The 288358-nt window shown below is 38.5% G+C and overlaps 3 protein-coding genes across 3 annotated transcripts; 2 read left to right on the top strand and 1 right to left on the bottom strand.

Annotated features, from left to right (window-relative positions):
• The first annotated feature begins 71911 nt into the window (after nucleotides 1-71911).
• On the top strand, nucleotides 71912-196286 carry FREM3 (FRAS1 related extracellular matrix 3). The gene is made up of 8 exons (XM_024356309.3): nucleotides 71912-77849; nucleotides 80141-80230; nucleotides 141353-141499; nucleotides 144789-145019; nucleotides 147954-148079; nucleotides 157582-157830; nucleotides 183183-183332; nucleotides 191003-196286. The coding sequence occupies exons 1-8, from the start codon at nucleotides 72665-72667 to the stop codon at nucleotides 191242-191244; spliced, it is 6420 nt and encodes a 2139-aa protein (XP_024212077.2). The 5' UTR covers nucleotides 71912-72664; the 3' UTR covers nucleotides 191245-196286.
• Nucleotides 196287-215417: 19131 nt separating this feature from the next.
• On the bottom strand, nucleotides 215418-255155 carry SMARCA5 (SWI/SNF related, matrix associated, actin dependent regulator of chromatin, subfamily a, member 5). Its single transcript, NM_001271659.1, is given in 24 exon segments — nucleotides 215418-215713; nucleotides 218721-218828; nucleotides 220663-220875; nucleotides 221300-221418; nucleotides 221894-222026; nucleotides 222758-222880; nucleotides 223222-223335; nucleotides 223967-224077; nucleotides 224842-224961; nucleotides 225157-225305; nucleotides 228330-228462; nucleotides 229880-230032; nucleotides 230107-230228; nucleotides 232132-232358; nucleotides 233850-233959; nucleotides 238282-238350; nucleotides 240099-240230; nucleotides 240796-240951; nucleotides 242362-242541; nucleotides 243270-243370; nucleotides 244394-244494; nucleotides 247255-247421; nucleotides 251441-251515; nucleotides 254764-255155. Coding segments are annotated over 24 exon segments (3159 nt in total). The 5' UTR covers nucleotides 254941-255155; the 3' UTR covers nucleotides 215418-215647.
• LOC107974423 (uncharacterized) lies at nucleotides 255016-255741 on the top strand. Its single transcript, XM_016952276.2, has 2 exons — nucleotides 255016-255547; nucleotides 255641-255741. The coding sequence occupies exons 1-2, from the start codon at nucleotides 255016-255018 to the stop codon at nucleotides 255739-255741; spliced, it is 633 nt and encodes a 210-aa protein (XP_016807765.1).
• The last annotated feature ends 32617 nt before the right edge of the window (nucleotides 255742-288358 follow it).

Genomic DNA, 288358 nt, shown 5'->3' with positions numbered 1-288358 from the left:
ATTTACTCAACTAATCTAAAAATTTATGTCTACAGAAAAATCTGCCCATTAATGTTTACAGCAGCCTTATTTATATTTACCAAAAATTGGAAGTAATCAAGATGTCCTTCAACAGATGAATGGATAAACACAATATGTTATATTCATGCAATGGAATATTATTCAGCAAAAAAGGGAAGGGAAGGGAAGGGGAAAGGGAAGGGGAACGGGAAGAGGAAGGTGAAAGAAAAGGGGAGGGGAGGGGAGGGGAAACGGAAAGAAAGGGAAGAAAGCATGCTTTCAAACCACAAAAAGAGGAAGAATTTTAATACATATTGCTAAGTAGAGAAGACAGTCTGAAAAGGCTACACACTGTATGATTCCAATTATATGATTATATAACATTCTAGAATAACACAGCTATAGAGAGAGTAAAAATATAAATGGTTGCCAGGGTTTGGTGTGGAGGAGGATTGCACTGGTGAAACACATTTTATCTAATCCACTGTTTATGGGCACCTAGGTTGATTCCATGTCTTTGCTATTGTAAATAGTGCTGTAATAAACATATGAGTGCATGTATCTTTCTGGTAGAACAATTTATTTTCTTTTGTATATATACCCAGTAATGGGATTGCTGGGTCGAATGGTAGTTCTATTTTAAGTTCTTTTAGAAATCTCCTGTTTTCCGGATAGGTAGCTCCCTCCATACAGCTAAACTAGTTTACATTCACATCAATAGTGTATAAGTATTCCCTTTTCTCCATGGGAGACTATGCAGCCATAAAAAAAGAATAAAATCAGGTCCTTTGCAGCAACATAAATGGAGCTGGAGTCCATTATCCTCAGAGAATTAACACAGGAACAAAAAACCGAACATCACGTGCTCTCCCTTAATAAAAGAAAGCTAAACATTGGATACTCATGGACGTAATGACTGGAACAACAGACACTGGGGACTACTAGAGGAAAGGAAGGAGGTTATCAGGGGTTGAAAAACTACCTCTTGCATACTATGCTCACTAGCTGAGTGACAAAATCAATTGTGCCCCAAAAACCAGAGCATCACACAATATACCCATGTAACAAACCTGCACATGAACCCTCTGAAACTAAAAGTTGAAATTATTTTTAAAAATAAAAAGAAAATTTAAAAATGAAAAATAATTTCTAGATCTATGCATACATATATAAGTTAGTAGACACACATATTTTCTTGCTCTCTCAGGTAAGTCATGAAACAACAACCTCCCAGTAACAAAGAGTACCCAGATCTTGGTTTCTAATACTATTCTCCACTAAAAGGAACCAGAGCTTCTTGGAGAAATGACCGATTCTAGAACTGCGGCAGAAAACATACAAGATGAGCTAGAGCATCCTGTAGTGCCAGAAAGAAGAGTTTCTTTAAAAAATAAAATTAAAAACCTACTTTGATGGGAATGTGCTACATAGCAGCCAACTGAAAGAGCTTCCAGTGACCAAAATTGGAACAATTTGAGCAACAAAATAAAGCGGTATTGGTGATATAGTTTGGATATTTGTCCTCCCCAAATCTCGTGTTGAAACTCAATCCCCAGTGGTTGAGGTGGGGATGGAAAAACATTTGGGTCATGGCCCCAGATTCCCTCATGAATGGTTTGGTGCTGTCATGGTAATTAGGAGAATTCTCACTCTATTAGTTAATATAGGAGCTGATTGTTTAAGAGAGCTTAGGACCTCCCCCCACCCACCTCCATCCTTCCTTCCTCTCTTGCCATGTAATGCCTATTCCCTTTCCCCTTCTGCCACCATTGGAAGCTTTCTGAGGCTCTCATCAGAAGCTGATGCTGGTGCCATGTTTCTCGTACAGCCTGTAGAACAGTGAGGCAAGTAATCCTCTTTTCTTTATAAATTACCCAGCCTTAGATATTCCTTTACAGCAACTTAAATGAACAAAGACAATCAGATTATGTCTTAGTCCATTTTTGCTGCTATAACAAAATACCACAGACTAGGTCATTGATAAACAGTAGAAATTTGTTTCCCACAGTTACAGAGGTGGGGAAGTTCAAGATCAAGGTGCTGCCAGGTTCAGTGTCTGGTAACAGCTTTTGACTTCTTGCTACATCTTCCAGAGGGGATGAACACTGTGTCCTCACATTGTGAAAGGTGGAAGGACAAAAAAGCCTAGTTTCCTCCAGCACTTATATAAGGAACTAATCCATTTATAAAGGAGTAGTTCTCATAAGCTAATCACTTCCCAAAACGCCCTGCCTCTTAATACCATCACTTAATGGGTATTACGTTTCAACATGTTATCTGGGGTGGAAACCTTCAAATTGCAGCAGGTTATAACCCAAAGTATGATATATATATCTATGATTCATATTTATATAAAAAGTGATTAAATGAATAAGTAAGGAATAAGATACAAATATCTCCTGCAGAAGAATTCCAGATAATTTATATAGATACTCATCACTCAAGGAGGAGGGGCATGAATCCCCACTCTTTAACTGTCAACCATATATGATGGCTCTTTTCCCAATGGGTACAGTATGGAAAAGAGTGAAAACAGAGTAACTTTACAGTGAGAAACCTGACAAACACTACCTTAGCCAGGTGATCAAGGTCAATATTAACAAAGATAAATCATGCTGATATATGTACCCTGGATAGAATGTAATGAAAATGAAACTTTACCTGTGGTCTTCCTCCCAAAAACCCATAACTTCAGTCAAATCATGAAAACAAAAGTCTGAAAAATTTCATTAGGGTAGCATTCTACAAAATACTTGACCAGTGCACTTCAAAACTGTCAAGGTCATAAAAATTAAAGAACATCTGTGAAAGTATCACAGCTAAGAGGAGCCTAAGGAGATATGACTACTCAATGTAATATGGTATCCCAGCTGGGATCCTGGAATAGAAAAGGATATAAGTTAAGAGCTAAGGAAATCTGAATAAATGATGGGCTTTAATTGATAGCAATGTATCATTTGGTTCATTAATTGTAACAAATGTACCATATGAATAACATATATCATGTTAACCAAAAGGGAAACTGGGTGATAAGGTATATGGAAACTGTACTATCTTCTCAATGTTTCTGTAAATCTAAAACTGTTCTAAAAAATAAAGCTTATTTTTCAAAAATCTCCTAAATTACCCACTTTGATTGTGCAATCTATTTCCTGGTGGAACTCTAACTGTTAATCCAGATGCCCAAGAGTGAGCAGAATAATTCAGTAAATGCTGTTTCTTTTCATTAGATATAGTGTTTTTAACCTGTTAAAAATATTTTTATAAAATGTGTAAAAGATAAAACGTTTAAGTTATATTGCTGAGTAAAGAATTTAAAAAGCATAATGCATAATTACATATATGTTTGTCAAATATCTTTTTTTAACTTAAATAAGGAAAAGACTAGAAGGACAAGCACCAGCATGTAAAAAATATTTAAAGTGAGTGATGGAAAACAATATTTTTTCCACTCTCTTTTCCACTTCTTTGTATTTTCCAGAATTTCTGAGTATTTAACTACCTTTGCTATGGAAAATAATAGTGAAATACATTACACATGGAAGTTTTTGGTAAGGTTGCAGACTTAATTATATTTTATGTATTTTAATTTTGCAATTCTAACATTCTGACATAGCCATACAATTCTCAAATTTTGCTATTTAATGTTATAGACTGAGCTGTGTTCCTCCAAAATTCATATACTGAAGTCCTAACCATTAGTATCTTAGAAGGTGATTATATTTGGATACAGATATTTAGAGAGGTAATTACTTTTAAATGAGGTCATTAGGATGGACTGTAATCCAATATGGCTTGTATCCTGGTAAGAAGAGGAGTTTAGGACACAGGTGGGTACAGAAGGAAAATCTTAAGAAGACACAGGGAGAAGAAGCCATCTATAAACCAAGGAGAGGGGCACTGGAGGAAGCCAATTCAGCTGACACTTTGATCTTCAACTTCTAGCCTCCAGAAATGTAAGAAAATTAATTTCTGTTGTTGAGACCACCCATTCTGTGGTACTTTGTTATGGTAGCCTTAAACTCAATGGATTAAGTTTGAGGTCTTATTTTCCTCTGCACCTTTTACAGTCTTATTCTCTATATTATATGATTTTATAATTAGTTTCTAGCAATAATGATTAGTTCCTAAAACAACATCACTGTGAAAATAATTGTATATATCTTAATCTGATATTAGTTCAATTGAAAAGAAAACATTTTTTACAATCATAAGCTTTAATTAAAATTTGCTGACACCAAAAATAATTTAATTTGCTCTTCAAAGGTAAATTTATATGGATAGCTGTGTAAATTTATACATATTTGTAAAACACACACACACAAATAAATAAATAAATAAAACACCTGGGAAGGAATTAGTGTTTGTATATTAGAATCACCTGGGAAGTTTTCAAAATGACTAATGCCTGGAGGCAGCCCCAGAGATTGCGGGTTAAAGGTCTGACATGTCATCTCGTCCCTGGAATTGTTAAAGTTCCCTAAAGTAATTCTAATGTGCAGCCACAATTTAAGAGCCATTGCTTTTTATTAAGAAAACATTACCTGAGTTTTCCTGAGTGAAGACATAATAGTTTTTAAAAATTCCTCTCTTATCCATAGAATCAATAAGCAACCTAAATGATGAAAAACAAAGAATATTTTATCATCATTGAAACAAGAAAAGAGCCATAACCCCAAAGCCCAGAATTTGAGGACAAAAAAAAAAAAATCTACTGAACTTGTACAGAAGGAAGAAACTGATCAGTAATCCTCTTTGTAGCAGTAGTTCAGAGTCCACTAAAGTGAGGTAATAAACTGTAAATAACTGAATAGAAGGCATCTGTTATATACAGCTTGTCAAGAAGCTACAGGAAGGATGGCTCCACCAGACTGCCAGTGCCACTGTTCTTATGGTTGCCATCTTATCATTGTTATGGCAGTCTCCACTGTTGCCTTGACCACAGCCAGTTACATCAAATGGACCTCAATGAGGTGTCCAAGTTGAATACTATGGTTTAGGATCAAGAGGAGCAGCACTGCCAGGAGGGGGCCGTGAGCCTTCTGCAACACCTGTGGCAACATTGGGACCTTCCAGGAAGTAACTCTGAAGCTCCTGATAGAAGGAATCACAAATAAACTTATTGGCCATTGTATGGGTGATATAAAGGAGGATGTAGACCTTGAGATTTTATAGCAGTAAGACTGAATTGCTAATTGAAGAGATACGGCAGTAAAGGGTTTTAGAGTGCTGTAGACTCTATTGTACCTTCTATCACAGTTCTACTGGATCTTTATTTATGGACCATGCAGTAAATGTATACAGGGAGAAGCACTGGATCCAAAGCATGCTGGCAACTCAGCCATTTTCAAGCTAAGAGCTGTTCAGCTTGTTAACATTTTGGCTATTTATGCACACAATGACTGGATTCCTTTATTAGTCAGAGTTCTCCAGAGAAACAGAACAAATAGGATACATATAGAAGTTTAGAAAGAGCTTTGTTATGAGGATTTGTTCATGCAGTTATGCAGGCTGAAAAGTCCCACAATCTGCTGTCTGCAAGCTAAAATCCCAGGAAAGCCAGCAGTGTAGTTCCAGCACAACCCACAGGCTTGAGAACCAAGGGAGCCAATGGTCTAAGTAAGTCCTGGTCCAAGTTCAAAGGCCCAAGAACCAGGAGCACGGATGTCCAAGCATGGTAGAAGATGAATCTGTCAACTCAAACAGAGAAAATTCATCCTTCCTCCACCATTCTGTTCTATGTAGGCCCTCAATGAAATGGATGATGCCCACCTGCATGGGTGGGGGCAATCTTCTTTACTCAGTCTACTGATTTAAATGCTAATCTTTTATGGAAACACCCTCACACACACACCCACAAATAGTATTGTATCAGCTATGTGGGCATTCCTTAGCCCAGTCAAGTTAATGCATAAAATTAATCCTCATGATTCCTAAGTCTAATCTATGACTATATTTGGGAAAATATTTCTCTCTCATTCCCATAGAATTTGCACACAAAGACATTAATAAAATGTTCCTAAGAGATATTCCAAGCTCTCAGATTCATCAGTAGGTGATGACTTATTTGAAGGAGATTCTCTCCAACATGGGCTCATCAGTCGTGCTTTGCCATAATGACCTATTTTGCACAAATGCAATCAGCAATGAGAAACAAAGTGACATACAGTTCGATGATTGTGAACATTCTAGATACAACTACCTACTGCATGATATTAGAAGTCATTTTAATAAATTTGTAGGTGTGCTTTATGTATAGTCTCTATCCAGGCAAAGAACTACAGGGCCCATGGCTGCATTCTTATCTTGAAGTCTACAAAAACTATAAGGACTTTGGAATTAAATTTACTAAACAGAAGGTAGCCATATTCTTTATTCAAGCCAGTCAGTTTGCATTGGCCTCTAGTTTCTTTTGGAATTGTGAGCTTTCATTCAAGCCAAATACTCCACTAAGTTTTATTTCCTTGGGCATGCAATAGTTCATTTTAACCAATACTTAATAAAGCCTGAGATTGCTGCATTAAGAGTGCTTAAGTAAAGAGATTTTATTATTGTTAAATAGCTGAGCAATCCTTGCATATCATAAGAATTCTAGAAAAAAATACTGAAAAGCCAATATTTGTTATAATTCTGTTATTTAACTGGTTATCTTGCTTTACAAATTATGTCTCTATTTTTAAAACAGATTTAATGATGTCAAGAAATATGCCTACTTCTTTCGGTATGTGGCAAAACAGAAATTTGTTAAATCTGCCAAGAGCTATAAAAATGTCAGTTTAGTCCTTCCTTTGATAATGTAATCTGTGCTATGTGTGAGTTTTTTAAATTAAACATGATTCCATAGCTGCATTCCTCTGTTTCATCTGTGTTCTACTTTAATAAGATTAATTTTCATAAACATTCTAGGTGTTCAGTGTGAACATTTTAATCTTCAGGCACTGTACGTAAAATGAATCACTTACTCTTGAAATGCCAGTCACTGCTATAAATAACTTAGAATGTTCATATAAAAATATGTGTTCAGGACAGTGAAAAACATTTACCTTCTCTGTTGATTGCACATCTTTTTGAATTAAATAATGAAAAGCATTTCTTTGGGGAGAATATATCTTAAAATTAAATTCTCTTCTCCCTGCATAATCTGGAAGTATAAATATTATATATCCTAGAATGTATATGATAATTAAATATTACCAAAATCTATATTGAATAATGTTTTCATATAGTAAAAATAATGATTTACATGAATAGTTTCAGTTTTTACAATTTTACTGGATCAAATTGTTCCTTTTTTTATTGAAGTGTTCTTTTTTTGCTTGCTATAACAGTAGCTAGTAGGACTATTGCTAATTTTTTAAACAAATATACCAAGTTTATCACACTTGGGGACATTTACTATCATTTAGATCTATTATTCTTAACCTCTCCAATTGTATTTCTTGCATTTTTGGTTGCATGGGTTTTGTTGTTGTTGTTGTTCCATGTATTTAAAGTAACAATGATTACTTGATACATGTAAGTTCCGAGTAATATGTTGAGGCTGTGAAAAAGATTAATAAGGAACTTTTAGGGCATTGATCTTGTACCCTGACAGTCTGCTATAACAAAGTATGGATTAAACATAAATGCTTACGGTAGGGGGCTTCTGTTGTTTTGTTTTTGTTCAAGTGTATTTTTATATTATGTTTCAGGAGGAAAAGGAGGCAATCTTGTGGAAGGAAGTTAGCCCTTTGGGTAGGTAAGTAGGCATCAAGTTTCAAAAATTGCTGTTTGGAGTTTAGCAGTTATAATTAGCTTTAGTTTGAAAATTAGTGTGACAAGCTTTACACTTTGGTCATGTAAGTGCCTAGATACAAAGTTGGCTTAATGGATCTGCATAGTTGTAACCACAAATTTTTTCTCCGAAAAATCTTCTGGAGAGCTTGATGTATTATTCTAAACAACTTATACTCTCAATCAACTGCTTTAAAATACTTAACTTATTTTAAGATGTTTAAAACTAATAATAGAAGTAGAAACAACTAAAGGCCATTTTAAATGGTAAATTCTAGTTACATACATAGAATCTGTTAAGGGATTTTTTGTATTTATATTGGTGTTAAACCAAGATTTGTTTTCTACCCCTCAATGTTATAAATGTTTGCTTTTGTTTTTATAAACCATATTACATAGGATCAATAGAATTTTGCCTAGTTAATTCAGTGAGTGGAACTAATTAAACAATTAATAGCTCTTTACAATGTTAGAGTGAACTTGAAAATATGTTTTTGGTGGAGTTTTCATCTATGGTTGAAACACTTTCTAGAACCATGAAGAATTTGTAATACTCTTAATTTTTTGTTTACCAGCCTCTTAAAATACAACAATATATATCTTAAAGAACTATGGAGGAGCGAAGTTCATTTTTCTACCTCACTTCACATTGCATCAAACCATTTTGTATAGAGATATGCTGAGCCATTGCTGGTACACTGTGCATAGCTGCTAGCTGTGACACTATTAAATACAAGCATTTCCAAATTCACTTCCATTAAAGTGAATGCAGTGGGGAATAAGGGTACCCACTCTAGCCCTATGACTATGCAATGGGTGTTAGGAACAAAGTCAGATGTTTAACACATTGCCCCCACTCTCTGGTGAGATTTTGGATGAGCTGTTACTTCCTATAAGGGTTTAGAGATTATGGCACAGGTTAATAAAAGGGTTCAAAATTGCTTCTCTTTATGTTGACCATTTAAGGAATTATAAAGGAAGATAAATCTCAACTGTATTTTTTTTAATTTTACTTTAAGTTCCAGGATACAAGTGTAGAACGTGTAGGTTTGTTACATAGGTATAGGTGTTCCATGGTGGTTTGCCGCACCCATCAACCTGTCATCTACATTAGGTATTTCTCCTAATGCTATCCCTCTCCTAGCCCCCCACCCCCCGACAGGCCCCAGTGTATGATATTCCCCTCCCTGTATCCATGCGTTCTCATCGTTCAACTCCCACTTATGAGTGAGAACATGTGGTATTTGGTTTCCTGTTCCTGTGTTAGTTTGCTGAGGATGATGGCTTCTGACTTCATCCATGTCTTTGCAAAGGACATGGTCTCATTCTTTTTATGGCTGCATAGTATTCTATAGTGCATATGTACCACATTTTCCTTATCTAGTCTATCACTGATGGATATTTGGGTTGGTTCCATGTCTTTGCTATTGTAAATAGTGCTGCAATAAACATATGTGTGCATGTGTCTTTATAGTAGAATGACTTATATTCCTTTGATTATATACTCAATAATGGAATTGCTGGATCAAATGGTATTTCTGGTTCTAGATCCTTGAGTAATCACCACACTGACTTCCACAATAGTTGAACTAATTTACATTCCCACCAACAGTGTAAAAGCATTCCTATTTCTCCACAGCCTCACCAGCATCTATCGCTTCTTGACTTTTTAGTAATCACCATTCTGACTGGCAAGACATGGTACCTCACTGCGGTTTTGATTTGCATTTCTCTAGTGATCAGTGATGTTGAGCTTGTTTTCATGTTTGTTGGCCACATAAATGTCTTCTTTTTAGAAGTGTGTGGTCATATACTTTGCCCGCTTTTTGATGGGGTTGTTTGGTTTTTTCTCATAAATTTGTTTAAGTTCCTTGTAGATTCTGTATATTAGACCTTTATCAGATGGGTGGATTGCAAAAATTTTCTGCCATTCTGTAGGTTGCCTGCTCACTCTGAGTTTCTTTTACTGTGCAGAGGCTCTTTAGTTTAATTAGATCCCATTTGTCAATTTTGGCTTTTGTTGCAATTGCTTTTGGCATTTTCATCATGAAGTCTTTGACCATGTCTATGTCCTGAATGGTATTGCCTAGGTTTTCTTCTAGGGTTTTATGGTTTTAGGGTTTACATTTAAGTCTTTAATCCATCTTGAGGTAATTTTTGTATAAGGTGTAAGGAAGGGGTCCAGTTTCAGTTTTCTGCACATGGCTAGCCAGTTTTCCCAGCACCATTTATTAAATACGGAATCCTTTTCCCATTGCTTGTTTTTGTCTGCTTTGTCGAAGATGGAATAGTTGTAGATGTGTGGTGTTATTTCTGAGGTCTCTAGTCTGTTCCATTCGTCTATATGTCTGTTTTGGTACCACTATCATGCTGTTTGGTTACTGTAGCCTTGTAGCATAATTTGAAGTCAGATAGCATAATGCCTCGAGCTTTGCTCTTTATGCTTAGGATTGTCTTGGCTATACAGACGCTTTGGTTCCACGTGAAATTTAAAGTAGTTTTTTCTAATGTCAAAGTTAGTTAGATGGGAATAGCATTGAATCTATAAATTACTTTGGGCAGTATGGCCATTTTCATGATATTGATTCTTCCTGTCCATGAGGAAAGAATGTTTTTCCATTTGTTTGTGTTCTCTTTTATTTCCTTGAGCAGTGGTTTGTAGTTCTTCTTGAAGAGGCCCTTCACATCTCCTGTTAGCCATATTCCTAGGTATTTTATTCTCTTTGAAGCAATTGTGAATGGGAGTTCATTCATGATTTGGCTCTCTGCTTTCTATTGTTGATGTATAGGAATGCTTGTGATTTGTGCACATTGATTTTGTATCCTGAGACTGCTGAAGTTGCTTATCAGTTTAAGGAGATTTGGGCTGAGACTATGGCATTTTCTAAATACACAATTATGTCCTCTGCAAACAGAGACAATTGGCTTCCTCTCTTCCTATTTGAATAGCCTTTATTTCTTTCTCTTGCCTGATTGTCCTGGCTAGAACTTCCAATACTATGTTCAATAGGAGTGGTGAGAGAGGGGATCTTTGTCTTGTGCTGGTTTTCAAAGGGAATGCTTCTGACTTTTGCCCCTGCAGTATGATATTGGCTGTGGTTTTGTCATAAATAGCTCTTATTATTTTGAGATATGTTCCATCAATACCTAGTTTATTGAGAGTTTTTAACATGAAGGGGTGTTGAATTTTGTCGAAGGCCTTTTCTGCATCTATTGAGATGATCATGTGGTTTTTGTCATTGGTTCTGTTTATATGATGGATTACATTTATTGATTTGCATATGTTGAACCAGCCTTGCATCCCAGGGATGAAGCTGACTTGATTTTGGTGGATAAGCTTTTTGATGTGCTGCTGGATTCGATTTGTCAGTATTTTATTGAGGATTTTCTCATCGATGTTCATCAAGAATATTGGCCTGAAATTTTTTGTTGTTGTTGTGTCTCTGCCAGGTTTTGGTATCAGGATGATCCTGACCTCATAAAATGAGTTAGAAAGCAGTCCCTCCTTTTCAGTTTGCTTGGCATAGTTTCAGAAGGAATGGTACCAACTCCTGTCTGTACCTCTGGTAGAATTCGGCTGTGAATCCATCTGGTCCTGGACTTTTTTTGGTTGGTAGGCTATTAATTACTGCCTCAATTTCAGAACTTGTTATTGGTCTATTCAGGGATTTGACTTCTTCCTGGTTTAGTCTTGGGAGGGTGTATGTGCCCAGAAATTTATCCATTTCTTCTAGGTTTTCTAGTTTATTTGTGTAGAGGTGTTTATAGTATTCTCCGAGTTTGTATTTCTGTGGGGCCAGTGGTGATATGCCCTTTATCATTTTTTTATTGTGTCTATTTGATTCTTCACTCTTTTCTTCTTTATTAGTCTAGCTAGCGGGCCATCTATTTTGTTAGTTTTTTCAAAAAACCAGCTCCTGGATTTATTGATTTTTTGAAGGGTTTTTCATGTCTCTATCTCCTTCAGTTCTGCTCTGATCTTAGTTATTTCTTGTCTTCTGCTAGCTTTTGGATTTGTTTGCTCTGGCTTCTCTAGCTCTTTTAATTGCGATGTTAGGGTATGGATGTGAGGTCTTTCTAGCTTTCTGATGTGGGCATTTAGTGCTATACATTTCCCTCTTAACATTGCTTTAGCTGCATTCCAGAGATTCTGGTACATTGTCTCTTTGTTCTTATTGGTTTCAGAGAACTTCTTGATTTCTGCCTTAATTTCATTATTTACCCAGGAGTCATTCAGGGGCAGGTTGTTCATTTTCCATGTAATTGTGTGGTTTTGAGTGAGTTTTTAATCCTGAGTTTTAATTGCTTTCCACTGTGGTCTGAGAGACTGTTTGTTATTATTTCAGTTCATTTGCATTTGCTGAGGAGTGTTTTACTTCCAATTATGTGGTCGATTTTAGAATAAATATGATATGGCACTGAGAAGAACGTATATTCTGTTGATTTGGGATGCACAGTTCTGTAGATGTCTATTAGATCCACCTGATTCAGAGCTGAATTCAAGTCCTAAATATCCTTGTTAATTTTCTGTCTTGATCTGTCTAATATTGACAGTGGGGTGTTAAAGTCTCCCGCTATGATTGTGTGGGAGTCTAAATCTCTTTGTAGGTCTCTAAGAGCTTGTTTTAGGAATCCAGGTGCTCCTGTTTTTGGGTGCGTATATATTTAGGATAGTTAAGTTTTCTTGTTGCATTGATCCCTTTACCATTATGTTATGCCCTTCTTTGTTTGTCTGTTTTTATCTTTGTCAGTTTAAAGTCTGTTTTATCAGAGAATAGGATTGCAACCCCTGCTTTTCTTTTTTCTTCCCATTTACTTGGTAAATTTTTCTCCATCCCTTTGTTTTGAGCCTATGTGTGTCTTCGCACGTGAGATGGGTCTCCATAATACAGCACACTGATGTGTCTTGACTCTTTATCCCATTTGCCAGTCTGTGTCTTTTAATTGGGGCATTTAGTCCATTTACATTTACAGTTAATATTGTTACATGTAAATTTCATCCTGTCATCATGATACTAGCTGGTTATTTTGCACACCAGTGGATGCAGTTGCTTTGTAGTCTCATTGGTCTTTATATTTTGGTTTGTTTTTGCAGTGGCTGGTACTGGTTTTTCCTTTCCATTCTTAGTGCTTCCTTCAGGAGTTCTCAAAAGACAGGCCTGGTGGTGACACAATCCCTCAGCATTTGCTTGTCTGGAAAGGATCCTATTTCTCCTTCACTTATGAAGCTTAGTTTGGCTGGTTATGAAATTCCGGGCTGAAAATTCTTTTCTTTAAGAATGTTGAATATTGGCCCTCACGCTCTTCTGGCTTGTAGGGTTTCTGCTGAGAGGTCCACTGTTAGTCTGATAGGCTTCCCTTTGTAGGTAACCTGCCCTTTCTCTCTGGGCATTTTTTCCTTCATTTTGACCTTGGAGAATCTGATGATTATGTGTCTTAGGGTTGATCTTCTCGTGGAGTATCTCAGTGGTGTTCTCTGTATTTCCTGAATTTTAATGTTGTCCTGTCTTGCTAGGTTGAGGAAGTTCTCCTGGATAATATCCTGAAGTGTGTTTCCAACTTGGTTCCATTCTCCCTGTCTCTTTCAGGTACTCCAATCAATCATAGGTTCAGTCTCTTTATTTTTTGTTTTATTTTCAATTCCATATTTTTTGGCAGTTTTGTTAATTCCTTTTTATTCCTTTTTCTCTAATCTTGTTGGCATGCCTCATTTCAGCAAGATGGCCTTCAAACTCTGATATCCTTTCTTCTGCTTTACAGATTCCCAGCTATTGATATTTGTGCATGCTTCACAAAGGTCTCTTGCTGTGTTTTTCAGCTCCATCAGGTCATTTATGTTCCTCTCTAAACTGGTTACTCTAGTTAGCAGCTCCTGTAACCTTTTATCAAGCTTTGCACTGGGTTAGAACATGCTCCTTTAGCTCAACGGAGTTTGTTATTACCCACCTTCTGAAGCCTACTTCTGTTAATTCATCTATCTCATCCTCTGTCCAGCTCTGTTCCCTTGCTGAAGAGGCATTGTGATCGTTTGGAGGAGAAGAGGCACTCTGGCTCTTTGGGTTTTCAGAATTTTTTCATTGATTCTTTCTCATCTTCATGAGATTGTCTAGTATCAATCTTTGAGGCTGCTCACTCATGGATGAGGTTTTTGTGGGGTTTTTTTGTTGTTGTTGATGCTACTGTTTCTTTCTGTTTGTTTTTCTTGCAATGGTCAGGTCCCTCTTCTAGAAGTAGGGCTGCTGCTGTTGGCTGGGGGTTCTCTTCAGGCCCTATTCATCTGGTTCACTCCCGTGCCTGGAGATGTCACTTGAGGAAGCTGGAGAACAGCAAAGATGGGTGCCTTCTCCTTCCTCTGGGATCTCTGACCTTGAGGGGCACCAGCATGATGCCAGTAGAAATGCTCCTGTACAGGGTGTCTGACAACCCCTGTTGGAGGGTCTCACCCAGTTGGGTGGCACGAGGAGCAGGACCCATTTAGTGAAGCACTTTGACTGTCCCTTGGTGGTAGGGGTGTGCTTCACTGGGGGAAACTCACTCATCTGGGTTGCCTGGATTCCTCAGAACTAGCAGGAAGAAAGACTAAGTTTGCTGGTCTGCAGAGACTGTGGCCACCCTTTCCCCTAGGGGCTCAGGCCCAGGGAGATCAGAGTTCTGCCCCTGAGCCCCTGGATGGGGTTGGAGTTCCTGCAGGGAGGCCCAGCCCAGAGAGGAGGGTAAGTCAAGGTCAGGCCTGAAGAGACACTCTGGCTGCAGTGTGCCACAGCAGTGTGTTGGGCTATGGGGGATACCTATTGGGTCCAAGCCGTCCAGCCTCCTTGGCTTCAGCAGGTGAAAAGCAAGCATGGTCTGGAGCTGCAGAGAGGGCTGCTGCCCTTCCCCTGCCCTGGGAGCTTAGTGTGTTGGGTAGCTATCAGTCACAGTGTTGGCTGTCGCCCCTCCCCCAAGGAACTCAAATGGTTTAGACAGTAGGCAGCCACAGCTGGGATGCTGGTCACCCCTCCCCACCCGGAGCTTGGCAGGCTTAAGCAGATTCTAGCTTAGTGGTTGTTGAGAATCTCTGTGGCTCCATGGTTGGGACCCTAGGCCCTGGTGGCATGGGCTCATGAGTGGGATCTTTTGATCCGTGGGTTGACAGTTCCATGGAAAAAGCACAGTTTTCCTGGCTGGGTAGTATGCTCACTCACTGCTTCCCTTGGCTAGTGGGTGGGGGCTCCCCTGCCTTGTGTGGCTCTCAGGTGGGCCACCACACCACACTGCTCTTCCTTCCTCTCCATGTGTCACACCAGCCACCTAGTCAGTTCTGATGACAGAACCTGGATACCTCCATTGCTGGTGCAGGATTCATATGCTGTTATGGTTCTTTTCAGTGGGAGCCTCCAATCACTGCTGCTTCTAGTTGGCCATCTTGGCCCCACCCTCCAAACAGTATATTTAAACCATCCCTGTAACATTTGTCTTGTGACTTGTTGAGATGCCTGTTGTCTTTTTATGTTAAGCTAAGAAACATGAGTGCCTTACCTGGTAACTCAACTTGTAGTGAGACCAATCTGTAAATATAAAATGCTTATTACAGTGGTATTTGGCCAGCCACAGTGGCTCACAAATTATAATCTCAACACTTTGGGAGGCTAAGGCAGGAGGATCACTTGAGACCAGGAGTTTGAGACCAGCCTAGGCAACAGAATGAGATTTCATCTCTATAAAAAATAAAAAACAGCCACAAATGGTAGCATACATCAGTAATCCCAGCTACTCAGGAGGCTGAGGTAGGAGGATTGCTTGCACCTGGGAAGTCTAGGCTGCAGTGAGCTATGATCACACCATTGCACTCCAGCCTGGGCAACAGAGTGAGATCCTGCCTCAAAAAAATTAAAAAATTAAAAATTGTATTCGTGTATATTCAATGTCAGTCAATATGTTAGTCAATAGATCATAGTGGCCTGGAAGTGTCAACAAGCAAAATTTAACACATTTTTTCTTTTTTTCTTACTTATTTGTACAGTCTTTCCTGGCCAGTGATATTTGATTAATTTTTCCCTCCTAATACCATGCTACTACCATTTTCTAGAAGTCAAAGAGATGTTACAGTGAATCAAACTGTTCATATGATCATCTGAGATCAATATGAGCACAAAACTCATCAACTAGATCTTTCTGGAATGTAAATAAAACTGCGTAAATAAAATTTTGTAAATTAGTGCAAATTGTATCTTGCATACGATCTTGTGTATTGTTTTGAATTCTCTCCTCTTATAGAAATTTGTCTGTTAGGAAATAATCTAGCTCTTTGGATTTGAACTGGAGATAGCAAACAGTTCTGGTTGCACAGTGGAATGATAGAGGAACTGGAAATAAGGTTTTTCAGTTTTCATGTTAATATCAGCACTTATTTAATATTTAACATCCCATTTGCTAATATGGTTTTTCTTTACTAATTTAATTGGCCATAAGTTTTTGTGAGGCTAAATTTTTGCAAGTAAGTACACTGTTGTATTAATAGAACTCCATTCTTTGAGTAATAATCCTTAGCTAAAGCAAAGTAAGAAATATAATTTAATGATTGCAAATTGAAGCATGACCCTTTCCTATTTTCAGAGCTATGAGCCTTTTTCTACAAAAATAACTCAGAAATTCATACCTCTCAATGTGACTCTAAACTCGATGTATACAAGAGATATTGTGTTAGTCCATCACATTGCTGTAAAGAAATAGAGACTGGGGAGATATACCTAATGTAAATGACAAGTTAATGGGTGCAGCACAACAACATGGCACATGTATACATATGTAACAAGCCTGCACGCTGTGCACATGTACCCTAGAACTTAAAGTATAATAAAAATATATATATATATATTTAAAAAAGAAATAGACACTGGGTAATTTATTAAAAAAAAAAGAGGTTTAACGGGCTCACGGTTCTGCAGGCTATACAGGAGACATGGCAGCTTCTGTTCCTGGGGAGACCTCAGGAAATTTACAATTATGGCAAATTTACAATCAAGGCAAAGGGGAAGCAGGCCTCAGCAGGAATGAAAGAGAGAGAGGGAAGGTGCTACTTACTTTTAAACAACCAGATCTCATGAGAACTCACTAACCATCACAAGAACAGCCCCAAGGGGATGGTGCTAAACCATACATGAGAAACCGCCCCCAATTATTCAATCACCTTCAACCAGGCCCCACCTCCAACACTGTGAATTATAATTCAACATAAGATTTGGATTAGGACACAGATCTAAACCATATCAGATATGATAAAGAATACCTTTTAGTTCAACTAAAGCGTATTTCAGTTGGCTTCTCTAAATAAAGTTGTTAATTATGGGATTGTAAAGGGTAGAAAAGATATAAGTAATCTTTTAATTACAGCTATTTCCATTTTTACTGAACTAAAATATTTATCTTAACTCCATGTTAACTTCATAAAAATATGTAAATAAATCTTCCAGGTTTAAAGGAAAATTTCCTTAAACATGCTCAATTAAAAGTTTAAAACATCCACCTTTAAAATTATAAAAACATTTCCTTTTTAGACTACATACAAGCCTTCTGTACCACTTCATGAATTCCTTACTTTGTAATATAAATAAGAATGCATGTGGTAACTTGATTTTTTGCCATAAATTGCTATTATATATTGCATTTTATACTGCATTTCAAAGTGATTTAGGCTTAAGCTTTTAATATTAATCAGTCATTAAATTGATAGAGAAAGTTACCAATGTTTTATGCTGAGAGGAAAGTTTTGTTATTGGTATCCACTTGCATTACTTTACAGAAAAGAAGGCAAGCACTAGTAATTATTATGCACAGAGCAAAAAGAATGATAAGTATGTGGTTAAGCAAATTTAACACAGCTCTACCTTTACTTCAAAATGGAGTTTCTCTGGTTCTTCTTTCATCCGTTAGATCTCAGCATATCTTTTGACTGGGGACATGTTAAGGCAGTCTGTCTTGTTTTCATTTCTTTTTTTGAAAGAAGACGTTACTTATGTTGAACCACCTTTTTCTTTTCTTTTCTTTTCTTTCTGTTACATACCACTTCTGTGATTACAGTGTTATGTCTTGGATTTGATGTCTTTGGACAGAAAAGTATATCCATTATTTTAACATTATTTTAAATAAATTTTTCCCTGTCTTTGAAGCTCAGTCTGTAAATGTGTTGCTATGAAAGAAATTACTTAGGTTTAAATTACTCGAAGTTTTACACACATATATGACAGAATGAATTAGATTTTTCTGAACAGATTTTTTTACACTGGAAACTTTTCTTTCTGGATAATACTTTGAAAGACGTTAGAGATTTGAGCTATTTGGATGGGAAAATATAATGATACTGCTTGTAGAAAATATCCTTTTGTGTTTGAGATATCCAAAATTCAAGTCAATGATAGGCTTCTGTCTAAAATCTTCTGTCTCTTCATTCCTATACTCAATTCACTTACTGTATTACTGATGTTATAAAATATTATTGTAATTACATACATTAACATACAATCTCATTATATCTGTGTTTAGTGTGAATTCTATAGCTTTTCTAGTTATGGGGAAAAATGCTCTCTAAAATGTTCTTTTAACCCCTAAATGTAGGCATTTCTTGTTTACATCTTACCATTAATGGTACTATGAATACCATTAGTCACCTTAATAAAACACTGATAAGATGCTTTAAAAATTAAATAATAGGCCGGGCGCAGTGGCTCACACCTGTAATCCCAGCACTTTGGGAGGCCGAGGCGGGCGGATCATGAGGTCAGGAGATCGAGACCATCCTAGCCAACATGGTGAAACCCCATCTCTACTAAAATACAAAAAGTTAGCCCGGCGTGGTGGTATGCGCCTGTAGTCCCAGCTACCCGGAGGGCTGAGGCGGGGGAATTGCTTGAACCCAGAAGGCAGGAGGTTGCAGTGAGCCGAGATTGAGCCACTGCACTCAAGCCTGGCAACAGAGCAAGACTCCATCTCAAAAAATAAAAAAGTAAAAATATAAAAAATAATGTAAACTATGGTCTTTGGGTAATAATCATGCATCAATGTTGCTTCATCAGTTGTAAAAAATGTACCATTCTGGTGCGGGATATTGATAATGGCAGAGACCATGTACTTCCTGAGAGGTACATGGAAAATCTCTGTACCTTTTTCTCAATTTTGCTATCAATCTAAAACTGCTCTTTAAAAAAAATGAAGCCTATCAAACAGTTTAAAACACTTATCTATTGCATTTGAACTACTCAGTACAGAGTAAGAAAAAAACTGACTGATTTATAAATGTTCTGTTAGTAATATTTCAAAACTCCTAATACAGAAACTTTCAATGATAGGCTGAAACATTATTGTAGCCTTATAAGCTAGCTTCTGTAAGCTGGAAAAGACCCTCCAAGAAGTGAGAGGAGACAAGAATATATACTTGCCATTGTTTGGGTTGTGATGTGCTGCTGCTTAAATGTAGGTAATGACACAGTGAGATTTCTCTTGTCCAACAATCTGAAGTAGTTTCCTGTATGTATCTATACTAAAATAATTATAAATTAATGGAATCTACAAAAAGAAAACTTTTTGGTTCTGCTGTATTTAGGCGCCTTTGTATATCATGGTCAATTTCCATAATATGAAGTATTTGAGGTTTAAAATATATTATTACTATAAGGGAGAACATGGCATTATTCCACGTGCTTAAATGATTATTTCTTTATTCAGCTTCAGAAGAAAAAATGACATGAGAAAATGTTATTGCATTAGCTGTACCTTGAATTGGAAACTTGTGACATAAAGTTTAAACTCAGGTTTATCAGATGTGAACCCTAGTAGTACAATGCTGTTTTCAGTATATTGTAAGTACTGTAAATACTGTCAGCACTGAAAATGTCTTAATGCCTCCTGAATGAATGCAACTTTCGATACAGGAGTTCTGATATGTCTCAGAAACTCTGAGAATTTACTAATAACCTGCTTTATAATGAAAACACTTCCTGTTTTTGTTGCATATTTTCATGTCTAAAATTTAATTTTTAAATGTTTTAATATTAACTTAAGTAAAATGTGTCCTGTAGATAAAATAAAATTGCCAGTAAAAAAAATTAAAAACAGCCTCATTCCTGTAACTGCTTAATTAAGTGTATATTTTTGCTATATGCTCCTAAATTTCTAATAAAGCTATTTATATTAAATATAAATGATGACGCTTGGCGTGGTGGCTTATGCCTGTAATCCCAATACTTTGGGAGGCTGAGGTAGGAGAATTGCTTGAAGTCCAGCCTAGGCAACATAGCGAGGCCCCATCTGTACAAAAAATGAAAAAAAAATCAGCTAGGTACAGTGGCTTGTGTGTGTAGTCCCAGCTACTCCGGAGGCTGAGGTGGGAGGATTGCTCAAGCAGTCTGAGGATGCAGTGAGCTAGTATCATGCCATTGCACTCCAGCCTGGGTGACAGAGTGAGACTCTGTCTCAAATAATAATAATAATTAATTAATTAATTAAAAATATATATATACACATACACACACATATATGAAAGATATACTTTATTTTTGTTAAGTAGGCCTTTTAGCATTAATTAAATGAAGGAATATATCTTTTATAAGATTTATATTAAATAAATAAAAACTGATTGTAACAATAAATTTGTATCTTAACTGGGAAAAAAATCAAGGCAATTTACCAAACAGACTTGAAAAACGAATGATCATTTCAATAGATTAAAAAATATGAATTTCACAAAATTCAAAATTCAATATCCATTCATGCTTTTTTTTAATTTCAGAAGATTAGGAATGGAAAGTCTTCCTTAATCTGAAAAAGATCATCTACAGAAAACCCACAGCTAACATCGAATCATACTTAATGATTAACTATTGAATAATTTTTCTCTAAGATAGAAACAGGGCAAGACTGTTCACTCTTTTGCCATTTATCATTGTACTATTTGTCCTAATCTTTTCAAGAAGGCAAGAAAAACATGTAAGTTCATAAAAATAAGAAAGGAAGAAGTAAAACTGTCTCTATTTTCAGATTATATGATGCTTACATAATAATTATAGAAAATATAAAAAAACTACTAGAAGTAATACATGAAGTTAGCAGGGCAAAAGAAAAAAAGCTAATTTGCAAAAGTCAGCAAAAATCTCCAGTATCTGCCTAGAAATACCAATTTTATCTTATTATTAGATTGAATAGTCTGTGCCTGAATGGCAAAGCTGGGCTATCAGAGTATGTATATTTAAAGATACACTTTTAAGAAGGAAAATGAGAAAAGATAAATTACACATCTTTTTCAGTTCTATTCTAGGTGAAATGTATACACAAATATGGTTCCTAATTATGTTCTCTTACCACTCAGTGTTGGAAGAATATTGAAGATTACCTAGTTCAGCACACACATCTCAAACTATCTGTAGTGAAGAACCAGTTTTCTCCCCCAATATGCTTGGAAGAGATGCTCTTAATAAATATAGTAAAAGCACCAAGATAATGTCAAATTGTTTTAAACATTTCTAACTGCATAACCTCAATTTCTGTACTTATTCTATTACAGATTGGTAACAAGAGTTAATGAATCAGAACCACTTATAAATAAAAGTACTGCCACTGCCAACACTCAATTTTCTTTAATTTAATTTTCCCAACTATCCTTTTAAGATACTGTTTAAAAAACTTTCTCTTTTTTGCTACCAACTTGCCTCTGCTCTTTTCACCATTTTGACCTTATGTTAAATCTATCCATGTTCACTGAATGTAATCTGAACAATGAAGAGTATTTAATTTCATTTATCCCTGTTATTCTATAAAATATATAATTGTTTTTAAAAGTCTAAAGCTGAATAAACAAAAATTATTATTAGACCACTGAAGGTGACCAAGATCCACTGTATGAGCTGGTTAATTTTTCTCTGTTCCAGTATATCAAACCATATTATTAGGTGGCTATTATATTGAAATTCACATCATATTCACATATGATCAATTATTCACATATGAATGGTCACACATTGTTAATTAGCCTTGAATTTTAAAATAAAATGAGCAAGTAAGGAAAATTAATGGATATGAAATAGATGGATCTAGACTATAATTGCTTATGCAGAAACTGAATCAGATGCTAACTCTCAAGAATATTTATGACATTGAACAATATTTATAATAAAGTATTTTCCTCTGGAGTTTTGAAAGTACAAACCAAGAAGTGGCCTTCTTATAAGAATGATATGATGGGCCAGGCTCGGTGGCTCACGCCTGTAATCCCAGCACTTTGGGAGGCCAAGGCGGGCGGATCACAAGGTCAAGACATCGAGACCATCCTGACTGACACGGTGAAACCCTGGCTCTACTAAAAATACAAAAATTACCTGGGCGTGGTGGCACACGCCTGTAGTCCCAGCTACTCAGGAGGCTGAGACAGGAGAATCGCTTGAACATGGGAGGGGGAGGTTGCAGTGAGCTGAGATCATGCCATTGCACTCCAGCCTGGTGACAGAGCAAGACCCCATCTCAAAAAAAGAAAAAAAAAAGCATGATACAATGGACTCTGTAGGTATTGGGTACAGTGTACACAACTCTGGTGATGAATGCACCAAAATCTCAAAAATTACCTCTTGAGAATTTATTCAGGTAACCAAACAAATACCACCTGTTCCCCAAAAACCTATTGAAATTTAAAAGAAGAAGAAGGAGAAGGAGAAGAAGAAGGAGAACTGGCCACTTTAGCCGGGCATGGTGGCACACACCTGCAATCCCAGCTACTCGGGAGGCTGAGGCAGGAGAATCGCTTGAACCCTGGAGGCAGAGGTTGCAGTGAGCCGAAATCACGCCACCGCTCTCCAGTCTGGGTGACAGAGCAAGACTCTGTTTAAAAAAAAAAAAGAAGAAAACAAAGTGGCCTTCTGATACCTGTTCCCAATTCTCACTCACATGATTACAACCAAAACAGAGCAATAATTATATCCTATAGGAGATAAGATATCCTGCATTAAAGATCTTGATAAATCGCACTCCACAACTTTTTTTGGACTTTAAATAGCCCATTTACATATATCTTAACCATACCTGAATCCCATGGTTCTTCTATTTTACTGGTCATGATGCTGTATTTTGTAATCTGCATTTTGGCTCTATTTAAGCGAGGCACATTTCCAGCTGACTTCTCAATAAAAGAAGCCATAGTTTGCTTTTGGGTTTTTCTGAACCAATGCTTCCATTTCCTCTTCCTGCAAATTGCAGTTCATCTCCAGGGCTCATGAAAGTCTTAGTTTTCCTGGGTCCCATGGAGTTCAGTGTCGGAGATTTACCTCAATAGCTGAATAAGACGTGAAAAGATTGTCTCAACCCAGATAATGTCTGACCTGAATTTGCTCCTAATAGATGAGCAATTCATGCTTGTTTTCCCAGGCTTCGCTTCCTCCTGAGCTTTCCATTCACCTAGAAACAACTTCCTGTGGCCTAACCTATTAAACACCAGACAGGTTTAGGACTATGTGCTTGGCTAAAAATAGACATTCAATAAATATTTGTTGAATGCAGCCTATTCACAAAATTATCTTAAAAGTTTCAACTTCTCATCTACATGGAGATTCTAATACTTGAGAAATAACTGCTGCTAGAAAATCTTAAAAAGATAAGAAAACAAAATACCAAATCTATATTAAATTTAAAATTTTTCATCTCTAATAATATTTCCCATCCAAGTGTTATGGTGTATAATAGTGGCATAGCCCTCCAAGGAATAGGTAGGGAAATTAAGATAAACTGATAATCGTCTGCTCGCCTTTTAAGCACTATAGTTTTAGGATTATATAAAATTCACCATTTAAATTAGCATACATTATCATCTTTTTCCATTCTGGTCATGAATAAACATATTTCAGGGAATACCATGAAATGTAGGAAAGACTTTAATTTGTTGTTTTGGTCCTTCCATATATATATGTTTGTATATGTATATAACCTCGGCATTACAGTGTATTTTTCTACTTTCAAATTGTTTGATGTTAACATTATTTTCTTAGTCAGGGATTGTTTGGTTGCCAGAAACAGAATTCCTTGGACTGAGTTTAAGCAAAAGATAGAATACTAGAATGTCTCCTGGAACTCAGTGGTAGGAGATAAAACTAGGTCTCACAAAGAAGTAGGATCAGTCAATAAATGACGTCATTCACATTATCTCTTTTGGAGTCACAGAACCTTCCATTTCTATTGACCCTCCGTATATGCTAAATTTCTCTGCCTCCCCTTGTCTGTCTCTTTCTATTTCCCAAACCTAATTTTCTCTACTTTAGTATGCACATGATTACCCCCAGGCCACTTTAAATAGCCTCTCTAGTTGCAAATCCAACAAAAATTCATGGAAGTCCCTGTGCTCCAATTTCTAGGAAAGAAAAATTTATTGTCCTACTTTGAGTTAGATGTCCATACCTGTTCCAGTCAGCTGTGGCCAGTGTGGTGAACTCAGATGTCCTACAAAGAAGGAGATGTGTGTAGATCATCTACAAAGGTGTTATTATGTGGATTTAAAAAGAGGATATACTAGTAATACAGATATAAATCTACAGAAATATGTGTTCTTTCTATGATTAGTGTTACTGAAACCAGCACATTGATCCTTCTTGACTACTTGTCCAAGTACTGATTCTTGACTTTTTAGAGGCTATTGAAGAATCCTCAGAGGAAATCCCAATGGTGTACGACCGATATAAGATGATACAGGAAAGTACAGTTGTGCAGAGTGCAATAAGGAACATCGGTGTGATGTTCATCTTGGTTGTCCTTACTTTCCTCTCTACACTGGTGACACAGCTATCAATGGTGAGGCACACACAGAACTTATAAACAACCCCTCCTTCTATTCTCCTTCTGTTTGCCATCTTATACTGTCTCCAAACTTTCCTTGCGTACTTATCCTTGCCTATTAAACAACTCCTGGTATTAAACAAAGGCAAATTCTGCTCTTCACAAGCCAGCAGAGAGAGATACTATTGGTTTTTTGCTTGGCATATAAAAACTAAGCTTGGCTACTGCCAAATCAGAGTCAGAGATCAGAAAATCTAACAAAATCCTGGTACACTTTCTGATTTCTGTCTTCCTAGAGACCTTTATTGACTGCCTGGCCTTAGAAAAGAAAGTTCTTTGTTTTATTGTTGTTGTTGTTGTCATTGTTGTTATTGTTTGCAACCTCAAGGCTTAAGTTTTTTCACAGATTATTATTGTTACCACAGTAATAATAATCACAGCCACCTCGTAGTGTTGTTGAAAACTTTTAGAGCATTCCCTAAGACATGATGAGCACCTAATAAATGTTAGTTATTATTATCCCTGCCACAGAGGAAGCTAGAAAAATTTGTAAACTTAAATATATATATTAATAAACAAAGAATAAAAATAAATGGATTAAATATTAAACTCAAAACATTAGAAAAAGAATAAAATGAACATAAGACAAAACAAATTTAAAAAATCAAAGGAAAAATTAGTGAATGAGAAAACAGAGATGAAGATAGAGATAATGAATATATGTAAGAACTGAGTTCTGGGGAAGGAGGGAGTTAATAAAATACATAAACTCTTAGATAATCTAAGCAAGAAAAGGGAGCACATAAAGACACAAAGTTAAAATGACAAAGACATCAAAAACCACAGATATAAAGAAAATTGCAAAACCAATGGAGGATAATTTTCTAAATTAAAAAAAAATAAATCTGAAAACCTGCATGCATGACTCATTTTCTGGGAAAATATAAATTGCCAAGTCTAAATCCAGAAAGATAAAAACCTAAACAGATGAATTACCATTAAAAATAGAGAAAATTGTCAAATAACAACCACTCTCCCAAATAAAGCAACATAATTAGGTAATTTTACTGTGGAGTTTTACCAAATGTTTAAAAACTAAAAATCCCAATGTTCTTTAACTGTTTCAGAGCATAGAAAAAGATAACTCTTATTCTTATAAAACTAGAATATTGATACTAAAAACCAACATAACCATATAATAAAATTATAAACTACATTCACATGACTACTGAAACAAGATTATGAATAAAATATCAGCAAGTATAGTTCATCAGGAATTCAAGAATGATTCACTTATAAGAAAATCTTATAATTCATCATAGTATCATTTAAAAACATATTATTAATCTCAACAGATGCTGAAAAGGGACTTCTTAAATTCAACATTCATTCATTCATGTTTAAAAACAAAAATACAGATTTTTAAATAAGAACAAATACTTTCTAAACATAATTATAGTGGCCAGCATCTTGCTCAATGAAAAAACATTTTTAAATATACAATTAAAATTAAGAATAAGACAAAAATACCACTATCACAAATAGTAAAAAAATGCAATAAACTAGGGAAATACATAATCAGCATAAAAACTGGGGAAAAAACAGATAAAATTATTATTTTTATAGATAATATGATTGGGCACCTAGAAAATCCAAGAGATTCACCTAAGGAAACTATTCTAAATATTAAGACAATGTGACAGAGCAGTGGAGGAGAAATTAAGGTACAGAAATCAATTGCCTATGTGTACATAAGCAATCACCAGTTAAAAACATAATAGATTAAAATACCCTGTATTCAGTAACAACAGCACAATAACAACAAAAAATGTAAAAACACTGATCATAAAAAATACAAAATATACATGAAGGAAACTTTATAATGTGACAAAAAAGAAGAAAAGGGAACAAATAGAAATAAGAACTAGTGTACAGCCAAATGAAGTTCTTCTATAGGAAGGCCTAACATCATATAATGATATCAAGACTCCCTAAATTTACCTATAAATTTAGCATGATCTTGTTCTCACTTATAATTGGGAGCTAAACATTGGGTATTCATGGACACAAAGACGGGAACAATAGACACTGGGGACGACTAGAGCGGGCAGGGAGAGAGCTGGGCAAGGGTTGAGACACTAACTGTTGGGTACTATGCCCACTATCTGGGTGACGGGCTCATTTGTATTCCAAATCTCAGCATCATGCAATATACCCATGTAACAAACTGGCACGTGCACACCTTGAATCTAAAATAAATGTTGAAATTATTCTAATAATTAATTAATTAAATTACTTAAAAAATTTAACATGATCTCAGTAAGAAATACCGACATGATTCTTTCAGAAAGTGGACAAGGTGATTACAATGCTCATCTAAAAAATAAACAAGTAAGAAAAACCAAAGATTGAAATGTATTATAACACTTCCAAATATTAAAATAGGTTATTAAGGTGCTATAATTAAAGCAATACAGTGAAATAAGATGGAATGCAGGCATAGACAAAACAATGAAATAAAATGAATGGTCTAGAATAGATCCATCAGTATAGGGAAGTTTATGATATGATAAAAGTGCCTTCAAAATCAGTGCCTCCTAAAACATTCAACAGATGTTCAGACAACTGAGTGGTAATCTAAAAAAAAATATATATGTATATATAAATATATATGTACATATAAATATATATATTTATATATATTTATATATATAAATATATATATTTATATATATAATTATATATATTTATATATATAAATATATATATAAACTTAGATTTCTACTTCATCACCAACTTCATCTACTTCATCACCAACATAAATGCCAGACTGCTGAAAGATTTACATGAATGAAATACAGAACTGTAAAAACATGAGAAACAGTGAAAAAAATTTTTTAACCTCAGCACAGGGAAGGCCTTTCCAAGTATGCCACTAAAAAGCCATAAGCTACCCATGGAATGTTCTTCCATTTGTTTGTATCCTCTTTTATTTCCTTGAGCAGTGGTTTGTAGTTCTCCTTGAAGAGGTGCTTCACATCCCTTGTAAGTTGGATTCCTAGGTATTTTATTCTCTTTGAAGCAATTGTGAATGGGAGTTTACTCATGATTTGGCTCTCTGTTTGTCTGTTGTTGGTGTATAAGAATGCTTGTGATTGTTAGTGGGTGCAGCGCACCAGCATGGCACATGTATACATATGTAACTAACCTGCACAATGTGCACATGTACCCTAAAACTTAAAGTATAATAAAAAAAAAAATAAAAAACAAAAGCCATAAGCTATAAAAGAAAAGGATCCCTCATTCCAGTGGAATAAAAATTAATAATTTCTACATAGGAAAAAAAAGACAAACAGAAATAACAAACCAGGAAAATAAGCTTAGAAAACAAATTTTTATATAGGCCTTCTAAGATCTCTTAAAAACCAAAGGGGAAAATCCATCGGATAAGTGGTCAAAATATATTAAAAACACAGTTCATAGAAAGAGAATTACAAATGACTATTAAACATATAAAAAGATGTTTAATTTCACTCATAATAAGAAAAATTAGAGCCAGGTGCAGTGGCTGACGCCTATAATCCTAGCAACTGAGGAAAATGAGGCAGGAGAATGGCTCGAGGCCAGGAATTGGGGACCAGCTTCAGCAACATAGCGAGACCCTGTCTCTAAAAAAAAATTTTTTTAACTTACCAGGCATGGTGGCCTGAGCCTGTAGTCCCAGCTATTTAGGAGACTGAGATGAGAAGATCCCTTAAGCCCAGGAGTTCAAGGCTGCAGTGACCCATGATCATGCCACTGCACTCCAGCCTGAGCGACAGAGCAAGACTCCAACTCTGAAAAGACAAGAAAGAAAACTTGAAATTTAAACTACATCAAAGCACATATGTAGTATATATCTGGAGAGTTCACAAGAAATAATGGTTTTGCCTCTGGGAAAGTGGAATGTGTAGCTTGAGGATCGATATTCTTAAAAGACATGCATTTCATGAAATATCCTTTTGTATTCTTGGTATCATATGCATATAGCATCTACTTAAAATAATATATAAAATTAATTTTTAGAAGATAAGAAAAAATGCTTAGTGGAAATAAACAAAATTTTGAAATTATACATACAGAGTTCTGTCACTTACATGATTGCTAAGAAAACAAAATGATGCCATTGTTCATGAATACATACAGATATGTTAAATGTTTCAAAAATGTGTAAATAAGGGATACGAACCAACTTCATGAAAAGAGGAAGCAGAAAAAGGGCTGGGCACCAAACCAAAAGGGCCTTCTAATTTATCTATAATTTTTTTCCTCTAAAGCAAATGTTATAATTGTTAGTTCTATGTGGTAGGTACATAGGTTCATGCTAATCTCTACATATATATTTTTATACTTGAGATAGTTTACAATTTTTTAAAGCTACAGAGCCTGATCAGAAAATACTACCTCATTGCTATGGAAAATGTATCAAATCACTGGCTAAGAGAAAATGACATTATTGAAGATCATTTAAAGACAACATAATCTAGTCACTCCTACCCATACTCTGAATTCTACCTGGGATCAAATTGAATCAGCAGAGTCATATTACATACTTGGAGCAATAGCTTAACCCTAACAGAATCGATATTAATCTTGATACCATTATCAAAAATAATTGTTGAGGAGATCGTTCACTACATCTATCACTGTATCCCCAAAATTTCAAAAGAAGGACATGTCCTTTGATTTTTTTCCTTTTAGGAAAAGCCCTGCTTTCCCTGCAGAACTGTGGAGCATGATTCTTTTAAAGTAAGAATCATCAATTACGTGTCACTCTTTCTTTTGGCTGCCTTAATATGTCTCATCAAATTTCAGGTCCGACTCAACAACAATATTGTCTTTCATGATTCAGATTCTTATTTTCTTTTTATTTGCCCCAATTTTGTATTTATAGTTTATTATTATATTTCCTTGAGTTATTACTATAAACCAACTTTATACCTACTGTAAATATCTCAAAAGGTACCATATTAACAAATACAGATATACATCAAATTGTCTTATTGGATCTTCAGAAATGCCTTGTGGGGTAGACAAGATTGTTACTAATTGGTCCATTTTGTGGAGAAAATTTTCCTAGAGAAGCTCAGAGAAAATGCATGCTCTCCAGGGGTTGCAGCCCCAAGCACCCTGAGCAGCCAGCAGCTCTCAGTTTTTATTGATTGAGCCCTCAGTGAGCATACAGAGTCTTCAACTTGATACAATGGGGACAAAATCAAAACACACTCACAAAAATCTGTTATACATTTATAAGCACAGCAAGCATTTGGTCACTAATTGATGGTAGAAAAAATATTAATTTATATCATCATTAAATGTTTGCACTGAATTGACTAATTTTTGAAATTTGTGTGTGCCTTTGAAAAAGCTGTTCTTTCTTGTTGGAATGAGCTGCTTCTCCTCCATGGGCAAATATTTTACAGCCTTTTCTCATGCCCCTAGGCAGAACTTGGAGTTCTCTTATGGGTCTCTGCAATATAGTGATCATCCCTCAGTCATAGCACTCATCCTTCTTGATTATATCTGTCCTGCATTAGTACATTTTCACACTGCTATAAAGATACTACTCCAGACTGGGTAATTTATAAACAAAGGAGGTTTAATTGACTCACAGTTCTGCATGGCTGGGGAGGCCTCAGGAAACTCACAATCATGACAGAAGGGGAAGGAAAGGCAAGTACTTTCTTCACAAGTGACAAGAAAGAGCAAGAGAGTGCACGAAAGGGGAAGAGCCCCACACTTCTCAAACAACCAGATTTCATGAGAATTCACTCACTATCACCAAAACAGCATCAGGGAAACTGCCCCAAGATCCAATCACCTCTCCCCAGGTCCCTCCCTTGGCATATGGGGATTATGGAGATTACAATTCTAGATAGGATTTGGGTGGGGACAAAGCCAAACCATGTCATATCCCTTATATGGGAATGCAATAAACATGGACTAATAAAGCTAGTTCTCACTTATAATTTTTTCATGTATTATATTTATTCTTTAAAAACTTATTCTCTGTAATATTTTTCCTTTCACCAGGGAGCCAGACTCAATTATTATGTTATTCTCAAAGTTACTGTTGAACTCTGCAGTCTATAATGTTCAGGGATTATGACTACTTACCAGTATTCAAAAACAAACTACCCTAGCTTTACCATTGAAGAATGAATGATAAAACATTTACTGCTAAAATTGAACTATTGTGCAAACAGGGATCTTCATTTTAGTTGGTGTTTAGATTTTATCTTTTCTCATGGATGTATTTCAGACACACAGCCCTCAATAAATATTTGTTAAATTAACAAATGTTGATGTGGAAGTGGGTTAACCTTTTATTATTATTATTATTATTATTATTATTATACTTTAAGTTCTGGGATACATGTGCAGAACGTGCAGGTTTGTTACATAGGCATACACGTGCCATGGTGGTTTGCCACACCCATCAACCCGTCATCTACATTAGGTATTTCTCCTAATGCTGTCCCTCCCATTACCCCCCACAGTGTTGTATACAAAACTGTTGCTGTTCACTGATGATATGATTGTATACCTAGAAAACCCTAAAGACTCATCCAAAAAGCTCATAGATCTGATGATAAATGAAACTGAAACTTCAGTAAAGTTTCAGGATACAAAATCAATGTACACAAATCAGTAGTGCTGCTATACACCAACAGCGACCAAGCTGAAAATCAAATTAAGAACTCAACTCCTTCCACAATAGCTGCAAAAAATAAAAATAAAATACTTAGGAATATATCTAACCAAGGAGGTGAAAGAGCTCTACAAGGAAAACTACGAAACGCAGCTGAAAGAAATCATGGATGACACAAACAAATAGAAACACATCCCTTGCTCCTGGATTGGTAGGGTCAATGTCGCAAAAATGACTATACTGCTAAAAACAATCTACAAATTCAGTACAATTCCCATCAAAATACCACCGTCATTCTTCACAGAACTAGAAAAAAAATCCTAAATCTATATGAAACCAAATAAGAGCCTGCATAGCCAAAGCAAGACTAAGCAAAAAACAAATCTGGAGACATGACATTACCCGACTTCACACTAACTATAAGGCTATTGTTACCAAAACTGCATGGTACTGGTATAAAAATAGGCACATAGATCAATGGAACAGAATAGAGAACCCAGAAATAAACCCAAATACTTATAGTCAATTGGTCTTTGACAAAGCAAACAAAAACATAAAGTGGGGAAATGACACCCCATTCAACAAATGGTGCTGGGATAATTGGCAAGCCACATGTAGAAGAATGAAACTGGATCCTCATCTTTTACCTTATACAAATATCATCTCAAGGTGTATCAAAGACTTAAATCTAAGACTTGAAACCATAAAAATTTGAGAAGATAACATAAAAAAAAACCCTGCTAGGCATTGTCTTAAGCAAGGACTTCATGACCAAGAACCTAAAAGGAAATGCAACAAAAACAAAGATAAATAGATGGGACTTACTTAAATCAAAGAGCTTTTGCACAGCAAAAGGAACTGTCAGCAGAGTACACAGACAACCCACAGAATGAGAGAAAAATTTTGCAAACTATGACTCCAACAAAAGACTAATATCCAGAATGTACAAGGAACTCAAAAAAATTAGCAAGAAAAAAACAAATAATCGCATCAAAAAGTGAGCTAAGGATATGAATAGACAATTCTTAAAAGAATATACACAAATGGGCAACAAACATATGAAAAAATGCTCAATCAATAATTATCAGGGAAATGCAAATCAAAACCACAATGTGATACCACCTTACTCCTATAAGAATGGCCACAATCAAAAAATCAAAATATAATAGATGTTGGCATGCATGTGGTGAAAAAGGACCACTTTTACACTGATGCTGGGAATGTAAACTAGTACAACCACTGTGGAAAACAGTTTGAACATTCCTTAAAGAACTAAAGTAGAACTACCATTTGATCCAGCAATCTCACTACTGGGTATCTATCCAAAGGAAAAGAAGTCATTATATGAAAAAGATACTTGCACATGCATGTTTATAGCAGCACAATTCGCAATTGCAAAAATATGGAAACAGCTCAAATGCTCATCAATCAATGAGTGAATAAAGAAAATGGTATATATCTAGAAAATACCATGGAATACTACTCAGCCATAAAAAGGAACAAAATAATGACATTCACAGCATTGTGGATGGAGTTGGAGACCACTATTCTAAGGTAAGAAACTGAGGAATGGAAAACCTAACATAGCATGTTCTCACTTGTAAGTGAGAGCTAAACTATGAGGATGCAAAGGCATAAGAATGATAGAGTGGGCTTTGGGGACTCTGGGGGAAGAGTGGGATAGGGCAGAGGGATAAAGGACTACACATTGGGTGTAGTGTACACTGCTTGGCTGATGGGTGCATCAAAATCTCAGAAATCACCACCGAAGAACTTATCCATGTAACAATGCACCACCTGTTCAACAAAACCCTATTGAATTTTTTTTTAATTTAATGCCTTCCCTACTGGGTTTTGGACTTGCACAGGGTCTATAGACTCTGTCTTTTGGCCAATTTCTTCCTTTTGGAAAGGGAGTATTTACCCAATGCCTATACTTTTACTTTATACTAACCACTTTTTTATTTTACAGGCTCAGAAGTGGAAGGGTCTACCCTTGTCTCAGACGAAACTTTGGAATTTGGACTATGGACTTCTGAGTTAATGCTGGAATGAGTTAAGACTTTGGGGGACTGTTGGGAAGGTATGACTGTAATTTGAAATATGAGAAGGACGTGAGATTTAGGAGGGGCCAGGGGCAGAATGATATGGTTTGGGTCTGTGTCCCCACCCAACTCTTAGGTCAAATTGTAGTCCCCAACCTTGGAGGTGGGGCCTGGTGGAAGGTGATTGGATCATGGGGGCAGATTTCTTCTTTCTTCATAGTCCCTTTCGCGTTCTGCCGTGATTTTAAGTTTCCTGAGACCTCCTCACCTATGCTTCCTGTACAGCCTGCAGAACCATGAGCCAATTAAATCTCTTTTCTTTACGAATTACCGTGTCTCAGGTATTTCTTTATAGTAGTGCAAAAACAGACTAATGCAATAACAGATGCTGGTAAGATTGCAGAGCAAAAAAGAACACTTATACACTACTAGTGGGAATGTGAATTAGTTCAGCCATTGTGGAAAGCAGTTTGGCAATGTCTCAAATAATTTAGAAAAGAACTACCATTTGACCCAGCAATCCCTTTATTGGCTACATACACAAAGAAATAGAAATCATTCTACCATAATGATAGGTGTACACATATGTTCACCACAGCACTATTTGCAATAGCAAAGACAAGAAATCAATCTAAATGCTCATTAACAGTATACTGGATAAAGAAAATGTGGTACATATACTACATGGAATACTACACAGCCATAAAAAAACAAGATCATGTCCTTTGCACCAACATGGATGGGGCTGGAAGCCATTATCCTAAACAACTCAACACAGGAACAGAAAACCAAATACCACATGTTCTCATTTATAAGTGGGAGCTAAACATTGAGTACACATGAACACAGAAGAAAACAAAAACCAGGGCCCACTTGAGGGTGGAGAATGGGAGGAGGGTGAAGATTGAAACACTATTTATGTTACTATGTTTATTACCCAGGTGATGAAATAATCTGAACACCAAATCCCCATGACTCACAATTTAACTATATAACAAACCTACACTTCTACCCATACTTGTATTTTTAAAAAATACTTATGAAGCCTGGTCTCAAACAGACACTGTTCTAGGAGCTGCAGACACAACAGTAATATAATGATTAGGAGCAAAGACACTGAAATGAGAAGGTCTGATTCTAATCCTGACTCTGCCACTATCTAGCTGGGTAACTTGGGGCAAACTACTTAAGTTTTCTGTTCCTTGGTTTCCTCATTTGAAAAATGAGAATATTGGCATAACCCACTTCTTAGAGTTGTATGAAGCTTAAATAAGTTAATCTTTTCAGAGACCTACAAGTCCTTAGAATTGTACCTGGCAAATAGTAGGTACTATACAGGTGCTTGCTGAATTCAGCCTTAAAAATCAAAAATTTCTGTTATCTTGTAGTTTACATCATAGAGAGGATGAAACAGCAAAGAAAGACAACAGATAAACTAAGTGAATAAATACATACTTTTTCAGGTGATTATAAGTGTTCTGTAATAAAATAAAGTGAGGAAAGGAGAAAGTGATGCAGTAGGACCAAGAATTGCTATTTTAGAGCAAGTGGACCTGAAAGGCCTTTCTGATAAGATGAGGGGTGAATAAAGTGAGAGAGTAAACCATGTGGAAGTTAAGTACAATCATCCTTAAACATTTATAATAATGTATTCTTTGAATATCACTATTAGTCTTATTCTCAGATTTATTTTTTGCAAAACAGAACTTGTCATTTTGACAGAGGTATTAATTATAATGCCTTTATTCAAAATCTAAATATAGACAATAATTTGAAAACTCTAAAACAATCACCCTAATATCTATTCTCAGATTTGTATAGTTTTAAATGTCAGGTGTAAATGCTGCCATATACTTCTGTTCTATAAATGCCAGAAGCATCACATTACCATAATTATACCCTGGCTGTTAGGAATCCAAACCCATGACTTTATCTCAGAAGGTCCTTTACTTCTGGATTGCTGGTGGAGGTGGAGGAGAGCAGGGAATAGGACTTCTCTCCATAGGTAGATTATTTTTGTTTCTGGATAAATATTAGAAATAGACTTGTTTTGTTATCAAACTGAACTTGAGTCCACCTATCCAGCACAGCAAAGCCAAACACTGACATCAGAATTTGCAGCAAGAGCAAAGTGAGGTGTTTATTGTAGGGTGCCAAACAAGGAGAATTGGGAAGCTAATGCTTAACACCCAAACTCCTGAGAGCTTACATCAAAGGGTTTTTAAAGGCAGGGAGGCAGAGATTACAGGCAAAGTTATAAATCAGTATATAGAGGCTATACATTGGCTTGGCCCCAAAAGGTGAGATACCTTAAAGCAGGGGCTTGCAGATCATAGGTGGATTCAGAGATTTTTTGATTTGCAATTGGTAAAGCAAGAAAGACTTTGTCTGACATCTTGGAGTCAGCAGAAATGAATGTTAAAGTTTGACCTGTGGGCATGACTCTCTCCAGGATCCCCCAGAAGAGATTTAGAACACAGAACGCTTATTAGAGTTTAGTCCTCAGCTTTCCTCATCAAAGGTTTATGTGATAGCAGTCAGCATTTTTCATCTGGTAGGGGTCCAGGCTTCTTAAAAACAACTCAGGGACATAGGTCAATATGTTATCTTTAGTTTTTATGGGGAAATAAACATCTAGTGGCTCTAACTGATTTGGGTGGCCATTGCTTTAAATTATTATTACCTTCTTGCTTATTAAGTTGTTTATTTTTTAAGGCTAGTTAGGTACCTGAAACTTTTCTTGAAAAGACTCAAGATTTTTCTTCATTTTATGTTTAGGGGGGGCTCAGAGGACCCCTAAGAAGGGTCCTTACTCCTTCTGTCTTTTTTAAATGATAGCAGCCGGTGAACAGCCTCATCTTCAACAAAAGCTTACAGATAGAATATTTCTCATTCCCATCACATTGATTCAATTAGGATACCAGGGCTCTCTAATAGTTGGCTCAGCTGCTTTGAGAAGGGTGTATTACTGCCTAATTTCCTGCTAGAAAATTATTTAGCATTAAGAAGAGAACTCATCTTCTCTTTCTGTTTATGTTTCCATGACATGAATTAGTACTTAAGACTTTTGGTAGTGAGATTATGGAATAGGACAGAATTAAAAGGAAAAAAAGGAGAAATTGAGAAAAATGAATCAATTTTTTTTTCCATCAGCTAAATGTTTCTTCTCTAAACCAGGGTTTCCCAGTCCCAGCACTATTGACATTTTGAACTGGGTAATTACTTGTCACAGGAACTGTACTGTGCATTGCAGGATATTTAACAACATCCCTGGCCCTTACCCACTAGGTGTCTGTAGCACTATCCCCCACCTCCCATATGACAACCAAAAATGCCTCTGAACACTGTAAAATGTCTCCCTAGAGCAAACATTACCCCTGCTTGAGAACCACACTCTAAAATCATTTTTATAGAACTTTAAAATAAATGACAAATAATTTAAATATAAATGTATGTATGCAAGCATGTATTAGAATTATCTCACAGAATGTTAGACCAGTAGATCTTAATTAAGCAAACCAGTAGATCTCGAAGTTTTTCTTCAGATCACATCTTCCATCTCCCATATATTCCACAACTAGACTTAAAAATATCCTTATTGAAATTAAGTAATCAAAAAGAATCTGTTACAACTAATAAAAAGCTGGACTTTCACCAAGACTCTTCTTACCCCTTGATATGGTTTGGCTGTGTTCCCACCCAAATCTCATCTTCAAGCATAGTGCCCATAATTCCCACATGTTGTGGGAGGGACCTGGTGGGAGATAATTGAATCATGGGAGCAGTTTCCCCTATACTGTTCTTATGGTAGTGAATAAGTCTCACGAGATCTGATGGTTTTATAACGGTTTCCCTTTTCGCTTGGCTCTCATTTTCTCTCTTGTTTGCCACCAAGCAAGATATGCTTTTCACCTTCTGTTATGATTGTCAGGTTTCCCTACCCATGTGGAACCATGAGTCCATTAAACCTCTTTTTCTTTATAAATTACCCAGTCTTGGAAATGTCTTTTTCAGTAGCATGAGAAGGAACTAATACACCCCTAATATGAAAGTAAAAGGAAATATGCATAAACTAAGCACGTAGAATATTTTCACTGATTTTAGTCACTAACATCAACTTTTATCAATACCTTAATAAGGGTTTTTAAAATTACTAAGTTGAAAGGTTTTCATATCATATACTGTGAAACCTTGATTGTGATTTGCATAAAGTGGTAGTGAATTGAGGGCTACACTGTATGTGGGCTGGGAAGCAGAGAGCCAAGGGAATGGATAGTCAGCCATTGAATCATATATACAAAATTCTCTATCCAGGAAGAGGGGATAAAGAAAAGTTTGAAAAATATAACAATATGTCCATAAATATTTCGTATGCTCTCTGTGTCCTGTTTTCTTTCCTGCGGATCATAAAATTTCTTTTGAGGAATCCACATTGTGGGAACATAATCACATCCCTTAGACTAAGAAAAAAGTGAGGATGTGAAAAAGCATTTCAGCAACTCTGGAGAAAAGTTCAAAACTTCAAAGCTCTGTCTCCTTCCCAGAAGACTGGAAAACTTCATGCAGAAGAGAGGGAACAAATTGGAATTATTTTCTTATAAAATGTGTTCCTGAGTTGACCCTACTTCACCTCCCCCACTTCTCTACCCACTCTGTGCCTAACCCTAGCTGTAATTCTGTGATTCTAGCCTGCTGTTTATTTAGGCTTAGAACCTCACAGCATTGATTTCTTGGTTGGCCTGCTTCTCCAGTCTTTAGCCCACTACTTTTTCTCCCAGCTCATAGCTGGTCTTTCAACAAGTGCTCCATTCACGTAAACAATGGGGATCCAGTGAAAAAAGAAAGCATGCTCTATCAGGGAAGGTGAACATTGAATAATTACAATACAGGGAATGAGTATTGTGAAAAGGAAATTAGGGGAGAAGATTCTGGGTTAACTGTATCCCTCAGAAAGATATATTGAAGTCCTAACCCTAGGTAACTGTGAATGTAAACTTATTTGAAAATAGTGTGTTTGCAGATATAATAAAGTTTAGCTAAGGTCATTAGCATAGGCCCTAATCTAATAAGACTGATGATCTTGTAAGAGGAAAATGCCACATGAAGACAGAGACACACAGAGAATGCCACGTGCTGACAGATGCAGAGATTGGAGTGATGGCAGCTGCAAGTCAAGGAACATCAAGAGTTGGCAGGCACCACCAGAAACTATGAAGGAAGGATTCTACCTGAGTCTCAGGGAGACACCTTGATTTTTCACTTCTAGCCTTAAGAACTGTGAGACAATAAAAAGTTTGGTTGTTTTAAGCCACCCAGTTTGTCGTACTTTCCTGTAACATTTCTAAGAAATTAATATAGGGCATTGTGGGAGCATAGAGCGCTGGAGACCACACCTAATCCAAGATTCAGGCAAAATTCCCAGAGAATTTATATTTAAGCTGAAATGTAAAGCATGGGTAAGAGTTTGCTAGGAAAGGAGAGGAAGGAGAAATACTTCAGATGGAGGACACAGGCTGTGGAAAGGCCTAAAGGCAAGAGAAGCAAGGCCTCCTTAAGTAAGTGACTAAGTTCAAGATGGCTAATGGCCCAGTGTCCCTGAGAGTGGACAGAGATGAGTCTGGAGATCTGCACTGGATCCAGGTCCCAGAGAGCTCTGAATTATGTGGTAAGGAATGAAGACAAAAAGACGGCCAAAACAAACATTGAAAATATTTAAGCAGAGCAGTATCATCATCAGGAAGCATGCTTGATGTAATAAAACCACTACAGCCATAGTGTGGAGAACAGACTAGACGAGGGCAAGCTTGAAGGAGAGGAGGACAGTCAGGGTGACTGCAAAGATTACTTCAGACGTGCTGGTGGCCAGAGCCAAGGTTGTAGCCACAGGAATGGAAATATTAGGTTGCTGCAAAAACAATTGCAGTTTACTTTTTATAAAAAGAAAAAAAGAAAGTTTGCTTTTTACATTAAAGCAATGATAAAAACTGTGATTGCTTTTGCACCAACCTAATAAGTGGATAAATTTAAAGAATGAAGAGAGATTTAGAGGATTGAGTCAAATAGGAGTTGATGACACTAAATGTGGGGATGAAGACAAGGGAGGAGGGCTCACTTCCCAATGAGTCTCAAGTCTCAGCTTTCTGCTTACTAATTTGTTACACAGTAATAGATGATTATATGGGAATTTGGTTATAAATGACTTATGTATTAGCTTTTAGATCACTAGACTACAAAGAAGCACAGTGGAAGCTGATACAATGGACGGCTCATCACTTATAATTCCTGGACTCTAAACTGGATGCAGAAACTTAATGAACTCTGGATTGTCTCCTGGGAGAGAGGGTGAAGGTATCCTATGAGTGAGAATAAGTGTGCATATAGTTACTTATGTAGTCCTAAGAGTTACTCCTTGTCCTCCAGTATCCATTTTCTCTTTCTTCCTTTTAGTAATTGGAGACAGTCACAGGTCTACAATTTAGCAACCTTTCCTACTTCTGTTTCCATGTAACCAGGTTCAAGTCAATAAAATATGAGAGGCAGTGCTGTGTGCAACTTCTGCATCATCTCTTTCACTAAAAAGCAGCTTTCCCTGGACTCTGTTCTTCCCTTTCCCAAGGTCAGGAGAGTGGACAAGTAGGTGCATCTGTCCAAACCATTCAAACAAGGACAAACTATATTGGATGGCAAAGCAAAAAAGTGAAATATTGTGTCCACAGAAGAGCTTGACTGTAGATGAAACTCTTTTTGTTTTTCCTGTGAAGACAGTAGAGCTGGAAGATGTGGTCCAATTCTACCTGACATACAAAATAATTCAAACGAAAGAAACTGGCCCACAAATATTTGAGAAAAGAAATATTTTTCTGTATACATTAGAGTGACACTTAATTGATTTAACAATCTAACCCCATCATTCAGTGCTTAACACAATAAAAGTTTATTTATTGCTCACAAAAGAGTCCAATTTGTATATTTTTGGTCAGCTAGCTTTTCTCCATGCAGTGTCAGGGACATAGATTTCTTTCCATTTTGTGGTCTTTTCTTCATTACCAGGTTTCCAAGGTTGCCACAAGAGTCAGCTATATTCCTACCATCTAGAAGTGGAAGAGAGCATGAAAGATTGTTTTGACAGGATCTGGTAACTTAGCCATGGTGTAGTGCATATCACTTCCATTCACAAGCTATTGGTGGAACTGAGTCATGTGGTCATATCTGATGGCAGAGAAGTGGGCTAAAATGGCCAAAATGCCCAGGGGAAGAGAATGAGTTGAGTAATCACCTAGCAATTTCTTCTACAAATTGGACACAAAAATAAAGGAACTTTTTTGAAACGCTGTAGATTTTTATCTGTCTCTTGGGATCTAGACCTTTCATTCACTGTTGCAGCACAAATGCTCTGTATCCTCCATTCATTTCAATGATGGCCATGAAAAAGCCAATGGGAAGGCTTGTTTTTATTTTAGGGGGTGTTAAAAATTTTTTTAACATTTTTATAAAAATGTTGTGATCATTTTACTGTGTATTCCCGAAACCTAATCCCTTTCGTATTCCCACTCAGCACTCATCTCAAAGCAAGTTTCCTTACCCTTAAAATTTAAAAGTAAAGCACTGTTCATGAAACCATTGTTAAAGTGACCAGTTTTATGGTAATTCCAAATATATAAAGCTTTAAAACCCATGCCTGTGCCTGATGTGAGATAGGCATATATACATACTGCATGATGTGATAAATGCTTCAGTAGATTAATGTGCAAGCCACAGTAGGGTAGAAAACGGAACGGTTAAATAAGACAAGGTGAGATGAGGAGAATTCATAGATGAGAAAAGGGCTTTAGCTAAGGTTTGAAGGATGAACATACACTCACTATGAAACAGAGAAAGAATGTGTGAAGGCATGTAGGCACAATGTAATAATAGCAAGAATGTCAGTTGGCTAAACCAATCAGTAAATGGAAGACAGTACTGCAGAAGAGATAGTCAGGATGCCATGTTCTGATTCTGGAAACATATACTGAGTCTACCAAGCTGGGTTTTCTTTGTAAGTTTGGGGGGCTCCTAAAGGATATTAACCCACATAATTGCATGAGTAATTTCCATGCAGTGGCTGGGCTGAACAGTCTGAGACTGAAGAGAGGAAGTTTGTATAGACTGTTCTTCAATTATCTAATTGAGACATCATGGTGGATTGGATTAAGGCAGTGCCAGAGAAGCAAGAGAAGAAGAAATATGAGATATAGTCTACTGAATATGTAGACAGACATGATAAAGAATTGGTGGTATTAAGGAAGAGGGACTCCTAGAGAGTCCTGGGCATCTAGCTGAGATTCCTAGGGAGTGTGTACTCCAGGGAACATAATGGAGGGAGCAGATTCTCCAAGGCAGAGGGAGATGATGACTTCAGCATGGATATGTTGAATTTGAGGTTTTCATGGGATTTTCAGTCAAAGATGTCCAGTGGGACATTTATAAAAAGAATATGAAACTCAGCAAAAGCCTGACAAGGAACTTAAGGTAAGTGATAAAGTCATGGTCACTTAAGAGATTGGAAGAGATTGGAAGAGAAAGCAAACTGGGCCCATGGATGAAATTGGAAATCATCATTCTCAGTAAACTATCACAAGAACAAAAAACCAAACACCGCATATTCTCACTCATAGGTGGGAATTGAACAATGAGATCACATGGACACAGGAAGGGGAATATCACACTCTGGGGACTGTGGTGGGGTTGGGGGAGGGGGGAGGGATAGCATTGGGAGATATACCTAATGCTAGATGACGAGTTAGTGGGTGCAGCGCACCAGCATGGCACATGTATACATATGTAACTAACCTGCACAATGTGCACATGTACCCTAAAACTTAAAGTATAATAATAAAAAAAAAAGAGAGATTGGAAGAGAAAGCAAACTGGGCCCAAGAAGTTGATTCCAAAGAGAATGACAGCTTAATTTAGACTACATAACATGAATAATTTCATTTATGAATCTGTTTCAATGGGTACTCACCCCCATATCACTTACAGTCTAGTGCCTGTGGGAAGGACGTGATCGAGCAATCCTTGCTTGGCAGCTTGCTGAGCAAATGCAGAAGGCAAAGGACCAAAGGAGCTCAAAGTGCTAACACAAATGACAAATGTGATGTATCAGGGGGTCTCTATGGGGAAGGAAGTAGTCAGGACAAGGTTGGTGGCTTTGAAAAAAAAGCTAAAGGAATCAAAGGACTGAGGTGAAGTTGAAATCAGACACAAGGGAAAGGAGATGAGAAAGTCGGTCATGTAAAAAACTGTGGACAAAGAGTAAAATATTAGATTTCTTTCAAACCCTTTATTGTGAGAAAAATGCACATGAAAGTTAAGATTTTTAAAATAATTATAAAATGAACCACTATGTCAAAAAATAGAAAGTGTCCAGCCCAGAAGCCCTATGTGCCCATCCTTGATCAAATCCCCTTCCCTTCTTCTTTTCTTCCTTTCTTCTTTTGATATTTCTTCTTTCACTCTGCTGACTTTTATGAAACTTTTTTTATTTTTCTTTAGTAGTTTACCACCAATATACTTTTCATAAACAATATAGTTTGATTTTGTCTATTTTAAAACTATACTATGTATATAAATAAAATTATTTTATATGTATTCTTTTATAACTGATATTCTTTTGTTTTTTCCTTATGTTTGTTATATATAGGCACATTTTTGTAATTAACTTATTCATTTGTACTGTTGAGGACATCGGGTCATTTCCAGCTTGACTTGTTAATAGAATACTACAATGAACATATTCATTTAAGTATTCTGGTGCATTTGTGTATGGATTTCTCGAGTACACATAACTAGTAAAGAAATTGGAAGATGGCAGAATATGTGTGTTCTAGCAGATTATGCCAAGTGATTTTACCAATTTATACTCCCACTTGCAGTGTCTAAGAATTTGTATTGCTTCACACCCTCACCAACACTTATTTTTTTAAAAGTTGTCAGACTCTTTAAATTGTTAATCTGGTTGGTGCTTAATGTATCAAAATACATATGAATTTTCCATTTCCTTATGATTAGTGATACTGAACATCTTTTTGTATGACCATTGACTATTTGAAATTAGATTCTCATAAAGTGCCTACTTGAGTCCTTTGCCCATTTTTCTATTGGAATATCTGTCTTGTCCTTGTCAATTTATAAACATTCCTTATATACTCTAAATATAGGTACAATATATGTTTATGAACATACAACATAGATTGGCTATATATGTTTTATATATATCTTCATACATTCTGTGGCTTGTCTTTTCTCCCTCTCTTTATAATGGCTTATTTTCTTTCTTTCTTTTGTTTGTGTGTGACAGTCTCACTCAGTTTCCCAGACTGGAGTGCAGTGGCACACTCATAGCTCACTGCAGCCCGGAACCCCTGGGCTCAAGCAATCTTCCCACCTCAGCTTACCGAGTAGCTGGGACTACAGGAGCACACCACCATGCCTGGCTAATTTTTTAATTTTTTTGTAGAAACGGGGTCTCACTATGTTGACCAGGCTGGTCTTCAATTCGTGGCCTCAAGCAATTCTCCTGCCTCAGCTTCCCAAAGTGCCGGGACTACAGGCAGGAGCCACCGTGCCCTGCCCTACAATGGCTTCTTATATTCACAGAGGTTCTTAATATCACTTTGCTAAAATTTATCAGTCACTTCTTTTGCAGATAATTATTTTTGCATCTTGTCTAAGAAAACCTTGCCTACAACAGGGTCACAATTATACATTTTTAAAATTTTTTACAAAAACAGTTTATGGTTTTGTCATTTCATTTATATAGCTAAATCTGGACCATTTAAGTATAAATGCTGTTTTGGGTTGAGTGCTTTGGAAGTAGTCCCTAAAATGAGGATTCTTGTGCAAGTGATTCATTAAGGACATGTTTTCAGACAAAGCCAGTAGGAGAGTTGGAAGAAAGAAAAGTGAAAAGGCCAACCGAAGGTGTAAAGTCAGCAAAGTCCTACAGAAAGTAGCTTCAGCCTGATCTGTCAGAAAACTCTAGAGAAGTGTTTCTCAACAGGGGTGATCTTGACCCCCAGGGAACATTGGGCAATGCCTGGAGATATTGTTTGATTGTCACAATTGTGAAGGTGCTATCAGCATCTAGGGGATAGAGGTTAGAAATGCTACTAAACATGCTACAATGTATAGCCCCTCACAAGAGGAAACTATCAAGTCCAAAATGTCAATAGTGCCAAGGTCAAGAAACCTTTCTCTAGAATCTGACTTGTGTCTCAGAGCTCTCAGGTAAGAGAGCTGAGACTTCATACTCCTATACCTATCAGTCATTCACTAATGACTGCCAGTGAAGGGTTGGTGGGTGACACATTTCGAGGCATTTCTGGCTGTCTGAAGGATATGAAATAAAGTGGACTACATAGCTCAAGTCAGTCTTCTGGGGAGCAAGACAGGAGTATGCTAAACCTGAAATATGCACAGAAATGGTAAAACAGCTATCCAAAGCATCTGAACAGAGAATGGACTTTATTTGCTATGGTCCAAATGCACTCTATTTCAGTTTACCCAATTGCATTGTTCACAAAAAGACATAATTTCTTTTGAGAAAAATTAGAAGAGAAAGATTACTAGAACAAACTACAGTCCACACTGCTATGATTGGCTTTGAAGCAAAAATTAATTATACTACCTGCTTTGAATGGGCCCCTCAAAGTTCATGTGTTGGAAACATAATTCCCAATGCAACAGTGTGGAGAGGTGTAACTTTTCAAATATGATGAGGTCATGAGGGCTCTGCCCTCATCTCGGGAGTGGGTTAGTTATCGTGGGAGTAGGTTCCTGGTAAAAGAATAAGTTCATCTCCCTCCCATTCTTTGTCTCTCTCTCTCTCTCTCTCTCTCTCTTTCTCTCTCTCTCTCTCTCTCTCTCTCTCTCTCTGGCACTCTGACTCACTTGTTTGCTCTTGCACCTTCCACCATGGGATGATGCAGCGTGAAGTCCCTCACCAGATATGGACTCTTTGGCCTTGAACTTCTCAGCCTCCAGAACTGTAAGAAATAAATCTCTGTTCTTTATAAATTACTCAGTCTCAGGTATTTTGTTATGGCAGCACAAAATGGACTAAGACACCACCAACTCTACATTTCCTCATCATTGGGTAGACTTCTGCTGTCATCAGTTGTTCTTCTGATGGGGTGACTTTGGCCTTCATCTTTGTGGGGTTGATGGTTCTCATAGTCTCATCAGGTAGTGGTTGCCTAATTGCCCATTCACAATTAAATTTAAGTATAAGAGTACCAAGAGATGCCCCTGTGGATCCCACAAATTGCAAAATGCCAAGCAGTTATTGTAACAGCAGTTATACCTCTCATGATGAGTGAAATAAATTGTCAGCACGAAGTGACCAAAATGACTAAATAATAACTGGAACTTTAGGCTTGGTAGGATTCTCATTGACTCTCCTCTCTGGGAACCAAATCTCTCCATCCATACAACCTAAAGCTATTGAAACAGAAAGCAAAAATTCCTCCAAAGGGGACACTGTGAATGATGGTGAGGTGATTCACACTTCCACCATTTGGTGGACTGTTTTCCTGTCTTGGCAGTTTCAAGGCTGTGGGGCGAAGGGAAGTCAGTTTTAGCAGCTTTCACTCAGTCTTTTACTATAATGATAACCTTTATTTTATGAGTCAATGAATCAAAATTAGAGTTCTTCCAGCTGCCAAACATGTCCATTCCATGTCCAATTAATCAGCTGAACTCTACATTCCTCTATTCGAAAAGGGAGTCATATTAGTGTCTTAGGTCCCTTGGTAGCAGTGTGAGCTCAGACCCTGATCTGACCCTAATCCAGCAACCCTCAGAACATCTAGTGCCCAGTTGGTGCACAGTTGCTGGAAAAGAGACCATAGATCCCTTTGGGGGAAATACTAGGGGAATTGCTCTTCTACATATTTGCTGTGATATTGTAGCATCCTTCTTCCAGGGGATGCAGCCACTCATTCAATGAACTTCATGTCTGATAACTGGCTCATTTATTAAAACCCACTAGGGTAGCTGACATTTTGCTTACATTCATCCATTCTGTTATCTTTGATTATATATAGTAAATAATACCTTTTTCAAATGTCCCTAGGATATTATGCTCTATTAGCAATTAACATGTATTTCTACAGGTCAGAGCTCCCAGGCTCCCATTCTGACTCAAGCCGTCCAACACTTAGTTCTATTTTGCCTCTGATGATTCAGTGTTATCATTTGGCCTCTTCTTCTCTGAAATCCTATCATTTTTGATACACTAAAAAACATTCAAATTCCATAACAGAAAATCCTACTAACAGCCATAACCTACAAAGGACAACTATTTCTGAGTTTCTAAATGATGCCAGGGATCTAAATGTTACCAGAAAATTTCTTAACATCTTAGTGAAGAGAGTGTCTTCTGGACCACTCTGAAGAATGTAGTCATCTGATAGATTCTCAGGTCTTATAGAAAAGATTCAGTCAAACATTTCTATTTCTATAAGTCTTTTTTTGCCCTCTCTCAATTCTTAGCCAAGGGAATTATGGCAGCTCCACTTCACCTAACATGGGCTGTCTTTTCTTCCAAGTTTAGGAACCATCCTAGCAGTATATGAATGTCTCTAGATGCCCTTGCCAGAGCATTCCATCCTAAATTATTGGACAGTGGCCTGCATTAATAAATTGATCCCTGTTCAGCCTTTCATTATGTCTCCATGCCCCAGTCCAGCACCCTCAAGATCTATTTTCAGGCATGTTCTTCAGTGTTTTCCAGTATATGTCAGTCAGGTCACAGATCTTCTGTGGGTCATTCCTTTCGCCCTTGGCATGGCAGTCACTTTCCTAGGAGAGCCATGCTGATACTTGACTCTAGTTACTGGTCTGGAAGTCAGGAGGATAGGTAGGAGGACGAATCTTGAGAAGGACAAATATTATCTTATGAGACAGCTACCTCAGTTGAGATTTGGTTGCTATCCTCTAGCAAAAGATGCAGGTGGCTTCTGCAGGCCCAGAGGATTTGGGGGAATCTTTTCTCCCCCACATCTACCCTGATGCTACTATCCCAGGTCTCAGGGTCCCAACACTTCCTTATCGGGATCCTACTTGGGCTTAGCAGACTTATCAAAGGTCCCAGTTCAACCTCCTCAATTCCCCTTTTCTAAAATTCAGATCCTAGATCAGAGTTTATAAGAGACTTAAAAGGCATAACAATCAAACACAATGATTAGATCTTGATTGGATTCCAAACAAAAGAGTTACAAAAGACATTTTGAAAAAATTGGAAAAATATAAATAAAGACTGCATTCAATGGCATTATAGGGTTTTTGGTTTTGTTTATTTTTTTGTTTGTTTGTTGGGGGTTTTGGTGCAGTGGTGGTGGTGGTGGTGTAATTGTGAAAGAAGGAGTCTTTACTTCGGGAAATGCAGGCTGTGATATGTGAACATAAAGTGAGGTGATATTATATGGTTTCCTCAGAATACTTCAGCAAATATGGCAAAACATTAATAATTGTGATATCCAAGTGTTGCAGATATCAGTGTTCATTATACTGTTCTCTCTACATTTCTGCATGCTTGAAAGTTTTCATGATAAAAAGTAAGTGAGAGATATTTTTATAAGAAAGAAAGGTTTAGCATGATGCCTCCAGCTTTGTTCTTTTGGCTTAAGATTGACTTGGCGATGCGGGCTCTTTTTTGGTTCCATATGAACTTTAAAGTCGTTTTTTCCAATTCTGTGAAGAAAGTCATTGGTAGCTTGATGGGGATGGCATTGAATCTATAAATTACCTTGGGCAGTATGGCCATTTTCACGATATTGATTCTTCCTACCCATGAGCATGGAATGTTCTTCCATTTGTTTGTATCCTCTTTTATTTCCTTGAGCAGTGGTTTGTAGTTCTCCTTGAAGAGGTCCTTCACATCCCTTGTAAGTTGGATTCCTAGGTATTTTATTCACTTTGAAGCAATTGTGAATGGGAGTTCACTCATGATTTGGCTCTCTGTTTGTCTGTTATTGGCGTATAAGAATGCTTGTGATTTTTGTACATTGATTTTGTATCCTGAGACTTTGCTGAAGTTGCTTATCAGCTTAAGCAGATTTTGGGCTGAGACAATGGGGTTTTCTAGATATACAATCATGTCGTCTGCAAACAGGGACAATTTGACTTCCTCTTTTCCTAATTGAATACCCTTTATTTCCTTCTCCTGCCTAATTGCCCTGGCCAGAACTTCCAACACTATGTTGAACAGGAGTGGTGAGAGAGGGCATCCCTGTCTTGTGCCAGTTTTCAAAGGGAATGCTTCCAGTTTTTGCCCATTCAGTATGATATTGGCTGTGGGTTTGTCATAGACAGCTCTTATTATTTTGAGATACGTCCCATCAATATCTAATTTATTGAGAGTTTTTAGCATGAAGGGTTGTTGATTTTTGTCAAAGGCCTTTTCTGCATCTATTGAGATAATCATGTGGTTTTTGTCTTTGATTCTGTTTATATGCTGGATTACATTTATTGATTTGCGTATATTGAACCAGCCTTGCATCCCAGGGATGAAGCCCACTTGATCATGGTGGATAAGCTTTTTGATGTGCTGCTGGATTCAGTTTGCCAGTATTTTACTGAGGATTTTTGCATCGATGTTCATCAAGGATATTGATCTAAAATTCTCTTTTTTGGTTGTGTCTCTGCCCGGCTTTGGTATCAGGATGATGCTGGCCTCATAAAATGAGTTAGGGAGGATTCCCTCTTTTTCTATTGATTGGAATAGTTTCAGAAGGAATGTACCAGTTCCTCCTTGTACCTCTGGTAGAATTCGGCTGTGAATCCATCTGGTCCTGGACTCCTTTTGGTTGTTAAGCTGTTGATTATTGCCACAATTTCAGATCCTGTTATTGGTCTATTCAGAGATTCAACTTCTTCCTGGTTTAGTCTTGGGAGAGTGTATGTGTCAAGGAATTTATCCATTTCTTCTAGATTTTCTAGTTTATTTGCATAGAGGTGTTTGTAGTATTCTCTGATGGTAGTTTGTATTTCTGTGGGATTGGTGGTGATATCCCCTTTATCATTTTTTATTGCGTGTATTTGATTCTTCTCTCTTTCTTTCTTTGTTAGTCTTGCTAGCGGTCTCCTAACTGACTTCAAACGATACTACAAGGCTACAGTAACCAAAATAGCATGGTACTGGTACCAAAACAGAGATATAGATCAATGCAACAGAAAAGAGCCCTCAGAAATAACGCCGCATATCTACAACTATCTGATCTTTGACAAACCTGACAAAAACAAGCAATGGGGAAAGGATTCCCTATTTAATAAATGGTGCTGGGAAAACTGGCTAGCCATATGTAGAAAGCTGAAACTGGATCCCTTCCTTACACCTTATACAAAAATTAATTCAAGATGGATTAAAGACTTAAACATTAGACCTAAAACCATAAAAACCCTAGAAGAAAACCTAGGCAATACCATTCAGGACATAGGCATGGGCAAGGACTTCATGTCTAAAACACCAAAAGCAATGGCAACAAAAGACAAAATTGACAAATGGGATCTAATTAAACTAAAGAGCCTCTGCACAGCAAAAGAAACTACCATCAGAGTGAACAGGCAACCTACAAAATGGAAGAACATTTTCGCAACCTACTCATCTGACAAAGGGCTAATATCCAGAATCTACAATTAACTCAAACAAATTTACAAGAAAAAAACAAACAACCCCATCAAAAAGTGGGCAAAGGATATGAACAGACACTTCTCAAAAGAAGACATTTATGCAGCCAAAAGACACATGAAAAAATGCTCATCATCACTGGCCATCAGAGAAATGCAAATCAAAACCACAATGAGATACCGTCTCACACCAGTTAGAATGGCAATCATTAAAAAGTCAGGAAACAACAGGTGCTGGAGAGGATGTGGAGAAATAGGAACACTTTTACACTGTTGGTGGGACTGTAAACTAGTTCAAACATTGTGGAAGTCAGTGTGGCGATGCCTCAGGGATCTAGAACTAGAAATACCATTTGACCCAGCCATCCCATTACTGGGTATATACCCAAAGGGCTATAAATCATGCTGCTATAAAGACACATGCACACATATGTTTATTGCGGCACTATTCACAATAGCAAAGACTTGGAACCAACCCAAATGTCCAACAATGATAGACTGGATTAAGAAAATGTGACACATATACACCATGGAATACTATGCAGCCATAAAAAATGATGAGTTCATGTCCTTTGTAGGGACATGGATGAAGCTGGAAATCATCATTCTCAGTAAACTATCGCAAGGACAAAACACCAAACACCGCATGTTCTCACTCATAGATGGGAATTGAACAATGAGAACACATGGACACAGGAAAGGGAACATCACACTCTGGGGACTGTTGTGGGGTGGGGGGAGGGGGGAGGGATAGCATTAGGAGATATACCTAATGCTAAATGACGAGTTAATGGGTGCAGCACACCAGCATGGCACATGTATACATATGTAACTAACAGGCACATTGTGCACATGTACCCTAAAACTTAAAGTATAATAAAAAAAAAAGAAAGAAAGGTTTAGATTTAGGCGTGATTGTTCAATATACAGGAATAATGGAAAATCTCAAAGTAAAAACCTCCAGGAGGGAATGGTCCCAGAGTGTCATAGGGAAACTAAGTGACTATTTCACAGTCTGTCTACAGGTCGTGGGGTCCTTGGAGAGTGAACCACCTGCAAAGGAATCACTCCACTAATATTCAGAGGAAATAAAGACTTTCCATACCCTATGAGGTGTAACTTTAGAATATGATGAGTCATATTCAGAGAGTCAATTCTCTGAAATCTCCCTTCAAATGGAAATGAAGCATAATAAATATATCTGCTCCAAAATTTAGTACTTTCTGTCTCCTCCCCACAAAATTTTAATTTAAAAATGAGCCATTAACTCCACAAATTACCAAGGTGCCACACCAAGTCTTTCTGTAGTCATTTCTCATAATCAGAATACCTTAAACTCGGGGAGGAGGTCAAAGCAAAATTGCCTTAAACTAAACTCAACTTTAATATTAAGATTTTGCTGTATAGAGAGAAGACAATGGCTTACATAGCTATTAATAAACATAGTTTTTTGGTCAGATTAAATCAATTCGATAAATTATCTTTATTTCCACAAATTACCTTTTTCTATGACTGCATTTTGATTACCTTATGTGGATTTCCAGAAGCTTAGGCCATGAAATAACAAGATTCCTAAAATATTGACTACTGTTCGGTCTGATTTGCTGTGTGCTTAATAGCTTTATCTTGTAACAATATACACATCAATATGAATATTCTATTACCTCAATCATTTTTATCTCATGATGAATAAACTTATTTAAGCATACTTGCCAGCTCTTTACACAAAGTGAGATTTATGTATTAGTTATCTCAGTGAAGTGTTGAAGCCAGAGTTTTATCCCCTATTTCAGCCAATGAATAAAATTCTGTTGCCCACTCTCCATGTGCCAGACACTGTACAATCCACCAGAAACCCTGTATACACAGTGCACACCAGGATCCTGCTGTCATAAAGCTTACACTTCTGCAGAAAATAGATCATTAAAGATCTCCAAATAATTAATTAAATCATTATTAGTGTTGCAAAGTGTTTTAGAAGAGAAAAAGAAACTCAATCTCCTGAAATCGTAAAAGACAGAACTGATAGTATCTTTGTGGCATTTCCAAAGTGAATAATGCTAGGAAGTCGAACATAGTTGAGCAGAAAAATAAAATTACATGTTTTTGGCAAAGTAAAGCAGATTAAAAACAAGGAAAAATGCTTTAAAAATAGAGACCATAAATCCCCTTTCCTCCAGTAGCCAAATTGAACTAATACACAAAATAGAGTGCACACAATATTGAAAGGTAGATATTTTCTCCAGCACATTTGGCTTGTGACGTTTTGCCAAATTAACTGGTATAACCGTAGTGAAACTGTTCTACTCTTATTATAAATCAACATCAAATGGTGTTTCACAGATCCATCAGAGATTATATTACAAATGTAACACAAATGATCAAATACCATACAAAGGGTCTACTCCCAACTACAGATATCTTAATTTTATTCCATAGTTCTATGTTCTGTGGCAGAAAGATCAAACATGGTCTTTCTATCCATTCCCAAAGATTTAGATTTTTTTTTTTTGCAATAGCACACTGAGGAGATAATTATGATAAAATTTCTTCTCCAGCAAACACTCAAAATATAATTTCTCCTACTTGCTTCAGGTTCTAGAAAACTTAATTTTTATTCCTTTTAAACAGTAAATACAAGTCTCTCAACATACAGTGAAAATTTTAACTCGTTTTTATTTTTTAAAACATAGAAACTGAGGCAAAGACAGCATTATGTTTTCCATTGTTATCAGTGACATTACATTTGGATGCACTAAAATCCTTTAGCGCCAATGAAAACAGAAATGTTTGAAGTGCCTAAAAAAGAAGTGTTTCTGCATTTAAAAATCAGAAAGAATGGGCTATTGCCAGCAGACTTTCCGGAGCTGGGTAAAATTTCAGTCCCAGACATTGGTGACCCTGAGACCAATTCTCCTTGCATTTAACATTGAAATGCTAATGTAGAAACTGGATCTTTTGTTTTCTTTTTTTTTTTTTTTATTATACTTTAAGTTTTAGGGTACATGTGCACATTGTGCAGGTTAGTTACATATGTATACATGTGCCATGCTGGTGCGCTGCACCCACTAACTCGTCATCTAGCATTAGGTATATCTCCCAATGCTATCCCTCCCCCCTCCCCCCTCCCCACCTCAGTCCCCAGAGTATGGTATTCCCCTTCCTGTGTCCATGTGATCTCATTGTTCAATTCCCACCTATGAGTGAGAATATGCGGTGTTTGGTTTTTTGTTCTTGCGATAGTTTACTGAGAATGATGGTTTCCAATTTCATCCATGTCCCTACAAAGGATATGAACTCATCATTTTTTATGGCTGCACAGTATTCCATGGTGTATATGTGCCACATTTTCTTAATCCAGTCTATCATTGTTGGACATTTGGGTTGGTTCCAAGTCTTTGCTATTGTGAATAATGCCGCAATAAACATACGTGTGCATGTGTCTTTATAGCAGCATGATTTATAGTCATTTGGGTATATACCCAGTAATGGGATGGCTGGGTCAAATGGTATTTCTAGTTCTAGATCCCTGAGGAATCGCCACACTGACTTCCACAATGGTTGAACTAGTTTACAGTCCCACCAACAGTGTAAAAGTGTTCCTATTTCTCCACATCCTCTCCATCACTTGTTGTTTCCTGACTTTTGAATGATTGCCATTCTAACTGGTGTGAGATGATATCTCATAGTGGTTTTGATTTGCATTTCTCTGATGGCCAGTGATGATGAGCATTTTTTCATGTGTTTTTTGGCTGCATACATGTCTTCTTTTGAGAAGTGCCTGTTCATGTCCTTCGCCCACTTTTTGATGGGGTTGTTTGTTTTTTTCTTGTAAATTTGTTTGAGTTCAATGTAGATTCTGGATATTAGCCCTTTGTCAGATGAGTAGGTTGCGAAAATTTTCTCCCATGTTGTAGGTTGCCTATTCACTCTGATGGTAGTTTCTTTTGCTGTGCAGAAGCTCTTTAGTTTAATTAGATCCCATTTGTCAATTTTGGCTTTTGTTGCCATTGCTTTTGGTGTTTTAGACATGAAGTCCTTGCCCACGCCTATGTCCTGAATGGTAATGCCTAGGTTTTCTTCTAGGGTTTTTATGGTTTTAGGTCTAATGTTTAAATCTTTAATCCATCTTGAATTGATTTTTGTATAAGGTGTAAGGAAGGGATCCAGTTTCAGCTTTCTACATATGGCTAGCCAGTTTTCCCAGCACCATTTATTAAATAGGGAATCCTTTCCCCATTGCTTGTTTTTGTCAGGTTTGTCAAAGATCAGATAGTTGTAGGTAAGCGGCGTTATTTCTGAGGGCTCTGTTCTGTCCATTGATCTATATTTCTGTTTTGGTACCAGTACCATGCTGTTTTGGTTACTGTAGCCTTGTAGTATAGTTTGAAGTCGGGTAGTGTGATGCCTCCAGCTTTGTTCTTTTGGCTTAGGATTGACTTGGCGATGCGGGCTCTCTTTTGGTTCCATATGAACTTTAAAGTCGTTTTTTCCAATTCTGTGAAGAAAGTCATTGGTAGCTTGATGGGGATGGCATTGAATCTGTAAATTACCTTGGGCAGTATGGCCATTTTCACGATATTGATTCTTCCTACCCATGAGCAAGGAATGTTCTTCCATTTGTTTGTATCCTCTTTTATTTCCTTGAGCAGTGGTTTGTAGTTCTCCTTGAAGAGGTGCTTCACATCCCTTGTAAGTTGGATTCCTAGGTATTTTATTCTCTTTGAAGCAATTGTGAATGGGAGTTCACTCATGATTTGGCTCTCTGTTTGTCTGTTGTTGGTGTATAAGAATGCTTGTGATTTTTGTACATTGATTTTGTATCCTGAGACTTTGCCGAAGTTGCTTATCAGCTTAAGGAGATTTTGGGCTGAGACAATGGGGTTTTCTAGATAAACAATCATGTCGTCTGCAAACAGGGACAATTTGACTTCCTCTTTTCCTAATTGAATACCCTTTATTTCCTTCTCCTGCCTGATTGCCCTGGCCAGAACTTCCAACACTATGTTGAATAGGAGCGGTGAGAGAGGGCATCCCTGTCTTGTGCCAGTTTTCAAAGGGAATGCTTCCAGTTTTTGCCCATTCAGTATGATATTGGCTGTGGGTTTGTCATAGATAGCTCTATTATTTTGAAATATGTCCCATCAATACCTAATTTATTGAGAGTTTTTAGCATGAAGGGTTGTTGAATTTTGTCAAAGGCTTTTTCTGCATCTATTGAGATAATCATGTGGTTTTTGTCTTTGGCTCTGTTTATATGCTGGATTACATTTATTGATTTGCGTATGTTGAACCAGCCTTGCATCCCAGGGATGAAGCCCACTTGATCATGGTGGATAAGCTTTTTGATGTGCTGCTGGATTCGGTTTGCCAGTATTTTATTGAGGATTTTTGCATCAATGTTCATCAAGGATATTGGTCTAAAATTCTCTTTTTTGGTTGTGTCTCTGCCAGGCTTTGGTATCAGAATGATGCTGGCCTCATAAAATGAGTTAGGGAGGATTCCCTCTTTTTCTATTGATTGGAATAGTTTCAGAAGGAATGGTACCAGTTCCTCCTTGTACCTCTGGTAGAATTCGGCTGTGAATCCATCTGGTCCTGGACTCTTTTTGGTTGGTAAACTATTGATTATTGCCACAATTTCAGCTCCTGTTATTGGTCTATTCAGAGATTCAACTTCTTCCTGGTTTAGTCTTGGGAGAGTGTATGTGTCGAGGAATGTATCCATTTCTTCTAGATTTTCTAGTTTATTTGCGTAGAGGTGTTTGTAGTATTCTCTGATGGTAGTTTGTATTTCTGTGGGATCGGTGGTGATATCCCCTTTATCATTTTTTATTGTGTCTATTTGATTCTTCTCTCTTTTTTTCTTTATTAGTCTTGCTAGCGGTCTATCAATTTTGTTGATCCTTTCAAAAAACCAGCTCCTGGATTCATTAATTTTTTGAAGGGTTTTTTGTGTCTCTATTTCCTTCAGTTCTGCTCTGATTTTAGTTATTTCTTGCCTTCTGCTAGCTTTTGAATGTGTTTGCTCTTGCTTTTCTAGTTCTTTTAATTGTGATGTTAGGGTGTCAATTTTGGATCTTTCCTGCTTTCTCTTGTGGGCATTTAGTGCTATAAATTTCCCTCTGCACACTGCTTTGAATGCGTCCCAGAGATTCTGGTATGTTGTGTCTTTGTTCTCGTTGGTTTCAAAGAACATCTTTATTTCTGCCTTCATTTCCTTATGTACCCAGCAGTCATTCAGGAGCAGGTTGTTCAGTTTCCATGTAGTTGAGCGGCTTTGAGTGAGATTCTTAATCCTGAGTTCTAGTTTGATTGCACTGTGGTCTGAGAGATAGTTTGTTATAATTTCTGTTCTTTTACATTTGCTGAGGAGAGCTTTACTTCCAACTATGTGGTCAATTTTGGAATAGGTGTGGTGTGGTGCTGAAAAAAATGTATATTCTGTTGATTTGGGGTGGAGAGTTCTGTAGATGTCTATTAGGTCCGCTTGGTGCAGAGCTGAGTTCAATTCCTGGGTATCCTTGTTGACTTTCTGTCTCGTTGGTCTGTCTAATGTTGACAGTGGGGTGTTAAAGTCTCCCATTATTAATGTGTGGGAGTCTAAGTCTCTTTGTAGGTCACTCAGGACTTGCTTTATGAATCTGGGTGCTCCTGTATTGGGTGCATAAATATTTAGGATAGTTAGCTCCTCTTGTTGAATTGATCCCTTTACCATTATGTAATGGCCTTCTTTGTCTCTTTTGATCTTTGTTGGTTTAAAGTCTGTTTTATCAGAGACTAGGATTGCAACCCCTGCCTTTTTTTGTTTTCCATTTGCTTGGTAGATCTTCCTCCATCCTCTTATTTTGAGCCTATGTGTGTCTCTGCACGTGAGATGGGTTTCCTGAATACAGCACACTGATGGGTCTTGACTCTTTATCCAACTTGCCAGTCTGTGTCTTTTAATTGGAGAATTTAGTCCATTTACATTTAAAGTTAATATTGTTATGTGTGAATTTGATCCTGTCATTATGATGTTAGCTGGTGATTTTGCTCGTTAGTTGATGCATTTTCTTCCTAGTCTTGATGGTCTTTACATTTTGGCATGATTTTGCAGCGGCTGGTACCGGTTGTTCCTTTCCATGTTTAGCGCTTCCTTCAGGAGCTCTTTTAGGGCAGGCCTGGTGGTGACAAAATCGGTCAGCATTTGCTTGTCTGTAAAGTATTTTATTTCTCCTTCACTTATGAAGCTTAGTTTGGCTGGATATGAAATTCTGGGTTGAAAATTCTTTTCTTTAAGAATGTTGAATATTGGCCCCCACTCTCTTCTGGCTTGTAGGGTTTCTGCCGAGAGATCCGCTGTTAGTCTGATGGGCTTCCCTTTGAGGGTAACCCGACCTTTCTGTCTGGCTGCCCTTAACATTTTTTCCTTCATTTCAACTTTGGTGAATCTGACAATTATGTGTCTTGGAGTTGCTCTTCTCGAGGAGTATCTTTGTGGCGTTCTCTGTATTTCCTGAATCTGAACGTTGGCCTGCCTTGCTAGATTGGGGAAGTTCTCCTGGATAATATCCTGCAGAGTGTTTTCCAACTTGGTTTCATTCTCCCCATCACTTTCAGGTACACCAATCAGACGTAGATTTGGTCTTTTCACATAGTCCCATATTTCTTGGAGGCTTTGCTCATTTCTTTTTATTATTTTTTCTCTAGACTTCCCTTCTCGCTTAGTTTCATTCATTTCATCTTCCATTGCTGATACCCTTTCTTCCAGTTGATCGCATTGGCTCCTGAGGCTTCTGCATTCTTCACGTAGTTCTCGAGCCTTGGTTTTCAGCTCCATCAGCTCCTTTAAGCACTTCTCTGTATTGGTTATTCTAGTTATACATTCTTCTAAATTTTTTTCAAAGTTTTCAACTTCTTTGCCTTTGGTTTGAATGTCCTCCCGTAGCTCAGAGTAATTTGATCGTCTGAAGCCTTCTTCTCTCAGCTCGTCAAAATCATTCTCCATCCAGCTTTGTTCCGTTGCTGGTGAGGAACTGCGTTCCTTTGGAGGAGGAGAGGCACTCTGCATTTTAGAGTTTCCTGTTTTTCTGTTCTGTTTTTTCCCCATCTTTGTGGTTTTATCTACTTTTGGTCTTTGATGATGGTGATGTACAGATGGGTTTTCGGTGTGGATGTCCTTTCTGTTTGTTAGTTTTCCTTCTAACAGACAGGACCCTCAGCTGCAGGTCTGTTGGAATACCCTGCCGTGTGAGGTGTCAGTGTGCCCCTGCTGGGGGGTGCCTCCCAGTTAGGCTGCTCGGGGGTCAGGGGTCAGGGACCCACTTGAGGAGGCAGTCTGCCCGTTCTCAGATCTCCAGCTGCGTGCTGGGAGAACCACTGCTCTCTTCAAAGCTGTCAGACAGGGACATTTAAGTCTGCAGAGGTTACTGCTGTCTTTTTGTTTGTCTGTGCCCTGCCCCCAGAGGTGGAGCCTACAGAGGCAGGCAGGCCTCCTTGAGCTGTGGTGGGCTCCACCCAGTTCGAGCTTCCCGGCTGCTTTGTTTACCTAAGCAAGCCTGGGCAATGGCGGGCGCCCCTCCCCCAGCCTCGCTGCCGCCTTGCAGTTTGATCTCAGACTGCTGTGCTAGCAATCAGCGAGATTCCGAGGGCGTAGGACCCTCCGAGCCAGGTGTGGGATATAGTCTCGTGGTGCGCCGTTTTTTAAGCCGGTCTGAAACGCGCAATATTCGGGTGGGAGTGACCCGAGTTTTCCAGGTGCGTCCGTCACCCCTTTCTTTGACTCAGAAAGGGAACTCCCTGACCCCTTGCGCTTCCCAGGTGAGGCAATGCCTCGCCCTGCTTCGGCTCGCGCACGGTGCGCGCACCCACTGGCCTGCGCCCACTGTCTGGCACTCCCTAGTGAGATGAACCCGGTACCTCAGATGGAAATGCAGAAATCACCGTCTTCTGTGTCGCTCACGCTGGGAGCTGTAGACCGGAGCTGTTCCTATTCGGCCATCTTGGCTCCTCCCCGGATCTTTTGTTTTCTATGACAGGGCAAACAAGGCACATAGCAAGGGCAACATCTAATTCACAGCCCTTTACCAGTCCCCTCATTTCAGGAAAATAACACATCTCATGCCAAAAATCCACAGCTCAACATTAAAAACCCACCACAGATGATGCCTGCAGGTGAAGCGGGTAGGGGTCGGGGGAAGAGCACCAAAAGTAACAAAGAAATTCCCAATAGCCAGGTCAAGCCAGGGGACAGAGGATAGTCCTAGAGGACAAAAGTGAGTTTGCTATAGGGAACATGGGAAGGATGTAGAACAAAACTTCTGGGAAGGAATGCAGAAAATAGGGCACCAGATCTGCAGCCAAGAACCTGTTCTGTTTGTGGTAGTTATTTACATTACAGAGGATTTCACATATTGCAACGGGCTTTCACACCCATTGCTTTATTCACACCTCATGACACATTGCTTTATTCACACCTCATGACAGGTATTATTAAGTATACATTGCAGGCAGGAGAGCCGAGATTCAGAAGGGTCATGTACACGAGTTGTGGCTCTTGCCTAAGAAAACGTAACTAATAAGCAGAGTCCAGGTCTCCGAGACACCACAAGGCCAGGATTCCTCCAGTACCTCCTATTTGGACTCCAAAATCATAACCAGAGGCACCAGGCCTTACTTACTGCAGGCAACTACAGCAACTTCACTTGCTTAGCATACACATTTCACCATATTTCATCAGCTGAGGATCCAGATTCTTTCTTTATTCTCCTTTGATTGCACAGTATATAGAAAGTCTGATTCAAACAGATACACGTTATAAATAACTGGTTTTTATAAGCTTGCCTTGTAATTTCAGGAAAATTCCAACTAAACAAAGATGGCAGGATTTTCCAATAGCTGTGCAAAAATGAATTAAGCTGGCAGCACAAATTATAGCATTGATCATCTCCAATGTGTTAACGTACAGAATTCAACTCAATATGTCTGTTGTTTTTATGTCACAGTTTAAATAGTATCTATGTGTGTACACACACATATGTGCATATATATGTATTATATATAGTGTGTGTATTCATATATATATATATATATATATATATATATATACATTGCCCGCACCTATTAAATTGTGCTTTGCCTGAAACTGCAGCACCAAAAAGATTCAATAGGTAAGAGTGCTGTCTGGCCATGCTAAACAACCAGGGGGATAAGACGTCACCCTGGCAACAACACTACAAATCTCAGAATTCAAGGACCTATCATTATGCCAAACATGAGATATACCTGACATGCCTTAGATTGTATCACAAGTACAAAGAAGTAGTGGTTAAACTGTTACCCAATGAGCACTACTCACGGATTTAGCTATTTTAAGACCAGAAAAAAATTTTGTATTCCAAAAACAAATTATTTAGTTAGAATTATTATTTCAATTGTTTATCATTTTTATTAATGCTCCCATTGGTCTTTGTATTGAAAAGGACATTCTCTAGTTCTTCCAAGTTTGAAAATATTGAATTCTTTCTCATAAAGACCACAGTTTGCAAACTTAGTTCACAAATTCAAAGAACTATGGAATTACCAACTGCATCTTAATTTAGAGTGTCTGATGTTATAAGGCATACAAGTTAAAGTAATGATATTGAACACCATAAATGTCTGGATAACAAATACGCCAATAAAAATATTTCTCATGATAATGTGTGCAATAACAAAACTCACAGAATTTACACATATGCTTAAAGCATCTATTCAAAACTTGCTTTTACAATCACTGTAAATGAATAGTAAACATGTTACATTACTAAATATAAACCCATTCAATGACAATAACCAAAAAGGAAAGCAACTGGGGTGATCACTCCACTCCCACTGCAGCTGTTTTGTTATTAACATTTCCCATTTTGCAACTGACACAAAAGCAATCTAGACTTCTTAAAATGCAGTGTGGGTTTGGATTACTTTAAATGTATTTCTTATAACTCAAAGATACAAGTTTTTTAACTTAAAAACGTGAATTTTAATCTCTAGATTATGAAGGGTGTACATGTTCAAATATAGGAAACAGATGGGGCCAAAAGCTTCATAAACTTCATATCCTGCCTATTTACATCTGGCTACAAGACTTGTCTTTCAAGCAGTCCTGAAGTGAAAGATAGACACAATCTTCAAAGCACAACTATATTCCTCTATATACTACACAGAAACTAAAGCCAAGCCTAGAAAGATCTTTATTCAAAATACCAAATTATTATGTGAGATATGACAGCTAAACATAAACTTTGGAATGGTTCACTTAAAAGAAAACCACCTACGGGACATCTACTATGTGTTGGGTCCTAGGAAGACACAGAAATGTAAAGCCAATTCTTAACCCCAAATGAGAGCAATGAGCAGGGAAACAGCAGATGCTGGGAGGCCAGGATGCCAGGCACTCCCATATGTCATTTCACTCAACTCTGACCCCAGGTGGTTGGTCCCAGTGCCTTCAGCATTTCTCTCCCTATGAGCCTTCACTTCCGTTTTGTTGTCTTCTCCATCTCTGTTTCCCTTTCCCTTCTCTTTTCATTCCCCTAAAACATCCTAATTTTCCCCACACATCCTCTGAAATAGAAAAATGAGGCACTAAGTGGATGTTGATCCAAACAGATGGCCTGCATACAAAATCTAACTAAGATCAATCCACAGTGAACCCCCTGTGGAGCCCCCTCATGGCTTCAATATCCCTGCTTGCTACATCACAGTCCACCAGGGGCAATAACTGAGTGCCTGCGTGGCTTCTTTATCATCCCTACTATGGAGTCACTTCTTATGATTTATATTTAAAATGAAATTGAACATGTACAAAGATCCTTTCTTCCTAGCCCATGCCATGCTATATACCCCAGTGGTCTAAATATTCCTTTAGTGCCAAAAGATGAACTATCTTCCCCCAAAATCTTATATCTTAGAAGGCAAAAGATACTTTGTGAAACAATGTCATGTCTTTCATATATGAGAACAATGCTTGACTGTAAAGTATGTACTTCTTGATTACTAGTAGAGACAGAGATGTAGTCCCTTCCTTTTTTTTCTGACACCCTATGGTTTAATATGTTACTTGTCTAATCCTGTAAGTAATTGAATTTAGAGCCCCTTCAAATTCTCCATACAGAGTCTTATTACAACAATTAATCTTGCCAACCCTCCAAATTCTTAATGCAACTTGGCTTTAATGACTCAAAAATGTATTTCTTTTCTAAGCCAATTTTTGGAAGTGACTCCAAAGTGCTCACACCTATCTTTTAGGGGAGGGGGAAAAGAATGAAAGGTTGTACTACCTGCCATGACTCCAAGAAGCCCTGATTACTATTCTAAGTTAGTCTGCCTTTACCAATTAGAAGCCTCTCTGTTGCTGAGAAGAGAGAATGCACACACATATGCAGATGAAAATTTAATCTCATGTGACCATCCTGCTACTATTAGAATTTTCTTTTAAAAATGTCTTTAATATGCCATTTATAAATTAGTTTTTAACAAATGATTAAGTCCCTTTCCTTTGGAACTTTTCTTTTTTGTTGAGACAAGGTCTCACTCTGTTGTCCAGGCTGGAGTGCAGTGGCACAGCCATGGCTCACTGCAGCCTTGACCTCATGGGTTAAGCGATCCTCCCACTTCAGCCTCCCAAGTAGCTGGGACTATGGCATGCACCACCATGCCTGGCTAGTTTTTTTTTTTTTTTTTAAGAAGGGGTCTTGCTATGTTGCCCAGGCTGGTCTCAAACTCCTAGGCTCAAGAATCGCTTGAGCACTGGGATTACAGATGTGCTGTAAAGTGCTGGGATTACAGATGTGAGCCACCACTTCAGCCCTTTGAAACTGTTAATAGAAAAGATTTAATAAACTTTGTACAAGTTTATTGAATGTATTTAAAATGTCCTTGAAAGTCAAAAATAAATAGATTCTCTAGTTGTATTAATCAGTCCTCTGAAGAATCAGAGCCAATAAGATATATATATATATAAAGATTTATTATAAGGAATTGGCTCATGCAATTATGGAACTGAAAAGTCCAACGATCTGCTGTATGCAAGTTGGAGACCCAGGGAAACTAACACTGAAATTCAGTCCAAGCCTGAAGGCCTGAAACCAAGAGCACCAAGCATGGGAAAAGACTGATGTCCCAGCTCAATCAATCAGGCAGGAAGGGAAAGGGGTTAATTCCTTCTTCCTCTGTCTTTTTGTTCTATTCAAGCTTTTAACGAATTAGATGATTAAGCACCCAGCGCATTGGGTAGGGCAATCTACTTTACTGAGTCCACTGATTCAAATGCCAACCTGATACCATCCAGAAACACCCTCAGAGACACACCCAGCAATAATGTTTAACCTGGGCACCCCATGGTGCAGACAACTTGACACTTAAAATTGACTGTCACATTGTTTTTAAAACATTCTAAACATAATAATTAAAATATCCTTGCAGTTACCCTGGATAGCATTTCAAAAATAATAGGTCAATTACTGAAGTGACATTTATATGACACCCTTTCCACCACATCCCTGGATTAGTTTAAATCAGAAAATTACAGTTTTTAATCCTATCTGAGGAAAATACATATAGCTATAACCTCAGTATTTTCCATAGGTCAGTTTGGTATCGCTTAATAATTTGGGTCTATATAAATAAATTATTATGAAAATAGATGTGGCTATATGGCATATCATTGATAGTTTTTATTATCATTATTGCTGGAAAGAATCTAATAATAAAGTGACAATTTGCTCTCACATATAAAAGTTTCCAAAGTTCATTTCCTACCTAACCACCTATTGCATTAAGCACTGCCTTGACTCTAAAGTTGAACAAATCAGCCCCTTATTAATCAGGTAGAATTCAGGTAGATGTTTTTTTCCCTCCCTAAAACTTGCCTGGCAAAAATTTTCCTATCATGGTAACATTCTTTATAGCTATAACTAGTTAAGAATATTACCACATATCCAAGCAGGGCTGAGGGGCAGAGCTGCCACTCAGGTGGGCCTGGAGAACGGAGTAGACAGAGCATCCAGCCAAAGAGGATTCTCAAACCTCCAAATCTAATGGAATTTGCTCTGCCAGGTTTCAGACTTGCCTAGGACCCATAACCTCATTTTTCCATCTGATTTCACCCTTTCAGAGTGGAAATGTCTACCCTATGCCTGTCCTACTGTTGTATTTTGGAAGCAGATAACTTGTCTAGTTTCACAGGTTCACAGCTGCAGAGGATTTTTTTCCTGGGTGAGTCATTCTCCATATCTCATCCATAATTGATTAAGATGATATCTGGATGATATTTGAGACTTAGAGTTGATGCCAGAATGGTTTAAAACTTTGGGAGATGTTGGGATAAGGTGAATCTATTTTTCATGTGAAGAGGGCACGACTTTTAGAGGGCCAGTGTGAGAGCTCTATGAGTTAAATTACATCTCCTAAAATTCGTATGTTGAAGTCCTAACCCCAAGTACTTGAGAATGAGACCTTATTTACAGATAGGGTCTTCACAGAGATAATCAAGTTCAAATGAGGTCAGTAAAGTGGGCCCTAATCCAGTATTACTGGGGTCCTTAGGAAAAGGTGAAATTTAGACACACAGACACAGATAGAGGAAAGACAATGTGAAGAGACATAGAAAGAGGCCACTATCTAAAACTCAAAAAGAAAGACCTGGAAGAGATTCTTTCCCCAACAGTCCTCAGGAGGAGCCACCTCTCAATATCTTCATTCTGGACTTCCAGCCTCCAGAACTGTGAGACAATAGATTTTTGTGGTTTAAGCCACTCCTAAACCTGTAGCGCCTTATTACGGCAGTCCTAGAAAACTAATACCACACCATTTAATATTAACACAGAGTATTTTACAGAATTAGAAAATTTTTTTCTAAAACTCATTTGGAACCAAAAAAGAGTCCAAATTACCAAAGTATCCTAAACAAAAATAACAAAACTGGAGCTATCACATTGCCTGACTTCAAACTACACTCTAAGGCTACAGCAGCCAAAACAGCATGGCACTGGTTTAAAAAAACAAACAAACAACAACAACAAAAAAAACATAGACAAGTTGAACGGAATAGAAAACCTAGAATTAAACCTGCACACCTACAAATCTCTGATCTTTGACAAAATCAACAAAAATAAGCAATTAGGAAATGACTCCCTATTCAATAAATGGTACTGGGATAGTTGGCTAGCCATATGCAGAAGAAACTGGACCCTACCTCTCACCACATATAAAAATTAACTCAAGATGGGATTTAAATGTAACACTTCCAACTACAAAAATCCTAGAAGAAAACCTAGGAAATACCCTTCTCAATATAGGCTTTGGCAAAGAATTTATGACTAAGTTCCCAAAAACAATTGCAACAAAAAAAAATTGACAAGTAGAACCTAATTAAAGAGCTTCTACACAGCAAAAGAACTTACCAATGGAGTAAACAGAAAGCCAAAAGAATGGGAGAAAATATCTGCAAACTATGCATCGCATCTGACACAGTTTTGTTTGTTTGTTTGTTTGTTTGTTTGTTTGACAGAGTCTTGCTCTATCAGCCAGGCTGGAGTGCAGTGGCACAATCTTGGCTCACTGCAACCTCTGTCTCCTGGGCTCAAGCAATTCTCCTGCCTCAGCCTACCAAGTAGCTGGGATTACAGGAATGTTCCACCACACCCCGCTAATTTTTGTATTTTTAGTAGGGCGGGGTTTCACCATGTTGGCCAGGATGGTCTCAAACTCCTGACCTCAGGTAATCTGCCCACCTTGTCCTCCCAAAGTGCTTGGATTACAGGCGTGAGCCACCGTGCCTGGCCAACACAGTTCTAATATATAGAATCTACAAGGAACTTAAATCAACAGCAAAAAAAAGAAATCAAAGTTCAATGAAAAAATGGGCAAAGGATATGAAGAGACACTTCTCAAAAGAAGACGTGCATGCAGCCAATAAACATATGAAAAACGCTCCACATAACTAATCATCAACGATATCAAAGAAATGCAGATCAAAACCACAATGAGATACCATCTGACACCAGTCCAAATGGCAATTATTAAAAAGTCAAAAAATAACAGATGCTGGCAAAACTGCAGAGGAAAGAGAGCACTTATACACTGTCAGTGGGAATGCAAACTCATTCAGCTACTGTAGAAAGCAGTTTGGAGATTTCTCAAAGTACTTAAAACAGAACTGCCATTCAACCCAGCAATACCACTACTGGGCATATACCCCAAGGAAAATAGTTTATCCTATCAGAAAGACACCTGCACTCATGTGTTCATTGCAGTGCTATTCACAATAGCAAAGACTTGGAATCAACCGAGGTGTCCATCAATGTGGTACATATACACCATGGAATACCATACAGCCACAAAAAAGAATGAAATTGTGTCCTTTGCAGCAACATGTATGCAGCTGGAGGCCATTATCCTAAGCAAACTGACACAGTAACAGAAAATCAAATATCACATGGTCTCACTTACAAGTGGAAGCTAAACATTGAGTACACATGAGTGTAAAGATGGGAACAACAGACACTGGGGACTACTAGATGGGGAGAGAGGGAGAAGGATGTGGGCTGAAGACCACCTGTTGGTTCTTCAAAGTGGTTGTTTTACTTTGTTTTACTCTGCTCAATGCCTGAGTGACAGGATCATTGGGATCCCAAGCCTCAGCATCACACAATATACTCACGTAACAAACCTGCTCATGTACCCTTTAATCCATAATAAAAATTAACATAAAAACATGTTAATGTTTTTCCCAGTTTTACTGATATATAGTTGACAAATAAACGTTTTTTACATTTAAAGTGCATAACATGATGCTTTGGTATACAAAGTCATTGTGAAATAATTGCCACAATTAAACTAATTAACTTATTTATCACCTCACATAGTTTGTGTGTGTGTGTGTGGTGAGAATATTTAAGATCTTAGCAAATTTCAACTGTACAGTACAGTATTGTTAACTATAGGCACTATGTTATACATTAGATCTCTAGAACTTATTAAACCTGCATAACTGAAACTTTGTACCCTTTGACTAACATCTTCCAAAAACATATTAATGTTTAAATGATAACATTTATATGATATTTGAACATCTATTCAATAGCTACTGGTCATATTTTGTAGGTATGATAATAACATACTGTATGATGTAAAATCATATAGTAAAATATTGCTGAAGACATTAATGATCTCTTAGAAAACATATTTAATGAAGGTAGAATCATATTTCAATAGTCATGTATTTCCTACCCATATTCTGCACTTTTACTATTGATCAAAGGGGGAAACATCACAATGGAATGCTCTGAGAGGACATGCAAAATAAAAAAATAACTGAGAAGTAATTGTAATTTTATCTAACTGACAAATATACTAACAAGTCATTTTCAGAATTTATCTGAGCTTTCGACTTCAGTGCTAAAGTCATGATTATAATGTGGAATGGATCGTATTTTAAGAAAGACAAAAGCTGATCTAGTAAAATTACATAATTCTTCATCAGACAAAACCTGTAGACTAATAAATAGGACTATGCCTAAAAGCCAGACTTTTATTAACTCATTCAAATTGAATTAATGGAGACCCCAAATAATGTGCAAAGTAATGTTATCTTTAAGTCATTTTGAGATTAGATTCAACTAAAAGTTCTCAAAAAAACCAGTGCCAATTAAGTACTATCACTCTTCTTCATCATCATTTTTCTTCTAAAATTTGAAACTATTTAAAAGGAAATCTCTATTTAAATAGGCATTGTATTTGTATATACTATAAATAGAACAAAGAATATATTGTACATTAGAAAAATACCCAATCTTTTAGCTTTGATTCTTGTTTTACATCTGTTTCTAGTGCTTTTCTTTGAAATAAAAGTTACTTCTTTTATATGTTGTATGATTTAAAGGAAGATGATCAATTATCATGTTTTAATTTAGTGCTGAATAACCCCTTTTCTTCTTCCAAGGTCTTATTTTCCGCCAATATTGAGAGTTTGAATCAGCTCTTTGTGATGGTCCAGAGCAAGATAGAGCCTTCTTCACCTACCTCGCACATGCTGCCCTCTTCTGAATGCCTTGCTGTCCATCGTTTTCTCTGAGTAGTGACAGCCTGAACAGGACTTTGAGAATCAGGGATCATGTAGCCAACAGCCTAAAGGATGGCTCTTTCTAGCACGAGAGAGCTCCGGACACCTGCTCTATTCTAGATGCTAGTTGATGTCTCAGAAGAACAAGCAAAACATTCATTTCCCTCTTCCCTCTTTTTTCACACCACTCAGTTCTCAAATGGCTCTGATGTTACCAATGGACTTTTCTTTTTTATTTATTTATTTATTCATTTATTTATTTATATATTTTTTGAGATGGAGTCTCACTCTGTCGCCCAGGCTGGAGTGCAGTGACACAATCTCGGCTCACTGCAAGCTCCGCCTCCGGGGTTCACGCCATTCTCCTGCCTCAGCCTCCCAAGTAGCTGGGACTACAGGCGCCCGCCACCACGCCCGGCTAATTTTTGTATTTTTAGTAGAGACGGGGTTTCACCATTTTAGCCAGGATGGTCTCGATCTCCTGACCTCGTGATCCACCTGCCTCAGCCTCTCAAAGTGCTGGGATTACAGGCATGAGCCACCGCGCCCAGCCTGTACCTTGACTTTCAACCACCTTTCTGAAGGCAAGCGAAATAGGATGACTAGTAGTTTGTTGGGAATGTTTTAAAAGTTAATGAATGCAGCATCACTTGTTGATATATGCTAAGTGGTTATTCCCATTGGGTATGATGATCTTCTCCTTGCTCCACTGTATGGAGCCTGCCTTTACCAAGATCCTATCATGTGTAGAGGCACAGAGAATAATGGTGCCCATCCCGGAGGGCATGGAGAACCTAGCCCAGATTTATGCAAAGAAAGACATGGCCCTGAGGTGTAGTTATTGAGGTGGAGCTGCAGCTACTGCATTCTTCAGGTTGGGAGAGACTCACAGAAAATGCAGGCGCCCCACGGAGTCCATATGTAATGGAAGCAAAGGTGGCTTGGCCACTGACAGGCTGTGTGACTTAGTTTAGTTAACTTCTCTTGAAGCTGCAGTCCCCACAGGTTACAAATGGTTTGGATGCCATTTTAATGTTTTGTTTTCCATGTTTTGTTTTGTTTTGTTTTACTTGTAGCCTCCCTGGAGTATGTTCTTCTAAGAGCCCACTGGTGACCCAATTAGAGCAAAGCCTCTAGGCTTTACTGAAGTACATCAATGCTAAACATTTGCAGGCAACCTGATTCAAGGCATTCATGGTGTGACATGTGGGGTTTAAGATCTTTTGTTTCTCCAGCTGGTAGAGAAAAAATAACTTCCACAAAGATCAGGTTAGATAGCTGGTCTTGGCTCCATTAGTTTGGGGGAATGCGGACTGCTGTTCTAGCGCTTCCTGGTTCATGAGGTGAGAACTTTTCCTGCCTGTTCCCAGTAACTTCTGAAAGCTGGATGTGACTTTTCTAAAAATGGACTCTCTCTGCCAAAGCACACTCAGGATATTTGGACACATAGTCTCCCTTCTATGACCTATTTAATGCCATTTATTCTATGTACCTCAGGGTAGAGCCAGTTATTTATGAAGTGTAGCATGACGGAAAGTTGCCCTGAAGTGATGGGGATATTAAGAAGTCCTTCCCTACAGGACATACTTTTAGTTATAGTGGAATTAACTCGCAAGGTAAAATTTTTCTGCTTAACTCCTGTAAGTCTCAGTTTCTTATCTATAATTATAATAATTACTTACATTTATTGAGTGCTTACTGTGTGCCAGACACTATTCAAAGCCTTTTATGTGTAGTAATCTGTTTAATTCTTATGATAGCTGTATGAAGTGGGATCTGTTACTATATATAAATTAGAAATATGACACATAACCAGCTTTCAGGGGTTTTTCACAATGATCACATAATGTAGGGCTTATGAAAACCTTGGGCATCCTTCCCACTTAATGACAAACTTGATGCAGCTCAGGTTTAAAGAATAAATTTGGATTAATGAGAGAATGAAGTACAATATGGATAGTGAAATTACCCTGTGAAAAGAAAATTTTGGTAATATAAATATTTGGCTAGAAATCAAATTTGAATTTTCTAAACAGAGCTTCCACTGACCTCTAATGAACTGGCATATTCTGAGGAAAGACGAAAGAAGTCATCCTATGCTTGCACTGGTTTCTCCCGCCTGACACCTAAACTGCAAAGTATGTCGATCACTACTTCTGATTCCCTTTCATTTTTCTATTTATTCATTCATTCAATCAATCAATCAATCAACAAATACTTATTACATACCTGCTATGTGCCAGTCCTTGGCATAAGCACTAAGTATCAATGGTGAACATTACATACTCCCTGCTCTCCTGTAGCTTAAAGCCAAACAGGGAAGACAGACACTAATCGACCTGTACATGAATAGATAACTACAGAGATTTTGCAACATAGTTTGAAGAGCATTTGAAAAATGCTTCCTGAAGAAATGAGACTTAGACTGGGAGGTAGAAAAGAAACCAGAAAGGTATGGCAACATTAACAATATGAGAGATAGTTATAGGAGTTTGCCAGATGGAAGCTACTAATGACCTTAGTGAAAGTTTTTTTGGTGTGTCTAAGGTGGAAACCAGACTGGGAGTGCCCTAAAGAGACAATGAGTGAGAGGTGAAGAAATGGAGACAGTAATGAAATAAAAAACTCTTTTAAGACATTTAATGGTGAAAAAGAGGTGAAGGGAATATATGCTGAAGAGGGAGGGTCAGAGGACAAAAATATAAACATAGTAGTTCAGCTTTCTGTTATCTCAGCTGCCCACATCCATCTCTACTTCCAGTGAAAATAGCATAGAAAAAAAAGGTACTTGTCCCAAAGTGAGTGAGTGTGCTTGAAAAAGAACCAAAACTGCACTCCTTTAGGAATATTCATTTGGTAACTTTAATATATGCAAACTAATAAAAGTTCTACCATTAAAAACCCATCCTTTGGACAAGGCAGCAGCTTTATAAAATATAATATAATGACTCATTTACAATGAAACTTTACCTGTGTTTCAATTAAAAATATATTTTTAAATAATATTTTTCCAGATACACTGAACTAATACTGTATCATTAGGCTAAACGCATATTGATTCAAACTTATTATCTCAAAATTCTGTTATATGAACAAATCTGTGTGCTAATGGGGCACACTAACATTCAACTAAAGTGAATTGTATAGACCCATAGCATTTCACTGGATGATTAAATTAAATGTTTAGAGAGAAAATTAAATCTTTCAAGTCACTAGCAGATTATTCTTGCCCTGGAAATCAGCTGATGCCGTTGCTGCTGTGAAAAAAACAGGCATTTGTAACACTGTAAAAAACTAAAAGAATAACATGGGGATAACATTTAAAGATTTCTATTCCCCCTTGAAGCCATTTCTATCAATATAGTTTGTAGACATCTATTTTTACTGTCATCAAAAGTCTCTCACATTCACATTAATTTTATAAGGAAGCACGTTACTATTACTACTACTTTATTTATAGAAAAAGATTACTCTGCACTGTAACTAAATTGGCTATTTTAAAACTTAAAAAATTAATAGGATTCTGTTAAGTACCTAACACTACATCCATAGTCACCTTCATCTGAAAGCCATGAAGAGACTGATTCCAGGTGTTAAATGATTGAGCCACAGAAATTGATCCAAGTATTCTGCTACTGTTTCCTTTGACATCCTCCCCTCTGGCTACTGTCTACGAAGAAAGTAATTAGAAAACAGCATGTCTAATAAACTAACAGGCAAGTCATTGTTGATCAGATATGGAAACCACATTCTAAGAAAACGAAAGGAAGCCGAGCCGCACACCTGATTGTGTTATGTGAGACCCAATGACAAAAAAAAAAAAAAAACAGATTGCAAGCTATTCAAGTTTGCGTGCTCATTTTCTTTTTCAAAACCTGAGCAGAAGAAAAATGTCAGGGTTGTTTGGAAGCACCGAATTACAAGATCCTGAATAAGCTGCTTCATCAGACAGACAGCTAGAAAATCCTATTTGCAAAATAGCTCCCACCAGCTTCTTTTATGTCCGAAGTGAGACTCAGTTTTTGGCTAGAAAATACACTCCTGTCAGCGGTAAGGAAGAGGAATGGTGTCTCTCCCCCTTTTCAGAAACACCATTCCCTGGATGAATGGACAACAGGAGCTCAATCTCACAGGCGCAGGACTGACCCGAGTACAGTCACCGTCTCTCTCCCAACCCTGAGGGACAATCCCTTTGTGGCACCTGGGGAAGAGAGTATCCAGACAGCTGGTCGGAGTCTGGCAGCGCGGGCAGCAGTGCGGCGGCCACGGCTCCCGGCGCGAAGGTGTGTAAGGTAGGCTGGGTGAAGCGCCCAGGAGCGGAGGGGAGAGCGCTGCACCCTCGCTAAGTCTCGCCGCGCTGGGCGCGTATCTGGGGTCCCCAGAAGCCAGCAGAGAGAGACTTGCGACCGGGGCTGAGCAGGAAGTGGGCAGAGCCCCTTCCCCCGCTGCCGTTACCTGCAGCAGCCGAAGCGCAGCCGCTGGTTCTTGCTGGATCCACAAGTCGGCTACCGACTGGACAGCAGCTACTGCCTCCACTGCCTGCACCTGCCGCTCAGCGGATCCCTCTTTGCAGAGGGCACCCCACCCCGGGAATCCCAACGCGAGGAGCCATCCGTGGCCATGGCGGGGGCTTCTCGGCACCCGACTGGGACGCCTCGGCAGCTCCTTGTGGCGCTCGCCTGCCTGCTCTTGAGTCGCCCCGCGCTGCAGGGACGGGCATCCTCGCTTGGGACCGAGCCCGACCCGGCGCTTTACCTGCCCGCCCGGGGTGCACTTGACGGCACTCGCCCCGACGGCCCCAGCGTGCTGATTGCCAACCCTGGACTCCGGGTGCCCCTGGGTCGTTCCCTTTGGCTCGACCCGCTCCGGGATCTGGTGATTGGAGTGCAGCCGGGGGACCGGTGCGAAGTCACGGTACTGGACGCCCTGCCGCGGCTCAAGGGCGCGCTCTCCCCGCGCCGCTTCCCCTGCACCTTCGGGCCCCGCCAAGTCCAGTACACTCACTTCGGCTCCCACAGCCCCAGACGCGCCCGGGTGCTGCTGCAGCTGCGCTACGACGCCCCGACTCACACGCTGGTGCTGCCCTTCACGCTGGCGGTGGACTTGGTCTTCTCCCAGCTGGAGCTGGTGACGCGCAACAGGCCTTTGGTAGTGGAGAAGCTGCGGAGCTGGAGCCGCGCCTTAGACAGGAGAGTGCTGGACTTCGCCTCCCTAAAGTCTGGAGCCACGGCCGCCCGCAGGTGCCGGCTCACCCCACTTCCTCACGAGGACGGCCCCCTGCCCAAGTACGGGCGCTTGGTGGACGCGGTGGGGGCCCCTCTCCCCAGGGGCAAGGGCGTAGACTGTGAGGCTTTCCTCCGTGCTGGGGTGCGCTATCAGCACACCGCCACCTCCTCGCCCAACCGTGACTACGTGCCCATGATGGTGGAGCTGCTGGGGCCTGAGGGCCAAGACGCTGGGTCCGCGGGTGTGCTGGTCCGCGAGCACTTCCAGCTGCTCGTGAGGATCCGCGGCGGAACCGAGAACACACCGCCCAGGCCCAGCTTCATGGCCACGATGATGATGGAGGTGGATCCATTGGTGCTGACAGCCCTGACGCCTGACGCACTGGCCGCGGAGGACGTCGAGTCAGACCCTGGTGACCTGGTGTTCAACATTCTGAACGCCCCCACTCACCCACCAGGGCACCCGGGGCAACAGGGCTACGTGGTCAGCACCGACGACCCTCTAGGGCTTCCAGTCTCCTTCTTCACCCAGCAGGAGCTGAGGGAGCTGAAGATTGCCTATCAGCCCCCTGCAGAGAACTCCCATGGGGAGCGCCTCTTTCAGCTGGAGCTGGAGGTGGTGGACGGAGACGGCGCCGCCTCAGACCCCTTTGCCTTCATGGTGACAGTGAAATCCATGAATACTCTGGTCCCAGTGGCTAGCCATAACAGGGGACTTGTGCTTTTTGAAGGTCAGTCAAGGCCCTTGTCCAGCACCCACAGCGTTCCTATCAGTGATAAAGATAACCTGGAAGAGGTGAAAATGGCTGCAGTCAGGGGCTTGAGACATGGGCAGCTGGTGGTGTTTGGGGCACCTGCTGGGTGCAAGTATTTCACACCAGCGGACCTGGCAGCAGGGCGAGTGGTGTATCAGCATGATGGCAGCAACACCTACAGTGACAACATCATCTTCCGGATGGAGGACGGGCACCACCAAGTGGAATTCCTCTTTCCCCTCACCATCCTACCTGTGGATGATGAACCACCAATGGTCAATACTAACACAGGACTCTCACTCACTGAAGGGCAGGTGGTCCAGATCTCTCCCTTTGTACTGAGTGCTACTGATATTGACTCTGAGGACTCAACCATCCACTTTGTGCTGGAGAACCAGCCCCCAAAAGGAAACGAGGAAGAGCCTCAGTGGGAGTTGGCCCCTGGTTCCTCCCACTCAGGCCACTACCTGGGGGACCTGTTGCTGCAGCAGGCTGAACTACCTCTCTCCACTGAAGATGAAGACTGGCACTACATGGAAAAGGAAGGGCTTTATGAGAAAGTGGTGACTGAGTGGCTACAGAGAGACATAATGGAAGGGAGACTCTTCTACCGCCATCTTGGACCACACAGCCCTCAATCTGTAATGGTCCAGCTGGCTTTCCATGTGCAGGATGACCATGACCCACCCAATCTCTCCAAACAGCACATTTTCACCATCAAGGTCCAACCAGTGGATATACTGAGTCCACAGCTGTATCCAGGAACTACACTAGAAATGACTGTACAAGAATACCAACTCACTCACTTCCAGAAGAATTTCCTCCGATACATTGACCAGGACTCTGATGACCAGAACCTATGGTACACCCTACTGACACTCCCGACTGACACAGATGGCAACCACCAAGTCCGGGCTGGAGAAATTGTGCTCACTGATTCACCAGACACACTCATCATGCACTTCACCCAAGCCCAGGTAAATCAGCATAAAGTTGCCTACCAGCCTCCACAGAAATTGGGTATTGCACCACGGGTTGTGCAGTTTACTTACCAGGTGGAAGATGCTGCAGGCAATAGTGTGCCAGGCACATTCACATTATTCCTGCAACCTGTGGACAACCAGCCCCCAGAAGTCACCAACAGAGGCTTTACTATCTTAGAGGGAGGCAGCTTTAACCTCAGCAGTAATGAGCTGCATGTTACAGACCCAGACACAGACATTGACCAAATTGTCTTCATATTAGTCCGGGGTCCCCAACATGGACACTTGCAGTACTTTAAAAAATGTATGGTCCCAGGGGAATCTTTCATGCAAGCTGATGTTATTAACGGGAGTGTCTCTTACCAGCATGGCAGAGACCAGACGACTACCAGTGACACTTTCCATCTGGAAGTAAGTGATGGGGTGCACCATATACCCATCACCATCCCAATTTCTGTGCATCCCAATGTGGCTAACAGAAGTCCTAGGATCTCTCTCAGAAGTAGTTCATTATTGGATGTTTCTATAGACGTACTAGAGAATAAAGCCACTGAAATTACCATGGGTGTCATCCATGGCAAAAGGAAGGATGTAGGTGACTTGATGCTGTCTTTCATTGTAAAGGACAGCCCCAAACTGGGCACTATTCTGGTAAATGGTTTGCCCACAGAACGATTCACCCAAGAGGATCTCATCAATGGGAGAGTAGCCTATGTCCACACTGGAGGTGAAGTTGGTTTTCAAAAGCAGCATGATGCCTTCAGCCTCATCCTCTCCAAAGATTCTTACCAATGGGTAGTGGGGAATAGCATAATAGAGAGAGTACAGGTACAAGTAACTGTGCTGCCTGTGGACAATGTGGGACCCAAGGTCTTGGTCGGGGAGTCCTTCATTGTCTATGAAGGTGAGAAGAACTCCTTGACCTTACAACATCTCCATGTTGAAGATGTGGACACTCCTCAAGATGAACTCCTCTGCACAGTGACTAGTCAGCCAGCCTCTGGCTACCTGGAAAAGATTGCACCAGCTCCTGGTTCAAAAATGTCCCAGTCTGGTAGCCCTATCAGTGCTTTCTCCCTCAGAGATATCCAAGTGAGGCATATCAATTATGTACAGAGTATTCACAAGGAAGTAGAGCCACAAGAGGACCAATTCACCTTTTATTGCTCTGATGGCATCAACTTCTCCCCAAATGTCTTCTTCCCTATAATCATCCTACCCACCAATGATGAGCAGCCTAAACTTTTTGCCCATGAGTTTAAGGTACTAGAGGGGATGAGCCTGGTCATAGACACCCAGCTGCTTAACGGAGCAGATGCTGACCTGCCACCAAATGAGCTCCACTTTCAACTCACAGCCCTCCCTCGGCATGGACGAATCATACAGCAGCTGGCTACAGGCAGCCAGCCCATCCACAGCTTCACCCTCAAGGAGATCCGGGAGGCCTCCGCCATTGTGTATGAGCATGATGACTCAGAGACAAAAGAGGACAGTTTTGAGGTCTGGCTGAGTGACGGCAAGCACACAACCCACAGGAAGGTACCCATTGTAGTGACCCTAGTGGATGATGAAACTCCTCACCTGACTGTCAACAATGGGCTGAAGGTAGAGAAAGGACACTCTGAGATCATCACAAATCGGATCCTCAAGGCCACAGATCTTGACTCAGATGATAAAAGCCTCAGTTTTGTCCTCCATTCTGGGCCTCAACAAGGGCTTCTACAGAGGCTGAGAAAACCCAGAGGAGAAGTGAGGAACAATCTTACTCTGGGAATGAACTTTACCCAGGATGAGATTAACAGAGGCCTCATCTGCTATATCCACACAGGCCAAGAAGGGATTGTTGACATTATCAAGTTTGATGTTACTGATGGGGTTAACACTTTGACAGACCACTACTTCTATGTCACCATTGGCAACTTAGACAGCGTCTTCCCTGAGGTAATCAGCAAAAGGATCACCTTGATAGAAGGTGCCAGAGTGACCCTTACCAACAATCTGCTTACCAACAGTGACATCAACAGCTCTGATGAACATCACTTTAGCATTACACGGGCTCCAAGCCTGGGTCACTTAGAAAGTTCTGACTATGCTGGGGAACCCATTGCCTCTTTCACTCAACTTCAATTGGCTAGCAACAAAATATCCTATGTCCATACTTCAAATGATGAGAAAAAGATGGACAGCTTCGAATTTCAAGTGATCGGCGAACTCTACCCTGTGTTCAGAACCTTCAGGATCTTCATCACTGATGTGGATAATAAGAAACCTATCTTGACCATCCATAGACTAACACTACAGAAAGAGGATAGCCAACTGATCACTCTCCTTGAGTTGACAGTGGAAGACAGTGATACCCCAGATGACCTTATTCTCTTTACCATCACCCAGGTCCCCATGCATGGCAAGATTTTGTACAATGGTAGCCGTCCCGTGACCACTTTCACCAAGCAAGACCTGAACAAGAACCTGATTAGCTACAAGCATGACGGCAGTGAGACCACTGAAGATAGTTTCTCCTTGACTGTGACAGACGGCACTCACACTGATTTCTATGTCCTACCAGACACTGCCCTGGCGACACACAAACCTCAAGTAATGAGGGTCCAGATAAGATCATTAGACAATAGGCTTCCCCAGATTACTACCAACAGGGGTGCCCCAGCCTTGAAGCGCCTTCACACTGGACACATGGGCTTCCTGATTACCAGCAAGTCTCTGAAGGCAGAAGATCAGGACAGTCCCCACAGGCTTCTGAAGTATAAAGTGACCAGAGGACCAGAGCATGGCTTCATTATCAAAACTGGCCTTGGAAACCAGAGCACTCGAGTGTTTACACAAGGTTAGTATGTATTCTTCCCTGACTATTCTGTCCCTCTCCTTCATTGGATCAGATCTCTCAGCTTTGTGTAAAATTGTCCTGATCTCAGCCATTTGCAGTAAGATTCTTGTTCTAATAAAATACAGTGAAGCGTGAAACTATTCCAAAAACAAAAAAGGCAACAAGTCCTTTTTCATCAATTTCATCAGAATGCCCATTTAACAGAAACTCACAGATATTTCATAAAGTTGTAGTTATACCTTAAAACTGCTAAATACAGGAGGACAGCTTCTGCTTCTGAAATATTATAAGATAACATTATATTAATTCTGATAATATCAGATTGATTTTGAATTTTAAGAATGACATATAGAAATCATTTGCATAGTTATTAGTAAGTCCAGGTTTTTGAAGATGTTTGGTATCTAGATTTTGGATATAAATTCCTACATTGTTCATTTTTATTATACTATTCAAACATAATTTCTACGTCTAATAAAAGCACAGAACTATGTTTGCCTGAGATTATTTTTTCTTTTATATTTGGTGTCACTACTAATCATGAGCTAGAGGCAGGTCCCTCTACTTTCCCAGGTGATGTGATACCCGCCGGCTTTTAAATGCTCTTTATGTTGTCATAACTTTTTTAGATAGCTCTGTGCATGAAATTTCCCACACATGATACATGTAAACCTAGATGCAAACTCAGAGGAAAACTTACACATGTTTAAAAAATAGTTTGGTTACATTTTCAGAATTGCTTCTAAAGCAAATGAAATCATATGTGGTTCTCCATGGCACGTGTATACCTATGTAACAAACCTGCACGTTATGCACATGTATCCCAGAACTTAAAGTATAACAACAACAAAAAAAGAAAGAATGCAATCACAACAGTGATAACATTTTCAAATATTAAACTTATATAAACTTTAAACAATAAAATCATATGTGGTTCTATAAGAATTATTCTATAAACAAACACCCCTGAAAGCAAATTGTTTTTAAAATACTAATAATTACCAATATAAAAACATAATTATTGACCTTCATAACAAATTATTACCCAAGAGAATAGCCAATAGGAAAAAAAATCATGATTTTATTCTCATTTTCTTTTTTCTTAGGATGCAGTAATTATTATTGTTTAAATTCATTTTGACAAGTAGTTCATGAGTATCCACAGTTATGTCAAGCTCTATACTTGTGCAGAAGATTCAAAACCAGATAGACCTGGCTCTCCATAGAGGGCCAGGATGTTGTAAAGCAGACGTAACTAGAATGCCCTCCTTGCTGGGCTTCAGCACCCAGAGAATATGCACATAGTAGCACTGTGACAAAGTCAGGGTTTCTTAACTTTTATTTTAGGTTTGGAGGTACATGTGAAGGTTTGTTACATACTTAAACTCATGTCATGCTGGTCTGTTGTACAGATTATTTCATCACCCCGGTATTTAAGCCCAGTACCCAGTCGTTATCTTTTCTGCTCTGCTCCTTCCTCCTACCCTCCACCCTCAAGAAAACACCACTGTCGATTGTTCCTTTCATTGTATTCATGAGTTCTTATCATTTAAGAACTCCCCTTAGAATTATTATAAATTCCCATTTATAAGTGAGAATATGCAGTATTTGGTTTCCTGTTCGTGAATTAGTTTGTGAAGGATAATAGCCTCCAGCTCTATCCATGTCCCTGAAAAAACAACAACGAGAAGAAGAACAACAAAAGACATGATCTAGTTTTTAATGGCTGCATAGGATTCCATGGTGTATATGTAATATATTTTCTTTATCCAAGATGTCATTGATGGACATTTAGGTTGATTCAATGTCTTTGCTATCATGAGTAGTGCTGCAATGAACATTTGCATGCATGTGTCTTTATGACAGAATGATTTATATTTTGGGGGTGTATACCCAGTAATGGGACTGCTGGGTTGAATGATAGTTCTGTTTTTAGCTCTCTGAGGAATCTCCACATTGCTTTCCACAATGGCGGAACTAATTTACACTCCTACCAACAATGTATAGTGTTCCTTTTTCTCTACAATCTCACCCAGCATCTGTTATTTTTTGGCTTTTTAATAATCACCAGTCTGACTGGGGTGAGATGGTACCTCATTGAGACAAAATTTCAAACTAAAGTTTTGTTTTTGACATTGTAGCTTTAAGAAGAAGATTCATGTTCACTCAATCACTATTTTAAAATTTATTAATTGGAGTATTTCTATGCCTAATTAAAACTTTGAAGTTGTTAACATACTCATTTTCATTTGTGCCAATATGACTTTGTGTGATGGTTGCTTTTTTTTTAGCTGACATTGATGAGATGAAGATATCCTATGTCTTGAATGAGGGCAGCAACGCATCAAAGGACATCTTCTATTTCTCTGTTGAAGACAATGGTAAGTCATAATAAACCCTTCAAAAGGATTCATGGTTAACTAAAATCAACATAAAATTGGAAAAAAAATTAAATCATTTCTGGGCAAGTATAGGCATCATGTAAGCAAGTAATCACAATAAATAATGTCATAATACAAACAAATTAATTCTTTTTGTTTCACTTATGGTCCTGTGCCAAACGATTCTTGATAAATAACTTTTTAGGAAGAAAAAGCAATGAGGAATTTGATGAGTGAAATGTGAAGTATTTTATCTGATCTGGATCATGTGTGACATCATATAGGCAAGTGAATCTTACCTTCAAGAGATTCTGTGAATCTAGCTAGTGGTTTCTATCATTCTGAAACAAATTAGAAAATACATCTTCAGATTTTGTTGGGATTTTTATCTGCAGAACTGAATCTTATGGCTCCCTGATCTTAGACTTGAAATCTTTCTGGATGGGGTAAATATATATATATTTCTCCCGGCATAGAGGAAAGCTTACTTAAAAACTGCCTGTTTATGCTGCAGCTTGGTCTGTCTACTATTAACTTCAAAGTAGAATAATGGGCAGCATCTAGTTAACAGAAGCCACTTTCTTTACACACCTAGGGATTCAATGATTATGTGGTCAGAAGAAAAATCATTTTGCAGTATGACAGGATAATAGCAGAAATTATCTCTGTGTGCTGCTTGCCACTCAGTAACCTCTTTCAATACAAATCATTACTCATTCCCAGTAAGTAACCTGCATTTTCTGCCTAAATTATGTGTAATCAGTCAGGAACTGAATTTATTGTAAAGTAGTCCTATATGAGAGGCCATATGGTATACTGACTGGGTTTGAATCCCAACTTGTCCCGTGTGACCTTGAGTAAGTGACCTTGTCCTCTTCATTCATTCCCCCATGTATAAAGTGGTGGTCTTCATACCTATGTCAAAGAGTTGCTAAGAGGATTGACTAAGATCATAAATGTAAAGCACTTCATAAAAAGTAGGTGCTTTCACCTGATTCTTGTTCTTTTTAAAAAAAATTAATTTAAAGATAGGTGCCCATTAACTAGGTACTTTCTCCCCTTCTGATGAGACTAACTACAGTTGAAACTACTGATCCCTCCTATCCATTTTCTCCCTTAAAGTTTAAAATCAAATCTTCCTTCCCTTTCCCAAGTTCTCAAGAACCATAAGTTACTAAAAAGATGAATTTACACCTTTAAACAGGTTCATAAATAAATGTAAGACAAATATTTTATATTGAATATTTTCCTTTCTGTTTTTGGAAAGAATGTCACTCTAAAAAGATGCACCTCTGACTCTGACACTATGCTTTGTGGACAACGTTACAAACAAAAATCAGTCTGTGATGACACTGTAAGGTGAATTTTATGTAGCTACCATGTTTTAACTTTTTTCTGTGAGCTAGCCAGTCCCTAAAGACATTATGACTTTTGATCCTCACTACAAAATAAAAAGTAAATGTTATGATGCCCATTTTAAAATGAAGACACCATGGTTGAATAACTTGCCTGAAGTCATACAAGTAATAGGCAAGTAAACTGGAATCAAATCCAGGTCTTGCCAATTCCAAAGCTAGGGCTCTTAACTGCCAATGCAAATCTGTCATCTTACAGTTCTGGAGTTCAGAAATCCAAAATGGTCCTTACTGGAATAGAATCAAGGTTTTGACAAGGCTGCATTTTCTTTTTTTTTTTAATTTTTCCATAAGTTTTTGGTGGTACAGGTGGTATTTGGTTACATGAGTAAGTTCTTTGGTGGTGATTTGTGAGATTTTCATGTACCCATCACCCGAGCAGTATACACTCACTCTGCTTTGGGAAGCTGAAGCCGTGGACAAAAGTTAGAGAACAGGGCCAAGACTGCACTTCTTAACCTGACAAAGAAGCACCTTGAGAATTAAAGTGATAAGAATGATCAAACACAGAGTCCAAAATATTTGAGGATACATTCATTCATAGCTGTATGTTAAAGTACATATACATAAACTAATTAAACATTTGCACATTCATTTATCCAGTGGATTTTTTTCCCTTAGATCCAGGGACAAACTGGAATTTTAAAAAATCATTTCTTTAAAGATTTTTTCTAGAAACAGGGTCCCTCTGTGTTGCCCAGGCTGGAATGCAGTGGCTATTCACAGGTGCAATCATAGTGCACTGCAGCCTCGAACTCTAGGCCTCAAGTTGGTCCTCCCACATCCACCTCTCAAGTAGCTGGTACTACAAGGCATGTGCTGCCATGCCCAACGAGTGAATTTTTCAGTTGCCTTCCATGTACCATGCATGGAGCTAAGATCCATGTCTGCTGTTGATGGGCATTCCTGGAACAGCTGATAAAGGACTCACTTTAAACATTTTTTATCTGTTATTTTGAAATATTATGAATCCATTGCTTTACAGTGGCTGACTTAATCTTTTTTCTTTCAAAATGCCCTCACTTTAAAAAGATTTCCCAAATAGAATGTTGAAAATTTCCATTTGATCTATTAATAATTTTTTTTTCCTAATAGCACATAGCACTAACAGAAGGTATTATACCCTTCTAGAAATAGATCTTTCACCATCGGGCTGAAGTAGATGTTGTTGTTGTTGATGTTGTTGTTTCCCATACCAGTATTCAAACTGTTAAAAGAAGACCCTGCCCTGCCTCCAGAACTGGACATTAAGTGTATGCTGCAGCTTACCTCATGGGCCTTAAGAATGGAAATACTGGCAAAAATGACCCTAGCACTCCAACTTTACTAAAATCTCAAGAGTGATACCATGAAGGCTTCTAATTAATAGGCTCTGGACCCAGGCTGTCTGTGTCCAAATCCCAGCTCAACTCTTGTAGTCTTGCATCTTTGAGAAACTGCCTGTGCTTTAGTTTGCTCATTTATGAGCTGAAGATAATGATGGCATGTGTTCCTTAGAATTATTATGAGGATTTTATTAGTTTCCTACTGCTGCTACAACAAATTACCACAAACTTAGTGGCTTGAACCAACACAAATCTGTCATCTTACAGTTCTGGAGTTCAGAAATCCAAAATGGTCTTTACTGGAATAGAATCAAGGTTTTGACAAGGCTGCATTTTCTTTTTTTTTTAATTTTTCCATAAGTTTTTGGTGGTACAGGTGGTATTTGGTTACATGAGTAAGTTCTTTGGTGGTGATTTGTGAGATGTTCATGTACCCACCACCCGAGCAGTATATACTATTTTTTGCCCCCCTCCCACTCTTCCCCCCAAGTCCCCAAAGTCCATTGTGTCATTCTTATGCCTTTGCATCATCATATCTCAGCTCTCACATATCAGTGAGAATATATGATGTTTGGTTTTCCATTCCTGAGTTAATTCATTTAGAATAATAGTCTCCAATCTCATCCAGGTCACTGCAAATGCTGTTAATTCATTTCTTTTATGGCTGCATAGTATACCATCATATATATATATCACAGTTTCTTTATCCACTCGTTTATTGATGGTCATTTGGGTTGGTTCCACGATTTTGCAATTGTGAATTGTGCTGCTGTAAACACGCGTGTGCAAGTATCTTTTTCAAATAATGACTTCTTTTCCTCTGGGTAAATACCTAGTAGTGGGATTGCTGGATCAAATTGTAGTTCTACTTCTAGCTCTTTAAGGAATCTCCACACTATTTTCTGTAGTGGCTGTACTAGTTTACATTCCCACCGGCAGTGTAGAAGTGATCCCTGATTAACAAACACATCCACGCCAAAATCTACTGCTTTTTTTTAATTATTTTTTTGATTATTGCCATTCTTGCAGGAGTGAGGTGGTATCTCACTGCGGTCTTGATTTACATTTCCCTGATTATTAGTGATGTTGGGCATTTTTTCATGTTTGTTGGTCATTTGTATATCTTCTTTTGAGAATTGTCTATTCATGCCCTTAGCCCACTTTTTGATGGGATTGTTTGTTTTTTTCTTACTGATTTGTTTGAGTTCGTTGTAAATTCTGGATATTAGTCCTTTGTCAGATACATACATCGTGAAGATTTTCTCCCACTCTGTGGGTTGTCTGTTTTCTCTGCTGACCGTTCCTTTTGCCATGCAAAAGCTCTTTCGTTTAATTAGGTCCCAGCTATTTATCTTTGCTTTTATTGCATTTCCTTTTGGGATCTTGATCATGAAATCCTTGGCTAAGCCAATGTCTAGAAGGGTTTTTCCAATATTATCTTCTAGAATTTTTAAAGTTTCAGGTCTTAGGATTAAGTCCTTAATCCATCTTGAGTTGGTTTTTGTATAAGGTGAGAGATGAGGATCCAGTTTCATTTGCCTACATGTGGCTAGCAAATTACCCCAGCACCATTTGCTGAAAAGGGTGTCCTTTCCCCACTGTATGTTTTTTGTTTGCCTTGTCGAAGATCAGTTGACTGGAAGTAGTTGGCTTTATTTATGGGTTCTCTGTTCTGTTCCATTGGTCTATGTGCCTATTTTTGTACCAGTACCATGCTGTATTAGTGACTATGGCCTTATAGTACAGTTTGAAATCAGGTAATGTGATGCCTCCAGGTTTGTTCTTTTTGCTTAGTCTTGCTTTGGCTATACAGGCTCTTTTTTGGTTCTATATGAGTTTTAGAATTGTTTTTCCTAATTCTGTGAATAATTATTGTGGTATTTTGATGGGAATTGCATTGAATTTGTAGATTGCTTTTGGCAGTATGGTCATTTTCACAATATTGATTCTACCCATCCATGAGCATGGGATGTGTTTCCATTTGTTTGTGTTGTCTATGATTTCTTTCAGTAGTGTTTTGTGCTTTTCCTTGTAGAGGTCTTTTGACCCCTTGGTTAGGTATATTCCTAAGTATTTTATTTTATTTATTTATTTTTTGCAGCTAATTTAAAAGGGGTTGAGTTCTTGATTTGATTCTCCACTTGGTAGCTTTTGGTGTATAGAAGAGCTACTGATTTGTGTACTTTACTCTTGTATCCGTAAACTCTATTGAATTCTTTTATCAGTTCTAGGCACTTTCTGGAGGAGTCCTTAGGGTTTTCAAGGTAAATGATCATAGCGTCAGCAAACAGTGACAGTTTGACTTCATCTTTACAAATTTGGATGCCCTTTATTTCTTTCTCTTTTCTGATTGCTCTGGCTAGGACTTCCAGTGCTATGTTGAAAGGAGTGGCGAGAGTGGGCATCCTTGTCTTGTTCCCGTTCTCGAAGGGAATGATTTAAACTTTTGCCCATTCAGTATTATATTGGCTGTGGGTTTGTCATAGATGGCTTTTATTACATTAAGGTATGTCCCCTGCGTGCCAATTTTCCTGACAGTTTTAATAATAAAGGGATGCTGGATTTTGTCAAATGCTCTTTCTGCATCTATGGAAATGATCATGTGATTTTTTGTTTTAATTCTGTTTATGTGGTGTATCACATGTATTGACTTGTGGATGTTCAACCATCCCTGCATCCCTGATATGAAACCCACTTGATCATGGTAGATTATCTTTTAGATATATTGTTGGATTTGGTTAGCTAGTATTTGATTAATGATTTTAGCATCTATGTCCATCAAGGATATTGGTCTGTAATTTTCATTTTTGGTTATATCCTTTCCTGGTTTTGGTATTAGGGTGATGCTGGCTTCATAGAATGAATTCGGGAGAGTTCCGTTTTTCTCTATCTTGTGGAATAGTGTCAAAATAATTGGTACCAATTCTTCTTTGAATGTCTGGTAGAATTCTGTTGTGAATCCATCTGGTCCTGGAATTTTTGTTATTGTCGTCGGTGGTGATGGTGGTAATTTTTTAATTACCATTTCAATCTCACTGCTTGTCATTGGTCTGTTCAGGGCATCTAATTCTTCCTGATTTAAGCTAGGAGGTTTGTATTTTTCCAGAAATTTATCCATCTCTTCTAGGTTTTCTAGTTATGTGAATAAAGGTATTCGTAGCAGCCTTGAATGCTCTTTTGTATTTCAGTGTTGTCAGTTGTAATATCTCCTGTTTTGTTTCTTAGTGAGGTTATTTGGATTTTCTCTCTACTTTTCTTGGTTAGTCTTGCCAATGGTCTATCAATTTTATTTATCTTTTCAAAGAACCAGCTTTTTTGTTTTATTTAACTTTTGTATTTTTTGTTTGTTTGTTTCCATTTCACTTAGTTCTGCTCTGATCTTGGTTATTGCCTTTCTTTTGCTGGGTTTGGGTTTGGGTTTTGTTTGTTCTTGTTTCTCCAGTTCCATAAGGTGTGATCTTAGATTGTCTGTGCTTTCAGTCTTTTTGATGTAGGTGTTTAGGGCTATGAACTTTTCTCTTAGCACCACCTTTGCTGTATCCCAGAGGTTTTGATAGGTTGTGTCATTATTGTCGTTCGGTTCGAAGAATTTTTTAATTTCCATCTTGATTTTGTTTTTGACCCAGTGCTCATTCAGGAGCAGGTTATTTAATTTCCATGTATTTGCATGGTTTTGAAGGTTCCTTTGGGAATTGATTTCCAGTTTTATTCTACTATGGTCTGAAAGAGTGCTTGATATAATTTCAATTTCCTTAAATTTATTCAGGCTCATTTTATGGCCTATCATATGATCTATCTTGGAGAAAGTTTCATGTGCTGTTGAATAGAATGTGTATTCTGCTATTGCTGCATACAGTGTTCTGTATATATCTGTTAAGTCCATTTGTTCCAAGGTATAGTTTAAATCCATTGTTTCTTTGTTGACTTTCTGTCTTCATGACCTGTCTATTGCCATCAGTGGAGTATTGAAGTCCTTCACTATTATTGTGTTTCTGTCTACCTCATTCCTTAGGTCTATTAGTAATTGCTTTATAAATTTGGGAGCTCCAGTGTTAGGTGCATATATGTTAAAGATTGTGATATTTTCCTGTTGGACAAGGCCTTTTACCATTATATAATGTCTCTCTTTGTCTCTTCTAACGGCTGTTGCTTTAAAATTTGTTTTGTCTGATATAAGAATTAGCTACCCCTGCTCGCTTTTGGTGTCCGTTTGCATGAAATGTCTTTTTCCACCCCTTTACTCTAAGTTATGTGAGTCTTTATGTGCTAGCTGAGTCTCCTGAATGCAGCAGATAGTTGGTTGGTAAGTTCTTATCCATTCTGCGGTTCTGTATCATATATATATATATGTATATATATAAAATTTAAGTTCTGGGGTACATGTGCAGAACATGCAGATTTGTTACATGGGTATACACATGCCATGGTTTGGTGCACCCATCAACCCATCATCTACATTAGGTATTTCTCCTAATGCCATCCCTCCTCCAGGCCCCCACCCCCCGACAGGCCATGTTGTGTGATGTGCCCCCCACAGCTGTGTCCATGTGTTCTCATTGTTCGACTCCCACTTATGAGTGAGAACATGCTGTGTTTGGTTTTCTGTTCTTGTGTTAGTTTGGACATGGATGAAGCTGGTTCTGTATCTTTTAAGTGGAGCATTTAGATCATTGACATTCAATGTAAGTATTGAAATGTGAGGTACTATTGCAGTCATCGTGCACTTTGTTGCCTATGTACTTTGATTTTTTTGGTTATTTGTTTTTTGCTTTTTTACTTGTATTTTTGTTTTATGGGTCCTGTCTGATTTATGCTTTAAAGAGGTTCTGTTTTGATGTGTTTCCAGGATTTGTTTCAAGATTTAGAGGTACTTTCAGCAGTTCCTGCAGTGGTGGCTTGGTAATGATAAATTCCCTCAGCCCTTGTTGATCTGAAAAAGACTGTATCTTTCCTTCATATATGATGCTTACTTTTGCTGGATACAAAATTCTTGGCTGATAATTACTTTGTTTGAGGAGGCTGAAGATAGGCCCCCAATCCCTTCTAGCTTGTAGGATTTCTGCTGAGAAATCTGCTGTTAATCTGATAGGTTTTTCTTTATAGGTTACCTGGTGCTTCTGTCTCACAGCTCTTAAGATTATTTCCTTCATCTTTGGATAACCTGATGACAATGTGCCTAGGTGAAGATCTTTTTGCAATGATTTTCTCAGGTGTTCTTTGTGCTTCTGGTATTTGGATGTCTATGTCTCTAGCGAGGCTGGGGAAGTTTTCCTTGATTATTCCCCCAAAAATGTTTTTTAAATTTTTGGATTTCTCTTCTTCCTAAGAAACACCAATTATTCTTAGGTTTGTTCATTTAACATAATCCCAGACTTCTTGGAGGCTTTGTTCATATTTTCTTATTCTTTTTTCTTTGTCTTTGTTGGATTGGGTTAATTTGAAGACGTTGTCTTTGAGCTCGAAATTTCTTTCTTCTACTTGTTCAATTCTGTTGCTGAGACCTTCCAGAGCATTTCACATTTCTAAAAGTGTATACAAAGTTTCATGAATTTTTGATGGTTTTTTCTCTAAGCTATCTATTTCCCTGAATATTTCTCCCTTTACTTCTTGTATCATTTTTTGGATTTCCTTGCATTGGGCTTCGCCTTCCTCTGGTCCCTCCCTGATTAGCTTAATAACTAACCTCCTGAATTCGTTTTCAGGTAAATCAGGGATTTCTTCTTGGTTTGGACCCATTGCTGATGAACTAGTGTGATTTTTGGGGGGTGTTGAAGAGCTTTGTTTTGTCATATTACCAGGGTTGGTTTTCTGGTTCCTTCTCATTTGGGTAGCCTCTGTTAGAGGGAAGGTCTAGGGCTGAAGGCTGCTGTTCAGATTCTTTTGTCCCACAGGGTGTTCCCTTGATGTAGTACTGCCCCTTTTACTATGGATGTGGCTTCTGTGAGCCGAACTACAGTGATTGGGTTCTCCCTTCTGGGTCTAGCCAACCAGCAAGTCTACCAGGCTCTGGGCTGGTACTGGGGGTTTTCTGCACAGAGTCCTGTCATGTGAACCATCTATGGGTCTCTCAGCCATGGATAGCAGTTCCTGTTCCGATGGAAGTGGTGGGGGGTGCGATGGACTCCATGAGGGTCCTTAGCTTTGGTGGTTTAATGCTCTGTTTTTGTGCTGGTTGACCTCCTGCTAGGAGGTCACACTTTCCAGAGAGCATCAGCTGTGGTAGTATGGGGAGGAACCAGCAGTGGGCAGGGTCCTAGAACCCCCAAGATTATATGCCCTTTGTCTTCCACTACCAGGGTAGGTAGGGAAGGCCCATCATGTGAGGGAGGGGCTAGGTGTGTCAAAGCTCAGACTTTCCTTGGGTGGGTCTTGCAGCAGCTGCTGTGGGGAATGGGAGTGAGGTTCCCAGGTCACTGGAGTTGTGCACCTAGGAAGATTATGGCTGCCTCTAGTCATACAGGTTGTCAGGGAAGTGGGGGAAAGCCGGCAGTCACAGGCCTCAGCCAGCTCCCACGCAAACTAAAGGGCAGTTCTCACTTTCACCGTGCCCCCCACAACAGCCCCAGACCATTTCCAGGCGGAGAACCACACAGGATTGAAAACCTGCCCCAGGCTATCTGCCTCCAAGCTGTGAAAGAAAGGGGCTTGGTTCTTTCCCTGCCTGTGGAGTTCTGCTCACTGGATTTGCTCCCTCCCCGGGTTCTGGCCAGGAGGCTTCTCACCCCGTTTAAATTGTTACAAAGTTCACCTAGAGATTTCCTTGTCCCTGTGTAGTTCTCCCCCTGCTCCTCTCCTGTTGGATCCCTGTGATGCCAGGCAGGAATGGCCTGCTAGGGGAACCAGCGAGCTCCCAGGGCCTTTCTGCTGCTTCTTCTACCCCTGAATTTTGCTCAGCTCTCCAAATTGACTCAGCTGCAGGTAAAGTTGGAAACTTCTGCAAACAGACCTTCAGCTTCTCCAATGGGGGTGTGTGTTTAGGAGAGGAGGTTCTCCCTTTACCACTTCCACAGTTGGGGCACTCACAGTTTGGGGCGGACTCTCCCAGGTCCTGCAGGAACAGTCCGCTTCCTTCAGAGGGTCTGTGAGTCCTCTTGGGATTGCTGGTTTGTTCTTGCAGTAGATCTGGAGCTAAAATTCACAATGCAAGCCCCTGCTCGCTCTGTCCGGAGCTGCAATCTAATCCTGCATCCCGTCTGCCATGATCATCCGCCTCTCTCCAGCCTAGTTTTTAAAACCTCAAGACCGCATGTTCTTGTGCGACTTTAGGGTAGAATCCATTTCCTGGCCTTTTCCAGCTTCTATAGATTGCCCATTCCTCCGTCTTCAAAGCCGGAAGCGGGTGAATCTTTCTCCTGCTGCATCACTCTGACACTCCCCTGCCTCCCTCTTTCACTTGTAAGGACCCTTGTGATACATTGGGCCTACCCAGATAATCCAGCATATTCTCCCTGTCTCAAAAGCCTTCATTTAATCACATCTGAAAAGACCCTTTGGCCATGCAATATATTCATAGATTCCAGGAATGAAGATGTGGATGTCTTTTGGGAAACACTGAACCATTGTTCTCTACCACAAGTATTAAAGGAATCAATACATATAAGGCACTTAGAGTGCCCGACACATAGTAAACACTCAATAAACAATATCTTTACAATTATCAGCAAATGTTAATGGTAAAGGTTAGTGACTACAAGTTGTCCAGGTTCTTTGCATTTTGAACTAAGAATTGGACAAAACCCCCAGCAAAGCAAATAAGGAATGATGCAACAAAAGAACAAAAGCAGGGATTTATTGAAAAGAAAAGTACACTCCACGGTGTGGGAGCGGACCCAAGCAGTGGCTCAAGGACCCGGATACAGAATCTTCTTGGGTCCCAATACCCGCTAGAAGTTTCTCATTGGCCACTTCATGCTCACCTCATGTAACAGAAGTGGTAGCCCACAATCAGTCTGATTGGTTGCAGACAGCAGCCATTCAGTGGGGGGAGTGAAGTTACAAAGTTACAAACCAGGACTCAACCGCACTCATTATGATTTGTTGCGGACAGCCAATCTCCTGTCTGCTGGGCAAAAAAGGTCAAAGGGAGTAGCCTCTGGTCCTTTTGTTACTTAGGCCTGGAAAATTAGGATTTTCCTTTCAGTTTAGTTCTAAGAAGTTGGTGTGAAACAGCCTTAGGTCCCCTGCCTCCAGAACCTATTCTCTTGCCTCACTAGGATACCAAATTTTGTATTTTTCTTCTTCTAGCTGAAAAGAAGTTTATTAACTTATTCCTCTTTATATGAGGTCAACTTTTAGACTATTTTGGTAAATTATTTTATTGGGATACTGCCTTAAATCCTTGGTTTCTCACCTCTTTTTCTTTTTTTTTTTTTTATTATACTTTAAGTTTTAGGGTACATGTGCACATTGTGCAGGTTAGTTACATATGTATACATGTGCCATGCTGGTGTGCTGCACCCACCAACTCGTCATCTAGCATTAGGTATATCTCCCGATGCTATCCCTCCCCCCTCCCCCCACCCCACAACAGTCCCCAGAGTGTGATATTCCCCTTCCTGTGTCCATGTGATCTCATTGTTCAATTCCCACCTATGAGTGAGAATATGCGGTGTTTGGTTTTTTGTTCTTGCGATAGTTTACTGAGAATGATGATTTCCAGTTTCATCCATGTCCCTACAAAGGACATGAACTCATCATTTTTTATGGCTGCATAGTATTCCATGGTGTATATGTGCCACATTTTCTTAATCCAGTCTATCATTGTTGGACATTTGGGTTGGTTCCAAGTCTTTGCTATTGTGAATAGTGCCGCAATAAACATATGTGTGCATGTGTCTTTATAGCAGCATGATTTATAGTCCTTTGGGTATATACCCAGTAATGGGATGGGTGGGTCAAATGGTATTTCTAGTTCTAGAACAGATTCAATGCCATCCCCATCAAGCTACCAATGACTTTCTTCACAGAATTGGAAAAAACGACTTTAAAGTTCATATGGAACCAAAAAAGAGCCCGCATCGCCAAGTCAATCCTAAGCCAAAAGAACAAAGCTGGAGGCATCACACTACCTGACTTCTAACTATACTACAAGGCTACAGTAACCAAAACAGCATGGTACTGGTACCAAAACAGAGATATAGATCAATGGAACAGAACAGAGCCCTCAGAAATAACACCACATATCTACAACTATCTGATCTTTGACAAACCTGACAAAAACAAGCAATGGGGAAAGGATTACCTATTTAATAAATGGTGCTGGGAAAACTGGCTAGCCATATGGAGAAAGCTGAAACTGGATCCCTTCCTTACACCTTATACAAAAATCAATTCAAGATGGATTAAAGACTTAAACGTTAGACCTAAAACCATAAAAACCCTAGAAGAAAAACTAGGCATTACCATTCAGGACATAGGCATGGGCAAGGACTTCATGTCTAAAACACCAAAAGCAATGGCAACAAAAGACAAAATTGACAAATGGGATCTAATTAAACTAAAGAGCTTCTGCACAGCAAAAGAAACTACCATCAGAGTGAACAGGCAACTTACAAAATGGGAGAAAATTTTTGCAACCTACTCATCTGACAAAAGGCTAATATCCAGAATCTACAATGAACTCAAACAAATTTACAAGAAGAAAACAAACAACCCCATCAAAAAGTGGGCAAAGGACATGAACAGACACTTCTCAAAAGAAGATATTTATGCAGCCAAAAAACACATGAAAAAATGCTCATCATCACTGGCCATCAGAGAAATGCAAATCAAAACCACAATGAGATACCATCTCACACCAGTTAGAATGGCAATCATTAAAAAGTCAGGAAACAACAGGTGCTGGAGAGGATGTGGAGAAATAGGAACACTTTTACACTGTTGGTGGGACTGTAAACTGGTTCAACCACTGTGGAAGTCAGTGTGGCGATTTCTCACCTCTTTTTCTCTGCCTACTTATAAACTGATTTTATATTTATGAGACATCTAACAAGTAGACAAAAGAAGGAGAGGAAGTAAGTCAATCCACTGTTTTAGTCTTTGATGCTACTTACTGAGCTGATGCACAGTGAATATCTTACCTATCCACATCTTGTTGTCTCTATCAATTTTGCCTTTTTCTTTTTGTTCTGCTATAGTTAAATGAACTAACATATACCAAAAATGTAATATGATGCTTAACATATATCAATTTCCCAATAAATACAAATTTTCTTCTCTTCTCTTCTTTCCTCTCACATAGTCATGGACCTAACCATACTGGTGTATAGAGTTTAACTGGCAATTTAAATGGAAATTTTTGACAATGTGGTGGATTTATGTGTTTCATCAATTTCTGCAGTTTTTGAGTAATCCAGACTAAGGCTATTTCACAATAAGAGATCAGTCTACTTTTTAACATTAATGATAAATTTCATTATATTCAAGGTTACTATGAAAGCCACTGGCAGAATAGGGGATACAGTTCAGATTTCTAAAGCTCTGAACTGTGCCAATTAAGCATACTGTCAAGTTTATTAATCTTCCTTCCCTAGGTCATTATACTCATGGAATCATAGATTTATATTGAAATTTTTCACATCTCTACTATATATAACACTAAATGGGTCTCTTCCACTTACCATATAATAATATTACTCTAAACTTGTATAGCACTTAATATATCAATAAAGTGTTTTATAGGAGTTATTTCATTTGCTCCTTACCACAAATTTTAAGATGACAAAATGGGCTTAAGGAATAAAAATCATCTATACAAAGAACAATTTGGAGGAACCAAGTCAATTCCTTCTAATAAGCCATACTGAATAGCTAGCTATGTGCAAGAAAGACTATTTTAATTTTGTGGTGTACTATAGATATTTAACTATCCTATTAAGACTAGAAACAGATTGTTCAATTTTCTCTGAAATGATTTGGTGTTTAAAGCTCATGTGATTAATATTATGCATTTTGATATTTAAATTTGACCTGATGGAATTTGACTTGCCTCATGGTCCATATGAATTCCTATTTTCTGTTTAGGTGGCTGTCCTTTTCAAGCAAATTATGAAAATAAATTAATAAGAGATTTAAAAAATATTTATCAGGACAGTGACAGTGATAGAACCAACCAAGAGTTCAATTAATCTCTCCATGCAGTTAAAGTAATATCACACTTACTTAGAACATTAAACTCTTTAGAATACATATGATAATTCAAAAGCACGTTAGAAATGTCTCTGGGTAGTCAAATTATGAGATTCATGGCCCAAAATTTTCACGCCTGATTCAAAAATGCTTGAAGTCTGTTTGCTCTTATTTTTCAAACAACTCTAATTATATTTTAAATAAAAACAGTGGTAAGAAAAGTATAAGTGTTAAAGGCAAAGACAGTTACAAAATACAGACGAGGTAAAAATTAGCAGATAAAGAATTCAAGAAGCAATGTAAATGTAGTGATGAGACAAAATGCCCAACATATTTCTATAGCTCCTTATAATACAGAGGAATGCATAAGTGTGGTAAGTCTGTAAAACAAGTCTATGGGCCTTAGAAGATGATACAATAATAAACCCATATTTGTTTATATTGGAAAAGGTTCAGAATGTACTGTTAAATGAAGAAAAACAAGTGGAAAACAGTGTGTAAAGATGTAAAGGAGATTCCATTGTGATATATATAGATAGATATGCATATATATTCCATATATATATGCATTATTCCCTATTCCATATATACACACATATATATATATGGGAAGGTCTAAAATATATACAGCAAGATGTTAAGATTGGTTTATAATGGCAATGATGGATTATAAATTGTTTTTATTAATATTTCCTTTTGCTTTTCTTTACATTTTCTTGTGTAAATGCTTTACAATGACCATTTTATTATTATTAGAAGGCGGCAATTTCCATTTAAGAAAAAAAGAATGCTTGAATACATCACAACCAACTTCGTTCAATAATATTGATTAATATGACTAACCACATTATTCTAGCTTATACATACATCAGAAATGTCCCCATTATAATAATGTAATGGGTTCAAAAATCCAAACGAGAGAATCAGGGCGATTTATCTCAGGCAGGAAGGAATCAGCAATTGGATTTGTTGCTAACTTGTTTCCTCATGAGTCCTTCTTGTTTGGCTCTTTTATTCCTGTATACATGGTGAACAAAAATGAATTGTTCGCCCTGGACAAGCTATAAGCAAGATAGTTCCAGAGGCAATGAGAGGCAATGGAGCAGATAAGGCTCACCAACAGCATTCCCAGGTTCTGTAAAGCCAATCTGGGGAAGAATTAGCTCAGAGCTGTGAAATATAGGAAATTGCTGCAGAGGGCTGGATGTGCAGATCCTGTGCTGAGCAAAGTGACATCATCCACTCTCCCATATGAGATATGCCAGATAATTTTCCCTTTGTGTGATTTAATTTTATTGTTTTTCTTTTAAGCTGAAACCGCTGATTATATAAAGATGAGAAAAATATTTTCTATTTACTTTTGATCATCTTATAAGTTATCCAGCAGTCCAGCCAGGCCTGGAGTTCAACTGTTGCTGTAGGCAATTTTTTACTACAAATTGCTCTTTTCTAAAAGGCAACACTTTTTCACACCATCCAAGATTGAGTCAGTCTTAGAAGAGAATTCAACGAATGAGAGAATGGTAAGGAACAGTATTTTGAAAATTAACGGGCACACTCGTAAGCTTCGTTTTAGCATTGGTTATTGTACCTCCAAGTGAAAGTGTTAAGTCTAGAATCCTGCAAATAAATACCTGAATTTAGTGGTATTTTTTAAATAGTCCAAGAAATTTTAAATGACCTATAATTTCTGGTGGAGACCAGAAGACTGCTATCAACATTTTTAGAAAGTAAAATAAATGCATATACATGGTTAAAGAATAACAACAATTAAACTGTGCATTGACACCTAATTACTTTTCCAAAAGAGAAATTATTTGTTATGTTTCCTTAAAAAAAGAAAATTATTCACAGAGCAGAATATGTATATGTGCATCCTTTTTACACATGTAAGAGTTTTTTTATGCTTGCATTTAAACCTTACTTGCACATACTTAAAATATGTTCTTAATATATTATTTGAAATACAGTTCATCATATATATAATAAACTAGCACAAATGGATTTACCTAAGCTGCCTTATTCTTTTTAAACAGTATATATTTCATTTTATGACTATACTGAAGTTTAATTAAGTGGTTATCTAATAAAAGGGATTTTTCTCTTTCATTTTCAATGTTGTTTTGAACTTTTAATCTTGGCTGACTGTGGTACACACTTGCATACTTTTTCTTAGCACCAGAAATATTGATTTAACCTGGATATTTGAATCTCTAAAACATTCTAGCATTTTCCTAAATTCCATAGTTGCTTCAAACACAGGCTTTTTCTTCTTTATATATATATATATATATTTTTTTTTATTATACTTTAAGTAATAGGGTACATGTGCACAATGTGCAGGTTTGTTACATATGTATACATGTGCCATGTTGATGTGCTGCACCCATTAACTCGTCATTTACATTAGGTATATCTCCTAATGCTATCCCTCTCCCATCCCTCCACCCCACAACAGGCCCTGGTGTGTGATGTTCCCCTTCCTGTGTCCAAGTGTTCTCATTGTTCAATTCCCACCTATGAGTGAGAACATGTGGTGTTTGGTTTTTTGTCCTTGCAATAGTTTGCTGAGAATGATGGTTTCCAGCTTTATCCATGTCTCTACAAAGGACACGAACTCATCAGTTTTTATGGCTCCATAGTACTCCATGGTGTGTATGTGCCACATTTTCTTAATCCAGTCTATCATTGATGGACATTTGAGTTGGTTCCAAGTCTTTGCTATTGTGAATAGTGCCCCAGTAAACATACGTGTGCATGTGTCTTTATAGCAGCATGATTTATATTCCTTTGGGTATATACCCAGTAATGAGATGGCTGGGTCATATGGTATTTCTAGTTCTAGATTCCTGAGGAATCGCCACACTGACTTCCACAATGGTTGAACTAGTTTACAGTCCCACCAACAGTGTAAAAGTGTTCCTATTTCTCCACATCCTCTCCAGCACCTGTTGTTTCCTGACTTTTTAATGATTGCCATTCTAACTGCTGTGAGATCATATCTCACTGTGGTTTTCATTTGCATTTCTCTGATGGCCAGTGATGATGAGCATTTTTTCATATGTCTGTTGGCTGCACAAATGTCTTCTTTTGAGAAGTGTCTGTTCATGTCCTTTGCCCAATTTTGATGGGGTTGTTTTTTTCTTATAAATTTGTTTGAATTCTTTGTAGATTCTGGATATTAGCCCTTTGTCAGATAAGTAGATTGCAAAAATTTTCTCCCATTCTGTAGGTTGCCTGTTCACTCTGATGGTAGTTTCTTTTGCTGTGCAGAAGCTCTTTAGTTTAATTAGATCCCATTTGTCAATTTTGGCTTCTGTTGCCATTGCTTTTGGTGTTTCAGACATGAAGTCCTTGCCCATGCCTATGTCCTGAATGGTATTGCCTAGGTTTTCTTCTAGGGTTTTTATGGCTTTTGGTTTAACATTTAAGTCTTTAATCCATCTTGAATTAATTTTTATATAAGGTGTAAGGAAGGGATCCAGTTTCACCTTTCTACATATGGCTAGCCAGTTTTCCCAGCACCATTTGTTAAATAGGGTATCCTTTCCCCATTTCTTGTTTTTGTCAGGTTTGTCAAAGATCAGATAGTTGTAGATGTGTGGTATTATTCCTGAGGGCTCTGTTCTGTTCCATTGGTCTATATCTCTGCTTTGGTACCAGTAACATGCTGTTTTGGTTACCGTAGCCTTGTAGTATAGTTTGAAGTCAGGTAGTGTGATGCCTCCAGCTTTGTTCTCTTGGCTTAGGATTGACTTGGTGATGTGGGCTCTTTTTTGGTTCCATATGAACTTTAAAGTCGTTTTTTCCAATTCTGTGAAGAAAGTCATTGGTAGCTTGATGGGGATGGCATTGAATCTATAAATTACCTTGGGCAGTATGGCCATTTTCACGATATTGATTCTTCCTATTCATGAGCATGGAATGTTCTTCCATTTGTTTGTATCCTCTTTTATTTCATTGAGCAGTGGTTTGTAGTTCTCCTTGAAGAGGTCCTTCACGTCCTTTGTAAGTTGGATTCCTAGGTATTTTATTCTCTTTGAAGCAATTGTGAATAGGAGTTCACTCATGATTTGGCTGTCTGTTTGTCTGTTATTGGTGTATAAGAATGCTTGTGATTTTGCACATTGATTTTGTATCCTGAGACTTTGCTGAAGTTGCTTATCAGCTTAAGGAGATTTTGGGCTGAGACAATGGGGTTTTCTAAATATACAATCATGTCATCTGCAAACAGGGACAATCTGACTTCCTCTTTTCCTAATTGAATACCCTTTATTTCATTCTCCTGCCTGATTGCCCTGGCCAGAACTTCCAACACTATGTTGAATAGGAGTGGTGAGAGAGGGCATCACTGTCTTGTGCCAGTTTGCAAAGGGAATGCTTCCAGTTTTTGCCCATTCAGTATGATATTGGCTGTGGGTTTGTCATGAATAGCTCTTATTATTTTGAGATACGTCCTATCAATACCTAATTTACTGAGAGTTTTTAGCATGAAGGTTGTTGAATTTTGTCAAAGGCCTTTTCTGCATCTATTGAGATAATCATGTGGTTTTTGTCTTTGATTCTGTTTATATGCTGGATCACGTTTATTGATTTGCATATGTTGAACCAGCCTTGCATCCCAGGGATGAAGCCCACTTGATCATGGTGGATAAGCTTTTTGATGTGTTGCTGGATTCAGTTTGCCAGTATTTTATTGAGGATTTTTGCATCAATGTTCATCAAGGATATTGGTCTAAAATTCTCTTTCGTTGTTGTGTCTCTGCCAGACTTTGGTATCAGGATAATGCTGGCCTCATAAAATGAGTTAGGGAGGATTCCCTCTTTTTCTATTGATTGGAATAGTTTCAGAAGGAATGGTACCAGCTCCTCCTTGTACCTCTGGTAGAATTCGGCTGTGAATCCATCTGGTCCTGGACTTCTTTTGGTTGGTAAGCTATTAATTATTGCCTCAATTTCAGAGCCTGTTATTGCTCTATTCAGAGATTCAACTTCTTCCTGGTTTAGTCTTTGGAGGGTGTACGTGTGGAGGAATTTATCCATTTCTTCTAGATTTTCTAGTTTATTTGCATAGAGGTGTTTATAGTATTCTCTGATGGTAGTTTGTATTTCTGTGGGATCAGTGGTGATATCCCCTTTATCATTTTTTATTGCATCTGTTTGATTCTTCTCTCTTTCTTTATTTGTCTTTCTAGCAGTCTGTCAATTTTGTTGATCTTTCCAAAAAACCAGCTCCTGGATTCATTGATTTTTTGAAGAGTTTTTTGTGTCTCTCTCTCCTTCAGTTCTGCTCTGATCTTAGTTATTTCTTGCCTTCTGTTAGCTTTTGAATGTGTTTGCTCTTGCTTCCGTAGTTCTTTTAATTGTGATGTTAGGGTGTCAATTTTGGATCTTTCCTGCTTTCTCTTGTGGGCATTAGTGCTACAAATTTTCCTCTATACACTGCTTTAAATGTGTCCCAGAGATTCTGGTATGTTGTGTCTTTGTTCTCATTGGTTTCAAAGAACATCTTTATTTCTGCTTTCATTTCATTATGTACCCAGTAGTCATTCAGGAGCAGGTTCTTCAGTTTCGATGTAGTTGAGCGGTTTTGAGTGAGTTTCTCAATCCTGAGTTCTAGTTTGATTGCACTGTGGTCTGAGAGACAGTCTCCCATTATTATTCTGTGGGAGTCTAAGTCTCTTTGTATGTCTCTAAGGACTTGCTTTATGAATCTGGGTGCTCCTGTATTGGGTGAATATATATTTAGGACAGTTAGCTCTTCCTGTTGAATTGATCCCTTTACCATTATGTAATGGCCTTCTTTGTCTCTTTTGATCTTTGTTGGTTTAAAGTGTGTTTTATCAGAGACTAGGATTGAAACCCCTGCTTTTTTTTGTTTTCCATTTGCTTGGTAGATCTTCCTCCATCCCTTTATTTTGAGTCTATGTGTGTCTCTGCACGTGAGATGGGTTTCCTGAAAACAGCACACTAATGGGTCTTGACACTTTATCCAATCTGCCAGTCTGTGTCTTTTAATTGGAGCATTTAGCTCATTTACATGTAAGGTTAATATTGTTATGTGTGAATTTGATCCTATCAGTATGATGTCAGTTAGTTATTTTGCTTGTTAGTTGATGCAGTTTCTTTCTAGCATCAATGGTCTTTACAATTTGGCATGTTTTTGCAGTGGCTGGTACCGGTTGTTCCTTTCCATGTTTAGTGCTTCCTTCAGGAGCTCTTGTAGGGCAGGCCTGGTGGTGACAAAATCTCACAGCAGTTGCTTGTCTGTAAAGTATTTTATTTCTCCTCCACTTATGAAGCTTAGTTTGGCTGCATATGAAATTCTGGGTTGAAAATTCTTTTCTTTAAGAATGTTGAATATTGGCCCCCACTCTCTTCTGGCTTGTAGAGTTTCTGCAGAAGATGGGTGATTTCTGCATTTCCAACTGAGGTACAGGGTTCATCTCACTGGGGCTTGTCAGACAGTGGGTGCAGGACAGTGGGTGCAGCACACCAAGCATAAGCCGAAGCAGGGCGAGGCATCGCCTCACCCAGGAAGTGCAAGGGGTCAGGGAATTCCCTTTCCTAGCCAAGCAAAGCTGTGACAGAGGGCACCTGGAAAATCAGGTCACTGCCACCCTAATACTGCACTTTTCCAAAGGTCTTAGCAAATGGCACACCAGGAGATTATATCCCGCACATGGCTCGGAGGGTCCCACACCCATGGAGCCTCACTCATTGCTAGCACAGCAGTCTGAGATAGAACTGCAAGATGGCAGTGAGGCTGCGGGAGGGGCAACTGCCATTGCTGAGGCTTGAGTAGGTAAACAAAGCGGCCAGGAAGCTTGAACTGGGTGGAGCCCACCAAAGCTCAAGGAGGCCTGCCTGCCTCTGTAGACTCTACCTCTGGGGGCAGGGCATAGCTGAACGAAAGGCAGCAGAAACCTCTGCAGACTTAAATGTCCCTGTCTGACAGCTTTGAAGAGAGTAGTGGTTCTCCTAGCATGGAGTTTGAGATCTGAGAACGGACAGACTGCCTCCTCAAGTGGGTCCCTGACCCACGAATACCCTATCTGGGAGGCACCCCCCAGTAGGGGCAGACTGACACCTCACACGGCCGGGTACCCCTCTGAGACGAAACCTCCAGAGGAACGATCAGACAGCAACATTTGCTGTTCACCAATATTCACTGCTCTGCAGCCTCTGCTCGTCATACCCAGGCAATCAGGGTCTGGAGTGGACCTCCAGCAAACCCCAACAGACCTGCAGCTTAGGGTCCTAACTGTTAGAAGGAAAGCTAACAAACAGGAAGGACATCCACACCAAAACCCCATCTGTACATTACCATCATCAAAGACCAAAGGTAGATAAAACCACAAAGATGGGGAAAAAACAGAACAGAAAAACTGAAAATTCTAAAAATCAGAGAGCCTCTCCTCCTCCAAAGGAATGCAGCTCCTCACCAGCAATGGAACAAAGCTGGATGGAGAATGACTTTGACGAGTTGAGAGAAGAAGGCTTCAGACTATCAAACTTCTCCAAGCTAAAGGAGGAAGTTCGAACCCATCACAAAGAAGATAAAAACCTTGAAAAAGGATAAGACGAATGGCTAACTAGAATAACCAATGCAGAGAAGTCCTTAAAGGACCTGATGGAGCTGAAAACCATAGCACGAGAACCATGTGACGAATGCACAAGCTTCATTAGCTGATTTGATCAACTGGAAGAAAGGGTATCAGTGATGGAAGATCAAATGAATGAAATGAAGCAAGAAGAGAAGTTTAGAGAAAAAGGAATAAAAAGAAATGAACAAAGCCTCCAAGAAATATGGGACTACGTGAAAAGACCAAATTTACATCTGATTGGTGTACCTGAAAGTGACGGGGAGAATGGAACCAAGTTGGAAAACACTCTGCAGGATATTATCCAGGAGAACTTCCCCAACCTAGCCAGACAGGCCAACATTCAAATTCAGGAAATACAGAGAACGCCACAAAGATAATCCTCGAGAAGAGCAACTCCAAGACGCATAACTGTCAGATTCACCAAAGTTGAAATGAAGGAAAAAATGTTAAGGGCAGCCAGAGAGAAAGGTCAGGTTACCCACAAAGGGAAGTCCATCAGACTAACAGCTGAAACATAGGCTTTTTCATACAAAGATGCCAAGACAGACATGTGGTTGAGGTCCAAAGTATGACAGCAGTTTATTCCAAGATTAGCTTTTAATCCTTAGAAGTAAAAAAGTATGAGCAAAGAAACAACCAAACAAAGTCCCTTGCTGGTAGATGTTCCAAGAAACTCCTTGAATAGTAAACTGAGTTGTTGGCATTCTTGCTTCTTTGGCTTTAGAGGGGTTGAACTATGTTGGACTCTCTACCTTTGGGGTTTCAAGGTCATTTATGCTGAACTTGTAAGGATTAAGTCTGCAATTTAGAATCAAGTTAGAATCAAGTCTATAGCTACAGTGAACTGCCTGAAGATACACTGCTGCTCTAAGTACACATTTCTAGCTTGCTAGCCAGTGGAATGCCAAACATCACTCTGCAGTGACAATGGGAGAGAGAGGGGAACCTTGACAACTCTATGTCACGTGATAGAGCTGGGTGTGGTCTCAGCATTTTATAAAATGTTGTACATCCATCCCCAGTGCTTGACTATAAAATCTCATTCAGAATGTAGGAATAAATGGCTTTAAATCTTACTAATTTTAGATCCTGCTCACATGTTTATTTCGTGTGATGTAGACTTGCCCATACTTTTACAAAGTAGCTGCATTTCTCATGTATCAATTTTAATTTTTAACAATTAGAATTCTTCGCACCTAGTTTCCACATAGAAAATTAAATGGGGTTTTGAGGTGAAAGATTTTTAGATATTGAGTTAAAAGTGGGATGATTTCCAGATGATTATTTCAGTTCTCTATTTTATTCTGAAACATTCCTGTGGTTTTCACCATACTCTTAAAAAATAAAAATAATATATGCACAAATAAAATGAGAATTTTAGTACAGAAAAGTCAAAAAACAAAAGTTTTCTTTCCTGCCCCCATCTGTAGTCCTATTCCAGAGAGAAAAAAAAATTGCTTTTATATAAGCAAATATGTATATGTGTGTAACTAGTACACATAGCTGTAGCTGTAATTACATCTCCCATAAATAAAGAGCTGGAAGTATGAGAGATGGATAAATTTACATTTTATTTATCTATGGCCTAAATATTCATCTTTTTTGTAAGAGGATGCTGTTTAGAATTATACCTTGGGCTGTGTATACGAGTTAAAGAGGAGAGGGAGATAATTTGGTTAATTCAATTGATATAGTCAATCAAATCATATACTCCTAATCATAATCTATGTTGGAATTGAAGTGCCTGCCTGACATAGAATAGGTGATCAAATCATATTAGTTGAAAAAAAGAAGAAACAATCAAAATAATGGAAAAATTATTAAATTTCAAGTTCACTTTGTGATTTGTAGAGGCTGAATATTTAATTGTGATTTTTGAAATAATATTGATTACCATTGTGGATGATTTGGAGGGAGACTTTTTGAAAATAAAAAATGAATATATTGTGGCATTTATGAACCAGAACAAACAGCTTTAAAGAAAAATAGCTTTGGTCTCTTTATCTCTTAGTATTTGCATGAAAACATTTGCGTTCATGTTTCTCTCCATAAAAATGAAACACAGGCTTATTTTTTCATTATAATTTATTTTTTTAATCCTGTGATTCCATGTATAAAAATAGAAAGTTGGTGTGATCATGCAAAAACCTAAGAAAGCTCTGATATAAGAAAATAATCACACTTCAGAAAATCTGGCTAATCAAAAACTATTTTGGAAAGAAAAAGAAATATTATGAATGATTTTTTGAAATATTCTCAACTAGTAAATCAATACCTACTATACTCAGGGATTGTGTCTTTTAGATTACATTATTGTGTATTTCTTGCCTTTCATTTTCCAGTTGCTAAATATCCTGATTACCACATACGTCAATTTTAAAAACGTCGTTTTGCTTGAAAAGAGTTTATTGCTTGAAAAGTCAAAGCTGTTTTTGTTTGCTTTATGTTAACAGGTTATTAAATAATCGATTCACAGATAAATTTAAAATATAACTTCAACCTCGGGATGAAGTCTTAAATTCCATGTACACACACATGTGCCTAGTAAGTAGATAATTATAAATAAATACATATGTGTATATTAATATATGAGGCATGTATATACAACAACTCTTCAAAAGTGAAAAGTATTTTCACTCATTTAGAATGGCTAGTTAGCATGTATCTTTCCTATTGGTAGTAAAGTAAAATACTTCATTTTTAAGGATATTTTTAATTCTTCATTCTCAAATTCAAGTTCAGCATTCACTGAACACATATCTTGTCCCAGGTATTGTGCTAGATGTACCTAATTTCTCAGTGAATCTCCTCAGGAGATAGATATTATCCTTTAATTTTTAGATAAAGAAACTAAATTTTGATGAGATTGAGTGAATGGTTACATTCTAGGCAGTCACAGGGAAGGACAGGAAAATCACAAAATTCTAATCCCTTTGAAATTAAGTCAATATCAAAATTATCTTTAAATGTGTGGATCTACTGTTAGTTTAAAAATTACATAGTTCTTGTAAAAATAGACAGAGTGGACTACTTGAGAGGGGAGGAAGGGAGCAGGGCGTGGGCTGAAAAACTTCCTATTGGGTACTATGCTCACTATCTGGCTGCAATATACCCATGTAACAAACCTGCACATGTACCCGCTATGTCTAAAATAAAAGTTGAAATTTAAAAATATATATATATTACATGCTTCTGTAGAATGCAAAAGACATTTAATTTAAAGCAAAAACTATAGGCAAACATCTGGAAGCTGATGTTTGTATACAATACATGCATAAAGGACAAGTCCTTAGGTGACTTGTGGTTTTTTTTTTTTTTTTCCGAACTGAAAAAGCAGTTGAATACATGTATTAGTGTTACATAAAACTTCATATAAAATTGAACGAAGAGTTAGGGACCGGGCATAGTGGCTCAGGCCTATAATCCCAAAGTAGGCTGAAGCGGGAGCATCACTTGAGGCCAAGAGTTCGAGACCAGCCTGGGCAACATAAGATGACCCGGTCTCTACCAAAAAAAAAAAATTGTTTTAAAAAATAGCCAGGCGTGGCGGTTCACGCCTGTAGTCCAAGCTACTACTCAGGGGCCTAAGGCTGCCATCAGCCATGACCAAGCCACTGCACTCCAGCCTGAGTGACAGAGCTAGACCCTCTATCTAAAGAAATTAATTATTAATTCATTAGCTAAGAATTAAAAGAACAGCTAAGAATAGAGTTCTGATCTGTGTGAGAGAATTCATAACGCACCCTAGTTCCTAATGTGGTTATTTTTTCTGGTTCACAGGCCCCTCAGTCTTAGACTCATTTTTATTTTAGAGAAAATAAAGCCACTCCTCTGAGTTTTTGCCTCTCACTAAGCAAGTAGCATAAACAACTGAATGAAACCACTGCCACTTTTAGAAACCAAAAATCACTGTTTCAATACGTAAATGACTTAACTATATACACTCTTCATTGTCTGGAGTCACAGAAGACAGACATTCTTCAGTGTCTGCTGAACTGAAGACAGTATTTTTAATAGAAAAACTACCTACAGATTGCTTTCTAATTGAGCTTCAACTAAGCTGAGCTTCTGAGCAATTTGCTTACAACTCCCTATCAAGGCACAGATATTATCCAGGAGAACTTCCCCAATCTAGCAAGGCAGGCCAACATTCAAATTCAGGAAATACAGAGAATGCCACAAAGATACTCCTTGAGAAGAGCAACTCCAATACACATAACTGTCAGATTCACCAAAGTTGAAATGAAGGAAAAAATGTTAAGGGCAGCCAGAGAGCAAGGTCGGGTTACCCACAAAGGGAAGCACATCCGACTAACAGCGGATCTCTCGGCAGAAACTCTACAAGCCAGAAGAGAGTGGGGGCCAATATTCAACATTCTTAAAGAAAAGAATTTTCAATCCAGAATTTCATATCCAGCTAAACTAAACTTCATAAGTGAAGGAGAAATAAAATACTTTACAGACAAGCAAATGCTGAGAGATTTTGTCACCACCAGGCCTGCCCTAAAAGAGCTCCTGAAGGAAGCACTAAACATGGAAAGGAACAACTGGTACCAGCTGCTGCAAAATCATGCCAAAATGTAAAGACCATCGAGACTAGGAAGAAACTGCATCAACTAACGAGCAAAATAACCAGCTAACATCATAATGACAGGACCAAATACAGACATAACAATATTAACTTTAAATGTAAATGGACTAAATGCTCCAATTAAAAGACACAGACTGGCAAATCGGATAAAGAGTGAAGACCCATCAGTGTGCTGTATTCAGGAAACCCATCTCACATGCAGAGATACACATACGCTCAAAATAAAAGGATGGAGGAAGATCTACCAAGCAAATGGAAAACAAAAAAAGGCAGGGGTTGCAATCCTAGTTTCTGATAAAACACACTTTAAACCAACAAAGATCAAAAGAGACAAAGAAGGCCATTACATAATGGTAAAGCCATCAATTCAACAAGAAGAGCTAACTATCCTAAATATATATACACCCAATACAGGAGCACCCACATTCATAAAGCAAGTCCTGAGTGACCTATAAAGAGACTTAGACTCCCACACAATAATAATGGGAGACTTTAACACCCCACTGTCAACATTAGACAGATCAATGAGACAGAAAGTTAACAAGGATATCCAGGAATTGAACTCAGCTCTGCACCAAGCGGACCTAATAGACATCTACAGAACTCTCCACCCCAAATCAACAGAATATACATTTTTTTCCGCACCACACCACACCTATTCCAAAATTGACCACATAGTTGGAAGTAAAGCTCTCCTCAGCAAATGTAAAAGAACAGAAATTATAACAAACTGTCTCTCAGACCACAGCGCAATCAAACTACAACTCAGGATTAAGAAACTCACTCAAAACTGCTCAACTACATGGAAACTGAACAACCTGCTCCTGAATGACTACTGGGTACATAACGAAATGAAGGCAGAAATAAAGATGTTCTTTGAAACCAATGGGAACAAAGACACAACATACCAGAATCTCTGGGACACATTCAAAGCAGTGTGTAGAGGGCAATTTGTAGCACTAAATGCCCACAAGAGAAAGCAGGAAAGATCCAAAATTGACACCCTAACATCACAATTAAAGAACTAGAAAAGCAAGAGCAAACACATTCAAAAGCTAGCAGAAGGCAAGAAATAACTAAAATCAGAGCAGAACTGAAGGAGATAGAGACACAAAAAACCCTTCAAAAAATCAATGAATCCAGGAGCTGGTTTTTTGAAAGGATCAACAAAATTGATAGACTTCTAGCAAGACCAATAAAGAAAAAAAGAGAGAAGAATCAAATAGATGCAATAAAAAATTATAAAGGGGATATCACCACCGATCCCACAGAAATACAAACTACCATCAGAGAATACTACAAACACCTCTACACAAATGAACTAGAAAATCTAGAAGAAATAGATAAATTCCTTGACACATACACCCTCCCAAGACTAAACCAGGAAGAAGTTGAATCTCTCAATAGACCAATAACAGGATCTGAAATTGTGGCAATAATCAATAGCTTACCAACCAAAAAGACTCCAGGACCAGATGTATTCACAGCCGAATTCTACCAGAGGTATAAGAAGGAACTGGTACCATTCCTTCTGAAACTATTCCAATCAATAGAAAAAGAGGGAATCCTCCCTAACTCATTTTATGAGGCCAGCATCATCCTGATACCAAAGCCGGGCAGAGACACAACCAAAAAAGAGAATTTTAGACCAATATCCTTGATGAACATTGATGCAAAAATCCTCAATAAAATACTGGCAAACAGAATCCAGCAGCACATCAAAAAGCTTATCCACCATGATCAAGTGGGCTTCATCCCTGTGATGCAAGGCTGGTTCAATATACGCAAATCAATAAATGTAATCCAGCATATAAACAGAACCAAAGACAAAAACCACATGATTATCTCAATAGATGCAGAAAAGGCCTGTGACAAAATTCAACAACCCTTACCTTCATGCTAAAAACTCTCAATAAATTAGGTATTGATGGGATGTATCTCAAAATAATAAGAGCTATCTATGACAAACCCACAGCCAATATCATTCTGAATGGGCAAAAACTAGAAGCATTCCCTTTGAAAACTGGCACAAGACAGGGATGCCCTCTCTCACCACTCCTATTCAACATAGTGTTGGAAATTCTGGCCAGGGCAATCAGGCAGCGAACGAAATAAAGGGTATTCAATTAGGAAAAGAGGAAGTCAAATTGTCCCTGTTTGCAGATGACATGATTGTATATCTAGAAAACCCCATTGTCTCCACCCAAAATCTCCTTAAGCTGATAAGCAACTTCAGCAAAGTCTCAGGATACAAAATCAATGTACAAAAATCACAAACATTCTTATACACCAATGACAGACAAACAGAGAGCCAAATCATGAGTGAACTCCCATTCACAATTGCTTCAAAGAGAATAAAATACCTAGGAATCCAACTTACAAGGGATGTGAAGGACCTCTTCAAGGAGAACTACAAACCACTGCTCAATGAAATAAAAGAGGATACAAACAAATGGAAAAACATTCCATGCTCATGGGTAGGAAGAATCAATATCGTGAAAATGGCCATACTGCCCAAGGTAATTTATAGATTCAATGCCATCCCCATCAAGCTACCAATGACTTTCCTCACAGAATTGGAAAAAACTACTTTAAAGTTCACACGGAACCAAAAAAGAGCCTGCATCGCCAAGTCAATCCTAAGCCAAAAGAACAAAGCTGGAGGCATCACGCTACTCGACTTCAAACTATACTACAAGGCTACAGTAACCAAAACAGCATGGTACTGGTACCAAAACAGAGATATAGATCAATGGAACTGAACAGAGCCCTCAGAAATAACACCACATATCTACAACTATCTGATCTTTGACAAACCTGACAAAAACAAGAAATGGGGAAAGGATTCCCCATTTAATAAATGGTGCTGGGAAAACTGGCTAGCCATATGTAGAAAGCTGAAACTGGATCCCTTCCTTACACCTTATACAAAAATTAATTCAAGATGGATTAAAGACTTAAATGTTAGACCTAAAACCATTAAAAACCCTAGAAGAAAACCTAGGCATTACCATTCAGGACATAGGCATGGGCAAGGACTTCATGTCTAAAACACCAAAAGCAATGGCAACAAAAGCCAAAATGGACAAATGGGATCTAATTAAACTAAAGAGCTTCTGCACAGCAAAAGAAACTACCATCAGAGTGAACAGGCAACTTACAAAATGGGAGAAAATTTTCGCAACCTACTCATCTGACAAAGGGCTAATATCCAGAATCTACAATTAACTCAAACAAATTTACAAGAAAAAAACAAACAACCCCATCAAAAAGTGGGCCAAGGACATGTACAGACACTTCTCAAAAGAAGACATTTATGCAGCCAAAAAACACATGAAAAAATGCTCATCATCACTGGTCATCAGAGAAATGCAAATCAAAACCACAATGAGATACCATCTCACACCAGTTAGAATGGCAGTCATTAAAAAGTCAGGAAACAACAGGTGCTGAAGAGGATGTGGAGAAATAGGAACACTTTTACACTGTTGGTGGGACTGTAAACTAGTTCAACCATTGTAGAAGTCAGTGTGGTGATTCCTCAGGGATCTAGAACTAGAAATACCATTTGACCCAGCCATCCCATTACTAGGTATATACCCAAAGGACTATAAATCATGCTGCTATAAAGACACATGCACACGTATGTTTATCGCGGCACTATTCACAATAGCAAAGACTTGGAACCAATGCAAATGTCCAACAATGACAGACTGGATTAAGAAAATGTGGCACATATACACCATGGAATACTATGCAGCCATAAAAAATGTCCTTTGTAGTGACATGGATGAAATTGGAAATCATCATTCTCAGTAAACTATCACAAGGACAAAAAACCAAACACCGCATATTCTCACTCATAGGTGGGAATTGAACAATGAGAACACGTGGACACAGGAAGGGGAACGTCACACTCTGGGGACTGTTGTTGGTGGGGGTAGGGGAGAGGGATAGCATTAGGAGATATACCTAATGCTAAATGAGGAGTTAATGGGTGCAGCACACCAGCATGGCACATGTATACATATGTAACCTGCACATTGTGCACATGTACCTTAAAACTTAAAGTATAATAATAATAATAATAAATAAAAATAATAAATAAAATAAAGAAATTCAAGTGGGGGCACATAAAAAAAAAAAGAAAATAACCTATAATCTGAGACCTGAATGAGTAGGCGTTAGCCAAGTGAAGGAGAAAGAAAAGATCAGTGGAGATGCATAAAGGGAGAAACAGCAAGAGCAAAGGAGATTTGGGGCACTGCTTGAATTCACCGTAACTTTGTAAACCTGACTGCAGAGGCTGCGGCCAGAGTTGAAGTAGTGAGCATGCTCCAGACCATGAAGGATATTCTAAATCAAGGGTGACAATCTGTTGGCTTTTCTGGGCCACTTTAGAAGAAGAATTGTCTTGGGCCACACATAAAATACACTAATGATAATGATAGCTGATGAGCTTAAAAGAAATTCTCATAATGTTTTAAGAAAGTTTACAAATTTGTGTTGGGCCGCATTCAAAGCCATCCTGGGCCACATGCCGCCCAGGGGCCACAGGTTGGACAAGCTTGTTCTAACTGATGTCGATAGACTTCATCCTGAGGACACTGAGGAAACAGGAAAGGTTTAGACAAGGTGGTGGGTGACATGCTGACTCTCTCAGTCCATTCAGGCTGCTGTAACAAAACACCATAAATTAGATGGCTTTTAAACAGCAGGAATGTATTTCTCACCATTCTGGAGACTGAGAAGTCTCCAGACTTCCCAGTTGGCACTAGATCATGGTGCCAACAGATTTGGTATCTGGTGAGGGCCTGTTTCGTGGTTCACAGATTCCAAATTCTTACTGTGTCCTCATGCTGTGGAATGGTTGAAGAGTCTCTTTTATAAGGGGACTAATCCCATTTGTGAGGGCAGAACCTTCATGACCAAGTCACCTCCCAAAGGCCATGTCTCCTAATACCATCACGTTTGGGGTTGGAATAGTAACATCTGAATTTGAAGGGGACACAAATGTTCAGACCACAGTACTCACAATGTGCTTTGCACACATAACTTTGTTTGCACTATGAAGACCAGATTATGCAGGTAGAGACAAAACTAGAAAAGAGGAGATGGCAGTAAAATAATGTGAGACTGATGTTAGTAGAAACTTAGGTGGTGGCAATAAGGGTGGAGAGAAGTGGATTGATTTTTTTATTAAATAAATGTGGTGTAGGAGTTGGAAGTGACAGTTATTGAACTCGAGGAGGTAAAGAGAGGAAGTCAGGAGGGGCACCCAGATTTCTGGCATGGGCACTGGGCAACATGGTGGCAGAGAATAATGAGTTTAGCTTGGGAAGTGTTGGGTATGAAGTTCTTATTCCATATCTAGTATTTACTATGCCTATGGCTTTGGGCAAATCCTATAACCTTTTTTAACCTAAAATTAGCATCTCTAAAAATTAGCTAATTCTAAAATAGAGATGCTAATTCCTGCCTGGCTTATATGGTGTGATGAAGCACTAATAAAATTATGTATATGGAAGTCTTTTATAAACTGTTAACCACTGTACAACTGAAAAGTGCTATAATTCAGATCACTGTTCCAGTAACTGATTAAAACCTTCTGCAATATCATCATTACTATCATGAATTATCATCTGGGTAAGTAAGTACAGGCCTAGGAATCAGGAGACTTAAGGGTCAGTCCCAGCTCTGCTGTTTGCTGGCTCTGGGATCTAAGGTCCTGATTTGCAAAATGAAGAGGTTGAACAGCTCATCTCCAAAGACCCTTCCAGTCCTAAAATTCTAAGAATGCTATTGACTGTTCTATTGAATATTCAGCATGATCCCAGTAGGTCTAGTTGGATTATTCTTATGGAAAGCATTTTAAGAAAACTTTTCAGTCACCATTAACCTGCTTTATGGAGAAAAGAAAGCTTAGGCTTTCTGAGAAACTATTATACAAACAAGTACATATGTGATTAATAGGTTACTTGATAAATATGAGTGTGTTGCAGAAACAGTTTAATTGAGTATGACTAGGAAATGGTAAAATGTGATTTATTTGCTGCAATGAACAGTCCGGAAAGATATGAAATAATTCTAGCATTTCTTATTGAATTTCATTTTGTGAATGTGAATGCATAAACAATGCTTTGGATTTTTTTCTCATGCCATTGATGCAAAGAGCGAAAGTATATAAAACCCTAAACAATTTCCTTCATTATTTTATGTTCTATGTTGTTGAATATAAACAATCAGACACTCCTGGGGCTTTGCCTTCCCCTTAGTTTTCATTTTTTTGTTTTTTTAAAATAAAATCTATTTATTTACATGAAAATACATACTATATCATATTTTTAACAGTTTTATTGAAGAAAACTCACATCTTATACAATTTACCCACTTAAAGTATGCAATTGAATGGTTTTTAGTATATTCACAGGATTATGCAACCATCACCACAATCTAATTGTAGAACAGTTTATATCCTCCCAAAATAAATTTCATACAGTCACTTCCATTTCCGCCACCCCTCTCCCTACTCTCGGCCTTAGCAACCACTAATCTACTTTCTCTCCCTATAGATTTGTCTATTTGGTCTTTCACATAAATAGAATCTTGCCATATGTAGTCTTTTGTCTGGTTTCTGTCACTTAGCCTAATGTTTTCAAGGTTTATGTTATAGCATATATCAGTACTTCATGCCTTTTATGGCTAAATAGTATTCTATTGTATGTATATATGGTACTGCTTTTTATTTACTCATTTATCAATTGATAGACATTTGGATGTTTCCATTTTGGGGCTATTGTGAATAGTGCTATTTGAACATTCATGTAAACAAGTTTCTGTGTGCATACAAATTTTGCATGGAGGAATTTCTCTTGAGTGTCCACCTAGAAATGAAAGATAGTTTTTAGAACTCAGGACTTGATATCTGCTGTCATCACTGCTTGGGGAACTCTTTATTTCAGTAGAAAGAGGAGTAATGAGTGGTAACTGATAGAAAAACAATGGATTTCTTTTGAAAACATGTTTAGGCTTGGGTGTTTATCTAATTATGCATGAATTACTTGTTTTCAAATTTATAATTACTGTGGGGTAAGAAATTTTTACTGCAATACATTAGACAGATTCAATAACCTATGCCTGAGATCTGTTTTCTTAAGAGACTTCACAACTTCAATAACACTTGTTGTAGGTAATATTGGTCATTTAATACAGGGGTTGTGCCTATGAGCTAGGGAGTGTGGGAAAACTTGATAAATTTATTACACATCCTCTGAGGAGTTTTACTTTTATATTAAATACAAGCACTGATAAAACTGAATACAAAATTCACAGTGAATTTTTAAGCTATTGCTGTGACTTCAAAGCTTATAGCCTCTAGATATGCCCTGGGCCCCTGGTCCTTGCCCCTTGTAGGGACAGGTTCACTCCGATTTGCTCTTAGGGTATTGGCTGTAAGGTTTGAGAAGCACTGATGAAATGAATTTATTTTTTTCCACATGGTTTTTGATACGAATTCGAAATAATTTAAATGGTATTTCCTCAATGGAGCCATATGGACTTAGAAGTTAAGAGATGCTGCATTAAAAGATGCTGCCTTTTGTTTCACAAGTTTAATTGTAAATTGACCAAAACCATCAATTAGAAATCATCTCCAATGTTAACTTCAGAGTACTGAGAAGAGATTCATGAGAGGGTACTCTCTAGGTGTAAAACATTCTAATTTTATTAACCACTAAATACAGTTTTGTTCACCTGCAATGTTTTTCTTCCCTCATTTTGTCGTGTGTAGCCAAGTTGAGCTTGGTAATGCTATTTCCCTGTTTCACCTGGGCTACTTTCTAATAAAATGGCTTCAGGCTGGCAGACACATTTTCTGTGATTAATTAGGCATAAAAAGGTGATATTTTTCTACATAATCTCACCTTTCGTGCTTTAAATTGATTTTTGCCTTTACAGCTTCAATTTTTCTCTCCCCTGAATTTATTTGCTAGGGAAAAAAGTCCTAAGGAGGAGTACACTGGTGCACAGTACAATGAAGATATCTGGAAGGGATTACTGACAGATTTCTACACAAATTACAGATCCTTTCTGCTGCCTTGCACCCCTCCCTGACCCCTACGCCTCTGTCCTCACTTACCTGCCTGGGCCTCCTGGTGTGGAAATGGAGGATGGAGGGAACAGCTGCACTTCAACTGTTCCTGCCAGCCGTGTGCTCCTCCACGCTTACTCTGATTCCTTCATTTGCTCACTGTCTTCAACTCTAACTTGTTTCCTTACTAGGCCCAACATGCTCTTACTTTACAGTTCACCACGAAGTAGTATGACATAATAGAATGAACACAAGTTTGCAAATACAGTTTAAGAGTCATTGCATGACAAGTTCAGGAAAGATGAGTCTTCCCTTTCCTTGGGCAAGAATTCCAAATGTCAAAAAAAATGGGGCCCCTCCAGATTAGTAGATGTCATTGCCTTATTCAGAGTTGCTTAGGAAGAACTTGCACAATACAGCAAAATATATAAAACACATTTAGTGGAAAACAAGTGCAGCTAGAAGATGGGAAGGAATTGGATTCATCCTAGTTTAGTGCTTCTTTTTATTCTTACCAACAATCATTTTCCCCGGAGAATTTGGTGAATCTTTTTTACTGAGTCTTGTTTCCTAAGTGCACTTTACATGAAAACTCTTTCCTAGCAGATACATCTCACTCATTTCAATAACGTCTTTTATTACATTCCAAGTTATTAATGTTAATTTTTAGACAGAAAGATTCCTTAGTTTGGGCCTGGCATGCTGGTTCATGCCTGTAATGCCAGCACTTTGGGAGGCCAAGGCGGGCAGATCACTTGAGGCCTGGAGTTCCAAGACCAGCCTGACCAACATGGTGAAACCCTGTCCCTACTAAAAATACAAAAATTAGTGGGCCGTGGTGGCACAAACCTGTAATCCCAGCTACTCGGTAGGCTGAGGCAGGAGAATCACTTGAACCCAGCAGGCGCAGGTTGCAGTGGGCCCAGGTTGCACCACTGCATTCCAGCCTAGGTGACAGAGCGAGACTCCGTCTCAAAAATAAAAAAAATTTTTTAATTAAAAAAATAGAAAGATCCCTTGGTTTGTTGTACTGGATTTAGACCAGTAGTCCTCCTGAAGGTATTAGTTCAACTACCTAATATTGTTTTGCTTGTTCAAGAATTCTCACTTTATGAACCTCCTACTGAAAAGAACTTAATTTGAAAAAATTTTTTCTCATGTTTCATTCTGGTAATCAAAAGAAGAGTCCCCTAATTCCAGAATTACTGAATAGGCACACATGGTCCTTGTGGAAATATTTGTTGTATAATTACATTACCTGGGAAGTTTTTTGAAAATACAAATCTGGGCCCAACCATCTAAACGCTCTGATTTAATTTGTCTGGAGTAAATACTGGGCATCAGTATTTTGAGTAACTTCTCCAGCAATTCTAATGTGCAGCCAAGTTGGAAACAATGGTGTCAAAATGTTAAGATAAGCTCCATGTACGCTTCTTGTATAACCTTTCATCCTTGAGTGTTATGTGGGACCTGTGACTTGCTTCTAATCAACAGAATATGTTAAAGGTGATGGATATGGATGCCACTTCTATGTTTAGGTTTACACATGTGCATACCTGTGTGTATGTGTGTGTGTGCATCTCTGTCTTGCTGGCACACACTAGAGAGAATCTCCATTGACCTTAAAGAAGGAAACAGCCATGATGTGAACTACCTATTAAAAGAGCCACATGACACGGAACTGCCGGAAGCCTCTAAAAGCTAAGGGCAGCCTCCAGTCAAAACCAGTAAGAAGCTGTTGAATGACCACAAGTAAATGAATTCTGCCAAAAATCTAAATGAGCTTGGAAGTAGATTCTTCCCTATTTGAGGCCCCAGATGAGAATGCAGTCCAGCTAATACGTTGACTTCAGTCTTTTGAGACCCCCAGCAGGGGCTCTAGCTAAGTTGGGCTTGGACTTCTGACTCATTGAAGCTGTGAAATATGTGTTTTTTCAGCTGCTGAGGTCATGGCAATTTTTACATGGCAATACAAAATAGGAACCACTCTCTAATAATTATATCAGAGCCATTTGTGTTTGTGTTGCTCCTTTATGCCTTTTAGAGTTTGCCCAAAACATAAAAAAAAAGAGTCAAGCCCTATTATTTGCTGCATTCTAGTATCAAAAACTTGTACAGCTTTTTTCTCCAAGTTCTGCATGTCACTGTTAAGAGAAGGCAGAAAAGGCCCAGGTGTGGTGGCTCATGCCTATAATCCTAGCACTTAGGGAGGCCGAGGCAGGCGGATCACTTGACCTCAGGAGTTCAAGACTAGCCTGGCCAACATGGCAAAACCCCATCTCTATAAAAAATACAAAAATTAGCTGGGCATGGAGGCATGAAACTGTAATCCCAGCTACTCAGAGGCTGAGGCAGGAGAATGGTTTAAGCCCAAGAGGTGGAGGTGGCAGTGAGCTGAGATCACACTGTACTCCAGCCTGAGTAACAGAGCCAGACTCTGTCTGAAGAAAACAGAAAGAGGAAAGGCAGGAAAGCATGCAGTCTTCACCTCAATTTACCCGACTCACAAGACCCAAAGGGACTGAATGGGATTTTTTTCTATATTTCATTTCATTTGCCACTTTCATTTCTATTGCTCGTTAAGGCTTTTAAAACTCTTTATGTATTACTCTTTTTTTAAGAAAGGAAAAAGACCATTTGAATGAATAGTTGAGTTATTTTTAAATTTATATCTTTAGGGCACACCAGGAAAACCAAATGAACAGGGAAGAAACTGGCAGCGTGTAACATTAAGCGCAAAATGGTAAGATGTTATACACAGCTAGGGACTTGTGCAGAAATACAATACACAGAAAAATCTTTTGAACTATTAGTTCTTCAGATATGACAAAAAATGCAGCTCCAAGAATGAGTCCATTGAAAAGAAAATAATAGTAATGCTGAATTAAAGTACACTATTCCATTCAGCACATAACTGATTATTTTATATGAAAGTGACCTATGTCATCTTTACTTCCTTCTCTCCTTCCATCTGTTAAGAAGTATAAATGACTTAAGGGTGGGCTTTATTATTTTCTCACAGGTTAAAGCATTTCCTGATGTTGACATTGGATTTGCACAATTTCAACTAATATGGGAGTGTGTTGGCCGAGTCTTTTTGAGGGTCGCATTAACTCATTAATAAAAGAAACCGACTTACAGCATTTCAGTTGACCACTTTACTAATCAGCACTCACTGAAATTAGAGCACAGTTACCATCTGTTGAGGAAGGAGCAGATAGTGCAAATGAATTCTAAGCCCCTCCAGACTCCAGCATTTTGTTCCGTGTGTGCATTTCCATGTCCCCATCAAGGGCACTGGAGTGCTTGCCAGTGAAACTCTGAACCATCTTATCCAAAACCTTTGAATATTTAAGAATTGGGATTTCGGTCTTTTGTAATGTCTTTCCACCCATCCTCTGAGTTCCTATTGAATTCATAGGAAATCAAAAGTCTCTATCTTGCTTGATTCTTGTACAGCAAGCCAAACGCTGAAAAGATTTAGCAAACGGTAATTAGAGAAATCATCTAATAGACCAGCATTAACTATTTGTTTATAGATTCTGTGAAAATTATGGTGAAATGAGCAACCATTTAAAAAAGCAGGGAGATACATGTTTTTAAAACCACTCAGGAATCCCATTGTTTCTTAAGTCCTGGTTAACACTCTGGAAATATATTACTTGTCTGACTAAAACTGAATCAAATTACTATCCCCTATTTAAATAGTAAGTAAAATAGAAACATATGAATATTATTAAAAGGAATACCTAGACCACTATAGTGATGAAATAAATGAGCACTGAGTTTGTTTACTTGCCAGGAAGATAATCCCATCATTGAAAAAATTCATAGTTCATTGAAGATGAGAAGTCAGGGACTGACATATCCCGAGGAAAGAAAAGTCCATTGTGATTATGCTAATTAAGGACTGAAGCCTGTACACTGGAGAGGGTGGGATGAATCCACACTACTGATATAAATGATTAAAACAAATCCCATGCTGGCTGTGGTGGCTCATACCTGTAATCCTAGCACTTTGAGAGGCCAAGTGAGGAGGATAGCTTAAGGCCAGCAGTTCAAGATCAGCCTGGGCAATATGGAAAGATGTCGTTTCTACAGAAACTTTAAAAAATTGGCTGGGCATGTTGGCATGTGTCTACAGTCCCAGTTACTCAGGAAGCTGAGGTGGGAGGACAGCTTGGACCCAGGAGTTCAAGGCTGCAGTGAGCTATGAGTGTGCCACTGCACTCCAACCTGAGTGACAGAGCAAGGTCTCTATAATAAATAAGTAAGTAAGTAAGTAGCAGTTCCATGTTCACCATTCACAGAAGACTCGTCAACTGGGCCTGGTGAGGGTTTAGATACCACAGTCACTGATCATCTTTGGCTGATAGTTCATTGTCATTTATAAGATATGGCTGGTTAGAACCAACTGTGGGGAAGGTCAAGTATAGCATCCGGCTTTTAATATCTCCTGAACAAGAGCTTTGTGAGTGAAAACTGCTTTTACAGTGCCTTCTATTGGTTTTCATCTATTCAGGCAAAACAACATGGCTACAATAAGATAGGCAAATTATCAGATTTTTAGGTCTACACTACTACCTTTGTTTGGAGAGAGAATTTCACACACTATTAGTGTCTTTTCAGTGTTGTTTCAGACTTCTTTTGTTATAGAATCATCAGATGTATGAACTGGTGGAATGCTGACTGTGCGATAGCATTTATGATTTTGTTAACAATTGACATGACAAAAGCAATGAATGGGAACAAAGATAGAAACAGCATAACTAATATTTATAGAATGCTCCCCAGCTAAAGTCCTGTTTTGCCAAACCCAAACTGTAAGAGTAGATGTCATGGACTAGTTTGTTCAATTTGAACAACCAATTGATTTGTTCTTAAATTTTATGCAAAGGGTCCTCAACTGGTCCTGAAACATTCATTCAGAGGAAACAGAAGGTGCTAACCAGTGTGTAAACAGACCTTAATTTTTCATAAATAATCTGCAATTCTGTTATCTAGTGCCATTGTAGCAAGTACATGGAGCCTCATTTGCCAAGCCTGTAATGCAAATATAGTTTCATTTGCAATGACAGACAAGGTGAGAAAAAAATTTATATACAGCTTTCTAAGGCAAGTAGTCCAAGCCAAGGAAGAAAGTCCCATTGAAAGCCATGAATATCTTCAACTCTTCCAGGAAGGTCTACCTATCATCAAAAGTGTAGTCAATAGGTATTACTAATGCCTGAAGAGAATGGGAAATTTAAACCTTGTGAAGGATCTTATTATTAACATTCCCAGGTTAACATTTTTCTTTCCCTGGGTTGGTATGAGTATATTTAATTTTCACAAAGGAAAAAAAAACAAGAGTCTATGCAGTCTGTAATGGGATCAGGAGGAATGCAGAGGTTTCCAGAAAGCTGAAGCACTGATCCAAATATTGTCTGATGCACAAGGTGAGAAGAACATAAGGTGTGGAGCATGTGTGACAAAGGAGAATTTAGTGATGATGAAGAGTTGATGGTGTTTTCAGGATTTCCATACTGGTAAGGCAGAATCTATGACTGCAATAGAATCCATTTAAAACTTTACAATGAAATTTAACAGATATGGAATCTTATTCATATAAACATTTTTGGTAAATGATATTCTCTGTTCTACTATCCTTATTAAAATTAAATTGGCTCTATTTTATACAACTAAGATTTTTAAGCCATGGAATTTCAGTTAAAGAAAAAAGCTGGCCAGCTTTGGTAGTTTATACCTGTGATCCCAGTGCTTTTGGAAGCCAAGACAGGAGGATCACATGAGGCCAGGAGTTTGAGACCAGCCTAGGCAACATAGCAAGACCCTATCTCTATTTTGTTAATGCTTTAATTAGCTGGGTGTGGTGGTGCACACATGTAGTCTCAGATCCTCAGGAGGCTGAGGTGGGAGACAGCTTGAGCCCAGGAGTTTGAGGCTGCATTGAGCTATGATCACGCCATTGCACTCCAGCCTGCGCAAGAGAACAGGACTCTGCATTAGTCCATTCTCACACAGCTATGAAGAACTGCCCAAGACTGGGTAATTCATAAAAGATAGAGGTTTAATTGACTCACAGTTCCACAGGGCTGGAGAGGCCTCAGAAAACAAATCACAGCAGAATGGGAAGCAAACACGTCCTTCTTCACTTAGTGGCAGGAAGGAGAAGTGAGCGTCAAGCAAAGGGGAAATTCCCTTATAAAGCCATCAGATCTCATGAGAAGTCACTCAGTATCATGAGAACAGCATGGCAGGAACTGCCCCCATGATTCACTTATCTCCACCTGGTCCTGCCCTTGACACATGGGGATTATTACAATTCAAGGTGTAGGTACACAGAGCCAAACCATTTCACTCCATCCCTGGCCCCTCCCAAATCTCATGTCCTCACATTTCAAAACAAAATCATGCCTTTCCAACAGTTCCCTAAAGTTTTAACTCATTCCAGAATTAACCCAAAAGTCCAAGTCCAAAGTCTCATCTGAGACAAGGCAAATCCCTTCTGCCTAAGAGCCTGTAAAATCAAAAGCAAGTTAGCTACTTCCTAGATACAATGGGAGTACAGGCATTAGGTAAATACACCTGTTCCAAATGAGAGAAACTGGTCAAAACAAAGGCGCTACAGGCCCCATGCAATTCCAGAATCCAGCAGGGCAGTCAAATCTTAAAGCTCCGAAATGATCTCCTTTGACTCTATGTCTCACATCCAGGTCATGCTGATGCACGAGGTGGGCTCCCATGGCCTTGAACAGCTCTGCGCTGTGGCTTTGCAGGATACAGCCCCCTTTCCATCTGCTTTCATGGGTTGGCATTGAGTGTCTACAGCTTTTCCAGGCACACGGTGTAAGCTGTTAATGGATCTACCATTCTGGGGACTGGAGGATGGTGGCCTTCTCACCATTTAACCAGGCAGTGCCCCAGTGGGGACTCTGTATGAGGGCTCCAACCCCACATTTCCCTTCTGCACTGCCCTAAAAGGGGTTCTCCATAGGGCTCCACATCCACAGCAAACTTCTGCCTGGACATCCAGGCACTTCCATACATCCTCTGAAATCTAGGCAGAGGTTCCCAAACACCAATTCTTGACTTCAGTGCACCCACAAGCCCAACACTATATGTAAGCCACCAAGGCTTAGGGCTTGCACCCTCTGAAGCAATGGCCTGCGCTGTATGTTGGCCCCTTTTAGGCATGGCTGGAGCTGAAGCAGCTGGGACACAGGGCACCAAGTCCCAAGACCACACAAAGCAGCAAGGCCCTGGGCCCATCCCACAAAACAATTTTTGCCCCCTAGGCCTCTGGACCTGTGATGGGAGGGGCTGCCACAAAGTTCTCTGATATGACCTGGAGACATTTTTCCCCATTGTCTTGGTGACTAACATTTGGCTCCTCATTACTTATGCAAATTTATGCAGCAGGCTTGAATTTCTCCCCAGAAAACGGATTTTTCTTTTCTATCACATTGTCAGACTGCAACTTTTCCAAACTTTTCTGGTCTGCTTCCTCTTGAATGCTTTGTCACATAGAAATTTCTTCTGCCAGACATCTTAAATCATATCTCTGAAGTTCAAAGTTCCACAGATCTCTAGGGCAGAGGCAAAGTGCCACCAGTCTCTTTGCTAAAGCATAGCAAGAATCACCTTTATTTCAATTCCCAACAAGTTCCTCATCTCCATCTGAGACTACCTCAACCTGGACTTAATTGCCCATATCACTATCAACATTTTAGTCAAAGTCATTCAACAAGTCTCTAGGAAGTTCCAAACTTTCCCACACCTTCCTGTCTTCTTCTGAGCCCTACAAGTCTCTACGAAGTGCTAAACTTTTCCACATTTTCCTATCTTCTTCTGAGCCCTACAAACTTCCAACCTCTGCCAGTTGTCCAGTTCCAAAGTCGCTTCCACATTTTTGGGTATCTTTATAGAAGCACCCCACTCTCTGCAGTATCAAATTTACTGCATTAGTCTGTTCTCACGCTTCGATGAAGAACTGCCTGAGACTGGGTAATTTATAAAGGATAGAGGTTTAATTGATTCACAGTTCTGCAGGGCTGGGAGGGCCTCAAGAAATTCACAATTATGGTGGAAGGGGAAGCAAACATGTCCTTCTTCACTTGGTGGCAGGAAGGAGAAGTGAGTGCTGAGAGAAGGAGGAAGCCCCTTGTAAAAACCATCAGATCTTGTGAGAACTCATTCATTATCACAAGACCAGCATGGCTGAAACTGCCCCCATGATTCAATTATCTCCCTCTTGTCCTGCCCTTGACATGTGGGGATTATTACATTTCAGGATTAGATTGGGTGGGGACACAGAACCAAATCATATCAGACTCTGTCTCTAAAAAAAAAGAAAACCAACTAATCCTTAGTACATAAAAATACAGCATGTCCTAATACCTTAAGTAATGTTTGCTAATGCATCAATTTTGCAACTCAAGTTTTCCTCTGAAGGATCTTTGAATGAATATTCAGTGTATTTTATGTAAAACATTCTTAAGCTTTCATGTTGTATGTCTTATTCTTCCTCATATTTTCCAACAATTTTAAATGTTGGGCAACTTTTATAAACAGAGGATTTCTTTTTTTTGTTATTATTATGTATTCTCCAGTGAAGGATCTGAGTTTCAATCTTCATGAAAGTGCTTTAGGCAAATTAGGTAACATTAAAATACTTCATCTCTCTCACTGGGGAAGGGGCAAATCTCCCCCTACAAAGGGTTCTTGTTGCAAAGAATACATATACAAAATGCTCCTTACTGAATTAAAACAAGCAAACAAAACATGAAGACAGGGTCCAAACATGTAAATAATAATTAAAAGTAATTAAGATATGAGATTTTGTAAGATGCCTGTATCTAGCAAAGTTTCACAGATGAAGAAAAAAAGGCAAGCGGTGAATATCATAGTAGCTATACTAGTTGGGATTCTCCAGAGAATCAGAAAAAGAACCAATATATTGATAGATAAGTAGATAGATTGATAGATAGATAAAACATAGATATTTACTGGCTGACACAGTTGTGGGGGCTAGCAGATACAAAATCTGTAGGAAAGGCTGGAAATTCAGTTAAGAGCTGATGTTACAGTCTTGAGTCTGAAATCTGCAGGACAAGCCAGCAGGCAGGAAAGTAAGGCAGGGTTTCTATGTTTCAGTCATGAGGTAGGATTGCTTACTGGGGAAACCTTAGTCTTTGCTCATAAGGCTCTTAACTGATTGAATGAGGCCCACCAACATTATGGAGGGTAATCTGCTTTACTTAAAGTCAACGAATTATAAATGTTAATCGCATACACAAATACTGTCACAGCAACATCTAGACTGAGCACCATAGCCTAGCTGCATTGACACATGAAATTAACTATCCCAGTGACTATTCCATCAAAAAGTTGTCACCATTCTTGAAGCAAGTAGAGGTACCCTGAATGAAAATTCAATCAGAGTAAATTGGTGCCTCTTTTTCTCAGGTTTAAGTAGGGAGTTTGCAAGAGCTACGAAACAGTTCCACAGACCATGAATGTCTTCGCCCCACACTAGCAAAACCCCTAGGCTTTCAATGATTATCTTACCGTCCTCACGGAGCACACAGTTCCTCTTCTGTTGAGGTGGGCCACAGTCCTGCTGGACTCTCGTGTACAAGCTGCATGAGAAAAGCAGATTCATGTGTCTTCACTTAAGAAATAGTTATCTTTTCACTAGTGATGCTTATCCCCAGTTTGCTTTATCACCCATTATTAATACATAGAAAGAAGGCCAGAATCAGAAATTATGGTAATAATAATTTTGGAAAGGATAGATTTGAGGGGAAATGGTGCATTTTAATCCTCAATCTATAACTTCTTCCTGGGCTTTCCTTGGGAAACCAAAAGGCCACCTACCCTAATATAACTATGGAACCTCTATGGCTGGGCAGAGGACCTTGGCTTGCCAGAACAGTCATATTTTTGTTGTATAGCTTGTACTATAAAGTTTATATGTTCTTTGTGAGAAAATGTTTACTTTCCTTATAAACTCCAAGAAATGCTTTTTTAAAAATTACATGCTTTGTAGATTGAACTTGCCTTTTGTTATTTTTCAAAAAGGTAAAATTATAGAAGCTATTATTATAATTATTACTATACTCAAAGTTATAGATCTAAAGACTGGAAACAACCTCAGAGATCATGCCTATTTTTGTGTCTGTGTTCAATTAAAGATGTGGAAGTGAAGCATTACCTTGAGATTTTATCACAAATTTCCAGGGATCTACAAGGTTTGACTCCAGAGACATGGTAAAGGAAACAAATATATTGAGAAATCTCTTTGTGGATGCTTATTATTAGATACTCATTCTTTATATTTTAGATTTTTTAAAGATAGTGTATACAAAACTAAATGACCTTATGGAAAATGGAAAGAGCTCACGTATGCATAAAGACAAAAAAGTAGAAATAGGAAGATGATGCAGATACACGGAGAAGGGCAAGATAAAAGAAACAGAAAGCGGCCCTGGGAAAAGAAACACATGTGCAAATGCACACGTGCACACACACACACACACACACACACATGCAGAGCAGGAGGGGAATAAGATTAACAGAAAGTTACAGAGACCAAGAGCCTAGATTGTTCTCTTGTCAATTTCTGTCCGTGTTTGGATGCTCTTGATCATCGTATAACAGTATCCTATGTTAAATTATGCAGCAGCATAATTCATAAAACAGTATATACAATCCAAAGTCCTCAAAACTATTTTCATTTTAATAAAATATATTTTAAATAATTTGTAATTGATATGCTGTACTTGTACATATTTATAGGGTACAATTTGATAATTCCATAATGTATGTGTTAAATACTGATCGAATCAAGGTAATTACCATATCCATCACCTCATGCATTTCTCATTTCTTTGTGGTGAGAACATTCAAAAGCCTCTCTTCTAGTTATTTTGTAGCATGCAATACCTTACCATTTACCATAGTCACCCTACTGTGCAACAGAACACCAGAACTTATTTCTCCCACCTTATTGTAACTTTCTGCCTGTTGACCAGCCTCTCCTCATCCTCCCCTCCCAACTGCCCTCCCCAGTCTCTGATAACCACTGTTCTGCTCTCTGTTTCTATGACACCAACTTTTAAAAAAAAATCCCACAAGTGAGACTGTGCAGTATTTGCATTTCTGTGTCTGGTTTATTTCACTTAACATGAAGTCTCCCAGGTTCATTCATGTTGTTGTAAACAACATGATTTAAAAAACAAGATTTTTCCTCTTTTCTATGGTTGTGTTTATATTTACATACTTTATATATTATATAATATAAACATTGTGTTTCTATACCACATTTTCTTTATCCATTCACCTGTTTTGGGACACTTACACTGATCCAATATCTTGGCTATTGTAAATAGTGTTGCAATAAACACTGGAGTGCAGATACCTCTTCAGCATATTGATTTTATTTCCTTTGGATATATACCCAGCAGTGGGATTACTGGATCCTTTGGTAGTTCTATTTTTAATTTTCTGAGGAACTTCCAAAATACTGTTTCCCATCATTGCTGTACTACTTTATATTCCTACCAGCAGTAAGTGTTCCTTTTTCTCTGTATCCTCACCAACACTTGTTGACTTTTGTCTTTTTGATAATAGCCATCCTAACTGGAGTGAGGTGGTATCCCATTGTGATTTTGATTTGCATTTCCCTGATAATTAGTGATATTAAACACTTTTTCATATACCCATTGGCCATTTGTATATCTTCTTTTGAGAAATGTTTATTAAGGTCTTCTGCTCATTGTTTTCTGGATTATTTGGTTTGTTTGTGTTTTTTTGCTGTTAGGTTCCTTATATATTCATATATTAACTCCTTGTCAGATGTGTAGTTTGCAAACACTTCCTACCATTGTGTAGATTGTTTCCTTTGCTGTGCAAAAGCATGTGAGTTTGATGTCATTCCATTTGTCTATTTTTGCTTTCATTGCCTGTGCTTTTAAGGTCTTATTTAAAAAACCCTTTCCCAGCCCAATGTTATGAAGTGTATCCCCTATGTTTTCTCCCAGTAGTTGCATAGTTTTGAGTTTTACACTTAATTCTTTAATCCATTTTGAGTTGATTTTTGTACATGATGAGAAATAGAGGTCTAGCCTCATTCTTCTGCATTTGGCTATCCAATTTTCCCAGCACCATTTATGGAAGAGACTCTCCCTTGATGTGTGTTCTTGTTACCTTTGCTAAAAATAAGTTGGCTGCAGGTGCACGAATTTATTTCTTGGATCTCTATTCTGTTTAATTGGTCTGTGTGTCTGTTCTTATGCCAGTACTATGCTGTTTTTGTTACTATATCTTTGTAGTGTATTTTGAGGTCAGGTAGTGTGGTGCCTCCAAATTTGTTATTTAAGCTCAGGATTATTTGGCTACTCGCTATATAAATTCTATTATTGTTATCTCTTCTGTGAAGAATGTCATTGGTACTTTGACAGGGATTGTATTGTGTTAAATCTGTAGATTGCTTTGGGTAGTATGGCCATTTTAACAATACTAATACATAGAATCCAGAAACACAGGATATCTTTCCATTTATTTGTGTCTTCTTCAATTTCTTCAACAATGTTTTATAGTTTTCAGTGTAGAGGTCTTTCACCTTTTGGGGTAAGCTTCTTTCTAGGTATTATAAATGGTTTTTGAACTGAATTTCTGTTTAACATGACTGCAGGCAGTATCCAAGTTTAGTCTGCCACTGAACATGATTCATCTATGATCATTCTGCCATCTTTAAAATTTTTCCTCTCTATACAGCATCATTCAAAATGATGCCTAACAGACCCAGTTCTATTTTCCTTAAGGGTATATAAGATTTATGAATTTGACAGTTTATTGCTTTAGTGGAACCCTTTGGGATCATTTATAGCTTATGCTATATAAAGGGCATTTTTATTTCTAGAAAAAGGAATATTTTACCCAAGAGTGTGTAAGTTAAGTGGAAGCTTTTTATTTAACTAACAATTATTGATTTGTGGTCTGGCAGGAAGGAATTTCTGGCAAATGGAATGCTTCCCCTGAAAAGAAAAGCTCAGCTTGTATTCTTAGCCTGATAAGTGTTGGCCAAGAACTTGGCTAATGACATCTGTTACATCTCTGGTTTGGCTATTTTTGCAATGTGTGGACTAACAATGGATATTATGATTACAGAGCTGTGCTGTGGTTTACTTAACTTCCAACCTTTCCTCGCTAATTATTGTTTTATTAAACCTCAAAAAGAAGTCTCAACCAGAGGTCATCCATCCCCCATTCACTTAAGGATTTGTTAGATAGATCCAAGGTTCAGCCAAACTCACAATTGTTAGTGAATACACTTGGTTCTAAAACCTGGGCTGTGGTCAGTAGAACTTTATTTTTATGCCTCTACAAGGCTTCTTTTTTATCTCCTTTTTCTCATGTAGACCTTCAGGTGGCTTCCCTTTTCCTCACATCTATGAATCAAATTGTTGTTGGAGTCATCTTATTTCTCCTTTGAGTACACTGTGTACATAAGCTGTGTAGGGATATGACATTTATCTTTGTATTCTTAGAAAAATAAGTGTTTCTGGCTTTTACACCTCCTATTTTCACTGACATTAGCACAGGCACCCTTGGGCTGTCTGCTATGTGTATAAGGAAGAAAAGGGGCTTGGTTTGATTGGGACCAGGTGTTTCTAAGATGTACAGTGCATTATGGCTTTCAGGAAATATTTGTTTTTATTTATTATACTATCTAATTTTAATGCCAATCAAGTACAACTCTATATGACCAATGTAACATGATCAATTTATAGAACATGAGAATGCTAGATTTTGAATAAAAAGTTAAATAATATATACTATGGAAATGTAAGTCATTTTTATCATTTTTTTAAAGATTGCTCTAGAATAAGACCCTCATAACTTAAAGATTGGTTCACAGCCTGGCTGTACATACAGTATTTTATAGAAGCTCTAAGCTAAGAATCTAAAAGCCTGACTATAGGTACTGGCTCTGTTGCTAACTAGAAAAAAAAATGGCTTTATATTATATTACTAAAAATTTTTTTTTTTGAGATGAAGTTTTACTCTTGTTGCCCAGGCTGGAGTGCAATGGCACGATCTCAGCTCACCACAACCTCCACCTCCTGGGTTCAAGTGATTCTCCTGCCTCAACCTCCTGAGTAGCTGGGATTACAGGCATGTGTCACCACGCCCAGCTAATTTTGTATTTTTAGTAGAGACGGGGTTTCTCCATGTTGGTCAGGCTAGTTACCAGAAATTTTTAACCCATTATCTACATAGTTATGTAACAAGATAACTAAAGTAATACATTTACAAACTATACATAGGTTGAATTATTAGCAGTGCTCATTCTATTCTTCTTTGAGTCTACATTTAGGTCATTTTTTTCTCCAGAAAGCATTGTCATTCAACAGGTATTGATTAAGCCCCTGTTAATTGCCAGGAACTGTGCTTGTGTGCTAGGGACTCCAAAGTGAAAAGACACTTTGAGTAATTTGGAGCAATCAGCTCCAAATCTGGAAAGAGACTGACATGTAGACAATCAACTGCAGTACCCTGAGAGGTGCAAAAAGGAAGTATGTGCAAGGGTAGCAGAGATAAACCATTACCCATGGAAGCTTCATTAAGAAGCAACATTCAAACAGGGCCTTCAAGGATGAATAAGAGTTTTCAGAGATGTGAAACAGCATGAGAACTTGGTATCGCTGGCCTGTGTGCTCCAAAGTCAGTAAGAGAGGTAGGAGACGATGGAGAGGTAGAAACGATCCAGACTGTAGAGAGCTTTGCCTATTTTTACATTTTTTTTTACTAGCACTGTGACCTCAAGAAAGGCACAGTTACTAAACTGCAGGTACTCCATTTGTCAAATATCAAGTATGACTGTTCCCACTCTTGAAAGTTGTTGTAAGGATTGGATTTGCACATGAGATAATGGATATGAAAAGACTTGGTGATAATATGCAGTCAATGTTAAGATTACACCTCTAGATTTGCCAGTGCACTTCTGTTCCCAGACAGTTTGTATGCCTTCTAGGGAATTCACCCTCCTCACACAGCTTAGACCTCCAGGGAGCTTAAAGCTCACTTAATATATCAAGTTACAACAACTTTTGCTGAGTGATATTATTGTTTGTCCAAAATGAGACATAATAAGTTAATCTGTTTTCTGGATTGCTGTAATGGTGCCACATGCTAAGGGGGGCAGAAAGAATCACAGAATGTTAAACCTGAAAAGGAACTCAGAAAGGTCCTAATTCCACTCCCTCATCTGAGGGATGGGGAAACGATGCCCTGCGAAGTAAGTGATTCACCCAGGGCCACACCTTTAGTTAGCGGTGTTGCCAAGACTCCAGCCCAGATCTCCTCACTCAGTCCAGTTCTGTTCCCACGACATGCTGACACTGCCCGTATGTCAAGTTGAACTATTTGAAATTTCTGAACATTCACCCATTTTTGACCTGAAGAAAATAACAATTTCCTCTGGATCAATCTAATAGAAGGACTCACCCTGCTGATTCCCTCCCAAATACTATCTCCTTCTATGATTTCTGCGGGTGAAGAACTGTTCTCTTCTTACTGAAAACTCTGCAAACTTAGGTTTAGGAAAATTCTGTTTTCTAAAACTTCCACATCTATCTTCATATTTGATCCTTATAACAACACAGAAGGATCCTTATATAGCACAAAAAGGAAGAATCACCAGAAAAAAAAATTTAAGATACTACCAAATTAATATTTTGGAAGCAAATGTAAATTATTTCACACAGCAATCACAAGATCGACTATGAAATAAGTGATACTAAGGGCAGATGATGTACTTGGGTGTGGCACTCACCTGGGCAGTCATGAGCTCTCTGTGATGCTGATGGCCACATTTCCTTTTGCTGCCTCAGAGCCCTGTTTAGTCTACTACGCAGAGTCACAATACTCTGTATCTGTGTCTTCTCAATAATGATAAATCAAGACTATGTTCTGGACAGTATGTTTAATTGGTAGATTGGTAAGGACACAGCAAACTCTGGTGTCCCTGGCCCTAGAGCATAGGGATCAAACATAGTCTTTACCGCCAATGGGGAAGGACAAGAAAATAGAGTGAGATTCAAAAGGAGAAGAGGACCCTCTAGTTCAGTACATGAAAGTTCACAGTCACTTGCTCTGGACTCAAGATTGTATCTGAAAATGAGCATGATTCTTTTTATCTCTAAATAAGTTGCTATATTAACTATATCATATTACATTATATTATATTGTTTTCTCTGGAATAAAGAGTTTGTTTCAACCTCCTCCTTAAATCTTGTATGCTCCTGAGAAGGTACAATGTTTTCTGCCTTCCAGTTAAGCCATGTGGAGCCTCAACTCCCAAAAAGAGATGGCCCATGTGGGCACGCAGTGTATTTCCACTTTGCTACTAATTGAAAGCTTCTGCTAATATAATCGTTTTTAAAAACTCTCTAATGTCTTGCTTTGAGACTTCTTTCGGTAATTTTATTTTGTGTCAAAAGCAGAATGTGGTGTCCCTATTGAGGCATGCAACAGAATCTAAGAAAAGCTTGTGGTCTTTATTATTTCACACTGTTTCCGCTGTCCTTATATTGAAGAACACTAATTTAAGAAGGAGAAAAAGGGCGCGAAAACTTGTATTGTTATACATAGCATGACATATTGGGTTTTTATTCTCCAAAATGGAGAGCCAAATATATCATCAAGACAGTTTGGGTACATCTCCAAAAAGAATATACCAAACACCTCTCAGTGAACAGAATTAGAGCTAGCAGCCTTGACACCTGCCACCTTCTTCTCTCCCCACCCACCAACCATGTGAGCACAAAGACCTCTCCCTCCACCACCTGCCCCACATGTCCAAAGATTGCAGAGGTGGATTTAAGAGCATTGTCTGTGAGTGGCATCTCTGCGGCTTAGGAGAATACAACTAGGAAAAGGACCACATAAATCTCATCTCTTTGCTGTTCTTTTGGTTTTTTCGCTCTTTTCTGAAAAACCTATGGGTTATTTTGTATGGTTGCACAAAATAGCCTATTGTTCCTCAAGAAGAGAATGGATATGAGCCTGTAATGTTGCAGTCTCCAAAAAGAGAGCCACCTGTCCCTCCAAGCTCCAGGATGTGAGTGGTGGCACCCTGAAGCACTAAGAGGCCACAATCAGGGAGACCTGGTGAACAGTTGAATAAATAGAAGTGAATTAAGCAAAAGCCTGAGAAATGGAACTGGACAATCAAGTGGAATAATACCCTTATTTGGGAAGGGAATATGGCAAATTTCAACCAACAAGACACATTTTTGAAATTGCTACCAACAGCTCCAGGAACGTGGGAGATAGCCAGAGGAAGAAAATGGAGACCTAGCTGACATGCAGTTTGGCTTTTTCTGTTACCTAATCTGCCAATTCTTCTATTCCAAGTTACTTTCTTTTCCTTAAATTTATAGCTCTATTGGAAAAAAAGACCATTATATTTATCATCTGTAGACATGTAACTGGAGCTGTGCATGTGAAGTCACAAGTCAGAGTAACACATTTCTCACTGTGAAGCATTTTCCAAATGACAATGATACTAACTGACACTATGTGACAATTGCTAAGTAAAGGTATTGTTTCCAAATGCATGATGAATGGGTGCTTATGGAATTCAAATACACTTTAAAACTATATTACGGTGTGAGCTGTAGAAGCTAAATGCTTATGACAATGAAGCTATTTGAAAATGTTATGAAGTATTAGAAAACATAAGCATATATAATATTAATTTTTCTTTAAGTTATTAAGCACTTAAGATAGAATATCCTAGTCAACTAAAATTTTTTCCAAGTTTAAGTCATAAACATTTAACATTTGACAATGGCTGCCACTTTATCATTTGGTAAATGACTTTACCTATTTGAGAGTCAGCATTTATTAAATGCATTTTCAAAATTTATTTAGTGGTATATAATCTTTTTATTTTGTTTTTATTTTTGTGTTTATTTTTCAAATTATTGCACTTTTAAAAGAGGAGAATATATTAGAAATTAGAATTAGTAATTAAGTTATATCAAAATTAAATCTTCCTAAATATAGTATTTAGGTAAAATACTTGATGTCTTTTTCCCATATTTTTTAACCTAATGGGAAATAATTGTGAAAACATAAATGCCATTATGCTCTTCACATTTTGATAAGTTAAAAATTCTGCAGTTGGATGTTTTTCTCTATTATTACTTTAATAGTCACTTTCTAAGCCATTCCTATTCCTCAGATTTCTATTTTTCTTCACTTTACTGTGCACTCAAATCATTTTCTTGTACTGGCTGGTCCTATCAGAGCCTTTCTACTGATTCCTGTCTCCTTCAGCTTGACCATCTCTCCATGTCTTTTTTTTTTTTTTTTTTTTTTTGGACAGGCTGCACAGTGCCCAGCCCAATATTTACCTCGTAATGGGCATCTGGTGCATGTTGGTCCCTCTTTACTCTCATTTCCCAGTATGAGGTTATATGTTTTCCTTTCTTTTTTTTTCTTTAGAACATTAGGACATCAATTTTATTCTATGTAGTTTAAAAAAAAACAAAAACAATGTTTTCTACTGTTTTATGATGTGAAGAAAGGAATTTAATAATAAAAGCTTAAGTTATAAAGATGATATTTGTCCTGCACTCCCCTACTTCTGAGGTCTCTCACACACAATGTTTCTTTGCACCTCTTTACCCCCACTTTATACATGAGGGAGCAGATGAGAAGTTGCCTAAGGCCAGAGAGCTACTGTGTGAGTGAACAGAGTGTCAGGTCTTGCCAACTGAACCTGACAACCTGATGCTTCCACTTCAAAATACTGCCTGAAAAAAGTGTGATGGTAAATCAAACCCCACTAAATAGCTCTTCTTCATGACTTGTAAACTCTAATTTTCTCATATGGAAAACAGTTTTATATTATGATTTTCCTTGGATTAATTTAGGCAATGCTAAGACTACCTTCTGAATTCAATAGAGAGTGTTTGATTATCTACGCCAAATTCAAATCTAAAATGTTTTATCATTCTTCTAAAACACAGTCATGTGAGATATATGAAGATTTGTATCAGATTCAGTAAAATTATTTCATTTCACCTACACCAGTAGTTCTTAATCAGTGGTGATTTCCCTCCAGGGGACATTTGGCAATGTCCGAAGATAGTTTTGATTGTCACAATTGAGGATGAGGAGGAGCAGGGAGGGAATGCTGTTGGTATCTAGGAGGTAAAGGCCAGGGAGGTTGCTGAGCATTCTGCAATGCACAGGGCTACCATCACAAAGGAATTATCCAGCCCATAATGTCAGTAGCACTGAGATGGAAAATCATGCACTAGAGTATAACTACATACGTAGCTACAACAGCTTAATATAGCAAATAACAAAGTGTCATGCTTTGATGTGAAAATTATACTTATGCTTCAAGCTATTCTTTTTTACTTCTAGGTGATCATTTTATACCAGACTTCCACATTGTGATAAAACTAATTCAAATATTTCTTATTCTCTATTCCGTAACTGATTTCTTTTTCTTCACTGGTTTCCAAATGAAACTGTCCCCAAAGTTTAGTTCTTGGTTCTCTTTTTCTACAGTGTCTCCCTCATTGAAGTACATAGTGTCAGCTACACAAAGTCCCTGACTTACATAAATTGGGTTTTCATACAGTCCAGAATCTGCACTCTTGTTTATTACACATTAAACCACTATCACACACAGAATACAATTGTTAATGCATCATCTGGCTGACTGCCTGCTGCTAGGTCTGAGGGAGGAAGTTGAGTTCTCCCAACTGAAGCCTGTGGGGGCATAGCTAAGGTCTAGGCAATGATCTCTCTGGCCTCCATTTGGAAGGACCACAGTGACATCCCCTCATCCCACACCCCCTCACAATTCCCTGACTTCAGAATCCCATACCCCCTCACAATTCCCTGACTTCAGAAGTCAGGGAGCCTGTAACTGACCCTCACACAAGGAGCCTTCGTCTTAGCAGAGTTTCCCTGGCCCAGCCCCGCTTCTCCCTTTCTAATATTTCATTTCCTTCCCCTCACACCCTTTCTCAAGCAAGTGATTATGCACAGCCAGAAGGGGACTCTCAGTCGGAGCCACACATGAGGAGGCAGGATGTGTCACGAAGACGAAGCCCTTTCCTCCATCTTGCTTCTGGCTTGGAGCTTCAAAGTCCAGGGGTGGCCAGCTGTCCATCAATACCCCAGTAGCAGGTCTGAGAGAGGGTGAAAAAGGGTGATGGCTGAATCAGCTAACTCAGAGCCCCTGGGATATCTTATGTCAGATAAGCTGCTGGGGTCCCACTAGCTATAAATCTTCTTATCCAACTCCACAATTGCCTAGATCATTTGAGAGTAATGCCTAACAAAATACAAAGATTGTACAATATATATTTAGCTCTCTATTGTTAAACTTTCAGAAACCCAACTTTAAACCTCTCTCTCAGAAACTCCCTGCATAATAATTACTCCTGAATTTACGTGTCTTGCCTTTGGCCATCCCCAAACCTTTGTCCCATATATCCAAATATCTGATGAGCTTTTTGTACTTGGGCTTCTTATCATCACATCAAAGCCAAATTAAAACCAAACTCCCAAGCTACCTTCCTTCCTGGCTTCTCTAAATCAGCTATTGCTATATCTATACTGCTGTACTACTATACCTACACAACTCCTCCAGCTGCCCTGTTTGGGCTCTGTGAGTCATTTTTTTTACAGTCCCCATAACTCTCAGAGCTAGTCATCTCCTACAGCCTGATGGTTCTTCCTTCATTTTTCTTTAACCCATCTTTTCCCTTTCCACTGTCACTGTTTTAATGCTTAAGCTCTTATTATTTCATGAAGCCTGTCAATATCCTCTCTGAAGAGCCCATACCTGACATGTCTTTTTATCTGCGACGCTTAGGATTGTGCCTGATGTATGGTTTGACTTCAAAGTAATTATATATTGTGTAAATGAGCAAATAATCAGTTCTCTGTATGTAATTGATTTATGCATTCCAAAACACCAATTTGTACTTATTTTCTCCTACATGTCCATTAAAATGTGTGCATTGCATCAATATTAATATAGCTTTAATGTACCCAGTGTCTTGAGTGCCTACTGCATGCCAGGCATTATGCTAATCATTTTCACCTTCACTATTCAATGTCTTCTTATTCCTTTACAAACACAATAAGACAAAAACAAGTTCATTGCTGTGGGATTTTGTTGTTTTCATTGTTCTATCCTCAACACTTAGAAGAGGGAACAGCATATACCAGGTGATCAATACATATTTATGCAATAATTGAATGGATGGCTTAGTTAATTGTAATATTTCATAAATCATCCTTCAGAAACCTAGAATATAGTTAGATCTAAAAGAGAATTTTCCTAGTTGCAAACCTACCATTGCTATTTAAGTCCTATTAAATATCATTGCTATTTAAATAAACAAATATATTATGGCATAGTAATAAGCTTTAGCAGTATCTCTAGGATGCCAGAGAGACAGAATGACAGGACATGCAGCTAGAAAGAATGCCAACAGCACTCTGTGGATGACCATTGCCACTAGGTACAGTTGTCACTGGACACTAGATCTCTGCTACCAATGCCCATGAAAACCAAGTGCCTCCACTGCAACCCTCACCAAAATATGGACTCTATGCAGTTGACCTGCAGCCTCCTCACATTGTACACTTTTAAATCAAAGTCTCAAGCTACATTGGCAAAGCCTAAGTGACAAGCTTATGCCCTAGCTGTAAGAGAGGCTGCAAAATGATATTTTCTAATCCCTTCCTGTAGGTCAAGCTTGTCCAACCCATGGCCTGTGGGCTACATGCAGCCCAGGATGGCTTTGAATGTGGTTCAACACAAATTCATAAACTTTCTTAAAACATTATGAGGTTTTTGGATTTTTTTTTAGCTCATCAACTATTGTTATGTAGTGTATTTTATGTATGACCTAAGATAATTCTTCTTCCTCCAATGTGGCCCAGGGAAGCCAAAAGATTGGACATTCCTGCTATAGGTGAGGGACTCATCAAATCCCAAATCCTCCAAATATGGACAGGGAGTTCAAAAGCTGCAGAATAGTTACAAAACAAAATCATATTAACTAAATGTCCCTAATGAATACTACTGGCCTGAAAAAGCCAGACCACCTTCTTAAGTACTGATTGATAGGTACTGATTGATAGGAATAAAAAGGGCACCCGAAGGGAATGGAGACCAAGTAGCCTTTGATCATGACAGAATATTGATTAGTTTTAAAATATGGACATATTTATTTTTGTGCTTGTTTTCCCTCTGCCTGAAATATTCTTTCCCCCAATCTCTTATCAAATATCACCCCTTTAGGAAAGCCTTTTCTAACCACTCTATATAAACTATTACCTTCTGATTCTCCCAGTTATGCTTTATCCAACTATCCTGATTTTTGCATAGCACTTTCACCATCAACTATATTATACATTATTTGCTTATTGGCCCACTGGAAAGTAAGCTACACAAGAACAAGGATTTTTTTGATTTCACTGTTCTATCCTCAACACTTAGAAGAGTCAATAGCATATAACAGGTATTCAATAAATATTGGTGGAATAACTGAATGGATGGCTTAATTAATTAATTGTAACTTTTCATCAATCATCCTTCAGAAACCTAGACTATAACTTAGATCTACAAGAGAATTCTGGAGTGCATTAACACATTTTTTATTATAATTGTCAAGCCAAAGGAACTGAAAGGGTGCCTGAAATGTTTTTAGGTTATCAGAATTACTCTTTTTGTGGTAAATGCACATAAGTATTTTGACAATCAGAAATCTTCCTGAATCCATTCTGAAGTAGTCTGGTCATGCCTTAGAAACAGTACGTTTTACTAAAGAATACCATTACAAATTTTTAAGAATGTGTCATGCCCTTGTAAGTTTCCTTCAGTCTGCTTCCCCTAAGTCTACCTTCTTCTCCCTCCATATTAAAATGGCCCCTTCTTCTCTGCAAAGAGAATTCTACCCATCTCTCCCAGCCCAGTCGTCCCAGGAAGTCTTCCTTTCTACTTGTTTTGCTCCATTCATTTCTATCCACAATCATATTGCCCTTGTGTTGTAATTTAACAGTTTCATATACACGTCTTATTTTCTAGTTGGATTAGAGAATCCTGAAGGTCAATGCACACACTAGGGAAATAAAAATGTATAGATATTATCTCTACTATTTAGAATTAGCCAGGCACTGTAATGTTTGCCTGTAATCTCAGTTACTCAGGAGGCTGAGGCAGGAGAATCACTTGAACCTGGGAGGTGGAGGTTACAGTGAGCTGAGACGGTGCTACCGCACTCCAGCCTAGGTGACAGAGCAAGACTCTGTATAAACAAATAAATAAATAAATAAATACAGCATTATAATAACACAACTTTTCTGGATGTTTATTCCTGTAGTAAACTGGAAATTGCAATGGTAGCTCCTTCAAGATTTAAGCATTAGGAACTAAGCCAGCCCCAGAATCAAATAATATTGTCTTTGGCACAAATTCACATTTAATTGGAATAAAAGAACCTTTTTAGCAGATAACAAGAAGTTGGTATTTGGGATCAATTTGTAGGATATGACCAATACACCAGGGAGTCATTTATCTCTGATTTGTGTTGCTTCATAGAGAAGGGAAAGAGAAAATACTTTAATGAAAACTCTCTTCTGCTCTATCATCACCATTAATTATTTTGACTTCTGATGGACAGTCTTTTTTCTGGCCAATACATGTACTTACTGCATTTTAGCCACTGGTATCTTTAGGCCAAAACCCCATTGAGTTGTTACTTAGCTATTTACTTCTCTATTTCTAAGGTTAATTTTATTAAGGAATATTAATAAATAGGGCTTTAAAACATCTGTAGATGGACTTCACCTTCTTGGATTCATCTAGAACTAGAAACAATTCCTACCAGCCTCTTTCTCCTAACATACTTGGTTTAAAGTAGGTTCCCTTTAAATGTTTTGAAACACAGAATATTTCTTATTTATCCCAGACCATGTTTGTCTTTCTCATTTCTCTAGAAAGTGAATTGATATGGTGCCTAACAGCAAGCATGTGGTCACAGAAAGCATTGATTAGCCGGTGATGTCAGGTTACAGTGACTAAGGAGCTCATGCTTGAAGAGGATGATGCTTTCATATTTTCTTATCTTGCTCAAGGCATACTAAAATTTCAACAAAATAGTAACAATAGTGTTGTTTGGTACGGGGGCAGGCAAAATATAGGCAGATTGCAAAGGAATATGAAATGTGACAAGAAAGTGCTTTAAAAAGAAAAATGTTAAAATAAAAGAGGAGTTCAAAGTTCTAACACAGGCTGTTCCTTTGAAACTAGCCACTTTTTAAAAGATGTATTAACCAGTCAGTAGTGAAAGCAAAGTCAAAAGCAGCAATATAGCCTAGTGTAAATTAATCCTATGCTGTTTTAAAACCATGATGATAAGAACCCACATTTATTGAGCACCTAATTTGTGCCGGTCATTTGGTAGCATTATTTTCTTTGATTCTCACAACAATCCTATTGAGCACATAATGCTATTATCACATTTACAGATGAAGAAACTGAAGATCTATAATTTGTTCATGATCAAATGGCTCATAAGTGGCAGGCCCAGAACCTGGGTCCATGTGACTCAGGAGTCTATGCTCTTCATCACAAGACTACAAATTAGCTGTTTGGAATCTGGAGATGTATCTGTCTCTAATTGTTAAACCCTTCTCACTGTGCATGTTTTTATTCAGAGGGTCTGATCTGCAATAGATTTTTCCTACTTTGCTTTTGAAGCGTTTGTGTTGCATTGATCCCTAACCCACAGGAAGGGCAGCTCAGAGTGAAAGACAGAGCACTGGACTAGCAGACTGCAAAACTGGCCTCACCACTCACCTGTGGGGACCTGGTCAAATTGCCTCATCCTCCTGAAACTGTCCAGTTATAAATTGAGATTAATATTTGCCATACTCTGTAATGGGTTTGTAGAATAAAACATGTGACAGTATATAAAAGAACTATGAAAAAGACACAAAAAAAGTAAATATAAACTATTGTCATGACATGGGATTTCAAAATCTAAAGGACTACATACATGAATAATTAAAGTGTTTTCAAACTGTAAACAATATGGTTTTTAAAAAATAGCAGTAGGATTTTGAGCACTTTTATTTGTCTTGTATTTTTCTATATTTATCAGAATATCCACAATAGTATCAATAATGTTATTTTTTTAAGAGAGAGGACTATGGAGAGTAAACATGAAAATCAACATACGCATTTATCTTGCAGTTACACATCAGTGAGTTCCTTTAAGCCCAAGTAGGATTAAATCTCAGTGCTTGTTTTCTACTGATCCTTCGTTGCAACTATAGATCAGAACCTGCAGTGCGAAGGAGGGCTGAGGCCAGCTTCCCTCTTTCCATGCTCATGGTTCCCTTTACTTACTAGTAAGGTATTGCTCTTCCAAGGTTGACTCTAGAGAGAGAGGAGATAAGGTAGGCAGAGCACAGTCTGGTATAGAAAGTATCATTGCCATCTGCTGTTGGAGGTCCCTGGGTGGCAGCTCTTTAAAGGGGACCCCTTCCTTACTTGGTGTTTTCATGGGTTCCTTGAAGATTCCTATCTTTGGAGCCTCCTTGTCTCTTACCGCCTGTGCAACCCATGGGAATCTGGTGGTCAGCTCCTAGCTTCCTTTCTGTGGAAATCCTGTTGCCTCCTTAACTGGCCCTACTAGACAGATGACCCACCTCTAGTCCATATACCTGCTTTCTTTGTCCTGCTCTTCAAAGCTACTCGACTGCTTCCCAATGCAGCGCTCTCCACTCACTCCTTTACCCTGCCAATCTTTTTTGGAAATGAGTAAGTCACATGGATTCCAACTATAGAAGGAGATGTCAAACTCTCCAGGAGGTTCACCGAAGCCCTGTAGGCTGGAGGTCAAGGCTGTAGCCCCATCTCATACCCATACCCTTTTTGGTGATAATAGGGATTTCCACCACAGCATCAGCTTTTTCTAAAGTACTCTCTTCACAAATTCTTCTTTCTAGTCCACACACTGCCCCATTTTGATATAATTGATCTCATTAAGGGGTCCAGTAACTGTGGAACTGGTTAGTAAAGCTGTATTTGGTAAACTTCATACACAGTCACTTTGGTATCCGATATCTATCATATTGGCCCATCAGTTGAAACTCAGTCATAAAGACTTCTACTTCAATATCTTTTCACAGATGATTATTTGCAGCAACCACTCCCCAGATTAGGGAGACCTTCTCTTGCTACCAATACACAAACCTTACACAGCCACAATAAGGGGCTGGGTTGATCTTTCAGAAAGAGGCCAGTGACTTGGTGTGGACAAGAGGAAATAAGATAGAGCCCTTATATCCCTTGTCTATTGTCCTCTTCATGGGTAGTTTTTAAACATTAGAGTGTATAAGTTCAATACATCATACTATGTCCTGAAAGTGATAAAATAAGTTAATATAATGTTGGTATTGCCTTCAAGGAACTTCCAGACTAATATGAGATCAAATGGATGCTCAAATAATATAAAGGAGGAAGTAAGGGCAGAGAAAAAATGGAGGAGGCAGAGAGAGTGGAAGTGAAGAAGACAGGCAGGGAGGAAAGGATAGAGGTGTTGAGTATGACCTGAATTTAAAACTACCAAGCTCTGGCTCTTTGGAACCCTGATGCACAAGACCCTTTGGGAATAGGAGGCACCTGCCTCCCTCCAGATTAAGCAGGAGGAATAGGGCTTAAGATGACACTCATGACATCCTCTAGAAAAGCAAAGAACATTTCCTCTCTCTACCAAAAAAATAAAATAAAATAAAACAAGAGTATGTTTTGAAACCCCTGGTTTCAGAAGTAAAATGCACACATTGATCATTGACTTTTGCCATCAAATACTCCAGCTGAATTTTCCTTTGCCCCTATCAATTGCAGGAGGAAATAAACTAACAAATCAGCCTTTCCATCTAAACTGGGCTTGGATTTGTTTGGAGAAAGAGTACTACATTGTGGATGAAGATTCCACATTCTTAGAAGTGACCCTTACACGCAGAGGACACCTTGGAGAAACATCATTTATCAGTAAGTAACTCTGGATTGGTTGTTGGTAAAAGGTCATGGAAACATGAAATCTGGGACTAAAAATAATTACAAGAAAGTATACTGAAAGAGAATAAACAACTGGTTTGGAGAAATCTCTAAAAAAGTGTCTGTGAAAATGTGCCGTGGTTTTTGCTCCATGTGAGTTATGGGGCTTAGATATGTATCAACTTTTATCATCTTTCCCCTGTTTTCTTCTTTCTAGCAAGTTACATCTTTCTCTCTTTTATAACTCACCAGTCTCCAGGAAAATTAAGACACTTCATAGCCATCCCACAATCTTCAAGTCACTCAATTTCCTTCAAAGTTGTTTTAAGCATATATTTTTAGCCTTAGTTGTAGCTATTTCTTTTGAAAAATTATTTATGAGTACATGATCCATTACTGTGTTTAGTTCTATATATTTCTTTTGATTATGTATAATTGTTTTAACCTTGCTAGTAGGTTATAAATTCCTTGAGGACATGTACGGTGTCAAATTTCTTTATGTTCTACAAGGACCTAGTACAGAAATATGTTTTCTTGGAGTAAACACATACATAATGCCTGTATAATATATCTGATTATCATCATTAACAATTAACAGTAGTTGTTCTAATAAGGCATTGCATTTTCATAACATCTTTAGCTGCCAGAACTTTCAGAAATCATTTTGCCTTTATCTACATAATCTATTAAGAAGACAGATAGGGTTATATTGTTTTCATTTTACAAATAAGCACTGAGTTTCCTCGACATGCAGGACCCCACTCAGAGCCAAGGCAGTGTATCAAAACTGTTGGAGAGAAGCCAGGGAAGAAATGAGCTGGAGAGAAAACAAGCAATCAAGAAAAGGGAAGCTTTCCCTAGTCTCCGCTCCAGGCCCAGAGCTCCTAAAATAGGACTGTCCTCCTAGGAGAAGGGGTCAGCCAAAGAGCACCCTGACTTCTGGGTGGCCCTCAGCCTCGGCCTACATTCCAGGTTACTACATCAACACATGGTGGAACTCGCTGCCAGGAATGTCAGCTGAAATATGCCTCCCTCCTCTTGTCAGGCCCTACTTCCACAATTCTTTATCTCAAGGCTTTCTTGTGAGTTTGGGCTAAAATGTCAAGAAGCATTTTTGTATCCTGACCCAAGAAAAAAAAGTTAATCTGCTCAGAACCATTTGAATGTTTGCCCTAAATGAACCCTTTGGAAATCCTTCTGGCCATCCTGTCCAAACCAGCACCCCTGCCATACTCTATCTCCATGCACTGCTGTATGGTTCTTCACAGCACTTACCATAATTGGCATGGATCATGTGTCTATTTGTCTTCCCAAGTAGATTTCAGCTTTATAAGGTCAGGAACTACATCTTGGGTTATGTCCAACCTCAAAAACAGCATGGGGCATATGGTAGTCACCAATATTTGTTGTTAGGTAAACTACAGCCAGCCCTTCTGTTCCGTAAGTACTCTTTAAAATCACAATACTACTCAACATCACAGACAGGAACTTCTAAAGCATCTCATTCAGACACTCCAGAAAGTCCTCCTGATACCCCAACTCCACCCCAGGCTAATAGTCGAACCACAGGATCCAGAAGAAAAAAGAAACAAAATGGTGGAGTTCGACTTCCTGCTCTGTCACTTACTCTTTTTTGTGACTTTCAAAAGAGTTCAGTTTCCTTATGTGTACGTAAATTATCCACCTCACGATGTGTTTGAGGGGAATTCGTAATAATGATGATAAATCAATCTAGCACAGTTCTTGGCATACCGCCAATGCTCAAGAAGTGATAAATACCATTCTGTGGCACTCATCAAACACAATTAAAATCACCTGTTTATCTGTTTGCCTCTCCCAAAATTGAAAACCTCTTGAGGGTAGTGGTGGCTGTGCCTAATTCTGTGTGACATCCTCAGCACCTCACACAGAGACAATGTTTATCAAACATTAAGTAAATCACCATGTGCCTGCTTCATTCCTATAGCAGCGCCACTTAGCTCTACCTAAGCTTTGGCTGAGGACACCATTCACTCTTTTTTATGTTCTCCACTTCCAACATGTGGCCAAAGGAGGCTCTTCTTAAACACTGGACATTCAATCTCAGTCACCAAACTAATATTAACGCAGGCTTTCTTCAGCAGATTTGCAAAGGCAACACTAGCTATCCTACCTTTGAAATTATTTTCAGGCTCTATAGCTTCAGGTATCTTTTACGAGTTTCAGATTATTTGAGTATGAGGCCAAGGAATTGCATGGGGGGGGGCTATTAATCTTATTTTATATCAAGTTTTCACCATAGCTGGTGTCAGGTTACCATATTTGATTTCACACATCCACACAACTGCAGAATGTAACTAACCCTTATAATGGGACTTAAGTCGTGAGGCAAGGGTATTGTTTTCTTGGTATGTTAAAATCAAGACCAAACAATATTAGAATGCTGCTTGAACACTTTGGGTTGAGAGGAAGGTCTATTTAGTCTTGATGGGGTAGCACTTTTCACCATTGTATCTCACACTGGGTATTTTAACACTATTTTGTTGTTGTTGTTGTTGTTGTTGTTGTTTCGTATCTTCGGTAAGTTACTAATTACTATTTCCTAACAGAGCTCAAATCTCTTGCCTCTCTCCATTTTCACCAACATTGCACTAATTGCCTGAAAAATTACTAAGAGTTCTCTTGCAATCAAAAAATCACTAAACATACGAGGAAACAAGCCACCATGAGTAAGAATCGGCAAGAGGAAACAACCTTCAGGGTCATTCTTCCAAAGGCTGCAGAAATTGAAATTATCAGATACAAAATGTTCACTCAAAAATTTGTATTGAATACCTACTACCTGCCATGCACTGTCCTAATTCCCAGGAATTCATCAGTGAACACAACGGTCAAAGATCTCTACTGCCATAGAGCTCATATTCTAGTATCTTTCTCTTGAGACTATGAACTTTCTGGGGGCTGGGACAATTTCTTATTCATCTCTGAATCCCCAGCATCTGGCAGAGTTTGGCACATCAAAGGATCTCAATAAACATGTGCTAGAATAAATAAGTTAAATAAGACTGTTCTCTGTTCTCTTCTTTCTGTCAATCCCCCTTCCATGTTTTCTTCTCAATTCTATTCAATTCTGCTTACTTACACTCTCTTAGCCAAGAAAGATCATTTACAAGTGTTTTTTGGGAGCATTAAAAGAAACAATTTCTATGTTATCTACTTTTGTTAACAATAGAAACCACTTTGAAAGGAGACTATGCCTTCAGTCACTTGGCTTTGTATTTATAGTTTTCTGATTTTTATTCAGGCATTGGTACCAAAGATGAAACTGCAAAAAAAGACAAAGATTTCAAATGGAAGACCAATAAACAGATCCAGTTCAATCCTGGACAGACTACAGCCACATGGAGGGTGAGAATTATACCTGACAATGAATATGAGACTTCAGAGACCTTCCAGATCATTCTGTCTGAACCTCTCATGGCTGTACTGGAGTTTCCAGAAATGGCAACGGTTGAAATTGTAGACCCTGGAGATGGTATGTGACACTGATTGATTTGCTTTATTAACCAGTACAGGTTCTTGGCTCCATTTCCAGCATTCATACTTCCCTCAGGCTCTGTAAGCCACTAAGTGCGTTCATATCCATTTAGGATTTAAAGTGAAGTAAATTACTTTATAGACAATAATTTTTCATTTGCTCTCAGGATTTTTGAAAGACAATACAGGAGGATTAAAATAGAGAGGATCTGTATCAGCATTCCTGTAATATATATACAAGTCCTTACTGCAGGCTTTCTGCACGCCATAGGTACGAAGCAGCTCTGCTCCCAGATGGCTAATCCTCAGGGCTCATTTCAGGGCCACCATCTTTTCACAGCCAGATCAAATGGGGACTTGGATATCCATTGTCCTAGATGTGGCTCCTGGATATCAGCCAACTCATTTGTTTTAACAAGTTTTCCCTGAAGTTTTGTTATTATTATACAAAATATCCTTGAATTCATTGGTTCGTTTTATGTATTCATTCTTTCAGCAAGTATCTCCCCAGATAAATTTAAAGGAAAAAAAATATCTAAGCAGTAATCATGCTGCTTGCTGCCCCTTTTTTTGGAAGTAGAAGAATATTCCCTAAATGGTGGGGGGGGATTAGTATTCATCTTTGAATTTCAATTAAGCACATTGATTACACACAGTAGTTAAAAGAGGTCATGTAGCACCTGGAAGTGCATAGCTTACAACTAGGGAGCAGGCCTTAAGTTCCACAAGACTTGATGAAGAATCCCCAGCATTAGTGTGCTCTGAACTACGTAAGAGAATGTTAGTGTAATAGACATCTACAGGGGATGGAAAGCTTTCCATGGTCAAACAAGTCTAGGAACTATTTCAAATTTCATCCCTCTTTTGAGGCATCATAATTCATGTTAGCATATTAAAGATTCTGAGAAACTCTCCTATAAAGAAACCCATTTGATTTTGTTTAATTTTTCCAAACTGGACTGTGGATTTTCTTTTCATCATCTCCAAGGAATATCTTTTAAAATCTCTAAGTTCCAGTTTTCTTAAAACATAATTTGAGAAGTAGTGTTCATATGCTCTGCACTTTGGCAGATACAAAAGAAGTAGAAAACACTGCCCCCACCACCTAATGAACAAGGTATCAGACCAGTTTTGTTGAGAACAACACTTTGATACATGAATCAGTTACGAAGTAAATGTAAGTCACATGGGAGAAACACTAAGAGTTCAAGGAGAAGAACATAGATCATCATGGTCCCAAGTAATGAAGGCTCATGGAAGAGGCAGGGTTTGAGCTGAATCTTGAAAAGTAAATGGGATTTTTATTAGAAGGCAGATAGAAACAGGCTTTCCAGATTGGAAAAAATAGAGGTCATGACTGAATAACTTAGTCCTATTGTATCAATTTTTTCATACGACATTGATAATTTTAATTTACTTCTAGCTTCTTCCATGATGCCAACGTTTTGAATTGAAAGGTGTCAAGATAGTAGACTACCATACAGGTAAAATGGAGGAAAGAAAACTATCACTGGTCTTTTCTCCCTGTGACTCAGGGCCAGTGTCTTCCTGGAGGTTGATACTTATATCTGCTGAAGCTAATGTAGGCAGGAAAGTAAAGAAGAAAAAAATTAATATACAATAGCTAGATAATTTAACATTGAATTCTGAATTATCATTTAGTAATAGTTCCAAAACGGAAAAAAAAAAAAAGATGATTGCCAGCCGGGTGCAGTGGCTCATTCCTGTAATCCTAGCACTTTAGGAGGCCGAGGCAGGCAGATCACTTGAGTCCAGGAGTTCGAGACCAGCCTGGCCAACGTGGTGAAACCCCATCTCAACTAAAAACACAAAATTTAACCAGGCCTGGTAGCGCATGCCTGTAATCCCAGCTACTCAGGAGGCTGAGGCATGGGAATTGCTTGAACCTGGGAGACAAAGGTTTCAGTGAGCTGAGATCACGAAATTGCACTCCTCCAGCCTGGGTGACAGAGCAAGACCCTGCCTCAAAAAAAAAAAAAAAAAAAAAAGGTGATTGCCTACAATCTTTTCCCTTTTTGCTTGCATCACTAAGAGGAAGAATCTAGATGTATATGTAACATAAAGAAAAGAACTGAGGAAATTAAATGTGGTTTCATAGATAGTTACTGCAGTTCTCCACTTCACACTATGAGTTGGAACAATCTCCTCTAAAACTTTGTAAACAAACACCTATATTTTAACTGCACAGTGCATGCTTAATAAAAAGCCTTAGAAAACATCTAAAATCTCCCCCCACCAAAGTAGTACACATAATCCCATCAACAAGACATGACCAATATTCATATTGATATTTCAATGAATGTTTTGATTATGTCTAGGTGTATGCACACACACACATACACACACACAAACGTGTGTGCACATATACACAATTCAGTAAATTTCAGCAGTAATATGATCTTTAAAATTGAGGGAAGGACCTGTAGCTTATTTTTCTCAGCATATTAAATGACCAGCACAGTGTCTGCTCAATAAATGTTAAATAAGCAGTTTGTTGAATGAAGCATGAAAACAGTTTTCTTCATTAATGAATTAGATTACTTGATTGTTGAAATATTAAAAAGTAAACAGTAAAAGTAAAGCAAGTACATAAATATGTGATCTCCATTTAGAAGACTTAAAATTTGATCTCAGAAGAAAAAAAAGACATGAAATTGCTGCAAGATTTTTTTTTTCTTTTTAATGCTGGCTGTCCTTTTTAACTTTTCAAAAGAGGTCTCCTAAACCCAATTCCACTGCCTCTCCAGCTCCACTCAGTAATAAATAATGTTTCCCATTCTCACTATATTTAATACAGTTAATCATGTTGGAAAATATAAGAGTCAAAGACTGTACATTTCTGCTCAGGTGTGTTTAAATATCACCGATCAAATCTAAATCTTGGTGAAAAGTCTTCTGCCGTCTTTTCTAGAATCAACAGTTTATATTCCAGAGGCAGAATACAAAATAGAAGAGGACATTGGGGAACTTTTGATTCCAGTAAGACGGTCTGGAGATGCAAGCCAGGAACTAATCGTCATTTGCTCCACACGTCAAGGTATGAGGCTCTGTGGGGTCCTGTTCATAGGAATAAGATGATGAGAACAGGACTGTGGTAATGCTGGGAGTACCACAGAGGGTGAGCAAAGCAGAGTTAAGATGCTGGATGCCTGGGCCCCTCATCGTCCATGCCCTGCTGCGAACCCCCTTTGCTGACTCTGTGCAGGTGCCCTACTCCTCTGAGCTGGTCTCCTCAACCAGGGATAACGCTTTATTCAAAATTGGGATTAAAATATCTATTTTAACTACCCCATGAAGGGGCTAGTCAAATGAGACATTTGTGAAAGTCAAATGAGACATCTTGTGTCAAAAGAGTTTATATATGCTAGTCAAAAATTTATAAATTAAAGATTCGTATTTTTAATAGTCAGCATTGCCTCTGGGCAATATTGTAAAATAGTCTGTATATACTACTCAGTTTCTCTTCTCCTCCTCTCTCCCCATCTCACAACCACAGATGCCCCCCAACCATGAGTTCAGGCATCTTCGCACCGAAAACAAGGTTCCATTCTTTTTGACCACTTCTATACAGCCAGATTTAGCTGTCTCATGTCTCATCCCCTCAGGATCATATTCTCTAACATCTTATTAGCAACTATGTAGAAAACAAAAATTACGGAAACAAATGAAGACCACCCAAATGACAACAAGAAAAGGCTATTTAGAGCTCGCTGTAGTATGTCAGCCACCATCACTTTCATGTGGCAGAGACTCGCCCCAACAGGCAGAAGCATGAGAAAGCTTTATAGCGGAAAAAGGAAAGGTATCAGGTATGTCCTGATTGGAAGCTGTTGGCCTGGGAATCTGGAGATTGGCTCAGTAGAAGCAGGCATCCTATATGATTGGTTATGAGGGCATATTTGGCTCTCTGTGGTTGGTCTTAAATTAAAAGTGGGAGCAGAAATTAGGGAAGCTGGCAGTTATTTAGTAAGTCTTGACCATTTGATTGCTGATTGCTACAGAGGTGGTGGCTTGGCTTCCTGGACTAATTGCTGCAGATTGTGGGTCAGAGTTCTCTTTTTATGTATGGTATGGCCATTTTCCATCTGTATATTCAGTCTCTCAAAATCAGTGCTCCTACTTGTTGATATGTCAGCAAGGGAGAATTTATTCCTCCAGCTTTTCTTCCTCTCCCAAACAATGTTTTGTTTTTTTTTTAAATAATATCCCCACAACATTGTTTGTAAACACTGATGGTGCACTAATCATTTAGTAGGGGCAGGCAGTACCTTGGCAGATGGAAACTTTAATAGTAGGGCCTTGAGGTCCCCAGCAAAACACAGCATAAAACTAGTTGCCTCCTTCACTTACCTGTAGTCATGTTTGGTATTTGTGAATTATTAGTAACATACAAAGCATGAGTCTGCTTTCCATTGCACTGTGTATGTAGCTCATGTTCATTTTATTTATGAAAATAAGTAATTGTTAAACATTTACCTTAACATGACTTCCAGAGATGTTTAAATAACCGAATTGAAATTTCATCCTATACATGGGGAGTAGGTGAGGACAAATACCACAATGGCACATGATATGAGTATGAGAAGATTTACAACGTTCACACTTGTAATTCTGTTACTGGCCAGGTTCATTCTGCTTGTGCACAGCAAGACAATCACTGTGGTGACAGGTTTTGCAAAAGAGAAAAAATTTCCTTCACAAGGCTGCCATACAAAGATACAAGAGAATGAATCAAAATTTGGGAGTACTTATGAAATAGAAAGCAGGGTCTTCTAAAGCATGGGGAAAGGTGATTGGCAAGTAGGAAAGGTGAGGTAATTGGGGTTTCTGTGCAAAACTAATCAAGCTACATGGTAATTCATAGGACACATATGCACAAAATGGCAGTGTTAGCATAATCTGAGGTTGGAACTTTTGGCCCTCTGACATCAAAAGATCAGTCTTTGGGCACTCAAGCAGGCCCAGTTAAAGGTCAGTGGTCTCAACAGCTTGAACTGGACAAGAGCTGCCCCCTAGTTCCTGAAAAACAACTTTAAGCAACGTTATTATAGTGCCCCACAGTCAGAGATGTTATCTATAAGGAAGCTAGTGGGAGTTTAGTTATGCATTGTTTGGCTAAGTGATTTGCTAGTGGGAGTTTTTTGTTGTTGGTTTCTTGGTAGGTTGGGGGAGGATTTTGAGACAGGGTTTCACTCTATCACCCAGGCTGCAGTGCAGTGACTCCATCACAGCTCACTGCAGGATCAAACTCCTGGGCTCAAGCCATCTTTCCACCTCAGCCTCTGGAGTAGCTGGGACTACAGGCACCAACCTGTATGCATGGCTAATTTTTAAAATTTTTTGTAGAGGCGAAGTTCTCACTATGTTGCCCAGGCTGGTCTCGAACTCCTGGCTTCAAGTGATTCTCCTGACTTGGCTTCCCAAGGTGCTGGGACTACAGGTGTGTGCCACCATACTTGGCTGCTAATGGGAGTTTTACCATAAGCCATAAGTAAGCTGTTAAAAGCAAGCAAGGCAGGTTAAGTTTGGCAAACTTAATCAGCTTAGCCCTCAGTTTCAGTTCCACCAAGAGATATGCAAGAGTCAAGATGCTACCTTGCATACAGTGGCTTAGTGTTCCAGGAAGGGCCCCGACCCTGTTATATCCTATTTTTTCTTTTTCTTTTTCTTTTTTTTAACCACAAACATGAAAATACCTTCTTATGTGGGGATCTTGGGGTCAAGGCTCAGGTGTCAAGCAGTCTGAGTTGTGCACCAGCTATGCAGGGAGTTTTCCAGGCATGCCAGCTTTCACATCTGGAAATCATGTGGGAAGTTGGATTACATAAGGGAATCTTATGAGAAGCTAAAGTTAGGTGTAGCCCTCCCACTTGGGGAAGCAGCACTCCTCCATCCTAGCTGACTCCGTGCCAGACACTGAGCCTCGCTATTCATTTGGATGGTCCTTCTGCAGCATAGCTCTTTCCAAGGGATGAACAGACAGACCCTCGGTGAATTTTTCTAGCGTAGCAATTACATATGATCTATTCAACTGGGCTGTTTACCATCTCATCTCTTTCATTCACATCTAAGAGACTTTAGCACCATTGTCTGCTGGACACTTTGGTTGTAGACAGAGAATGTGTCACTAATACCAGAAGAAGCCCAGCTTGAAGCCCAGAACAAAGCATGAGTACACTTTCTACAATAGCTGGTCTGTCCAGCCTCAACCACACCCCCTAGCTCCCACATACTTGCCCATTATTGCAAGACCCAAACTAGAGCCCCAGTGCACCAATGGAAGAAAGAATTAGGCACATCCTTTCAGTGATCAGCTAGCTAAGGAGAAAGGCCTCAAGGAGTACCTCACCTAGCTTGTTTTTTCTCCTCTTCACTTTTTCCTTCCCAAATGTAAAACTAGCTTAAACCCAAGAGTTGCTAACATTATATGGAGCTGGCTATATCTGGTGCTTTCAAGAGGAAATCTTAGTTAAAGAACAGGCAATAAGCCTATCTCTGGATATATAGCCAAACGCAACAAACATGAAGATCTTGAAGATGCATTACAAAGGTTTGTCCTTGTAGTTGGTTTTAAATATCTTAAATTATCTGTTTACTGCCAAATCCTCTGTCTTCCAGGGCAGAGGAGAATTTATTCTTGTTCCTCTTCTCAACCTTGGCACCATTAATGTTTTGAATAACTGTTTATTGTGGGGGCTGTCCCATGCTTTGTAAAATGTTAAGCAGCATCCCTGGTCTCTATATACTAGATGCAAGTATCTAGCATCTAGACGCATCTGCCACCTCCATCTGTGACCCCCAAAAATGTCACCAGACATTGCCAAGTGTCCCCTAGCAGGTAAAATCAGCCCAACTGAAAACTCTTGCTCTATAATGAAATGTTTTAAGCGCAAAGATTCTTTAAGTAAAGACTTGGAAATTAGACATTTCTCGGCATTATTTCATTCTTAAGAAAAATCTCATCCATCTTTTTCTTCTCATTAGTCACTCTCTTGTTAAAAAACTGCCTTATTGGAAGGAACAGCCAATGAATAGCAAACCACAGAACCTAAAACCAAATGAGTAGGTACAGCATTGAATCATCCTGTGGTTTTTGGTCAGGCCCAAGTCAAATATGTTGCGGTTTTTAATGATCTACTCTATCCAGTTAAAAAGAACTGCGTAGTAAACCACAAGCCATGGACCTCGCCCCACTTCTCCGATTGGATTTTTTCTGTGGGTCATCCCCTAAGATGGAGGTAGAAAACAGATGATTCTTTTTTTTTTTTTTTTTGAGACGGAGTCTCGCTCTGTCGCCCAGGCTGGAGTGCAGTGTCGCCTTCTCGGCTCACTGCAAGCTCCGCCTCCCGGGTTCACGCCATTCTCCGGCCTCAGCCTCCCGTGTAGCTGGGACTACAGGCGCCCACCACCACGCCCGGCTAATTTTCTTTTTTGTATTTTTTTAGTAGAGACGGGGTTTCATAGTGTTAGCCAGGATGGTCTCAATCTCCTGACCTCGTGATCCGTCCGCCTCAGCCTTCCAAAGTGCTGGGATTACAGGTGTGAGCCACCGCGCCCGGCCAAAAGTGGATAATTCTTAAAGGGTTCCAAGCATGTCCAGGTGAAAGACTTTCTTCTTTCTTTCCTTTTAAAAAAGATTCTCTGTGTTGATTTATTTAGTTGTAGATGTGTTCATAGGTTATAGAAGTTATACTTTGCATCTCAGACGGTTTGGGGGGATTATAGTTTTCTGTTCCTGAAGTACAAATCATATGGTTTAAAAGTCCCCTTACTGAAGGTTTTCTGGGCGTAAACTCTCACCATTTTCTGTTTATCAGAACATGTCTTTATTTCAACTCCAGTCTTGAAATTCTAGGTTGGCAGTAATTCTCTCCTAGCATTTTAAAGTTATTATTCCAACATATTCTGGCTTCCATTGTTAAGAACTTTGTTTTTCATCTAAAAGTTGTCTTTGTAGAGATGTTTTTTCCATGCATCTAAAATCTTACATGTATTTGATCTGAATCTGTGAAAGATCTGAGGGCTTCACTTGAAAATGTTTTCCTCCAAGGAAGGTTTGCTTTGCTTATTCCAGGATTCAGAGGGTACTACTGATCCAGACACACTCCTGCTGCCCTGTATCCTCAGGCATAACCATAGCTTCCAAGTCAGCTCTGTGAGGTGCCCTTGCCCAAGGCCTGTCTCCACCTGCAATGGTGATAGTGCACCTGCTCTTGGGGGGATACCACCTTCTGAATGGGAATCCCTTCTATGGGTTATGGGATTTCAGGTTGGGGGAGGGTTTTTATGGTTTGTTTTAGTTATTTTTAATTTCAATTTTGTTTTGTTTGTGGGTTTTTGGGTTTTTTGTTTTTTGTTTTTTTGACACTTGACGATATTCCCTACACTTGACGATATTCCCTATGAGAACAGAAAAGCCAGAATCATTATTTTTTCTAGTTGTTTTTTACTGTACGGGCATCCCAGAATACCTGACTGGCCAATCTGCTGGAAATAAAAGTCCCAAAGTCCCCTCTAGATAGACGCTCCCATGCTGCTCCAGCCGAGCCTTTGCTACCCTCCTCCTCTCTCCTCTGGTTCTCCCACCACCCTTCAATCATCAGCCCTCCTGGGGCATGAAGTGACTTGTGCCTGGGGTCCAAAAGCCTCCTGCTCCAATGAGGTGTTAGCTGCTGCACTTTAAAGACGGTGATTGCTTGTCTTGCTGTCCTACTAAAATGTACATATTAAAAGAAAATTGTGTGTTTAAAAGAATTTATAATCAACTAAACAAACAACCAAAGACAATGCGAGAAAGTAAAAAGTGCCCCAGGCTGACTATCAGGAGATGGGTCTTTGACTCCTTGGATATCATGGGGCATTCTCTGCCTCAATTTTCTCATTGATAAAACGCCCTGGCCACCTCATAAAGTAACCAAACAACATAATATAATGATTTAATTACCCTTTAGTGTAGTTCCTTAATAGGACTTTCTCTCTGATTTTAACATTTATGATTTTTGTAAAGCAAGTGTGATATGTAGCCACAGAGACTGAGCCATAAATACTCTTTTGTAAATAAGTTATTAATTTTTAAAGTAACTTCACAAATTCTCAGGCTGCCAGTGAGGTGAGGGAGGCCTGGACAGGGGCAATCGATGCCATCATCATCATGGATAGAGTGGTATGCTGGATCCAGCTAGTAACTGCTCCTGAAAGCTGATTCTGTGCACCTCTTCCCTACTCTATGCTCAGTGACTTCACATTGATAGTTGAAGTTGGCTACGATGGGAATATTAATACAACAAAAATCAGCAAAGTTTGCAAATCAGCTTTTGCGTGCCTTGTTTGGAGAGCACATCACCATGCTAAGGGAGGGAACTCCTAGGTTAACATGAAATGAATCTTTGGTTCTAACCCTTAATTTTGGAGAACTAAACCCATACCCATTAAAACTGTCATTCATCATGCCTCATAATCTACCTCTGCAAACAATGAATCTTTAATATTTCTCACAAAGATGCTATGCTGTACCACTGGTCAAGCCACCCAAACAAGGCTTGAGACCCAATAAGTGTCTTTGATACCAGCCTGGAAATCATAAATTTATACTCCTTGAAGCCTCTTCACTGTAAAATACGGGATATGTACAGACAATCGCCAGGGACCTTATCTTTTATCTCAGAATATATTTGATGTTTTCAGAACAGAATTTTTCCAAGTCCTGAGGATTCTTAACTTGTTGCAGATAAAATATTGTTTTTTACTTAAATGAATGTCAGTATTCACATTCTTAACTATTGAATATAACTGCTCAAAGAGTTGCCCAAAGTAAATTTTCTAGAATCCTAAAAGGAATGTTCCATTTAGATCAACTGAATTTTTTAATTAAATACAATTTACTTAGACAACTTTTTTCACCAACTCTTGTTTAAAAATCTTGCTAAAACATATTGTCTTGATTTCTGCTTTAGAAGAGTTCAATCGCCAAATGATTTTCAAGAAGTATTATATTTCAGTCTTTCATTTAACCCAGAAATCAACCTACTTGAATGTCATATCTATGTCAACCAGTGGATTGGTCAAATATAAAAAAAAATTAAACAGAAAAAGAAAAAATCTCAATTGCTTTTGTTTCATGAACTACAAATAAATCATTATTTGAATATTCATTAGGTGACATATATTGAGAAAGAGGTTTAATACAGATAGTTATATTTAGTGAAGATAGTGTTAGTTACTATGTGAGCCTAGTGTCTACAGTATCTGCTTTTGGCATTCATCCTGAGGAGTTAACATGCAGTTTCTGACAAGGTTCTTTGTCATATAGCCTGTCATACCAACATAATGCACACTTGATGGCTAGGCAAAATTGAGAACTGTGTTCTCCAAAGGTATAGTTCTGTTTAAACATCTGGCTCTTTAAAAAGACATTCCAAAAGTTGTATGCTATTTAATCAGATTGTTGCAAGAGCTTAAGACCTTTTTTCCTTTGTCTGTGTGCCAGGAACACAGAAAGTCTCCCTGACAGTGTTTCATCTCATCTTGAGAGCCTTTCTATATTGCTAGCCACTTATCTCTTTCCCCATTTAACTGGAGAGTGCCTGTCTTAGGCATTCAGTGATAGCACTATGTCTCACATCCCAAGAGCCAGCCTATCCTGGTTGACTTGAGCGTGGAGACCTTTTTCATGCATAGGTTTCCCCAGAGAAGGAATCTCATGAGATAATAAGGTTTCAAAGCATAGACCGCCACTGAAACTCAGCTAGCTTCCCCACCAAGTGATAGTTCCCCTTGTGCCTGTCCATTTTGATCAGTTTCTGCCCTCTGCCCTAGCAAACACATTTTATTCTCATCAACTCTCCAGGTCTAACAATTTTTATGATTCCAGAATAACGAAACAGTCAATTTGTTATTTCCGAATAATTCTAAAATTTTTGTTCTTTCAAAAAAACCATTCTGAAACACTTTGTGAGTCAGTGCCCTTCCGAGCAAAACATCTGAAGTCAGTTGGAGCCCACTATCATTTTTTAGCAACTTAGATCTATACAAGCAACATGCAGTGATGGACACCAACTTGTACGGATGTTTAGATGACAGTGGGCATTGGTGTCATCTTGCATATGTGCATGTACCATAGCTGTAAGCAAGAAAGACTCTTACAAGACTGGAGCATCCAGTCCAGAATCTCACTGTCATCTCCTCATTGCTTCTTATTAAAGTGAGGTATGGTGGGAAATATTTATACTTTTCAAAAACTTCTTATCTGGTATAATAGGTTATTATTTCATAGTCTTTGTTCTGCCTAAATCTGGTCTGCCTAAATCATTTAAATTACAATGAATACTGTTCAGTCTTTTAGCCCTAAACCTATGTGTTGCTGTTTTAAAACTGCAAAAATGCATCAGAACCTCGCAATCCTACTCTTAAGTATTTATTCTAGAAAAAAAATTATTGGGTTGGTGCAAAAGTAATTGTGGTTATTGCTATTAAAAGTAATGGGAAAACCGCAATTGCTTTTGCACCAACCTATACATACCCACTCAAAGACTCGTACTTGAATATTCATAGAAGCATTACTCACAATTGCCAAGAACTAGAAATAACCCAAATTATCAACCAGTAAATAGATAAACAAACTGTGGTATAGCCACACAATGGGAAACAATAGTCAGCAATAAAAGGGAAAACATATCATGGTACATGGATGAATCTCAAAAGCATTGTGCTAAATGAAAGAATCAAAACATATGCTTCATTTGTATGAAATTTCTCATAAAGGCAAATAAATCTATAATGATGCAAAGCAGATTTGTGATTTCCAAGGCCTGGGAGACAGGGAAGGAGATGGATTGCAAGAAACACAAGTCAAGTTTTGTGGATGGATAAAAACGTTTTATGATTGTGGTGGTGGTCACATGATTATATGCATTTGTCAAAACTCTTCAAACTGTGCATTTACATTGGTAAATCTTAATGTAAGTAAACTATTAAAATAACATTTAAAACACACTGAATCTAAACTGAAATCCTCTAATCAATCCTGCACTCCTTGTAAAATAAGATATAATTTTCTGGCTATATTATGGTGTCATACAAAGAACTCTAGTTGGGGTGTGTGATGATCAGATTACATAGATGCTGCTCACAGCTATGCCACTGTGGGTAGAGCAGTAGCAGGAAAAAACTCGATACTATTTTCATGCTGTGGATTCTCTAGTCCTAATTTTACTACACCTCAGTTTTCTCATCTGTAATATGAAATAATTGAGCTAAGCCAGCCCTAGCATCCTGTGATCTTGTTTATTTAGCCCCTAATATAAACAAAACTTATTCAATATACTCTATTTAAAAATCACTAAATCTAGATCATGTCAAAATACCAGAGTCTATTCCAAAAGCCTTCTTCTTACAGTATTAATATTTGTGAGCATAAGAGGTAAGTGTGTTGTATCATTCAGATAGCTATTATCTAAAAATACGTTAAAGAAAACAGACAGGCTTCTTGTTTGGAATTCCATTTCTTCTTAACCTCCCTGTTCCTTCTCATATTTCTGTAGGTTCTGCCACAGGCACAATTTCTTCCACAGTGTTATTCTCTGATTACATCTCACGTCCAGAAGACCACACCAGCATCCTCCACTTTGACAAGAACGAGACACAGAAGACCTGCCGGGTCCTGATCATTGATGACTCCCTTTATGAAGAGGAGGAATCCTTCAGCGTTTCACTTAGGCTGCCAGTGGGAGGACAGCTGGGAGCCAGATTCCCCACCACTAAGGTGACTATTCTGGCTGATCGTTATGATGGTAAGTCCATTTGTTGCTTCCCAACCTTTGGCAATAGCTTCCTTCTCATAATTTCCTCCAACAGTTGAAAGGCAAATGTAGCTTAAATTATCTTTTAAAAGAATATTTGATGTTCTTTTATCTCCAAAAACTGTGAGTAGCTCTTCAAATACATAGACATCACCAACACCAATGACAAAACAGCCATGCGAGTAGATTAAATATTTGGGTACGACTTTACTTGACACAAGAAAAAGCACAGCCCAAGGAGGTGACTTAAGACTTAGAAGGAAGCCAGGGAGAGGACCTAAGTCAAGTATCTAATTACCCAACCAGGACTACCCCCAAGAGGACCTTCATCTTAGCAGCACAAGGATCATCCCTCACAGTTAGTGTGTGAGTTGTCAAGCGGCACAAGGATAAGATGGAGCCCAGTGTGTCAGCATCTGGACCTCTTTTTATGGTTACCTAGCAGGGCGTTTGCCTCCAGTCCCTGGGGATCCCAGCTGAAATTTAGCCAGAAAAGAGAGGGGCGCCTTATTCCTAAACACCAACTCCCCTCCCAGACACGACACAAAGTATCAAGCCCAGTATGATTTTCCTAGGTTTCACCTGCCCTTCTATAAGGAGCACTTTTAACAGAAAATGGTAATAAAGACAGGGCCAGGATCAGACTGTTTTATTACTACTCTCAAATTAGTGTGACTGCTTCATCTCTCAACCATGCTTCTGTCAGGATTTGAGTGGCTGCGAGTTGCTAAGCTCAGACCTAAGAAGGGTTAGACTGAGCTGTTATTAAGGACCCACAATTATTGTGACTGCTTTATGGATGCACCACAAAGCTTACATTAAACTGAGAGCTGTGCCAAGAGATAAACACAGATTTGTAAAGTCTGAACAGTTTATACTCTCCAGGTAGATATGGTAAATTTATCGTATACTATCATGTTCTGTTTAAAATTATGTCTTCATAACAACCATAGAACAAGAGAAAATATGAGTGAGATTAAAGGCGGTCTTCTGTTTGTTTGTTGTTTAATCTCCTACATGGCTTTACTTGGGAATATTTCACCCTGTGGACCAGATCTCTGAAATTTTCAGTAGACTACTTTTGCTCCATTAAAAATAAAAAAGAATTTTCTAGGACTAATTTCAGTTCCAAAACACATCTTTACAAGTATCAAGAGCTAAGAATAAGGACAGGCCCTGAGATCCATGCTTTCTTCATCGTGTACTTTTCTTTTCAAAAATTTCTTCATTGGAATTAAAACAAAGATTGTTTTTCTTAAAATAATTTGAGTAAATTTTCAATATATTCCTTTATGGAAATGTATAATTGTATATATTTTCTGTTAAACCAAAGAGATAGGAGGAAGTGTCCAATAGGAAAATTAGCCTTGATTTTCCAGTTTCATTCGAAAGAAGTTGTTTTGGAAAGAGAAACACTACTCATGTTATCTTATAAAAAGTATCTGCTGTTTTCCCAACAGAAGAGAAGTAGAATCTGAGTAAATTTGTCTGGTTGAGACATCTGAAAAATCCCTACGTGGTCAAGTCTAGTTGATTAATATGGAGAGCAAATTGAGAAATGAGGACACTCTGAAAGACAAAAAATGATGACATGGCATTATGTGGTTTTTGAAGCCTGCTTGAAATATTAGAATTTTTTTAAATTACAGGGCTATGATTAGGATATTGAAGCAACTATCTCTTACCAAGAGGTTAGGAAAGATTTACCCACACCGAGTGCTACAGACCAAGAAGGTGTTAACCAGGCATAGTGAGAAGGGAGAAAGGGAAAGTTATGGAACTGGAGACTTTTTTTTTACATTTTCTACATAGTCCACTTCACAGTATATCCTTCTTTTTATAATCAATGCTTACTTTTCCATGATAATGAAGAATTAATATGAAAAGTTGAAATTTGTAAACACATAGCTTCAAATTCCTTTTCCCTTCACTACCACACCTTTTCTTATAGCCAGAAAGATTGGCGTCAGAACAGTCTTCGTTATTCTTCTCTACTGGAGCTAGTAATAGGTCTAGGTACACAACGAAAGAAATGGGAGAGAAAAGGAAGAGAATCAAAAGTGGAACAACAGAGTCAGCAAAGCTTGTGCTGGGGGTCTGGAGACTTGGATTCTAAGCCTGAGACACACTCTCTCTGGGTAACCTTGGCTAGGTCAAGCTATCTGTGGTTCTGTTTCCCAATCATGAAATAAGGGGATTGATTGGGTTGTCTCTAGGAACCCTTTCCCTCCATAATTCTATGATTCTTAAGTCATTCTAAGAAAAAGGCATTAGTTAATAAACACCACCCATACACAAAAATGATGCATCCTGTAGGCTGAGTTTTTCCATTAAAATTTTGTCATGAACTTAGAAAAATATATGTCAAAGTTTTGCTCTAAACAAGCCAGGTAAAAAAGAGAGTTAATTAGTGAAGCAAGAACTTGAATGGTCTTGTGTTTTAAGCTATCTATTTTGTCTTTTATTTTTCCAAGGCCTACCCCTGTTTGACTCATGCTATTCTTTCCAACATAAGTGCCAGAAGACATATAACTGGAGTGATATGTCTATACCCTGGACATGCTCTAACATTTTTTGAGCACATACTGAGTTACATTTTGATAAGCAAGTGCATTATATAATTTTACCCAGATAATTAGAAGGAAATTTCTTTTAAAACTATCCTGAAATTTTTAAGCAAACATGAAGAATGAAGTTGTCTGACCTTCAATTATTCTATCTCTTCTTCCTCAATAAGATGTATGTTTTCTGCAAGCTCTTTACCTAACAATTAGAATAGGCTCAAACACCAGAGCTTACCTGAAAACTACAAAAGCTAGAGACAGGCATAAAGCACCCAACAGATATTAGATCTAAACAAGCAATTTAATGGGATTCAGGTGCCATTATATGACTTTGTTGGTATGCTCAGAACTTAGGTGACTCTGGGGACCACCTTACAAAAGAATGAGAGAGCTTCTTAACCAAAATATTAGTGTTTGTATGTATAATAACAAGCAAATGGCTGTCAAAAAAGCAGACATTCAAGTCCTTTGGTCATTAACGTAGGCTGAATAATGGACCCCAAAGATATCCACATTCTAACCACCAAAATTGTGAATGTGTTACTTTACCTGGCAAAACGGACTTTTCAGGTCTGATTAAGTTAAGGCTGTTGAGATGGTGCGATTATCCTGAGTTACCTAAGTGGGCCCAGAATAATCAGCAGGGTCCCTATAAGAGAGATGCAAGAGGATCACAGAGAAAAAGGGGAGCTGATGACTGAAACCAGAGGTTGGAGTGATGCACTTTGAAGCTGGAGGAAAGGGCCACAAGCCGAGGAATGCAGGCAGCCTCTAGAAGCTAGAAAAGGCAAGGAGATGGATTTCCTCCTGAAGCCTCCAGTTAGAACACAGCCCTGGCAACACCCTTTATTTTAGTTAGACTTCTGACTTGTAGAACTGTAATAGAATAAATTTATGTTGTTTTAAGCCACTAAATTTGTGGTAATTTATTACAGCAACAAAAGGAAACTAATACCATCAGTATTGTTTCTGGAGGAAACGTCTATATGAGAAACCAATTTATAATTAGAAAATTTAGTGACTGGTGTGGAAATGAAATGAAAAGATGATCTCTTCTTGTCTTTAAGCAAATACAGCCTTCTCTGCTACACTCATAATCCTACAAGAGTATTGAACATTTGAGTGTAAGTCAAGGATTCTCAACCTAACTCTTAATCATTGAGTTCCCCCTTCTGACTGCATGCCCTTTTCCTAAATCTTCAATTCCTCTTCTAGTAACACTGTGAACCAACTACAGAGCAAGGTAAAAAGTGATTAAGGCAAGAAGGGCTCAGATGAAGGACAAAGGGAATCAAGAAAAGGCAGAGATTCCTTCTAGCTGGAGGAGCTCAAGAAAAAAAGTACTATTAAAAAGTACCATTTGTGCTGTGTCTGGATGGGTAGGTGGAACTTGAGGATAGAGAAAGGAAGGACAGTAGCATTTCAGCTAGAGGAAACAGCTTGAGCAAAGTCATAAATGAGGAGATATCCAGAATGTGATTCAAGACTGTGCAGGAATGACATAGGCCAATTCTTTTATTCAATGGGATTGCGAATTAGCCTCATGCTTTACATTTATGAAGAACTACTCATTTATTAATGTATTAGTTCCAAAAGCATTTGTTGAGCCCCTACCATGTGTCAGGAACTCTGCTAAGCATAGAGGATACAGCAGTGAAGAATACAACCATTATATAATCAAGGGGAGAACACTATTCTGGAGTTTTCCTAGAGACTAAATAAAGGATATTAATAATAACTTTCAGCCATTGCAACTCAGGTTCAAACTTAAGAAAATTTTTCTGGTAAAGTTCTAGCTATCAAAATATACTGCAGAGAGATATTTTTTGGAATACTTTTAAGAAGAGAATATGCAATATAGTATTACCTAAGTTGTTTGTATGTAAGTCTTGCTAAGGACAAGAAATACATTAAAAAAATCCTTCTAGATTCATAGAAGCATGAAATCTTAGAAATAAAACGGGACCTAGAGATCATGTGGTTCAGCCTCCTCATTGTTGAAGCTAAATGTACTAAGTGGTTTGTCCAGTTTGCCCAGTCAGTTAAAGCCCAGATTTCTGCCTCTGAGTCCGTAACTCTTTCGTACTCTACTACGATCCTTCAGTGATATGGTTCTAGGATGCATTTACCCCTAAGAAATAACCAAATCTTCCATAGATAAATATTTTCTTCCTTTTAAAGTTACTAATTGCAGTGATACTGGTGGCCATCTAGTGTTTCCGATAACGAAAAGCTACCTTCATGTTCAAAACCCACAGGAAATCACCAGTCACCAAAGTTTAACCCCATTGTTAATTTAAAAGGGTTGCAACTTTCTTCAAGTGTTTGCAAAAAAAAAAAGTTACTATATTCCATAATATAGTAATCTCACAGGTACCATATAGCAAGCAAACCCCTTGAAGAACATGTTTTCATATGCACATAGCCAAAAAGTAGATAATTTGGAGCAGATGCCAGCCCTTTGATGTTGGCTGTCTCCACACAGGTGAACAACAGGATTTTGTAATGCACCTTGATCCTGTTTAAATACTGTGGGCTCTGTAGCATTGTCTCATTTTATGTGGAGACCTGCTGACTGTATGCAAACAACTGAACAAAGAATCCAATTGTTCATCAGTAAAAATTTTGAAGAAAGAGATGCAAACAGCATGCTACTTAATAAGTGAACAAAAAACTGAAATAAAAGGGGCTGGCACATTTTGCCAGTCATCTCATAGGCTGAGCAAATGTCTGTGTAGAAATGAACAATGGCCACAAGGGAAAAAAGAACCATGAGCCAATATAAGTAACCTACCCAAGAAAACATCTGAGTACGCTTGACTTTTCAGAAAAATAGAAATGGCATTAAATTACCACTTTGTTTATGAAGTAGTAAGTAAATAAAGATTATAAGATAATAAAAGGAGACTTTTTGCTCACTTATAAAGTAGTAAATTGTTTGCCTCTCAGTATTTGGAGTTAAGTGGTAGGAAATTGAATTGATAGTGTCTTTATTGGCTGCACATGAAAGTCAGAGGGAGGAAGAGAATAAAGAATGTAAATGGCTTTCTTTATAATCACCACTTTCTTAATTAATCCAGTGCATATCCTGGCAAACCACTTTGGCTACATTTTTCTCCCTCTTTGACTCTGTTGTTTATATTTCAAATAATAAAATTACATCTGCGAATCATAGTGGCCACTGAAACAATAGAATAAAACTAATTAAATTCCAAAAATGAAACCAAAGCACTTGAATTTTGTTAGTGCCACAGCATTGTATGAATAACAAAGCCATCAGGTGAACAATAAAGTTAGTAAGATGAGCTAAATTGTACTTAACTGTAAGAGTAGTTATTTATACAGGAGTACGTAAAAACAAGTAAAAGTCTTAATATCTATTTCTTGAAGAAATAGTATACCCTTGAGCCCTGCCATATTCCTACTTAATTTTTACTTAAAATTTGGTAGTTTTAAATCCTCTAATGTTCATAAGAGAACTTGAGAAAATTTCCAATATTAAATATAAAAAGGAAGGAAAAATACAAAGAAAGGAAGAAAATTACACAAAATCCAGTACACGACCCAATTGTTAATTTACAGTGTTGTTTGAAATGGTCTTAGTAGACTCTTAACAGGTAGATAATTCATTCAAGAGACATTCACAGTGACATGCCACTTGCTTAGTACAGGACTACAAAGTCTACCCTTGCCTTCTATCCTACCCAATTTGATCTTTAATTAGATTATCCTTGAATGAATTAAGCCTTTTTAATGGAGGAAAAAAATTATGCACAGAAATAATGATGGAAGATTCATAGTTCAGTGCAAACAATCAACAATCTGAATTGCTACATACTTATCTGAGCAAGTCATTATTTATAATTACTGGATTGTGGGAACTTGCATTCAGATTCTGTAACATTTATTGAGGATCAAGCACATTGCTAAGCTTAAAATGTAATGCTAGAATCCACATACATGGTCATCTGTGTGATTTGTTCATGAAGTCACACTAAAATATTATTTAATTTAATAAGTAGGCAAGTTCCCAAGTTTTGGCTTCTAGTTACCTTTCAGGAGCTTCCTAAGTGTTTTGATTGTGCTCTTGAATTCTCAGCACCCCTGAGATTTGAGATCTGCCCTTATTTTTATCACTTAAGATATTAATAATTAATGAAAAAAATATAACTTTTAAGTATTTTATTAGTATCCTGAATATGTTCACCTAAAAGGAAGAAGCTGAGGCAAAATTAATATAGAGTTTATCTGAGCCAAGGTTGAGGACTGCAGCCTGGGACAACGTCCAGGTTGCCGTGGAGAGTGCTCCAGAGAGTGAAGAAGAGGTTTAAGTTTTTAGAGAAAAAGGAACAAATCAGGAGATGGAGTGTCTTAGTCCTTTTGTGTTGCTATAAAAGAGTCCTGAGGCTAGGTAATTTATAAAGAAAAAAGATTTATTTGGGCCATGGTTCTGTGGGCTGTACAGGAAACATGGTGCCAGCATCTGCTTCTGGTGAGGGCCTCAAGAAGGTCCACTCCTGGCAGAAGGGGAAGGGGAGCTGCCATGTGCAGATCACATGGCAAGAGAGAAGCAACAGAGAGGGGAGGAAGTGCCAGGCTCTTTAAACAATCAGATCATGTGGGTACTCATACAGCAAGAACTCACTCATTACTTTGAGGATGGCACCAAGATGTTCATGAGAGATCCAACCCCCTGACCCAAACACTTTCCACCTGGCCTCACCTCCAACACTGGGGATCACATTTCAATAAGAGATTTGGAAGGAACAATATCCAAACTGTATCAGAAGGCAATTACAAAAAGTGGTTTGTCAGGAATTCGCATTGGTTTACAGAAATAACATTGGTTAGTGGTTGGCTATACACTGTTGAATTACAGGGGGTATGACATTTTATGGCTGCTCAGCATGAGTTAGTCTAGAGTCCCCACGGCAAGTCACTTCAACAAGTATATTATTTAGGTCAAGAGGGAGTGGGATGTGACAGGTGTTACATTTTAAATGCCTCTCTGGGCTGGATAATTTAAAGGGACTTGCATTTCTCAGATAAAAAGGTTTTTTTTTTTCTTTCTCATATAGATAATACACAAATTATTTCCAAATCAACATATTTACATTAAGTTGTTCCTTTATCTGGCACTCCTCATCTCAGAAACATGTCATTCTACTGAGGCTACAGAATGTATTAAATTGATCAACTATGTCTAAAGAGCAGACCGCATTTGGCATTTCACACGTGAGGTCATCACAATCAGAGACAACTGGGAGAAAAGAAATGAGACAAACAATAACAGTTGATTGCCACTGGTTTTTATCCCAGAAATCTGAGAAAATGTATCAAAATCATTTTAAGGTTAGATATTCATAAGATGATGTACATTACACAATCTCTTTACAAAGCCAAGTGATGCAACACTCTTTTTAGATTTCTAAAACCACCTAGATGTCTTCCAGCCATGTAGAAGCAGTTCCTTGGCTCATCACTGCAGTCCATGGCCTGTCAGAGTCAGAGGTCTAGAAGCTCAATTTTGTCTGTGGGCACAGAGACAGGATGCAGACCCACAAGAGACATGATATATGTGCCAAAATGACAAATTATAAATTACAGTGAAAATCAAAGTCAAAGAAAACTGAAAATCAGAGTCCTCTGGTTAATAGATTCTCTCCTTAAAGGAGGCTCTACTGGGCAACCACTTCATAAGCAGGAAACTGATGATAATGGGATCTGAGAAATCCCATCAAGCCAATAACAGCCATCTCCATCCTGGGCAAAATAACTGCTGACGGTCCTGAAGACTCAGCATCCAAGGTCAGAATACCTTTTGTCTTAAGATAGCTAGAAACAGGCAACCCATTTTTCCTTCTTTTGGCTGCTTGCTCTTCTCTAGGTTTCATGCAGAGCTAACTTCAGCTAACGCCATTTTCCTTTAAATACAGGACAAAACAGTTGGCCGTGCTGCAGATGTAACCATGCTAACCTAGCCTGACTCTACTGAAGTTACATTTGGTCACATTCCTTTAAGCCCAAGCTTGACTCTACTGAGTGCCCTAAAACAGCTCAATCTCCAGAGTTAATGATATTTAACTCTGACAGAATCTCCTGTCAGAGTTAATGATATTTCAGAGCAGGTATTGGTTTGTAAAATTCTGAGGTGTGACTTCCTCCCATCTTCATGTCCCCCATGGGGCACTCATTTGGCAGCTGTAGTGTATGACTTTTTTGGGAGATACTTCTGCTTTAGTCCCTACCCTACAGATATTCACATTTTGCCACTCGTGACTCTAATGATCCCTTTGAATGGTATCATTTTATTTTGGCCTTGAGGAAACAACCACAAGGATTATTAGTGCACTTCCCACGTAATTGTATCTTTTTTAGAATAATGACATGAAATGATAATTCTGTTAATTTGAGTTTCTAAGCATTAGCCAACTGTCAAATTCCTGTGTGTGGTGTGTCTCCAGCAGTAGTTTAGTCGTCATTTCAGTCAGAAATAAAACATGTGTCCTTCAAAATTGACTATTTGAGAAAATATTGGGAAAAGCACACATTCATTTCCCAGGGTTAGGATTTTACATATAGTTTACTAGTTTAGGCACATGTTAGATACCAATAACGCTTCCTTTTTAGGAGAGTCAAATACATCATCTTGTAACGAAAGCATGTTTTCATTTAGGCCAAATGATGACACAATATCTAGCAACCTAAAGATATACCCAAGTTGCTCAAGGGCAAGCTTTTTTTTTTCCAGATGGAGCTGAGGAATTTTATTCTATTTTGCTGGACTCCAGGAAATGTTTGCTTCCTTAAGCAGAGATTGAATATTCCCCTGTCAAATGGATCACCTGAAGAAATACTTTTATAAGGACAACTATCATGGAGTAAGACAAAGAAAAGAAAAAGTATAGGAGCAACCACAGACTAAGATTACCCCAGGCCAGGGACGACAGACTCCCTGGCCCACACTGCCAAGACAGCCATTATAAAAACATCAGCTCCATGAGAGTGGAGGCCACAGTATCTGCCTAATAAATGTTTGCTGAGTGAATGAATGGCAACTTTACATTTATTCACCTGGCTTTAGAACCTAACTTCCACTGGCCCTGTATCAAGGGCAAGATAAAATTGAGAACACTTGTTAATCTGAAAAATGTGTCTGTTCTATATATAAGCACTTTATACTATCTCCACTCAACTAGTAAAGACTTTCTTTCAATTTTTAGTACGTGATTTGAAAACTCTAGTAACCTGCCACAAAAAGAAATGTCCAGTTTCACAGAGGGTTATATATTTTGTCCTGAGGCAGTAGGATTTGGAAAACTTGCGTAAAATTTCCCTATAAATATTACCAGCTAGTTTAGTATCTTTGTCATTAAATGGGCATCTAACAGAATGTTGACAGATTTAAGAAAACATTGTAAGGAAAAATTGTGCATAAACAAAGTGTCATTTTGGTGAAATCAGCATATTCAACTTTTTGAAAATGTGGTTATGGACCAAGATAAACTTCAACACATAAAAGTTTTTAAAATGTGAAAGACATATATTGCTATGCTGTAAAAACCCAGGAAACTGTTCAGAAGAAATAGTATCATTATGCTTTCTAGGACTAGTCATATTATAAAACAAGTGCTGTAAGCTTTAAAAGTATCACAATTTTAATTTTGGATCTTATTTTTTAGTTTAAAGTTAACGAAAGGAAATATTTTAGAGGCCATTACCCAACATCTCAAAAAAAAAAAAAAAGACTTTAGAAACAGAAAGGAGAAAAGAGCATTCCCAGAATGAAGTGACTAGTGATCACCCTTGCTTGCAATAGAATTCCCAGAATGAAGTGACTAGTGATCACCTTTGCTTGCAATAGAAATGATAGCACTGATAAAAAGTTCTCAGGCAGAGATGTTGGCTGTGCATGGTCTTTTCAGCCTCCATGATATCTTAAGTTCTTCTGCATTTAGTAAACAAGATATTTAATCACATACAGCCATATTTGTTAGTTATGTTACATTTATTTTAGGTTTTATGCTGAATCTTAAAGAAAATGGATTACATTCTCCTAGCCATTATAAGATCTTTTTATGAAGTTTCACAACTTTTATATTTGAAGGTAACCTTGGAAGAAGTAGACCTAGGATTATTTTACTGTTAGACACATTATGCTGACAGCATATTATAGTTTAAATGGCAACTGCAGAGTTCAAAACAACTTTTTTATTTTTTATATAGAAAACACACAAGGTTAAGGTCTAAATTAATGCATTTGTCATTTCTTTTTTTTTATTTCAACAGGGTTTTGGGGAAGAGGTGGTGTTTGGTTACATAAATAAGTTCTTTAGAGGTGATTTTTGAGATTTTGGTGCACCTGTTGCCCGAACAGTGTACATTCTACCTAATGTGTAGTCTTTTATCCCTCACCTACCTCCCAGCCTTTTTCCTGAGTCCCCAAAGCCCATTGTATCCTCAAAGTCCTCATGGTTTAGCTCCCACTTATAAGTGAGAACAAAATGATGTTTAGTTTTCCATTCCTGAGTTACTTCACTTAGAATAATGGTCTCCAATTCCATCCAGGTTGCTACAAATGCCATTATTTTGTTCCTTTTTATGCTAGCCACTGTCAGATTTAATAAGACCACTACAACCAGTTGGAAAGATTTAAGGGCTTCTTTAAAAATTCCTATGCCTCTGCTCCAGGGCACAGACAATTCTCCAGCTCATGCTGGATGCCAGCATGACTCAGAAAATGTGAAGACCAACCACTAGATTTTTAGGTAGCTCCCTAAGTTATATTTCTGTCTTCAGATGAGGTGCTTCTGAGCCCACAGTCCAGGGCCAAAGTCTTCCATCCTACATTTCATGTGTGGAGAGCTGGTCTTATGCCAGGAATTCTTTTTCCACATCCTGCACTAGTATCAACAAGACCCTGGTCTCCACTCTTAGGACTTGATATTTCCCTGGAGGCTAGAATGTATGTACCCCTGAATCTAGCCCTGCTGCCCAAGAATAGACCCTTTCCCTCATCCTCTATTTTTCCTACTCTGGATTTCCCCATTCTTTTGTTCTAGCCTAGTGTTTCTTTGCCAGAGGTGACACTTAAATTACTACATTCTTTGGACACCATGCCTTGCCAAGTGGCTGAATCTCCACTGGTAGGTCTGACATGATTCAAGTCAGATCTGTTTCTACCTCCACACCTTCTACCATAATCCTCTAATATCCACCTCAATAAATTATAAGGACAACATCCCAATGCAGAAATGTCTTCTGCATCACAGAATCATTAAGACCAGAAGGAACCTCAAAGGTCATCTAGTTCAACCTCTTCATTTTACAAATGAGGAAAGCAAGGCCCAGAGAGTTAAAGTGACTTTCCCAAGTTTCCATATTGAGTCAAGGCAAGAACAATCTGAGGAGCCTATTATTTCTGGATTCTGGGTTCAGTGCTCTTTCTCTAATATCGTGTCCCTTAGCCTCTCTGACAGCTAGTTATTTTTCTTTGTTCTGAAAAATCCTATTGACCCAGAGTTCGCTACTTAAAATAAAGCCAAATTTATGGTTAAATAACTTTAATTAACAGAATGCCCTTTCTTATTCTGATCCAAAATTCTTTTGTAAAAATCAGCTTTCTGAACAAGATGGCAGAAGACCCTCCTACACTTTTCTTCCCTCTACAGACATACTGACTCAAGAGCAAAATACTAACATTCTCTTTATCAGAAATCCAAAAACCAGCTGTAAGGCTCCCATATCCAGGCTGAGTACAAAACCAGCTACAGTCATGTGTCACTTAATGAGAGCAATATGTTCTGAGAAATGGATCTCTTAAGGAAATTTCAATGTTGTACAAATATCATAGAGTATACTTACACAAACCTGGATGGTATAGCCTACTATGCACATAGGCTATATGGTATAACCTATTACTCCTAGGCTACACATCTGTACAGCATGTTACTGTACTGAATACTGTAGGCAACTGGGACACAATGGTAAGTATTTGTGTATCTAAAATAGAAAAGGTATAATAAAAATACAGTATTATGATCATATGGGACAACCATTTTATATATATGGTCAACCATTGAGCAAAACATCATTATGCTTATACATAAAAACTTGTAGGAGAGTTCAAGACACCCTCTTGTCCAAAGCCCCTAGCACAGTGCCATAAAACTGGGAGCTCCAAGCTTTTCTTTGAGGAAGGAGGAGAAGAGAAGCACCATATATCTAATGCCTTGACTTTTCTGGGGCATGCACAGAACACTGGCTTCTGTGTCACCTGTCACTGAGCACTAACAATCTCACATACTATAGATGTCCAGAAGCTATTACTGAGAACAAAACTAGAGTTCATAATAGCAAGCTAGCATATGCCACAGCTGCAACCTTCAGCTCAGTGCAAAGTGAGTGGACGGGGAAAAGAAAACAGCTCCAAGCTGATATTACAGCTTGTACCTGGGCAGGGAAGAAAAGGATGTGACCACACATAAATGTTCTGATTTTTACTGGGGCCTTCCCAAGTCACTGGCTTCTGTCTACCTGCCTCAGACCACTGATGCAACCCACTATACTCTAGATGCTGAGGGCCACTGCAGTGGACTGAATGTCTGTGTCTCCCCCAAATTTATATGCTGAAATTCTAACCTCCAAGGTGATAGCATTAGGAGGTGGGGACTTTGGAAGGTGATTAGGTCATGAGGGCAGAGCCCTCATGAACACTACTAGTTCCCTTATGTAAGAGACCTAAAAGAGACCCCTCACCTCTTTTGTCATGTAAGTGTATAGCAAGAAGGCAACATCTATGAACTAGAAGGTAGACCATTACCAGATGCTGAATCTGCCGATGCTTTGATCTTAGACTTCCAAGTCTCCAGAACTGTGATAAAATTCTGTTGTTTATAAGTTACTCAGTTTATGTGGTATTTGAATCTGTAGATTGCCTTCAGTAGAATGGATGTTTTAATGAACACAGGATGTCTTTCCATTTGTATGTCTTCTTTAATTTTTTTATCAACGTTTTGTAGTTTTCAGTGCAGTGAACAAGTCTTTCCCTGCCTTAGTTAAGTTTATGCCTACGTGTTTTATTCTGATAGTATTTGAATGTAAATGGGGTTGTTTTCCTAATTTTCTTTTCAGATAGTTTGTTATTAGTATAAAGAAATGCTAGTGATTTTTGTATGTTGATTTGTATTTTGCAACTGTACTGAAGGTATTTATTGGTTTTAAAAGCCAAAACAGTTCTGAGAAAGAAGAGCAGAGCTGGAAGCATCACATTTCCTGATTTCAAAATATTTACAAAGCAACAATAGTCAAAATAGTAAGATACTGGCATAAAAACTGTGTTTATCTAAGCAGGTCTTCCTGAGTAGGTTTTCTGTCTCCTTTCATTTGGGCACTATAGTTAATTTACTTTATTCAGCTTAAAGTTTCATACGATGTGTTTTGGGTTTTTGCCATTGACGTCCACTGTTGGCTTACATGTATCTTTCTGGATGTGCTCGCTGCATTTGACATTGTCACCACTCATTCTTCTCAAGATTCTTTACTCTCTTGATTTTCCTGTTTCAAACTCCTCTCTCTCCCTCTTGCCAACGATTTTTTGCTTGTTTGTTTTTGCTTGTTTGCTTATTTTTCTGTCTGTTTGTTTTTGGTCTCTTTTTGGGGCTCCTGTCACTCGGTCTTTCTCCCCAAGGGTTGATGCTCCCCACTATGATCCTCTTTTTATTCATCCATAGTAGACGATCATACCACCTAATATAGGATTAACCCCAATCTGTATGCTTAAGACTTCCAAATCTTATCTCCAGCCCTAGCTTGATTTTTTATTTTTTGAGACAAAGTCTCACTCTTTTCCTCAGACTGCTGTGCAATGGTACAATCATGGCTCACTGCAGCCACAATCTCCTGGGCTCAAGTGATCCTCCCACCTCAACCTCCCACAAAGCTGGGACTACAGGCATATGCACCACACCCAGCTAATTATTTCTTTATTTTTTGTAGAGATGGGATCTCGCTATGTTTTCCAGGCTGGTCTCAAACTCCTGGTCTCAAGTGATCCCCTCTCCTCGGCCTCCCAAAGTGCTGGAATTACAGGCATGAACCACTGTGAGGCTTGATTTTGAACTCTAGATTCATGCATGAAAGGGTTTTTCCAAAATATCTACTTAAATGCACCACAGGCCATTCAAATTCAACTTACCTATAACCAAACTCATCATCTTTCTTTCTCTTACCCTCAGTCAATTCTGTTCCACCTGCTTTATTCCCAACTGAATTAGTGCCTCCCACTCCCACCCACAAACACTAGAAACTTGCAAGGCATCCCAGAAGTGCTACATTAGTCACTGGGTGCTGTTCAGGGCACTTCTTACATTCACCTCTTCCACTCCATCACTAATACTACTGCCTACTAGTAGTATCATCAATCATCATCATGTCTCACATGAATAATTGCAATACCTTTCTAATGGGTTGCACTAATTCCTCCTAAATTCATGGCCCACACTGACACTGGACAGATGTGCAGAAAACAAAAACCAAACACCTTTTCACTGCCTAAAATTGGTTTCCACATTCTATAAAATCTAAAATGTCAAGTCCCATCTACCTAAAATGATTGTGTTCCACTCTAAATTCATTCCAAACATTCCTCTGTTCTCACCTTACACACTACCAATAAACAAGTTCTTGCATCCCTTCCTAAACGGTAGGCTTTCTTCATGCTTATGTGTCTGTGTTCCTACTAGCCACTCTACCTGGAACATTTTTCCCACCTCTCTCATTGGTCAATGCTCACTCATTTTTAAAGACATAGCACCTTATTATCTCCAGGACTCCTTCTGAGCCTCAAAGGCAGTTCCCTCTTTTTTTTTTTTTTTTTTCTGAGACGGAGTCTCGCTCTGTCACCCAGGCTGGAGTGCAGTGGCGTGATCTCGGCTCACTGCAAGCTCCGCCTCCCAGGTTCACGCCATTCTTCTGCCTCAGCCTCCCAAGTAACTGGGACTACAGGAGCCTGCCACCACACCCGGCTAATTTTTTTGTATTTTTAGTAGAGACGGGGTTTCACCGTGTTAGCCAGGATGGTCTTGATCTCCTGACCTCGTGATCCACCCACTTTGGCCTCCCAAAGTGCTAGGATTACAGGCATGAGCCATGGTGCCCGGCTCCCTTCTTTTGCTGTAGCATAGCTAAATGAAATCCTAAGTGCTACAGCAAAAGAAGGAACTGGTGTGGAGGCCCTGTCATACAAAAATATCTCAAAAACAAGACTGTATATCTGTTTACATTCCCAGTAACTAGCACCATGCTTACAGCACATAGGGGATGCTCAATAGATGTTCGTTGAACTGAACTAAAAAATATTTTTCAAAAAAACATTGAATTGGCTTTGCCAAATCTGATATTAAAGAACCAATACTGACCAATGGGCATTATCTTTCTTTTCTCAGAATTCAAAACCTGTTTAAATAAGCAGTTCTAGAATTGTTCTAAAGATTAAGCCTACCAGTCTGTTTCTAGAATCTGTTTTCTATCCTGAGACAACTGGAAAAATATTTTCCTATCTTCCATTTTTTGGCATCCATTCTGTTCTGTATGGTTTCTCAGTTTACCAACAGTGTTTCTGTTACCTCACCTGCAAAACTTGGCATTAAATGTTTCCGAATATGAACACTGAACTCATTTTAAATGATAATCTTATCTCTTTGAGAGCTTAATTTCTAACCTTGTCATATTTATTTTTCCTATTTTCATTTAAAGAACATTCTCTCTTAAAGGAGATTAAAACACATCTATGGCTGTGGAATCCATTTAACATAAATATGATGTGGCCAAAGCATCATATTCTTCTAATTGCCCATCCTTTAGAATCACTGCTAGCATCTCAGTTTCTCAGACAGAGCTAAGGTAAAGTGTACTTGGAAACTCTTCTGTGCTACATGGAGGAGCTGTTTTCTCTATTCTGACAGATCTCCTGATGCTCAATACCTAGAGCATCTAGAAAGAATTTCATGACATTTTTTCCAAGTGAAACTATCCTCCTCTCATGTCTTATATCTTAGTGTATTCAGAGGCTTGAGTTCTGACTTTTTTTTCTCTAAACAACAGTATAACTGATCCAAATGTTTTTTACCTTTCTCACTTCTTGCCCTTCCCCAATGCCACACAATATAACTCCTCTGCTAAAAATGTAGGTAACTTTGTTCAAACTTTCTTTCAACAAACTTTGTAATAAGTTCAAAATACATCAGAAGAGAGTTAAAAATGTCCATTTGACAAATTCTTGAGACTTTGTCAATATGCCAGCCACTGCGTCACTAAAAATATAAGGGCATATAGAGTATGGTCCCTGACCTTGAGAACAGTTCATAAGACTCTGACAAAAACACAGAACAGAGGCGGGAGCCAAGATGGCCAAATAGGAACAGCTCCAGTCTACAGCTCCCACCGTGAGCGATGCAGAAGACAGGTGATTTCTGCATTTCCAACTGAGGTACTGGGTTCATCTCACTAGGGAGTGCCAGACAGTGGGTGCAGGGCAGTGGGTGCAGTGCACCGTGTGTGAGACAAAGTAGGGCCAGGCATCGCCTCACCAGGGAAGCACAAGGGGTCAGGGAATTCCCTTTCATAGTCAAAGAAAGGGGTGACAGACGGCACCTGGAAACTCGTGTCACTTCCACCCTAATACTGCACTTTTCCAATGGGCTTATCAAAGGGCACACCAGGAGATTATATCCTGCACCTGGCTCGGAGGGTCCTACGCCCACAGAGCCTCGGTCATTGCTAGCACAGCAGTCTGAGATCAAACTGCAAGGCGGCAGCGAGGGTGGAGGAGGGGCACCCGCCATTGCCGAGGCTTGAGCCAAAGCAGCTGGAAAGCTTGAACTGTGTAGAGCCCACCACAGCTCAAGGAGGCCTGCCTGCCTCTGTAGACTCCACCTCTGGGGGCAGGGCACAGACAAACAAAAGACAGCAATAACCTCTGCAGACTTAAATGTCCCTATCTGACAGCTTTGAAGAGAGTACTGGTTCTCCCAGCACGCAGCTTGAGATCTGAGAACGGGCAGACTGCCTCCTCAAGTGGGTCCCTGACCCCCGAGTAGCCTAACTAGGAGGCACCTCCCGGTAGTGGTGGACTGACACCTCACACAGCTGGGTACTCCTCTGAGACAAAACTTCCAGAGGAACGATCAGGCAGCAGCATTTGCAGTTCACCAATATCTGCTGTTCTGCAGCCACCGCTGCTGATACCCAGGCAAACAGGGTCTGGAGTGGACCTCCAGTAAACTCCAACAGACCTGCAGCTGAGGGTCCTGACTGTTAGAAAGAAAACTAACAAACAGAAAGGAAATCCACACCAAAAACCCATCTGTACATCACCATCATCAAAGACCAAAGGTAGATAAAACCACAAAGATGGGGAAAAAACAGAGCAGAAAAACCAGAAACTCTAAAAATCAGAGCACCTCTCCTCCTCCAAAGGAACACAGCTCCTCACCAGCAACGAAACAAAGCTGGACAGAGAATGACTTTGACGAGTTGAGAGAGGAAGGCTTCAGAAGATCAAACTACTCCAAGCTAAAGGAGGAAGTTTGAACCAATGGCAAAGAAGTTAAAAACTTTGAAAAAAATTAGACAAATGGATAACTAGAATAACCAATGCAGAGAAGTCCTTAAAGGACCTGATGGAGCCGAAAACCACAGCACGAGAATGTGATGAATGCACAAGCCTCAGTAACCAATGCAATCAACTGGAAGAAAGGGTATCAGCGATGGAAGATGAAATGAATGAAATGAAGCATAAAGAGAAGTTTAGAGAAAAAAGAATAAAAAGAAACGAACAAAGCCTCCAAGAAATATGGGACTATGTGAAAAGACCAAATCTACGTCTGACTGGTGTACCTGAAAGTGACAGGGAGAATGGAACCAAGTTGGAAAACACTCTGCAGGATATTATCCAGGAGAACTTCCCCAATCTAGCAAGGCAGGCCAACATTCAAATTCAGGAAATACAGAGAATGCCACAAAGATACTCCTTGAGAAGAGCAACTCCAATACACATAATTGTCAGATTCACCAAAGTTGAAATGAAGGAAAAAATGTTAAGGGCAGCCAGAGAGAAAGGTCGGGTTACCCACAAAGGGACGCCCATCAGACTAACTGCTGATGTCTCAGCAGAAACTCTAAAAGCCAGAAGAGAGAGGGGGCCAATATTCAACAATCTTAAAGAAAAGAATTTTCAACCCAGAATTTCATATCCAGCCAAACTAAGCCTCATAAGCAAAGGAGAAATAAAATACTTCACAGACAAGCAAATGCTGAGAGATGCTGTCACCACCAGGCCTGTCCTAAAAGAGCTCCTGAAGGAAGCACTAAACATGGAAAGGAACAACCAGTAACAGCCACTGCAAAAACATGCCAAATTGTAAAGACCGTCAAGGCTAGGAAGAAACTGCATCAACTAACGGACAGAATAACCAGCTAACATCATAATGACAGGATCAAATTCAAACATAACAATACTAACCTTAAATGTAAATGGGCTAAATGCTCCAATTAAAAGACACAGACTGGCAAATTGGATAAAGAGTCAAGGCCCATCAGTGTGCTGTATTCAGGAAACCTGTCTCATGTGCAGAGGCACACATAGACTCAAAATAAAGGGATAGAGGAAGATCTACCAAGCAAATGGAAAACAAAAAAAGGCAGAGGTTGCAATCCTAGTCTCTGATAAAACAGACTTTAAACCAACAAAGATCAAAAGAGACAAAGAAGGCCATTACATAATGGTAAAGGGATCAATTCAACAAGAAGAACTAACTATCCTAAATATATATGCACCCAGTACAGGAGCATCCAGATTCATAAAGCACGTCCTTAGTGACCTACAAAGAGACTTAGACTCCCACACAATAATAATGGGAGACTTTAAGACCCGACTGTCAACATTAGACAGATCAATGAGACAGAAATTTAACAAGGATATCCAGGAATTGAACTCAGCTCTGCACCAAGCGGACCTAATAGACATCTACAGAACTCTCCACCCCAAATCAACAGAATATACATTCTTCTCAGCACCACACCACACCTATTCCAAAATTGACCACATAGTTGGAAGTAAAGCTCTCCTCAGCAAGTGTAAAAGAACAGAAATTATAACAAACTGTCTCTCAGACCACGGTGCAATCAAACTAGTACTCAGGATTAAGAAACTCACTCAAAATCACTCAACTACATGGAAACTGAACAACCTGCTCCTGAATGACTACTGGGTACATAAAGAAATGAAGGCAGAAATAAAGATGTTCTTTGAAACCAATGAGAACAAAGACACAACATACCAGAATCTCTGGGACACAGTCAAAGCAGTGTGTAGAGGGAAATTTGTAGCACTAAATGCCCACAAGAGAAAGTAGGAAAGATCTAAAATTGACGCCCTAACATCACAATTAAAAGAACTAGAAAAGCAAGAGCAAACACATTCAAAAGCTAGCAGAAGGCAAGAAATAACTAAGATTAGAGCAGAACTGAAGGAGATAGAGACACAAAAAACCCTTCAAAAAATCAATGAATCCAGGAGCTGGTTTTTTGAAAAGATCAACAAAATTGATAGACCGCTAGCAAGACCAATAAAGAAGAAAAGAGAGAACAATCAAATAGATGCAATAAAAAATGACAAAGGGGATATCACCACTGATCCCACAGAAATAAAAGCTACCATCAGAGAATACTATAAACACCTCTATGCAAATAAACTAGAAAATCCAGAAGAAATGGATAAATTCCTCGACACATACACTCTCTCAGGCCTAAACCAGGAAGAAGTTGAATCTCTGAATAGACCAATAACAGAATCTGAAATTGAGGCAATAATTAATAGCTTACCAACCAAAAAAAGACCAGGACCAGATGGATTCAGAGACGAATTCTACCAGAGGTACAAGGAGGAGCTGGTACCATTCCTTCTGAAACTATTCCAATCAATAGAAAAAGAGGGAATCCTCCCTAACTCATTTTATGAGGCCAGCATCATCCTGATACCAAAGCCTGGCAGAGACACAGCAAAAAAAGAGAATTTTAGACCAATATCCTTGATGAACATTGATGCAAAAATACTCAATAAAATACTGGTAAACTGAACCCAGCAACACATCAAAAAGCTTATCCACCATGATCAAGTGGGCTTCATCCCTGGGATGCAAGGCTGGTTCAACATACAAAAATCAATAAACGTAATCCAGCATATAAACAGAACCAAAGACAAAAAACACATGATTATCTCAATAGATGCAGAAAAGGCCTTTGACAAAATTCAACAACGCTTCATGCTAAAAACTCTCAATAAATTAGGTATTGATGGGACATATCTCAAAATAATAAGAGCTATCTATGACAAACCCACAGCCAATATCATACTGAATGGGCAAAAACTGGAAGCATTCCCTTTGAAAACTGGCACAAGACAGGGATGCCCTCTCTCATCACTCCTATTCAACATAGTGTTGGAAGTTCTGGCCAGGGCAATCGGGCAGGAGAAGGAAATAAAGGGCATTCAATTAGGAAAAGAGGAACTCAAATTTTCCCTGTTTGCAGATGACATGATTGTATATCTAGAAAACCCCATTGTCGCAGCACAAAATCTCCTTAAGCTGATAAGCAACTTTAGCAAAGTCTCAGGATACAAAATCAATGTGCAAAATCACAAGCATTCTTATACACCAATAACAGACAAACAGAGAGCCAAATCATGAGTGAACTCCCATTCACAATTGCTTCAAAGACAATAAAATACCTAGGAATCCAACTTACAAGGGAGGTGAAGGACCTTTTCAAGGAGAACTACAAACCACTGCTCAATGAAATAAAAGAGGATACAAAGAAATGGAAGAACATTCCATGCTCATGGGTAGGAAGAATCAATATCATGAAAATGGCCATACTGCCCAAGGTAATTTATAGATTCAATGCCATCCCCATCAATCTACCAATGACTTTCTTCACAGAATTGGAAAAAACTACTTTAAAGTTCATATGGAACCAAAAAAGAGCCCACATTGACAAGTCAATCCTAAGCCAAAAGAACAAAGCTGCAGGCATCACGCTACCTGACTTCAAACTATAATATAAGGCTATAGTAACCAAAACAGCATGGTAGTGGTACCAAAACAGAGATATAGATCAATGGAACAGAACAGAGCCCTCAGAAATAATGCCGCAGATCTACAACTATCTGATCTTTGACAAACTTGAGAAAAACAAGCAATGGGGAAAGGATTCCCTATTTAATAAATGGTGCTGGGAAAACTGGCTAGCCATATGTAGAAAGCTGAAACTGGATCCCTTCCTTGCACCTTATACAAAAATTAATTCAAGATGGATTAAAGACTTACATGTTAGACCTAAAACCATAAAAACCCTAGAAGAAAACCTAAGCAATACCATTCAGGACATAGGAATGGGCAAGGACTTCATGTCGAAAACACCAAAAGCAATGTTAACAAAAGCCAAAATTGACAAATAGGATCTAATTAAACTAGAGAGCTTCTGCACAGCAAAAGAAACCACCATCAGAGTGAACAGGCAACCTACAGAATGGGACAAAATTTTTCCAACCTACTCATCTGACAAAGGGCTAATATCCAGAATCTACAATTAACTCAAACAAATTTACAAGAAAAAACAAACAACCCCATCCACAAGTGGGCCAAGGATATGAACAGACACTTCTCAAAAGAAGACATTTATGCAGCCAAAAAACACATGAAAAAATGCTCATCATCACTGGCCATCAGAGAAATGCAAATCAAAACCACAATGAGATACCATCTCACACCAGTTAGAATGGCGATCATTAAAAAGTCAGGAAACAACAGGTGCTGGAGAGGATGTGGAGAAATAGGAACACTTTTACACTGTTGGTGGGACTGTAAACTAGTTCAACCATTGGGGAAGTCGGTGTGGCGATTCCTCAGGAATCTAGAACTAGAAATACCATTTGACCCAGCCATCCCATTACTGGGTATATACCCAAAGGATTATAAATCTTGCTGCTATAAAGACACATGCACACGTATGTTTATTGTGGCACTATTCACAATAGCAAAGACTTGGAACCAACCCAAATGTCCAACAATGATAGACTGGATTAAGAAAATGTGGCACATATACACCATGGAATACTAAGCAGCCATAAAAAATGATGAGTTCATGTCCATTGTAGGGACATCGATGAAGCTGGAAACCATCATTCTCAGCAAACTATCGCAAGGAGAAAAAACCAAGCACTGCATGTTCTCACTCATAGGTGGGAATTGAACAATGAGAACACATGGACACAGGAAGGGGAACATCACACACTGGGGCCTGTTGTGGGGTGGGGGGAGGGGGGAGGGATAGCATTAGGAGATATACCTAATGCTAAATGACAAGTTACTGGGTACAGCACACCAACATGGCACATGTATACATATGTGACAAACCTGCACATTGTGCACATGTACCCTAAAACTTAAAGTATAATAATAATAATAATAAACACAGGACAGCATGTTAGAATGGTAAGTTTAACATTTTTGCATTTTAAAGAGGTGCTAAATCAAGAGAGGGGGCTCGAAGGAGACCATTTGGGCAGTATGATGTGTGCCACCTGCAATGTGGAGAACACAATGAACTGGTATCTGGCTCTGCCTGGAAAATCTAAATGTGGGAGATAAACTGGTTGGCTGCTTTGGTGGATGAACAAAAAAGAGGGACTGCATTGGGGTTAAGCAGTATTCCTGGAGTTTATCAAGGCAGAGGATGCAGGAAGGTTGCCATGGACCACATGTGAGCCATGCATACAAGAGTGAGCCAGAATGAACTTGTCCAAAGGTGCCATCTAGAGGGCTGAACAGAGGTATTTCCAAATGCTAAATAGGTTGAGGAATGATTAAGTGATCAGCCAGAATATATCTGTTTCGTCCTCATCAAGAGAACTGCAGATAAGAGATACCCAACTGTGGGAGTGAGAGATCTCCAAAGAACCTGCAAAAGTGCCCATGATAAACAGGATCAGCTTTTCTTCCATCTTCCAAAACCAAAGAGTATTGACATCCATGAAAGTGTTCAAGAAAGAACTTTCCTGCTACTCCTGCCTATCCTCCTTCTTTCCTGTCCCAACCGTGGAGGCATCAGAAACACCCATTAGTAATAATGAGGAGAAAGTTCTTGGTAAGAGAAGAAAGAATGGGATATGTGCATTACCCTGACCTGATCACTATGCCATAAATATATCGAAACACCACTATGTACCCCAAAAATATGTACAATTACTACATGTTCATTAAAAAGAAAAGAAAGAATGACCCTACCACCCTTTTCTGAGTGCAGGCCACCTGCCTGCTGTATGCCTGAGGTGAGCAAATTGCAAGTGTGTTCCATCACTACAGTTATAGAACTATTTGAAATGTTAGGGAAGCACAGAGTGAAGAATGATTATTTATTGAGGAAATAAATATGGCTTCCCAGAGAAGGCAACTCTTTATCAAAGTCTCAAAAAAATGAGTAGGCATTTGCCAAATTGGCACATTCCAGCTCAGAGAACATCATCAACAAAGATGGAGGCTCACAAATGCATGCTGTGTTCAGTGTATTGGGAGCTGTTTGGCATAACCAGGACAGGAGAGGTCTTGCAGTTTTACTACTACTACTCCCTCAGCAGTTAAAAGATCTACTAAAATACATCTTGAAGCAAATAACATTTACTAAATCTGATTCCTAGCCTCCAAAAATTTGAATTTAAATTCAGATACGCTACTGGTGCATTGCAATATATTTGCAAAGGTGTCATCTCCATAACTAATTTTCCGTTTGACAACCTCAAGGGGTTGTTCCTCCATGGTGAATCTGCTTCCTAATATTTACATTTTTTGCCTCCAGATGTCACAGCCAACAAAAGTATTCATCTCAAAACCTTTTTCATGACAGTACATATAGTAGGTATTGTTACAGCTAAGCCTCGTATATGCTTTAAATAATCACCTAAGTTCATAGCTACCTTTTAGAACAAGAACAAATGGGGTATGGATAAGTGTATTTGCGTGGCCAAAGCAACATTCGCATTGTCAACCTCTTCCTCCTTTTAGAAGATGTACAATTCCCTTCTACCCACCGCTGAAGCCTGGTGTCTGTGCTGGTTGTTCTCCTTCAGCCTTCTTTTTCTATGGAGTCACTTCTTGGTCTCTTGGGGAAGTGCTTCTGGCATCTCAGCTAACAGGATCTCTCCTCCCCCTCATTCACTGCCCCAGGATTTCCATCTGTCCCTGTAATCAGCAAATGCCCTAAGAAAAGGCATAGCCATAGTGATCAAACTCAGAATTCTGGCTCAACTGTCCCTCCACAGGAAGAGCAATTTTCTCCCTGCCAAAAAAATCCTCTCTAACTTCTCCACCATCTTTTCCCAAACAATAGTGGACTTGCCTGAGTTACAGCTGATTGGCCAATTTTCCCTAATAAGAAAATCTCTTCTATGTAATGGAAAGTTCTTAAAACAAAAAAATGAATAGCATCTCAACTGACTTCATCTCATGGCATTTCCTAGAGTCAAAGTCATGGTATGTGACTCTGATGTGGCTTTTTGTGTGTTTTTGTTTTTGTTCTCCCTGAGCTATATAAAAAAACAAGACCTATGGGATCTGTCATGTCTGACAATTATGACAAATCCCCAGGCTCACACAGGGCCAAAGGAGACAGTATACCAGGCAGGCTGAAGCATTCTTAGTTTATCTTTTTTTGCCTCTTTAGAACCTGTCCTGCACTTTGAGGATGCTGAATATCACATCAATGAAAGTGCTCGCTACGTGGAGGTTTGTGTTTGGAGAAGAGGCACTGATCTTTCCCAATCCTCATCCATCGCCGTGCACTCCAGAAAGTCAGAGCAGGAGTCAGCAGAAGGTGAGAGGGCCACTTAAAGAATATATCATTATCATGATACATGTTTATGGTGGGGTCTAGTCTGTTAAGTGTAAGCATGCTTAGTCTTTGTTGATGGACTCTGAATGAAAGTTTCTCTGGCTTCAGCATGTAGATGGTTTGTATACGTAATGACTTCTGCTGGTTACAAAATAAGTACATTATTCAAACAGCAGCCTTTGTGATTCATTTATTACCCACTTGCTTGTCATGGGCTCACATTAATTTTTCCAAAGTTCAGAATATTTATAGATACCTAAAGCTGCTCATAAACAATATTTCAGATGAAATTACCCCCATAATGGCCAAGCAAGTCCCAACTCGTGGAAGAATCTCGTCACATATTAGACCTTTGAAGTGTAGACGGTTTTCACTTCAGACTCAGGCATTTGCCTTAGCTTCAAACAGCATGTCTTCATGCCCTGCTCACCTTTGCATTTCCTGACGTGGATGATCAAGGCCTAGCTGACAGCATGGCACAATTCTAGATATCATTTCCTCTAGAGTACCTGTCAGGTGCTTTATCAGAAAAAGAACAGGACCCAATAGGAAAAGAAAAGGATATTTCCATGTACATTGATGCCCACATTTTCTTATTTGCAGTTGTGACCTTTTGGTGTGGTGTTAGGTTGTTAATTTTATATCTTTCTAACTTTTTGATGTAAGCATTTAGCACTATAAACTTTCCTCTTAATACTGTTTTAGCTGTGTCCCAGAAGTTCTGGTATGTTGTATCTTTGTTCTCATTAGTTTCAAAAAAGTTCTTGATTTCTGCCTTAATTACATTGTTTACCCAGAAGTCATTCAGGAGCAGGCTGTTTAATTTCCATGTAATTGTATGGTTTTGCGTGATCTTCATGGTATTGGTTTCTATTTTTATTGTTATATAATCTGAGAGTGTGGTTGGTATACTTCTGAATTTTTTGAATTTGCTAATAATTTTTATGGCCAATGGTGTAGTCGATTTTAGAGTACGTGTATGTGCAGAAGAGAAGAATGTATATTCTGTTGGTTTTGGGTGGAGAGTGTTATAAATGTCTATTAGGTCCATTTGGTTAAGTGTCAAATTTGGGTCCCAAATATCTTCATTACTTTTCTGCCTTGATGGTCTGTCTAATACTGTCAATAGGGTGTTGAAGTCTCCCATTATTATTGTATGGTTATCTAAGTCTCTTCACAGGTCTTTAAGGACTTGTTTTATGAATGAGGATACTCCTCTGTTGGGCACATAAATATTCAGGATAGTTAAGTCTTCTTGTTGAATTAAACCCTTTACAATTATATAATGCCTGTCTTTGTCTTTTTTATCATTGTTGGCTTAAAGTCTGTTTTGTCTGAAATTAGAATAGCAACCCCTGCTTTTTTTGTTTTCCATTTGTTTGGTAGATTTTTCTCCATCCCTTTACTTTGAACCTATGACTGTCATTGCATGTGAGATGGTTCTTTTGAAGACAGCATATGGTTGGATCTTTCTTCTTTATCTAACTTGCAACTCTGTGGCCTTTTAATTAGGTCATTTAGCCTGTTTTCCTTCAAGATTAATATTTGATATGTGAGGATTTAATGCTGTCATCTTGTTGTTAGCGGTTTATTATGCAGACTCAATTGTGTAGTTGCTTTATAGTGTCAATGGTCTATGTACTTAAGTGTGTTTTTGTGGTGGCCATAATGGTCTTTCATTTCCATATTTAGTGCTCCTTTAAAAACCTCTTGTAAGGCAGGTCTGGTGGTAATGAATGCCCTTAACATTTGCTTGTCTGATAAAGATCTTATTTCTCCTTTTTTGATGAAGCTTAGTTTGGCTGGATATAAAATTCTTGGTTGAGATTTTTTTTTTAATAATGCTTAATAAAGGTCCCTAATCTCTTCTGGCCTGTAGAGTTTCTGCTGACAGATATGCTATTAGCCTGATGAGGTTCTCTTTGCTGCCTTTCTCTTCTCTTTAGCTGCCTTTAATATTTTTTTCTTTCATGTCAACCTTGGAGAGTCTGATGACTATGTGTCTTAGGGATAGTTGTCTTATACAGTATCTTGAAGGGTTCTCTGCATTTCCCGAATTTGAATTTTGGCCTCTCTAGTGAAGTTGGGGAAATATGCATGGACAGTATCTTCAAATATATTTTCCAAGTTGTTTGGTTTCCCTCCCTGTCTTTCAGGGATGCCAATGAGTCGTAGATTTGGTCTCTTTACATAATCCCATATTTCTAAGAAGTTTTGCACTTCTTTTTTATTCTTTTCTCTTCATTTTTGATTGTGTTCATTCAGAGAACCTTTTTGCTATGAGATTCTTTCCTCAGCTTGGCCAATTCTGTTAATACTTGCAATTGGCCCGGCACAGTGGCTCTCATCTGTAATCCTAGCACTTTTGGAGGCCTAGGCAGGTGGATTGCTTGAGTCCAATGTGGGCAACATGGCAAAACCCCATCTCTTCAAAAAATACAAAAAAATTAGCCAGGCATGGTGGTGTGCACCTGTAGTCCAAGCTAGTTGTAAGACTGAGGTGGGAAGAGCACCTGAGCCCAGGAGGTTGAGGCTGCGATGAGCCATACATTCCAGCCTGGGTGACAGAGTTCAACCCCATCTCAAAAAAAAAAAAAAAAAAAGTAAATTAATTAATTTAAAAATAATAAATATTTTCAATCGTATTATGAAATTCTTGTAGTGTTTTCAGCTCTATCAGATCTGTTGGTTCTTTCTTCATTTCATCTTTCAGTTATTATATCATTTTATTGTTATCCCTAGATTCCTTGGATTGGTTTTGACTTTCACCTGATTCTCGATGATCTTTATTCCTATCCATATTCTGAATTCTATGTCTGTTATTTCAGTCATTTCAGCCTGGTTAAGAACCACTGCTGGGGAACTAGTGCAGTCATTTGGAGGAAGGAAGACACTATGGCTTTTTGAATTGCCAGAGTTCTTACGCTAGTTCTTTCTCATCTGTGTGGGCTGATATTCCTTTAACTGTGGTGTAAGTTTAATATAGTCAATTGACTTTGTTTCTGGACGTTTTCAGAGGGCCAAGGCTTTGTTCAGGGTCTTCATATGTAGCTGAATTCTTGTCCTTGGTTTCACAGGGTGTTATATGCAAAGTATTTTTGGTTTTGAAGTTTGGGCTGTGATCTAGTAGATGGTGTGTAAGTGTAACGGCTGGTAGGCAGGCTCTTACTCAGCCACATGGCTCCTCTGTGCATTTGCAGCCATGTTCCCTCTCAGCACTCTAACAGTGTGGGTTCCTCTCTTACCTGAGTGCTGGCTGCAGATCTTGGCTTTGCACTCCTAAGCTATACACCACAGCCTTGAGGCAAGCTCAGGCTTTACACTCCCTCTCCAGCTTGGGGGCGACGAGGACAGAGACCTTAGCAGTGGTAATGGCAAAGGGCTTTTGACTTGTCTCTTGGAGCTCCACCCCAGAGAAACACAGAGCCACTACCAATCAGAGTGGCTGCATTGTGAGCCCAAGCTTGGGGCACTGGGGAGGGTCTGCCTGGTGATGGGCAGGGAGTACAGGAAGCTCACAGGGAGGACAGACTGGCCTCTTCTCCTTAGGGCAGCTAAGAGCTGAAGGTGTGAGTAAAGCACTCAGAATCTTTGTTCCTTTTCTTCTCTGGGGGCAGCAAGGGCAGTACCACTACAGTGGCAGTAACAGAGGAACTTTCAGTTGCCTCTGGGAGCTCCACCCCAGAGAAATGCAGAGCCACTGCCAATGGAAATGTTCAGCCAGGAGGTGGTGCAGCTGTGCTGTGGTCTTGAGCCAGGAGCCCTGTCTGGTGAAGAGCAGGGGGTTGGGGGCTCACAGGGAAGAGAGACTTGGCTCCTTCCATATGGCAACTGGCACGGTAGAGGTGGGAATAAAACCCTCAGACTCTTTGTTCCTTCCCCAGTCTGAGGGCAGCACTGGCAGAACCACTGCAGTGGCAGTGGCAGACGGGCTGTCAGTTGCCTCTGGGAGCTCCAGCTCAGGAAGACACAGAGCCACTACCAGTGGGAATGCTCAGCCAGTGGCAGGGCAACTGCTCTGCAGTCCTGAGCTGGGGGCCCTGCCTGGTGAACAGTAGAGGCTCCCAGGAAACAGAAACTGAGCTCCTCTTCGTATGGTGTTTGTGCCATGCCAGAGGTGTCAGTGACTTGACCAGCCCTTTGTTCCTTCCCCAGTCTGAGGGCAGTAAGGGCAGTACCACTGCAGCTGCAATGGCAGAGAGGTTTTGCATTGTCTCTGGGATTTCCTCCCCAGAGAAATGCAGAGCCACCAATGACTAAAGGGTTCAGATGGGGACAAGATGGCTGTGCTGGGTTCCCAGATCAAGAGGCCCTACCCAGTGAGGATAACAGTGGCAGGGACTCGCATGAACAGTCTGGGCAGTTTTCTATAAGCCTGCTGCACTGAGTTGGAGGTCTGAGTTAGTCCTGAATCTCTTTGCTCCCTCCCAAGCCTGAGCGCAGCAGGAGCCGGGGTTGTGGAGCAGCAAAAATGTGGCACTGCTACTTCTGGGAGCTCTGTCCCAAGGAAGTGCGGAGCTGCTACCAGCCAAGAGCGTAGGTGGGGCTGGGGTGGCTAGTGTCCCAGGTCGGGAGGCCCTGCCCAGTAAGAGGTAGCAGAAGCAGGACTCATGGGGAAAACAGTCTATTTCTCCATAAGGCAGCTGTGCTGTGCTGGGGGTTACATTAGTTCTCAATCTTTTTGCTCTCTCCAGAGCCTGAAGACTGCAGGGGCCAGAGCTGCAGACCAGCAAAACTGACAGGCCTGCCTGCTACCACTGGGATCTCCATCCCAGAGAAGTGCAGGGCTGCTACCAGCCTGCAAGCTCAGGTGGCCATGCAGTCCCAGGCCAGTGGGCTTTGTTTAGTGAGTTCAGTGGAGGCAAGTTGTGCAGTCCATCTGCTCTTCAGCTCTGTGAATTCAGCCCCTATCCTGGGGGCATGTGAGGCAGCAGGAGCTCCAGAGGCTGGTACCAGTGTTCCCAGGGGTCCAAAGCCCCTGGGACTCCATGCATGCCTGAGCCTTAGCTCTGCGCAGTCTCCACACAGTTCCCTGTGTCTGTCTGGAGGCACCAGTGGTAGGGGTGGTTATGGGGGATTTCCAGAGCCCAGGGTTGCAAAGGTTCGTGGAAGAACTGTGGGTCCCAGGAGGGTCGCACTCACCATTTACCCACGGTGGGGATCCTCCCCTGGCTTTGCCCCAGTCCTAGGTGGGCAGCCGTCCTGTCTCACTCTTCTATGTTCTCTGTGGGTCATGTTGCTTCCTTGATGAATCTCAACCTGTCCACCTAGAAAATCCAGCTGAAGAGCTTGTGTGTTTATTCACCACTCTCTGTCCTCTCCATGAGAGCGGCACACACTAGCAGCTTCTAGTTAGCCATCTTGGCACTCCCCTCCCCTTTTTTTCATTCTTTTTAAAGTTTTCAGACAGGGTCATTTCTCACTCTGTATGTATCCATGAAACCAAGAGTGAATAAACCCATTTGGTTAGGTGGACTTCTTTGCCTGTGGTTTGAAAGAGAAATTTAGATTCCTTTAGATAAACCTCTTTGCATAAAAGTAATGACGCCTCTGCTAGCTGTCTGGTAGGGATGAACTAATAAAAGTAATGTTCATGCTTGGGATAGTGATTCATGGGTTTAACAAGTAGAGTTGTAGAAGTAAGGTTTATATTTGATTATCTATTGAACCTAGTAAATATTTGACATCCGCGCAGGTTAGTTAACTATATTAATCTTATGTATATATGTATAAGGTATTACTTGTTACATTAATAATTATTATAACTTCTGTGTTCTTAATGCCTACTATTTGCCAGATACTGTGTTAGCATCCTTGCTCTACTATCCATAATCTTCACAATAAACCTTATAAGGTAGCTATCATTATCCCCATTTTGCAGTTGGAGAAAAGAAACTGAGACTCAAAGAAGTTAAAGAATTAGTACAAGTAAGCAATAAACCAAGATTTGAGTCAAAGTCCATGAGATACAAAACCTTATCCATTACTCTCCTGCCTTAGTAATTTTTACTATAACCTTGTTTTTGTTTTTATTTTTGAGACAGGCCCTCGCTTTGTCACCCAGGCTGGAGTACAGTGGCGTGATCTCAGCTTACTGAAATCTCTGCTTCCCAGGTTCAATTGATTCTTGAGCCTCAGCCTCCCAAGTAGCTGTGACTACAGGCACTCATCACCACACCCTGCTAATTTTTGTACTTTTAGTAGAAATGGGTTTCACCAGGTTGGCCAGGCTGGTCTCAAACTCCTGGCCTCAAGTGATCTGCTCGCATCGGCCTCCCAAAGTGCTGAGATTACAGGCATGATCCACCGGGCCCGGCTTTGTTTTGTTTTCTTAACGTCACTATTTGGTGCCTTTTAGAAAATTTTTTGGAGTAATCTCAAACTTACAGAAGAGTAACAAGTAGAGTGAGACGCTTTTTTTTTTTTTTTTTTTTTTTTTTGGTCAACTATTGCGAGTAAGTTTGGAACCATGTCTCCAAAAACTTACAATGTAATTCCTTCAAAGACATTCTCTTGTATAACCACAAAACAAGCATAAACTGAGAAATTAACTTGATACACTTCCATAATCTACTCAGACCTCATTCAAATTTCACCAGTTGCCTCAAATCATTCTTTACAGCAAAAGAATCCAGTTCTAAATCATGCATTATATTTAGCTGTCATGTCTGCTTTTGTTTTCTTCAACCTACAACAGTCCTCTCAACACCTTGATGCTTTTGAAGATTACAACCCAGTTATTATACTATATAGAATGTCTTCCAAATTTGGGTTTGTCTGATGGTTTTTCATAATTAGATTCAGGTAATGCATCTTTAGCAGGAATATCACAAAGATGATACTATCCTCTCATTGTATTCTGTCAAATGGCACACAGTTTCCATTTATCCCATTACTGGTGGTGTTAACTTTGATCAGTTGGGTAAGGTAGTATCTGCCAGGGTTCCTCATTATATTCCCTTTTTTCCTTTGCAATTAATATTTTATGGAGGAGTACCTTGAGATAATATAAATATTCTGTTCCTAGATTTATTTTTATATTTATATCACTCAGGGGTTTCTATTTAATTCCATTGATTATCATGTTACAATCATTACATTTGATGACTTTCCAAATAAGTCGCAAAGAAGCTGTATGGTGAGGTGGACCAGCTTGAAAAAATGATTAATAACAACCAAGAGAATGGCAGAACTTCATGGCTTCATAAAATTGAGCAGAATGTTGTGAGATTAAAACAGATGTCTGGCAAAAGTGAATGAGTGAAACCTAATCAAAATAAAATGTATTACATTTATCTTCAAGGTTAAAAAATTAAAAAGGCAAATCCTTTCATTTCAAATTGAAGCTACCTTCAGAGATCCTTCAATAAATTGGCAGAATCTTGGTGGAAGTAGTTGGAAGGTGATGTGCCTGGTCTAGACGTGTAAAGCCCTGGTGAGGATGGCACATGGGCATGGCACAAGGGACTACAAGGCATTTGGCAGAATATGGAAATTACCCCTTCTGGGGATCAAACCCAAAATATATGATCCTGAGAGTGTTGGGTACAAAGGAGAATGCCGCAGAGTTGGTGAGAGCTCTCATTTTTCTCTGAAGGAAAACTTATGACAAATCCTACTGTCTCACCAGTGCCTTTTTCCTTTTTCACTAGCTGGAACAGATTATGTTGGTATCAGCCGAAATCTGGACTTTGCTCCAGGCGTGCGCATGCAGACATTCCGAGTGACCATCCTTGATGACCTGGGACGGCCTACCTTGGAAGGCCCAGAGAAGTTTGAATTACTTCTTCAGATGCCTATGGGTGCAGTGCTTGGAGAACCAAATAAAACTACCATTTTCATCGAGGACACCATCACTGACTGTAAGCAGAGTGCTTGTAGTTCCTTTCATTGAAAGACTTTAAGAGGGAAAAAAAACAGCCAAGATATGTCTCCTAACAACAGAATGAAACTCTACTGTTTATAGATCTTAGCAATTCTGGGATATCAGTGATATTGTACTGTCATTGGTGTTATATTCTGGTGATATGTGGAAATGTAATTTATATGACTGCATGGAGATAGAAATATATATACCTAGAAAACACTGAGCCCACAAATAATTAGACTGTGTTCATGTTCTTTTTCTATTTTGTTTTACTTTGTTTCTGAGGCTACTGTGATCAATTAAATCAAAAGTTAAGATCAAAGAATTAACCTCTCTTTACTGATTGATGCTGCATATGAAACAATTTTCAACTCTCTCTCTCCATATATGAAGTTCCTTTGGCGAATTCTTCGATTTTTCTTCACAAGTCTTTATCAGAACTACCTGGTAGGGAAATTTTTCAATTCTTTATTCCTTTGCACTCTTTTGTTAAAAAAAAAAAAAAGGATAATAAACAGTAAAATGATGAACATGCAAGTAGTGGAAAGGAGAAGAAAGAAGAGTTGAAGATTTGCATAGTTCACAAACTGCCCAATTAGTTCTTAACTAATGTTAAACTGACTATATATATAGCTGTGGCTAATACCACATAAATCAAAGTTTCCAAATTATTTTGAAACCACATCTTTGTGCCCCATCATTATTTTTTAGGTATTTCTTATGCAAATCTTTTTTTAAAATTTGTGTTTCAGACATTAACTTTTTCTCAAGCCAACATAGTGTATAACAGAAACCATTCCCAGATACATTTTTTCCAAATATTGAATAGGGATAAAAAGGCTCTTGACTGTGATATAGTCTGCATATATAGGCCAAGAAGCCCTTGTCTACTGTTAGCCCAGGTTTTGCTTCTTTGCTAGACTTTCATTTTCCCAACCAGAGGAAAGATTTTTCTAAACTACCTTATAACTCTTGACCTCACTTCTCCCTCTGTAAAATGAGAAATTTGGACTCAATTTCTATTAAGATCTCTTCCAGTTCTGTCTGATTCCTGTCTGAGTGCATATCCACCAACAGAAAATCACCCTCCCTCACCTTGCAATTTGCCCAACCACCAGGGGCAAAACTCTTTTAAACTCAAATTCAACAAATAGTTATTGGGCTTCTTCTTCAGGTCAAAGAGATATGTCCCCTTCACACACATTAGAAAAAAAGTAATAGAAAAACTACACATGGACCAAGATAACTCTCAGATATACCTAAGAGACCCCACAGATCCCCTGGTTCGGGCCTCAAATGAAGCAACAACTGAATTCCCTGCTGAGTACCTGTGTGCCCAGGGGAAATACACATTGTCGGCATTATGGAGGAATCTGTTTTGAACTCAAAATTAATTCCAGTCTTTCAGTGTTTTTCAGAAAATCACTCTTTTTCTCCCTCATTGTATTTTTTTGTTGTTGTTACTTAGGTACATTCAGATGAATGCAGTGTTTAGGCATTCATATTTTTTGGGGGAGGATATCACAAACAGTGCTTTTTATAAAGTCTGTTTCATTGCCAGTTTCTACCCATTAAGATATGCCAGAGAAGCAAAATTACATTTTTTAGGATAAAACCTGGTGCATTCTAGTTATGACTTATAGCATATTCTACAATTCAGTAATGAAAGTAATCTAGTGTCCTGAAAGAGTGAAAAAATGCCTGATTTCCTACCAGGAATGGAATTGCACACTATGGAAAACTGGGCTCATTTGTCATCCCTTATATACTCTTCCCTATGCTAACATTTTTATAGAAAAAAATATTAAGTATTTTTTCTCACTTAAAACTTTAGTTTTCTCAGAGCTGGAAAGTGTAATGGAGATACACTAGATGTTGCTGTTCTTGTGTAAACTTTAAATGGAAAGTTGTTGTATATTTTATTTCAGTACCCAGGGCCCAATTTAAGGGCTCCACTGACAGGGTGAATGAAAAAGGCAGCTAAGGGCCATCATTTGCTGGAGCAGAGACACCAGCCATAGGTCCTTGGTGAACTGCCATACCCACCAGGGCTCAGCCCAGGAGACAGTGAACTATGGGGAGCAACCCAACACTGATGACTCCACAGCTGGCTTTCTGCCAGCTAAGCATTCAAAAATTTGTTTGTCACTAAGGCAGCAGAATGTTGCTGCTCCTAACCTTATTTATAATAATAAATAATTATAAGCAGCCTAAATACCCAATACTCAGGAAATGGTTAACTGAATTATAGCATATCTACTTGATAGAATAGTATGAATTCTAGAGTATCCATGACCATGTGGCTATTGCAATCCTTAAACATATGAAAAAGACTAAAAGAAAATGCCTGGAAATGGTAATAACTTTCTATTAGGGTAATGAGATTATCAGTCATTTATTTTGTAAACGTACTTTAAAGTTATGTTGGTAAATATATGTGCTCATTAGCAAGTTGTTGCTATTTATGAAATTGAGGAAATTAAACATTATAATGACCTCATTCTGTTATTGTTATCACAATTTGTGATGAAGTCTCATAGGGTCCCTGCAGGAATATTTAGCACTGACTTGTCCTAATCCCTGGAACCTACGGATTTTACCTTATATAGAAATAGAAAAAGCATCTTTGCACATGTAATTAAGGATCTTGAGATAGGAAGATTATCCTGAATGGGCCCTAAATGTAATCACAAGAGTCCTCATAAGAGGACATGAGATAGAGGTTACATACAGAAGAGGAGGATGCAATGTGACTATGAAAGGCAGAGATTGGAGTAATGGGGCTACAAGCCATGGAAGGCCAGCAGCCACTGGAAGCTGGCAGGCAGGAAGTAGATTCTCCTGCTGGAGGCAGTACAGCCCTGCCAACAACTAGGCTCTGTCCCAGTAATACTGATTTTGGACTTCTAAACTCCAGAACTAGGAGAAAGTAAATTTCTGTTTTTTTAAGCCATCAAGTTTATAGTAATTTGTTATAGCAGCCACAGGAAGCTGGTACCACAGGCAGGGAGAGATCAGGAGAGTTTGCTGGTATTGGCAACGAACTAAAATGAAGAACACTAGAAAGCACGCTCAGGGAATACAGACAGAGGTTGACACTCAGTGTCTGCTGTGAGGGGATCTTTCTGTAGAGATTCAAGGCCCTGTCCTGAAGACATAACGCAGTCCATCTGACAGAGGTAATACTTGGAAGCAGCATCAGCAGATAAACAATGTCCTGAAAGCAATGGGAATTCCAACCTAAGGTTTTAGTAGACCTATGTTTGGAAAGAAGCTGTAGGCAGTCCAGCATTAGCCTAATCTACCAATAATGTAAGTATTAATAAATCTAATGAAATAAAAACTATTCCTTGGCTGGGCATGGTGGCTCAACATTGCTGGTGTAATCTCGGCACATTGGGAGGCCAATGCGAGAAGACTGTGTGAGCCCAGGAGTTTGAGACAAGCCAGGGCAACATGGTGAGACCCTGTCCCTACAGAAAACAAAAAATTAGTCAGGTGTGATGGCCCAAGCCTGTACTCCCAGCTACTTGGGAGGCTGAGGTGAGAGGATTACTTGAACCCAGAAGTTTGAGGCTGCGGTGAGCCACTGCACTCCAGCCTGGGCAGCAGAGCAAGACCCTGTCTCAAACAAAACAAAACAAAAACAACAACAAAACAAAGATAAAACTATGATTCTATTCCTCTACTCACAACATTTCTTACACAAAATGTGTGGGTTCTTCCCACACCAATAACCAATTCTCCCACCCTTGGGATACCAACTGGGTACCCTACCATTCCTACCTGGAGTTAGCATCAGATCCCACAAGTGAAGGGCTCAGTCCCTTAAGACTGCTCCCACTTCAGACACCATACTTCTGAACAACTTGACTACAAATTGGAACTGCCCATAACCACCTCTCAGGTTTGATAATTTGCAATAACAGCACAGAACTCAGGGAAACACTGTTACTATTACTGGTTTATTATAAAGGATATTATAATAGATAGAAATGAACAGCCAGATGGGCCAGGCTCAATGTCTTACACCTGTAATCCCAGAAGTTTGGGAGGCCAAGGTGGGTAGACCACTTGAGGTCAGGAGTTTGAGACCAGCCTGGCCAACATGGTGAAACCCCATCTCTAGTAAAAATACAAAAATTAGCCGGGTGTGGCGGCACGTGCCTGTAATCCCAGCTATGCGGGACGCTGAGGCAGGAGAATCATTTGAACCCAGGAGGCAGAGGTTGCAGTGAGTCAACATTGTGCCATTGCACTCCAGCCTGTGTGACAGAGCAAGAGTCCATCTCAAAAAAAGAAAAAGAAAAAGAAGAAAAGAAATGAACAGCCAGATGAAGAGGGACACAGGGCAAGGTCCCAAAGGGTCCTGAGCACAGGAGCTGCTGTCCCCTGGAGTTTGGGATGCACCACCCTCCTACCATGTGGATGCATTCACTGACTTGGAACCTCTCCCAAACCCTGTTATTTAGGGTTTTTATGGAGACTCCATTTTATAGGCATGGTTTATTAAATCATTGGTCATTGGTGATTGACTTAATCTCCAGCTCTTCTTGCCTCCCTCGAGGTTTGGAAGTGGGACTGAAATTTCCAACCCTGTAATCACATGGTTGGTTCCTCTGGAAAGCAGCCCATCCTTCAAGAGTCACCTCATTAGCATAAACTCATATATGGTTAACAGGGGCCTATTAGGAATAGCAAAAGACTCTCCACTTTCCTCTATCACTCAGAAATTCCAAAGGTTTTACTAGCTCTATGACAGGAATCAGGAACAAAGACCTTAAATGATATTTCTTATTATATCACAATATTGCACTAGTAATTTCAAGACTATAGAAAAAGACTCCAAATTTGGAGCATGACTAGAGAATACACACACACACACACACACACACACACATATACATATACACACACACATACACATACATATATATTTATATATACACACACAAACGTGTGTGTCTCTATAGATAGATATCCCCCTCTATATATTCCTCTATAAATCAAAATAAAATAATGATCAGATAAAGAAGAAATAAAATTCGTTAATAAGAATCCTTATACCGTTAAAGAGTGTTTTCAGAGCAGGGTTCATACATCCAGCTGTATCTCCAATTTTCCTTCTCTCTTCACTTATTCACCAATCTCACTTCTTGACGTGAAGTTCATGCTGTCAGTTGATGGACCAGGGCCTCAGACTCCTCCATTCTCGGTATTATGGCATATCTTGACACTACAATAGATCAAATGAATTTTAATTCAGAGCTAGCACAAATATGTTGAACTTTTTACAAAGCTATGTTCTTTGATTCTACAATGGAGCATCACAAGAAAAAAATATGATAGGAAGTTATGAATCATCACAAGAGCTTACCTTCTCTACCATACCCCCATTAATTCTGTACATTTTAAATATTTTAAATGTAATAAAATATAATAAAAATCATATGGATATACTTCCCTGGATTAAGCACCATGACCATTTTATCACATTGGATTTGTCTCATTCTAAAGCTCCAGTTCTTTCTGGGTCACTCTGGTCCTCAATATTGTATTGTGCCATAATAAAAATCAAATGTAATGATGTCCCCCAAGTACTGTAAGATCTGTAAGTGCCTTCTTATGGATAATAATTTTTATTGCTCTTACAATGTCAGAATCAATATATATCTCATGTATATTTTAATATATTACATAATATATAATATGCATATTAAGAGGTATCTTGAATTGTAAAGGTATCTGTTTTGAACAGAAGTGCTTAACTTAAATAGACATAATGCTACAAGAAATATATTAACTGAGGAAGAATGTTGAAATTAAGCAAGTCTTATACTAATTCAAAGAATGTTAAAGCAAAGGTATAGGCACATCCCCCCTACAGAATGCACTCCTAGTGTCACTGAGTGAGGTCGACAGCAACCTTTTCTAAGATAGAACACCCCACTGGTGAGAGAGCATGCTTAAAGGGCCCAGTTCAGAGCTGAGTGAGGTGGGGCTCCCAGTGAGGAGGAAGCCTGTGCTAGGACCAGATCAGTGCAAACTCTGTGTAATAATTTTTAGCCCTAATGAATGTTTTTCACTGGGTCCAGACCCTGCCTCAGTTCTCCCCAGCTCTCTGGCCATGGTAGACACTAAGTATACTTGAGCTTCCACTTCTTTCTTTTCTTAGGCCATTCTGAGTAAGTAAAAATGTATTGTATTTTTTTAACATAATAGTTAACAAGTATGAAATAATTTCACTAAATATGTGTTGTATGCATGTGTGTGTGTTTATGATTTTTTTATGTCCGCAATTACATCTTCCAAGGACTAAAAGAAATCCCATCAGAGAGTCTCCTAAGCACAACCATTGAAGGAAGAGCTCCGTATGTTTTCATCTTGTTGAAGCAACAAGAAATTAGGCCACATTTGAACAAGGAATTTTTTGAGAGAAGTACATTGATATTTCAAAAATCAGTAATTGATTATTATTAATCAATTTATTCCAAGCCTGTTTCCCTTATAATATAGAAGTCAATAATTTACAGAGATAATTGTGTCGATGACTCAGTTTTTCAGCTGCAAAATGAGAATATCTCCTTCATAGGATTATTGAGAATCAATATGATGATATATGTACACTAGTGTTCACTAGGCACTCAGCAAACTGTAATTACTATTCCTTGTTTTATTCTTATTATCCTGGAGTGGCCAGTCCCTTATGTTTTCATTAGCATCTGTTCTCCCAGGTCTCTGTCAGCCTCATCTGTCTAACACAGTGGGAGCTGAGCCTTTCTCAGCCAAGATTCAATATATGGGGCCTGATGACGCTGTTTACCTCAATTTAATCAAAATCATTGTGATGATACCGCACATGAATGATAGGTGTTACCACAAGACAAAAGGCACAAACATGCATTCTCTGCAAGCAGAAGGGGGACCTCAGGGCCATGCCTCAGGCCACTGGAAGAACTGAAGATACAAGTAGGACCCAGTCACCCCATCCCCAAGCTCTGCCCTATGCAGGCTGTCTCCCTGGGTTCCAGGAATGCTGCCTGTCATGTCCACATGGCCTCTTGACAATTTTGAGCTCCCTCTCAGCCCTGATGGCAGGCCATGGTAGACACTAAGTATACTGAGCTTCCTTCTCTTGGGCAGACACTAAGTATATTTGAGATTCCTCCCATGTGGGCAAACGCAGTGCTCCAATCTTCTGGTGACAGCAAGCTCCACACCAAGGATGGCTTCACCACAAAGCACGCCAAGCACCTGGCAGTGCCCAGGCAGAGCCCCCCACCCTCAAACAGTGCAGTGCCTCCCTAAGACCTGCTGGCACCCTTTGCTTTCACTAGAACCTCAACCTGGAGGCCTACCTCTGTGAATTCAGCAGATATTATGACATGCCCAAACTGCTGACTGAGTGTGCTCCAGTGGCTCCTTCGCACTGATGGCCAGGTATGCTTCTGACAGGAGGACTGATGGGGATGGATGGTGGGGGACAGCTGGAGCAGAGCAGCAATCCATACTCATTAACTGGGGACACAATAATCCATTAAAGGCTTAGAGCAATCCTAAATGTGAGTGTAAATGTGAATGAACGCCAGATAAATCAACTAATTGAAGAGGCAGCTCCACATCTGAAATTTCAAATGGAGCTTTAGATACCATCATATTCACTTTCAACAGTTTCCTTACTTGCAATTTACAAGATGCCTTCATATCCTTTTCCCATTTAATTGTCCTTAGTCCAATGTGAGGTGCTTATTAATATCCCATAATAGAAACAAAAATACTCCTGAGTTGTTCAGGTATCAAGGGGTGGAGCTAAGATTTGAGCCCACATCACCTGACTCCTAATTTTACATTTCTTCCACATCTTGCCATAAAAGCATGAATTGAAGTATCTGTGATTTGTTGATGTGCTTATACTCATAGCTGATAAGTATAGAGTTATACAAAGAATCATGGAACCTGAGGAAACTGAGGCTTGAGTTGATTCAACTGAAATGTACAAGCAAAAGTGCTTTAAAATGATGAGCTCCTAGCTGAGTGTTGTGAATCACACTTGTAATTCCAGCACCTTGGGAGGCCAAGGGAGAAGGATAGTTTGAAGCCAGTAGTTCAATAACAGCCAGGGCTACAAAGCAAAACCCTATCTCTACAAAAAAAATTTAAAAATTAGCTGAGTGTGGTGTTGCACACCTGTGGTTCTGGCTACTTGGGAGGCTAAAGCAAGAGTATCTCTTGAGCCTGGGAGTTCAAGACTGCAGTGAGCTATGATTGTGCCATTGTACTCCAGGCAGCCTGGATGAGACCCTGTCTCAAAAAAAAAAAAAAAAAAAAAAAAAAAAAAGAGCTCCTGTTCCATTTCAGCAAATTATTTTTCCCAGCATCCCATTGGCTGTGATATGGCTGAGACTATGACTCTATTCTCCTGACTGCTAGCTAGCCCAGTGCTTACTCCACCTAATAATGGATGGTGATTTGAAAGATTTTTCCTAAAGCCTTTTTAGACTTCTTATCTTCTTCTTTTAAACGTAAAGCAAAGTATCAGATTTCTTGGCACCTTTTTTAAAGTGATTTAATGTTGGTAGTTGATATGGATTGGCTGTGTTCCCACTCAAATCTCACCTTGAATTGTAGTAATCCCCATGTGTCAAGGGCTATTACTTTGGACTGTGGACTTTTGAGTTAATGCTGAAGTCAGTTAAGACTTTGGGGGATTGTTGGTAAGGCATGATTGGTTTTGAAATGTGAGGACATGAGATTTGGGAGGGGCCACGGGTGGAATGATACGGTTTGGCTGTGTCCTCACCAACATCTCACCATGAATTGTAATAATCCTCATGTGTCAAGGATGGGGCCAGGTGGAGATAATTAAATCATGGGGGCAGTTTCCCCCAACTATTCTCATGGTAGTGAATAAGTCTTACAAGATCTGGTGGTTTTATAAACGGGAGTTCCCTTGCACAAGTTCTCTTGCCTGTTGCCATGTAAGACATGAATTTGCTCCTCATTCGCCTTCCGCCATGATTGTCAGGCCTTCCCAGACACGTGGAACCGTGAGTCCATTAAACCCCTTCCTTCATAAATTACCCAGTCTCAGGTATGTCTTCATTAGTAGCATGAGAATGGACTAATACAGTAGTAAAGCTGTCTGATGGGCTCAAGTGTAAAAGTCAAATGGATAGCCTCACCTGATCCAGAAGTATCACTGCTGACATCTACCTATGAGCATTAACATGAGCCCAAAGTTTCCCTATATCCTCCTTTGGGGCAAATAAGAAGCAGGTTAGACAGCTGTAGAAGAGAAAAAAGACATACAGCCAAAATGTGTAAAGCTTTGAAAATTGCTGTCTTAGTCCATTTGTGTTGCTATAAAGGAACACCTGAGGCTGGGTAATTTATAAAGAAAAGTTTATTTGGCTCACAATTCTGCAGGCTGTACAGGAAGCATGGCACCAGCATCTGTTTCTGGTGAGGCTTAAGGAAGCTTTCAATCATGGCAGAAGGTGAAGGGGTGCTGGTGTGTCACATGGCAAGAAAGGAAAAAGGGGGATGGAGGTGCCACACTCTTTTAAACAACAAGCTCTCCTGTGAACAAACAGAACAAGAACTCATTCATTCTGTAAGAAATGCACCAAGCCATTCTTGAGGTATCCACCTCATAACCCAGACACCTCCAGCCAAGCCCTGCCTTCAGCACTGGGGACCAAATTTAAACATGAGATTTGGAGGGAACAAATACCCAAACTACATCATTCTACCCCTTCCCTCCCAAATCTAATGATCTTCTCACACTGCAAAAAAGAATCATCCCTTCCCAATAGTCCCCCAAAATTTTAACTCATTGCAAGCATCAGCTCAAAAGTCCAATCTGAGACTGAGCATGGTGGCTCACACCTGTAATTCCAGCACTTTGAGAAGCCAAGGTGGGCAGATCACTTGAGGTCAGGAGTTCGAGACCAGCCTGGGCAACATGGTGAAATCTGTCTCTACTAAAAATATAAAAATTAGTGAGGCGTGGTGGCACACACCTGTAATTGCAGCTACTTGAGAGGCTGAGGCAAGAGAATCACTTGAACGTGGGAGGCAGAGGCTTCAATGAGCTGAGATCGTGCCACTGCACTCCAGCCTGGGTGACCAAGTGAGACCCTTAACTCAAAAAAAAAAAAAAAAAGGTCCAAAAGGTCCAATCTGAGACTCAAGGAAAGTTCCTTCCATCTATAAGCCCTGTAAGATCAAAAACAAGTTATGAGAATTAAAAACAAAAATTATGTGATCATCTCAACAGATGCAGAAAAAGCATTTGACAAAACCCAGCATCCCTTTATGATCAAAACCCTCAGCAAAATCGGCATGAAAGGGACATAGCTCAAGGTAATAAAAGCCGTCCATTGTAAACCCATAGCCAACATTATACTGAAAGGGGAAAAGTTGAAATCATTCTGCCTGAGAACTGCAACAAGACAAAGATGCCTACTTTCACCATTTCTATTCAACATAGTACTGTAAGTCTAGCCAGAGGAATCAGACAAGAGAAATAAATAAAGGGCATCCAAATTGGTAAAGAGGAAGTCAAGCTGTCACTGTTCACCAATGATATGATCATATACTTAAAAAACCCTAAAGACTCATGCAGAAACCTCCTAGATCTGATCAATGAATTCAGTAAAGTTTCAGGATAGAAAATCAATACACACAAATCAGTACCACTGCTATACACCAACAATGACCAAGCTGAGAATCAAATCAAGAACTCAACCCCCTTTACAACAGCCACAAAAAAAATAAAATACTTAGGAATATACCTACCAAGGAGATGAAAGATCTCTACAAGGAAAAACTACAAAACACTGCTAAAAGAAATTGTGGATGATACAAACAAATGGAAACACATTCCATGCTCATGGATTTGAAGAATCAATATTGTGAAAATAACCATACTGCCGAAAGCAATTTACAAATTCAATGCAATTCCCATAGAAATACCATCATCATTCTTCACAGAACTATAAAAAACAATCCTAAAATTCATATGGAACCAAAAAAGAGCCCACATAGCCAAAAAAAGACTAAGCAAAAAGAACAGATCTGGAGGTATCACATTACCTGATTTCAAACTATAGTACAAGGCTATAGTTACCAAAACAGCATGGTAGTGGTATAAAAATAGGCTCATAGACCAGTGGAATGGAATAGAGAACCCAGAAATAAAGCCAAATACTTACAGCCAACTGATCTTCGACAAAGCAAACAAAAACATAAAGTGGGGAAAGGACACCCTATTCAACAAATGGTGCTAGGATAATTAGCAAGCCACAAGTAGGAGAATGAAACTGGAACCTTATCTCTCACCTTATGCAAAAATTAACTCAAGATTGATCAAGAACTTAAATCTGGCCAGGTGTGGTGTCTCACGCCTGTAATCCCAGCACTTTGGGAGGCCAAGGCAGGCGGATCACGAGGTCAGGAGATCGAGACCATCCTGGCTAACACAGTGAAACCCGTCTCTACTAAAAAATCCAAAAAATTAGCTGGGCGTGGTGGCAGGTGCCTGTAGTCCCAGCTACTAGGGAGGCTGAGGCAGGAGAATGGCATAAATCTGGGCGGTGGAGCTTGCAGCGAGCAGAGATCGCGCCACTGCACTCCAGCCTGGGTGACAGAGCGAGACTCCATCTCAAGAAAAAAAAAAAGAACTTAAATCTAAGACCTGAAATCATAAAAATTCTAGAAAATACATCGAAAAACTCTTCTAGACATTGGCTTAAGCCAAGAACCCAAAAGCAAATGCAACAAATAGAAAGATAAATAGGCAGGACCTAATTAAACTAAAAAGCTTCTGCACAGCAAAAGAAATAGCAGAGTAAACAGACAGCCTCAAAGGAAAAAAGACAAATACTCCTATCAAAGAGTGGACTAAGGATATGAATAGACAATTCTCAAAAGAAGACATGCAAATGGCCAACATGGGAAAAATTGTTCAACATCACTAATGATCAGGCAAATGCAAATCAAAACCACAATGCGATACCACCTTACTCCCACAAGAATGGCCATAATTAAAAAATAAAAAAATAACAGATGTTGGTGTGGATGTGGTGAAAAGTAGAACTGCTGTTTGATCCAGCAATCCCAGTCTTGGGTATCTACTTAGAGGAAAAGAAATAATTATATGAAAAAGACACTTGCACATGCATGTTTATAGCAGCACAATTCACAATTGCAAAAATATGGAACTAGCCTAAATGCCCATCAACCAATGAGTGGATAAAGAAAATGTGGTATATAGATACCATGGAATGCTACTCAGTCATAAAAAGGAATGAAATAATGGCATTCACAGCAACCTGGAAAGAGACCATAATTCTAAGTGAAGTAACTCAGGAATGGAAAAACAAACATCGTATGTTCGTATGCTGTAAATGAGAGCTAAGCTACGAGGATGCAAAGGCATATATAAGAGTGACATAATGGACTCTGGGGACTTGGGGGAAGGGTTGCGGGGGTGGTGAGGGATAAAAGAGTACACATTGGGTACAGTGTACACTGCTTGGGTGAAAGGTGCACAAAAATCTCAGAAATCATCACCAAAGAACTTTTTCATCCAACCAACCAGCACCTGTTCCTCCAAAACTATTGAAATAAAAAAAATAAAAAAAAACAGGCTGAGCATGGTGGCTCACACCTGTACTCCCAGCACTGTGGGAGGCCAAGGTGGGTGGATCACGAGGTCAGGAGTTCGAGACCAGCCTGATCACCATGATGAAACCCTGTCTCTACAAAAACAAAAAACAAACAGAAACAAGTAGTATCTGTTGATATTGTAAAGAGCAAATCAAACTACTGTTATAGCACATCTGGTTTTCTAATGAGAAAATGCTTATAAAGTATGTCTAGAGTGGAAAATCCTGCTCACTTAAATAGGATAAATTATATCTTCCAGAGGTCCTAGTAAGAGTGAGTGAAGAACAATGAGTCAGGGAACCCAAGAAGATACTTAGTTGTAATTACCATGTCCATATTAACAACATACAAGAAAACTTACAATTTAGATGACTAATAAGGCCTTTCATTCTCTCCTACCACTTTCAGGTTTCTCTTACTGTTTCTGGGGTGATAGTGTTGAAAATAATGATTCTTAGGCACTTTTACAGAATAGCAATATTTAGTAACCACGATTTGGCATAAAAGGATATCAGGTTAATTTATATACAATTTTGCAAGAAAAGTGTGGTAACTTCCTGATCTTTTTCTGAAGCATACACCAGCCACAAGAAATGCTAACAATTCTGTATAGTATAGCAGTTCGCCTCTCAGTTGTGTCTTATGCACTGCCATGTTTATACATGGGATCCTAACCTTTTAGACTGAAATACATTTAAAAAGTTATAATCTTCAGGTCTCAGAAACAACATATTTAGTTTACATATTTTCTTTCCATTAAGAAAAGGTTTAGCATTTGAGTAAGAACATGACACATTCTGCTTTCTTAATATCATATTGTCTTTAGCATATAACCACCTTTAGATTAAAAACCTGGAGGAAAATGGTTATTTGCCAAAAAGTAATTTTCTTCCCTCAACATTTAGGTGAAAACACAAGGCACAAAGTGAAATACAGCCTGGAAGAATATTTATAGAAAGTCAGAATTGTATAGAAAGGTATAGAAAGACAGAATTGCCTGACATAAAAATTATTTTAGAATATAAAACATAATTTTAGAAAATGATAAATATGATGGGGTATAATTATTTATTCATAATTCTGGAAAAGTAATAAAAATACATTCACTATATTTAACCAAAAGCATAAACATTCTTTTAAAAAGTAGTACTTGTTATTCATTATGTGCCTTTTTAAACTAATTCAATTATCTTTACTGTATATGATTTTCTCTATATAGATTTCTATTCTGTATGTTACATTCTATTTTTTACTTACAAGCAAATCATTTTTTAAACTTAAATGTGTTAACTCTCTTGAAGTCATGTGCTATCAATAAATAATAAATAATATTGAGAATATTACCTTGAAAAATCAAAAAAAAAAGAAAACAAGTTATGTTCTTCCAAGATACAATGATGAAATAAAGACTGATAAACATTTCCATTTCAAAATGGAGAAATAGGCCAAAAATAAGGGGCAACAGGCCCCACAGAAATCTGAAACCCAGTAGGGCAGACATTAAATCTTAAAGCTCCAAAATAATCTCCCATGACTCCATGTCCCACATCCAGGCCACACTGGTGCGAGGGGTGTGCTCCCAAGGTCTTGGACAGTCAGACCCCTGTGGCCCTGCTGGGTGCAGCTCACATGGCTGCCCTCATGGGTTGGAGTCGAATGCCTGTAGCTTTTCAAGGCTGAAGGTATAAGCTGGCTCTTCCATTCTGGGATCTGGAAGGCAGTGGCCTGTTCCTACAGCTCCACTAGGCAGTGCCTCGGTGAGGACTCTCCATGGGGGGCTTCAATCTCATATTTCACCTCAGCACTGCCCTATCGAGACTTTCTACAGGGCCTCCACTCCTGCAGCAGGCTTTTTCCTGGGCACCCAGTCTTTCCACTATATCCTCTGCAATCTAGAGGAAAGTTGCCAAGGCTCCACCACTCTTGCCTTCTGCCTGCCTGCAGAACTAACACCATGTGGAAACCTACAAGGTTTATGGCTTGTGCCCTCTAGAGCAGTTGCCCAAGCAGTATCTGGGGCCCTCTGAGCTGAGGCTGGAGCCAAAGCAGCTAGGATTCGGGGAACAGTGTCCTGACTCTGTACAGGGTAATGGGGGCCCCAGGCTTGGTTCCCAAAATCATTCTTTCCTCCTAGACCTCTGGGCTTGTGAAGGGAGAGGCTGCCTTGAAGAATTACCTTCAATAATTTATAATATAACCAGGAATCAAATTTCTTATTACCTTTCTTCATGGGTTTTCTGGCCTCTAAAATGGAAAAAAGATTAATTCTGTTCCTAGAGATATGTATCCAGCAAGAAGATCTGTTAACAAGTCAGATACCAAGTAGAGTTAACCACACAGTAGAAAAATGTGCCAGTACACGCTGTCATTGGGTGCCCACATCAACCTCTAATGTGAAATTTAAGTAAAAGAAAGAGGAAAAGTATTTTTTAAATGTACCAAAACATGAAAAAGTTTTATTGACTGGCAGAGGTAAAGTTAAAGTAATAGATTTACCAGAAGGTAGAAATACTAGTTGAGGGTGTTGTTTCCCCCACCCTCCTACAAAATGCTGCTTCCACAGTTTCTCCAGAATTTGCAGTTACTTTCTGACTCCACATATTCACTACTCCCTGATTTCAGAGGAGGGTCCAAATCTCTTTATTTTCCAAATTGATCACTTTGAACCCTGACATTTTTAGGCCCCAGACCTTAACAATAAGCCTCAGTCTTCTTTACCAGCTCAATCATTTCTGCCTGCCATCTTTCCTTCTTCTCAGAAAAAGCTCACTTTATGGGCTGATACCTGGAACCCTAGTGGTCATCAGAAAATGGGGTTTAATACTTGGCAGTCACATGCATGCTTGATATTTCCCAATCTCAATGCCTAGGATGGCATATCCCATCTGTCTTGTAACCAGAAAAATGTCATTTGTCCTCAGACTAAAGAGATCATGGAGAACTGTTTCAGCAATAGATATGGAGCAAGGAAGCATTATTCTTTCCTATGCCTGCATGGAACAGCAACTGAGGTTACAAATAATACTCCCCTGTTTTCAATCTTTCGATGGCTTTCTATCACAAACTATTTTGTGGACTTAGGGAAAAATCAAAACATATTTCTTGTCTACAGGACTGTAAAAGCTCTATTTACATGATGTGGCCCTAACTAAGTCTCCATTATTATTTACCACCTCTCTCTCCCTCCCCCACTACACTCCAGCCATGGTGTCTTACCGCTGTTCTTCAAACATAACAAGCACTTTCCCATCACAGGGCTTTTGCACTTGCGGTTCCCCCACTCCTCCTAAAGATCTTCACACAGATGTTTGATGGTTAACTCTCTTACATTATTCAGTTTTTCATCCAAATGTCATTTCCCTGGAAACAACTTTGCTGACCACCCTAAGGCAACAACCCAACATCAGTATCTGCTTACTCTGTGTTGTTTGTCTTCACAGCAGTAACGACTTTCTGGATTTTTATATGTGTTTGTTTATGCATATGTGTTAGCATATAAACTCCATGAAGGCTGAGGTTTTGTCAGTTCTCTTTATTGTTGTATCTGTGGTACCTAGAATGGTGCCTGATACAGAAAGGTTCTATATAAATATATGTTAAATGAAGGATTTGACCAAGGAGTATCATCAAATTTCCTGTTGCCTGAGCCAGTAGCTGACTTCTCTGTTGCCCCTTGCTTTCAAGCAGCTGGTTGAGTAATTGTATTATACACATTGGGTGGCCAACTGCCATTCTGAGACCTAATTTTCTAGTTCTAAAGAAACTATAAAATTGATCTGAAGAAACTACTAGAGCCAACAATAATTCAGGAATTCATCCCACCATCTGAGCAGTAATTTCTTGACTTTCCTCTGAAGATAGGTGCTAGACCTTTGGCAAACAATGGCAGCAAATGACAGGAAAAGTCAAGTTAAGACCTATTTTGCCTTAGCACTGCTATATTCCTATGGTCACAAGTGTTTCATAGTATAATCACATCCTCTTGTTTAAGTGGCATAGGCTTAGGATTGTTATTTTTCTTTAGCATACACATAAACAGGGGCCAAAATTGAACTCAACTGCTGTATATTGGCTACATCAAATATTGCAGTAAGAATCTGGACTTTGGGGTTTGAATGGACAAATCTATATTATAATTTTCCTCTGATATTTTACAAATAAACTTTTCCATCAAGGAGTCTACACACACTGGTTCTACATTTTCTTTACCATCAGATCCTGTTTTGAACACTACCATGCCACTGAAGAAAACTGTTCTCTCCAAGGTCAATCTGCACTGACCTGTATCAGTCATTAAATCCAATGCCTCCTTCCAAATTTTCCACAACAGCTTTCAAAACCTGTGACATTCTGGGTCTCCTCCCATAACTGACTCCCACTTTACAGGCAGTATAATGTAGAAGACAATGCATGGACAATAAAGTCATACCATTCTGGATCAAGCAAATCTGTTCCAGTTTTGAATTCTCACTCAACCACCTATTGGCTACACAACTTTAAACTAGTGGGTTCACAAACCTCTAAGCTTTACTTTCCTAACCTATATAATGGAAGCAATCATATCCACCAAATGTTGTGGTTATGAAAACTAAATAATAATAATGTCTTTGGCACACGGTTAGACATTAAATGAATGTAAGTTTTCATCTTTCTTTTGTATTCTCTATCACTTCCTTGACTATTTTGTCTTCTTTCAACAAAGTCTCTCCTGTTATTTTCATTTATTCCATTAACTATCAGTTTTTGAAGGGCTCATGTAAATATTCAGCTCCACACTTATTGAAAATTTCTTAATTACTTACAAAATTTGTAAGTCACTGATATGTGACTTACCTAATGTAATTACCCTAATGTAATGCCCCACGGGGTGGGACAGGAAGGTGGGTGTCTGCGGTGGAAGCAGGATGGTACCCACGTGGAGGTGTCGGCCATGTCGAGGATGCTCCCTGGTGGCAGGGTGGAGGGGATGAGCATGTTGTCGATGGTGATAGTGATGCGGAGGCGGGAGGGCAGGGGCCCCACCTGGAACAGGCTACTGATGTCGGTGTCAAAGTGGAGGTAGATCCCTCATGCTCTAGCGCGTCGACCCCATTCACCCACACGATGGCATAGGAGTGGGTACTGACAATCCTCAGTACCACTCTTGTGTGCAGGTCCTGGGTCCACTGCTCCAGGAGGGTCACCTCCCGTTCGTACCACATCTGGTCTACAAAATGCCGCAGCCGCCAGTCCTGGCCAACGTCGTTGAAGCTGGAGGGAACCGGTATGTCCAGGGTGGAGCCCGACTCTCGCAGCAGACGCCGATACCACTACTCCTAGAAGCCAAGGCACAGTTTGTCGAAGAAGTCGGCGCGGAAGCTCCAGAGGCGGTCCAGCTTCTTCCGCTCCCGCGACGGCCTCTCTCTTGGGTACAGCATCCCGCCCTGCAGCGCCAGCGCGCAGCCCCACAACAGCGGCCCGAGCGCCTACCAGGCGTCCGCCGCCCCGCGGACCACGCTTTCCGCTCCTCTGCTGGGCCGCCGTCTGCGGGCCTATCAGCAGCGCGGGAGGAGCCCTGCGGACTGGTCGCGCGCGACGTGACGCGCCAGTCGCGCAGAGGGAAAGTATTTTTTTAAAACCAAGAGATTCGAACTGACGAACAATTACAAATACCCAAAGTGATTATTTGTCCCCCTGTGTTTAAAAGTCTTGGTGCTAGACAATCAAGGATGTTTCCAACATATACGTAGAAGACTCTGACCTTCTAGCACCACTGTTCGGGTGTTAAACCGGGCCTAGTCCTACGTGACTGCCTGCGCCTTTCTGTAGTCTTTCACTCCCAGCTGCAGCTGGTAGCCGGCAGCGTTTGACCTGCAGTGGGCAGCTCACCTTTGTTCCTAACACTGCCATCTTGCGGATGGGGTCTGCAGCCGCCAATCAGAGCGTCAAAGTGAGCCTGGGGAGACCTCTACAGGTGCCTGTGGTTTCATTGTAACTACCTAAACTATTCATTCTCTTATCAAGCACCCGGTCCCAGTACTGTCCAGTTACAATAAGGAGCCCAATGATAATTTTTTTTAAAGATTAGTTCCTGCTGTGAAGAAACTAAACTCAGCGTACTCTTGAAGGAGCTCCCTCTAACTTATCTTACGACTATTAAGGGTGAGAAGAAAGCACTGTGGCGTCTGCAGCATTTAGATTGGTAGGAGTATTCTGCAAGACCTGTGCCATTACTTTTATCAAGTTGGCTCCCAGGGAAAGAGGTGGCTGGGGAGGAGGGCGAGCGCAAAACATAGGAGGCTGGGGGAAAGCCAGTACCCAGAGAAAAGACCTTTCTACAACTGGAAAGCATACTAAGAAAGCAAACCTATCCGTCTACTGGGATTAAAGGGAATACAAAATGAAAAAAAAAAAAAAAGTTACTCCTTGCAAAGCTAGGATGACCAGATGGCCCCTTGCCACCTCCTGGAAAGGAGTCTGAAAGTCAGCTAATCACCAGCCTGTTTGTGAGGAAGAGCCAGTAAGAACTCCGCCTTTGCACAGCAAATCTGTATCATCTATATTCTTCTTTTTCCCTCCACTCAGGATCCCTACACCCAGCCAGCATGGGCATCAAGGAAAGCAGGCTGGTAAACTTCAGGGCAGAGATCCGCTTCTGAAGGCGGCTGGTAATGTCTCACCCAGCTAAGCCTTGCTACTAGGCAACAGCACTGCCTCACTCAAGAAATTATCGATCTGCATCAGGCCAGATGCAGTGGCTCACACCTGTAATCTCAACATTTGGGAGGCGGAGGCAGGCAGATCATTTGAGGCCAGGAGTTCGAGACCAGCCTGGCCAATATGGTGAAACCCCGTCTCTACTAAAAATACAGTAATTAGCCAGGTGTGATGCATGCCTGTAGTCCCAGCTATCCGGAAGGCTGAGCCAGGAGAATTGCTTGAACCTGGGTGGCAGAGGTTGCGGTGAGCCTAGATCGCACCACTGCACTCCAACCTGGGTGACAGAGCAAGACTGTCTCAAAAGTCACTAGTCTGCATGAGACACAGAAGTTTTGACAAAAATTCAAACAGCCATGGAGAAATACCGATGGTCTACAGAAGCAGTGCTTAGTCCTTGCTAGAATTCTCTAGTTTTGAAACATGGGAATAAGTAGAACTGCCAGTGTGTCTGATGAGTAACTGTGGTATTTATTGCAACTGAGCTCTAGAAAGAGGCTACTGTTGTCTATGATCTGTTCTTTCCCCAACCACCCAGGCATCTCTTTGTCCACTCCAGTGATGTCTGCAGATCACCCTAATGTCACCTCAAGAGGGGTGAACCAACCTTCCACTGGCCAGCATAATAGCCCTGGAGTTTCATCTCAGATTTCATAGTGAATTCGGCTTTCAGGGCAGGATTTAGTTTGGGATGAAAAAGTGTTTCCATTAAGTATTGTATTTGAATCCTGGGTTCTTCAATGATTGAGGAAGACTAATAAAGAAAAGTTTACAAATAATCACATGAACTAAATTAGGACTTCAAAAGTTTAATGAAATGAAATAATCTCTACTTATCTCTATTTCTTTTCCCAATTTATTCACAATCTATATACATAAAAACTCCTTTGGGTTGTCTACAACAAAAACAAGAATTTCTGTAGTAAGCAAACTATATGCATATTCTTTGTATTAATAAAATATTTTTGTCAATGTAGTGTTTACATTGTTTATATTACAAAGTTTCCAACATTAACTAAATTCTGATAAACTTTCTTCTTGTACTGGAGATACATGATATGCAACATTAAATATTGGTGTCCTAGAGATAAGAGCCACACATCTCGTATGCTGTAGAATTAAAGGCAAGCACCTAGATCCTCAATCTTCTCATAGCCTCATTACCCCCCAAAAAATCTGTCATTAGAGCTAGGGAATCTCTCAGGACACAAGGGAATCTGTGATAACAAAGAATGAAGACCCATGTTGACAGTCTTGAGTATCTCAGGTGAGGTGCCAGTCCACTTCTGAAACAATGCTTTGCCTCTTATGCCTGTGGAGAAACTATTCCACTTCTTTATTTTTTTCATTTAGAATCATATCATTTCAGTCTTTTTCTTCTTACTTCAATTTTGGTTCTTGTAGCATAGTCTTTTCTGGTAACTACTGTAAAGTTAATGCTGCAAAAGCCTATTTAATCATTCTAATAAAAACCTTAACAGATCCAAAACGATTCTGGGATGTACACAGCAAAGTTACTTCTGCAGCACTGCTCCACACCAAGAATATATTTTGCCCATTATCTGTCATCTAAGGGATGCCATCACCTTTGATCTTGACATCAGATTCCAACAGGCGAAGATACATTTTGGTAACAGCTATGTACATATACAAAATATGTATATATTTTGGTAACAGCTACTCTGTTAATACATGTCTTCTAGCATTCCATTCATTTGGATTTATGAGTTCATCAATCCACCTTGTGTCATTAATCTACTTTGTTTAAATTACCCTCCTTAGTACCTATTTTTTAGCAATGTTCTACTCCAAAACAACTGGTTTGAAATATAGTAGCACATCCTTTCAAAAAGATTTGTTTTTTAGATTCAAAGGGATAGAACAAGATGAAATTTATTTTTTACTCAGAATTTTTCTGAAAAACCACAGGGGTGTTTTATAATGCTTTTTAAAATCGAGATTAAGAAAGGTACTAAGCCAAAGATCATTTATATAATTAAATCCAGATTAGTTCAAACAATCGGCATATATTAAATACTCAAAGGGCAGATGGAGCAATCCTTATCTGAAATGCTTGGAACCAGAAGTGTTTTTAGCATTTTCCAGACTTTAGAATACTTGCATTATACTTACCAGTTCAGCATCCCTAATCCAAAAGTCAGAAATGCCCTAATGAGCATTCAAATTTTGGAGCATTTCTGATTTTAGATTTTTTCATTAGGGATGCTCAACCTGTACTCTATGCTTAGGATTTGCTTCTCTCAACTTTATGAAAAACTTAAAATGTAGGCCAGGTGTGGTGTAGGGCTCACAACTATGATCCCAGCACTTTGGAATGTAGGCTTACACATGTAATCCCAGCACTTTGAGAGGTTGAGGCAAGAGGATTGCCTGAAGTCGGCGTTTGAGACCTGACTGGGCAACATAGCAAGGCCCTATCTCTACAAAAACTTAAAAAACTTAGCTGGGCGTGGTGGTGCACATCTGTAGTCCTAGCTACTTGGGAAGCGGAGGTGGGAGGATCACTTGAGCCCTGAAGTTTGAGGTTGCAGTGAGCTGTGATCACACCACTGCACTCCAGCCTGGGTAACAGAGCAAGACCCTGTCTCTTAAAAAGTAGTAATAATTAATTACACTTTATAATAGCCTCCAGCACTTTGTCAGATGTACAATTAAGCAATCTTTCATGCTTTGATGTTTAAAAAAAAAAAAGACATTTATTCAGTATCATGATGAGACTACTAAAACATTTAGCAATCAACAGCATGGGTACAAAACAAAACAATCTACGCTGAAACCGTGTTGGAATGCTTTACTTTCCACAGAACAGAAACTATTATACAATTAGTCACAAATACAGTCATCAAGTTCTGTGATCGTGGTGGCTTTGGTGGCAGCCATGGTGGTGGTGATGGATATGGTGGCAGTGGGGATTGCTGTAATAGATTTGGTAATGATTGAAGCAATTTTGGTGGTGGTAAAAGCTACAATGATTTTGGCAATGACAACAATCAGTCTTCAAATTTTGGACCCATGAAGGGAGGAAACTTTGGAGGCAGAAGCTCTGGCTGGTCCCTATGGTGGTAGAGGCCAATACTTTGCCAAACCACGATACCAAGGTGGCTAAGGCAGTTCCAGTAGCAGTAGTAGCTGTGGCACTGACAGAAGATTTTAATTACTGCCAGGAAACAAAAGCTTGGCAGGAGAGGAAAGCCAGAGAAGTGACAGGGAAGCGACAGGTTAAAACAGATTTGTGAACTCGGCCAAACACAGTGGTGGCAGGGCCTAGCTGGTTCATGCTTTTTTTTCAAGTGAGTTTCCCTTCACAGTTTCCATTTGAGTCCCTAAGCTCTCAGGGCTAGCACTATACTTGATTCATTTTGCATTTCCACTGTGTATCTCCCTCCCAGTTTCTCTTCCTCTTGAAAACATCACTTTTGTGACCTCCGTAAGTTTTCTTCAGCCTTACATTTTTTCAATTTCTTCCAGACTGAGGTGATAACTCTTACAAATTCTTTTTCCTTTCATGAGAAAAGTAACCATTCCTCATGCATGTATTAGACCTTTAACTGTTAAGAATCTAACATAGTATTTAAAAAGTTAATTTTGAGGGAGCACTAAATAAATTCAAATTACAATTTGCCATAAATACTGCGTTTTGCTTGACATTAACAGCAGCAATTCCACATTTCAAGAAATTAAGCAGTATTTAGTAATACTGCAGGTATCAGAATTTTTTTAAAAAATCTTCAATTACATGTGGGCAGATGAAAACAACTACTAATAGAAATTTAAGGGAAAGATATCCAATTAAGGGAAATGTGTCCTAAAGGAAAAAGTGAATAAAAATTGAGAAAATAATTAAAGAAATGGAAAGAAAAGACCACTTTACGGATTATAAAAGTTATATTTATTCACGATGCTACATTTATTGCATTCCCTTAGAAAAATGGAGAACTGTTTATGTACCCAATCTGCACATATAAAATTTTATACAAATTATGTGTAGCACATAAAGGCCTCTGGTACAGCTAAAATCCTGACACTATAATTTGGGTATTCCCGCTTTAGGGTCTCCAGTTTATCAAGTCTGTCCATAGAAAACAGAAACTGGAATTATAGTCAGTCTTGCTAACACTTAGAAACTACTTTAAAATACAATAAAATTTTCATTTACCCTAAAAGTCAAAATGGGAAGGGATATATTTTGTTACCAATTTCAATGTAACAGTATGACAAATTCACACCTCATTTTGGCTGGGCTTTCAAAATTAAAAAAAATCACCTTAGTTCTGACATTATCTAAGTTGTGGCTGCTTCAGAAGGTCATATGACAAAATATTTACCAAATAATTAAAAATAATAATATTCCTTTTACAAAATGGTACAGTAATACCTTAAGGAACCAGAAAATACTAAATGTCTTTGGCTATACAACTAAAAGGCCATTCTTTCAAAAGAATAGGGCATATTCATTTCAGAATCAACTAAAAAAAACAAAAAGCATAACAGAAATATGCATAGAATTTAAGTATACTTTGTCTTGCCTTCTTTTCCCATTCTACCCACATAAGCAAGGAGAATGCAATTTATATAATCTTTCCAGATGAGACTCAATAGCACTACAAAGAAAATACCCAAATTTCTGCAAAGGCAAAGTGAATTAAAATAATTACACAACTAGGTGAAGACTGAAAGGGACAAATGTTATTTGCAATTTTCTTTTTAACTTGTTTTTAAGCCTTACAAGTGTAGAAATTATAGCTACTAAACAAAAAGTCACAATCTTCACAAATGGAACAATAGAAAAATAAATCAAATGAAACACTTAGTAATAAATGAAGCCTATTTTATTACTTCAAGTGTTAATGATAAAAAAATTTCAGCACAGCTGTTGCATTTAAAAAAGTGAAACTACATACTATGTTTCTAGCTCAGTAAACAGATGAACCTGATGTCTTTAAATGACATAACAATTGAGCATTGTACAGTACATCTTATGAAGACCCGTAAATTAAAGAACTACTGGTTTAAAGTTAGTGATTATGAAACAAAAACATATTCATAGTTTCAGCTTCTTTTTTCTTCCTCGACCATCAGGTGCGCCATCCATTTTACGTTTCTGTGTCTACAAACAGACAGAAGGATTACTTTTCACAAGACTAATATAAACATGAAATATAGTTGCAGACACATTATAACACTTTAGTAATAACAACTACTACAAAGTAATAGGTATGAGACTTTCCCCCCAGGCTATATAAATCTTTCAAAGCAAACTATAAAGCCTCCAAATAATCTTACCTATTTATTTTACTTACAGAATAAAAAATGTTAATGTTGATGTTATAAAACTAATGCACAATTAACAGTAGTAGATCAATATCAAATAAATGCAAGCTTCCCAAGAGTAGTAAGAAACACTTGAGTTTTTAAAAGGCAGTTACATAAGTACCAAATATTATCCAGAGATACTCATTTATTCATGACTTTATAAATTAACCATTTTTTATTAAATTAACTATTATTAAATAACATTTTTTCCCTTAAAGTGTTTGCCTTCACATTGCTAAAACATCACTGAAATAATCAATCAAAGCTTAGAGACTAACAGTAAAAGTCATAATACCACTGCTTTTCCAATGTTTCTTAAATTATTCTAAAATTATAACTTGTATTCTCAATGAGATGTGTACACACTTGGCATTTACGAGACATACTTTCCTGATTTTCATGAAGCCCCATATTAAGGACTACCATATCATCAAGACGTGATTTTTCCCACACAACCCAGTCAAGCTAAATTTGTACTTTTTAAGTATTTCAAGGAAGTCCTAGCTACAGCAATCAGACGAGAGAAAGAAAGAAAGGACATCTAAATTGGAAACAAAGAAGTCAAATTGCCCTATTTGTAAATGACATAATCTTACATTTGGAAAAACCTAAAGACTCCATCAAAAAACTATTAGAACTCATAAACAAATTCAGTGACACTGCAGGATACAAAATCAACATACAACAAACAGTAGCATTTCTATGCCAACAGTGAAGAATGTGAAAAATAAAAAGTAATCCCATTTACAGTAATTACACGTGAAATAAAATACCCAGGAATTAATCAAAGAAGCAAAAGATCTCTAAGATAAACCATAAAACACTGATGTAAGAAACTGAAGACACAAAAAAATAGATATTCCATGTTCATGGATTAGCAAATTCAATATTGTTAAAATGTCCATACTACCCAAAGCAATCCACAGATTCAATGCAATCCTTATCAAAATACCCATGACATTCTTCACTGAAATACAAAAAAAAATTCTAAAATTTATATGGACCCACAGAACACCCAGAAATAGCCAAAGCCACCCTAAGCAAAAAGAATAAAACTGGAAGAATCACATTACCTGACTTAACTTATAGTACAGAGCTATAGTAACCAAAACAGCATGGTGCTGGTATAGAAACAGATACATAGATCAGTGCAACAGTGGAAAAGAACAGAGAACCCAGAGATAAGTCTGTAAAGTCCATACATCTACATGGAACTTATTTTTGACAAAGCTACCAAGAACATACACTGGAGAAAGGACAGTCTCTTCAATAAATGGTAATGGAAAATTGGATATCCATACACAGAAGAATGAAACTTGACCTGTATCCCTAACCATATAAAAAAATCAAATCAAAATGTATTAAAGACTTAACTCTAAGTCCTCAAACTGTGAAACTACAAGAAAACATTGGGAAAACTCTCCAGAACACTGGACTGGGCAAAGATTTCTTGAATAATACCCCACAGGCAACCAAAGCAAAAATGGACAAATGGGATCACATTAAGTTAAAAAGCTTCTGCACAGCAGAGGAAACAACAAAGTGAAGAGACATCCCACAGAATGGAAGAAAATATTTGCAAACTACCCATTTGTCAAAGGATTAATAACCAGAATATGTAAGAGCTCAAACAACTCTACTGAAAAAAATCCTAACAGTCCAATTTAAAAATGGGCAAAAGATCTGAACAGATGATTCTCAAAGGAAGACATACAAATGGCAAACAAGCATATTAAAAGCTGTTCAGTATCACTGATCATCAGAGAAATGCAAATCAAAACTACAATGAGATAACATCTCATCCCAGCTAAAATGTCTTTTATCCAAAAGTCAGGCAATAACAAATGCTGACAAGAATGTGGAGAAAAGGAAACCCTCATACACTTTTGGTGGGAACGCAAATTAGTACAATCACTGTGGAAACAGTTTGAAGGTTCCTCAAAAAACTACAGATAAGAGTTACCCTACTCCTAGGTTTACACCCAAAAGAAAGTCAGTATATCAAAGAGATATGTGCATTCCCATGTTTACTACAGCAGTATTCACAGTAGACATGTTTTGGAAGCAACCTAAGTGTCCATCAACAGATAAATGGATAAAGAAAACATGGTATGTATACACAATAGAATATTCAACCATAAGCAATGAGACCCTGTAATTTGCAACAACATGGATGGAACTGGAGTTTATTAAGTGAAATAAGCCAGGCACAGAAAGACAAACTTGGCATGTTCTCACTTATTTGTGGGAGCTAAAAACTACAATTAAACTCATGGAGACAGAGAGAAGGATGGATACCAGAGGCTGAGAAAGGTAGTGGGGGTGGGGGAAAGTGGGGCTGGCTAATGGATACAAATAAATACAAAGAGAGACTAAGACCTAGTATTTGATAGCACAACACAGTGACTACAGCAATAAATAATTTAATTATACATTTTAAAATAACTAAGAGTTAAACTGCTTGTAACAGGGATAAATGCTGGAGGTGATAAATACCCCATTTACCCTGATGTCCTTATTACTTATTGCATGCCTGTATCAAAATATCTCACATAACCTATAAATACATACTTACTCATAACAACTAAAAATTAAAAATGTATACCACTACCTAAATTTGAAAGTGGAAGAATCTCAAATTATGAGCTTGGGTTCTCCCTTAAGGAAAAAAAAAAAAAAAGTAAAGGCAATGGGGGGGTGCACAACAGGGACTAACACATCAATGACAGCCAAGCAGTGTTAAATACTTAGAAAGGGGAAATTTACATAATCCACATATTTACATATTCATGAATACTTACTGAAGGCTTTGGTCCTCGTTTCTTTTTCTCTGCCTTCTCCTTTTCTTCTAGTTCCATGTTTTCTCTTTCAATCAAAGTAATTAAGGTATTACATCTCCTCTGGAGCTCCTAAATTATAAACAAACACGGTACATGCACTTTCCATCTACAAGTTTCATGATTTCAATTTTAAAACAAGGTATGTTTTAATAGGATAATATATAAAACCACTAATACACCCCTGATTTAAAAAAAAAACTGATTTTCATATACAATTCATGCTATGAAGATTAAAGGCAAGATATTTGTAAATAATGTTTTTACTCCAATCTTTAAAGCCAAACTACTGTGTATTCTTCAAAAATTCTTCCTTCACTTAGGAATTAAAGCAATAAAAATGAACATATGCAATACTGCTACTTAGTGTGTATGTCTGAGAACTACTGTGCTACTTATACCCAAAACTTAAAAAGATTAATAGTGCACATATGTGAGGGTCAAAAACAACAAGAACTTTAACAGCTGTGTATAATCTTTCCCTTCAAAGTATCACTGGAATTATGGTAGTCAATCAATCACATGGCACCTTTCCCAATTTTGGAAAACCAGCCATGGAAGTCTACAATGAGTTCTACCTCATCTCTCTCTGGCAAACTGGACATACAGCCTCCAGAAAAGATTTAAAGTATAACGTAGAAGTAGCAGTTAACCCTGAAAGAAAGAGAAGTCCATTTGTACGGCTGCTGGTTAGCAGCCCCCTTTCTTATAGAGCAAAATTATTTTTTTCTTATAGTAAGTGATACTACTACACACACAACTACAGTAAAATAATTTTAAACTACTACTGTATAGAATACACCACACAAGGCTTAGAAATAGTATATAGAGATAGAAGAATACATTATCATTTTTTGTGCATCTTAACATGGAACATGTTAAAAAGTAACACAGTTTTAAATTACGGTACTGTACTAGTTAAATTAACATGGCACTGTCTTGTTACAATCACTATAAAATTATTCTTTATTAACTCTATAAATTGTTCCCACTTAAGAAATAAGCTTTCAGCAACTGGATCTTTTCTCTAATTATATATTTACACAGTGTTTTATCTTCAAAGTATCTTCATGTATTTAAGTTTAGTACATTTCCCAAACTTGGGTATCACAAAACAGTGATGTCTAGTGAAAAAAAATTTTCAGTGGTCAAACATGAAAATACTGCTTACTATCCACTGTCTTACTAAGTGACATTTTACTTTAAATATGCAGAGAAATCTTACTATAAACAAACACAAAGATGTTTAAACTTTGCTTATCCCAGAATATCCCAAACTTAAGACTAAAGAACTTATTAGCATTATCCTCATCTGGCAGAAAACAAGTTGAAGCTCAAAGTTCAACGGTGGTGAAATAAGGAAGAAAAGGAGCAATCCATCAAAGTTAAACTTTTCTGAATTCAAATTTTAGGTTATTAGAAATGGGGCTATTTGGTCAGAAACGGTTAGTCAGATATTGGGAATAAAGACAAAACCTAGCACTAAATCAGTACAAAAGTAGTATTTCACTATAATAAGCCATCTTAAAATAATCCAGACTCTGGATGATTTATATTAAATAAATCAGAATGCTGATTCTGATGTGCAGATGCTTGAATGCAAGGACCATTTTTCTTTATAGAAATATGTTCATTTGAAAAACCAAAAAGTCGTAACACTCAGAAGTTGAAACTGATACTTCCTCCCACTTAGAACTTGAAAAGCTAGTCTTATCATATAGTGATATTTAAAGATGTAAGATACTAAAGGATAGGACCAATAAACTTGTAAGTTATCCCTGGTATTAGATTTTATGATACTAACAATACTGTAACAAAAGTCTACTTCACAGAGTTTTTTAAGGTCACCTTAAAGAATACCAAAGATGACACTTACTCTGAACACAAAAAAGTCCTGAGCACTCACCATTGCAGTTCTGGACTTAAGAAACCAGTCAAATCTGAACTGAGGAGAGTTGCGAATACACTGTCGCAATTCATCATAAACATTTTCTTTGTCAAATCCAAGTTTGTGAAGCATACAAATCAGAAAACGATCTTCTTCTTCAGTATAGTTTTTTCCTTTGTTAGTACCATATGATATTCTCAGCTGATGAAAAGGTGCTTTGTACCGTCCAATCTATGAAAGTCAGATTTTATATTATATAAAATACAAATCCTATATAATCTGTATTTCAAACTCAGCTTTAGTATAATTAGCTAAAATGTTGCGTTTCAAATCAGAATTTTTTATCTAGAGCACTTCAACTGCTTTATATAATCTTTGTTGGGAAAGACCTTTACAGTCTTTATTATCATAAAGAGAAATACAGACTAAGACTTTCTGATTCTACTTAGTAAAAAGCTAATCTTAGTGCCTTTGACTCAGATCTATCAGTCTAGTGTATAGGTAAATTCTGCTGACAATACCATGTTTGAATGCTACTCTGAAGAAATTTTAAATTGTAAACCCTTACTTCTTTTCCTTTATAAAAAGTCACTCTCTCATACTCACAGCTAGGAGTTATTTTATTAACTACCTAACTTATTAACAAGCAAATTACCTTTGTGTCAAGTGCTTTCTTGATGCTTATTCTTCTTTGAATTCTCGCCTCTCCCCTTTCAATCTGAGCCATAATCTTCTCTATGTCCTGGAGCTCGTTGCACCTTTCCCAAAACACAGCTGTAAAAGTTGGACAAAGTAAACAAATCATTTATATTTTTATTTCTTTAATGTAAAAAAAATGGGATCAACTGGATTATTTATCTTCTAATTCTTAAATTTCTGCTATTCTAAGCAGACTCACCACAGCATACCCTCACATGTTAACCTAATAATACAACTGACTTCAGGAAACACAACACATAATACTTGAAGTTATGGAGCGAAATTAAGATAAAAATGCAAGGGCAATTACACAGTGACTTATTCTGATTTTCTTTGCTGTCGCTAGAGTTAGCTAGGTTAAAAAATTTTTAAAAAGGAAACCATTACGCCATTTCTGGAAACGGGACATTTTCTCATTTGTAAAAAATAATGAAGAAGGTACTAACTACACTGTGACAAAATTAGCTAATCACAACATAATTCAGAATAAGAAAACAAGAACCTTCCAACAGCTCTTACTAAACTCCAACAGCCTGGTTAAAAGAATTACCTGAATATTCAATGACTTCTTCTGGAGTTTTGCCTTCTACTTCTCTTGCTATATTTTCAATATCATCACGACCCCACTTCTCATTAGCTTTGATAAACTGGTTAAAATCTCTCTTATTCCAATTGGTAAATCCCTTCACAGGAACAGAAACAAAATATTTAATCACAGCACATTAAACTTGGAAAACATGCTATTAGCAAACCTTCTAAATATTACAAAAACAAATTTTCGCTAGTTTATTTATTAAGTTCTTTTAGAGTGGTAACTTTTCGTGTACATAAATGTACACTTTTGACGACACATTATATATTGCTCAAATACCCAAGCAATTAAATGTGAGTGGCTGAGAGTAAGGAACACTGTATAAAAAGGTGACAGTTTCACTGAGCTTTGAAGGATTACTAGCAGTTGGCCAGAAAGAGTGAATAACATAAAGGGCAAAAATATGAGCAAGTAGAAAAATGGAAGGAAAATGAAGCTTTAAAGGTAAGTCAAAGGCCAGATTCTGAAAGACCTTGATGAACACCAAAGGATGTTTAAAAAATACCAAGCCAAGATTTGTAGTTGAAAATGGTGACTGGGTAGCAATGTGGAAAATTCATAGGAAAGACGGGAACATTCAAAGTAAGGTGATAAAAAGGATACCCACTCTACCGAGCCAGAGTAATAAAATCTGTAGTCTTCTCAACTACCTCAACTAGTGACAATCAGATGGAGCATGTATCCACATGCCCATGCTTTATTGTCTCCAATTATTCCATCTTTAAAAGCAGAAACTTGTATTTATTTTTATGCCCCAACATAACCTAACACAGTCCTTTACAACAAACTGTTACTAAAGTTTGTACTGATTAAAGGCTATACCTGTGTTAGAAGCTTCTCTTTTTCCTCTAACTCTTCATCATTAAGGGATTCAGCTTCATCAATTTTAAGCTGTTCTTCTTTTTGTGCCTGTGCTGCGTTAGGCAACTCAGGATTTCGAGGTACCTAAAAGATATTTCTCTATGCCATCAAATCAGTAAATTTTAAAGAGCATGTGATGAACCAACTAACTGACATTTCACAAGTTTCAATTCAACCAGGAAAGAAAATATACTGATACATTGCATGTATTATGTTAAAAACAAACCAGATTGGTCATGAAGTCTTATTTTTTCTTGTTAAAGAAAAACAGACCGAAGTTTACGTATTTCATACATACAACTAGACTAGGCTAAAGCAGTATTGTTTCACACTAGGTCCAAATTAGATAAATATTTATAACTAATGTTTATACCTTCCATAATTTCTGGATAGGAATGAACAGAAAGGCAGATAATTTCAATTACCTTGTACCCAATAGTTTTTCTGTAAAACAGAATTTCTTTTTCCAGTAATTCAAATAAACGTGGAGGAAAGAACTGGAAATCCTGAACATTGGGTTGTTTTGGAGGTCGAGGAGCCTAAAGAAAAACAAAAATAAGTGTTATCCATAAAAAAGAAATTTCACTTTAAATGTATCCTTAGTCCTCACTTCATAAACCACAACAGCCAATTCTGCAAGCAACTGAATGCATCTTTCAATAAAACTGAATTTATATCTTAATTTTAAATGCACAGATTCAAAATTAATTTTTAAAAAATGATAACTAAAAACAGAAGGGAGTACACTCTAAAGAAATGCAAAATGTAGGCCAGAGGCAGTGGCTCACGCCTGTAATCCCAACACTTTGGGAGGCCAAGGTGGGTGGATCATGAGGTCAAGAGATCAAGACCATCCTGGCCAACATGGTGAAACCCCATCACTACTAAAATTACAAAAATTAGCCAGGGGTGGTGGTGGGTGCCTGTAGTCCCAACTACTCGGAAGGCTGAGGCAGGAGAATTGCTTGAACCCGGGAGGCGGAGGTTGCAGTGAGCTGAGATCGCACCACTGAACTCCTGGTAACAGAGTGAGACTCTGTCTCAAAAAAAAAAAAAAAAGAAAAAAAAAAGAAACACAAAATGTAATTATCAATCTTTTTGCAAGAATATAAGAAAAAAACTACATTTTCAAAATTTTTAGGTATTTTTATGCTGTGTCAGTCAACTCACCTTGGGTGCTTTAGGTTCACTAACACGAAGAGCTTCCCTGAAATATGCATCAACGGCATAGTTGGCTTTTCTTTCTCGTTTAGGTGGTTCAATCCACTCTGTGAATGCAATCTAGCACATGGGAAACAACTCAAATCACCAACTTTTATTACACACAGTAACAAATCATCATCAAGAAGGATGTTTGTAAATGTAAAGATATTCACAAAATCCTGGGCTATAAGCTCTATGAGGGTGGAGACTATGATACTTTGCTCAATATTATGTACATAATTAACACGAGACAGTGTCTAGTCAACAGAGTAAGCATTCAGTATTTCTTGCTTAAAGGAACAACTGTTAAATGAGGGAGAAACGCTACAGAATGTTTGGTATAAATCTAAACTAGGAGAAAAATGTAGACACATAATTAGCCTACAAAAAATTCTGAAGATATAGACCTAAATATTAACAAGAAAAACACTGGGTAGAATTATTTTTTTCTTCTAATCTCTGGGTATTTTTCAATTTATCTCTATATTACCAAGTATTACTTATGAAGTTAAGAAATTTTTCCCTTTATTACCAGCCAATTCTGCTGTTTAAAATAAAATGAATCAGGTTACCATCCCAAATTACTATTCATCCCATACAAGAATATATTTCACTGTAAACATATACCACAAACTTCATTACAAAAACTTTAAAAATATTTCAGCGCTTACCAACTGAAAAACTGGCATTAAATTTTACATAATGATGAAAATATTCAGATGTGAATAAGCAAAAATGACTACCATTTTAAGCAAAATTATAAGACATTACAGTAACACTTAAAATTCCAAGTTTCCAGTAAAATAAAGCTTTCATGTAACCCAAACCTATTTCTAAATTACCTTTTGTTTTTCTCTGTAGTCTTCTCCTTCGAAGTTATAAACACTTGACTCTGTATCCATTGTAAAGTTTCTAAGTGAACTTTCGCCCATCTTGGAGAGCTTTTCATTCATCTCTGCAGTCTAGAGAACAAAACAATCAACTTCTTAGATTCACAACAAAGCAAGCATGAAAACTGCAGTCAAAATAAATTAACTTCATGTACACAAAATCTTCTCTTTAAGGAAATAAAATTATTTGTCATCAATGTAACAAATATTTCCTGTTTCTGGTCTAAAACATTCTATATTAAAAGTATTATTTGATCTACATCTCACCTTCTTTGCACCTCTTTCCAAAATACCATCGATATCTTCATCAGTGATCTCACTTTCCTTTGAAGCAAACACATGTGTTGCTCCATGTCTAATCATTTGAAGCATTTCATCTTTCCCAATTTTGTTCAGATTCTGATCCACAAGCCTCCCTGAAAAAAGATTGTGTTGTATAATGTTAACTGAACAGACTTTATTTTACTGGAAACTTGAACCTTTAAATGTAAGGTTTAATGCTTTATAATTTTATCTCAAATGTCAATCATTTCTGTTTACTGTTTATTCACATCTAATAATTTTGATTTTTGCACTAAATTTAATGCCAAATTTTCAGTTGGTAAGCTACAAAACATTCCTAAACCTTATGTATTATATAATGAACCCTGCTGTATACTGTGTCAACGAAATATAATCTCTTGTGAAAGCTGCATATGAAAAATTTTCAAAAACCTACAAGTTTCAACAGATGGAAGCATTATATACACAAGTTTCTGATGAGCAGAAAGGTATTATTAACTAATACTCCCCAAATCAGCTTTTCTCCTTAGAAAAGTAAAGTAAAAAATCCTTCACCTAGGCCAAACTTTACACAGAACTGAAATATGTAACATCAGTTTCTTTTTAAAGAAAACTTCCAGAAGAACTGAAACTCCTAAAAACTTATTTTATTCGTTTATTTTTTTGAGACGGAGTCTTGCTCTGTTGCTTAGGCTGGAGTGCAATGACAGGACCATAGTCACTGCAGCCTTCAACTCCCTGCTCAAGCCATTCTCCTGTCTCAGCTTCCCAAGTAGCTAGGACTAAAGGCATGCACTACCACACCTGGTGAGAAAATGTATCTGGATCATCGAAGAAACTCACCATTAATAAATTAATAAAGATTTTCAGTTGGCAGGAGTTTGGACAACCTTGTAATTTTTCAAAAATACAGGTATAAAAAAACAAACAAAAACCCAGAAAGACTTGTTTTCACCCTCCTCAAGGGTCACTCACATACACCTAAACAAAGCTTTGATTTTTATATGCCAACCAACTTGTAAGTAAGTGGAAAAAGATCCAAGTTTTCAACAATTTCTTTAAATACTTGTATCATGGTTTGGGACCCATAATAGGATATACAACCAAACATCCATGACTTTGTAAGTGAGGAGATATCCACAAAGTATGTTTCCTTGTGGATGCTACCATTGGATGCTACCATTGCTACCAAAATGTTCTTATGCTTATACAAACTACTTCCAAGTTGGGCAGGAAGGTTCCGGAACCTTCAGATGTAAAGTGCTTGTGTACTCTCGTTTTTGATTATGTCCCTCAAATAAAAAACAGTAACACAAAGGTATGCACTTAAGGCTTGCTGTTTGACTAACATGTCTACAAATGGCACAAGAAAGCTATTAGCCTGAAGGTTTGCTCCAAAAATTGCCACAGTAAATATGAAGTAAAAAAACCTCAAGATTTCTAAATTAATTATGAATCAATTAAGGTCTTTTTTATCTTTAAAAAAAAGTGTTTCGGACAGGCGTGGTGGCTCCTACCTGTAATCCAGCACTTTGGGAGGCTGAGGTGGGTGGATCACCTGAGGTCAGGAGTTCAAGACCAGCCTGGCCAACAAAGTGAAACCCTGTCTCTACTAAAAATACAAAAAAACTGGCCAGGTGTGGTGGCGGGCATCTGTAAATCCAGCTACTCAGGAGGCTGAGGCAGGAGAATTGCTTGAACCCAGGAAGCGGAGGTTGCAGTGAGCCGAGATCGTGCCATTGCACTCCAGCCTGAGTAACAAGAACAAAACTCCATCCCAAAAAAAAAAAAAGTGTTTCATGGATGAAAATAACTGAGAACAAGAAACACATGGCAGGTGTATTTCAAAACACATGGATGTGTGAAGAAAAATAAAACATTAGCCATTATATCACCCATGAGATAACATCACAGGGTGGCAGCCTCGAGAAGTCCCCAGAGATTTTTCTAATTAAACACTTAAGAGTTAACAAAGTTCTTGATCCCCCTTGAGTCACTTCCCAGCTGTATGTACAACGAACAAGTAATTTAACCTCTCAAAAGCCTTTATCTCTGATGCTAACATCTCAAGTTGGCATGAAGACTAAAGGAGAAAATGAAATGTTAAGTATATAGCACACTGCCTGGCACAAAGTAAACACTTTATTAACGGAAACGATTTGTAAAAATAAGCAATAATTTATTGTCTTCAGGTATGCAGACACATGGTTAACACTATGAATAGCATTAGGGATACCAAAGACATGTAAAATACTCTCTTACATGGACATCAGAGACTGACAAAATCAAGATACCTACATAATCAGTAAACAATGTAACAGTATGCCTTTCAGCTTTATAGACAGATAGTAAATACATGCTCACAATTGCAGTTACAAAGGAAACCAATGCACACTTGAAATTATTAAGTTTCCCACCCCTTTTCTTGAATTTTATATTTCCCATCATCAACTTTATAGTAGGCTTCATGAAAACATAAATTATGTCATCCTTAAAAGCTGATCTGGAATGAGAACTTAAGTTTCCTTCAATTGATCCAAAATAAAATCCCACTCCCACCCCCTACTCCTACTTATACCCTTGTTTACTTCATCTCTCCCTCCCAACTAAATTGTAAACTCTTTGAAAGCAAGAATACTTGTTTGTTCCATTTACCACTGAATTCTCAGCACCAAGAACAGTGCCTAGCATCTGGTGGGTACTCAGTAAATTGCAGACAAGAAAAAAGAATAAAATCAGGCTCTTTGATTTTTATTTCTTCAGTTTTCCCCACAGTAATCAAGAGTAGTTAGTACATATAAATCATTAACCACCACACTGAATGTCAGATATTTTATATACATTATCCCCTTTAACCCTTTAAAATCCTTAAGTGTAGTTATTTTTATCCCCACTTAACAGATGAGGAAATGGGTTCATGTAACGAGAGAGAACTGCTAACTGGCAGAGTCATTATTCAAACCTCAACTGTCCTGAGCCCAAATCCATCTTTTTAATGACAAAACTAAAGTTTACTGTATTTGCAATACAAGTCATCTCTACTGGCTGCAAGCTTGACTCAATGGATGCTTAGTAACAAGAATCTTCTAAGACGATTTTCAAACAAAAACAGGTTGTGTCAATCCAACTTGGTAAAGTTTTAAAGTTCCATGGCTTACCTTGTTGAATGACTATTGAATCCAGTCTGAGTTTCATCTCAGCACGTTCTACTATTCTTTCTTCTACAGTGTTATCAGTTATAAAGCGGAACACTCTGACTGTCTTGGTCTGCCCAATTCTATGTGCTCGGTCCTAAATAAATTACCATGTTATTTTGAATTTAGTTTAAAAGTCACATAAATAACACTGAAATGGGTACACTGAGAAAAAAATTAAAATATTCTGAAATATAAAACTTTTAAAAATTTGTAATAACACTGAATCTGTAAGGAATCAGATGAATTCTGCTAGGTTACACTGAGATAAAACACGTAATGTCTCCAAACAATATACAACATTATAATTTTTAAATCTGATGAGGAAAGATTTTAAGTCTTTTTTCCTAGGTTTAAATTCAAAATGTTTTTCTATCTAAATCAAACCCAAATTGTCACTGCTATCAGGCAAAGAAGTGACATGAAACAACTTAGCAAACAACACAAAAATTCTAACCTTTAAATATTACCCAATTAACTACATACAAGTAGTCAAACTAATTTGAATATGAATTTGTTTTACTTTTGCTAACTACATTCCTAAAAAACTCCCTTATTTCTAATAATTGGTCCATTTTCCCCAGTCACCCTTAGTAAGAGTACAAGATGAAAGTGACTAATGGGCTGGGTGCAGTAGCTCACTCCTGTAATCCCAGCACTTTCAGAGGCCGAGGTGGGTGGATCACCTGAAGGTGAGGAGTTCGAGACCAGCCTGACCAACATGGTGAAACCCCATCTCTACTAAAAATACAAAATTAGCCAGGCGTGGTGGCGCACACCTGTAATCCCAGCTACTCGGGAGGCTGAAGCAGGAGAATCACTTGAACCTGGGAGGCAAAGGTCACAGTGAGCCAAGACTGCACCATTGCACTCCAGCCTGAGCAGTAAGAGCGAAACTCCATCTCAAAAAAAAAAAAAAGTGACTAATGACAGAGATTAAAGTTGGGTTTATGGTCCCCAATATCATGGGTCAGGCGAATCTGCAGTATCAGTTCTCTCAATCTAAAAATAATCTTCCTGATCTGACCAGGTACTCTCACACAGGTGTTCTTTTAAATAACTAAAGTGGAAGACAGGCTAGTTGCTCATCAAACCCAATTCTCTTTGGTCCTGTGATATAACTATACTATAATTTACCAATTCCCTTACAGTCAGTTATGCTACATGATTTGAGTTCTGTCTAATTGTTTGATCAAAGGGGTGGAGAGACAAGGAGGCTGTTTCAAGGTCTGACCCATAAAGAATTTCCTGGGAAATCCCCAACTCTATCGTTTCCCCCTTCTGCCAATAGGATGCAGTATAGCAGAGGACTCCAGGGTCCCAAGATATGGCAGATCCCTGAGATGGAAATACCCTTATTTAGATGGAAGATCACCTCAATATACTCTCACTGAACCATTAGATTGGAGAAAAATAAAATTCTATTGGGTTAAGTCACTGATATTTGTAGAATTAGCCTGTCCTAACTAACGCCATCTACTAAGCACAGAATATATTTATTTGTTATCTCTTACCATAGCCTGAAGATCTACTTGTGGATTCCAATCAGAATCATACAAAATTACTACATCAGCAGTCGCAAGATTGATGCCAAGACCACCAGCACGCGTGCTTAACATGAAAACAAACTTTGTGCTGTTTGGTTCATTGTATGCATTAATGGAGTCCTATGGATAAAACAAAATGATTGTCAAAAAATTTATCTGATTATTTTTTATCTCCCTCCCCAAATTTTACTCACTTGTCTCTCATCATGGGGCGTCTGACCATCCAACCTGCAGTACTCATAATTTCTCCACATGCAATAATCTTCCAAAATGTCCAATACCCTTGTCATTTGACTGAAGATTAGTACTCGTGAACCTGTTGGGGAATATAACAATCTATTATCAGTGGCTTCAAAAGTAGAAAAATTTAAGGGTAACCAAAACTAAGACTAATCAATTATCCTTAATTCCAAAGTTACCTACTTGGTTACAAGGGGGAAAAAAATCTACACATTATTATCCAAGTCAGTCATTTCCCACTTTTTTCTCACCATGGCACAAATAAAAAAGGGTAACATTTGTACAGAAAAGCATATTTGCCTCTGGTCTGGAAGGCTTTGCCATCCCAAAGGGTAAGATAATCATTATCTTGTTACCCCATATACGTTTAAAAATAACTTTCCACTACTTCACAACAACTCTTCAATGCATATGACTCCCCAAACCTCCAACACACACCTAATAATCCTGGTCTCAGCCTGGTTCTGAAGACCCATTCCAGATCAAAGGACCATAATATGTGCCTTATATATCTACAATGACTATCCTTCACTTATCACTTATCTGCCATGATTCAAATTATCCGACTGCCTTCCACTTCTTTAGGCAGCTACATAATACCTTCAGTAGAATATATCAAGACAAAGGATCATTTTGAAAAGTAATGATTATGAAATTATCCTGTCCTAGAAGCAGAGGCTGACAATCTGCTGTTGTCACACGTTCCTGTACCTCAAATGCATAAGAATTTTTTTTTTTTTGAGACGGAGTCTTGCTCTGACACCCAGGCTGGAGTGCAGCGGCGCCATCTCAGTTCACTGCAACCTCTGCCTCCCAGGTTCAAGTGATTCTTCTGCCTCAGCCTTCCAAATAACGGGGACTACAGGTGCATGCCACCATGCCCGGCTAACTTTTTTGGTATTTTTGATAGAGACAGGGTTTCACCATGTTGGCCAGGCTGGTCTCAAACTCTTGACCTTAGGTGATCTGCCCACCTCAGCCTTCCAAAAAGTGCTGGGACATGAGACTACTTAGTAGTCTCCATTTTCCCTGCAGAGTTTAATATACCTTTCATTAATATCTGAGTATTCCCACCAAGTTCCTGCCACTCCTCCCCACCAATTTAATTCCTTTAATTACTTTGCTTTCAAGGAAAGCATTTTTTAAAAATCTATCTCTACAAAAAGGTATAAAAAGGAAAAAGTAAACCCATTCACTGACAACTCTTACAACATGCTTTTGATAGTATCATAGAGGAGATTCACCTACTGGTCCAAATGTCATTCTTATTAAAATATAGAGAGAAACACAAACTTGAATCTGCACACTTAATACTATAGCAGTGATATTTTGTATCTTTAAGAGATATGTAATAATTTATGAAAGGCTATAGTGTCTGGCGTTTGCTTCGAATAATCTGGGAGGAGGAAGGGTATAGCAGACTAAAAATGTTTTTATTAGTTAAAATTGGAAGCTGGCTTCTAAGTTCTTTCTGCATTCGTGTAATTTAAATATACCCAAACACACACCACAGACATACCCATTTTCATATAAAAAGTCAGCATACTACAAAAAAAAATGTTTCAGGTCCATGTACATGGTACCTTATTAAATTAAAACTCCACATAAATAATTAAAAAACAATATCATGAACACACCACCACTGTCTAACAATGGATCTGGTAACCATGTGTGGGAGGGAGGTGCATTCTTCACATTTTATGACAGAAAGCTATAATTTCTAGGAAAGTATATATGAAGTATGAACTCTTCCCAAAATCAAGGGAGTATGGTTGCTCTAACTACTGCTTACCTTCTAAGAGACTTAAGGCCTAAAATCAGGAGCGGGGGTTAGAGCTCAGATAATGAACAGGTTTTTTTAATGTTCTACACTTCAACCTTGGAAAGCATCAGAGCAGTCATTTCAAAGTACAGTGCTTCTTTGTTTTAACATGAGCATTTTAAGACAGTTTTGATAATTTGATACGGGTAACCGATACCTTGTTCTTTTAACTTAGGGAGCAGCTTGTCTAAAACCACCATTTTGCCACTGTTGGTTACTAGATGCATATCTGTTGTATAAGGTGGACCAGGTTCTGCTCCATCAAAGAGATACGGATGATTACAACATTTTCTCAACTGCATTAGGATGTTCAATAACCTCATTTTGTCCATCTTGCCTGCTGAGTTGAGTATATCTATATCCTTCATTAATATCCGAGTATACCTATTCAAAGAAGAAAAACATTTTTAGAGCTCAAATGTTCCTTGATCAATCCCTGCCACTTTACATACTTAATCCCCTTCCCCACATGAACCCCCAAATATCTATAAGAAACTACTCATCAACTTCTAGGTATGGTTAGGAATTTAACATCTGTAACCTCTTTCTTTTTACTTCCATTTTTCTTTACTGTCCATAGCATTATAACGTTCATACTTACGCCTTGGGCCTTGAGGATATTATTTTAAAAGTACAAAAACAGTTCCCTTGGGTAGAATTAAAGCAGTAAGACATAATATTTTTAAGTAATAAAGCAAAACTTAAAAAATGTAAGTTTTAAACATAATTTTAGTTTGCAGTTTTTTGCAACAGGAAGTGCCACTATTCGATTACTATATACCCCATAGTTAGTGTAGCATTTAGGTAAGAACCCTAACATGTAAGAAGACAGGAAGAATAATGAAATGGTAAGGCATGATGATGAGAATAATATGAATACAACGTGACTTAAACATACATATAAATACATAGGGTAGGGAGGTATGTCTGTGAGGCAGGTCTGTGAAGCTACAGCCATAAGCTAAGGCCAGATTATAAAAAGCCTTGAACATATACTAAGGATGTACACATTGTTATGAAAGAATGAGTAATTTGTCTAAGCATCAAAGTTTTAGAGCCTTGGATCCTCTGAACAAAGTAAGTAGCCTAGGCAATCTATGCTTAAACAACAAGGCAGACCTTTCCATCTCAATTCTGATATAAAGTTCACTCAAATGTTTAACTAAAAAAGATTTGTCTTCCCTTAGCATTGACTCATCTTAGTTCTGTTTTAGAGCCATCCAAGGTTAAGCCTAATATCTGCTACCCTTTCAGAAGTTTTTGAGGACATTTAGGACCAACCACCTTCTACAGATAACCTCTTACCCAGATAACATGCCCAGTTCTCTATATGATATTAAGTCCTTTAACCAAACAACTCTGGCCTCTTGCAAATACTTATCAAAATTTAAGTATGCAGTTAAATATACATGAAATATGATGAGACCAGTAAAGAAAAGGGTAGCTATATTTATTTCCTCTCCTTTGAACACTACACTTACATTAAGGCTAACAGTATCTTTTTCTGCAGCTACTTTACACTGACCCAGTATTTATGAACTATAAGTGAACTGGATATCTCCCACACTGTGCTATCACAGTTTCCTTTTTAAAAATCCCAAGTAGATGGTTTCATATGAACCCCGTTTAATTAAATCCCAATTTTAATTTTGGATTCATAAGCCTTCCATCCTGATTCTGTCATCTAACAGGTTCAAAACTTTCTATAACGAACTTAATGAGCAAGCCCTATACTACGTGACAAGAAAACTCTTTTCAGGTTGAGTTCAATCCAGCAAACTGGAATTCCATGAAGACACAAATTAGGAAAACAAAATACAAATGAAATTTAGGGAAGAATCAATAGTGCTATCAAGTACATCTGAGAACACATACCATTCCCTTTGCATTTTGCTGAGGCCCACATAGATTTTTACTTCCTTCTTTGGAGGCAAACTCTTTTCAACATCAGCCTTAATTCGACGAAGGAGGAATGGACGCAAAACCTTAAAAAGGACAAAAATAAATAGGTAATACCAATATTACACATAAGGTCATATTTCAGCATCTTAGAATTGTATATAAAATACATGAAAAAGAAATTTCTCTGCGTGAGTATCAAGTGATTTCTTAGGACTTCTCCCTGCAAATACAGTCATATCTCAGTATCTGTGGGAGACTAGTTCCTGTCCCCTTCCCTTTGAATACCAAAATCCACAAATGCTCGAGTCCATTATAAAAAATGTAGTATTTGCATATAACCTACAAACATCCTCCCATATACTTTAAATCATCTCTAGATTACTTATAATAATAGTTAATGGAATGTAAATGCTATGTTAATAGTTGTTACACTATACCGTTTAGGGAATAATGACAAGGAAAAGGTTGGTATATTTAACAAAGATGGAACCATCTATTTTATTTTTATCTTTTTTGGGGACAAATATTTCCAATCCATAGTTGATTGAATCTATGGATGTGGAACCTATGGATATGAAGGGCTAACCGTATATAATTTATTACTACTGGGTTCCTGAAGGGTAGTAATACAAGACCATTACTTATTCAATAAAGGCATACCTCAGAGATATTGTAGGCTCAGTTCCAGACTACCTCAATAAAGCAAGTCACATTTCCCAGTGCATCTAAGAGTTACATTTACACTATTAAGTGTGCAATAGCATGTCTAAAAAAAAAACAATGTACATATCTTATTTTAAAAATACATTATTGCTTTAAAAATGTGATACATTATTTAAAGCAATATATTACTGCTTTAAAAACAGAGTAAACACATGCCGTTGGGAAAATGGTGTTTATCGATAGACTTCCTTGACACAGGGTTGCCACAAACCATCTATTTGTTTTGCAAAATAAATGTTTCTTAAAAATGCAGTATCTGTGAAGCACTGCAAAGGGTAATGAGATGTGCCTGTATATGTGAGTATATACTTGTTATACTACCATAAAATACTAAAAACAATAGTAAATTTTTAAAATGTTTTCAACAATTTGCTGCCTTTCAGGTCTAAAACTAGTTACTTGCATGCAGACTGTCTAACATTGCTTAAGAACGGGCAAGGGTCAGGAGGCCGAGTCAGGCGGATCACGAGGTCAGGAGATCGAGACCATCCTGGCTAACATAACATAGTGAAACCCCGTCTCTATTAAAAATACAAAAAATTAGCCAGGCGAGGTGGCAGGTGCCTGTAGTCCCAGCTACTTGGGAGGCTGAGACAGGAGAATGGCGTGAACCTGGGAGGCGGAGCTTGCAGTGAGCCAAGATGGCGCCACTGCACTCCATCCTGGGTGACAGAGCTAGACTCCATCTCAAAAAAAAAAAAAAAAAAAAAGAATGGACAAGGGTCTCATTAAGATCTCCTTATGGTTAGTCTTTAAACTTACTGTCCTAACTTACGGAAAGAATATAAAAGTACACACTTCAATAAATCATGAGTGTACAGTTCTAGAAATTTTATTCAAGTACTGTAAAAGTACCCATGTTATTACCCAAATAGAACACTCTAGAAATCATTTTTGTGTCCCTTCCAATCACTATCCCCTCTTTTCCTTCCCAAGGGTAAGCAATATTCTTATTTTTAGACACCATAAATTAATTTTGCCTATCATTTTTAACTTTATATACATGGACTCACTCAATATGCACCCATTTATATCTGGTTTCTTTTATTAAACAATGAGACATTTCCATGTTATATGTAGTAGTAGTTCACTCATTTTTATAAAACAGTAAGTTTTAAAATTAACTACATAACTAAAGATAGCCTTTTTTGTACCTCTGTTCTATTTACACTGGTTTTTACAAATAGTGACTGTATCACAAAACAAATTAGTGGGAAAAATACCAGCAACACCTCTCTAACATCACCACGTAGAAAAGCTAGTTCAGCCCTAGTCAACAGGCGGCAGCAAATGCCAGATGTGTAAGTGAAGACCTTTAGCCCCACTGGTTGTCTTCTAGCATTGTCCAGCTAAATAAATGTAACTGGATAAACCCAGGTGTAACCCACAAAGAAACCATCCAGTCAACCCATAAATTCTGGGGTTGTTAATAAAATATAAACTATTAAGTGTTTTGGAGGTGGGGGAAATAAGGGGGTCTTATTAACCCCTAAAGGGGGGTTAAGGTGTTTTTCGGGGGTGGAGGGAATAAGGGGTTCTTTTGCAGCATTAGATAACTAATACATCAAATAAGAGTTATCTCATTCCTAAGCATATCCATACTGACTTCTAAACCCTCCTTTCATTATGAGACCACAGGTGCTACTGTAGAAACTTCAAAGTAAAGAGCAGGAGAAAGTAGAGAGGTAGCTACAAGACCTCTTCTCCCTGACTTCATAAGCATTTTCAAAATACCCTGTGAACAAAACAGAGTTACCAAATCTGGTTGATACTGCTGAATGGGTTGTTCATTTGCTTTACCTAGATGTACCTATGTATTTACTAAAGGAAAGCCAAGAGCAGATGAATAAGGGGAAAAAAAATGCATGAAAAAAAATCATGTTCTTCTGCCTCCTTTTCTACCCCCAAGATTACATATACACTCCACAATCCTTGGTCTAAGTAAATACGAAGAGAGTGCTTAGATGCATGAATGCCATCTGAATTGAAATAAAGGTAGCTAGGAAATTACTACCTTCAAATATTTAACAAAACTCTCAATATTTAAGAATTTTAAAGTACTTTATAATGAAATATTTGAACAATCATGAACTTAAAATTTTTTTCCCTGTTCAAATATCCACTCTAACTAGGCATTGTGCCAGGTATACAAAGACAAATAAATCTGTGCTTCCTGCCTTTGTGCTTACAATCCAGTATGGAAAACACTTGTGAATCATCTCAATATCCTCTGCAAAGTCCTATAATATTAGGATGCTCAGATTGTTAAAGATGGAATACACAGAAGGGCACCTAGGCCAGCCTGAGCCTGGCTGGTTCAGTGGAGGTGATGTCGCTGAGTCTTGGACTAGGTATTAGTAAAGAGACCAGGAAAAAGGATTCTAGATGTAGCAAAAATGATGAGCAAAAATAGATTAGAATTACCACAATGTTTACAGAAAACTGACAGTGGGGTCAGCAATCTATCAAATTAAAGCTCAATATATGAAGAAGTAAAACAAAACAGATGCCAAAGAATGTTAAAAAGGTTAGGTCATGGAGGGGCACAATTTTGTTCCCCAGGGGACATCTGCAATGTCTAGAGAAATTTTTGGTTGTCACAACTGGAGGAATGTTACTACTGCCATCTAGTGAGTAGAAGTATCAGGGATGCTATTAAACATGCTACAATACACAGGACAATCACGTTCTCCCCTCTCTCCTTATCCCTCTCAAAGATATACCCAGACCAAAATGTCAAAAGAAGCTGAGAATTCCTGAGTTAGGTGATTAAGGGCTTTATATAACATTCTTACAAGCTCCTGCTTTAACCTGCTTAGCAGGGTATTTTAATCTGGTGTCTGTTAGAGAAGTTTCTCTACCTACCAACTTTTACTTGTGAACTGTCACAGGAAGCTGTATGTAGAAACAAAGCTATACAGCAAGTAAAAACATACCAACTCTGCTCATAATGCAATATTAGCAGCTGTTTATACACAATGTAGCTAGATTTAAGAAAAAACAGATGGATCTTTAGCCCTTTCAAAAGTGAACCTGTTAGATTCTTCCATGGAATGTAAATTGAACTAAGCTTTAAAAACTTGTCTATTAAGGCCGGGCATGGTGGCTCATGCCTGTAATCCCAACACTCTGGGAGGCCAAGGCAGGCAGGTTGATAACTTGAGTTCAGAAGTTCGAGATTAGCCTGGGCAACATGGTGAAACACTGTCTCTACAAAAAATACAAAAATTAGCTGGGCATGGTGGCCAGTGCCTGTAGCCCCAGCTACTCTAGACGCTGAGTGGGGAGAGACTGCTTGAGCCTGGGAGGCAGAGGTTTCAGTGAGCCAAGATTATGCCACTGCACTCCAGCCTGGACGACAGAGTGAGACTGTCTCAAAAACAACAACAAAAACTTGTCTATATTAATTATTATGCAATTCTTCTTCCCCCCACTGTATTTTGTATAACTGTAAGAGCATACTTTCTCCCTTGTCAGGATTCCATTCTAGGTTCTAACACTGAAACAACCACACATCACCCCCTACATTGATTGTAAGATGTAAGAGTTAAGTGTCAGAATTCAAGCAGATCTGATTCTTAAGCCATTGTGTTTTTTATTAACAGGAAAATAATCTACTAATTTAAACCTTTATCCTTTTTCCCATCATAAATATGTTTTAACACTACTCTAAAATACTTACCATATGAAGCCTCTCAACTAGCTTTTGATCCCCAAGGCAGTTGTTTGTATCAAACCAGGAATCAAAGTCCTAAACAAACAAACAAAAAATATACTCAGATCAGAGATAATATTAACAAATACCCTATAATACCAGATATAGAAATGATTTCTAGAATTAGTAATTTGAATTGTAACCCACAAAAAAAAATCACTTAGTCCAATTCTGGTTTTCATGTGTCATTGTTACTAACTTTAAAACAAGTAGTTCAGAAATCACACTACCTTCTAAACATTCTTCTCAAAAACATCAAAATAACAAGTTTCACAGTAAAAAGTTGGAGAGCAAGTTCTGTAGGATTAGAAAATTAATATTCTTGAAAAATATCTTTCAAGTTTCATAAAAGCTTGAAAATTAAAACATTTTATAGTTTGTTCTCTGAGACCATTCGCACTACTCAAATACAAGTTTACGAACAATGTCAATTTTAATCAAACTTACTAAATGAAATTGAAATTACCAGCATTTCATTAATATTTGGTTAGGATTTCAACAAGGGCAGTTTCCCTAACCTCATCTCTTGAACGTATGTATTATACATGTGCTTTGTTTTTGAGTAAACATAATCTTAGAATTCACTGCTTTAAAGTAAATGAAAGTGTCAATGTAGTGAGAAAAAGGAATTATCTCAAAAACATCAAAATACATAAAATCGAAGCTAAAATTGCTTTTGGAGTCTGATTAAATATCTTTTTACAACACAAAATCTCTATTCTTTCAAAATAATCTTCAACAGAAAAAAACAAAATTAATTAATACCTTTTTATAACTTAATTGTACAAAAATATACTAACGCGGACCTCTTCAAATCCCTCCAATACACACAAGACGCCAGCTATGCAAACAAAGCTTCAAAAATAAACGCTGGTCCAGGAAAAAAAAACTGCAATTTCTAACAGCACAAACTCTTGACATAGTTATTATATTACTATTAACAGTTCAAATAGCTAATTAACCATTACTATCATTTCTATGACTATAAATAATCCATAAAGATTAGGTTCTATTTGTTTGTTAGACTATAATATAAGAAAAGCCAGACAGATTTCACTAAATTTGACAGTCATCCTTGGGACTTAAAACATAAGCAATGTGAGGTATACAAATCACTTCAGGAATACCTTGAGCAGCACCTTAAAAACATAACCAGTCAACCTAGAGCCACTGAAACAAAGTCAGGCCAACCTGACTTACCAAATAGGAGTGACATTTATGCCATTTCAGATAGAGAAAACAATGATTTAAAGAAGACTGAGGCCTGGTGTGGTGGCTCATGCCTGTAATCCCAGCACTTTGGGAGGCTGAGGCAGGCAGATCGCTTGAGGCCAGGAGCTTGAGACCAGCCTGGACAACATGGCAAAACCTCATCTCTGCAAAAAACACAGAAACTAGCCGGGCATGGTGGCACACACCTGTGATCTCAGCTATTCGGAAGGCTGAGGCACAAGAATCACCTGAATTCCGGAGGTGGAGGGTGCAGTGAGCCAAGATCACTCCACTGCACTTCAGCATAGGTGACAGAGTGAGACTACATCTCAAAAAAAATAAAATAATAATAATAATAATAATGAAATAAGATTGAAACCAAAGGCACAAAAGTAAATTCCCATTATACAGAGACAACCTAGGAGATAACACCAGGCTAACTATGTAAATAAAAGCATAAAAAATTAATAATAATCTCAAGCCATGCTAAAAGGCAGGCCACTTTTATTACAAAAATATATAGCATTAAGCAAAATATTATTATTAACCAGAAAGCACCAGGAAATACTTACATCTGCTGAATTAAACACATCTGGCAACAGAAAGTTAAGAAGTGACCACAGCTCATGCAAGTTGTTCTGAAGAGGTGTTCCAGTTAATAATAGTCTATTTGTAGTCTTGAATTCCCTCACTATTTCTGACAACTGAAAGAAAAGAACCAAATACACCATTAGAATATTCTGCATATTGCATTATCTACAACAGCAAAGACCTGGAACCAACACAAATGCCCAACAATGATAGACTGGATAAAGAAAATATGGCACGTATACATCAGCGAATAGTATGCAGCCATAAAACAGAATGAGTTTATATCCTCTGCAAGGACATGGATGAAGCTGGAAGCCATCATTCTCAGTAAACTAACACAGGAACAGAAAACCAAACACTACATGTTCTCACTCATAAGTGGGAGTTGAACAATGAGAACACATGGACACAGGGAGGGGAACATCACATGCCAGGACCTGTCGGGGGGTGGGGAGAAAGCAGAGGGAGAGCATTAGGACAAATACCTATTGCATGTGGGGCTTAAAACCTAGATGATGGGTTGCTAGGTGCAGCAAACCACCATGGCATATGCATACCTATGTTAACAAACCTGCACGTTCTGCACATGTATCTCATAACTTAAAGTTAAAAGAAAAAAAATCTGTACTTTAATCAAATTCTTACATGAAGGCTTTTCACATCTAAGTATCAAATTACCTTAGATTTTTCATTTTTGATCCTGTGAGCTTCATCTATTACTAAGTATCTCCAATTAAATTTTTTGAACACAGACTTCTCTTTAATAAGCATTTCATAAGATGTTACACATACATCCCATTCTCCCGGTAATAAAACGTCTCTGACAAAAGCAGCCTGTGTAACAAGAGAAAAGAATTACATCACGTAGAAATAAACTACGCATTACATTTACTGATGACAAGTAATCTAGTATATAAAAGGAGGTGGGAATACTAAAAAGGAGTAGAGTAGCTAGCTATATTATGCAAACGTTTAGAACCAGCTTTCCTAACACTAAAGTAACGTCATTAATCATTTAAATGTCAGAACCATTAAGTTTTAAAAAACTGACAAAGTTAACCAGTGAAAACTTCAATAGACACTTAAAATGTCTTTCTGCAATTCCACTAGATCGGGAAATTCTTAGGAGGCAGGTTTAGACAAAAAAGAGGGGGGTTTTAACATAAAGAAAGGAAGAGGGTGGAAAGATAGTTAGCAGTAGTAGGCATCTGCACTCCTTTCAGGTTTATAAATGTATTAACACATTCCTAATAGTATTATTTTAAAGGTAAGGAAACTGAAGCAAAGAGTGGTTAAGTAATTACCACTCTTTGGGCTCCCAAACAAACAAACAAAAATTGATAACTTAAAATATCCAACATAACTAGAAAGGGAGAGAAAAAAATATAGACTTATCACTCACAGGTAAATGAGGAAATAAAAAACAAGTACACAGATATTCAGTAGAGTCTGAATAAATTTCCAAATCTGAGCTTTATATACTAATGTCATTATTTCCATCTCTTCTTCCCACAAGGATGTTGTCAACTGATCGAAATTTTAACTTATTTTGTTAAATATCATAATAAATCACCCAATTACTATATATGACTCAACCCGTCTTTAAAAACTCTAATTCTGTGACTATTACCACTACACACATTCATCTAAAAATGTGGCTCCTTAAATTTCCAACCAACTCACATTTCAAAATATCTTTTAAAAACAAGAAAATAACTTCTAACGAGAGCACAACCAATGATTTTATAGAACCACTCCCAAAAGGGAGAGAAACAAACTACAGTCTTACAGCTTTCTACCATTTCTAATGTCTTCTTCCCAGTATGATTTTTTTTTTTTTTTTGAGATGATCTTGCTTTGTTGCCCAGGCTGGAGTGCAGTGCTGCCATCTTGGCTCACTGCAACCTCCACCTCCCAGATTCCAGCGATTCTCCTGCCTCAGCCTACAAAGTAGCTGGGACTACAGGCCATGTGTGCCACCACACCCAACTAATTTTTTGAGTTTTTAGTAGAAACGGGGTTTCACTGTGTTAGCCAGGATGGTCTCGATCTACTGACCTCATGATCCACCCGCCTCGGCCTCCCAAAGTGCTGTTTTTTATCCACCAAGACAATGCTACATTTGTAAATACTAATATTTGCGAAGATCCCGTCTCTTTTATCCTTCTTCCAGCTATACCCATACTCAAGCCTGAATTCCAATTATTTTAGCATCAAAAATGTAATGAAATACTAGAAACTTACTCTTTGTTCTTTATCTCCTATCAAACAAACAGATCTAAGTGTTGGTACCCATCTCTTGAATTCACTCATCCAGTTGTGTAATGTAGACTTAGGAACCAAAACCATATGAGGACCAGGAATGTTTCTATAATGTTTCATGTACCCAAGAAGAGAAATTGTTTGAAGAGTCTTTCCTAGGCCCTGAAAGATTTCAAAATAACCATGAAGCAGTGAAAAACAAAAATATTATTTCACAATTATACCTCCCAACATATAGAAATGTTCAAAAGAAATGCTACATATTTATAACAGTTAATAAATGGCAAAAACTTAACATATATCAAAGTTTGTAAGTGTTATGTCATATAATTTTCACAAGTCTCTAAAGGAGGTATTATTATCACCCGCATAAGGCCCCGTTTAAGTGACATTCCCAAAGTCATCTAGCAGAGCTAGCATTGAAACACATTTCTTTTGACTTCATACTTTCTCCAACCAATTAAACGTTTTAGCACTATAGCAATAAGGAAACTTTTTTAAACATTCATTACATAACTAGTAGTTAACAAAAGATAAATGTTTTCTAAGAATTGTACAAGCTACCACCTGGAAAAAACATTTATCGGTTATAAACAACTAATGACCTCACTTTTGTTTTACAAAACTGGAAGCAAATAAATCATTGTACTATAAAAGTCATCCAAAAACATGTTTCTCAAATGTATTCTTTTTAAATTTATCGTATTTTCAGCGATGGAAATTTCTCACAATTAAAATACAGATCACACTTACGCAACTAAGGCAAGCTGCTTATACTAGTTTCTGAGAGGATCCATTTGCTAACAGTTGTAGACTGTAAGAAACTTTTATCAATGTATAAGATATTTTAAATACAAAACATACCCTTCAAAAAAACTACCAACACATACCATTTCATCTGCAAGGATACCATTGATGCCATTCTCATACAAAGAAATGAGCCAGTTTAATCCTCGGACCTGATAATCTCTCAGTTTACCCCATTTTACATCTAAGAACAAAAGAAAAGCACAATAGGCATTTTAAGACAAGAAATACAAGGCAATGTCTTCATCTGGGCCTACACATTATCTACTGACTTTATTTTCATTACTAACGGATTCTTGAATAGGAACTCTGCAAGTTCCAAAATACTAGAGGTAGCTGCCATGGTCTGAAGTGGAAAAGCTGGACATGGAAGATAATCAAGTGCGGGAAACATGACTGCGGGCATTAGAGTACCCACTCCAACAACTCAGTTCTTACGTTACCCATATACTGGTCTGAGAGACTCTTTGGCCTCTTGTCTTTTTAATGAAAAACCAAGTGTTCCTAACCAAGTATTTTCAGCTTTCATAAACACCAGTTCCTAACCAAGTATTTTCAGCTTTCATAAAGACCAGATACAGGTTATCTGGGGATTTTATTTTCTTTCTAGTAAAAAAAAAAAAAGAAATAGGAAATTCCTAAGTTACTTGTCCAATGTATCTTATACATTCCAATGCACTCTCTTTCAGGGTATACTACTTATTTTGCTCCCCAGAATAATTACCTAATATACATAACGGTCACCTGATTTTTCTTTTTTAATATGTACACAGTGTAGCCCTCCATCTCCTTTTGAAAAACACTTGAGGATAAAAAGCTAACCAATAAACAAATACATTTCACAAAAAATTAAAACAAATTAATATAAAAACATCAGAAGTAAGCAAATGTGTTCATGAAGTACCTTTTTTAAAATAAATTAGTTTTCTTATGTGGGACAAATATAAAGCAAAACGATCCTTAGTTTTACATATACTTCAGGGCAATAACAAACACAATGACATTTTATATAACTTTGAAATACAGCACTACTATCCTATAATATGCTCTCATCTCCATCAAAATCTGAAGTTTATTTCATAACCAATAAACATCTAAGATTACTAAAAATTTGCTTCACAAATAGTAGCCAACACAAATCCAAAACATTAACCAAAGGAGGTCTCAAAGGGCAATTTTTAAAAAAAATCAAGTGTGTTTAACATACACGATGGAGAGTCTTCAAATCGAGTGCAAACATTGGTTGCTTTGGAGCTTTCTGTTAATAGCTCTTCATCCTCCTCTTGCTCTGTTCTACGGTGTCGGTAACTGTTAAGATGAAAATAAAATAACCTGATTTGTGTTTTGGCTTTAATTATCAGCTACTGTTTAAACATCATAGTCAAGTGGCTGACCAAGATTCCACAAAATTAAATTTTTAACAGGCATCAACCAGTGGACAGTAGAAAATATGAGTACATTTAAATCTGCAATGTTTTAAATAATTATTTAAAATATACATTAGTTATTAAAATACACCAGTACAATACATTAACCAGAACCCAATAAACTCAAATATGATAGTCAAATTTCAAGAACTATGTAGTCAGAAAATCTCATTATTTGAATTTTGAAGTGTACCTTTTAAAAAATCTTTTTGCCAAGGAAAAAGAAGTTCCAGAAGCCACATGTTTAAAATTGTAACTTCGAGCAAAAGCTGCAGCATAAGGACTCAGAAATTTAAGCAGTGACCACGGATTCATCAAAAAAATTTTTAAATACACATCTAAATTCTAAATCCTAAGAGAATCAGATATACTACCCCCTTAAAAACTGATTTTCTAAAGTTTTAATACTGCCAATTAATCTCTAAAGGGCTTGGTTCAGTAAAACTAATACTTACTCCCCAATTCTGATACTTTCAACAAATATTTTCATCTTATTTAGAAAAAGGCACGTTATGCCTCTGTTGAGACCGCTGAATCTAATTTGTAACTTCATTTCTACCAAAACCACATGCTTGCTAAAAGGATAAGTGGCCTTCCAAGATAGAAGCATTCCTCAGAAATTCAAGGGCCTTCTTGTTTGTTATATATGCTTCTAATCATAATCAGTACATCCTAGTCTGTTATTCCTTGTACTTCTCTGCATTCTGAGCCTATGAAATTGAGTGCAAAGATCTACTTCCATCCCCTATTTATTCTCCATAAACTGGGAGATAATTTTAAATTATTTTTATAAAATATCCTTTATAGTTACTCTCAAAATGTTTGATTATTACAGTCGTAAAACTTAAAAGCTGAGATGTCATTTATTGTTAAAAATTGAATACAATCGTGAATGACTTAAAAAAAAAAAACGTATTCCTGGCCAGGCACGGTGGCTCACGCCTGTAATCCCAACACTTTAGGAGGCCGAGGTGGGTGGATCACTTGAGGTCAGAAGTTTGAGACTAGCCTGGCCAACATGGTGAAACCCCATCTCTACTAAAAATACAAAAATGAGCTGGGCGTGGTGGCGTGAGCCTGTAATCCCAGCTGAGGTCCAAGAATCGCTTGAACCCCAGAGGCAGAACTTGCAGTGAACCGAGATCACACCACTGCACGCACTCCAGCCTGGGCCACAGAGCAAGACTCTGTCTCAATAAAAACAAACAAACAAAAAAAGATTTTAAAAAATGTATTCCTGATACTCAAAGACAATACTATGACCCTCATTACTTTAGGTAAATTAGCTTCCCATTTAAGATGGTTTCAGGAGTAAAGAAATCTGTTAACTAGGACTTTTTTCCCTAATAACACTATTTAATATATCAAGCCTAAAAATTTATTATTACTATTTCCAATAGAATCTTTTTTATCTTATAAAAAAGATAAATTAGGATAATAATAAAATAGAAAAGAATAAAAGAAGTGTTTCTTTTCGAGACATCATACTGACTATCCCATAACAATATTCAGTACAGTAGTTTCCAGTTTCATGCCATGACACTAATGCAAACTTCTGAAGTCTGAAATATTTTAAATACAGCTGAAGGGCAAAATTGTCCTTTCAAAGTTTCGTAAGTATTAAAATAGTGCTTTGGTCACAATGGATGAGAAATAAGATATAATGAATGAGTGGAATACCCCAAATAAAAGGTATTATGCTTACAACAATAACCCCTTCAAGATGAAGATCATACTTCCCTCTTTCAACAAACTGTGTAGTGAATTTAACCTTGATACTTCTTCTTTTAAACAATCTTTTGTATTTTAATTACTAATCACAGTTTTCACTTTGGGAATTACACAAAGCCATTTCAGGGAGCCAAGACTGCCCTAAATCTACTATTACTAATTAAACATCTTATTTATCCAACCAGAATGAAAATTCTAGAGAATTTCCAAATTCAACATGTAAGAATTATTTTCAACCACCACCAAAGGACGGCATACAACGTGACACTTCAATTTATATAAAAACAACTAAGTATGCAATAAAAATTTTAAACAAGCTGCTGTGATGTAAGTCATCACAATATCCCACACACCACACTTTAGATAAAATACTGTCAACATCTGTATATGATGGAGGAGCCTAGAGCACACCCAAGTCAGATTCAAATTCAAGTCTGGATCATTCTTCAATGTGATGTTAAACAAGCCACTTAACCTCTGCATTTGTTTCCTCTCTGAGGAATGACGTGACATCTAAATTCCATACTCAACATGATTGTTACAATTCATAAACTATATAATGCTACAAAAAATAAGGCGTTATGCAGTTTTACTTTTTTTTTTTTTTTTTTTGGAGAGATGGGATCTCCCTACGTTGCCCAGGCTGCTCTCATACTCCCGGACTCAAGCAATCCTCCCACCTTGGCGTCCCAAAATGCTGGGATTACAGGCAAGAGCCACTGTGCTCTAACCATTATGCGTATTTTTATATACTTACACATTTATGGCTAAATCATGCCAAGCCAAACAGGGCCAAATAAATAATGGCACTAAAATAATTTTAAGTTATTTATCATAGTGATTTTATGCTTCCACTGAAGACTATCGAAAATAAGTTTGGTTCAACTATGAAGTTTAAACTATTACTCACTCGCCAACGGATAGTAAGTTCTGCTTCTCATCTTTTTTTATTCGTGGGCGCCCTGGTTTCATCTTCAAAGGTGAAGTTGGAGTCTTCTGAGCAGCAGGTTGAATGAAATGTGCAAAAAGTTCTGTCTGCTTTAATAAATACTCGAATCTATTTGCCCGGTCAGTTTGCTGAAAAAAAAAAATTTAAGATACATTTTATAAGAGTATCGATTAAAACTTCAGAAATCAAAGTTTCTGCATGCCTCCATACAATGAACTCAGCAAAAAAAGAGAACTACAGACAAATGCAACAACATGGATGAGTTTCAAAAGCACTATGCAAAGTGAAAGAAGCCAAACACAAAAGACTACATGCTGTATGATTCCACTTAAATGAAATGCTAACTAGTGATAGAAAGCAGATCAGAAGTGGCAAGGAGGTGGGAGCAAGAACTGATTAGAAAGGAGCAGGAGCAAACTTTTTGGGGATGATGGAACTACTCTGCATCATGATTGTGACGGTATTTAAAGAAATATTTGCTAAAACTCATTGAATTACAAACTTAAAATTATTTTATGTCAATTATACTTCAATATAGTTGATTGGAACAATTTTTAAAATATTAAACACTGTGCAATACAAGTGAATTTACTCAGAAGCTGGAAAAAATGCATTGGTCATTCATTAGTTAGACTGTGACAAATTTTAAAACGGTATTGGGATTGATACTATTCCTTACTTTCGTATCTGCCATCTGCCCCTTTGAATGTTCCCTATTATAATACCGAGAGAATGGAAGAAATTTACTTGGGCAAAAAAAACCTTAAGAGCCTTGAAGACAAATTTTCATAAAAATAATGAAATTGGGAGCTATTAGGCAGCCTTTATACAAAAACAATAATAGTTTGATGAAACAAAGGAGAAGCAAGATAAGAAAAGCTCAATAAACAGGGAAACCAACTACTCAACATCTCTGTCTATAAATGTTTAAAATGTCAGTTTGGGAATAAATTACAAAAAGACATTTTACCTAGCAAACACAAGAAGTATCCAAATGCCATAATGTTGTAATAACTACGTATTTTTAAAAGGAACACAATCATTTTTTAAGGTCACACCAATGTAAAAACTGAAGCCCAATTTGCTATTAGGAAGGCACATGGTTATAGTGTTTCACTGGGTCACAAATGGCAGTCATAGCAGCAAATGAATCTGCACAGTAACAAGACTGTGAACATGCTAGAACCCCAGTAATGTCCTACAGATGACAAGCCTCTGTTATTTATGTTTTCCAAGATTACAGACTGTTTTTAAAGTGCTGAACAAGATACATATGTGAATGCATATTTTACATAATTACATTTCTTAATTTATAGATAATGAAACAAAAGCCAAGAGCACGCATCTACAAGATATTTGGACTGAAAAAATAATTATTGTAATTATGTTTGGAATCAAGATAAACTGCTTGAAAGAATGAAAAGGTTAAAACTGAAATGTCTTGAGGAGAAAAACTAACAGAACCTAAAAAGCAGAAACAAGAGAGTATGATCAGGAACCTCAAAGAAATCAATTATAAAATCAAACAGAAATTAAAGTGAATAGCTTTGGACTAGCTTCTTTCTCTGAAACAGGAAGAAATGCGGTAGGATACTAGAGGCTATACATATGTTTGAAAAGAGAAAGAAAATAAAGACAGGCCTGCAATTCTTTGTGGAGGAAGATTGGAAATGAGGGCATGGTAGAAATGGAGAAGAAAAGATTGATCAGAGTGGGCACATTTTAGAATGGCTAAATGAGACTGATAGGCAATACTCAAGGTCCAAGAAAATAAAAACCATAAACTTATACTGGCACCAATCAGCACTAGTATTTAGTTTTCTGAAGTAGTACTCTGCATTCTGGGTTCAAGAACGAGGAGTGGATAGTGAACTTATCTATGGTTAGAACTAGCAGATGACAAGGGAGCTTCTTGCTTAGAAGAAAACTGTGCAGGTGAAGATCATGATGTCAAAAAAGGAAATAATGCTGGGAGACTGAAAAACCTGGAAGAAACGAAAAGAGTTCCAATAAAGGCCACTAAGAAAATGAAAAGCATTGTAGAGAGCCACTGAAAAACCTCCATTTCACAGTCAAATTTGTGTCATAAATAACACTTTGCAAAAATGTTAAGAAACTTGGAAGGGGCCAGATCATAAGAAAGGAGGCAAATACAGAAGCACAAAATAATCCATGCAATAACAGAAAAATACTAAACTAGGGTGATATGGAAAAGAGAATAAACTTGTAAGTAAACTTATCGTTTAAAAGGATGCAGTACTGTCATGAACATCTTGAGTATACCTGAAGAGGAAATTTCATTCATTGAGGTAACACTAAGGTATGCTAAGTAAAAATTATGAATTCAGTTTTGGATATTCCCAAGTAAGAGGTATGAATAGGATTTTAAAGTAAATGAAAATACTGATTACAGGCTTCTGGGCTAGAGGTTAAGTATTTGAAAATATTCAGTTTAAAGATACCAGGTAAAAACCAGTAAGAATCAAACTGTCTAGGAAGAAATGTTCAAATTTTAATAAGGAAGGACAAAGGAATAAAAAAGCAAAGAGGATATTATCAAGGGAAAAAATGTCTTTCGAGGCAAGTCAAGATTTTTGAGGAATGGTCAACAATGTCAAGCACAAATCAAGAAACTAAAACTAAGCAATTTTTTAGTTTTAGTTGGCAATTGATTCACCAGCAAATTAGATTCACCAGCAAAGTGTGTCAGAATCTAAACTATAAAGGGTTAAAGCAATATTAAAATATGTAGACTGTATTCAAAGTAGTATTCACTTTAAAAAAACAGCGGCAAATCTATTTTTTCTCTAAGTTTGATAGCAAAAAAGGTGACAGTTACATATATACATATGTAAAATATGTAACAAATCAAACCTAAAGATATATCATTTATAATTTACATAGTGTTATATGTATTGTGCATATTATACATGCACATAAAATACATACAATAATTTTAAGATTTTGAAGCTATTTAAGAGATTCAAAAATATTTACTGATTTGGAAGAGAAAGTCAAAGGACAAGAAAAAAGTATGTTTTAAAAAATATGTAAGATCTGCTATGTGCCAGATACTGTTCTGGGTACTGAAGACAGAAAGAAAGATTAAGACACTGTTTTTACCCTACAGGAGCACACTGTGTAGTGGTATTCTTATTTAATACATTGTTATTTTAACTTTTTGATATTTCAATACAATTAAATGAGTTTAATCCATATAAAGCATTCCTAACAGGGTCAGATACGGAGTAAACATTCACTGTTAGCCACTATTACTATTATTAAAACTGAATTTAAATTTAAAGCTCTGTGTAGGTACTGTTTAAGTCAAGTCATAGTTTTGAGAAGTTTCTTAGAAGATATGGAACGTGAACTGGGACTTGAATGACTCCAATATAATGTCATGTTCTTTTTGTAAGGATCCCATCTATAACATAAAAATGCTGTGAACAAGGAGCATATTTCTTTTTTTGGTAACTAGCAGAGTACAATGCTAGTGAGGTGCAGAATAAACATACACTGAGTAACTATTCTGGTCTTCACCTCACTTCCAAGGTTAAATTTTTAAAGGTGTTGTTAACATAACTAGATAATGACATCATATTATGTTAATTCATATAATACTTCCATTTGGTTTACATAGACACATAAGATATCGAAGTTATAGTATTCCATATTACACATATTTCAAATGGATATCTGTGCCATAATTATAAAAATTAAACAGACATTGCTATGGTTTGACTGTGTCCCCCTCCAAATCTCCCATGTTCTAATTTAATCCCCAATGCAACAGTGTTGGGAGGTAGGGCCTAATAAGAGGTGATTAGGAAAAGATTACTGTCATTATCTCAGGAGGAGGTTATCACCAATGAGCTTGTTATAAAAGAAAGTTCAGTCCTGTCTTGCTCTCTTCTCTTGGCCTTCCTCCATATAATGACACTGCAAGAAGGCCCTCAACAAATGCTGGCCTTGACCTTGGACTTGCCAGCCTCCAGAACTCTAAGAAATAAATTTCGTTTCTTTATAAATTACCCAGTCTGTGGTATTGTTGTAACACAAAATGGACTAAGATAGATGTTTAGTACACTTAATCACCTAATAAAAAGTTTTCCTTATAGACTCTATTCACAAGCCTAGAACATACCATTTTTTCTTCATAGGTAGGATCTGGTTCTTGGATTTCCTTTTGCTTTCCAGGTGATGCATCATCAAATATTTCCTGGTAGAAAGAAATAATTAAATAGAATTGGTCTTCAAAAATAGTAAACATACCATTATAGACCAATTTCTGACCAAAACACATCTTAAATAATACATTCTCACCCCAAACTTCCTAGAAACTTAAACACTTGTCATCTAAGCTAACAGAAAAACTGATAAAATGATATTAGATACTATGGGGATAACAACTTATTTAACCCATACATATAAACTGTATGGTTGTTGCCAAGATTAGCACACAAGATTATCTTCATCATCCTAAAAGAAAACTACATTTAATACAAGCCAATCTGTTTCTCTTTTTCTGTAATAACCATGAAACCAAACTAAATAGTATAAAATGTGGGGAAAAGTTCCCTTTTTGTCATAAAACTACAGTATCTACTGTGCTACTACACAAATGTCTACAAAGAAATCAGGATTAGTCACCCTGATTTCCACCTTCTGGAATATTACAAAAACTTTATCTCGCAGCCTAAATTGAATAACTACAGTCTGATTCCTAAACTAGTAATAAATGTTATTCTTGCAAATATATTTATCCTGACATTCATATGTCACAAGCAACAAAAAACAACTTCTACACTGCAAAGTTCTATTCATCCATTAAAAAAAATTGGCAGAAGTAATCTTCATTAATGATGCACAAATCTATGCTAGGCAATACATGCTATAATAAAACTATCTGTGACCAAAAAGTTGTGGGGAGGAGATCTGGTACAGTACTGGAATAAAAGGTAAAATGACCTTAAGTCAAGTCTAACTTCATTGTTAAGACCCTTGGCACTTGTGTGACCCTATGTTCATCATAAATCTCTGGTCTCCATATGTAAGTGACAAAGCCACCTACCCAGTCCAGTTTACAAAATTCCAAAATGCCATGAAATGCAACCTACAGAAATAAAATGTGCTTCAGGCATCTTGACATCACATTATTGGCATATAGGTGACTATTTAATCAATCTAGTCAATAGAGATGAGGATGAACACAGAAGAGTTCCACACTGCCAAAAGGATAACTAAAAAACAAGTGCTCCATTGACCTATTAGTATCAAGCAAAAAGAAAAAAAGTAACTGAATACATAGGAAGGCTATTTCTGGGAAAATCAGCTTTGTCACACACACACAAAAAAAAATTCATGAATGCTGGGTTTACTCTGTTTAGAAAAACACCTTAGATCATACTTCCAAACAAGAAAAAGTCATTTATAAAATATTCATTTTCCAAGTGCAAAACAGATTAAGTTGTGACATATATATTAAGCATGTGTGCTCAAACTTAGTTTATATCATGAATTGCAGTAATTCTGAATTTTGTTAAACAGGAAACTGACGGTACATTTTAAAAGACAAAAAAAAAATCACACTATAATGTCAACCAAAAAAAAAATAAGTCAGTGATAAGATGGATAAAAAAATAAAATTCCTAATATTTCTATACTAGGAAGGTAAAAATAACTATGTTATTCAATAAATTGAACCGCCAAATATGTTTTTTTTTTGGTAAGAACATGGCAGAGCAAGATGGGTGGGAAACGGCTCACTTTTAACGGCAGATCCGAGTTTTATTACAGGTTCTACCTAGTAGAACTCAATTTCCCCAACTGGCAAATGAAAATATCACTAATTTAATACGGTAGTGATAACATCTATACTCACGTTTGAACTTAAAATCAATTTTCATTTAAAATAGCAACTTCAAGTCAAAAATGTTGACTTGCTTTAGGCTTAAAATTACTCTGCATTCAGATATTAATAAAACCCCTGGTGAAACATTCATTTTTCCAAAGTTTGGATGGCAGACCCCTTTGAGAAGCTGAGGAAAACTATAAACAGATTTTTGTAGAGAACTGCACATTTACACATAATTGCTTTGTGTCAAACCCCTTAAGCCTTGGAACAGAAATCCAAGTTAAAGAGCCCTAGTAACCCAAAAGAACCATTTCCTTAAGGAAAAAAAGGCAACACTGAATATATTTTAATTTGAAAGTAATCTTATCTTAATCACTCAAAACTACAGGAACTATCAGGAGTTCCTATGTCACTAAACCTACCCTCACCACTAAAAGTTCTTTAAATGATTACTAACATTAATGTTACTTAACCCCAGCTACCCAAATATAACTACTGTGCCAAAAGCCTCAATGGTAAATTACGCTACCATTTCCTTACTGTATAATGATTCTGCATCAAGACTCATCTTCGGAGCAGTATTACTTTCATTCTGTCTAAGGATAGGAAAATCCCAGAAATCTTTAGGCTCCGACTTACAAAATATCTCAAAACAGGTCGAAGGCCAAGAAAATAAAAATTGGAAGGAGCAATTACTTTGTCCCCAGATGCAAAGCCTGGAAGCATATCCAATTTACCCGCCTGGCAGCTTCCCCCATCTTTCCAGCCCCCTCAGTACTGTCAGCATCCCCTGCCCAACCCAAACCCATAAGTCTCGGCAGCGAGTGGTACTAATTTTTTTTTTCTTAAGGCCAGAGGCCAAAAAGAGAAAAGTGCCGGATTGAGAGCCAACCAACTGCGCCTGGTTCTCTAATTCATTCCTACACTTATTCATCCCCCCTAAATTAGATGGGGGATCCGAGACAGCTGCTGCTGCCTTGGTTGCTTCCCTTCCAGTGGAATAGTGCCTGGGAGGGGCCTTCTCTCCCTTCACAGAAGCAGCTGCGCCCCGCTTATCCCCACTGCGCACTCGGCCATCCAGCTCTCGCCATTGTTTCTGCCCACAACAGATACCGCCCCTGCAAGGACCGGGAAGAAGAAAAGGAGGCCCAAGTCCTCGGACGCGCTGCTTTTAAATGCCTCCTTCACCCCGCCCGTGCATCCCGCTCCTAAGGGGTCATCTCCTCGCCCTTCCCCGAAGTTTGGTGGAAACTAAAAACCACATTCAGAGGTAGGAGAGGGAATTATGGGAGTCTAGTGGGAAAAAAACGATGGGTCCCCCGGGCCACGGTAACCAAGAACATCTGTTCACTGAGAGCGTTCAAAGATTTGTCAAGATTCACGAAAGAGACAAATAATTTAAATGTGAGGAGCCAGAAATCCATTTTGCTTGGCTCGAATAGGTTAAGAACAAGGGAGCAAGAGTGAGAGCATCATTTCGTATCCACAGGGTGTGAAGCTGAGTCTGGTGCAGAGAGAGAAACCCGGCTCTGCGTCCGATCGCCACGATCCGGCGAGGGAGCCAGCTCCTCCTCCCCGCTGCACCCGCTCCCCATGCCGCAAGTCGCCCTCACCTCCATCTCGGCGTCTGCGGGACCCGCGCTGGCCGCAGACGCAACCGCCTGCGCCGCGACGCCTTCGGAGCCGCCTTTGTTGCTGCTGTTGCTCCCGCCGCTGGCGATCGAGGCTGCGGGCTTGGAAGGCGCGCTCTCGGGAGGCGGGGGTGGCGGAGGCTCGGCCGCGGACGACATGATGTTCCGTCTGCGTCACCCGCTGCTGCCAGAGGCCCGAGTCCGGCGGGGATGGACGGGGAGGCCTAGGCCTGGATGCTACGTCGCAATAAACTGGTGGAGGAGCGAGACTCCCACCCGAGCGCTCCCCTGCGCCGCGCCTCCGCGACGGGCCTGAGCCGGACCCAGGAGCTGCACACTCCCAAACGTTCTGCTCTTCCGCGGGGCTCTAGGTTCCACCGGCGCTTACCTCACGGCGGGAATCACGTCGACGGGGGTGGGCGGGGCCAGACGGGTCACCGAGGTCAAGGAAGGCCGGCTGATTTAGAGAAGGGCGGAGGGTTGGGGGGAGGGAAAAGGAAAACGAAAGAGAGACTGAGGCTGGGAAAACGCTTCGCCGCCTCCTCCTCTTCCTCTGGAAGATATCATCTATCTCGCCAGCATCCAGGACGACTACCTACGCCACCGACTTTCAACACTCGCGAGATTCCTTATTGGCTCACTGACTGGGTCCTGAGCGCGCATGCGCATACTGCCCTCCTCACCCTTGGCCCGCCCTCTTCCAGACCTCTAGCCGGCTCGGGAGAGAAGAGTGGGCGGGACCTCCAGGGAGCGCTCGGAGGCGTAGGTTTGTGAGCCGGCTGCTTGGCAGGACGCGAGCTCAGTGTTTTAGGCTTTCATAACGGCTGATGGTTCTCGCTGTGTCTTCTGTGCCTGACAGGGGTCGGCGGCACTACCGGAAAACTTGCCTGGGTTTTGCGCTGCCCATTCAAACGTGGAAGTCTTGTGTCTGGCCCCAAAACTTCTGCCGTATCCGCTTAGAGGCGTGACGCCACAGCCTTGACGACGTTATGGTTACCCCAAGTGAAGTCTCACGGTTTTTTGTTGTTAGAAAAAAAAAAAGTCCGTTAGTGTGATTTTTTCTTTTTTCTTTTTTCTTTTTTTTTTTTTTTTTTTGCCTTCTCATGTTAGCTGCGTCGGTTATTTCTAAATACCCTCCTTAGGCACAGAGTTAAATGATATTTCTTCTGAATTTATATGCCAAAGTTAAGCAAATAACGTGCACACTACCATGGAAGTGAGAAACACGAATAATCAATATATGGGGAAGATAGGTGGTGCGATGTAATCTTTTCCCCAAGCATCAAACATGAAAATTAAAACGTACATTCTCCTTAAGTGTTAACAAATATTCAGCACTGATTTTGTATACTGCCTTAGGCAGCCTTCAATGCAGCTTAAGGGCCTTGTGCATTCATCGCCTACAGAATTTAAATACATTGTAGTCTGTTTGATAACGAATCTGCATACTACAGTAGATTACCTGCCCAGTACAGGATCTTATTTATCTTTTTTTATTCCTCATACTCAGTATTCTCTAAATGTTTGTTGAGTAAAGGAGACACATTTTTCAAGAGTTGAGGTTTGAGCTAACTGGTTATGTTGAATTCCAAACAGAAGGGATCCCCTTTGAATATATAGCCTGCAAATTTTTTAACTAATGGAATGATAATTCTTAAATGGACATCTGGAAAAATGTCCCCACTCCACTAGAAATGCTAGTTCTTAGACTATAAGGAAATGTCTAAGGATATATGCAAAGATGAATACCTACAATGATGTTCATCATAGTCTTCATATATAACTGCAAAAAGCTAACAACAGTAGGCTGAATCCAGTATTAAAAGTTATGTCTTTAAAACTGTCATACACCCAGAAAATGAACTATTAACCTTTAACAACCATTAATGTAGAATAATGGTTGTTTTGTGTTGTTTTGTTTTCAGACAGTTTCTGTCGCCCAGGCTCAGTGCGGTGGCGTGATCTCGGCTCACTGCATCTCCAACTCCCAGGTTCAAAGGATTCTCATGACTTAACCTCCGGAGTAGCTGGAATTACAGGCGTGCACCACCACGCCTGGCTAATTTTTGTATTTTCAGTAGAGACAGGGTTTTGCTGTTTTGGCCAGGCTAGTCTCAAACTCCTGGTCTCAAGTGATCTGCTCGCCTAGGCCTCCTAAAGTGCTGGGGTTACAGGCGTGAGCCACCGCACCTAGCCAAAGAATGTTAATTTATAAAGTGTTAACTGAAAAATTTGGTTTAACAGTTCAAAAATGTAGATAAAAGTTGGAAGCATATTTACAAAAGTATTGAAACTGATCGTTGCTGGTTTTTTGTTTTTGTTTGTTTGTTTGTTTTTTGACAGTGGCTTGCCCTGTCTCCTAGGCTGCAGTGCAGTGTCACAGTCGTGACTCACTGCAGCCTCAGCCTCCTGGGGTCCAGCAATTCTCCCACCTCAGCCTCCCAAGTAGCTGGGACTACAGGTGCATGCCACCAAGCCCAGCTAATTTTTGTATTTTTTGGGTGTAAACGGGGATCGCCATGTTGCCCATACTGGTCCTGAACAACAATTAGGGCTCAAGACATCTACCTGCCTCAGTCTCTCAAAGTAATGGGATTACAGGTGAGAGCCACTGTGCCAGACTGCCGAATTTGCCTATTATTGTATTAAGAAAACTTTTTTTTTTAAATTTCAGCTTTACTGAGGTATAATTCACAAAATTATATATATTTAAGGCATACGATGTGATGTTTTGATATATAAACACATTGTGAAATGATTACCGCAATCAAGCTAATAAGCATATACATCACCTCTTATATTTACTGCCTGCCAGCATGGTGAGAACATTTAAGATTTACTCTCAACAAATTTCAACTATGCAAACAGTATTATTAACAATAGTTACCATGCTGTGCATTACATCTCCAGAAATTATTCATCTTGTATAACCAAAACTTTGTATCCTTTGACCAACATCTCCCCATTTTTAGAAAGCTTATTTTTAATTTTAAAAAATGTTCTTTCACCGAAAAAAAATTACGTGGAAGGGTAAGAAAGTGGTGTCTAGGGTGGAACCTGACACATACTTAATAAATACTTGATGAATAATTATATTTACATTAAATAGACTAAAACATTAATTTAGCATTCGAAATGTTTCTTCACTTTTTATAGTCTTAGGTAGAAATCTTGGGTCTTGGTCTGGAAACCCTAAAGTTATATGTAGGTATATAAATGGAAGGATCTTAAGTCTGATAACTATTTAAGGAAAGCAATAAATAGCAAGGAAAACAATGCACATAAATAAATAAAAATTGCCTCCAAAATGGTGATTGTCTTTTAACATGTGCATTTATATGTGAGTTTCTCATATGATCATATGAAAGCTGTATTAGAATCATTTGGGGGAAAATTATAGAGAAAAGATGGAAACTAGCAGGAGGACACAGAATGCTCGAACTCAGTTATCTAGCATAAGTGACAGAGAAGATTTTTGGCAGAGTTTAGAACCAGAAAGGAAAAGCAGAGAAGAGCTACAGAAAAGACATGAAGCCTAGAAACAGCTACAGGGACATTAGCTGTGTTCCTCAGGCAGATAGCAATACTAATATGGTGGCCAAATCACAAAATCCTGCTAAAAGGCTAAAACTAGCAGCTAGTTGTTGAATTGATCACATAATACAGAATTCATGTGTTGGTAAAAGAGTGGGCTGGGGAGCAGGCAAGCGTAGATTCCAGTGCAGGCTCTGGAACTTAGTAGCTGTGTGAATGCAGACAAGTTATCTAACCTCTTTGAAATCAATTTTCTCATCTTTTTATTATTATATCTTCCTAGCTTTATTTTGAGATAATATTCTTATTATGATGTCATAAAAATTAAATGAGACAGTATAAGGTACATGATACAGTGCCTGACATATAGTGAGTTCTGGGTTCAAGTGTTAGTCTTATCCTTGAGAATCATAAGCCTAAGGTTCAGAGTCTAGTTGAAAGAAGAGGAACCAAAGAAGGAGGAGGGTAAGGGGTTTGGTAGCAAGAAAACACCAGAAAGGATTAGAGCTTTAGTCATATTCCCAGCAACAGAATGCTACAGTGTAAAATAATGTTAGTGTTCTATCTCCAATATGTATATACATAGTTTACACCTAAAATTTCCTCTGTTAGATTTAATGTGCTAGAACAGCATGTACAGTACAGAAATACAATGGAACAAAGAGATGTTGCCAGAGGACAAAAATGTGCTGAAGAGCCAGGGCTCTCTCAGCATTGTGTCCTTGAATGGTAACAGAAAGGAGTTAAAGTTTTCTCAAGGACAAAGAAGAAATGCAGTACCTCTCTTCATTGCAACTCATTTTGTCAAAGCTTAAGAAAATAAAGTCTGATTACTGCAAGACAATAAAACTGTATTGAGTTTGTCTCTAAGAATGGGTATTTCCAACACCAGATACCAATGATTACACGTTGTATGTATCTTTTTTAGAGTTCTCCCACATAGGTCATTTGTCAATGTACAGAGATTTCAGTTAAAGAGAAACATTAACTGTACTGTTAATAAACAGGTAAGGGTATATTCCCTTCATTCCCCTCATATTTAGTCACCACCTAAATAGTGGGAGACTTTGTGTCTGCTCGGTATATATGCATATGTTTATGTAGTCAAAGTTTTTCAGGTTTTCTCTGCATTTCTTCCTGCTCATGAAAAAATAATTTCTTTTTTGTTGGGCTGGTTCTAGGTAAAGTATTTCTAGGAACTCAAATATTATGATCCAAAGTTAAATTTTAACCACCATCTTTGAAACATTTTTGAAATAATAAACTACAAAGCTTCAATTAAGAAATTAGAGATTTTTTATTTAGTTTTTATCTCATTTATTAAAAGGAACTTCAGACAAAGGAAATTAGGCAGTCTTTTGCTCAAAATATTGAAAGTAAAAAGATGGAAAATATATATCATTAAAACAATAGCAAAAAGAAAACAGGAGTGGCTATATCATTATCAGATAAAGTAGACTTCAGAGCAAAGAAAATTATGAGACAAAGAGGGACATTATATAATGATGAGAGTGTCAACCCAGAAGACATAGCAATTTTAAATGTATATGTACCAAACAACAGAGCTGCAATATATGTGAAGCAAAAGGTGACAGAACTGAAATTAGAAATAACAAATCCACAATTATATGTGGAGACTACAGCATCTCTCAACAACTGATACTACAACTAGGCAGAAAACCAGCAAGGGTATAGAAGAACTTAACAACAGCCAATAGGATCTAATTGACATTTATACAACACTGCACATATTTTTTTCTTCTACAAAAGTAGGACTATACACATTCTTTTCAAGAACCCACAGAAAATATAGCAAGATAGACCATAAACCTTAACAAATTTAAAAGATTTGAAATCATACAGAGTATGTTTTTTAACCACAGTGGAGTCAAACCAGAAATCAGTAACAAAATGTTACCAGGGATATATTCAAACTAAATGACGTGCTTCTAAATAATCCATGGGTGAAAGAGAGGTCTCAAGAGAAATCAAAAAGTACATTGAACAGAATAAAAATACAATATATTAAAATTTGTGGAACACGGCTAAAACAGTGCTTAGAGGGAAATTATACACTAAATGCTTACATTCAGAAAAGAGAATAGTCTCAAATGTAAGCTTTCACCTCAAAAAACTAAAAAAAGCAGAGCAAGGATAAATCCAAAGTAAACAAAAGGAAGGAAATAATAAAGGTAAGAGCAGGAGTCAATAAAATTAAATACGGAAAATAAAAAGCAAAAACTGGTTCTTTGAAAAGATACGTAAAATTGGCAAACCTCTAGGAAGTCTGACAAGAAAGGAAGAAAGGAAAAAAAGAGAGGGTAAGAAGGAAGGAAGAAACAAAGCTCAAATCACTAATATCAGGAATAAAACAGGACCTATCATTGTAGACCTTGAAAACATCAAAAGGGTAGTAAGGAGTACGACACACATAAATTTGACAACTTAAACCACTTCCTTGAAAAATTCAAGCCACTTAAACAGTATAAAAAGATCATATGAATAGCACTGTAACTATTTAGGAAATTAAATTGATAAATTAAAAACTCCCAAAGAAGAAATCTTCAGGCACAGATGGTTTCAATGAAAAATTCTACCAAATATTTAAAGATGAATTAATACCAATTCCATACTATCTCCTGCAGATAATAGAAGAGGATGATACACTTTGTAATTCATTTTATGAAGGTGCTTTATCTCTAATACCAAATCAGACAGACACTACGAAAGAAAGAAAATGACAGACCAGTATCACTGATGAATACAGACAAATCCTTAACAAATATTATCAGATACAATTAAACAATGTGTAAAAAGAATTATGCACCCTGACCAAATGTGATTTATTCCAGATATTCAACACTGATTCAATATTTGAGTATTAGTCAATGTTGTCTGCCATATTAACAGGCTAGAGAAGAAAACTCACATGATTATATTGAGTGATGAGGAAAAAGCATTTGACAAAATTCCAACACCCATTTATAACAAAACTCTCAGAAAAAAAAAAAAAGAGAAAACAAATAGAGTGGAACTTCCTCCTCTTAATACAGAGCATCAGCAAAATACCTACAGCAAACATTATACTTAGTGAGATTGAATCCTCTCCCTCTAAGATCTGAAACAGGGAAGGTTTTCTGCTTATACCATTCAAATTCAACACAGTGCTGAAAAGGAAAAATAGAGATCACTGAAATTCTCTTCAAACTGACATAAAGTAAAACTTTTGCTGAAAATCAGAATAATGAACCAATTTGGCCAAATACAAATTTATATTTTTCATAATCTTTAACCATAAAGTGGAATTAATGCTAGTTTATTTGATCAATAAATCAGCATAAATTTAGGAAAAACATTCCCAACTAAAATTATTATAGGATTTTATTATACTTAATATTGATAAATTAGATAAGACATAGATGATTTTATTAAAACAAAAATATTAAATTAGTCTTGTTTGCCAAAGATTCACTACACTTTGTGAACATGGCTTCTCTACTTGTTAGTTTCAGTAAGAATACTTTTCTTTTAGATTTTAGCACGTTTAAATTATTAGAAGTTTATTATTTTCTGGGAATTTTTGGAATACTCAATCCATGTAAGTATCTTTATTAGTCAATCAGAACAGGCACCTTTAAGAGTTTGTAATTGAACTTATTGATTACATCCTGAGATGGAAAACATTACGCACTCACAAAAGGAAAGTAAAATTCTTTCTGAATTATAGACACGTATACAGACAGAGATAGATAGCACTTAGAGTTTTAATTCTAAAATTTCAGCCATTGGTCAAGAGTAAATACAATATCAAAATAACTTTCCAGTTCAGATACTAAAGAGCTGTTCTTCCTGATAGACAGGAAATTCTTAATTGATTTAAGCCCTAAATAGATAAATTGACAAACCAAAAGACTAACAAATCCAACACTTTGTTGTCTCTCACTCAGCAGAGAATAGATCTTTATTAGCCACAAATTCTTCTACAGAAATCAAATGGTCAGATCATAAAAATCAAATTGCCAGTTATTGCTGCCACTAATGGGAAATAACTTATCAGCTGCAAAAGAACAAAAAAACCCCATAAAATTAGTAGAGAAGAAAACTAAAAATAGAAAAACATCATCAGCAAATTTATATTGCTGCTTTGGATTTACTTCTGGAAGCCAAGACATGCTGGGCTTAAACTACCCATGAGATGCACTTCTCTGGTGACAGTTTACCTGGTGATATGGTTTGGCTGTATCCCCACCCAAATCTGCTCTTGAATTGTAATCCCCATAATCCCCTCATGTCTAGGGAGAGACCTGGTTGGAGGTGACTGGCACATGGGGGCAGTTCCCCCATGCTGTTCTTGTGATAGCAAGTGAGTTCTCACAAGACCTGATGGTTTTTATAAGGGGCTCTTCCCCCTTTGCTCCTCTCTCTCTCACCTGCTGCCATGTAAGATGTGCCTTTTCCTGTTCCACCATGACTGTAGTTTCATGAGGCCTCTCCAGCCATTCAGAACTGTGAGTCAATTAAACCTTTCCTTTATAAATTACCCAGTCTCCGGTATTTCTTTATAGCAGTGTGAAAACAGACTAATACACCTGGTCTTGTTAAGTGAATCCAGTGGACATGTTTGTGGAAAACTCCCAAAACTGTTAAAAGAAATTTTTCAAAAAAGTAAAAGCATGATTCTCATACATACATAAAAAAGAACACTTGTTAAAGATTTTATTTAACTCACTAATACGGAAGTTAGTGAGGTGTTAACAACCAGTTTAAAGATTAAAAAAGGAAAAACAAATTTATAATGGGTAAAGAAAAGTTGAAATTAATGTGGAAGTGGAGGTAAAATTATCTTCTTCCACACTAGGGGAAGGAAGTCAGTTTACCTTCTAATGCATAGGACAACACTTGCATATGTACAGACAAGAATTATTTTGCACTTGTATAAGTTATTTACAATTTACAGAGTTGTAAAATAGCTCCCATAGAGTCAGAAAACCCAAAAGTTTGTCTTCTGGAGTCAAGTCAGAAAACCCAAAAGTTTGTCTTCTGGAGTCAAGACAATTCATGATTTTCTATTTAAGCCCATGTTTTCCCCTATGTGCTATTGTTTTAGTTTTATTGTAAATAATTCTCATTTGGACTTGTAAGTAACCTACTAGTTAATTTGTCTTTATTTTACACTAAGTAAAAGAACTGAAATTCAACCCATATGCAAGCTGGTAACCACTGCAGCATATATTTTTGTCATTCTGCATCTCTCCAGAATAGCTTTCTTTGCTTTCTCTTGGTTTCTCTGCTTCTAAGTGCATTGTGTTTAGTCTGTTCCAACTCCAACTGGCTGTGCATTATAGTACCTCATAGATAACAACCAGTGTTTCAATTACAAATCTCAAGGTCCAGAGACAGATCAGTTCAGTTTAGGTCAGGTGCCAATCCCAGATTCATTAGGTATGAATAGGGATCAGGCCACTAGATATAAACATGGCTACCTAGGCCACCTCTTGAGCAGCAACCGAGAATGGAAGCTCTCTTAGAAAGAAGAGTAAATTAGTGCAAAGCATTGACTGGCATCTCTAGCATATGTTTATGGTCTATTTATGTTGCAGAAAAGTAAACTATCTTTGATAGAAAAATCTATTAATGTTCCCATTCAAGCATTATGATCCTTTTAATTTTCATTCACGGTTCAATTTTTATCCAAGTTGCCAATTCTAAGCCCAGTTGCACTTGAAATTGAGTTATTCAGTTAAAATGTATTTGAAGTATGTTTTTTTGAGTGCTGAAGATTAATTTTGGCCTTTTGAAAATTTGATTCTTAACACTTGTAGGTATGTAATTATTATTCTATAATAACTCATTATGAAAGATGATATGGACTTAGTATCTTATAAATTCAAAGAAACTTTTTTTTAGTTTCTGATTCATCTCAAACTACCTGGTGTTGAACTTAATCTTCTCTGAATGGTAAGTGCTCCAGAACGCATGTAAGGAGGAAGCCCTGTGACTCTGTCACTGGTCAGAAGACCCACTGAGTTGTGTTCTTAAAAAGAGTGCACTTTTGGTTTTGCCCTATCAATATAGGCCACTTCGGGGTCTTCATTAGTGGAAAGAAGTGGAGATTTTGTAAGTCTCGCTTTCAGACACAAAAGAGAAGAATGTTAAGTCAATGGAATTTTCCACTTATTATTTTGTAAGAGAATCAGGAATTACAGAACAGAGACCTTGACAGTAAGAACTGTGTAAGACTGTAACCTTTGCAGCTTGCTCTTGCTTGTCACTTTTGTCACAGCTTGCTGAACATTTCAAACTTAAATTCCTTATCACTGAATTTTCTTTTATTACGGTTCTTTCAGTAATACGAATTGGTGAATCATGATATTTGGAAGTAAACTGAATTTTAATTCTAGATTTATAATTGAACTCACAATGAAGTTACTTATGGAGCTGCAATTACCTTTATATAACGAGTATATCCTATGCACTTTGATTCTAAACCAGAACCTGTGGTAGAGATTGCAATAATATAATTTAGCTGTTTCGTGTTTTATTTACATATTGTGTTTGTGTCCCCACAGAAACAGACACCAAGACAGGGTCAAGCATGTGAGATATTTACTGGAGGGACTAACTGTGAAGAATAAAGGGGCTGGGCATGGTGGCTCATGCCTGAAATCCCAGAACTTTGGGAGGCCGAGGTGGGTGGATCACGAGGTCAGGAGATCGAGACCATCCTGGCTAACACAGTGAAACCCCATCTCTACTAAAAATACAAAAAATTAGCCAGGCGTGGTGGCGGGTGACTGTAGTCCCAGCTACTCGGGAGGCTGAGGCAGGAGAATGGCATGAACCCGGGAGGCAGAACTTGTAATGAGCCAAGATCGCACCACTGCACTCCAGCCTGGGCAATAGAGCGAGACTCCATCTCAAAAAAAAAAAAAATACATAAATAAAAATAAAGGGAGGAAGCATGAGTAAGGAGGGAGCGACTTGAGACAGAGACGCAGAGCTAACATTTGTAAAGACAAGGGAAGGATGGAGGATTATGAAAGAAGAATTTCAGTTTGTAGCAGAGCTCTGAGAAAGTTTTGGCCGGGCTGATGGGGCATCTTTAAGCCAAAGTTGCTCATTAGATGAGTGGTATGTTCCATGAGAATGTTCCTGCACTAGTACCACTGCCTGCTGGGAGTAGCCTGAGAAAAGTTGGCCCTAAGCACAAATATGGAATAAGTGGGGAGTAGGGATGAGAGGATGGAGGGATGGGGAGGTGGATCCAGAGGGGCTACAGCTGTGGCTGCCATAGTAGATCTGAGTGTCATAGTTTCATGGTCACCACAAGAATATATAGACATATTATAGAAAGACAAAGAAGTGTACTTTCAACAAATTCATCATCTTTTAAATTTAATGAATTTCAGCTAATTTTACACACACACACACACACACACACACACACACTATACAATCTTCAGGGTGAAAAATAAAACATATATTTATCATTGAACCCTGATTTTGGACTCACAGAGATCCCAGGTACTCAGATACAATTTAGATGAAAGAAGATTTGTATTTTGATGATGACAGTGATGATAATGATAATGATAACTAAAGTTTATTAGTTGCATGTAGTGTTTCAAGTTTTTTATGTTTTGACTCATTGGCCCTCACATTAGCCCTTGTGAAGGGGGTAATATTTGTCTCCATTTTGCAGAGAAACAGACATAGAAGATAGAGTGGCTTACATAGTATTATACAGTCAATGTGTGATATGGCAGATTAATTAGACTAAATTGCATAAAAGTAAAAGATGAAACCTGTAGCTCAAGGATGGTAGCTTATTGAGATCGTGGAAATAAATGAAGGTCACCCAAACAAGAACAAATAGATGCTATTTATTCAGAACTTGTTATATTGAGGGACTTAGCTATCGTCACTTGCTCTTGGCAAAGTAGGACAGTGGTAGAGTGGAAACTGGAAAAGCTTTATAGTATTGTGCTCTGAGTAGAACTCATTCACATAGAGGAACTGGAGGCAGGCTAAATACAAATAAGACATCTAGGATGACAGGTTTGGGAAGTATATTTGGCTTTCTCTGGTTGATCCTGAGCTGAAAGTTGTCCTGATGCAAAAAATAGGAAAGTAAGCAGTCATTGACCGAGTTGTGACCATACTGAGCTGTTGCTGCAGAGGTTGTGGTATAGCTCCTGCTGTGGTTTGAATGTCTGTGTCTCCTCCAAATTCGTATATTGAAATTCTAACTCTCAAGTTAATGGTTTTAGGAGGTAGGGCCATTTGGAAGGTGATTAGGTCATAACACCTCCACAGAATGGGATTAGTTTTCTGATAAAATAGCCCCAAGGAGCTCGTTTGTCTTTTCTACCATGTGAGGACACAGTGAGAAGGCTCCATTTGTGAACCAGGAAGCAGGCCGTCACCAGGCACTAAATCTGCCAGCACCTGGATCTTGGTTTTCCCAGTCGTCAACACTATGATAAATAAATTTCTAGTTTTCTTTTTTTCAGTCTACACAGTTGATGGTATTTTGTTATAGCAGCCCAAAGGGGCTAAGATAGTTTCTCCAACTAGTTGCTACAGACATTGTGTGTCACAATTCTGTTGTCGATAGAGTCAGTTTGTATATTCAGTCCCTCAAGGGGAAAATCACCCAACTTATCTTAATAATTCTGCTGACAATAGTTTGCATCTATTTAATAGTAATATCAATAAAATGCTATTTAGGTTATCTTAAATGCCAATAAAATTTAACATATTAATGTTTAATTTTTAATAAAAATGTTTAATAAAAAGTATTAATTAAATATATAAATTATATATACACATATGTATATGTGTGTATGCTGTACTATTTGTACATATATATGTACAATATATATACAATGTATATACACACATATGTATACATACTATATATGTGCATGTATATGTAGTGTATGTAAATACAACAGTGAAGAAGCCTAGTTCCATGATAACTCAAAAGGTTAGTGCCTCTGCTAGTTCCTATATTAAATTTTACCTGAGAAAGTGTTTTACAATGTGTGATTATGACCAACTGAAAGCTGTCCTTCAACAACCATTCTCCAGTACTCTCTCAGTTAACTGGGCATCTGGCCATCCTGAATAAAGTCTTCATTTCTCATCCTCCTGTGCTGCCAGGGGTGGCCATGTGTATTAGTCTGTTCTCACACTGCTATAAAGAAATATCTGAGACTGGGTAATTTATAAAGGAAAGCAGTTTAATTGACTCACAGTTCCACATGGCTGGGGAGGCCACAGGAAACTTACAATCATAGTGGAAGGCGAAGAGGAAGCAAGGACCTTCTTCACATGGTGGCAGGAGAGAGAAGTGTGAGTAGTGAAGAGGGAAGAGCCCCTTATAAAACCATCAGATCTTGTGAGAACTCACTCACTATCATGAGAACAGCAAGGGAAAGCTAACCCCAAGATCTAGTCACCTCCTACCGGGTTCCTCCCTTGACACATGTGGATTATGGGGATTACAAGTCAATATGAGATTTGGGTGGGGACACAGAGCCAAACCATATCACCATGTGAGTGAAGGATGAGTGCAATTCTTCATGCTTCACTCAGATAAAAAAGAACTTCTATCTGTATAAGCCACTGTTATTTTGAGCCCCTACTGCATATCACTAAACTACATTCAATAATACCAAGTTTAATTTTTCTCCTTTGAATAATGCTAGCCTTTGAGACTGTGATTTTCAAAACTAACTGAGAAAACACTATTTAGAAACAGAGACTCAAAAATGTTTTTATACATACAGCAGGTTCCCTTTAATGGAAAACAAAAGGACATCATTGACACATAAAATTCCTACTTCTCAAGCATCCAACAATTTTCTTTTTAAAACTAATGCTTTATAGATAAATGTGTCTATGTCACCTGTCCAGACACAATGGCAAATGTTTGTTTAAAATATATGTAATGTATCATAATTAAAAGGTTCATCAATTCCAAAAGTGACCTGCTGTTTTTGTATATACTGAAATCAAATTGTATTAACACTATATGAAAATATTAAATAATTTTCTATTTCATATATAATTTTAAGTAAAGATTACTTTACTGGGCTGAGATAAGTAGGAGAAACTAAGCACATGGCTGGAAATCACCAATTTTTTAAGTCTTGGAGGAAAAAAAATAGTATAATGGCTTATATTAGCTTGTGAGCTTGTCCTGTGTCTGTGGCTTCTGTGGACTTAGAGATGGGGAAGATTGAGTAGAGGGTAGGTGGAATTTTGAGACTGTCTCTTCCTCTTCTTCAGTAAATGATGGAAAGGTGTTAAATGACCAGTATTAAAGAGAGGAAAAACCATTTTTCAGTTCATTAATAAGGTATTATTACAGATTGGAGCTCTGCTACCAGAAACCTGAAAGAGGAATGAGGCTCTGGAGCAAGCTTGTGCCTCCGTACTATGGATTGGAGCTCCAAGCATGCTGTAGGGTTCCTTGCCCAGCTTCATGCCACATAATTAGAAAGAACATGAAGTAGAAGCTGTGTTTCCAGGTTTTGGTGAGAGAAAAATTCAAGCACCAGAATGAGAAGGGTAAAAATACAGGCTCAGAAGAGAAATTGCTGAAAACCAAGCACATTCACAAGGGCTTATCAACTCTGTTCCAATGCAGAGTGAAGAGCGGACCCAGGAACCTGATTGCACCCTGGGAAATGTGAAGCTCTTTGTGAAATGACTATTAAAATGGCCTGAAGAGGTTGGGTGTGGTGGCTCAAGCCTGTAATCCCAGGACTTTGACAGGCCGAGGAGAGTGGATCCCTTGAGTCCAGGAGTTCTAGACTATCCTGCGCAACATAGGGAGATCCCCATCTCTACAGCAACAACAACAAAAATTAAAAATTAACTGGGCATGGTGGCGTGCACCTTTAGTACCAGCTTTTTGGGAGGCCGAGGCTGGAGGATTGCTTGAGCCCAGGAGTTCAACGTTGCAGTGAGCTATGATCCCCAGTGCACTCCAGCCTGGGTGACGGAGCAAGACACTGTCTCAAGAAAGAAAGAGAGAGAAAGAGAAGGGAAGAGGAGAAGGAGAGAAGAAAAGGAAAATTAATTGTAAGGGTATTGGGGCCTAACTAAATGTAGTGTAAATATTAAATTGCAACTGAAATATCCCATAATGAATATGTATGGTTAATGTATCTTATGTTAGTCCTTATGTACACTAAGCAGTGTTCCAAAAATAGACTCACCAAATTTGTCCTACTTAATTTTTTTGAAAAGTCTTTGATAGCTCTTAATATCAATTACTACTTGATCTCAATTAGTTTTGTTTATGTATGCTAACTACCTTAAGTGACATTTAACAGTTGACGCAGCAGAGTAATAAGATAATAAATATCTGGATTTAAAATAAAGGCCTTTTTAAAAACTTAGAATTCAATAAAGACATTTTTAAAAACTTAGAATTCAACAACAATGCCACTAATAATGAAAGATAAATGAGAACATCAGTGTCCATAAATGTAAAGAGTTAAATAAGAACTTAAGGCAGAATTTCAAAGGCTTGTTGCCTTTTTGGCTATTTCAAAGGCTTGTTGCCTTTTTGGCTATTTCATTTCTGTTTTAGGTTAGTTTTATGGATTTCTATCTAAAGTATTGCTATGGTCTGAATGTTTGTGCCCCATGAAAATTCATATGTTGAAATTTAATCGCCAGTGCAGTGGTGTTGGGAGGTAGGGCATCTGTAAGGTGATTAGGTCATGAGGTGAGAGCTCTCATGAATGGAATTAGTGCCCTTATAAAAGAGGCCAGAGAGATCTTGTTTGCCCCTTCCTTCACCTGAGGATAGACAGAAGGTGCCATCTATGAGGAATATGAGGATTCAGACACTCAGTCTTCTGGCGCCTTCATATTGAACTTCCCTAATTGTGAGAAATAAATTTCTGTTGTTTATAAATTACCCAGTCTAAGGTATTTTGTTACTTTTAATGGCCAAAACCACAATTCCTTTTGCACCAACCTAATAGCAGCACCAACCTGAATTGACTAAGACAAGTATTTTCTGTCTCCAGTGTGCTCCATGGGGAGAGAAACACATCTTTTCTAATTGAAAGTATGGGATGCTGTCTTTATTTGCTAACAGAAAACAAAACCTTGACCAATATGCTGTGAATCTGATTCCAGGATAATTTGGATCAAAAGTAAAAAATGTAAAAAGCCTTGGCTGATTCGGGAACTAAGGCAGCAGCCTTTTTCTCCCTTCTCTCAACCTCCATTTCCTTGTAAAAATAATAGCACAAAGAACAGGCAGCTGAAACATTAACGAAATCCATAGTAGTAAGGCCAAATCACATGCAATGTATGAGAATGACCGATGAGTTGATGTTGTTGATAGCATTTTAATACTCTTGATTACATTTATGTTTTATGCCAAGTAACTCTTTCTTGCCATCACGTCTGCCTAAATACAGATGCCTTCAGCCAAATGGTACTGCTCTGACTGCAAACAACCCTGGGTTTTTTTGTTTGTTTGTTTTTTTTTTGAGATGGAGTCTGTCGCCCAGGCTGGAGTACAGTGGCACGACCTTGGCTCACTGCAACCTCCTACCTCTCAGGTTCAAGCAATTCTCCCACCTCAACCTCTGCAGTAGCTGAGATTACAGACTCCTGCCACCATACCCAGCTAATTTTGGGGTTTTGTTTTTTTGTTTTTTTGGGTTTTTTAGTGGAGACAGGGTTTCACCATGTTGGCCAGGCTGGTCTCGAACTTTTGACCTTCAGTGATCCACCTGCCTAGGCCTCCCAAAGTGTGGGGATTACAGGCATGAGCCACCATGCCCAGCCGACCCTGGGTCTTAAATATAGTGAAAAAGCCCCTGGCTTGGTCCAAAATTTGCCCTAAACAAGTGTTATTTCACACATCATATTTCCAGAGCTAATTACTGCCTGGAGTATTGCACTGCCCACTCTCTTGTTAGAAGCCTTATTCTCTTTTATTATTTTCCTCTTGAGTTAGTGCCCCAATACCTTACTAGGTGATTTTTTGGTGAGTTAGGCAACTCACTGTTCTGGTAACCACCTCTCATTGTGAAAAGAATCTATTGGTTTGAATCAATAGGGTTTAATTTCACATTACAGACAATTTTTATTAGAAGAGTTAAAACTGTAAACAAAAAATACACTCAAGAGAAGGACTGTGTGGTAGATAGAGCTCCCTCTCCCCTCTCCCCTCTCCCCTCTCCCCTCTCCCCTCCCCCCTCCCCCCTCTCCCCTCTCCCCTCTCCCCTCTTTCCACGGTCTCCCTCTGATGCCGAGCCGAAGCTGGACGGTACTGCTGCCATCTCAGCTCACTGCAACCTCCCTGCCCGATTCTCCTGCCTCAGCCTGCCGAGTGCCTGTGATTGCAGGCGTGCGCCGCCACGCCTGACTGGTTTTCGTATTTTTTTTGGTGGAGACGGGGTTTCGATGTGTCGGCTGGGCTGGTCTCCAGCTCCTAACCGCGAGTGATCCGCCAGCCTCGGCCTCCCGAGGTGCCGGGATTGCAGACGGAGTCTCGTTAACTCAGTGCTCAATGGCGCCCAGGCTGGAGTGCAGTGGCGTGATCTCGGCTCGCTACAACCACCTCCCAGCCGCCTGCCTTGGCCTCCCTAAGTGCCGAGATTGCAGCCTCTGCCTGGCAGCCACCCCGTCTGGGAAGTGAGGAGCGTCTCCGCCTGACTGCCCATCGTCTGGGATGTGAGGAGCCCCTCTGCCTGGCTGCCCAGTCTGGAAAGTGAGGAGCGTCTCTGCCCGGCTGCCATCCCATCTAGGAAGTAAGGAGCGCCTCTTCCCGGCCGCCATCACATCTGGGAAGTGAGGAGCGTCTCTGCCCGGCCGCCCATCGTCTGAGATGTGGGGAGCACCTCTGCCCTGCCGCCCCGTCCGGGATGTGAGGAGTGTCTCTGCCCGGCCGCCCTGTCTGAGAAGTGAGGAGACCCTCTGCCTGGCAACTGCCCCGTCTGAGAAGTGAGGAGCCCCTCCGCCCGGCAGCCACCCCGTCTGAGAAGTGAGGAGCGTCCTCCCTCCTCGTCTGGGAGGGAGGTGGGGGGGTCAGCCCCCCGCCCGGCCAGCCGCCCCGTCCGGGAGGTGAGGGGCACCTCTGCCCGGCCGCCCCTACCGGGAAGTGAGGAGCCCCTCTGCCCGGCCAGCCGCCTCGTCCGGGAGGGAGGTGGGGGGGTCAGCCCCCCGCCTGGCCAGCCGCCCCGTCCAGGAGGCGAGGGGTGCCTCTGCCCGGCCGCCCCTACTGGGAAGTGAGGAGCCCCTCTGCCCGGCCAGCCGCCCCGTCCGGGAGGGAGGTGGGGGGGTCAGCCCCCCTCCCAGCCAGCCGCCCCATCCGGGAGGGAGGTGGGGGGATCAGCCCCCCGCCTGGCCAGCCGCCCCGTCCGGGAGGGAGGTGGGGGGATCAGCCCCCTGCCCGGCCAGCCGCCCTGTCCATGAGGTGGGGGGGGCGCCTCTGCCCGGCCACCCCTACTGGGAAGTGAGGAGCCCCTCTGCCCGGCCAGCCACTCTGTCTGGGAGGGAGGTGGGGGGGTCAGCCCCCGGCCCGGCCAGCCGCCCCGTCCGGGAGGGAGGTGGGGGGGTTAGCCCCCCGCCTGGCCAGCCGCCCCATCTGGGAGGTGAGGGGCGCCTCTGCCCGGCCGCCCCTTCTGGGAAGTGAGGAGCCCCTCTGCCCGGCCAGCCGCCCCATCCAGGAGGGAGGTGGGGGGGTCAGCCCCCCGCCCGGCCAGCCGCCCCATCCGGGAGGGAGGTGGGGGGGTCAGCCCCCCGCCCGGCCAGCCGCCCCGTCCGGGAGGGAGGTGGGGGGGTCAGCCCCCCGCCCGGCCAGCCGCCCCGTCCGGGAGGGAGGTGGGGGGGTCAGCCCCCCGCCCGGCCAGCCGCCCCGTCCGGGAGGGAGGTGGGGGGGTCAGCCCCCCGCCCGGCCAGCCGCCCCGTCCGGGAGGGAGGTGGGGGGATCAGCCCCCCGCCCGGCCAGCCGCCCTGTCCGGGAGGTGAGGGGCGCCTCTGCCCGGCCGCCCCTACCGGGAAGTGAGGAGCCCCTCTGCCCGGCCAGCCGCCCCCTCCGGGAGGGAGGTGGGGGGGTCAGCCCCCCGCCGGGCCAGCCGCCCCGTCGGGGAAGTGAGGGGCGCCTCTGCCCGGCCGCCCCTACTGGGAAGTGAGGAGCCCCTCTGCCCGGCCAGCTGCCCCGTCCGGGAGGGAGGTGGGGGGTCAGCCCCCCGCCCGGCCAGCCGCCCCGTCCGGGAGGGAGGTGGGGGGGGTCAGCCCCCCGCCCGGCCAGCCGCCCCGTCCGGGAGGTGAGGGGCGCTTCTGCCCGGCCGCCCCTACTGGGAAGCGAGGAGCTCCTCTGCCCGGCCACCACCCCATCTGGGAGGTGTACTCAACAGCTCATTGAGAACGGGCCATGAAGACAATGGCGGTTTTGTGGAATAGAAAGGGGGGAAAGGTGGGGAAAAGATTGAGAAATCGGATGGTTGCTGTGTCTGTGTAGAAAGAGGTAGACATGGGAGACTTTTCATTTTGTTCTGTACTAAGAAAAATTCTTCTGCCTTGGGATCCTGTTGATCTGTGACCTTACCCCCAACCCTGTGCTCTCTGAAACATGTGCTGTATCCACTCAGGGTTGAATGGATTAAGGGCGGTGCAAGATGTGCTTTGTTAAACAGATGCTTGAAGGCAGCATGTTCGTTAAGAGTCATCACCACTCCTTAATCTCAAGTACCCAGGGACACAAACACTGCGGAAGGCCGCAGGGTCCTCTGCCTAGGAAAACCAGAGAACTTTGTTCACTTGTTTATCTGCTGACCTTCCCTCCACTATTGTCCTGTGACCCTGCCAAATCCCCCTCTGCGAGAAACACCCAAGAATGATCAATAAAAAAGAAAAAAAAAAAATACACTCAAAGATATAATTGCAACTAAATCTTAAATTTCTATGAGTTTTCATGTTTTCCCTAACTCTGCTTTCAGTTCAAGGGGAATAGGAAGACAACTTGTTTTATTTATTTATTTATTTATTTTGTTTTATTTTAATCCTGACCGAGGCCACTATAACTTCATAAAACTAAATGAAATTCTGGATTTGTGCCCATGGTCTATCTCATATGGATCAAGGCATGTTTCTTATCACTTCACTAGCCACATTCTAAGTTTGGGACCTACCTTCCTAGGTTTTCTAAGTATTTTGGTTTGGACTAAGCCACCCTTTTCTAAACAGTATGATATGACCTGTTATGAAAACTTTATTTTATAATTCAAGCCTCTAGATTTTCATCTCTCAATTAATTGTTTACATGTTAAATAGAATAATAAGAAAGACACTGTAGGAATATTCCACTTGCTTTTCAGCATGATGCCACAATGTTAGGACACTTAAGCTGACCTAGGTAGGGGCCCATTGGGTGAGGTACTGAAGCCTCCTGCCAACAGCCATGTGAGGGAGCCGTGCTGGAAGCAGATTCTCCAGCTCCAGTCAAGACTTCAGATAGCTGGAGCCTAGGCTGACATCTTGGCTACAATCTTAAGATTGTAGCCAAGAACTTGCCATTTAAGAGGCTTCCAACTGCTGATCCCGATAATCTGTGTAAGATACCAAACATATTATTGTTTAAGTTTGCTAAGTTGTCAGGTAGTTAAGGAATAATAGATGACTAAGACAGATATCTTAATTATTTCAGATGATTTGTATAATTATAGTGATAATTTTCCAACAGATGGCACTAATGTATCTTATTCTAACAAAATCAGTAGAATTTTCTAACAGATGGAAGGGCCATTTTCTAACCTGATTGATATTTTGCTTATAAAAGAGGTACAAATTTGATAACTGAAAAATCTCATTGATTTAATATCTAAAATACCTAAAATAACCCATGCTTATAAACAAAGAACTATTTTTCTGGCTGATGTAATGATTATCAAATGTCTTGAAAATTTAAAAAAATCTCCCATTGGTACTGGTATACTGGCTAAATTTGACATTTGATATTGCAGCTCAGATTTTCTTCCATTTCTTTACTATACCAATATCCTATTGCTGGGTCCCAGTTTAAATCCATAAGTACTTCATATAAAACAGATCATGTTGTCATGTTACTCAGGAGGCTGAGGCAGGGGGATCTCTTGAGCTTAGAAGTTCAGGGCCAGCTTGGGCAACAAAAACCAGATCATCATTAATGAATCAAAAAGTAAGTAGTAGTATATCATTGATGGAACAGGTTAAGAATTTATTTTCTACTTTCTTATCAACCATAATTGAAGAATATAAAGAAAAACCCAAAGAGAAAAAAGGCCTCAGAGATTCTATTAGCAATCTTTCTAGGTCATGGCCAGTAATTTGAATGTTAAACAATGGTACACTCTTTTTTTTTTTTTTTTTTGAAACGGAGTTTCGTTCTTGTTGCCCAGGCTGGAGTGCAATGGCGTGATCTTGGCTCACCGCAACCTCTGCCTCCCAGGTTCAAGCAATTCTCCTGCCTCAGCCTCCCGAGTAGCTGGGATTACAGGCATGCACCACCATGCCCGACTAATTTTGTATTTTTTAGTAGAGATGGGGTTTCTCCATGTTGGTCAGGCTGGTCTCGAACTCCCAACCTCAGGAGATCTGTCCGCCTCGGCCTCCCAAAACGCAGGAATTATAGGCATGAGCCACTGCATCAGCCCTGGCCATTGTTGAAATGACACCAGCCTAGGCTCCATGTGGTCCATGACTCAAGATAGCCCCTGGAACACGACACACAGACCTTGTATCTCACACCAGTTACGCATGCCTCCCATTCCACCTTCCCCTTTTTAATTCCCTCTCCTCAGCCTGAAGTTTGGAATGGTCTTTTAAGGACATAGGCACGGCCATTCCCCAACTGCTAGCATTTGAATAAAGTTGCTTTTCTTTCACCAAAACTTGCATCTCTTGTTTTTAGCCTCTGAGCAGCAAGTAGCCAGACTTGAGTCAGTTACAGTGTAAGAAATTTTAACTTTCAAAGGATAGCTCAGACGGTGATTTTTTTTCAGAAACTTATTGTAGATAAACTCTTCCTATTGGTGAGGGGACCAAACAAGGATAAACTCTTGTTCCAAACAGGTTGAGAGATCATGGATATGACAATGCCATGTGTATTCGTGGGAACATAGATTTCTTTTTTTAAATTTTAAAATGTACAATTAAGTTATAATTGACTATAGTCACCCTGTTGTGCTGTCAAATAGTAGATATCCATTCTTTCTAAATTTTTTTGTACCTATTAACCATCCCCAACCTTCCCCAACCTCCCCCGCCACCCCAGCCTTCCACTACCCTTCCCAGCCTCTGGTAACCAATCTTCTACACTCTATGTCCACCAGTTCAATTGTTTTGATTTTCAGATCCCACAAATAAGTGAGAACATGTGATGTTTGTCTTTCTGTGCCTGGCTTATTTCACTTAACATAATAGTCTCCAGTTCCATCAATGTTGTTGGAAATGAGTGGATCTTTCTTTTCATTCTTTTTTTTTTTTTGAGACAGGGTCTCACTCTGTCACCCAGACTGGAGTGCAGTGGCATGATCATGGCTGTCTGCAGCCTTGACCTCCTGGGTTGAGGTGATCCTCCCACATCAGCCTCCCAAGTAGCTCAGACTACAGGTGTGCACCACTTTGCATGACTAATTTTTCCATTTTTTGTAGAGATGGGGTTTCGCCATGTTGACCAGGCAGCCCCTGAACTCCTGGGCTTAAACGGTCTGCCCACCTCAGCCTCCCAAAGTGCTGGGATTACAGGCCTGAGCCTGTTCATACTTCTGAGCCACACCCAGCCTCATTCTTTTTTATGCCTGAAAGGTAGTCCATTGTATCTTTGTACCACATTTTCTTTATCCATTCGTCTGTTGATGGACACTTATTTTGCTTCCGGATCTTAGCTATTGTAAACAGTGCTGCACTCAACATAGAGTGCAGATATCACTTCAATATACTGATTTCCTTTCTTTTGGGCCTATACCCAGCAGTGAGATTGCAGGATCAATATGGTAGCTCAATTTTTAGTTTTTTAGGAATCTCCAACTCTTCTCTATAGTAGTTGTACTAATTTGCATTCCTATCAACAGTGTATAAGGAAGGGTTCTCTTTTCTCCACAACCTCATCGACATTTGTTATTGTCTGTCTTATGGATATAAGTTATTTTAGCTGGGGTGAGATGATGTCTCATTGTAGTTTTAATTTGCATTTCTTTGATGATCAGTGATATTGAGCACCTTTTCATATGGCTGTTGGCCATTTGTATGTCTTCTCTTGAGAAATGTCTATTCAAATCTTTTGCCCATTTTTTGATAGAATTATTAGATTTTTTTCCTATAAAGTTGTTTGAGCTCCTTATATATTCTGGTTATTAATCCCTTTTTTAGATGAGTAGTATTTTCTCATTTTCCCATTCTATGCATTGTCTTTTCACCTTGTTGATTGTTTCTTTTGCTATGAAGAAGATACTTAACTTGATGTGATCCCATTTGTCCATTTTTTATTTGGTTGTCTGTGCTTGTGGGGTATTGCTCAAGAATTTTTTGCCCAGACCAATGTTCTGAAGATTTTACCCAATGTTTTTTTGTAGTAGTTAAATGGTTTGAGGTCTTAGAGTTAAGTCTTTAATCCATTTTGATTTGATTTTTGTATATGGTGAGAGTTAGGGATCTAGTTTTGTTCTTCTGCATGTGGATATTCAGTTTTCCCAGCACTCTTTATTGAAGAGATCATCTTTTCCCCAATGTAGGTTCTTGGCATCTTTGTCAAAAATGAGTTCACTGTAGGTCTGTGGATTTGCTTCCAGATTCTCTATGCTGTTCCATTGGTCTATGTGTCTGTTTTTATGCCAGTACCATGCTGTTTTGGTTACTATACCTCTGTAGTATAATTTGAAGTAAGAGAATGTGATTCCTCCAGTTTTGTTATTTTTGCTGGGACAGCTTGGGCTATTTTGGGTCTTTTGTGGTTCCATATAAATTTTAGAATTTTTTTTTATTTCTGTGAAGAGTGTCATTGGTATTTAGATAGGTATTGCATTGAATCTGTAGACTACTTTGGGTAGTATGGACATTTAACAATATTTATTCTTCTAATCCATGAACACGGAATATTTGTACAGTTTTTGGTGTCCTCTTCAATTTCTTTCATCAGTGTTTTATAGTTTTCATTACAGGGATTTTTCACTTCTTTGGTTAAGTTAATTCCTAGGTATTTATATGTGGCTATTGTAAATGGTATTACTTTTTTCACATTGTTTAATGTTGGCATATAGAACAGTACTATAATTGCTACTAATTTTTATATGTTGATTTTGTATTCTGCAACTTTACTGAATTTATCAGTTCTGTTTCTTGTGGAGTCTTTAGCTTTTTCCAAATGTAATATCATATCATCTGCAAACAAGGATAATTTGACTTCTTTCTTTCCAATTTGGTTGCCCTTTATATCTTTCTCTTGTCTGATTTACATCATTCCCTTGTCATGTTCTCTTATACTATGTTGAATAAAAGTGATGACAGTGGGCATCCTTGTCATGTTCCAGATTTTGGAGGAAAGATTTTCTTTCCTCTAAGCCTTCTAGCTGTGGGTCTGTTGTATAAGGCTTTTATTATGCTGAAGCATGTTCCTTCTGCCCCAGTTTTTTTAGGGTTTTAATCATAAAGGGATGTTGAATTTCATCAAATGCTATTTCAGCCCAATTCAAATGATCTTATGGCTTTTATCCCTCATTCTGTTGATATGATGTTTCACATTGATTGATTTGTGTATGTTGTACTATCCTGGTGTTCCAGGGATAAATCCCATTTGATCATTATGAGTGATTTTTCTATGTATTGTTGAATTAGTTTTGCTAGTATTTTGTTGAGGATTTTTGCATCAATATTCATCAAGTATATTGGCCTGTAGTTTTCTTTTTTTGATGTGCCTTTGTCTGGTTTTGGTATTGGGTAATACTAGCTTTGTAGAATGAGTTTGGAGGTATTCCCTCCTCCTCTATTTTTCGGCATAGTTTGAGTAGGATTGATATTTGTTCTTCTTTAAATATTGGGTCGAAGTCAGCAGTGAAGCCATGAGGTCCTGGGCTTTTTTTTACCGGGAGACTTTTTATTACAGCCTCGATCTTGTTACTTGTTATTGGTCTGTTCAGGTTTTGGACTTTTTCCTACTTTGATCTTGGTAGATTGTATGTATCTAGGAATTTGTCATTTCTTCTAGATTTTCCAGCTTATTAACAGATAGTTGTTTGTAGTAGCCACTAATGATATTTTGAATTTCTGTGGTATTAGTTGTAATGTCTCCTTTTTCATTTCTGATTTTATTTATTAGGATCCTCTCTCTTTTTTTCTTAGTTGGCTAAAGGTTTGTCAATTGTGGTTTAACTTTTTAAAAAACCGATTTGTTTTTTTCATTGATCTTTTGTATTGATTTTTATTTCAATTTCATTTATTTCTGCTGTGATTTTTATTATTTATTTTCTTCTGATTTTGGGTTTGATTTGCTCTTGCTTTTCTAGGTCTTTAAGATGCACTGTTAGATTGTTTATTTGAAGTTTTCCCTCTTTTTTGATGTAGGCTCTTATAGCTATAAAATTGGCTCTTAGTACTGCTTTTGCTGTATTCCATCGGTTTTGGTACATTGTGTTTTCATTATTATTTGTTTCAAGAAACGTTTCCATTTTCTTCTTAAATTTCTTCATTGACCCACTGGTTTATTTAGGAACATATTGTTTAATTTCCATGTATTTGCATAGTTTCCAAAATTTCTCTTGTTATTAATTTCTAGTTTTATTCCATTGTGGTAAGAGAAGATGCCTGATATAATTTCAATTTTTTTGAATGCTTTAGTGTGACCTAACATGTGGTGTATCATTGAGACTAATCCATGTGCTGAATAAAAGAATGTGTATTCTACAGCTCTTGGATGAAATGTTCTGTAAATATCTATTACAGCCATTTGGTCTACAGTGCAGATTGAGTCTGATGTTGCTTTGCTGATTTTCTGTCTGGAACATCTGTCCAATGCTGAAAGTAGGATGCTGAAGTCTCCAGCTATTTTTGTATTGGGGCCTATCTCTCTCTTTAGCTCTAATAATATTTCCTTTATATATCTGGGTTCTCCAGTGTTGGATGCATATATATATTTATAATTGTTATATCTTCTTGCTGAATTGACCCCTTTATCATTATATGGTGACCTTGTCTCTTCTTATAGTTTTTGTCTTGAAACCTATTTTGTCTGATATAAATATAGAGACTCCTGCTCTTTTTTGGTTTCCATTTACATGGCATATCTTTTTTTCATCTCTTTATATTCGGTCTGTGTGTGTCTTTATAGGCGAAGCATGTTTCTTGTAGGTGGAGATCAATGGGTCTTGTTTTTTTTATTCATTCAGCCAGTCTGCGTCTTTTCACTGGAGGGTTTAGTCCATCTACATTTAATGTTATTATTGATAATTAAGGACTTATTCCTGCCATTTTGTTATTTGTTTTCTGGTTGTTTTGTGGTCTTCTCTTCCTTCTTTCTTTTCTTTCTGTTTTCTTCTAGTGAAGGTAATTTTGTCTGGTGATATGATTTAGTTTCTTGCTTTTTATTTTTTGTGTACCCATTGTATGTTTTCTAGTTTGGGGTTACCATGAGTCTTGCAAATATTATCTTACAACCCGTGATTTTAACCTGATAACAACTTAACACTATTTGCATAAACAAACAAACAAAAAGAAAACTAATTAAAAACTCTATGCCTTAACTTTGTCCCCCTGCTTTTTAACTTTTTCTTGTTTCTATTTATATCTTATGGTATTGACTATGTCTTGACAAGTTGTTTCAGTTATTATTTTTGATCAGTTCTTTGTTTAGTCTTTCTACTTAGGTTAAGTGTAGTTTACACACTACAGTTACAGTGTTATAACAGTCTGTTTTTCTGTGTACTTACAATTTTTTTTTTTTTTGAGACAGAGTCTTGCTCTGTCGCCCAAGCTGGAGTGCGGTAGCATGATGCCAGCTTACTGCAACCTTCACCTCCTGGGCTCAAGCAATTCTCCTGCCTCAGCCTCCCGAGAAGCTGGGACTACAGGCACGCACCACCACATCCATCTAATTTTTTTATCTTTAGTAGAGATGGGGTTTCACCATGTTGGCCAGGATAGTCTTGATCTCCTGACCTTGTGATCTACCTACATCATCCTCCCAAAGTGCTAGGATTACAGGTGTGAGGCACCATGCCCAGACTAAAGCCAATAACTCTTATGTTTGCCTTTTAGAGGCTATTTTCTAGAGGCTATATCCTGTAGGTGTGCTTCATTGTTTTTTATTCTTTTTTCCTTTGTCTCTTCTGACCTGTATTTTCAAATACCCTGCCTTCAAGCTCACTTATTCTTTTTTCTCCTTGACCAGTTTTGCTATTAAAGGACTCTGATACATTTATCTGCATGCCAATTGCATTTTTCACCTCCAAAATTTCGGCTTGACTCTTTTATTAATTTCAGTCTCTTTGTTAAATTTATCTGATACAATTCTGAATTCTCTCTCTGCATTATCTTGAATTTCTTTGAGTTTCCTCAACACAGCTGTTTTGAATTCTCTGTCTGAAAGGTCGCATAGCTCTGTTTCTCCAGAATTGGTTCCTGGTGATTTATTTAGTTCATTTGGTGAGGTAATGTTTTCCTGGATGGCATTGATGTTAGTAGATGTTCTTTGGTGTGTTGGCATTAAAGAGTTAGGTATATATTGTAGTCTTCACTGTCTGGGCTTATTTGTAGCCATCTTTCTTGGGAAGTCTTTCCAGATATTGAAAAGACTTGGTTGTTGTGATCTAAGCTGTATCTGCTCTTTGGGTCATCCCAAGCCCAGTAACTCTGTGGTTCTTGCAGACTCATAATGGTACCGCCTTGATGGTTTTGGACAAGATCCAGCAGAATTTTCTGGATTACCAGGCAGTGACTCTTGTTCTTTTCTGTTACTTTCTCCCAAGCATACAGAGTCAATCTCTCTCTGTTCTGAGCCACATGAAGCTGGGGGTGGAGTGACACAAGCACCCCTGTGACCAACCACTATGACTGTGTTGGGTCAGACCTGAAGGCAGCATAACACTGGATCTTGCCCAAGACCTGCTCCTGGCCATGGCCTCTGTTTGCTTAAGGCCCTGGGGCTTTACAATCAGCAGATGGCAAAGCCAACCAGGCCTATGTTTTTTTCTTCAGGGCAGCAAAGTCTCCCAGGTGCTGGGTGGGTCCAGAACTGCTGTCCAGGAGTCAGGCACTAGATTAAAAAACCTCAGAAGTCTACCAGGTGTTCTATTGTATTACAACTGAACAGGAACTCCAACCACAAGATGAAGTCCTTCCCACTCTTTCTTCCCCTTTCCAAAGACAGAGGAGCCTCACCTCATAGCCACTGCCACCCTGGCCATGAGGAGTACTGCCAGACTACCACTGATGTTCCCTTAAGGCCCAAGGGCTCTTGAGTCAGCTTGTTGTGAATGCTGCCTGGCCTGAGATGCACCCTTCAGGGCAGCGAGCTCCCCTGTAGCCCAGGGCAGGTTCAGAAATGCTGTCCAAGAGTTATGTCCTAGAACTGGGGACCCCAAGAGTCTGCTTGGTGCTCTACCCACCTGTGGCCAAGCTTGTACCTAAAGTGCAAGACAAAGTCCCCTACATTTCCCTCTGCTTTTTGAGGCAGAAGTTCTGTCCCATAGCCACCAAGGCTGGGAGTGTTCTGAATCTCACCTGAAACCAGGATGTCTCAGAGGCTCACCCAAGGCCCTCAATGTAGTATCTGTTTATTGCTACTGATTATTCAGGGCCCAAGGTCTCTTCAGTTAGTGGGTGATGAATGCCACCAGGACTGGATCCTTTTCTTCAAGGCAGCAGATTCCCTTGTGGCCCAGGGTGTGTCTAGAAATGTCTGAGAGCTAGGGCCTGGAACAGTGGCCTCAAGACTTTGCCTGGCACCCTTTCCTGCTGTGGTTGATTGAGCTGATATCCAAGATGCAAGACAAAGTGCTCCCCACTTTTCCCACTGCTCTCCTCAAGTGAAAGGAAGGGGTCTCTTTTGAAGTCATGAGCTGTGCAGTCTGGACTTAGGGGACGGGTGATGCCAGCACTCCCTTGGCTGCCGTAGCTGGTGTATCAGTATGTCGTGTGCTCCCCTCACAGTCCACTGTTTCTGGGCCTAGTTCAGCGCTAGGAGTTGCTCAGGGTTGCAGTCCTTATGGCCTAGACTGCCTTTCAAATTCACTTGGAGACACAGAGTGCTGTAGCCCACGGCGGTATGGTTTGCAGGAACTCAAGTTCAGACCACTAGGATGGGATTGGTGATTTCCCTTTGGCTAGGGCCTGGTTTAAATGCTCACTCCCTGTCAGCTGAGTTTGGTCTGGTTTTCCTTTCTGTTCTAACAGGATAGCACTGAATTCAATGCCTCACAATTGCTGTGTTCTCCCTCCTCCAGCACCCAGATTTGCTGCTGCTCGGGGGTGGCGGAAGGGTGGTGTTGGCAACTTAGGACTGTTTTTTTCTGTCTGTTTGGTGCCTCTTTCAGTGATAGGAAATTAAAACCAGGTGCTATGAGTGCTCACCTGATTTTTGGTTCTTATGAAGGAGTTTTTTCTGTGTAGATGATTGTTAGCTTGGAGTCCTTGTTGGGGGAGTAATCTGTGGAGCTTTCTATTCTGCCATCTTGCTGTGCCTCCCTATCAAACACAACAGAGTTCAAAGCAGGATCCTCTAAAAAACATTCTAGAGATTCTATATTCTTTGTTCCATTCACTCTTTAAACTTGGTAATGGATGAAGCAGCAGAAGAATCTGTTTTGACACACTAGATTTATTTTACCCAATAACTATGCAATTATTGTAATAAACAATACATTTTGGTTTCAACATGTTGAAATGTGTCAGAGAAGTCATTTATGGAAACTATTGTCAATATCTACAGGAAAATTGAGATGATGCCATCAGGCCACTAAGAACTGAATTGTACGTAGTATAAAATCCTTTTGTGGAAATTATTGATAATATTAATAAAGATGTAGAGTCTAGAACTCAAGATATAGGCATAAATTGAAAATATCCACTTTAAACTTACTTTCTTAGGACTAATTTGGCATATTTTAAGTCAAAATACAGGTATAATGAACATGATGCAGGACTAAATTCAATGTAAATAATGGCCTTGAAAGCATCAAAGAAACTAAGAAATTCTATAAAGATAAATAAAGTGATAATACTTACAAAAGTATATGTTATTGTGCTTGCTTTGGCAGCACATATACTAAAATAGGAATGACAGAGATGTTGTTTAATGTGTATACAGTTGCAAGATGAAAAAGTTCTGGAGATCTGTTTCACAACAATGTGAATATACTTAACATTGAACTACACATTTTAAAATGGTTAATATGGTTAATTTTATATGTCTCTTACCACTTTAAAAAACATATGTTACAAATTCTAAATAAAGTCCCTTGATATTGATACAGCAAAGACAATCTAGAAGACTAAGAAGTCTCAGTTTGGCTGCACATGTCAAAATCAAGCCCTCTTTGATCCAGCATCAAATAATATGCTCTTTGCTTTGTTTCTACATTAGCTGAAACAGTATTATCTTTAAAAAGAAGATTGTGATGGTGATTTCCTAGATGTGTACATACATTGAAACTCATCAATTTATAAGCTTTAAATACATGCAGTTTTATATTCATGAATTATATCTCAATAAAGCTGTTTTATTTTTTCAAAATAAGAAAAAATTATACTGAGGTATCATGACTTTTCTATGTCAGTGCTTCTCAAACTTCAATGTACACATGAGTCATCGGGGGGGTCATAATAGGAAGTAGGTTCTGATTCCATATATGTGATAGCTATGGTTTGTTCATGTATGAGTATCTGGAAGCCTTATTTTCCAAAGTCTAGTATTAATTCTATTTAATTATTACAATATATTTATGGAGATAATTTACTGAACACATTCCAAAATACTTTGAAATTCTCAAAGATATTTTTTCTTTTCTAGTATCATTTTGCCAGTGAAAAGGTAGCCTCTCAAAATTAAAAATTTTTTAGAACCACTTAAAGTCTACAGTATCACAAGAAAGACTGGCAAATCTGGTGATTATTTCTGAAGAAAACAAGATATTAGAGTAAGCACTGAAATGATCCTAAAGAACTTAGTTTTATAATTTTAACAAAGTTTTATTTTTAAAATCGATTCCTTCATAGTGACTTTGCGTTCTTGCTCATTATAATTCGTTTTTATTAATTTATGATAACTTTGAGTCCTCAATGATTTTGATAATTTTAAACTTTCTATAATTTCATGTTTACATCTGATATATGTAATTTATTCAGATGCTATATTGACTTTACATATGACACGTTTTATCATTGTTGAGAACTAAATAACGTATTGACTTAAAATTTATTGTTACCCAGAGGTGCCAATGGGTGGTAGCAGCTCTAAGTGTAGGGTGTGAGGAAAAAGGTAATGAATGAATTGGATTTTATTTTGAAGGCTGTGGGAGCATCTGAAGGATATTAGGCAAGTGAGTTACGAGATCAGATTTGTGATGGAAAAAGATTCATTTGGCAATCATGATGGCGAATAGAGATGGTGGATTCAGAAGGCACAAGAGACACTGGGTGTGGAACTAATCAGAGATGATGGCAGCCAGGAGTTACCAGCAGTGATCTATGTGAGAAAAGAGGTAGGAGCAAACTAAGGCAGTGGCAGAAGAAAAGAGAGAAGAGAATGAGAATATTCATTATCTGAGCAGAAAGAAAAGACTGAGGGTCATAAAAATTTATTAATAAGAAAACATGCACTGATAAGTATGAATGTGCCATTAATATATTTCTATTCTTGAATACATTTCCATCTTCACCACCTCCCTGCCCATCGGTCTTACTTCCCTCTGGGATCAGGAGCCAGGCTTGCTGTGTGCTGCCTGGCCTCCTTTCCAACTTTTCTGCATCTTTTCTCTGGTCCAGCATTTTTCAGCTACAAGAACAGAGGCAGATCAGAAACGAATCGCACATTCCTTAAAAGCTGTTGTGAAGATGAAGTAACACTATTCAACTAAAATGTCACAGGAAATTATCAAAAGCTGTTAAATCTATTCCATTTGATGTGGAGTACAGTTGTAAACTTTATTAATAGTAACAAATATTAAAGTATATTCTGCCAATTGTTCATTTAGTGAATTGGCCTGATTCCACAAGTTCTAGGGTAGAAAGCAGGAGGAGGAAAAGGTCATTGGAGTTCAAGGAACATGGAGAGGCTGGTGTGCTGTATGCATTGCCCTGAAGGATATTAAAGTTACCCAGAAAATTGGAAGAAATATAGAAGGGAAGGCATTGAGGCATGGGGGATGAGAGAGAGTGACCTCTGAATGAGAGGGAGTGAACAGAAATCACTAGAATATAGCGACGAGGACGGTGGTGTCTTAAGCTCCTATAGTTACAGTTTTGGGATGAGGATTGAGAACTTGTTTGAAGTAGTGTTGGAAGAGGAAGAAGGGGACTCATGTCCTGCTCTTAGGGTCTAGGGCATGACAGGAAAATACTTTCACTTGAAAGAGATGGGAAGTGGTATCCTCAGGAGAGCTCACGTTTAGTGAAGTCAGTTTGGGAATAAAATTGAGATAAAGCTCTTCCTTTAGAGAACCAGAGGAAAGGCTTAAGGGTTAGGAAGAGGTGGGAGACTGTGGCAAGTAATGGGACGATCATTTTGGGGGTGAAGAATTAGAGATGATAGATGACAGGACCTAGGTGAATTGGAGTTGTGGGGGATGCCACTGTAGTTGGAGTGCTTTTGGTAATGGTGGTGGCTATGGGCAAAGCCGAGTCCCCTTTTTGTGAGCCTCTGATCATCTCAGCTCAGGAGACTTCCATCTTTGCAACTGAAAAAGGAGGGCGGCCGGGTGCGGTGGCTCATGCTTGTAATCCCAACACTTTGGGAGGCTGGGGTGGGCGGATCACCCGAGGCCAGGAGTTCCAGACTAGCATAGACAACATGGCAAAATCCTGTCTCTGCTACAAATACAAAAATTAGCTGGGCGTGGTGGCTCGTGCCTGTAGTCCCAGCTACTTGGGAGGCTGGGGCAGGAGAATTACTTGAACCTGGAAGTGGAGGCTGCAGTGAGCCGAGATTGTGCCACTGTACCCCAGCCTGGGCGACAGAGCAAGACTCTGTCTCAAAAAAAAAAAAAAACAAAAAGAGGCCGGGCACGGTGGCTCACGCCTGTAATCCCAGTACTTTGGGAGGCCGAGGTGGGTGGATCATCTGAGGTCAGGAGTTCATGACCAGCCTGACCAACATGGTGAAACCCCATTTCTTAACTAAAAATACAAAATTAGCCAGGTGTGGTGGCACACGCTTGTAATCCCAGCTACTTGGGAGGCTGAGGCAGAAGAATGGCTTGAACTTGGGAGGTGGAGGTTGCAGTGAGCCAAGATCGTGCCATTGCACTCCAGCCTGGGTGACAGAGTGAGATGGAGTTCATATTTTAAATGTGCTATTTCTGCCTAAAATATCTTTAAAAAATAAAAGAAAATAAAAAGGAGGCCAAATGTCTATAGCAGCATTTATTCATACTACCTTGAAAGTGGAAACAATCCAAATGTCCATCAACTGATGAATGGATAATTAAAATGTAGCACAGCCGTAAAATGGAATATTATTCAGCAATAAAAAGGAAAGCAGTACTGATACATGCTACAGTATACATGAACCTTGTGTACAGTATGCTAAAGGAAAGAAGCTAGTCATAAACGGCCATGCCACATATTGTATGGGTTCTATTTTTATTAAATGTCTAGAAAAGGGAAATCTACAGAACCAGAAAATAGGTTCATGATAGCCTAGGGCTGAGGCAGGATTGGGGTAATTGGTAGTGATTGCCAATGGGTACGGAATTTGTTTTTGGGCTGATGAAAACGTTCTAAATTAATTGTGGTGATGGTGGTAAAAGGCTGCAAATACACTAAAAATCAGCTGTATAGTTTAAATGTGTGAGTTATGTGGTATGTGAATTATTAA

The sequence above is a fragment of the Pan troglodytes genome, chromosome 3, assembly GCF_028858775.2.
Source record: "Pan troglodytes isolate AG18354 chromosome 3, NHGRI_mPanTro3-v2.0_pri, whole genome shotgun sequence".
Taxonomy (NCBI): Eukaryota; Metazoa; Chordata; class Mammalia; order Primates; family Hominidae; genus Pan; species Pan troglodytes.
This window is presented reverse-complemented; position numbering and strand designations above follow the sequence as displayed.

Excerpts from the sequence above, each read along its gene's own strand:
- FREM3 (XM_024356309.3), top strand. The coding sequence starts at position 72,665 with ATGGCGGGGGCTTCTCGGCACCCGACTGGGACGCCTCGGCAGCTCCTT. Across the intron at positions 77,850-80,140 it reads CACTCGAGTGTTTACACAAG|CTGACATTGATGAGATGAAG; the intron begins GTTAGTATGTAT and ends CTTTTTTTTTAG. Across the intron at positions 141,500-144,788 it reads TGGAGAAACATCATTTATCA|GCATTGGTACCAAAGATGAA; the intron begins GTAAGTAACTCT and ends ATTTTTATTCAG.
- LOC107974423 (XM_016952276.2), top strand. The coding sequence starts at position 255,016 with ATGCTACGTCGCAATAAACTGGTGGAGGAGCGAGACTCCCACCCGAGC. Across the intron at positions 255,548-255,640 it reads GGGAGCGCTCGGAGGCGTAG|GGGTCGGCGGCACTACCGGA; the intron begins GTTTGTGAGCCG and ends TGTGCCTGACAG.